This window comes from Chroicocephalus ridibundus, chromosome 9 (genome assembly GCF_963924245.1).
Source record: "Chroicocephalus ridibundus chromosome 9, bChrRid1.1, whole genome shotgun sequence".
Classification (NCBI taxonomy): domain Eukaryota; kingdom Metazoa; phylum Chordata; class Aves; order Charadriiformes; family Laridae; genus Chroicocephalus; species Chroicocephalus ridibundus.
Window position 1 is genome coordinate 47,740,494 of NC_086292.1, and position 286,555 is coordinate 48,027,048.

The 286,555-nt window shown below is 41.3% G+C and overlaps 8 protein-coding genes, 1 long non-coding RNA gene and 6 other non-coding genes across 33 annotated transcripts in view; 3 read left to right on the forward strand and 12 right to left on the reverse strand.

Annotated features, from left to right (window-relative positions):
• MEGF11 (multiple EGF like domains 11) overlaps nucleotides 1–26,647 on the reverse strand; it is a 283,386-nt gene extending 256,739 nt beyond the window's left edge. For 3 of the 14 annotated variants that reach the window (XM_063347294.1, XM_063347304.1, XM_063347300.1), the window contains exon 1: nucleotides 25,346–26,133. The gene's annotated coding sequence lies outside the window, so the exon portion shown is untranslated. Of the gene's footprint in view, nucleotides 1–24,726; nucleotides 24,747–25,345 lie in introns of those variants that run through there. The other 11 variants (XM_063347296.1, XM_063347302.1, XM_063347303.1 and 8 more) reach the window with 7 other exon arrangements.
• An 18,949-nt stretch (nucleotides 26,648–45,596) lies between these two features.
• Nucleotides 45,597–62,811, forward strand: DIS3L (DIS3 like exosome 3'-5' exoribonuclease). 2 transcript variants are annotated; one of them, XM_063346033.1, is made up of 17 exons: nucleotides 45,597–45,778; nucleotides 48,355–48,508; nucleotides 49,285–49,413; nucleotides 50,062–50,197; nucleotides 51,197–51,373; nucleotides 52,268–52,346; nucleotides 53,306–53,485; nucleotides 54,461–54,630; nucleotides 55,416–55,577; nucleotides 56,255–56,502; nucleotides 57,405–57,497; nucleotides 58,212–58,745; nucleotides 59,603–59,757; nucleotides 59,871–60,049; nucleotides 60,398–60,543; nucleotides 62,103–62,277; nucleotides 62,353–62,811. In XM_063346033.1, exons 1-17 carry the CDS (start codon nucleotides 45,649–45,651, stop codon nucleotides 62,662–62,664), a joined length of 3,159 nt encoding a protein of 1,052 aa, XP_063202103.1. In that variant the 5' UTR covers nucleotides 45,597–45,648; the 3' UTR covers nucleotides 62,665–62,811. The 2 variants fall into 2 exon arrangements, with proteins under 2 accessions (XP_063202103.1, XP_063202104.1); XM_063346034.1 differs by having other exon boundaries at nucleotides 51,269–51,373.
• A 272-nt stretch (nucleotides 62,812–63,083) lies between these two features.
• Nucleotides 63,084–71,794, reverse strand: TIPIN (TIMELESS interacting protein). 2 transcript variants are annotated; one of them, XM_063346036.1, is made up of 8 exons: nucleotides 71,290–71,794; nucleotides 70,716–70,874; nucleotides 69,367–69,460; nucleotides 68,394–68,469; nucleotides 67,157–67,279; nucleotides 66,537–66,600; nucleotides 64,497–64,694; nucleotides 63,084–64,118 (listed from the first exon to the last, which is right to left on the reverse strand). In XM_063346036.1, the coding sequence occupies exons 2-8, from the start codon at nucleotides 70,846–70,848 to the stop codon at nucleotides 63,967–63,969; spliced, it is 840 nt and encodes a 279-aa protein (XP_063202106.1). In that variant the 5' UTR covers nucleotides 70,849–70,874; nucleotides 71,290–71,794; the 3' UTR covers nucleotides 63,084–63,966. The 2 variants fall into 2 exon arrangements, with proteins under 2 accessions (XP_063202106.1, XP_063202105.1); XM_063346035.1 differs by having other exon boundaries at nucleotides 71,286–71,794.
• LOC134521248 (small Cajal body-specific RNA 14) lies at nucleotides 65,514–65,650 on the reverse strand. The gene has a single exon (XR_010072705.1). It is a non-coding gene; the product is annotated as a small Cajal body-specific RNA 14 (non-coding RNA).
• Nucleotides 71,795–76,092: 4,298 nt separating the features above from the next.
• On the reverse strand, nucleotides 76,093–78,893 carry LOC134520717 (uncharacterized). 2 transcript variants are annotated; one of them, XR_010072523.1, is made up of 4 exons: nucleotides 78,677–78,893; nucleotides 78,342–78,566; nucleotides 77,372–77,461; nucleotides 76,093–76,768 (listed from the first exon to the last, which is right to left on the reverse strand). It is a non-coding gene; the product is annotated as an uncharacterized LOC134520717 (long non-coding RNA). The 2 variants fall into 2 exon arrangements; XR_010072522.1 differs by having other exon boundaries at nucleotides 76,093–77,461.
• A 189-nt stretch (nucleotides 78,894–79,082) lies between these two features.
• On the forward strand, nucleotides 79,083–118,853 carry MAP2K1 (mitogen-activated protein kinase kinase 1). Its single transcript, XM_063345672.1, has 11 exons — nucleotides 79,083–79,455; nucleotides 96,392–96,602; nucleotides 97,607–97,753; nucleotides 100,939–101,016; nucleotides 101,539–101,590; nucleotides 110,395–110,519; nucleotides 113,412–113,619; nucleotides 114,120–114,184; nucleotides 115,885–115,946; nucleotides 116,929–116,974; nucleotides 117,938–118,853. Exons 1-11 carry the CDS (start codon nucleotides 79,376–79,378, stop codon nucleotides 118,049–118,051), a joined length of 1,188 nt encoding a protein of 395 aa, XP_063201742.1. The 5' UTR covers nucleotides 79,083–79,375; the 3' UTR covers nucleotides 118,052–118,853.
• Nucleotides 118,854–121,559: 2,706 nt separating this feature from the next.
• On the reverse strand, nucleotides 121,560–123,482 carry SNAPC5 (small nuclear RNA activating complex polypeptide 5). The gene is made up of 3 exons (XM_063345673.1): nucleotides 123,337–123,482; nucleotides 122,749–122,832; nucleotides 121,560–121,738 (listed from the first exon to the last, which is right to left on the reverse strand). Exons 1-3 carry the CDS (start codon nucleotides 123,424–123,426, stop codon nucleotides 121,634–121,636), a joined length of 279 nt encoding a protein of 92 aa, XP_063201743.1. The 5' UTR covers nucleotides 123,427–123,482; the 3' UTR covers nucleotides 121,560–121,633.
• Nucleotides 123,483–123,718: 236 nt separating this feature from the next.
• Nucleotides 123,719–129,693, reverse strand: RPL4 (ribosomal protein L4). The gene is made up of 10 exons (XM_063346601.1): nucleotides 129,541–129,693; nucleotides 127,925–128,096; nucleotides 126,767–126,873; nucleotides 126,190–126,328; nucleotides 125,684–125,808; nucleotides 125,211–125,340; nucleotides 124,628–124,784; nucleotides 124,347–124,430; nucleotides 124,002–124,122; nucleotides 123,719–123,919 (listed from the first exon to the last, which is right to left on the reverse strand). The coding sequence occupies exons 1-10, from the start codon at nucleotides 129,541–129,543 to the stop codon at nucleotides 123,803–123,805; spliced, it is 1,155 nt and encodes a 384-aa protein (XP_063202671.1). The 5' UTR covers nucleotides 129,544–129,693; the 3' UTR covers nucleotides 123,719–123,802.
• On the reverse strand, nucleotides 125,095–125,165 carry LOC134521251 (small nucleolar RNA SNORD18). The gene has a single exon (XR_010072708.1). It is a non-coding gene; the product is annotated as a small nucleolar RNA SNORD18 (small nucleolar RNA).
• Nucleotides 125,412–125,478, reverse strand: LOC134521252 (small nucleolar RNA SNORD18). Its single transcript, XR_010072709.1, has one exon. It is a non-coding gene; the product is annotated as a small nucleolar RNA SNORD18 (small nucleolar RNA).
• LOC134521238 (small nucleolar RNA SNORD16) lies at nucleotides 126,393–126,492 on the reverse strand. The gene has a single exon (XR_010072696.1). It is a non-coding gene; the product is annotated as a small nucleolar RNA SNORD16 (small nucleolar RNA).
• LOC134521250 (small nucleolar RNA SNORD18) lies at nucleotides 126,954–127,025 on the reverse strand. The gene has a single exon (XR_010072707.1). It is a non-coding gene; the product is annotated as a small nucleolar RNA SNORD18 (small nucleolar RNA).
• LOC134521239 (small nucleolar RNA SNORD16) lies at nucleotides 128,168–128,268 on the reverse strand. Its single transcript, XR_010072697.1, has one exon. It is a non-coding gene; the product is annotated as a small nucleolar RNA SNORD16 (small nucleolar RNA).
• ZWILCH (zwilch kinetochore protein) lies at nucleotides 129,334–141,941 on the forward strand. Of its 3 annotated transcripts, none has more exons than XM_063346600.1 (18): nucleotides 129,334–129,426; nucleotides 130,244–130,295; nucleotides 132,029–132,124; nucleotides 132,235–132,353; nucleotides 133,051–133,247; nucleotides 133,737–133,816; nucleotides 134,128–134,283; nucleotides 134,528–134,599; nucleotides 134,935–135,028; nucleotides 135,566–135,621; nucleotides 136,925–137,027; nucleotides 137,541–137,620; nucleotides 137,840–137,996; nucleotides 138,978–139,006; nucleotides 139,399–139,535; nucleotides 139,828–139,923; nucleotides 140,013–140,131; nucleotides 140,798–141,941. In XM_063346600.1, exons 3-18 carry the CDS (start codon nucleotides 132,101–132,103, stop codon nucleotides 140,887–140,889), a joined length of 1,611 nt encoding a protein of 536 aa, XP_063202670.1. In that variant the 5' UTR covers nucleotides 129,334–129,426; nucleotides 130,244–130,295; nucleotides 132,029–132,100; the 3' UTR covers nucleotides 140,890–141,941. The 3 variants fall into 3 exon arrangements, with proteins under 3 accessions (XP_063202670.1, XP_063202669.1, XP_063202668.1); XM_063346599.1 differs by lacking the exon at nucleotides 129,334–129,426 and adding an exon at nucleotides 129,839–130,097; XM_063346598.1 differs by lacking the exon at nucleotides 129,334–129,426 and having other exon boundaries at nucleotides 129,839–130,295.
• A 902-nt stretch (nucleotides 141,942–142,843) lies between these two features.
• LCTL (lactase like) lies at nucleotides 142,844–152,387 on the reverse strand. Its single transcript, XM_063345383.1, has 13 exons — nucleotides 152,249–152,387; nucleotides 150,991–151,151; nucleotides 149,430–149,517; nucleotides 149,060–149,169; nucleotides 148,637–148,765; nucleotides 148,013–148,108; nucleotides 147,295–147,349; nucleotides 147,040–147,201; nucleotides 146,054–146,328; nucleotides 145,551–145,677; nucleotides 144,886–145,085; nucleotides 144,281–144,344; nucleotides 142,844–142,962 (listed from the first exon to the last, which is right to left on the reverse strand). Exons 1-13 carry the CDS (start codon nucleotides 152,385–152,387, stop codon nucleotides 142,844–142,846), a joined length of 1,725 nt encoding a protein of 574 aa, XP_063201453.1.
• Nucleotides 152,388–286,555: the final 134,168 nt, after the last annotated feature.

Sequence of the window (286,555 nt, forward strand, 5' to 3'; positions counted from 1 at the left end):
CTACTCAAATATAGTGGCTAAAAAATATCAGACAAGTGTTTTAACTATAAATACATGAAAATAAAAAAGTATTAATCAGAATCCTCATTTGATAATTTTTCAGATTCTTAAAATAAAATTTGGTAACCTCACTCAATTTAGAAAGCTAATCTGCGCAACCCACTGTGAGGGCAAGGGTTTTCTTTCTTAAGTCAGTTTACATTTCATCAACTGAACACAGCTTTATTTCTTTTTTGTTTAAAAGCAGGAAAGCGTAATGCCACAAAGACCAAAAGCCCTCTGTTGGTATATAAAAAACTGCTGTGCTATTGAGTAAAAGGTTGGCCCGAGTTGGAGTCCATTAATAGCTATCTGTACTAGAAAGACATTCATGTATTTTTGTTTGTTTCTGTTCTCCAATTCCTACCCTCCTAAAGAGAGCCAAAGGCTGAATTGTGCTGCTTCTAGTAAAGATTAAATAGCAAGCAATTCAACTTCTGGCACTACACTTTCACATACGAAAGGGGTTATGTCATGCAAAAAGGAAAGGGTTTTCTTTGGAATTGTGCATTCTTCTTCTTTCAAGACATGATGAAAGGGAAGGGTTGCATTTTAAAGCTCTGCAACATTATCAAACTTTGCTACAGTCACACTGTTTGAAAGATGCCCAGTACAAAGTGATGTAGATACGTAATATGATAATGAAAAAATAAGCATTAATTGCTCATATGGCCAGTGTATATTACATCCTTGTATACAAATAAGTGCACAGATCTGCCTCATTTCCTCATGGTACTGGTGAAAAAAAAGAGTCACTTTCATACACTGGTTGTTTACTACCTGGAGTTACTCAGGGAACAGTTAGAAGAATCTGAGGCATAGCAAGTCAGCAAACAAATCACAATTGGCAGGGGTTGGTTTTTTTCAGTCACGCTGTGGTAAATTCAAATAATTCTAATGAAGTCAGTTGTGCTGCTCCAGACTGACCTGCCATTAGGCAGTGGGACAATCATACTGTTAATTTAGCAAACCGAAAAGATACATTGAGATATTTTTGCAGATATGGTGATATATAACTTACATCCTTCATTAATAGTTTCTATTCAAGGTATTTAATTAGCATTATGATAAAACTAACCAAACTGCATACAGTGCACCAAACAATCTAAATTGACTTTGCAGGCTGAACAGTTATACCTCTCTGACAACTATGTGACCGCTTGCAATTCCAATGGCTAGTCTGGCAATTAACGTTGTCTCATTAATCAGTACTAATTAACTTCATTGATCCTTAACACTGGGATTTCCACATTAAAGCATGCTGCAAGAAGCATCACATTTGTTATGATATAATATTCAGAGGAAATGAAATAAAAGAAGTGCTGCGTCAGGGGACAGAAATACCATTAAGGCCAGGATGTTAAGTTACACCTAGAACTACGCATTGATCTTAGCTTGCTTTCTTTCCAACCCAGTCTGCTCTCTCAATAAGGAAAGAGCAACTATTTGTTACATGGGCATGAGTATGAGAGAACAATCAGACGACCTTTAACGAATGGGCTGCAAAGTTGCTTTGCAGATACTCTTGCACAAACTCTATCACTTCAAACACGCAGCCTGAAATCCCCACATTTTCCGAAGTTGTTCTTGCTAACTATTGACATGGCAAGTCACGCAGGGAAGGGCTCCGCGCATCACTCTGCAAAACGCAACAGCAATAAGCAACACCACCACGGTCATTGCCCTGACTGCCATAGTCCTCGCTGAACTGCAATAGACAAGTATTTGACTCCAGATAATACTGTGAAACTACTCACGCATGCACGGTTGGCTACCAGCCTGACTAGTGACATGCAGCAGTTAGTTGGAAGGACCATGTCGAAGGTAAGTAATGTTTTTAAGAAAGGATTTAAAAGATGTTAAGGTTCTGCATCTGTCAAATCCGGGGAGGGGGGGGAGGGGAATAAAGATAATGTACAGTTTCTCTAATAGGTATCTAAACTTTAAATCATAAAATGCATATGAAAAGATAATATAAGAATTACAATACTAATCAGGCATGAAGATTGATTCTCTGAAGACAGTATAGCCAGTCAAGAAAGAGCAAACTATCCAAAGGAATTAAAGTTACACTGTACTGTTAAACTAGCTTGTGCAGTTAGATCAATACAGCATTGACAACGTATTTCTATGCCAGGAACATACAATAAAAGCACATGCTTCCATTGCAGCTGGATGTTCTCAATAAAATATAAGCCATCATAGTGCAAAGAACTGAAGCAAAAAATATCATGCTTATTTCTTAAAACAATATTTTAATAAACTAATGACGTGAACTCATTCTCGGGGATCCAAGTGGTGCTACTTGTCACTTGACACTGATCTACTGAATGAACTTGAGCAAATCATATTCCCCACATAAGTCTCAGGTTTTCCTCCACTTATAAACTGAAAAGTTCTCCTAGAGATTTTTCTATTTTTGAAGAGCTTGAGAAGGTAACACAGTATTCCAGGGTGCAAAGGACATTTTACAGCATAATAAATCATCAATAAATGCAAAAATAAATTGTGTGAGAAAAATGTTCTGTATCTGGCAAACTTTTTGATCTTTTTCCACAGCCTAGTTACAGATGGTTTGAAGGTGACACCATAGAGCACATAAAAAAAGAACATACTTTCTCCTGAACTTCAGCTTAAAAAACTAGTTGAAAAAGTAGCAATTTCATGGTGTACAGGAGTCACTGAAGTTCTTTCAAATCTTCCATGAAGGCTCTGGTTAACTTTCTAAGCAGGGAACATATAAAGAGGATGTACTGAATACAGAGCAAGTCAGTGATGGTGTGTCAGTCAGAAAAGTCCAGTAAGAATTTTATGAAAGCAAACATATAAAGATTTTCAAGATCAAAAGTTGTTCATTTGTGAAGTAAATGCCCAGTATTGTCTCTCAACTTCCTGCCTCATGCCTTTGGATGACACAATCAACAAGGCTTCCTTTGTATTTTAAGTTCTGCTTGACTGTACATTAATGCACTAGATCGTACTGAACCATGTGCTCTTGTCTGCAAGCAGTGCTGAGGATTTATAGCTATACAGCGGGAAGTTAGAAGTGACATGTATGGGCAAAGTTGAAAAGAAGAAAGACAAGGTCATCCACAAACAGCATTCCTGAAAAAAAGAAACAAGTAATATTTTAAAGGGAATTAATTACGGGAGAGATATTAATAAACTTATCACAGAGTTTCCATTATATTCTGATCATTAAAACTCTTATCAGGCATGGAAAAGAAAGGTTTTGGTCTATTATCACTTAGCTCAGTATTTGGCGCCTAATTTCAGCATTAATTTCTTTAGTGTCCAAGAACTATCTGTTATACCCTGCTCCCTTTCTCGGCAGAGGCTCCAGCGTTTGCTGGCAGAGAGGCCTGGGGAGTTTACACCTCAAGGCTGGGTGTACGGAGCGATGCAGTGGAGCTCTCCACAGCTCCCTTCAGCGGCAAGGCACAAAGCAGGGAACATGTTGAAAGAAGAGGAACGCAAAGTCACAAATAAACGTCCTTTCAACATGAAGAGATAGAGAGATTTTGCAGAAAGCTGCTTTTTATCCTATTGTGCTCAAACAAACCAAGGGTAGATCAGATGCTGAGTAACTGTTTTTTGGATACCATATGTGAAACAAAGGATAGACAAGCTTTGGCTAGCAGTGTGATGATGCACTTGCCATCGTTCAGTTCAGATTCAGATATTGTGATTTTAAAGCTACACCTTTTGCAAATCTTCTCTGTGGCCTTGGCATTTCTATATGCATTTCAGAAGGCTCAGCTTGTGAAGATCTCTCTAAAGTGAGATGCTGTACAAATCAGAGTTCAGTTCAGGAGTTCACTTAACTTACAACACACTCTTCCCAATGAAATCAATGGGACTTATGGATCTAATTAAAAATAAACACACATTTAAGTGCTTTCCTGTAGACCTACAATTTGCAAAGTATTGCCAAAAAATCCACCGCAGCAGAGTCCCCTTGTTCAGGGTTCACACTCCTGTTTTAGTCACTCAGACCGGGCCCACCTCAGAACCTGTATGGATTAATCTGGGAGTGACTCAGTATTCTCCATTTTGGAATGGAGAATAAGACTGAGGACATCTGCTGAAGAAGACAAAACAAACAAATCACCAACTTACTTTCCTCTAGTTTTTCCCAGTTACGCTTCTTCCCCTGAGCTGCTGCCTCAGTGCAAGTTTTGCCCCAATGTAAACGAAGATCCACTAAACCCATTTCTTCTATCCTTCTTTCAAGATAAAAAAAAAAACTCATGGGACATCCTATCTGAAGTTTCATCTCAATCTCAGAGATTTATATCGTATCCAGCCTGCTATACCATATCCGCCTTGCTTTGGCTATTTTTTTGTTCTCGTCAAAGGCATTTCTAGGTGGCTTCTGTAAAACGAAATAGAACAATGGTGTATCTTTGACAGACTGGAAACCAGCAGAGGGTAGGATGAGCAACGCCTGCTAGCTAGAGAGGTGGACAAAACAGGAGCTTTTGCCAATTCTACAGAATGTGGTACATTTGCCCCAGGAAAAAAAGATGCTTCGAAACAACATAGTGCAATCTTTGTTGTGCAATGAACTGAATAAAGATCTGATATTGAATGACATTCCATCAAGAGCAGGAGAAGCAAAGAACTGACTTAACCAGGCAGTTAGTAAGTACCAAACATCCTACAGTGATTACAGTCAGAGGAAGCATCTTTCTCTAATTCAGAATAATGTAAGTCCATCAGCTGAATATGAAGTCTTTCAGATAGCATTATTTTGGCCTATTTCTGTACAACACTGGGTGTCATATTGTTCTTACAAGTGTTTGAAGGCTTTTTCCTCAAAAACTTACTGGGTATGGTGTTCAAGAGGCACTGAAAGAGAACGCTTTAGATATTAACCTAATGCAACTTCAAAGCAGCAGCTTTTGGTAACAAAATAAACATTTTCAAGATCATAGCACACCTCTGTGATAGAAATATTCTCACTTTAATCTGAAATTATTTAACAAGGTTGTCATGGGCAAATTTACCTTTGTAACAACACTCTGCTGCTTGAGAAAAGCACACTACAAAGGTCATCAATTCCCGACTCCAAAAGAGACACAGATGTCAAAAACGTCTCTAAACCTAGCTATGCCTACTGTACCCCAGCACTAACTATTTAAATTACTGTGCTTGCACCTGATTTCACAAGGTTCACAATCCAAGTCTGTATTTGATATGCATATTCTAGTATTAGTTTGTGTCTATAGAACATGAACTAAAATTGTTACGATTCCAAATGCTAGAAACAGAAGTTAAAAAAAAAAAGTAAACCAAACTTGCACAAACTTTGCCTCCCTCAATCTGTTTAGAATAAGCTTTTACCTGCTTTTTGTTAGAAGTAACTACACCTACATCTTTATCATCCACAATAGTCAACATTGATTAACCATTTGACATCTAACTCTAACTTGTCCCCGCCAAGCAGACAACAATAGCAGACCATATCAAATAAGCACTGGGTTCGTAACTCATTGCAAATTAACTCAACCATAGCACCTGGAACGGGTGCTGTCATCAACACTGTCTGCAGCAGAATTTAGTTTTATTGAGGCAAATGGTCATAGAGCATTTCAAGTAAAATTAAAAAAAAAAAAAATTACATCACTGGAATAAACAGAAATATTTTATAAAGTAGAAAACAATTCACTCATATTATTATTGTTGAAAGTTTCACTGCAAAAGTATGAGAATTTTAAAATACAGACCACTTGCTACAGAACTGCCCAGTCTAAAAATGGTTACTGAAACAGTACAGATATTGGGGAAAAAGAGCCAGCCTTTTTTTTTTTCCTCTCCAAATAAACACAATGGTCAGTATGAGGAATACATATAAACACAGTTTTGACTGGAATGAGCTGCTGCAATTATCCCCTCTACTGATTCCTTTTACTGTAGGATCAGTACCAGCTCAAGTAATTGATAGCTTTCTCTGTGACTATGATTACCTTTCCTGTGATATTCTTCAATACTTTTTCTGCCTACGCTCAAGACACGTTCCCCTCAAATAAAAGGCCTGATCCTCACATGTAATACACACAAGGACTTGGCATAGAATATACATCCTATTCCCATAATTAATAAGCAAAATGAAGTAGAAAACCTAACAGTAAATACAAGTATTCTATGACAGGCAGCCTAACCACATCTAAAACCAATGCCATTTTTGTTTTCTAGATTATTATTCCCCCCATAAAGCTTCCCATACTAATTAATAATATGTATGTTCTAAATTATTTCCATTCCCTTTTTCTATCTTGTTTTATTGTCCTTTTTCTACATCTTCTGCAAATGGCTTAGTACTTATAGGTACTTTTAGGTATTGCTGTGTTTGGGGTTTTTTTTATTCTGCTACGTGCTTAAAAAAAGACACGTGAATTTACATTAACCCTAAAACTCCCACTACATTTTCTATAAACTGAATACTGACCCAAAGATCTAAAACAAGCTGCTGATATTCCACTTGTCACGTATGCTGTATCATCTGATACACATATCTAAATATATACCTACTATGAACACTTCTGTCAGCAATATAAAAAACCCCTGTCCCTTCTTTAACCAAATGAAAGAAATACCTGTAGAAGCAAAACCCCAGAAAATAAAATTTATTGAATATTCCCATTTTTTAATACATATATACACACACACAGAGCTTCTTTTGTGTGTGTATCTATTTCATATGCCATTAATATTTCTCCCTAAACTCCCACGCTCTCAGACCTGAGAACAGTCCTTCTAATTACTTGAAGAACTATACAAGAGTGTAATTTTCCTAAAGATTTCTCTCACATGATAGAGGATTTCAATATGAAATAGTTCTTAATGATGAACAGGACAGCATCATTTAAAGCATTCCAAAGTTTCAGACAACGGTTCAAAGATAATTCAATCTAAATTATCCCTACAAAATATGTCCTCGTTTTCAAAAGAGGATGTAAACGATTTAAGTGTGATGTGCTCATCTTGTCAGTCAGTTCTACATTTACATCCAAATAACCAGTTGTTTCCTAAAAATATGAGGGTCAACGCAGACAGTAAGTATACCCGTATATGGTTTGACTAATGTATTTTAAATCCGTTCTGACAATGGACACATACATGTACACCTGCTACAGGGATGTATTTTTTAATATGCAAGCTGAGGCTCTGAGAGCACCAAGTGGCATATTTTCTTCTTGATGTACTGATGCATTAAAAGGAATTATGCATGTAAACTTCTCCACAGCAAGAAGAGACCTTATGTGTTATACTGGTCTGAATTTGATTATTCAGATAAAGTTTGTAAAAAAATGAAAGCCGTGTCAGGGGAAAAAAATTGTAACTCCAAAGAAGAGCAAGATCTTCAGTAATGAAATGTTTCCACCCGAAATCTTACACTAGAAGCAATTTGAATGGTCAATAAACCGCAGTTCTAACTAGTTCATAAATAGAAGAGATGTATTAATGCCTGCCTTTGTTTCCTTCACCCTACTACTGGCTTACAGGCATTTCAATCATTCAAGCGAAACAAGGGTACTAGCATTGAGGGGGACTCTATTTCATCTCATCATTTAAACTGCTACATAGTAAAAGGAGGCTGACATTCATATATTAAAAACCAAATTAAAATACTGGTCCCACAACACTATTGAAATGCTGCTGAGAGTGGATTCAAACAGCAAACAGAAATTTGGGAAGAAAGTCACATCCAAGTTGAGAAAGGAAGAGAGAAGGAACAGACTGACAAAGAGACTGACAAGTGAAAAGTGCAGAAGCAGGGTACATACGATTATGTGTACCACTACCCAGTTACAAGACCTGCTGTCAGACATACGAGCAGGACTTGCTTAAAGCTGGAGTCACATTATTAGGAAATGACTGGGAAGTAAGCTTCTGTCTTCTCAAAAATGGTAAAACATTTAACGTGTCTTCATTTCAACGAAGCTGTCCTTACTTTTTGTCCTAAATGCTCACTTCTTGTGTGTCGCTGAAGAAGCCAGTGAAATAATAAAATCATCAAAGTAGACCAGGACAAAATCTAACTTGTAAAGAACGTTGTCATGCCAGGGGAGAGGGCTGCAGCGTGTGTGGAACACAAGGTGCCATAGCACTGGAAGGAGGAGTACCTGAAGACACAAACAGTATAGGAATATGTACAACTTCTTTTGACAAACTTCCAGTAATAGACTGGAATTCATACAAAAAGGAGAATAAAATACAAGTTAAAAATTGTACTTTTACACTTAAAATGCTTTGCAAGCTTCTGTGAGGAAGTGAATTAGAGAGAGGTACTCTCAGAGTTTCAGATTAAATTTAGTGTATTTTTTGAGACAATGTCATAGATTCTTTTACCACTGGCCCAAAACGTGGCCATTGTATGAGGCACAAAATTTCCTCCAAGCACAGGAAATTCAGGGGAGGATATTTCTGGCTATTTCTAAGTTCAAAGTTATTCAGTTGAACAAAGATTTTGCATTTAATTTGAAGCTGACTGGAAAATGTTATCGAGTTATCTCCTAATCAGATTGAGAATACAGCAGCAAAATCAAATCATAGGATGAGTTTCATGCTCTCTTACAGTAGTGGTTTAAATTTGCTGAAGTTAATGGGTGTCTTTGTTGAATTACATCAGCTTTTTGGCTCTAAAAGAACATACTAGTATAAACTAAAATATTATAAACTTCTTATCAGCAATCTGCTTTTCAGTGGCTGCAAGGCCAGAGAGGCAGACTATTGTTTTAGACACAGTCCAGTAAACCAAGCAGACTCCTACACTCTCAAGATGTCACAGCTCACAGTAATCACAAGGCCTGAAATCCCACTGGATTCCTTGAATACTCCTGGATGTAGTAAACAAAACACAATCACCAGAAACAGCTGTTTTTATCTCCAGATGTTCTGAAATCCGTCATTATTCTTCTTAAGCACTCATCACAGTCATCTAAATCATATACATGCCATTTTCTGGCCTATTGCTCTGATTGATGCTGGGCTAAAAGATCCCTCTAAAGCACCTTGTAGCTGCCCATTTATAGATGGAGTGGGCTGAGAGCAGCAGGTGTCTTGGTATGCCACTGGCTGCCAGTTGCGTTTGGACGGACTTCCAAACGTCAGTTTTTGTGGTACAAGCCCTCAACGGTCCCAACTGCAGATCTCTCAAACCATCTCTCGTGACTCAGTCAGTGCCATAAATCACAGAGAATTACGGGCAGGAATCAGAAAACCTCTACATTTAGAATTCCATTTTCTGGAGTTCAGCCACCTATGAGCTTGATGAGCAAAGTCTTTGCATCGATGCTTTCCACGATTGGCAAGCACAGGTTTTCCCCGGTATTTATCCTTGCGCTAACTGCCTTCACAGGATTCCACAAGGAATCCAGTAGGCTACTGCAGGGATTTGACACATATGGATGTGTGTACCCCACTTGTAGCACTATGCTAGTCTTGCCAAAAACAGAAGGCCCCAGCAATGCAATTCTTTAAAAAGCAAATTGGAAGGAATAACAAATGGTAATTAATTGCCTCAAATAAATGGCTCTGGCCTGAATACAAACCAGTTGGATTCTATTACAAATAAAACCACTTTCCTGGGTAGTAACCCAATTCATGAAGTTGGGCAGAAAATAAATAAATAAATAAAATCGATAAACAAGTTCTTTGCTGTCCTGCACCCTTCTTCCTTGTGAATTGCATGTCATTCAGCCTACGGCGTTAGCTGATTTATACATGCAGATACACAAAAGCCAGCTAAAGAATACCCGACATTCCCTCCCTTTGCTGCGAGCCAGAGTGTAGCAACATTGAAACCAACTGCCTCCTGCCTTTCAAATAGCAGACAGAGATGCACTTTCCCTTTGCTTATATTTCACAATGAAAAAGGTTGTGGGAGTGAACTGACGGAAAGGAGAAAGCCTAATTCCTACCCTCTAAGTAACTGATTGTTATTACAGGTATTTGAAAAGCAGATGAACAAAAGAAAGAGTGGGGACTGGGTTTTGTGCAAATAAGGTGGAAACTGAAAAAGTTCAACTGTCTACCTCAACAGGCATGTTGTTACATTATTTAAACATAAAGTGTCACATAATTCATGCACAGTTTGGCCTTCCTCACCAGCTTCCCTGAGGTCTCACTGATCTCTAGTCGCCCAAGTACTGTGCCACTAACCTGACCACATGCCATTGAATTCTGTCAAGCAACTGCTGTACCCAGTGCGATGACTGCCTGTGGTGTGGCTATAGGGTGTCCCAAAGACAGAGCCTCACTTGCCTGTGTGCCACTTCCCTGACACTGCATCAGCTTCAATGCCAGCATCTGCTGGCCCAACAAGTGCTGCAGAAGAGAGCACCTGACAGCTCCTGCACCTGACAGCTCCTGACCTCTTTTCCTGCTATTTTCACCCATATGATCCCAGTAAAACCACTGAGTTTACTCAAATTTAAACTCAAATTTATGTAGAACAGAATTTGGCTCAATCATTTTCTTTTCTATTGAATGTGTTTTGTTTGATCATAACAAATCAACACAGTGTGATGTAAACTAGCTGATCGTCATCAGAAGTGTACTAAATATGCATTAGACATCTCCATACATTGTTACATTCCTGCCTGCTCTACGTGCACAATTTAATTAGATGAGTAATAAATGTGTCAAATTTATCAATGGTGTAAAACATTTGACTGCAGTGAATTTACATCCTTGATTTGTATTGTTCGCAGATGGCTTATTATGGCTAACAGCGTTTATCTATTTATCCTAAAAAAGGGGGAAAAAAAAAAATCTTTCATGTACATTGATTTGTCCAATTTTCCAGGCGGGAAATACAATTAACCACAAATAAGAAGAAAAAATTCAAAGTTGACTGATGAGATGCTGGTTTAAGACATTCAGTTCAACTATGCTAAAAGCATTCTCTCTTTGTTGCAAAGGCACTTCCAAAATAAAGCCTGAATTTCAACAGGAGTAATATGAAAACTCAACCAAAAGTTTAAGGAAGAATCTTCCCCATGTCATAATTTCCTCTATTGAGCAGTGATTGAGAATTATACATAGCTAACATAAATTATTTGTTTGAATGGTTTCCTTGGTACAATAATGAAAAATATTAATAAATTCTAATAAGTCAATAAATAAATTTTCTCCAAAGTTTTTTTGTTGTTTTGGGTTTTTGGGTTTTTGTTTGTTTGTTTGTTGTTTTTTTTTTAAACTGAATAAAAACTTGAGTCTTAGATGTTGTCGTGATGGTGAAAGTCATGCTAGTAAAAAGGGAATACACAAAGGCAAACTGCAGTTTAAAAGGGCTGTCCCGCAGGATTACACACAATATCAAAGCTACTCTTCTCTTCTAACTCGGCCGCTAGAGCAGCCTCTCTTTCTCTGCACCAACTGTAGAAAGATCCCAGGAAAACCAAACTAGGAGAATATTCAGGGCAGTATTGCTGTGGGCTTGCCACTGCTACGTGCTAGAGCTGAAGACTGAATACTGGACTAGAAGAATTTTTGATCTGACCCAACGCAGCCATTTCTATGTTGTTACGTTCTGGTATAGCGCTCCTTTAGTGGGAGATAGTCTCGGTGAATTACTTCTTTCTTATCTCCCCAGGAGTCAAGTTGTATGCTAATATGTTTGAAAGTCTGTGCTTAGGTTCCTAAAATGTTAATCCAAAAAGCACTAACTAAACAATTCCTTTGAATTGAATTAAATTGGAATTAGGCCCAATAAACCTCTATACTTTCAAAAATCATAATAGAGAATAGAATTGACTAGCACCAAAGTTTATTACACAGCCACTGGACACAAATGCATTCAATATAATCAAGTTGCTATTTCTCATATTTTAATTATAGGAAAAGCATTGTGAAAGTCAGACTTCCATTAAAAACAGGCAGTTTAACAAGACTTAATAATAAAATTTTTATCAATAGGAATATTCAGAATTAACTTTCTGTGTACAAATTAGATTTTAAATAGCAGGTTCATTTCTCTGGTGATCTAATTTAGGTTTTGGTATCAAACAATGTTTCAAACACATAAACAACCTCCTATGGTAGATTTTTATCCCTAATGTTTTCCAGCTGGTGTCTAATAACTATTCCTAATTGTACTTGTTAAAAAGTGGATTTATGAATCTCAATTAGACTGGTTTTACTTATCCTACAGCAATTTTCAGTACCAACTAAGACTATTTCAAGATAGAGAAAAGGTTTTATGTGGGTGACAGAATAATTATGAAAATAAAAAAGAAAATGCCTTTTATACAACTTAATTCTCAGTAATTCTATTTCAATAAACCAAAACAGAAAATACGGCATGTAATAACCATTTTGGGAACTTTGTTCATTCCACAAGTTACAAGGTACTTTTATTACTAGGATATTCAGCTTTGCTTGTGTGCCCTACTGCGCACATAAAGATTTACATCATTCTCAGTGAATTTATTTTAATTTTCTTTGCAAACTTCATATCCTGATTCAGCAAAGTATTGAGAAACAAGCTTGCTCTAAGCATACACTGAAGACCCCAGTCAATGGAGATTCTCCTGAAATTCATGCAGGGCAGCTCCAGCAAAGTTGTTAAGCGTATGCTTATCTTTAAAGTTTGATATGACTAAACCTTCAGCAGGTACGCAGGTAGCCATCTAACTAACTATTTTGCTGCCCCATGTTCAGGGTTGTTAAAGAAAAGTTACATCTTTGCAAAACAATGGCTTCTCTCCCATGACTAATACATACTCTAATGCCAGTTCTCACTTGTCCTCAGTATAACTATACAGTATACAAAATTTTCTGTCATCTTCCTGGGAAATGTATTCTTATAGAGACCCTTTACATCACCTCAGTTGCAGGACTTACGAGAGGGCTTTGCAGTTAGGATTCAGATATTAAACAGTATCAGCCACATCTCTGCATGAGTGTTATCCATCACTCCCAGAAACTTAAGGAAAATTAGTAGACATGACTACGTGCCTGCCATGCCATGTTTATGAGAAAGCAAAGCTTCCACAGCTTAATAGGAGAAAAAAAATTTAGAAGTGACATAAACTGTTTTAGACTAAAATATATCCCATATATGTGAAGAAACTGCTACAATTTTTTATTACAGGCTCCTACAACTTTCCCAGATGGCCAGGTAGTGGCTATTCCTTGGGGGTCACCATATGCTCCACAATTAGTGAGTCTTTTTTCTGATTAACATTCAGATCTCTGAAAAATGCCCACGAAACCAGCACTAGAGACCAAGACCCTTATGCATCAAAGAGGGAAAAAGGCTCTTCCATGGCAAATTCTGAAAGTCAAAGTCATTATATCTACTGTAATAGCCATAAACATCCTCCTTGAACATCACTTCTAGCCAAGACAATGGACCAGGCTGTCTTATTTCTGCAAGTTTCTATTATTGCTAAGCTGAACATAGACACAAGAATGCTATTTTTACAACATTACATTACAACATGGTCCGTTGTTGCAGCCAAACACTTTGGCTTGAAAATTTGACTTCAGATATGTGTTAGGTAATGCACAATAAATTCTCATCCAAAAGAAAAAGGAAAAAGAAATGCTAGAGTATATGCAAAGCTGTGCTCCGGGCACAGAATAGTTAACACATGCCTGCTGTCCACTCCACGTTTTCCTTAAAAGCTGCTGTGAAAAAAATCAGATTCCTCCCCAGAAGTATTGTGATTGAAAGTAGCAACTTGAAAACAGCAATGTTTTTACGGGCTCCTGTGAAGAGGATTCTCCAGCGCTCAGTAGGGTGAATCCAACTTTCTCAAAAACACTGATCCCATTATTCAGTTTTGGTAATTAAAATGTTTTCTAAATGATTGTTCCCCAGCAGGAGGAAATTGATTAATTTTAATGCATTATTGTATTTTAGCATGGAACAACTTTCCTCCCCCCTGCTCTTGTTCCCACCATTTGCAGATGAATTATTTAGACGTGAAGATTTGTCTACTGTATTTGACATGAAGCTTTAGGGAGTAAGTGAAGAAACCCAAGGAGTGCCTCATCATTTGCATGTTCAATTTCTTTCTATTTCGATATTGATTAGCAGAGCTATATCTTGAGGAAGTGGCTTGACTAAGGGAACATAGATCTAAATGTGACTTTAACAGAATTTACATGTATTACAGAAGGCAGCACAGCCTTCTGGTGTATCAGCCACTCCTCCCAGTTTTCTATCATGAGCAAACTTGCTGAGGGTACAATCTGTCCCCTCGTCCAGGTCATTGATGAATATGTTGAACAAGAGCGGACGCAGTACTGACCCCTGGGGAACACCGCTAACTACACCCTGCACCACTGATCACAACCCACTGAGCAATGCCGTTCAGCCAGTTCTCAATCCACCTCACTGTCCACTCGCCTAACCCACACTTCCTAAGCTCACCTACGAGGATGTTATGGGAGACAGCGTCAAAAGCCTTGCTAAAGTCAAGGTAGACAACATCCACTGCCCTCCCCTCATCTACCCAGTCAGCCATGCCATCACAGAAGGCTACCACATTGGTCAAGCATGATTTCCCCTAGGTGAATCCATGTTGACCACTTGCAATAACCTTCTTTTCCTTCCACGTGCTTAGAGATGACATCCAAAAGGAGCTGTTCCATCGCCTTTAACTAATGCAAGACTAATTTGCCCAGGGATGCATACAGTACTGACAAGAACTTTGCGCAGGATCTTGGAGCACTCTACAAATATATTAAGATTTAAAAAATATCAGGAGCATTAGTATTCACAGAAAATAGAAGGCACTGATATTAGAGGCAATCTTTGACAAAGCCAAGAACAGGCTTCACCCTTCCTCATTCTGCAACACATCTCTTTTTCTGGCAGTAGATTTATCCAATAAACAACAGTAACCGTAACATTTATTACTTAATATCAAATTTACTAAAGTGCTCAAAGGTCCCAAGCAGAATGAAGGCCTATATATTATGTAAAGACATCCAAACTGTTTGTCCTAAAAAACTTACTGTCCTACATATCTCTGATGAAAGCCTCATCTTCAAAAGAACAGCAAGACTCAGCGCAGTTGAATATCCCCACTGCTAGCACTTTCCATCACTGTGGACTTAGTTTGAGTTCAGATTTGAAATTCAGCTCTGAGAGAGGCTGAAAACAATAAAAAGTGATGTCCTTCATACAGCAAATTTGTGAATGTATGTCACAATACACTAGTGAGCAACAAAGGCTACATCATATTTTTGGCATACACTGTATAGATTTAGATTTAAGTCTTGTGTACAATTAAAAAAAGAACATTACAGTATGAAGGAGACTGGGATGAAGACCACCTTATCCTATTTCCAAACAGCCTAGTATCTGATGCCTTTGAATAGCTAGTTTTAGCTAGATGAGAATTCTTTGTCCATTATGAATTCCTACGTAATGAATAACAAGCTATTACGCTAATGCAAGAAATACTTGTAATCAAAAGTATATGTCTTTTTTTCTATGACAGGCAACATGCCACACAAGACTTCTTTTAATTCATACACAGATGTCCAAGATGATAGCTGCAAAGAAAGAAAGTCTGACTAGCAGCTGGGGTTTCAGTAAGAAATGCAAACACGCTCAAGCACCGCTCGCCCTGAGTGGATCAGATGTTCTAAACGGGGATCATACCTGCTCACAAGGAGATCTTTCTCACTGTGGCTTAAGAATTTACCTGAAGTGACATAACTTTTTAAGGCTGCGTTCTTCACACTGATAACCAGAATGATTCATGAGAGCAGATGTACTAACCCTCACACACAAGAAGTCAAGCTTATAATTTACCACACAGCCTCCTAACAGTGATATTTTTATGCATACTGATTTACACAATTTCTTCTCCAGAACTCTAATGCAAGAGTTAAGAATTTATACTACTTTTTTAGTTTTCCCCACGCAATGTGATAAACAAGTGGTATGCAAGCACCCCAGAACGTGGAAAAGAGCCACTTCTACATGAAAAAAGTAACCTTTTTGTAAAGAAAGTCAATGTTCCTAAATGGGTTCAGTGAAGTAAATCCAGTGCTAACAAACGTATGGTGCTGCTAGCAATGACAAAAAAAAATGAAGAAAAACCAAAACAACACAGAAACATTAGCAAGAACTCTAGTAATGTCTTCTAGTGATTTTAGCATCCATGGAAGTACTGGGTAGGTTTGTTCACTTTTCAGTGACAACTGTTAAGTATTTAATTCATCTCAGTTTCACACAATCAGAGAATGGTTGAGGCTGGAAGAGGCCCCTGGATGTCATCTGCTCCAACCCCCCTACTCAAGCTGGGCCACCTTGAGCCAGCTTCCCAGGACAGCGTCCGGGCACCAAGGATGGAGACTCCACACCCTTAGAGTTTTGTAAGATTACATGCTTGTTTTGTATGATCACATTCCTAGCTTTTTGAAACGCCTAAGTGCCTAAAAATACATCTACATATCCAAATACTGTCCTTTCAGAGTTCTACGTCCTCCTTTTGTACTACTTTCTCTTCCAGAATTAAGTTGAATTCCTTTCTTTACTTAATTCTCTTTGGTGCTGCCACCAGCAAACTCCCAAACTCCTATTATTCCAAACACCAATGAGGTGTCTGTTGACCACCATATCCTAAAAAAAAAAAAACCCACCTGGAAAGCCACAACCGAAAGGTAGCTGGGGATTGCATTGCTGCAGCCAGACACAGACAAATTTGGAGAATATCAAGCATGCAGTAGCAGTCCGCAGTGGAGCAGGAGTGCACAGACAGCAGGGTCTGTTGAACTTACAATGGCCAAACTTAGGCCATATTCCATTACGAAGTGGAAAAGTAGCATTGAGACACCAGTCCTTCACCTTTCTGGGTGCTGCTTCATGCACAACACAGCAGGACAGAACAATCAAATCCTAACAACATTTATGCATCCTGTCAGATAAATACAGTGTGCTATATTACTAAAATTTACACCACAACAGCACTTTTGCAAGGTCAGAATACACATTTGCTTTCACCTTCAGTAGTCTGCACATCGGCTATGTACAAAAGTCAGAGCCTATTTCATTCTAGAGTACCTGTGCAAACATGTTTCTTTTACAAAAGTCAACAGAACTACGAATCTGCTTCCAGTGTACATTATTTTAAGTAGGTCTTCTGTTTTTTGAATGCCTGCATACAGAACAAACAACCTAAACTTAGCTCTCTACTACATGGAGAACACAGACCCTAAAGTTGTCCTCTGCTTAATGTTCTATCAAGCTGCCCTTCAAGTGGAAAACTTAATCCTTAAACAAAGTCTAAAAGAACGCTAGAGAGGACAAAACAAAAGAAAGACCTGCAGGAAAATAAGAGAGCAGGGAAAAAATAGCTGCTAAAAAAAATAATGGGGAGGACGTCTGGATTATCTAGAAACCATCAGCGTTAAATGCTTGACCTTAATCAGCGCAGCAGCATCCTGCTAACTATTTCTCTTTGACTCTCTCTCTCTTTGTCAAGCAAAAGGATTTTGCACACCATACACAGATCCGATTCCTCACTTTACCATTCTCATTTAATTCAAAAATTTCTGGGTGAGCTTTTTATCTGTGGCTGAATTTTATTTAGTTGTCTTTTTGTCTCCTCTTCCCAATTGTGTTTCTTTTACTTGCTCTTTTCTATATTTAAAAGTGACTTTCTGTATTATTCCTATCCACACACCTCTGCCTGCCAAGCTATTTTCCATGACCTTTCTTGTTTAACATTGTTTGCTCCTTATTCAGAGATCCCACATTTTTTGCATTTTACAAATCAGAGCAAGAGGAACAAGCTCAGTTTCCAGGCTGCACTCAGATCATCCACAAACAATCGTAGGGAACATATTTTGAGAAATAAGTTTCAATTACATCTTTATCAGCCAAAGTAGTACAATATAAATCAAAAAGAAAGATTAAGAAATATAAAACTTTCCAAAATTCCTGTGGATTGGAATGGACGTAGCAGCTGCCTCAACTGTTAAGAGTGCCCACTGCATTCGTTTGTTAACTGATACTTCGCTATCTTCTGACCACACATGGCAGATGGTATTTTGTCATTCAACAGACCTTGGTTTACATAAATCAAGTTCTGCCCTGAAGAGTTTATAATCCAGTGCTAGGTACCAAATGGATGGATCCTCTCCTGCAACACCCAGTACCATGCAAATGAGTCTCCTGCCATTTGCAGCATACAAATCTTTTTGTATATTTGACCATCATTATTTACTATAAATGAATATTTTGTAAATGTAATTTACCACTGTTGTAATTTCTGTGACTATTCCCAGTAGCCCTCACTGCAGAGACTGCATCTAATCAATCCTCAATTACTATGCAAATACATCCTATGGGCTACTGATGTCTTTCCTTTCAAACACTTAATATATAATTAATGACAGCTATAATGGCACCAAAGACTCCAAACCAAAAGAACTTCTCACTGTAATTTACACTTCCCACCACTAAAGAAGACTGATTTGTTGGAGTACTTATTATTCAAGATTTTTGCAGTCTTCTGGAAAAGTGATTATTAGTAGTTGTAGTCAGTGACTGCAGTTACTGTACTTTGCTCCTCAAAACAAATTTCTACATAACTAAGTATAATGATATTTTCTGTCGTAACATTACCCAGTAATAGTTAGGGCTACATACAAAAATCCTCATCCAGGAAAAGCTTACAGTAAAACAGCAAGAATGTCACTCTACACTCTGTATAAGATACATGCACAGCTCTGTCCTGCTTTAACACTATAGCTATCAAAACCCATCACACCTAAACTAAAGCTCAGTTAAAAATCATAATTTTCAAATTTGTTCATTCATTTATTTACATTAAACTGTTTAATCTGTTTGCCTTTCTTTACAAGGAAAATGGGAACTAGACATCATTATGAAAGGGAGGGATTCATCTCACCAGATTTAAATAAACCAAAAGTTAAATGCCTGGTCTGGTCTGCTAGTGCATCTTGAGGGCTAGCAGCCTACCTAGGACTACACCTTGACTTCCTTGGAGGAAGGGGGCAGGCATCATATCTAGAAGGCAATTCATCCTAAAGGTGATACCATCTGCAAGAACAAGCCTTCAAAGGTCTGCTAATCCCTTTGCAAAGAAACACTGGTATAAAACTCCTCTTTCCCTGGCATTTCAGTGCATGACTAGTCACACGGTGTTTTGTAGAAGGCAATGCATAATAACACCGAGAAGTAAATTTTCCAATGCTTGAATTGTATCTGTAAAATAACTGATTGGCCCTGTTTGGTTGATAAAATGCCTACCTGAAATATGCAGAAAAAGGAAATTAGAAGAGAAGAAGGGATGAAGAACATCACTGCACTGGACATTTTTACTAAGTTTGAGAAATGGTAGGTGTTATAACTTTAATGGTTTTGATTTGCCTTATCCATTTTAACACAGAGAAGTTAATACGATTTCAAATTAATCAGCCAGCACTTCTTTAAAGTGATATTTACAGCTTTTACATTTAAATGAAGGCAAACAAAAGTATAATTTATGCTATAATAATGACATATAAAGCATCATTGTTTTAATTCTTTAATAGAATTAAGCTAGCTGAGGCAAGTAGATAAAACTCCTTTGAATACTGAAACATTGCCATAGTTTGTCTTGTCAAGGCTCCTGCTTCTAAGAATATTTATGATTTTACCGTTCCTTGAGAACCATAAATGACACAGCATGTCAATGAGACAGTTTCAATCTCAGTCTGGATATTTCCATCCAGAAGTAGAGTATAATTCAGTCTCCATCCCCAGATAACCCCAGCCTTTCTCCTTATACTGCTAACAAAGGGCTTAATACTGGACTTCCTCCTGAGAAACAAATTCTATACCTTGTGCTAACCCCCATGACTTCGCCAAGACTGCATGGAATGAAAATGAACGCAGCATTTCACTGTGAATTAAGAAAGCACGAATCAGACCCCAGCGTACAAAGTGCAACGGCAGTTTTCTGGAGTGACTGCCTGTCAAGTAGGTACTAGACTATGATGCACAACTCATTTGACAAACCGAGTGTCAGTGAAGTCACCTACCAGTGTCCTATGCTGCTACCAAAAGCATGTTGGCTGCTAAATGACTTTACATTCTTTTTTCTTTTTCTACTGAGCTTATTTTAGAAAGGTTGTATATCAATCTGGAAAGTGCTGTGAACATGATGTTATCATAATGGTACCATATGCCAGTCGACTACTTACAAATCATCCATGCTTCCCTCACTTGGTAGATTATAAAAGCATGATAAAGAATTTGATTCTCCACATGCTTACACTGGCTTTATATCAGTGTATTTCCATGTTTTACACTGGTAAAAAAAAAGGGGAGAAAAATCTGTACCAAACCTTCTAAAAACCTTTAAAGGCTCTTAAAATGGCTGCGTCAAATGACAGTTTTTACTATTCAAGTATTTGCCTCAAAAACAGATGTGAGTATTAAAGACTCAAATCCTATGAAAAAGTAGAATATGCTCCCAAATGACCTTATCTAGCCATACAATCTATAGAAATAGGTTACATCCTCTAACTGAAGAGATTTGGAGCTTTTCATTTACCTTCCTGGTTTGGTCCCTTAAGGAGGTAACTGTGAATTCCAAGACTCCCCTTCATAGTATTGCTATAGCTTTTTCCTACCTTCTTTGTTCCAGAGAAAGCAGATTTGCATGTGTTCATGACACTCCATAAACCTCGCAAGAAATCATGTGCCATAACACTTGTGATAAAAAAAGGAGGTTAACAAAAGTCTAGTTCTTAACAAGGCATCCAAGACAAAAGGTTAAAGAAAACTTCAGCTGCATATCTGAACTTAAGACAACCTAGACCCATTTCTACTCATATCTACCAGCTAAATTAAAATATTTAATTAAAAAAATAAAAGATTTGTTCACAAATTTCAGACTTGGCTAACCACTAAACTGCCATATTCTGGCAGTCCTCTGGTGCCTTTTTAACTCTTTCAAGTGTTCTTCAGAGTGACTATTAGTGCTCATAAAATGTGTTGGGTTGAAACACCTAGAAGATTAAGTATGTGAAGTTAGGGCACAGACCTATTCTCACTTGGCTACTGTATCTAACTCCCCTTCCAGGCAAAGCGTATCTCTAGCACTGAATCAGATTTCAGGCTCATGCCTATTCATTCATTAGCCTTTATAGTCCGGCTGTTACTAGGAGAAATTCTCAGCGCCAGTTTTTACTGCGAAGGCAAGTTAGGCCTACCAGTTCTGGTCTTGTTTGCAATCTGGTGCAAATGGATGTGCTCTTCTTTCCTGCTGCATTTCTGTGAGCAGGCTAAGGGGTGACCTTCATCTTATATCTCTCTCCCTCCCTCAGAAAGAAGCTTTCATACAAATTTTAATACTTTCCCTTTAGAGCAGCAGCCAGACAGGAGAAACAGCCTGAAGGGCTCAGCACTACTGTTCACATACAAGTGTTTGTAAACACACTTATCTTAGAGAATTCTGGACTTGTCTTTGAACACCCTGACCGAATACCTTAGATTCTCTGGGCTGCAGCCCACTGTTTTCCAGCTACTGAGTCTGATCTTCACAAGGGTGTGGAATATTGTCTCTTCATGAATTTGGTACGTAATCTTTAATTCCTAAGGTAAGGATCACATTTTGCAATTCTTAAACAAAATTCCTCCTCTGTGTATGCATACACCAATTGTACATCACTCAAAGGAATCACAGAGAAGTATCATACGGCAGAATTCATCTGGCAATCCTTAAAAACGATTCTATCTGGGATTTGTCTCCTTTGAGAGTAGCTCTTTTAATTTTCCATAAGCTTTTTCATCTCTCTTTCTTTAACATACAGAACTTCCTCACTGAGGTTTCAATCAGTTTTGTGCAAAAAGTACCAATCGCTACTGCAGCACGGTCAGCCTGCACAGTACAGAACAATGAGGTTGGATTTTTTTCATCTTTTCCATTAACATCTGAACAACCCTTTCTAGGGGTAACTCATTTATTCACTATGGTAATTGTAACTATTTTCTTGATCCCAGGTTTTACATATTAATCATTTTTAGTAACATGTGAGACAGTCAGGGAAGGACTCGGTTGCCTAAACATGGATGCCAAGTGCTATTTGAGACACCCTAGGAAAACCAAGATATCTGTATAGGGCACCAGATACGACGTATGTCTCACAGGACAACTGAATGCTAGTGGACCAGCAAGTAGAGACCAGGTAGGATATCCTAGAGAACCTAAGATGACTGTGAGATCTGAATCCTACCTGCAGCTATAGCATGGTCTAAAGTCCATCACCATCAGCGGAGAAATTCCCAGCGTCTTCAGTTTTGAATTGGAACAGGACTCTGACTTCTGCAATGTCACAGTTTCCTTTCCACAGATATGCAAGGGAGAGAGGGGCAGTGTAAGTAACCCCACACCTCCCAGCTCTGCTAGACGCAACCAGAATTGACATATTTGCATAAAATGACAATAAAAACCAAGTGTGTAAATAGGTAATTCAAATCCAAAGTGGTACAAATGGATAAAACCCACCACACACTCTCTATGCACTTGGAAGTACACGAAGGCCAACAGCAAGCATATATGTTGCAATATTTAAAATGTAAAGACTAGTGCAGGCACCATACCTTCACACTCCCCACTGCCTACAGCCCCTGTGTTTCAAGAAAAAGAGCTTGTAGCTTTTATATAAGTAACTGTGAACTGTATAAAGTCTCCATTTAAATTCCCGCCCCAGAGATTTGCACAGCAGTAATGCAAAAAGTAGTAATTATATAGAAGCTTTTTAGTATGCGATGGTATACAGCACTTCTCTTTTTAAGCTGAACAACCAAAGTAGTATAAATACTATATTTAAATAGTAGCTCAAACCACATGGTTTTGAAAACAATAACCAAACACATGCTTTGCAGGAGCACAGAATTAGAAATGATTTCACAGACAAGGATAAAAGGTTTGCAAGAATTGTGATCACACTACAGAGAAATAGTTTATACAGCCTGTACTTGAAGGTACATTCACAGTTCCAGTATAATTAACTGTTTTCAAAGATTTATAGTTTTGCTGTATGCATTTGCTTAAGTATGAATTCTGCTGCCTAGCATTTAAAACACGATGGATTATTCAAAGTAAAAATGGCTGAATGCCCCATTCATAGTAAATATGCTTACAGACATGCAACTTATTAAAACAGAACACTGGCTTCTATTTGATAGTTTTGACTATTAATGCATTTTTAATTGGAAAAACAGGAGATCAGATTAGTGCTTTTTTAATAAGTAAAAAACAGGAGCAACATAATCCATTTCCAATATTGTATATTTTACCTCAACCAAATAATTTTTTTTAACTAAAATTACGGAATTTTATCAAGTAGATGACAGTGACTGGAAAGAAAGATAGCACTGAAATTTTATTTTGTACAATAGGTAGCCATCACATGACCATTTTCAATCTTTCCTATGTTGAAACTCTTTCACCATAAAACTTTCTCAATTCTGTAACAAATTTACTCAGATATTAACAAGAAGCAGAAAGAAAACTAAGTTCAATAGTTTGAACATTGAAGAAGGCTCCAGAGGTTGTTAACGTCAAATAAGTAACTCGTGCACCTGCGTTGAAACTAATTTTGCAAACAGCTATCACATGTGCTTCTCAGTATCTATTGTCCTAAGGCAAAGCCAATTCAGATGCCTCACATTAACTTTAATAGACTCCAGGCCAGGTCCCATGAATGTAAACTTGCTCATAAGCTTTTGAAAGACCAGATCCTCAGTCTGTAAAAGCAATAAACGTAAAACCAAATCCTATGATGAGACCATTTAGTTGGTTTACTCACCTTTATTTAGCACTACCATAAGCAAGGCAATACATCTAAAAGAATCCATCCATCAGACATTACTCTGGGAAGGAAAACTTGTGCCATTTAATAACAAAGTGGACATATAAGGAAGGTCCAAACAGAGAGAGGGACAGAAAAGCTCTAGCTGCACTCTAAGAGAAGTCTAACAGAACGGGAAGGATTCAGACTGAGACTTGGATATCCCAGAAGAAATCTCTATAGAATTAATTAACCCTGTTAATGTGAAATGAAGAGACATAACATTCAATCACCTGACTTGAGGTTTCTATTACCAAAATACAAGACTGAGCATGATCAGGGGGCAGGGGTCTCCCCCATTTGACAGGATACGGAAGGTAGACAGACTGCTACATTCTAGTTAATTTGTATGTTACATATTTATGTTCTAAATCAGGAGATCATAAAAATACTAACTGTAGACTTCCTTTTAGTTAACTCTGGACTTTCTATCTGCTGGGGGGGAGGGCGGGGCTAACCCCAGCCTTCACAGTATTCTGTGATCACAGAGTTTGTCTAAATCTCTGACTCCTGTGATACTTTGAGATGTGACTGTCTTGGTTTCACAAGATTCCAATTCTCTGCCCACCTCTACCTGGGCCAACCAGATGCCCAGTGCTTGCAGATGAGTATTATTAAACACTGGCATCAGAACTGTGTGCCGTCACCTGAGGATCTCAGCTGAGCCTTGAATTTGTGAGCTGATATCCTGACACTCCCAAACTTCTCCTTTGTTAAGAACCACCTGGCTAGGTGGCCAGAGTCCTTCCTAGGCAAAAGAAGGGAATGTTTGGCAGCAGCGAGTAGCACCAGCGAGAGTGAGATTCCACCAACTTCCCAGCCTTAAGAAACCGAGGCATCACTTACACTCTGCATCCTACAACTTCTCCCTTGTGCCTCTCCCCACACCAAAGATCCTCTTCATCAGGAGCCCCGTTAAGCGCAGGCAAGGGAAGCCGCTACGACCCGAGCAGCGAGGCGACAGCCCGACACTCCGCTCGCCCGCGCAGAGCAGCAGCCCGACGACGGGGACACGCAGGGACCAAATCTGCCTCCCGCAACCAGAAGAAAGTTCGTGCCGACACAACACCCCAGTAAACCATGCGGTGGGGGGGCGGCTTCTGAGGGAAGCGCTGGTAGAGGAGAGTCCTAATAAAGCCGTAAGATCTCACCCACGCGCAAGTCTCCTAGATCACCACTTCCAAAATCACCAACAAGAACCCAAAGAAAGATCGAGGGAAGGGACAGAAATGGGAGGCTGAAGAAAGGCTGCCTCCCCCCCGCCTCATCCTTGATGCCCGGGCAGTTCCAGGAGGAGCAGGGAAGGGGGCTTCCTCCCTTGCAGCCAGAGGGTGCAGAGGAAGCTCCTTGCCCCGCAGCAGCAGCACCAGGAACAAACGGGGCGTGGGGGGCCGCAGCTGCAGTCACAGGGGCTCCGGTGCCCCGTCGCCCGCAGCGCCCAGCCCCTGTCCCGATTCGCACCTACCTCGGCGGGACCCGGGGCCGGAGCCCCGCCGTGGGGGTCGGATCCGCGGGGCTGCGGCGGCAGCGCGACGCTGCGAGAGGCGGCGGCGGGAGGCGACGAGCGGCAGCCGGGGCTGCAACGGCCGAACCGGGGCTGCTCGCACGGGTGCGCCGCGCTGGTGCCGCTGCCCAGGACGGGAAGGCGATGCTGCTGCGGGGGACTCCGGGCGCCTCTTTGGCTCTGTTAGGAAAGTTACCGCGGCCACACGACCCACCTTAAACCCGCCTCCCCGCAGGACCCGGGGGAGGGGGAAGGAGGAGGAGGGAGGGAGGAGACGGGGGTGGGGGCTCGAAGCCGTTCATTTCTCAGCGCAGAACCAAGTCACAGCAGCATCTCTCGGGCTGTAGCTCCGGGATGCAGGGCTGGGCGCACCGGTGCAGCCCCGGCTCCCGCAGACGCCGGGCTGGGGCTGCGCTCCGCTCCGCTCCCCCTGGATTCTTGCATTTACGCGCGGTACCCCGGGGCCAGCTTCAGAGCGCAGAAACTTTCCCGTTTCCTGCGGCGCTGACGCTGGTTTTTGGCTTATTCGTTCGGTGATGGTTGGTTTGACATGTCGTTATTTATTTAACCATTTGTTGTTCGGGGGAGAGGGGATCTAGTCCTGAAGCCTTGGGGTTTGTTTATGTGTTTTCTCCGCCCGAGTCAATTTAAATACCTTAAATAGACTAAAAGGACAAAGAATCAGACCGACACGCCGGCATCCCAAGGTTGCCGCCCGAACAGTGCATGTGGGAATGAGGAAGCAAACTCTATAGCTGAGGCAGAAACACTTGGTGGCTCAGCGTAGGGTAGGAGATGGGAAAAAAACAAGTCTCCCTGCCTCCTGCAGATGAAAGAAGGGGATCTCCAGAGCAGACACCCATCAAACTCCACGGATGTGCTTAGCGGGAGATCATGCAAACTTCTGGACCCATTTCAAGGTGCCTCGGTTTGCAGTTACGCGCACGCACGCAGTTGCAGGAGCATGCAGACATAGGAAAACAGACGCAGCTCGCTGACTGCCTAGAGCAGCCCCTGGATGGAGAGAAGCTGGCTAGAGCTGATATCAGGCAAGACTGAGGGGATGCTAATAGAGAAAAGCACGATGGAAAATTTACCTCTTCTCTAGCATCCTCTACCGTCCAAAGCTTCTGCCCTCGTATTGTCAAATCGGCTGCACCACTGCTGCTTTTTAGAGTGAGTCAGTGACACTGGATGCCCAGAGAGGTATCAGACAGGGAACGAACTGCACCCCATAGTTGCAATTTTCTTCCTGAAAGATGTACCAAAAGTTATAAATGTATGATGGTAAAAATCATTAGACCAAAATGCTCATGACAGGTGATTTGAACAGCTAGCTTAGCTCCTAGCCAGCAATCATATGCTTGCACAGTCTTTTCAAGATGAAATGCTATATTTGTGTTATGAACTATTAGTGATTATTTTCTAATTAGAATAATAAAGTTGGCTGAGTTCCTGCTTTTTTTATCATCTCAGTATGTAAGAAACGTAAGACCAAGTCCCTTGTTGATGGGAACCAAAATGGCTAACAGAACTTATTTTTGTTGTAGCCACACCATGAATCCCTACATTGTACAATATTTTATGTACATATGAGGCTGCCAAAATCCTTTGTCCTGCACTGTGTGCTTCTTGGTAACATGTCAATACATGGCCACAGGTGATGGTAGAGTTTCCAAATGGATAAAGATAGTTTGGGCCAGAATTGGTACACTGTTTCCGTAAGGGACTCCCTGCAATCTCCCTGCCTCCCAAAAAACTTCTCCACTCCCACCACTGCTTCCGTGCCTCCAGGTTTACAACCTTTCTCTTGCTGCCTTGTCCTGGTTTGCAGCCTTCCCAAGCTCTTGCACCAGCCACCTAAACCAGGAGAAGGGGGCAGTGGAGAATACATGTGTGCTGGAGTGACTGCTGGCTTCCCCACCTCTTTTTTTGCAAACCCAGCTCTCCGCTCTCTCGCTAGCTCCAGAAGGCTATTTTTCTTCATTAGCTATGGTTAAGGCAACCTAACCAGGATGTGCAGCACCACTGGTACCTGAAATGAATTCATCCCCATCTTTCCCCATTAGAAAAAAAAATATTTCTAATTATTTTTACAAACATCCTAATAATGAATATCAATAATAAATTAGCAATCATGTTTATTTATTAAATTATTTTCAATATTTAATACAATTTAATAGAAGAAATGTGAACTAGATTCATTGAATAAATAAAGATAATTAGGTTTTGTTGTTTGCATAAGAATATTAAAAACACCAGTTGCTCTATACTGATGGCATTGTTTTTGATTCAATTTTGCCACCAGTTTCCAGTTGGGGAAATACTTAGCCTCCCTGATTTTTCTTTTTAAAAGGTAAGGCGCTGTCTGAAATGCGTGGAGACAAAGTCAGTCTGCTTAAAATAAATTAGGCCAGCTTCCTGCTAAAAAATTTTTTTTTACCTTTTTTTTTTTTTGTCCTTCAGAATTCTCTTTAAAACATTCAAAAAAGAGTGTTTTCTCAACCTATGACTACTCTGTACATCAAAAAAGCCCAAGATACTACAGTGTTGTATGGCTGTTTACAGATGTTTGAGACAAAGCATTCAGCCCAGCTCTTCTTTCTCATGTAAAATCCCATCCCGCTCAGCAATTTCATTTGGAAAGTGTAGTTCTGGTATTCTCTGCAATATGGTTGTCTCCTTGAAGGGTAGTCGACATTAGTAAATGTCAATGAATCTGGCTATGGATGTGTTTTACATTTGAGGGTGACTGCTATAATACTCATTTATTATTGGTCTCTATTTAAATGCAGCCTCCCTCTAAAAAGGCATTCAGTATAAACAGCATTAGATTGCATCACACTGATTCTAGTTCAGCACTTCTGTTTTTAAAATGCACAGTTTACAAATAAAGATATAAAAAGAGTGTTTGGCTTTTTTCTTATTATTGTTGAGTCAATGAGTCTAGCCTAGACTTATAACTCTATAAACTTAAGCTGAGTCTTCAAGCTTAGCTAGATTCTTTCATAAATCAGAATGAGTTGTTGAAATTCGTAAGGACAAAGTAACTCTCAGTTATGGGTGCACAAACGTCAGTTTGATGAAATTATATCTTTGGTTATCTCCATGCAACCTGAGCACCACCATGAAACTGAGAAAAAAACAAACATAAAAAAAAGGCAAGAGTGCATTACAAGAGTGACTCTGCAACAGAAAACTGCTTAATAATTCTGCTGATAAAATGGGAGACAGGAAAGAATTCATTTCCCTCTCCCAGCGCTCATCTGGGGTGAGAGAAGTTTAAAGAAATGCAGCTCTTTCATAAAGGTAAGCAGGTATGTACTTCAGTACAGACAATGGAAGTCTGAAAACACTGAAGTCACTGGGAGCTTTACCATTGACTTCTGGGGGAGGCAGAATTTTACCCTGGGAGATCTGCTGAGTAAGAAATGGCCCCTTGTAATGCATTCTCTTCAAAGTCAAATCACCTTTCAAGAGCATTTTTACTGCTATTATTTCCTTGCTTCTACATGTCCAATTCAAAACTAGTTCCTATCCACTTTTTCATTTTCCATATATTCTTTTTTTTCTTAAAGGAGAATTGGGCCTCAGAAAATAATGGCATACTGAATCATGTTATTGTTTGTAAAAGCATCAGTTTTCAACATAGTAAAATTATTACACATTTAATATTAAAGCTCAAGAAATTAAATATGCATAATTTGTGTCTGAATGAACAAATTATTATTGAAAATAATGCTTGAAAAAGAAAACCAAAGCTTTTCAGACATAACATGAATTTTAACTTGTTTTTTATAAAACCAATCAGGGTTTTAGTGTATGCATCATTCCGTTCCCTGCAATAATATGCTGTCTGTGCAATCAGTGATGATAAATGGTACATAATTGTAAACTTGATATTGGTTTTCAATATTGAATTCATCATTCTGTCCTCTTAACACATATTAAATACTTTAAAGAATTTATATATTTGTTTGATTTATCTGTGATTTTTTTCCAATATGTAAAATTTATTAGTTTTCTAGTTTTTGAGAAACTTAGAGTAGACAACATCATTAATAATACTGAATAATAGTGTTGGCCTCATTTATGCATGCCTCCCTTCTACCAATACAAAGTGTCCAAATCAAATACAAACATATTAGTTGTAGGCAGTGTAGAAAATACAGTCTTAACGAGAGCCAGTTCTGCATGTTTTGTTTGACTTCCCTGATCTATCCAAATAATGATTGCAAGAATTTACTCTCGTTTAAAAAGGCAACGCCTGCATTCACAGGACTTGCATTTCACTTTATTCTATGTCAGAATTGTTGACTAAGCTACCAAGTTTGGAGAAGTACAATACCTCAATCCAAAGGATGAAAAAGCTTAGATATCCTTCAGAGTTTGGGTCCACTGCAGAGACAACCTTAATTTACCCAATACGAGGATTCACTCAAAAATTGTGCCAGTACTCTTAATGAACACGTAATGAAAAAAAAATAAATCAGAAAACATTAATCCTGCGTAACACTAGCAAAAGCATACAGAAGCTATTCATCTAACGCAAATATACACTAGGCATGTAGGGCCAGATTCAATTGTGTCAATTGGATTTTCCATTAACACAACTTTTAAGTCTATTCTCCATACACAAGATAAAGGGAACTCAAAATGAGTTAAGAACTGGACAGTGACTAGGGGTTTTGTGTAAATCTTACCTTATATGATGTCAAATTCTGCTCTTAATCATGTGTGTATGACCATCATTCTTAGTAACTACTATTTTTCATAATCAAGGTATCTCCACCGGACCGGGGCATGAAATTATTTTTTGTTTAGTATGAGGTAAATTTAAAAATAAAAAAAAGGATTCAGTAAGGCTGAAGAAAATAATTATGCAGTGATGCAAATGGAAGAAATAACAATCATTCAACTGAACTGTAGCCAATTACTTCAGGGAGAGATTTGATCTACTAAGAAAAATAGCAAAAGAAAGTCAGTTGTACACAGCTATTACTCCTTTTATTATAAAGGAAACAGGATAAAAAACCAGTCTTTCACAAAATTTACAAGTGGAACTCCCTGCTGCAGGATAGCCGCAACAGATTTGCTCAATAAAAAGATCAGCTATTTTGATGAATCAGAATAGCCTAAGGAGTTAGAATAGCTTGGGTATGTTACAGTCTCCAAGCTTCATAGCAAAAACGGTTTGCATGGCACAGAAAAGCAGTTTCAGTGTGTAATTCTATACGAAACATATCAGGATCCTCAAGTACATGCCAGCAACAGGAATGACATTCTGCCTCTATTTGAAGCATGTGACACTGGTAAGTAAGTTCTGGAGAAGGATATGAAAATAGATTGACAATCACTCTACAACACCTACATTCTTATTAATGTTAATGAGAGTTATGCATATGAACTGAGAAGCAAAGAGGCCCCTCACAACAGAAAAAAAATATGAAAAGCGGCATATATAATGCATAATTAATAGCAATGTCATATAGGTCACCGGCAACTATTGTCTTTCGAGTGAAAATGCCTATGTGGCTAGCCTCAAAGACTAGATTTTTTTCTATCAAGAAAACATATACTGCAACTGAAGCAAGAAAACGATTGCTTCCAACCGCATCTTCACCTTCTGTTTTTGAGAGCTAAAGGACAATTTATCTGTCAGGCTCCTGCGTGTCTACAGGACATTCCTCTTAGTACTGGCTGAGGTAGAATCAAGGGTATGGGAGGAATTTAACCAATTCTCAACTTTACATCACCAAACAAGCATCTACAGGTTGAACATTATCAGCTGTATTTGTAATTGAGTTAAAAGCTGCATAGACTATTACCAATCTCTTGAATTTGTCCAATCACTCAGAGAGCCATTATTTAAAGACTATACATCTACATTTCCTTAAATTGAGGTTGGACCAAATTAGAAACCTACTGGCACTGATGTAAAGCAGTAATACTGCAAGAGGTCCTCTGTGAAGAAATGTAGTGATATTAAGCACCAGAATTTCTCCTTCACCGAAACCCAGAGGCTGTAACAGCCATGAGCAAGTACAGACCAAAAAAGGGGCATAGAATCAGCAGCTAAAGAAGAATGCTGATTCTCTTCATCTGCCTACACCAATACAGTGAGGTCCCCCAAAGTTCTGCTCCTTCACACAGAAGGCCAAGAGACTGCTCTCCCTTAGGAAATTCCCCTCTGGACAAAGCTGACCAGAATTCCAAGTGACAGCAAACCAGATAACAAAGTTAAAATAAGGATTGAAGCAGATAGAAATTCATGTGGTCGGCATTCTGAGACAAGTCCATATGATACCTTCATTTATACCTTATTTACAAGTACTTCTAAATATGCTGGGGCAAATTTATCATCAGTCTTAGCCAGTTATCTTCAAACAGCTGTCTCCAGGTAACATTAAGGACCGAACTTAAATCTGTATGAAATGTACTGTTACAGCAATTGGCATTATTTGGACAAACTGTGGAACACACATTGCTCTGCTATGTTTCTATCAAAAGAATTTTTGAATTCCCTGGTCTGGTATTCAGTGAGGAACGGGTTTTATTACAGAAAGAAGAGACAAGCTGAAAGAAGCTGTGAATTTATCTTTATGATAGATTTCTGCATTAATTTTTACCCTGAAGTTTTAGGAACTAGTTGAATGTGAATACTGAATATAAACATTCTCTTAACTGTACCCCTTTTCTATGACCATATTTAACTCTAGCTATTATAATTTATTTGCATAAAGGTAGCACCCAGAGTTCTTTATCAAGACCAGGACTTCATTCGATTCCCAAGTATTCACATACAGTCCCACTCAAAAATGCAAGCAAGAGTGAAGGCAAAATAGAAGAAAAGCAACTGCTTAGAGTTGCAATGACAAAACATAGAATAAAACCTGGGAGTCCTGATTCCTAGTCCAAAACTCTGCCAACTGGGCTTGTGTATCTCAGTGCCGTGGTCTACTATCTTCATCTTCAACGGGCTCAGCATGGGAATTTTGGAAAGAGAATAATCTGAATTTTTATCTGTTCTGTGATTTTTCGTTACTGTTTTTATTCATCATTGCAGAGATAAGCAGCCTACAAAGCTAGTCCATTCTGCATAAGGCCTTATCCTGTTGGAGGGACATCTAAAGATACACCTTTAGATTGATTGCAATGACTATTGGACTGGACCACAGATTATTTTGCATCACTTTCCTACCTGCAAAAATTGAAATAGCATTCCATGAGCTGATTAATATTAACTTTTGTACAGAATCTAGGCCTGTATTGCATATGCTACAGATATGAAAATTACAATAGACATTTTCAAATTTTGGAATTTCAAGGAATTATGTTCATTGACATTTTAAATGTCAAAAGAAAACAAGCAAGTCTCAGCAGAAATTCCCACAAGTTTCATTTCAGTTTTCAAAGAAAATCTAAGAAAGCTTGGCTGCAAATATTTCTTTCATTTTCATCCAGCTCAATAGGCATTCATAGAATTTAAAAAGTCAGGATATGCCAGAAGTTTATTCGCAAAATGACAGCATGCCGCAATGCATTTATTTCTCTGTTTTGCCACTTTACAAGGGAAAAAAAAATATTTCTAAGATATTTTTGGTAACATATGACTAAGTAGCAAAATTAAAACTAGGAAATTAATAACTACATGGCATTTCAATCCCATCAACTCTAATCAACATAAATCCATTCTAATTAAAACGTGTAAATCCTAAGGATACCAAACAGATAGCCCTCTATTACAGGGAGATGGCAACAACAGGTACATTACATACAAATGGAAAGTATGGAAGTCTCTGAAAGAGGCAAAGATGAAGCAGTACTAAAAGTATTCCTATATTTTTAGAATACCATTAGTCCCCAGTGATCTCTAATTGGCGAAAACAAACATAAATTTTGTCCTTTAAAACTTAAAAAGCACTTTTACAAGCTAAATGAAGTATCTGAAGGAAGTGTACAACTTCACAGACTGAAAAAGGTTACTAAGTTTATCACAATCATCAAACCAGAAATAGTACAGTGATGTGGAGCATGTTCTGATGAGCATGATGAATAACACACATCAGTTTAAATGAGAATAGTAGAAATTATGTTAATTGCACCAGAGGCTTTGTTTCAAAGTCAAAACATTATTAAGTCTTGACTCTGTCTTTAGGACTTGATCAAAAGCCCATGAACATTAACAAGAACCTTTGCGCTGACTCCCTTGGGCCTTGCACACACCCTTTATAGAGCAGTGGAAAGGTACTGTTCCCTGGCTTCACACATCTTAAACCAATTGAGGAAGGTCCTCATCTCTCCTATATTCCATTCTGTCTTGCACTTAACAATTGGCACCAGCTTTTAAGTACATAACTATGGACGTCAAATCCACCTGGTTCTGGTAAACTCTTCATGTTATACTGAGGTCAATAGTTCCTCTCCTACTACTGCACTGTCAGGTAAAGAAAAGGATCCGGACTTAACTTGCGTGTATATCATTTGTACACATCTACAGCAGCTAATACTGATAGTTTGGGCTTTAAGGGGAGAACCCATCTTCACTCAGCTGTAAATGAGTTCTTTAAAAAAAGGCCTCTTTTGTCTATTGGTGGTTTTTATCCACAACCAGCAGAGATTAAACAAATGCATTTGCTTGGCAGGCAGTGGTTGTCACCCTGCCAATTAGCTCAACAGGAAGCAAACAACCTGCTGACCTTCCTGGAAAAGCAGTCTCTCTAAGGCAAGCAAATGAGATTGTAGTAGGGGCTGCAGCACAGACAGTTGTTATTATCATATATCATCACAAACTTATTCTACCATTGCCCTGGAATTATGGCAACAGTACAGAACCACAGAAGTATAAAGCTGGAGGGAACCAAAGCCGTCATTATGTCTAGTGGCTTACAAACCGTAATTTATGAAATCATAGTGAGCATTGTCTTTGTTACGTTTTCAACAAACACTGACACTAAGGGGGTCTGGTGGCCTGTAGAGAAGTCCTGAGAGCTGACAACGATTTGATAGACTAGAAAGCCTGGGAAACACTGATTTGATTACTGTGGCAAGGAGCAAATTACACCTAGACTACTCCTAACAGACAATTTAACTTTTTCTTACAAATTTCCAGTGAATGATATTCCACAATCTCTTTATGCAAACCATGCCAGAACTTACTATAATAATGTTGTTCAAGAATATTTAATACTAGTTGTAGTTTCCTTTTCAAAACCATCAGTTGTGGTTTAGGTTTAGGGGTTTTTTCCATTTAATGAAGTAGAAGAAAAATGGAACATTGCATATATAAATGCTTGGACAACATTAGAAAAGCAAGAAAATAAAATTAATCATTCTTCTTTGTCCTAGCCTATTGTGATGCCCACTGGTACTAGCTTAGTAAAATAACTACTCCTCCTATGTTTTCAATGTGAAGCAACAGTTATAATTAGCCTTTGCTTTAATGCTCCAGAAGCAGCATCTGGAACAGCAAGAGGACTTTGGTGAAAAATGAGGAAGGCAGCTTTTTTAAGGTTCCTCAGCTACAAGCAGGCATACTCTTCAGGTGAAACTTTCATCTAAGTCTCCCCTGTACGTCATACTATTGGATCAAATAAATAGCAGAAGCTGAAAAGTAGGCTGAGATAAAAATGTGTTGGGACAGAGAAAGATACTTTAATAGATAAAAAACTACAATCTCTTTTAGAAAGGATTTGTCCACTTTGTATTTCTATTGTCTGAAATCAGGCCTGAATAGAAGCAGCTAACTTGATAAAACACAGGCAAAAAGAATCATATAAGAAAATAATGGAAATGCTGTTACAGACTTTTGTGAGTATAAATAGTTTCGGAAATGAAACTGTCAAGCCCAGCATCTGAAATGCTGTAGAAATAAAGTCATTTTTATGGTCAGCCTGCTGCAACCACATAAACATTCTCTAATTCCTTTCACAGCCTAGCATCTTGTAATTTTTTTTTTTTTAATTTGACATATGGGGAGACATTAGTTGGAGACTCAGGGGGACAGAATCTGAGAGAAGCAGACACGAATCAAGGGAAGATAAGGAACAGAAATCATCAATGGCAGATATTAAATTCCAAAAATGAAACTGAAGGGACAGGACATACCAGAAAAAAAAAAGAAAAAAAAAGAGGGGTGGTGAGATAAGCTGGAAAATAACACACCGAACTCAATTTTAAGCAAAAATATTACATTGAAATAATCCAAGATTGTCCCTCCATCTTCTTATATGCTTCTAAAGGTATAGGCTGTCATATCTGAAAAAGTATTCATGTCACCTGACTCTAAATACAGAAGTGTTCTGCCACAGAAACAGGTCTGCTCTTTTGCCTTCAGTTTGCACCAGCAGAAAAACTTCCTCTTACCTGCAGCTGCACTTGATAGTCCAACGCGTAGAACACCTCCTCACACTGCTGCTTTGTACTTCCCCAGTAGCACACATTACATACAGCACTAGAGAAAGAGTGGAAAAAAATTTCTAAAATAAGCATGAACATGAAAAATAAAAAGAATCATGCAGTCTCTCACTAGATTAAATGAGCACGTTGGTATTTCATGGGCATTCTGATGTCCTTCATGTGCCCAGAAAGTTCTGCATCATATCAGCTGCCACATAAAGTAGCTCCATTTCTAGAGCTAAACACAAAGTTTTCTGAACAGGATGTGCTAAAATGCTGTCTTATTACTGATCTATATTTATAATATCTTAGGCAACCCGTATCAGCCTCTTTACACCAGGAGAGCACAAGCTCAAATGGTTCTGTTTGGACCATGCGTAGCAGCAGCCACTTTGTTCCCTCTCACCTAAAGGAAGAACACGCAATGTCTCTTTATATTATCAGTTTTACAGGTCTGGATTGAACTCTGTGTGGGAAGAAGATCACTATAGAGTGGGCAGGGCTGTACCTGAAAGAGTATTCATATCACCCATTTCTAAGCACAACAGTCCTTCTCCTTGCTAACTAGAAAGAAGCTAGGTCAGCCTGCCTCCTTAACTTTGGATATTTACCTGAATTGTTGAAGTTAAGTGATGTATCTTACAATATCCATGGTGAATTATCCCTTTGGAGGTCCTGGGGACAGTCCAAGGTGACAAGACTGCCTGACTGTGCAACCCATACTGGTGTCCTCAGGGAAACCCTGTATCCTGGTCCAGACTATTTAACAGAAGAATAAACTACCAGTCCAGTCCAAGGTTTAATTTCTTCCTCTGACAATATTTTTTGTATCTTGTTTTTCCTTATCTTTTTATTAGCTCATTACACTATTTCCTCATTGCAATGGCAGCTCAGTCTCTTTCAGAAATTTATAAAACATTATGCTACCTGCTTAATATCTTCATAAACCAAAATGAAATCTACTATTTACAGTCAAGGGTGATGAATCTTGTCAAGATTCAGTCAAGAGAATGGGCCTGTGGCTCAAATCCTGGCTGAGCCACTCAGTTGGCATGTGACCCCAGGCAAATAATTTGATCTTCTTTGCTTTAGTTCAAGCAGTTATAAATTTGGCTAAGTAGCAAGACCTTTCTGAAAAGCACTAGCTTTTGACCTCAGCGTGCATGAGTAAATGCATCTCCAAAACCTCAGGCTGAATGATGCAGCAAATTCTTTTTTACTTACCTACCCCTAGAAACCATGCAGTTGCTCACGTAACTTTAACTCTCCAACATAATAGGGAATTATGACACATAAATGTTGCGCTATTTAACTATAGTACAAAGCTTATAGCCCATATTTTAACACTCTTTCTTCATTCAGAAATTACAGTAAGCAAAGTACTACTGTAGGCTTACTTGTGAAGGCTATTGCAACTTGGTCTGTTAAAAAAAAAGTAACTAATTATATTATTCTTTACTATTAGGTTACAGATCAATTTTGTTTCTATATTTATACAGATCTGTAATGAAAATAATTCCTAACTGCCATCCAGGAAAACAAAAAATGCCTCTTCTCAATTTCATTTTAAGTTCATCCCTCCAGAAAGTTCTAGGAGGTAGCTTAATGTATAAATAATACAGTAGCTAGGACTCTTTAGTCTAGAGAAGAGAGAGCTCAAGGGGGATTTTATCAGTGTGTATATAGTCCCATCAGAGGGAGTAAAGAAGACACAGACTCTTCTCAGTGGTGCCCTGTGACAGGATCAAAAGCAAGGGGCAGAAACTGAAAAACAGGAAATTCCACTTAAAACTAAGAAAAAACTGTTTTCTTGTGAGGGTGGTCAGGCATGAAGATGTTTCCAAGAGAGGTTGTAGAGTCTCCATCCCTGGAAATATTCAAAACCCAACTGGACATAGTCCTAGTCAACCTGCTCAATGAGGAAGGTCTAAAGACCCCCTGAGGTCCCTCCTACGCTCAACTATTCATGATTCAGCTCACAGAGGGCCAGGTGAGATAGTGAAGACAACATTGGTGTGCACTAAGCTGCAGAATCTGACACGTCAGCCGCAGTTATTACCCCATCACATTGCTAATGTGATCCAAATGTGATCACAGGAGATGTCGGACCATTTTGTCAAGTATTAACATGTAGCACTTTGGCAGTTGTATCAAATGCTTGGGACTTAGAGGACAGTTACTGATCATCTTACTTTTTCTTCATTTAGACCTTATGGATCAAAGTGGTGGAGAAAAAAGAACCTTAAATACATATCCTGCTCCCATGAAAGCAAGCAAAGACAAAAGGTGCAACTTAGCAAGCAGGAGCTCAGCGTAAGTAGAAAATAAACAGCAGCTACTGCTTTTTGCTCTCACAGCTGATGATCCAGATTCTTCCCATCACTAGGTAAGCATTTTTTCCATGTAGGTGATTCCAGAGGGATAAGTGGAGTTCCTGAGACTAGTATGAGCAAGGCCATTGCAAGTAACGTCTCAGCGTTTAGCAAGGGATGATGGCCTGAGTTTCTTTGACTCCACCGCATTTAAACTCAGTAGTTATTACCACAACAAATAAGTTTTTAACTAATTTGAAAAAGGAACAGCCACATGGTGAACACGCTCTCACCTAGCAGCACTCTAACAGAACCATTTTAGCAATATCAAGAACAAATTTTGCATAATGACTGCAATATGAAGTCATAACAAAACTATCTAACATTTGTGATGAAAGCCTTGAGGACAATGACAAAGACACCCATTAATAAGACATTCAGTGGCAGAGTATACCCAGTAGAGTTGGGCAAATACTGCAATCCATTTCCCTTGGATATTAATTTGAATTTTTAAATGGGTTTCTTTTGACTGTTCACATCCCTTTTGTGCTCACTTTCCATGAATAGCAAATGAGCTTTAATAAGGGGAATAATCATGAAAAACACATTTTAAGCTTGAACATTTGCCAAATGAAAACCTCAAATTGCACAATCAATGGTTAGCAGTGCATATGTCATTTTATGACTTGTACACCAACTTCAAAATATTCACTGTTGGTCAGTTTTCACACACTTACGGTAAGGAAACACAAATAATATTACATACAGAACTGGGCAGCATAGGTTAAAGCATTACTGTATGCAATTAGGTATACCTTAATTATTTTCTGGCTAAGATTTAGTTCTTGACAATAATTATGACAAAAGAATGTATTTTGAAATTTTGCATTTTTTGCTTTGTAAACAATTTTAAAAAAATAGAGTAAACTGTTATTTACCCAGCACTGCTAGGCAATACAATTTGCCAGAGGACAGAGCAGTTATGGGTATAAAATCTTTACTCGTAGCCTTTTAGTGAGAAAAATATAAAGCACCTAAGATGCACAGCTGCAGACCAGAAATACAGTATGATATATTTTCCTTTAGTTTCAATATACATCTCTGAGCTCTCAAGGAAAATCTTTTGTATCTCATTTGTAGAGCAAATCACAACAGCAGAGCTCCTCACAGGTCAACCCCATTTAATTTCTTATGATAGGAGCCTAAAAGGAAGTGAATCAGTTTCACCGAGAAACTTCTCCTTGTGATTTTGAAAGCAGAGTAAAAAAAGTGACCCCTGCAGTTCTGTTTTCTATTTACTGTGGCATATAAATAGATAAACCTTAGAGCATTATATTGTGCAGCACTGACCCCAAGCTTGAGATAGATATACTATAGGCAGCAATCCCAATTTGGCAGTGGGTGGAAAAAGTGACCTGTTAGGTCTTTCCATCTCTAACCACGATTGTACTTCAAACCATGCAAGAGCCACTCCAGAGGCTGAAGCACACAGAGCAGCAGCATTTCAATGTAAAGGCTCCAACCAAATCAAATGCATTTTGATGACAAAAAGATTGATAAGGTAGACTCCTCCTTTAATCCACCTAAATTGTTTTCATAATTTCTAGCATAATGAATATAAACATATTTTATGAAATCAGAAATACTGGAATTCACCAAATTGTTACCATCTACAAATAACCTAAAGTTCCTTAATCAGCTAAAGCTTAACACTCTAATGATGTTAGTATAAAGGCTCTTTTCCTTTAAATAATATTTGAGATCTCTCATCAGTAAATATAGTAAAAAACCCGGAAGAAACAAACTAAAGGTACCGAAAGAAAGTGCAACAAAATAGTATACAACTTTGCAATGCAGTGATGTAGTAAATATTTGAACTGCATCCAAGGAGGAAAAGGGTGGTGGGAAGAAGATGAAACGCATACTATAGCAAAAATCAGGTACTGTGATAAATGAATTGCTTTTATGCTTCCAATAATTGTAAACATCATGTAGTTTCATAGTCCTGACATGCTTGAAGAGATCTGCAAGCCTTTTTTTATTTTATTTTTTTTTATTACAGAACAGCATCTAGTTTATTTTGGAGAAGAAATTTGTCTAGTTATGTTATAAGCAACTCAAAGCAGTTTGTTCACAGAAGCTGAAAGGTTGAATTTTAGCCTATTAGACACGGAAATAGAAGCAAAAGTTACCATTTCAACCCAAAATCAATTAAATAGTGTCTCCCAGTGGTAATAACCGGTATTGCAAACTTAAAAGTGCTAAAATGGTTGACGACTAACTCAAATCCAGGGAGAAAAATCGGAAGCCTAACAATGCACAAATACAAGATCATTTTCTTTTCACTAAAATAAAAAAAACATTAGCGCGTTCTTTTTAATGCTGTATAAAATAATTTTAAAGCATAAATGGGTTAATATCCAGGTAATTATAGGCCTATCAATCAAAGTGCAATCCCAAGCAAAATAACAAAAAGTCTAATTGATATGGGATTTGACAATAATAATTGAAGGAGAGAGATATAGTTAATGACAGCTGACAGAGGATTACAGAAGATAGACCTTGTTAAAAAAAACTTGGTATCTTTCTTTGATAAGACTATAGATTTCTTGAGTAAAAGCAATATTGCCACTGTTATATTGCTAGGAATTTGACATTACCACTATAATTCTGCTAGGAATTTAAAGCTTCTGGAAAACTAGCTGTTTGTAGGCATATACACAACTTTTTTGAAAGCTTCAAGTCAGCATGGCATATATTAAATTGACTAAGTAAAGTTTAACTAAAAGGTGTTATAATTAAATGTTATTTTCAGGTTTCCTACAAGGGTCATTGTGGAGATTTCTTTTGCATATTTTTGTGACTGGTGCACCAGACAGAGGACAGACCACTGACCTAGATCACTTAATAAACTGGGTTCCAGCAAAAACTGTATATAGATAAAAATTAAGTTCAAGTTTAAACAGCAAGCAACAAAGGATGTAAGCCATGCTTACATAGCAGGGATCCTGTTTAGGAAGTACTGACTCCTAAGAATATTTGAAAATAGTGATAGATGAATAACTGAACCTGAGCTCTCAGCACAATGCTAATACGAAAAAGAAAAAACAAAGTCTAATTCTAAGTTGCACAGAAAGGAGAACAAGAAGTAGGAAGATTTTTCCACAGTGTCTGTTTCAGGCCATGGTGCAGTTTTCAATTCTAGTACACACAATGCAAGGCGGATTTTAAGCAATGGCATTTTATTCAGAAATAAAACACAAAAAGATTAAAGAGTGGCAAAACAGGAAAAATGAAGAGTTCGACCTGTTTAAGTTATCAAAGAAAAAAGCAAGAGAGGTCATTAGATGACAGTGTAAAAGCAGAAGAGCAAAAGAAATTTGATGGGAGAGAGCTTTCCAATTTTACAAATACATCATGAAGCAAAAACCAAGTTAGCAAATTTCGACTAGAAATGAAGTCAATTTTTTACAACAATAAACATAATTAACCTTTATACAGCTCCTTTAAGTAGAAAGAGATTTCCAACTGGGAATATTGGTGATAAACAGAATACTATAAAATCACACAGCTGCATCAGTTAAACTGAGCTTCACTGACAAATTCCCAGACCTCCAGCTCTGACACCACCACATATTTCATCACTCCTCCTAACGAATGCAGGGAGTTTTTGTATGCTTTCTCACAAATGAAGGCAAAGAATTCTACTTCAGAAATGCAGCTACATGTAACGGAGCCATGGATACTGATCTGGATTTTACGTTTTCATTTAAAAAACACAGGCAGCATCCCTTGTCAGCTGCTTATCTCTGCTGCATAGCGGGAAGGAGACTAAATCTCTAAAAGAGACAAAGTACTGGCATCCAGAGAGCAACTGGGCAAGAACTGTGCATTATACTTTTTTTATGAATACAAGGAACGGCATATTAATCCTGAGACCATTCTAGATGTGGGTACTATTTTTACAATATTTGGCATTTACTGAGCCAGCAATCCAAAAGAAGGAATCTCCAAGAGAAAAGACAGCATTTATTTGGTTTTGTATGAGTTAGAAGCAGATGCTGAACTGCCAGTTGCTTCAAAATTGCTTTAAGAATGGAAAAAGCAACTTCAAAGATATGCTATAAGATAATCAGATCTTCCATCCTTTACCTCAGTGATGGAGCTCTTGGAGGAAGAAAAAAAAAAAAGGGGCCCTTTTTCAAACGAAAAGATGCAATTTCTATTGATTCCACTACTGTGTGGATCACAGACTTTAATATTCTGTCTCTTGTTTGTGTTACTCCGTATTTTTTTTTTCTTCAGACAGCCTGTATTAGACCTCACAGCTTACATAACTCCATCTTTAGGCTGCCTACTGCAAAGTTGTTTATGAGCACAGTAGTTGACCAGAATATAATTTGCTATATACATTTCTATTTACTCTTCTGTCACCATCTTAAACATAAACTTGGCTGATGAAGCCGAATTTAGCTATACAGCCTACCTCACAACAGGAGGGAAGGAGGAGGGTATAACAACAGACTTCAGAAACACAAGGAAGAAACCCCTTTGCAAGAACACCCAGTAGTTGCTTTGCAAGGGCAGAGGTGAGGTGTATCAAGAGGTATCTCTGCGTGGCACCAACTAACAAATACTGGTAGAACATATCACTCCTATATTTGAATATCTGCTTTTGCCTTGTGCACGTTCTATTTCCACATACAGATGCCCAATAACCTACATATTAAACTTTTACTTCTGCATTCTAAATGAGTCTCTTAGGTCATACTGTTTTCGGGCATTTGTCAGATGAGCCAGGCTTCAAGCTTGGGAAACTTGAGCCAAAAGCTGGTATTCTCCAATGACCTGAAACATTTCTTTGTCAAAATACTGAGCAACTTCTATCAAAAGGTACTACATTGAAATTCTGTACTGCATCTCCTGACACGTATTTCCAGGCAGGGAGACTTCCTGAGGGGCTCCCTCTTCCCAACATAGGCAAGAACAAACATGTAATTAAACTTTAAAAAGAATTCTCTCACTCATTTAAAATAAAAGCTTTTCTAACTTTCCAAGGGAGCACTGTATGAAGTAAGGAATACTCTATGAAAAGAATATTTGTACTGCTTGCTTTCTGTTCTACCATGTTTTGTTTCTCAATCACTTAAGGAAAACCGCATGAACCGTATGTGTCCTGGTTTGGGCCCTCAAACCAGGACAGTATGTCTCACCATTCTGCAGCAGCGCTGCACTCCACCTTCAACATTTAATGAGATCTTCTTATACTTAGAACATTTTTGCAGCTTTTATTTTAAAACAATTAAAGATGCTCTTGTTATCCTGTTAAGTTTTGGCCCTCTCTGCACAAACCCCTTGCCATGTATAAAGCCAATTCCCAGATGAGCATGAAAACTTGTCTCGGATCTCATTGGGACAAACTCAGTTGTTAAAGTGCACACAGTTCTCTTTGGCTTTAGTGACTCAACTTTTGACTGACTTTTACTTATAAGAGGTTGCTCTCCAAGAGAGGAAGGAAGGGAGGAGGGAAACTCTGAGAATTTTAAAAATTTTCTAACTAGGATATTATAAATAAGCATGCAGATGCTCAACAGTATCAGCAATGCACAAACTCATCCCAAAGGTCTTACATTTTTCTCTGTGAAACAGTGAACAAATAAGAGCAGTGATCTCACCCGCTTTCATTTAATTAACCTTCATTTTATTGCAGTCATTGAATGACACTGAGTAAGCATACTTGTCTGTGTTCCTCCCTGTGTCAGCAATCAGCATCCGCTACATTTCAAACTGAATTAGATGTCTTTTCTCCCAAAGGTTATGTTTTAATTCCCCTTTTCCATCACCACTTATTATTTCATTTTTGTTCCTGGTGAACAAGAGCTCCAACATTTCGGTCTCCTTTTTCCCTTTCCTCTCACATCCTGCTTACATAATATGTCTAAAATCATCTTGACTACCAAAACCAAGTCTACACTTTGGTCGTCTCTCACTAAGTTATAACACCTCCTCCTCCTCATATGTTTGAGAACTTGGCTTCTGCAAATCAGTTTCTTACAGATGGTACTTCCATTTACTGGCACCAATTGGTTACTTAGAAGTATTAGTCATTGGAGATACACATTTTATAAAACATGTGAAAAATAAGAAAGTAGAATAAACAGGAACTTGCAGTGACATACTGCCTTGGCTCCTTCCCAGCCTTTTTTGCTCCTAAGGACAAATACTAGATAGTTTGCACCAAGTATTTGTGATCAAGTGAGGTTATGATGTAGGCAATTAATTAATATTGATGAAGTATTAATGCTTTTTTTAATAGTCAAAATAACCATCCCCCAAATGCCATACTAACAGCATTACACCCTTATTTATGGAGCACTGACTCGGATCCAGAAACAGTGCATTGGACTCACGATCTTCCTCTACTTTTCTGTTTGATCTTGAGCAAGACTTAATCTTTCATTGCCTTTATCTACCCCTCCATAGATGTGAAGAACAATGTGGGCGTTCACTGTAAATTAGCTGACATGTGGGCTTGCCTGCACTCCTCACACACCCTAGCCCCCTTCCCCACCTCAGCTCCTTGAATGCTGGCAGGTAATTACACAAAACCCAACGATCTGAGGAACGGACCTGGGATTTCTCCTGGAAGATGCCATCAAAGACCATGGAGGTTCACACACATGCATTTGTGCGAGACTACATATTAGGCACAGCAAGACAGCCTTCGTCTCTTCTTCTTCTTCCCTGGACCTTTTTCAAACCTCCAGTGCCTCCAACATCAAAAACTGCATCACTGCCCTTGTAATAGGAACCCTAAAAACAAACAGAAAACCCCACATGTACTTTCACCACAACCACCCCAACCTAACGCCACTGCAGCCTAAGAGAGTTTAACAAGTTCTTCCACCGACACCCCAGCCACTTTTTCAGCATTTTCTCCACCGTCCCCCAAATCTCTCGGTTTTCCCTCACTGAAGCTGTCCTTTCTGCTCGCCCAGCCGCACGGGCTAGGGCTCTCCAGGGGCTCAGAACCTGCCGATGGCCGCTTTCCTCCTCAGCCCCCACCTGGCTCCAGCACCTCAAAGCCGCCCCTCAGCCGCGGCACCGGCTCCCTCAACTCGTTCCCACCTTTCCCTCAGCGCTTTCCCTCAGCGGCAACCCCGGCTCCTTCAGCTTGTTCCCGCCTGTCCCTCAGAGTCTCCTCTCAGCTGCGGCCCCGGTTCCCTCAGCTCACTCCCGCCTGCCCCTCAGCCGCTGCCCCCGTTCCCTCAGCGCGTCTCCTCTAGTACCGCCCCCAGCTTCCTCAGCTCGCTTTCGCCGGCCCCTCAGCTGCTGCCCAGGTTCTCCCAGCTCTTTCCCGCCCTTCCCTCAGAGCCGCCCCACAACTCTGGCCCCAATTCCCTCAGCTCGCCCCAGCACCGCCGCCACCATCCGGCTCTTTTCCCGCCCCTCTACTGAGGCCCTGCCTCCTGCGGTTGCACCACCCCCCGCGCCATGCGCAAGCGCTCTGGGAGCCGCGGGCCCGGCCGAGGGGTCGTGCTTCCCGCCGCCCTAATGCTCCGCACCGAGAGAGTGTTGCAGCTGCGGGGCCAGCAGGGTCGCTCGGTGCGCGTCGTGCGGGAGCACTACCTGCGCCCCGACGTGCCGTGCCGCAGCGCCCTGTGCCGGGCCGCCTGTCCTCGCGGTGAGGGGGCTGAGGGCGGGAGGCTGGGGGTCGGGGCTCCGGGGAGAAGAGGCAGCGGAACCCGGGCTGCCAGAGCCGGCATCGCCCGAGCTGGAGCGGTGGGCGGCTTCTCCCCGGGGGCCGTCGTGCCCCAGCGCACGTCGGGCCGTAGCTGTAATCCCTGGGCAGAGGTGATCCCACACGGCCTGGACGGACCGGGGCTGCCGGGGCGGGGAGGCCTGACAGGAGCCGGCGGGACCTGGCGAGAGCGTAGCGGGGGGGCAGCGAGCGGGGCAGCGGTGACTAAGAGAGAAAGAACGGTGGGAGAGCGGTGGGGAGGAGGGGGGGCCGGAGGCTCGGCCCAGAGCTCCACGGCGCCGTCCCGGGCGGGCATGGCCCGTCCTGGGCAACAGGACAGTCGTGAGAAAAGCGAGAGGTCCCGAATCAGGGGTTACTGCGAAAGTGCTCCTTCAGAGCAAAATCGTCCAGAAATGAACGAGGCGTTAAGAAAAGAGAAAAAGGGATTGAGAAGTTGATCGTTACAGCATTGGACTGTGAACAGTTTACAGACTGATTAAAGGGTTACACAAGTTTCACTCTTCCGTTTTTTAAAAGATCTTTTAAAATGCATTAATTTCAGCAGAGTGGTGGTTTATAGCATGAATTAATTTCTATACATACCTGTTCAGTGTCTTTACACTGGGGCCAAGCTGTTGTCCTGAAGGGATTGTAATTCTGCATCGGCAGTTATTTCTGTTAAGTAATTAAATGCAATTGCCTGTATAACATCTGGCCATTTCAGACATGGGAAGGCTGCCAGCCTCTGTGATGTCTAGATTTGTTGTTGTTTTTACCTACTGTGGCGCTGTTATGTGCATCAGAGATCATCATGTGACCTTTGGTTGATATTTCAGGGGTGGGTTTTTTTGTTGTTAAATAGCACAATTTATTTGGTGCAAGGAACAGACTGGCAAATAACTAACATAATATCCAACCTATTTAAATCGACCAAATTATTTGCTTAACTAAAAAAAGGTTGATAATTTTAACTCTTCCCCCCCCTCCTTTCTGAACTGTAATTGTTAGAGATGTTGTCACTTTTGGTTTAGGTGCCTGTTGCAATTAAGGGCAGAAGGTAGTATATTACTACTGTCTAGGATGTCAGGACTAGTGATAGTAACTGCTGCCAAATGTATTGCATGAATTCCTTAAGGATAAGTTACAGGCACATACCAGAAAAAAAGTGTTATCTCTCTTACCATGCCTAACTTTCCCTCTTCTGCACTTAAATGTAAATTGTGCTGTAAATGAGTGTCAGAGTATGTCCCTTTGTAATTATTCTAGGTAACTCAGAGGTGAAGTGAACTTTGTTTTCATTCCTGACTCTACACAATGCACTGAGCAAACTTATTTCATGCAGTGTGAGAGACGCCTGCGTAAACCACATCTACAGATACTTGTAATGGTGTGCTGTGCCTGCGTAGAAGTTGCTCTGATGTAGATGTGTAGGTTAGGCAAGGATAGCTTAATATGGGCAGATTACATAAATCTTTCAGTGACATTTCACTTTTGATGCCCTTCTGAATTAGTAATAAATATTAGCTTTCTTCTGTGCATTCTGCCATCATCCATTATACGCCTTCAGTGTGAGATGTACCTGTTACTGTATGCAGAATTGGATTCACCCTTCTAGTGGTCACAATTAATAGACAGATTGTCTTGTGTCAGCTTCTGAGAAATACATGAAAATAACCTGACTTGTTAAGATCTCTATACTTTTATTATATATAATTGGCCTGCACTATGGTAAATTCAGTGGCTCAGTGGTTATAATATCATAAGGGATAAGTAGGCATTGAGAGAAAGTACAGCAGAGATTCCCCTCGCCCGAAAGTTTGTCAGGTAATCTTTGAAATATCTAAAGCGATTCAACTCATTATTTTTGAGGTACATTATAAGATGTAATCTGTGACGGGTTGGTTGTAGTATTTTAATGGCGTATTCCTAAGGGATGGAGTCTCTTTAGAGAAAATTAGCAATGATAGTTAATAGTTTAGATTCAAGAACATCTTCGTTTCGCAGTAGCATTGCTTTTCTTCACGTGTACCCCTTTCTGTATTCTTTTATGTAAAAATATAGAAAAAAGAGCCTGTGGTAAATGGATAGTGTTGAATAGAGAGATTCATGGAAGCAGTGTAACAGAAATACCCGTAATTCTACACCCTTTGAAAGTTCCATGAAAAGATTTTCTGTGGCAGATGTATAGTCCCTCTTTTCATATGGAAGTAGAGGAAAAAGGACTGTTACCTGCACTTTTGAAGATATATAAGTTTCATAATGAAAGTGGATGTTTTTTACTCATTTGGATAGAATTTGCACTAAATTTTGACATCAGCGCACGTTAAAGGATACTGTCACAAATTTAGAGATTGTACCACAGAATCATACCATAGTAGTCATAATTTTGTTCATCAAAGAAAGAGATGAGCGTACCTTTGAGGATACACAACTGTAATTTCCTGACATCTGAAAGTATTTTTGAGAAACCAGTATTGTAATTGAAAGTTTAAACCTTTAAACTCTGATTTATATTTTAGATGGCAAATTGTTATCGGATGATGTTACACATTATGTTGTCCCCGACTGCAAGGTTGTTCAAGATTACCTTGAGATTCTTGAGTTTCCGGAGCTGAAAGGTATTATTTTCATGCAAACGGCATGTCAAGCTGTGCAACATCAAAAAGGACGCAGGTACTATCCTACTTACTTTTAATTTAGATTGAAGAGACTAACTTTATAAAATGTATATTTAAGAACAGTAATCCAAAGTCGGCAAATACACTCTGCTTAATTTGGCTTTAGGTCTTTCAGGTGTCTTAATGTAATTTTACAGAAGAGAAAGAACTGTGATCCTTTATGATCCATGGACATCAATTCCTGTCATAGTTTTCACTTGATAGGAGCGATATTAAACCTGCAGCATTATTAACTAATCAGATGGCTTGTGGCAGAAATTAAGTCGGCTTTGCAGAAACGATGTATCATGTGCCACAACTAGGTTATGGACATGTTTTTGGTTTGCTGTATTAAAGACCGAGCACTTGTCTGAGCGATTAATACTATTACGTGGTACTTACCTTATTAGACATTAAGGTATGTATTGCCATAGCATGTAAGGGTGCAACTTGCTATCAAGGTCTTCCTATATTTCTAAGGCTCAAATGCCTTTGAAGAAATAGTTCTTCTCCCAGAAGTGACAAGGTAAGTTCCTGAACGCTTATGATGTTTTGTGGGGGTCGTTGGAAAACAAATATGTTTAAAAATCAGAAGCATTCATAATGGAAATTAGAAAAGCTTACTTACAGATGATGTTTTAGGTTTTACCATCAATGATGTAATTTAATGAATGCATTTCTTTGTGCATGCTAGTACTTTTTGTTGAGTTTTTCAGCTGTATTTTCATCTGGAGTTAAAATAGTATTATCAAAAGAAAGCACAACACTATATTTATCTTTTTCATATTCCAGACTGTACAACAAGTTACGAAATCTAGTAAAGGATGCCCGTCATGACTGTATTGTGTTTGCTAATGAATTCCACCAGCATTCTTATTTACCAAGAGAGAAGGGAGAGTCCATGGAGAAATGGCAGACCAGGTTTGTTTTTACTTATGTGGTACTACGCTGGACAACATTATGGCATTGTATTTAGGAATATTAGCATGCATTGGGTATGTAAGAGTTGCTCTTGCTCTGCTTATCTCTGGAACAGTTCACAATAACTGAAAGTCTAGATTGTCCTTGTGTGATTAAGAAAGTGTCAACATTGTTTTCTTAGGAAAATAGACAAAAACGTAATTAATTAAATGAATAATGCTAAAAAAACCTGTATCATTTTAAAGTTACACAAACATTTTAAAGAATACTTTAGCATAATTAATAGATCAAGCACACCTTATTGGAATGTTAGATGCAGTGTTTGATAGCCTGCAAACACCATGGCATTGGAGTCGTGGCAGTTCCAACTTGCTTTTTACAAACTTTCACTCAGAGGAACGATATGTTACCTTGCAGCTACGGCACAAGGAGACATATTGGGGAGGAAACATTTTTTTTCCCTCTGTTCTCTTGGTGCTTATGTATGGCACATAAAAAATTTTGCAGATACAATGTTTATGCATTTTGAGTATGTATCTCAAAAGTAAGCGTGTTAAACCAAAATCTCATTTATACAAAGCCTGCAAATGTCTTGCAAGTAGCAAATGAGATATGCCAGAAATCTTATTTCAAACTTTGCTTTTCTAGGAGTATTTACAATGCAGCAGTCTGGTATTTTAATCACTGCTTGGGTCAGATGCCAGTTGTTATGGTAACAGAAGATGAAGATGCTATCAGGCAGTACGGAAATGAAACAGAAGGAGTGTTTGTGATTTCCTTCAAGGTAACGTGCCAGAAAAATTGAAGAAGGTTTCCTTTATGCTGCATCAAAATGATGAAGCAAGTACATTAAAACCCAATGTATAGTGTAAATCATTTCAGAGTTTGCGTTTAAGAAACCTGTGATGCTAACTCATGTATTCATTTATCAAAGAAAGCAAAGATGTCAGTCATGGGAATGTCATAAAAAATGGTGGCAGTGAGCAAACCAGAGAACTGAAAAGAAAAACAGCAGCTCTAAAGATAGAGGTCATCCTTCTTAGAAGCCCTTTTCATTGTTTTCCTTATTTTTAAAGAATTGAGCATCGGTGAAGAATGATCAGTTTCCTCAGCCAGCTGTCTAAATCTATAGTGCAAGCAGTTCATAAACAGCTTAGCCTAAATATCCATCAGCATTATTCTGCCAGTTTCCTTTAGCCTTGACTACGTAGGATACAGTGATGTGTGAGAAGATAATTCATTCTTCATTCGGTTGTTGATCTCTGATACCGCTTGTATTCAGCGGGATACGTGGATGGGATGTTTATGTTTAGCTGTGAAAGGATGCTGAGTAAAAACAGGACCAAACAGATTTACCTTAAATCTATATAAAAACGATGATGCTTGTTTGTTTTTTTTAATTGTTAAGAGGCAATGGAAGGTGGCCCAAATGTAGTGTACAAAATCATATAAAAATGTACAAAAAAGTGGGTTGCCAGTTTGATTTTTCTGCTGTTGCACTTTACAAGTATGTAGCCTGGCTGGGGTATATTGGTAGCAAAAGTTTGTGAATCTCTAGACTAGGATGCTGTCTTAACAGTTGCGCCTCCTTTGTTGTATTTAGCGAATGAGTTGGGTTGAATCTGGAATGAATCTGTAGAGCAGACACATCATTACCACTTGGAAGTGCTGTTTGAGTATAGCATATGAGATGGCTCTTATCCATGATGGGCTTTCCAAATGCATTATTAAAAGAACAGAGACCTTTAAATACTTTCATGTTTGTTTATATATCTGCATACAGAATTACTTGGATAACTTTTGGCCTGACTTAAAGGCTGCCCATGAACTCTTTGATTCTATACTTCAAGCTCAGCATGAACGGGAGAGTGAAAGCCAAGAAAACAATGGAAAAGAATATCCTGAGCACTTACCTGTGGAAATATTGGAGGCTGGGATCAAATCTGGAAGATATATACAGGTAATTTGCTATAGAGAGCGCATACTCGGAACAACACAGTCTTGTGCTTGGTCCCTTTAGTTGCCTGAATTAGCCTGATTAGATAAACAAATATTGCTTTAGTGGGAAGAGGGAAAGAAAACACAGAAGCAAGAGTAAGAGGATGGAAGGGATTAGGAGTCTCAAAATATTTCCCTTACTTCATCTTGTGAACACGTAGGGTTTTTTTCTCTTGGAGAAGGAAAAACGAGAATTTGTTACTGAGGATGTTAAATTTGCTATGGATTTTTCTTCAGGTTGATATGTGATATACCTGTAAATTGAGAAACTGGGTGTGATATGAAGCAGCTATATCTCATTCTTAAATATAAAAAATGCTGTAAAAGGGCAGCATTTCTTATTTCATTTGCCCAGAGATCTCTCAGTCAGTGAAATTAATTTACAGTTTTATGGCTGTTCAGGGCCTTAATATGGATTGGTGGTGGACAAGTGTCCTTCTCCTAAAAATAAGTTAAAGAATTAGAGGTAGTAATTTTTCCTTTCTTGTCAATTTCAGCAGTGAGGTGAGAATAAAATATGAACAGAAAGACTGAGGTTTTTCTTTCTTGTAGGAATAACTCCAGGTTCCATATTAAGGCAGGCAGCAAAAGTACACTGCCTGTGATTTGAATAGAAGGACCTTTACCTGCTTACAATTAATTTGAGCATTTAAAGAACTTACCATTCTTTTCCAGTTCTGCATTATACATTCTCCCCCTATAGAGATAACAGTTATGTTCAAAATAACCTACATATCAGTAAAAGCTACTGATTTATCTTAAAATAATTGTAAAACTCAAAATTTTATACTTTAAAGTTGGCTATTTAGAGCCATGACTGTTTCATTCTGTTTATCAGTTTGCTATTTTCTTTTAGGGTACACTGAATGTCAATAAGCATAGAGCACAACTGGAAGCTTTTGTTCGACTTCAGGGATTCAGCAGCAAAGAAACAGGTGAATAGACGATGAGAGGATTTACTCAATGCCTTTTTGACACTGTTTGCGCTTTTTATGAGAAGCCACGTAGCCATACGTATGTACCTGTTCAGCTCTTAAACAAGATGAAAGCTAAGACACTCCAATGCTTGGGTTGTTTTCATGGGCTGCAAAGGAGGCTGAAGATAACTCAGAGGGCGGGCCTCATGAGAAAACAGTACGCTTTATGTCCTCCTTCTTCTTTCTTAGTACCTTTAGCTGTGTTCTGGATTCTTGTCCTCCTCAGAGGTTTTCCTAGACCTTTTCTGAAGTTGCATACTGATACAAATTGTTATCTCTGTCCTTTGCTCTGTCTTGAGATGACCACTCATTCGACTGAAATAACTGTTTGCATAGGTGTTGGCAGGATTAGGAAGCTGATCATTGTGAACATAATTGGAAAAATGCCTTTTGAATCAGATTGGAACACCAGTATTGTCTTTCTGGTATGAGTTAGCAATAAATACCTTTGAAGGAACATCGCATTATCCTTGCACAGATATATTGTTCCAGCTTTCACTAATAAGTACTTTCAAATGTTCCTGTGACTGGCCCTGCAGTCAAACCAGTGTTCAATATATTAATCCTTTTTTTTTAAACTTGTTTGATTCTGGACCCTGCCCAGAATACTGTGGCAGTGGTTTCCACAGTTTAACTGTTGTGTGTTTTTGAGGCTACTGCCTAAGAACAGTGAACTCATCCTGGCCTATGCTGCTTTTTATCCAAGAGATTACTTACAGAATTGCTTAATATCTCCTTTTAAAAAAGGAGGGAAAGGTTTTAATTTTCTTACAACATAAATTACTTGCCAGCAGTCCATTTTGGAAGAAAACATATTGCGAATGTCATTTTCTGTTACTTCAGCAGAATGCTGCCAAGAGTAGGGATTTGAATTTTTTAGCATTTTATAGTTCTATTTCTTTTTATTTTAAATTCAGAACTTCAAAGTGACATCCTTATTTATGGGGCCAAAGCTCGAAATCGTGCAATCCATGGTGATGTGGTAGCTGTTGAGTTACTACCTTTGCATGAATGGAAAGGAAGGACTGTTGCGCTTTGTGAAAATGAGACTGAGGATAAAGCACCTGCAGACACCACTGGTGACCCCATGCCCACAGGTAAAGTAGATAGCGTGGTACAATGTTTTGTTAAGATCACCTTACTTCCTTGGTCAAAGTTGTGTTTTGCTCTTCATTATACAGTGCCTTCCCTTGATTTCTGCAGTTGTCACATTTTTTGCACCATAGTAAATTTGATGTGATTATCCCAAATTAAAGCATTCTAACATACCCCAACAAGAAAGCCACTAGATTCTCTCTATATGCAAGCCCCCCCCCCCCTTTTTTTTCTCTTTAATTTCATTTGCGGAAATAGCTGAATTATTGTAGTTATCTTCCTCAAATATTGAGTTTGGAATACGTTACTACCCAAATGTATGCTGTCACTCTTCAAAGCTCTACAAGAAATGAACTGCCATTCTAATACAGACCAATTTACCAGGGTGTGTGCTCCAGTTTTTATTAGGTGAAGAAGTAGCCAGCTCCCATTACAATGGGACATGCCTGTGTACTGTGGGAACTTAGAGTCTTATTTGAAAATAGTAATCTGCAGGTGTTAAAAGTCTTAAAAAGTTTTTTAAAAGTTTAAAAGCTTTTAAAAGTTTAAGTTTTTAAAAGTTTGCTGAGGTCAGAGTTAAAAGTTTTAGGAGGTTAATTCTCTTCCTGCAAGAAAATGCTGTTTGATTTTGATCTTTGCTATTGAAAATTTTCTGTATTTTTTCCTAGAATTGGCCACATTTCAGTAGTAGTGGGAACCTCTCTGAATAATTTATGTACTGTATCAATTGAAATCTATACAATGAGTTAGTCTCCACATAAATAAAAGCTCATTAAAATCTGGCTGTACCAACGATAATTTATAACAAAGCTTATTATGTTATCTGTATACCATATGTTGTTAGCGATTGTAATACAGATTTGTGGATACATTAGTTCGTATTACAAAACAATTAATCTTTTATATCTCCCAAATATTGGCTTTTATGTTCCTGTTTAACTCTTTAATGTACAGCCAACAATATTGCTTCTTAAAAGGTAAAGTTGTTGGAATCATTCAGAAGAACTGGAGGGATTATGTGGTCACTTTCCCCTCTAAAGAAGAGAGCCAGTCCCAGGGCAGAAATGCTCAGAAAATCCTTGTTACACCTTGGGACTACCGAATTCCCAAAATCCGTATCAGTACCCAGCAAGCTGAAGCATTACAGGTAATTTGACAGAAGTGCTTCTCTATTCTGTGTTCATGCAAAGTTGCGCAGGTGTTGTATGCTCTAATGATGTTTCTTTGGCAAAAACATGGGTAAAACTATTAATAAAGTTAAGTCTGTGAGAGTAGTTCTGCCTTGAAGGAATGTGTTCAATTCCTGTCAAAACCACATCAGCTTGAAGTGATAAAGCTTATTTGAGTTCTGAATTTGGGCCACAGTTCAGGTACCGTGACCATTCATATACTACTTGCTTTGTTTTTTTCTGATAAAGGTCATATTAGGGGTATAAATTGTACTAACCCTTGTGGCTTTATTGGATCTATGACTATATATAACTTTGATGAAAGTAGTAAGAGCTTTTCAACAAATTGGTAATGAATTATGATGATTAGCTTGCCATTGCTTTAGAAAGAAGAAACACGGGTTCGTTCATTCCTAGCTGCTTTTACCTTGTAATGTTAAGTACTTCTTCACAGCCAAGAAGTAAATTCCAATTGTGTCTTTTCTGGTATAAGAATATTTGTGTACATCTTGGTTTTGTTTTTATTTTTATACTTTAAGATAGAGATTCTCCATAAAATGACCCAAGTGGGTCTTTGATCAGGAAAGAAATGTAATTCTCAGTATTTCTTTGTGTGCTTCTCGTTGTGGGTTTCTTTTTCCTTTCTCTAAAGTTTTTGGAGTTGCCAGTCTCTCTGGATTGCATTGTTTGCCCCTGAAGGAGTATTTATATTGATCGCTTGTCAGGAGCAGATTGCTGTTCTAACAGAATTGTTTTGCTGCAGGAGTATAGAGTTGTTGTGCGTATTGATTCTTGGGAGTCAACTTCTGTGTATCCAAATGGGCACTTCGTGAGAGTTCTAGGAAGAATTGGGGATCTTGAAGGGGAAATTGCAGCTATTCTGGTGGAGAACAGCATTTGTGTCGCCCCTTTCTCAGAAATCCAGGTTAGTCTTTGTGATTAGACACGTTCTTTTCTGTTGATTTCCAGGGTCTTGTTTCTCAAAGAGGGGGACCCTCTTACAGCTGAATGTCGTAGTTGCCAACAGGTTTTTGAAAACTGGAAACTATTTATAGGTCATTTCTTGGAATTACTTTTGGATCAGTGGTTCTAGAGATACTACGAATGAAGAGTGATTTTAAGACAATATGTTTGCTATGAGGAGATTACAACCTCTTAATTCTAATTTGAGGTAGACTTTTAAGATATTATTGTCTTTAATATATGTTTATGGTACTGATCCTAAAGGCACAGACCTACTGAAATCATTGTCTTAAATTCTTTTGTCCACCACCAGGAGAGGAACCAGCTCTTATAGACAAATATTTTGATTATACCTACAATTAATTGAAAGAAAAAGAATGTAAAAAACCAATATGTAGTGATGATGCTTGCCAGAGCTGCAACATCACCACAATAATACCAGTTTTTAATAATATGCATAGCATTCTTTCATACCTTCTGTGAAGTAGATATAATAGACTGACTTGGAAAGTGCAAGGAAAGAACAATTTGTCTAGGATGAAATTAACAGAGTCGAAAAGGAAACGCTAAATCTAATTTCTTGGCTTCGTTTTATAGAAAAGATACAATTGTGTGTTCATCCATAATGTTTTTGTACAGATGAGTGAAATGCCTGTGAGTTCTTCAAAGAATCCATGGAAGGTGAATCCAGAGGAGGAAAAAAACCGTCTCGACTTGAGAGATACACACTTGATATTCAGCATTGACCCAAAAGGCTGCGAGGATGTGGATGACGCGCTCTCTGTTAGAACTCTGCCTAATGGGAATCTAGAGTTAGGTGTCCATATTGCAGACGTAACCCATTTTGTGGCAGCTAATTCTTACACTGATGTTGAGGCCAGAGCAAGGTAAATTATTTTATTTATGGAGGTTAGAAGTTTGTGGTGCTACCTTAAAGAAACATTGAGAAACATTGGAAGGAAGGAAAGAAACATTTTTTTCTTCTTCTTTCTCCTTTTGTGTCATGGAAACAGCTTATTAAAACCAGTGTATAGCTAATGGTATTCCACTTTTATTTGGATGAAATAGGCCTGTTGGGGAAGAAACTGCTTTCTGACCTACTGCTTCACCCTTTTGCTATCAAATTGCTTTTTTCCACAAAGTTATAATTTATCATTCCCTAATCACTAGTGTTTGCTTTATAGTCTACTTTAACATTTGTGATTTGAAGTATTTAAAAATCACTTGTTTGCATTCCAAGGGAGATGAATCTTCACACAGGACATAGAAAACCCACAAAATTGACTTAAGTCTTACATGAATTTAATTCATTCAATTTAAAGAGGTATTTGGCAGACATGTGTTTTAGTATTCAGTCTTGTGTTTTAATATGCCAAATATTCTGTTCTTTTTCTGTTATTGCCACTGTTTTGAACTTAAACTGCTGAATCACTTTATGAAAGGTATTCTTTATAGACGCAAAGAAATGTAAACTGTGTAGCCAGCAGATACGTTTGATGTAGCCATTAAATGACCTCTTCTTAGTTGAGCATATTTTGTACAGCCCCAGCTCTGGCCTTAATGGCAGTTGAAGATACTGAGGAAGGCAAAATTAGGCTGGTACTATACAAATAGTTATTTAAATAATTTGACTTTGGTATTGCACATGTGTGGATTCTGTAACAATAACCTTTTAAAATCATGCTGTGTGTCTTGTTTTGCTGATGTTATGCTTATACTGCAAACTGCTTGGGAGATACACACCAATGAGTCCTTGTGAGAAGAATAGTAAATGTGTTTTATTCCTCAGGGCAACAACTTATTATTTAGCGGATCGTCGTTATGACATGCTGCCCTCCGTCTTGAGTGCTGACATATGCTCTCTTCTTAGTGGAGTTGATAGGTAAGATTTTGTGTAGTAACTGCTTATGCACTCGCTTTTTGGATTATGTGCTACTATTAGTAAGCATAGTAGGGAGTCACAAAGAGCTGAAATACAGTACTCTACAATGACTGTCTTGTCCTCCAATAATGTTTACCCATGCCCTTAGCAATGTGCTTTGTATTTAAAGAGCAACCCTAAAGGTAAAGGCGTCTTTGTTCTTCACTTGTTCTTTCACATGGGTTTCAGTCTGGAGTGCATGCACCCATGTTAACGGTCATGGGTTTTGCTATTGTCCTATTCCTCAAACATGGTGGTACCCCATTTCATTACGGTTTACAGGGTTAGTCGGCTGCCTGGCACGGGGATATGCAGGGTGCAGATAACGTTCATCATGGATGCATCTGACTAATAAAATAAAAGTGAATAACAATAACTATTGCAATGTAGCTATGCTTTAAAATAGGTGTGGCCTTATATCTCGAGGTCCTCTGCCTCAGCAGATGGAAAATACCACTGGCATAGGTGGGTCCTCATTTATTAAGTTGTGATACATGAGACTGAAAGGCAAGTGCATTAATTAGTGGCATTGCTCAGCACTGGTTTGTTTTATGAAGAAAAAGATGTTTCCAGTAAAAAAACCAGAATGAAACCTGTAAATTTGTTAACAGTTTTATGTGCTTGAATTGATAGTTCAATCAGAACTATTTATAGAATTGTGATCTTCTCTTTAAGGTATGCTGTAAGTGTCTTGTGGGAACTAGAAAAAGAGTCATATGAAATGCTGAGAGTCTCCTACAACAAAACCATCATTCGATCTGCATACAAGCTAGTTTACGAAGCAGCACAGGCATTATTAGATGGAGACACAAGTGTTGTTGGTGATATCCTGGAACTGGAAAACTTGGATAAAAGAACTAGACAGAAGAAGCTGGATGAACTGGTTTGGGCAATATCAAAACTCACCGATATCGCACGACACGTTAGAGCTAAGCGGGACAGCTGTGGTGCTCTGGAACTAGAAGGGGTAGAAATCAGAGTGCAACTGGATGATAAGAATAATATCCATGATCTCATCCCCAAGCAGCCGCTGGAGGTGCACGAGACTGTAGCGGAATGTATGATTCTTGCCAACCACTGGGTGGCAAAAAAGATTTCAGAAAACTTTCCTCATCAAGCTTTGTTGCGTCAGCACCCTCCACCACGACAGGAATTTTTTACTGAACTTCGAGAATGTGCCAGCGCCAAAGGTTTCTCAATAGACACACGGTATCTTTTATTACTTACCTTCAGCGCTTTAATTAAAGTTAAGCAATTAACTGTTTGGCTGTGTTGTCATCACAAAGCATTACAGTTCTCAGTATCAATGTTAATAGACACTGCATAGCAATTCTTAAAAAAATAATTTACCATAACCTTTCTGTAAGCAGGAGATGATGTTCTAAACAAGAGAGGCTGCCTGGATTCTGCTGGCAGGACTGAAAATGGCAGCATGTGAATAATTTTAGACATATCCAAACAGAATTTGTTCAGTCAGCATGTAGTGGTTAAGCTCTGTAATAGCCTTGTTTGCACTATATTTCCTGTAACAGTAGCGTAACAGAGTACTTGTTTAAATCAAGTTAATTCTGTGCAATACAGTCGCCATAAGTAACACAAAATAATTCAGAATTACCTTGTCAAGATATTATGAGAAGGCTGTGAGCTTCATCACATTGGGAGACATCGTTTCTGGACATCATAGAGTGTGAAGGGACCAGTGATGCCTCCTTTTATTTGGGTGTCCCCTCGTCCTGTTTGTGCTCTCCTGTACAGAACAGGTTTGGGACCAGCTTGCCGTCTGCTTTGTACCACGCAGGAGGGAGTTTTGCTCCAGCCCTTGTTGTTTCTCTGGCTGCAAAAGACAGGCCTGTTGGTGAAAAGTGGGATTTTTTTCTAGACGCTTCTCTAGAGCAGAGCTGTTATTAAACAGTGTTGAAAGTTTTCCTATCATTCTGCTTGTCATTGATATTTTTATATTAATAATGATTAATAAACTTTTATGTGCTTTTGTATGCTTTTTTAACAATAGGCTGTTATGATCAGGAATAGCGTAATTTTCTTCAGAATTAACGCTTTTTTGACAGGTCTAACAAAGCATTGGCTGAGTCTCTGGATAAAGCGAATGACCCAATGGATCCAATTGTAAATAAACTGTTGCGATCTATGGCCACTCACGCAATGTCTAACGCGTTGTACTTCTCGACTGGCTCCTGTCCTGAGGAAGAGTTTCATCATTATGGTATCTTGTCACTTTTATTTTTTTATGCTATTCCTATTATTATTTCTGAACTGTTGCGGGGGAGGCAGTTGATTGCTTTGATTGCTTATCACCGCTTCCTTTTTCACTTGTAGGACTTGCCTTAGATAAGTACACTCACTTCACTTCTCCAATTAGAAGATATGCTGATATCGTTGTCCACAGACTCTTGATGGCAGCGACTGTGAAGGAAACTAAAGGAGATGTTAAGGATTATGTAGTCAGTAATAAGGATCTTCAGGAATTGTGCAGACACATTAATAACAGAAACCGGGTAAGATGGTCATAGTGCGTGTCTCCGTACTTTTGTATGCTGCCCAATGGAATGGGATACCAGTCCTGGATGTAGCTTTTGGGTACTACAATGACATAGTATCACTTTTATTTTTTATTTATAATGCTTTTGGGCTTTTTTACTTAAGTATCAGTTTTCTTCTGAGACTGACTGGTAGTAAAAGTGACTTCATATTTCATCTGGACTACATCTGCTATTTCCTTTTGGATGTAAATTTCTAGGCAACAGGTAATGGGAAAAAGAAACTATGAAAATCAAATCCAAACAAGCTCGTTGAAATATTTATTTAGGTTGTTTTGTCTTCTCTTTTTGGGGGGTTGTTTGTAGGCCGCCCAGCATGCTCAGAAACAGTCTACTGAACTCTTCCAGTGCATGTACTTCAAAGACAAAACCCCAGAGGCAGATGAGCGCTGCATAGCAGATGGTGTTATTTACTCAGTTCGAACAAATGGTGTGCTGGTTTTTGTACCAAGGTGAGTTGATTAGAGCTTGCACTGAGCTTAAAAACAAGATGTCAGTGTTACTGGAATGCCGTGGAGATGGCTCTGGTCCTTGAGAAAGGAAGTGTTTATAGCATGGCTTGGTGGTGACCGATGACTGCATTTTAGATTTTTGTTGTAAATCAAAAGCAGCGCTTTTCCATGCATTGACTCTGAAAAGGAGTTCCTATGAGGAAATGGTAATACTACGCTCTACGGTATGTGTTTATTTCAAAACATTAAAGGGACATTTTTTTCCCAAGCAGCTGCTAAGGCAGAACAATGACTGGAATATTCCACACCCCCGCCTCCCCCTCCCCTTTCTTTAAAAAACAAAACCCAAAAAACAATAGAAAGTGATTTTTCCAAATCACAAAGCCCTGCATTCCCCGGCACTCTTTTTGTTCACTACAGAAGGAAATGGGAGTTTACGCAGGCTAGGAGCACTTTTTGCACACCTACTCCTCATAGACAGCAGGGAAGCGTAGACGAAGTGCTCACATGGTGCTGTTTATGGTAGTTACAGGCACTTATAAGTGCCTGTATCTCAGCTCAGCCTCCCATTTATGCTAGTAGAAAGCAACTCTTTGCATGAAGTTGACGTTACATTTCAATTTCTGAGCTTTTAAATCTGTATCTTAAAGTATACTAAATGTGTTCTGCTTGTGGTACAAATGGACTAGTGGGTGATGTAAGAAGGTACTAGTCACCACAGCACTGGGGAGCGCTGCCTCTCCTAACACTTGACCAGCTCTTCAAGCTCGGGGGGAAGAGAACTACCTTTCTTCTCCGTTACTGGCTCTGGACACTTTGGATTAGTTAACCATCTTCATGTTTGCACATTACTGGTAGCAACACTGTCTACCCAGCTAGCTAACAGGTACAAGAAATGTAGGCACAAAAATTCTCATTTTTAAAAAAACAAACCAACCCCATTCTACGGGGATGTTAGGTAAGGTAAGCCATTACACAACCACCCTGGACTTCCATGAATACAGCCGGGGCTGCTTGATCCTGGCCACAGCCTGAGCTTGGATGTAAACCAGCTCGATGTAGGCCTGTTATCTCCAGCATTCGAAAGGGCTTGGCCTGGATGCATGGCTGAGGGGCCAGAACCTACCCAACCACGAAAGGCTTCCTTCCAGAGAACCCCGTGCAAATATGCTGCTGGTCTTCAAGTAACTTCTTCCAGTGGAGAACTGTCTCCTCACTGCACTGTCTGGAATAACCTGTAATGCTGCTCTTCTATTATCGGGCCATTCCAGGCTCCACCCAGCACATAAATACTGTCAGTGATCCATTATCTTTACTTTTCCTTCGCTGCTTTCAGAGCACTTCAGTCACTGTCTTCATGCTGTTTTCATATACTCTAGGGGTTTCTCTGACAATGCACAGCTGTGTCTCCAAAGCAGGATTATCAGGCTACAGTGTTTGCCCCTTTATGTTGTTTTTACATAATCCTAGCTAGCCTTCTGTTAGTTTCTAAATTAAGAGAACTGATAAGAGTGAAAATTGGTAGAACAGTTTGTATCTGCTCATCTCCTTTTTTGTAGGTATGGAATCAAAGGTGCTGCATATATGAAGAACAAAGAAGGCTTAGTCATCTCTTGTCAAGGGGATGGGGGCTGTGAGTGGAAGCCTGGATCACTTCATCGCTTCCAGAATAAAATTACTTCCACTACAACCACTGGAGAATCAGTTACATTAAGCCTTTTCGATCATATTACAGTAAGTATTTAATCTGAAAGAAGTAAAAGGAAATAGCACCATTGGAACTAAGGTAATTTTTGTATTGGTTTTAAGGTGAAAATACTTGTGCAGACTTCCCGCTGCCATGCTGACACGATCAAGCTTGAAATAATCAGGACCACACCGTACCAGACTTCAGACACAGAGGTTTCCCAGAAGAATTTTCACGTGGTAAAGTCTGACTTGGTAAAAGAAGTCAGTCAGTCTGCAGAAGCAGCCCAGCGTGCCCAAGAAAAAGCAAGCATTGAAGTAATTGATGAAGACTATCAGGAGTACTGCCAGACCAAGGGAGCAAGCTTATACCAGCTGCTGGAGGAAATCAGGGATTTGGCTCTATTAGATGTTTCAGCTGACAGTCGAACTTGAACTATAACCCAGCACCACCCACTTGCTGACGTTCTGCTCCTATTGACTTTGTATGGGTGGTTTTTTAAAAGCGGTCTATTTACAGTTTCAGGGATCCTTTTAATAAGAAACTAAATGTCTATTTTAAATAAGATTTTTTATCTGATTATGAACATGTATGAGTTCTTGAAAAATTTTTTATGTGATAAATCTCATCTTCCAGACTAAAGAGTGTAGTGAATTATTTGAACTATTGTTGAAAAAACTTACTTTCCCATGTTGTCCCTAAATTCCTAGAACCTAAGTATTTCCTACAGCTGTGTTTGGTTATCTTCCACAAGAGTTTAGCAAGTTAAACTCACAGCTACAAGGATATAAAAAGCAGACTCCTTCACACTAACCTGGAGTACAGAATTTTGTTTATTGAAATGCCCTAGCTCTCAGCTGGCATAAAATAACACCTGTTGACACAAACTTATTTCATCTGTTCTAAGTGCTGCTCTCATCTTAATTCACTTTCTAGAAATTCACTTTCCTGTTACAAACAACAGTCTACCCTGTGCTCAGGGCTTTACCATTATGGTGATTCTTGTTCATTCCACAGAAGTGAAAAGGGAGAAGGAAAAACAAGACTGTAAGAAGAGGATGACACAGAGCCTTGAGACAGAGAACAAAATCAGCCGAAGGGAGATAACTAACATGGTCAAAGCCGAAGCACATTCCCTTAAGGGATGTACTCATCTGTGAAGAGACATCTGAGCTAGCACAAGGGATGGGGAAAGCTGGAGGGCAGGGAGTTGTAACAGCCTCATATATGAAGTTCAGGTTTGACTTCTGAAGTTTAATATCTTCAATTTTATAAGAAAAAGATACAGGTACTTGATAACAAAGTTAAAAAAAATCCAGGCTGACCTGTTCAGACATAGTACTATCTGATATTGTACATACCCTGTATTAAAAGAAAAACAACCAACCAACACAGCTTTAACAGAAACTTCACTGTCAATATCCCAGTTACTTCAGTTTGACATCAATTGTAAACGAAATTCAAAGCAGGCCAAAAACTCATTAAGGTGCCCTGAAAAGTGTTGGGGGAGGTGTAAAAGATGCCTCAAATGCAGATGAAGAACTTCTGGTGTAGGGAGCTGCTCATCTGCAGTTTCAAGAGAAGAGTTCTGTCCAACCATGCAGATGTCGTGGTGGAGACTTCCATAAAGCTTCTGGAGTCAGAGTGCAAAGGGCCAGCAACAGTTAATATAACGATAGTACATAAAACTTGGGGGGTCTTTCAGTCAAGAAAGTCATTCAAAGTATAGGGAACGGTTACTGCTTTTCACTGGCACATTCCAATTCTGTATCTCCAGCTTCTGGAACAGCAACCTTGGTTGTAGTAACTTGAGTGTCTTCGATAAGGTCAGTGGGATCCTGAGCAACTGGGGTATTAAACTCCTCTTCCATGTAATGAGCAGAGAGCTCTGTTAAAAAAGAAAAAAAGGTCATAAAGCAATTCCTACCATGAGAAAGCACTGTTGCTGTGTTTAACAGTGCAGTTTCTAGCACCAGAGTCCCACCACAGTCCGTGGGAAAGCCAACTGGAGATGACCAGCAAGTTGAGTTTCATTTCATCAGACAGAGCTATCATGACTTGGTGTGACAACTAGGGAGAGCAGTTCTGACTTAGCTTTGGAGGAGTCTGACTACAGGAAGACAGTTTAAGTTTGAGAGTTGCACATTTTGCTACTTACTAGAAAAGCAATCGCTACCATTTCCTTGAACTGACTCAGCAGCTCAGTTGTACAAGCTTCTCAGGCTACTGACCTTACCATTAACACTCAATTTACAGAGTCGATTACCATTGTGTTGCGACTGGCTGTTGCACTGCATCTTTGCTTGCCTACGTTCCAAGGCCAGCTGCCTGTTCTTCTTGATTCGCTGTTGTTGCTCTTCCGTGAGAGTTGTACCAGACAGAGAATTGAGTTCTTCTGCATTGCCAGAGCAGGAACGTACATCTTCAGTGGCTGTATCCAGCCCATTGCTTGCTCCTCCACCATCTGGTTAAAAGTGAGGAGGGGGGAGGGGGAAGAGGGGCAGAAATCAACATTTTGAACTCAGAGGGATCTAAATACCTGTCAAGAGAACATTTTTAAAGCATTTCTATGATCTACATTTTAAAGTTGTATTGACAGCTGAAGATCACTCAGTAATTTAGTTTTAACGGGCAATTTTCTGCCTAGGTTCACATGCCTGATATTCAGAGTATACAACAAATGCTTATCAGACACCCCAAACACACTTAATAAATGCCTGAATTTAGAGAGGCATAGCTCTGTGTGTTAAGTTAGTAATCACGAGCTGTGCTTGAAAGTTAAGAAGAGACAGTAAATTCCAGCAATCCCTACTGAAAGGGCAGGTAATTTTCTTCCCACCCCTACTCATACAGTACTGCCCTTTGGGAATTGGCAGGACTAGTTACAGGAGTCAGACAGAAGTTTGAACATAGGCACTGAATAGTCAGTTTTGAATTCAGTGTGCTATTATTATGGAATATTTACTCATTTGCCCACATTAACACATGCAAAACAGAGGCAGTCCAACTCCATGAGACAAACTTCACCCACCAATAGAGAAGCAGAGCACTTTTTCGAGAGTGCCTAAGGCCAAGTATGCTTGTGCCTCTGCACCACTTTAAGCCTGTGAATAGAGAAGTTAGCTGACAACAAGGTTTTGGTTTTTAATACAATACTCTATCTGCAGTTTCTATTTCAAAACTGTAAGGTACCTACTCAAGTTTTTCAATTGAAGACTGACCAGCTGTAGCAGTACACTCGCTAACACAGTTCAAGAACAGATCAGCACTGTATTTAAATACAAATGTATGGAACCATCGCACAGAAAAATCTGATAACTCTACAGACCCTGTCGGCAGGAACCATTTGCTTTACTGTTCGTGGCTGCTTACGGTTGCATTCCATTTCTAGCAAATGCAGCCAAGAGTGAAGACAGCCACATGCCACTAACAGCCCAAAGGCCGTCCCCACAGGTGAGGCAAGGTTCTACCACTGGTTAACTCAGCCACCAGAACACCTTTCCCAAGCACTGATTTGTCTGGAGGCTGAGGTTCAAGTGAAGACAAACTAGACCTATGTGAAAACCTGCGAAGAAGCTTAGGGATGACTACGAAATTCTCTCATTTCTGCTAATAAAGTTTCTTTTGAACTACCAAGTGAACTCTGCTCTCTCTTTTTATATAAAAAAAAATAATTGATTGATTCTAGTCTAGCTAAAAACATTATCTGATCAGAAGAGACTCTTGAATTACCTAGTTGTTAAGTGGCTGGATTTTCATATTAGAAGAAATACTCAGTAGTAGCTATATGCCAAGACGGACACATAGACGTAACTGCCCACGAACATTAACAAGTACTTTCCCTACTAAGAACACTACACCCTGACTGCACTGTAACAGCTTGTGGTATAAACAGTGTAAGGAGTGTTTGATTTCTGCATTAGTAAGATCCAAGAGCTCTTCATACTGCACACTCATAAGAGTAAACACAAACCAATACATTCACTTGTTAATTGCAGTTTTGGGGTTTTTTTTTTGCAATAATGTTGCCAACAATGTGGGTAATGATACCCATTTTCAATTTCCTTTCAGTATACCACACACTTTTATTTACTTTTGCATATACATGTAGCATTTTAGTCACAGTATCAGGCCAGTTTTGTAATCTTAAGTCTCACAGAAGCTTGATTTTAAAAGAGAGAGGAACGCTCAACAATTTCTTCTACATTAGAAAAGCGTATCATGATCATTAACTTCTGGTCAGTACAAGGTGAAGTAAAGTAATTCTGAGCACTGAACCACTGAGCAAACAGCACAATGAACATACCTTCATTACTCACAAAGTCTTCATGTAAAATAGGAAGATCAAGTCTAATCCGTTTTAGGCAGGTCTGCAAATGAGAAATTAAAACACCAGCATTTCATCTGTAACAAAATCTTTTGTACAACATTGCTATGTTTTTAATACTACTCCCAATTTCTCTTTACACTTTATAACTCTGAAAAAAATACTCCTTTCACTACACGTCTGTTTGACCCACAACTTTCAGTGCCTTGTTCCTAGTCCTCATCTACCATCTAGCCAGATGAAGCAACATCCTTCATAACTCTTCTTTTGCAGGTTCAAATATTAAAAAAGAAACAAAACCCAAAAAACCAACCAGTTCCATCACTCTTAAGCACATTACTTTGGTTAAAGATGTCCTGGAAAAGCTGAAGCCAATTCTCTGAGGTACTAATTCAAATAAAGAAAGGTTGTATCTAAATGTATTGAAATATTGGAAAGTTGGGTTTTTTTTTTAAAAAGAAAATTCATTTAAACAACATTATACTCCTCAGCATTATGCACAACTTAAGTCTTCTTTTGTTGCATAATTGCTCTCCTAAACCTACCTCTTACACTATTTAGTACTGCACCAGGAGAAACTGACAGGAATTAATACGTACCTGAACTTCCTTTTTGTTCCCCAAAGACTCTACTCTGTCAATAAAATCCTCAAATTGTAATTTGGGAAATAATCTATGAGCCCAGTGTTCCATGTGTCGTATAAGTGTCTTCAGGTCCTCTGCCTACAATATAAAATGAGACATCCAGCTAGTAAAAATTGGCGAAGTCAGAAGACTGCAGAGGGAAATGGGAGAGTAACATTTCTGAAAACATTAGGCACCTGCAGCTTCAAAGCCGCTTGAAAATTTAAGTAATATAAACGCATGGGTAACCTTTCCTTCCACAATTATCTCTAAGTGCAATTTCAAGCTATGAGACAAATAGCGACCCAAGTTCAGGAAGAGCATTTGTATATACTGTAAGACATCTGACAGGCTCCTGAGAAGCTGCCCTTAAACAACCTAGAAAATAAAAAAATCCATAGGGGCACAGCTGGTGTTTATTTTGATGCTTAGAACACACAGAAAAACGTACATCTAAATAACCTTATCCAGTAAGGATTTTTGCTCAGATCAGCAATACTGCCTAGTTTTCTTTGTGCCCCCAGTTGCAAAGCCAGAGTTTACACCATGAATGTTTGCTGTAAACCAGAGATGCACAGGCATCCTTGCAAGTATGCCAATAGTCAAATGATATTTAAAGAAAAATGAGCTTTGTATGTTTAAGTGTACCCAAGACAATGAGACAGTTTGTAGGAAAAATACTGCTTTCTCTTTGCTTAAGTGGTATGTCACACTTTCTTCAATATCAAAAACATTGGGATAGAGGTATCACAAAAGCCAGGAAGATTTTCACTAACAGAGGAAACCGATCATGAAATGAGATGGTAAAGGCATTCCAGATGTAGCAGGCAGTCTTATAATAAGCTCGTTCCAATTTAAAAAAAAAAACAAAAAAACACCAAAACATTCTGTGGACAATACAAAGAGTCACAGACATGATATTCTAGTTTTGAATTAGAGGAAAACAGTTTTAAGATCAAAACAAGAATTTTATTGAAACATTTACGTGTGTTTAGAGGTTTGGTTTTTTGGGTTTTTTTGTGGTTTTTTTTTTGTTTGTTTGTTGTTTTTTTTTAAATTTGCAACTACAGACCCTATCAGCGTACATTCAAATAGTGTTAGAAAGCTGGCTGACCAGACTGTAATATCAATTCTCCCCACATCAGATGGGCAGCAATCGATCAAGTCTAGATTAACCTCCCAAGAAACAAAACAAAAGCTCACAACATCTTACCTCATGCCCCTTACCCTTGAACTTTACGTTGTCAAACATGTGTCTCAGGGCTGGAAGTCCTCTTTCTGAAATTAACCTGGTAACAGAACATGGATAAAGTTATTTGAAACGCATACTTTCTTTTTCTAATTAAAAACAAACTAACAACAAAACACCCCCAAAACGACTTCCCATTCCTTTAAGTGGCCTAAAGTTACAGAGCCCTATCTGAAAGATTTACAAAATTAGAAGTTGTTAAGAAAACACACAAAATAGGACAAAGACTCTGTAAGACCAAAGACTTATCTGGAAAGTCAACTGTACACGTATTTCTAGTCCAAAGAGCTTTTTTGTTTTGATTACATGGGAAATCAGTTCTTGTATCTATATTGGCCAAGTAAAACTAATTAGATGCTTCATCAGAGCATCCACCTGTGGTATCACTAACTTCATCAGTATATTTAAAACAGAAAAAAGTGAAAGCTCAGATTCTTTCCCTTGCTTTTCAGGAACTTACATCAGTTTTAGTGAGAACAGCAAAGAAAATATTAAAACCCTTTATCTTTTTACAGAGTTCATCCAGCTTGTACACAAGTCAAGTGTAAGTGTACTTTAAGTAGTACCTTACAGCTACCATCATATTGGGGTTTTGTTTTGAAGCACACTTTATTAAAGAAACGTACAGTACTATGTTTGAGCAAAATAAAGAAAATCAAGCTGGAAGAGTCTTATGTAAGAATAAGAAATATCTCTTAAATTATTAGTCATGTACTAAGTCCCAAAGAGACTTCAAGAAAGTTAGATGAGTAACAGCATTATACAGGTAGGCCGGGAATAAAAAGGTTGAGATACAGCATGCAAGAGGCACTTCCATCTCCTAAACTCTTGACCTTTGACTTAGCTATGATCAAGCAGGAATCACGGTAACCTTCACCATTCCCCCACTGCCATATACCAAATTAATCACAGAAAGAAATATTCTGTAAAAAATAACCTCTGGGCATCCAGTTTAGGCATTGGTCTTTTAACTGCTTTCCGTGGAGCTACAGCAGAATCCTTTGTTTGTGACTGTTGGTCTCCATCTGGTTCTAATAAAGGCAATAACACACTTTAAGTATGTAATCTAAATGACATCAACTAGAATTATGATATGCAAATTTTAAGTTTCTACCCCATCAAAAATACAACAGTCACAAGTAATCCACTGCAGGTATAGTACTCCAAACAAATGTCTGCAAATTTCGCCATGCTTCTCCCACAAGACAGATTGGAAATAAATCCATTTCTGCAAAATATACTGAGGAATCAACTTTTCTAGCAAAGTAGGTTCCATAAAAGGGAAATTTCTTTATTTTAGAACTCTTACATTGTATTTCTGATGAGAAGTGTATTGACAGTAGATACTGCTTCTAAAAGTTAAGAAACTCAAATTTTCAATAAACGTAATTTGACAGGTGTGTCCCAAAGTTTCCACTGACAGATCTGAAAGACAGACCTAAACCACCAGCATTGCCTTAAAAAAAGAAAACCACAGGTGATGTGCGACCACCATCAATATGTCTTTTAAGAACCAAAGTCCATATACTTTTTGACTAGGGCCACTACATATTATTTGACTGCAACAGACAAGGCACCAGTACCCATCTCATCTCAGAGCTAACAATTAGTTATGATACTGATTTCTTGGTTTACTTTTTGTTACTTTGAACATCAGGAATTCAGAAGTTGTCCTTTTCATCTATCAAGGAACTAAATCTATTCAAAATCCTATTTTCTAGTGAACAGACAGAGCAGAGATCAAGGAAAACATCTGTTTAATACTACAGGCAAATACGAGTAGAAGTAAACAATAGTTAAAATAAAAGTCTTTATACTTTCTATTAGCTTGTTCAGTACACAGTAAGATAATTTCAAATACAAATAATTAAGTTTTACTGTCCTGAAACATCTTGGATTTTTCCTAGGTCACATGCTCTACAAAGTCTACCAACACCTCCCTGGAATACTACATTCAACATCCCTACTTTGTCTGAAATCCAATGCATAAAGGTTAATTATAGATCACTGCTGTATAATTATTTTTACCAACATTTTGTCAGAAGAGCTTGAATTTTTTGAAGATTGACGTGCACATTCTCCTGGAATCTACAAAAATAAACTTTTCCCACAAGCTCGTAAGTATAGAAGTGGTAACAATTTAAATTTATAATTGCTTTCTTATCTACACAAGACTTTTTATGCAGTAAACTCCAGTTAGTGAAGTACAACACCAATAATACTGATCTCCCAGCATTTCATTGTCTATATTGCAAAATGGAATCTTTAGGGGTCACAGGTGTTCACCTCCATTAGCTTGAGCCCATTCAACATCGTCTCCTCCGGGAGAGGCAGGAGGTGGAAGAGGTGGGAACGTTTCATCTTCTGTGTTCTCATAATCAGGAAGATCAAACAAGTTGTTCTCTAGAGGATCTATCATTGCCTCAGATAAACTTTCTTCCCCTCCTGCAGGAAATACCAGAAGTATTTAAAGAGAAGGAGTGAGAAGAAATGGCTGCCATGGAAGCAGCTAAACATCAGTTACATACAATATGTCTACAGCTTCTCCAGAAAAAGATTTGCCAACTAAAAAAAAAAAAAAAAAAAAAAAAGAGTCATGCAAGTTAAGTAACAGATACCATGCAGATGGATGACACAATCCGGCCTCGCCAGGCCAAATAAAACAGGGGCTTGTCATGTTTCAACTCATCAAAGTTACTTGGGAGTGGCAGGTACGGCTCACAGAAGTAAAACAAAAGAAATGGAATTCTAACAAAAGCACTTATCAAGGCAGCTGTTTTTCGCTCACATCCTCGATTATCAAGCAGTACGGGGGGGGAGGAGGGGGAGTGATAATTCATCTGATTTACAGCTTACCCACTTGGAAACGCAGTCTGGAGGAGGATTCCCCCTTTCCGGCTCTCCTTAAGCAAAGCTAATTCCAGAGACTTTAGCACATCAGCACAACGGGGAGAAGGACGACCCGGTCTCACGGCGGCTGCGTTCCTAATCAAGGCTTTAGGAACAGCTCTTTTTGATGGGAAATTTGTTTCTCAGGCGGTTTTGGTGACACCCCAGGCAGCTCCCTACCTCCGGGCTGCCAAACCCTCAGGGAGCCGTAGGCTGAAGGAGCCGAGCGACGGCAGCGAAGGAGCTCGCGGGGGTCTCCCTCCAGAGCTACGACCTGCCGGGCGCCGCGGAGGCCCCGCTCCCCTCACACCGCCACAGCAACCCTGAGGCGTGCAGGCACTGAGGGGGGAATAGAGGGGGCCACGACGGCGACTCTCCTGTTCCCACCGGCGGGACGCGAGGCGAACAGGGCTCCTCACCCGCCTCCTGAGGGGAACCAGGCCCGCCCACAGCCCCGCGCCGCCCCCGCTTCCTGCCCGCGCCGGGGCAGCGCCGCGAGAGCCCCGGGTCTCGCGAGGTCCCAGGACGGGTCGAGTGAGGCGAGCGGCCGGCCGCGTGCCGGAGCGCATGCGCGACAGAGCGGCGGCGCTTTTGGCGCCAAAAGGCGGTGGGAGGGGCTGCGCGGCTGAGGCGTTTCCAGGGCTGGGGAGTCGCTTCCCTCAGGGCTTCGCGGGTGAGGCTTAGTGCCACCTCTTCAAGTAAAAGCTGCTGGGGATGAGAGTTTAATTCGAAGAGTCTAAGGTTGCCAGGCCCTGCTATGAATCGGCCCCAGGAATGGGATTTAAAATAGTGGCTGTTGAGCCCTTTCTCATTTTCCTGCCTCTCAGGGCTGCTAGGACAGGTAGTGATCTGTTGGAGCCGGGCCAGAGGAGGCCACGAAGGCGATATGAGGGCTGCAGCCCATCTGCTGTGAGGACAGGCTGAGAGGGCGTTGGGGGGGTTCAGCCTGGAGAAGAGAAGGCTCCGGGGAGAACTTAGAGCCCCTTCCAGTCCTTAAAGGGCCTCCAGGAAAGCTGGGGAGGGACTCTGGAGCAGGGAGTGTAATGATAGGATGAGGGGGAACAGTTTTAAACTGAAAGAGGGGAGATTTAGACCATAAGTGTGGAAGAAATTCTTGGCTGTGAGGGCGGTGAGCCCCTGGCCCAGGTTGCCCAGAGAAGCTGTGGCTGCCCCATCCCTGGAGGGGTTCAAGGCCAGGTTGGACGGGGCTTGGAGCAACCTGGGCTGGTGGGAGGTGTCCCTGCCCAGGGCAGGGGGTGCCACTGGGGGGGCTTTAAGGCCCCTTCCAACCCAAACCATTGTAGGATTCTATGATCCCAGGCTTTCCTCCATAGAGAGGCCAGCTAGAACCTTCTGGTAATTTAAAACTAAACTGTTTCCAATTGTCGAGACTGTAATAAATACACCAAGTCCTCTGAGATTTGGCATCTGTGCACATAAAATGCCATTTAAAGACTTGGACTGCAGGCTGCAGAAACAATAGGAGAGAAGCTCCATGCAACGGTCTCCAGTGCTGTTGCATCTCAAAAATTCCATTTTCGTATTTTTACAGGTCAGTCTGTAGAAATGCGTGTGACTTAAATTACAGGCTCTTCATTTTAGTAAAATGAGAGAAATTAATGTCAAACATTAATACATTAAAGGAATTGGTTTTCCCTTATTTCTCTATATAGACATATAATGTTTCTGTTAATTTAATGTATTCCTTCTAATATGACAAAGGAAAACAATTGCAGTTCCTCTCCAGTTAAAAAACAAGTATTATCCTTTAGTCAAAATTATTTTAACAGTTAATCTTTAAAATGTGTTTCTCCAAATGCAGCAGCATTTTTTATGGCAGAGAATACATTAAATATAGGGAGAACACTTTAATGGATTTGTTAGCATTGAACGCATTTATCTTAACCTTTTAGACATGGCCAGTTTCTTCAATTGACTGAGGCTCATGAGCTATGAAAACAAAAACAAAGATATACTAAGAATTATAGATCAAGTGCTGCTAATTTCCAGCTCAAAACACTGTAGAGATTTGTGTCATATAAAATTACTGAAAATCAAATGTCTATATGATGAGCTCTTTGCATTGAAAATAATTTGCATATCAAAAAATCTTTACAAACAAATTAATTAGGTTTTTTGGGTGTAGCCTAAATATCTGATTCATAATGATTAGTGTGATGCATCTTCTAATGTAAACGTTTTCCTTAATATTTAATGGGAGGGGGTTTATGTGAAGTAATTGGAATTTAAATATTTGGCTAATATCAACCAAACTTATTAGAGGCTCAAGATTTCAAAATTCCCTTAAGCCCCTCGATATTTTGTGCGAAATCAACTGTTAAGTGAAAAGAAATAGCATAGCAGGGTTCTCTGAGAGCAAAGGCAGGGAGAAGGTAGAATTAATTTACATGGCTTGCCAGTCTCCATATACTCGGGTCAGCCAGTCTGCACAGACAGAGCTCTGTCCTGGGGTAGGTGATTTGTCTTTGCTGGAACAGGTAGATAAGAGATACGAAAAAAGTGCTGGTAAAGGTATAAAAAAATACCTTTTTTATATACCCATGTATACAAAAAATATATACCTATGTATATAAAAAATATACAAGGATTAAAGTAAAAGATCACTTACAGTCTCTGCAGAGGAGTACGGTGTTATAAAACCTACGATATTTATGCAACTTTGATTAATCAATATTTTTGAAGAGTGTTTAATTAGAGACTGGACTTGATGACCTAGGTGGTTCTTTCCAGTCCTATGTTCCTAATTAAATGAAAAGCATATGCTGGCAGGCATTGATTATTGTTTTTTCCTCAGGAAATGAATAACCAGCCACATGCTGATAAAATAATAAGTCAGGAAAAAAACAAACCAAAACAAAAACAACCCATAGCTTGCCTTTATTCTAGAAAACACTTCTGTTTTCTAGTTTAGGTGAAACAGAAACATCACTTGTTTATTTCTGTATTGAATAGTGTCATTTCATTAGAAAAACTGCAAAAAATTAGCACCTTATTTTATATTTCAGTCTTCTCTCCTGGTTTATGTTACATGTAATAGATGGCAAAGAAAATCTGTAAAATGGATAATTGGCTACTTACGCATTTGAAGGGTTTTGCTCCTATGGGAGTCATACTTGTTCTGCAAAAACCTTCTAAGTATTATGTTGGCAAAGCTGTTCATTCAATAGACCCTACACAAAACTGGTACCATTGTAGCTGTGTTAGTGGGAGATCACATCTTCCGGATTTAGCAAACTTCAGATATTTGTCACTTATATCTTGCTAATCTAAACTAAATTTTATATTTTACAGTCACCTTAAACATTAATTTATAAGCTCTTAGTATATTACAAAACATTTAAGATTGTGTTTGGATCTACGGTGTTCTCTTAAATCCCTGCTTCTTGAGGAAAACAAGATTTGCAAGACAGGTTGGGATCTCACGCTGTTTGAAAGTCAGTTTGTCTGTCAGCCCCCTTCTAATAATTTTTGATCCTGTTGGCCAATTTCGGTCAAATTCGAATCAGGCTTCTTAAATTCCATTGCTTATGGGACTAATTATTTCCTTAAATTGCTTTGTTAAGCACTAAATAGATTAAGAAGTATTAAATCTTACAAATAAAAGTTTGCGTGCATATGTTTTAGCAGTAAAATATGTTGCAATTGAGCTTTAAAAGCTGGCTTAATTTAGTGATGCAGTTAATCTATACAGTAATCACAGTTTCTTTTTCATGCAAGAAACTAGAAAAAATTCAGGTTTCCAAGAGGGAAAAAAGTAGTGATGAAAACAAGCTTCTTTTTTCCATTTCTGTTTACAGAGACATATTTTAGTTCTATTTTTCAAAGCAGTGGTGGAATCAATAAATCAGAAAGTCTCCCTGCTCAGAAGTCTTTCGTAGAGATTACACTACCTTCTATTTTTTCTTCGTCTTCTCCTCTGTCATCCAACTTGAGAAGCACCTGTTCGTAAAGCAGAACACAGTTCCTTCCGCAGAGAATATTCAAATTCCCAAAACACGTGTTTTGTTTTGGCTGGGAATATATGCTTAATTTTTAATTGCAAATGCACTGAAGTGAAACCTATTTGTTTTACAGAAGTTCAAACCAACCTACAGCAATCTTGAAACTTTGCAAATGTGCTATGTAATCATGTAAAAGAAAACTGGTCATTCAATATGATCGGTGTGACAACCATTATAAAAAAAATCAACAACAACAACAAAACCCAAATAAGGTGTTTTAGGATGCTCTGAGCAAAGCCCAGAGGCCACCCAGCTCTTGGGTCTTTCTAAGGTTCCAGGGGTACGATAGGGCCGGAGGAACTCGGCAGTGGCAGCGTCAGTTACACGGAAATGATTCCCTGTGGTGCCATCAATTCATAAACCCATGACTTTATTTCTATATTCAGTCAATTCGAAATACCTTTGTTTTCATGCTACAGGTCAACGGGACTTCAAAAGAGAGGAGTGAATTCAGTAATTTTTCAGATTCTGCATGTTTACAGTGCAAGTATAAAGTGCTCCAGAGGAGGGAGCTGTCTCTTAGTAGCTGGAATTGGATAGAGGGAGTATGTCTTTCAACGGCAAAGCTGTGAAAATAATAATTTAATCTTTTCTACTTTAGAAATGGGTAAGAAGTTAGGAATGATACAGCATTTTCGCATTATATATAGGGAAGTTTGTTAATAATTTCAGTTGCTACAAAAGCTTTAATGACTACTTTGATTAAAAATATTATTTTACTTTTGCAAACCACAGAAAATTAAAACATGGAATTCAGACCAGTGCTTTGTACAAAGCATTTACAATATAAGTTTTGTTGTGGAATTTCCTCTGCACTTTTGCTGTCAGCTGAGTCAACCAGTGTTATCCACACTTATTTATTGCTGTGTTTCAAAAATTCTGCATGCTGGAACCTCTGCTTTCAGTAGATATGTCCAGTCACTCACCTGTTTGTGTAGGCTGTTTTTCTGATGGAGAAAACCAAGCACTGTTACAAGGCAAAAAAAACCCCCCAAACTAATTCAAACTCTGTGAAAATTCACAACAAAAATTCTTCTTTGTTCAGTCCAAATATTTAGACGAAAATAAACCTTCCCTGCAATCATCTTTTCAGAGAAAAAGAGGCCATACTTTGCAACACAGTAGAATAACTATAGTTACATAACTCATGTGGGCAATTATGGCTTAGTGCAACTGCAATTATATGGGGCATATATAGTAATTGTGCATTCAATACCTGTCTAATATTCACATGTTCTCTGCAGAGTTCAGCGTTTCAGACAAAAGAGTCCTTGCATTTCCTCACACACAGTTGTGTAAAGAGAAGACCAGACTCAGCTGCAACTCAGTGTCTTTCAGAAAAAAAGTCTGATTTCAGCATAGAAAGACTTGATACTGCATGAGTCACTGTAAACACTAGTCGTTCGGTTTTACTATAGTGCCTTAATCCTGTAGCAAAAAAGAAAGGAAAATAACATATAATTAAAAATTCTTAAATAACTATATTCCCAGTATTTCTTATCGCAATTTCTTATATTTTAATTTGTGGCTGAATCAACTCATTGGAGTGTAAAACCTGTCCACAGTTGCAAAGAAGTTACATATTCACGTGTCTACATCGTATCGGAAAAAGACTGTCGTGCTTCCAAAGTTAGGGAATCTCAGCAAAAAATTGTGTTTTATGGAATGCGTGATAAAGAGCACGTGGCTGAGAACTGCTTCACAGGGTGGAGGTCTGTGCTTGTTGCAGGCACGGAACACAGCAGGAGCATGCAAAGGGTTCCCACTCCTCGCCAAGAGACACACGCACTGTCCTGAAGCTGGAGCATCCGCCCGACAGGGAGGAAAGGCATTAGGCATTGATCTTTTCCTGCTCTCAGGCAAGAAAGCCCAGAAATCAAATAGCAGTGGTTGTGGTCAGTGCTGGAACTGCCAAAGGAACTGATTTGTCACTCCTCTACCCACACCAGGACATTCACCACCACCTCGGCACCGGGTCGTTCAGTGCTGCTTCTGTTCTTGGCTTACATGTCTGTGAGAGGTTTCACTTACCACTGAAGCAAATTTATGAGTAACTGTAGAGCCTTTCCTTATAGATGTGTCATGTTTGTTGACAGGTAGAGCAACGTCCGGTACACAAACCTGCAATGGAAATGGAAAGAATTTCTCATCTGTGTCAGAAAGCAGAAGAAATCTGCAAGCCCTTCTTGATGCATAACTTCTAAGCATATGGGCCTTAAAAGAGTCTTCACCTTTACTTCTGCTGCATTCAGACCACAAGAAGTTGATCTTCCAAAGAAGCACAAACTTTACCAAATTTGTTCACAGCGTTTCAGCAGTAGAGGTAGGATTGTATTGTCGCTCTGTTCAGAAAAGTCAAATAGACCTAATTCCTTTTATCTCTTGACTATTATCACACGATTAGCATAGGAATGTCATCATTTTAAGCACTGCATGTGTGTAATATCCAGGTTGGCTTTGTTGATCCAAATAGGGCCATTGGTAGTACTCTTAATACTCCATCCTCCCCCAAGATCTACAACTAAGTAACAGGAATCTTTACATTTAAATTCCTCTGCTTGCGAAGAGAACTGGTGTGGAGGAGCGGTATTACTGACTGAAGAAGAGAGATATCCATCGCTGTTAAAGTCACGCCCCCCAGAGGACACCACCGCTGGCCTGGAGCAGGAATATTCAGCTGCACACGCTGTTGGAGACAACACTTCTGTCCCCTGCGCCAGCCCGGTTTGTGAGGGGCACTGGGACATCCTCACCCCACCTGTGTGCCACCCTGCTCCTGCCACGCTCGCTGCGGGGGGTCACATCTCTTCCAACGTTACTTGGCAGACTTATTTTCTAAAAAATCAGTATGTTAGAGACGCATGGAAGCAAGTTGATGTTAAAGCAAGGCCACGGTCAGTTCAAATCCCAAGGTAGAAGCTTTATTTCAGCAGAAAGGTGGCTTTTGTGCTCCGAAATTTTAACCTCGTATTTACGTTGGTGTTTTTCTCCCCAGAATTACCTGTATAAAAGAGGCTCCGTTCCTTCCACGGCGTGGGGGTGGCAGGCGTGCTGCCCAGTGGTTCGGGACTTCTGTGTCTGACCTCAAAACTGTTAAAGAAGTAGTGGATTCACAAAATGCAATCCCCATATAGAACATCGATTTTTTTTTAAGATTTATTTTATAAGTCATTCTTTCTCAGCCGTACATTCTTGCTTTTGCATGCCAAAAAATGATAGAGAGCTCCTGGAAAAGAAAATTTTCCTGGTTATATTTTTTAGGTTCACTGAAGTAACGTAATTACAAAACCCCAAATCCTAGTGATGCAAGTCAGAACTTCAGAGAAATGTACATACATAAAACCATCATCGCATTAACGTGGGAAATCTGTGACCCAATCTGGCCCTTCCCCCAGCAAAAGCAGCTCGGGCATTTCATTTTCATACTCCTTTTGCTGTGTATAATTCGCAGTTTTGTAACTGCCGTCCTCCGTTTCCATTTTTAATTCAGGCTCTTGCTTTGGGAAATATTTAGCAGCCGTTAGTACCCCAGCCGAGGCTTGTATTTTAATGATGAACAGAGTAGTTTCCACACGGGGCAGCGGTACGCGGAGGGAGCGGCCGCCCGCGGCTGCGGGCAGAGCGCGGTGAGGGCAGGGCTTCAGCGGGGCTTCTCCGCGCCCGCCGCGCCTGCGCCTGTCCGCCGCGCCTGCGCGCTGGGGGGGCCGGGGCGCCCAGGGCGGTGCGCGCAGGCGCGGTCCCGCAGAAGGGCACATTTTGAGCCCGGGCAGTTTTCCCCATCGGGAGCTGCCGGGAGGGAGCTCTGCGCGGCGCCGCCGGGGGGAGGCCGGCGCTGAGCGGCAGGGGCGGCGCGGGGCGGACGGGGTCTGGCGGCGGCGCAGGCACCTGCCCGCTGAGGGGGCTGCCCGCAGCCCGCGGGGGCGCCGGCGGCGAGGGGAGCTCCCAACTTTGCTCCGCCGCAGGAAGTCTCGAACCTGGCCGAAGTGGGGCCGGGGATTCTCCGTCCCTCACCCTCCGCGCTGTCTGGGGGAGAAAATGCCGAAGAAGAAGCCCGGGCCGATTCAGCTCAACCCCGCTCCGGATGGATCCGCTGTCAACGGGACCAGCTCTGCAGAGTGAGTGAAGCCGCTTGGGGGTGGCCGGGGCTCCGGCGGGGCTGCCCGCGCTCCGCGTCCCTGAGGTGACGGGCGCGGCCGCCCCCACTGCCGCCTCCCCGCCGGCCGCAGCGGGGTGTCGGGGTGTGTGCGTGTGTGGTCTGCGAACAGGCCCCCGCCGGGAAAAGCGCGTATCCCAGGCGGTGAAGCGGCACCAGCACTGCTGGGTTAGTTTCTCCTTAAGCCCTTTCGCTTTAAACCGGCACGGCCTGGTTTCCAGAAAAATCAGAATTGCTGGTTCCTGGGGGGTGCGTGGCCCCTTCGCGGTAGCTACTGAGGCTCCTCAGCGGAACGAGTGGACGGTGGCTTCGGCAATAAACAAAACTTCTGTCAGATCTGCAAGGTGCATAAGCTGGGGGAAAAAACAAAGAGAAGAAAACTTGTATTAACTCTCTTCTCGTAGTCCTTAATGGCATCTGCTGAATTCTTAGATTACATAATTATCTATTAAGTACCAAATTATACCCTTCTAATGGCATATTTCATAACTGCGTGTGTGGGAGAAATTATATTGAAAATCACAGATTTGTAGAAAAGGTGTTTTGTTTTTCCTCCTCCCTGGCTTTAAACCAAACTAACACTAGTTTCAGTAAATCTGTTTTTTCAGTAATTAGCCGGCAATGTGAGGTACATCAGTGAGTGTGTTTGGAGAGAATGCTTCCGAGCTTTCCTGTGTGTAATACAAACATGACACTGTATGAATGTGTGGAAGGTAGGTCTGAGCTAATCATGGGTACACTTGCAGGGCAAAAAAAGACTGAACACTGGATTGTTGCATGTTGCTCCTGAAGTCTCTGTTGATCTCACAGATCTGTGTGAGCATGGTGGCTTTAGTGACGCAGATACAGTGTCAGTGTCCTAAAGTAATGAAGTGTTATAAAAGGTTTTTCTTTGAGGCTAACAGGCCTGTGTTCACCACCTAATTTTTAGATTAAGATGATGGGCTAGCTCTTAACTGAGCCTTGAAACACACGTGCAAGTTGGAAGAACAGAATCTTGTCCCTGTATGGTCAGTTCAGTCTCCCTTGGATATGTAAACTGAGCTCTGTATGTACCACTCTGACAAAAGGTATGTGAGGCAGAACTGCAGTGAGATCTACAAACCTTGGGCTTTAAAGTGTCCTGCATGTGTCATTGTTGCCACCTTCTTCAGACAGGCTCAGATTTCATTTAACCACCCAAACATCTCACAAAAAAAAAAATTAAAAAACCCCAACCATAAAATTCAGTGTATAGCAGTTCTAGCTGTGACATTTCTAGCAAACTTTTTTGATGATTAACTGAGAGATGAGCTGTTTAAAAAACTATTCTTTGCTAGGAGTTAGTGATTGTATCTAAGCATTATGATATGACTATTATGCAGGTTTTGTTCTGGATTGATAAGGGGAAAATAATATTTTTTTATATCTCCCTGTATAGCACCTTCCAGTTGATTTTTCTTCGGGGTAGTTGTGGATACATTGATTTACATGTCTGATACCCACTTACTTGTTGGAAACTTTTGGAGACTCATGGCAGTGTTGAGTCTTATTTATACCAATGAACTACCTTGCTTCCTTTTCTGTTTTGTATGTTGATTTGTTTGGTATTTCCCAGACTTGTGCTCTTTGTCATATATGAGACCTTATACCCAGCTTTTGTCAGGCTCAGAGAGATGTCAAGTATTTTTAAAAGAGGTAGCTTAGTGAAAGTAAATCCAGCAACCTGTTGTCCTATAAACAGCCATAAATAATTAACTATGGAAATATCCCCTCATCCTACTAATATTAAATCCTTACTGTGAAATATTTCAAATAGCAAAGAATAGTTGCACCAGAATTTGGAAATGGGGTTTGGGTGGGTTTTGGAATTAAATTGAAAACTGTTTGTTTGGTTTTTGCTTACCTCTGTAAGATGTTTGTGTTTTGGTTTTTTTCTCTCCTGCTCTGTGTGATTTCCTTTTCTTGCCCCCCTGTTTGCCCCTTTCCCCCCCTTTGGTTAGTACTTGAAATCAGCAGTAGAGGTGTTTGTCAGGCTGTATATGTTGTCAAGTGGTTCAAGTATGCTATGCATCTGTGGACTACCATATTAACACTTTCTAAAGCTCTGTTCCTGGTATAGTGGAATTTTGGCTATGTGAGTCTCCAGTTACTCATTTGCTTCCAGCATATACAAACCTGTCACTTTGCAAATGATCTTGGAGGCTTCCCTGTTCTCTTTCAGAGAAGAGAACCTCTCAAGAGAAAGAATGAAAAGAGCTCAAATTACTTAGCTAAGTAAAACGATGATTCAGAGCGAGGTGGTATGATTGCTGTCTATAAATGCATGAAGGACCTGAACATCCAGAAGGAAGGAAGTTATTTAGGCCCAAAGGCAATGTTGGCACGAAATCAAACAGATATAGATCGGCCATCAGTAGTTGTATGTTGGAATTCGGAAACTTTCTGGCTGTCAGAGGTGGAAGGTTCTGCAGTGTATTCTGACAGGTATTTGACCCCCAGAATCTCTTGCTCCTTTTAAAATATTGAAGCTTAATACTTTTCGGAATGAGTACATATGATACTTTGGCATCCTGGTAGAAAGGAAGGGGAAAGGGAGGAAATGAAAGAAGAGACTGGATGATTCAGGATATTTTGCTTTCCATTCCTGTCTTGTCCTCTGGCTTCATCCTTATTTGGCCATGGGAACTCATTGACTAGAGTAAGGAAAAGCTCAGAGCTTGAGGTGTAGGGCTTTAAGAATTGTGCGTGCAAGGCCTAGCTCTTACTTGCATGACTCTTCTTTCCCTCCCCTGGCAAGGTAGTACAAAGGAGAATTAGGGTACTTGCAATATAAAAGTGTGTATACTGAATATTTTAATGAAAATGTCGATATGTTTTTCTCTTGACAGCAGTTTTTCTTATTTGTAGCGATTACTTTATTGGCACAGGATGTTGTGGTTCTCTCTGGGGCCTTCCAAATCCCTAGCTACCCTGCTGGACAATAGAGACAACTTAATAAAAGATTTTCCTATGCTGTGAGCTTCACTTCTGTTTTTGACACTTCCTGCAGAGAAGCAGTTGCACAGGGAGGGTTGAACCTGTGCTGCTCTTCTTGAGCTTCAGATCATCGGAATGAAACCAAGATAACATTGGCCAGCTGCAAGTTTAATTTCATTCTGGTATGTCTGGAGCCACACAGTTGTAACTGTGCAAAGATTTTTGCAGAGAAAACGGGGGAAAAACCCCAAACAAACCAACCTGAAAGAAAATTAGTAAGAGGAATCTTTTGACTGAACGTAGTTTACTGTCTTACTAGCCAAAAGAAACAAGAACAAAATCTCTACTTTCTGTTCCTTTCAAACTTCTGACTCCCTTTAAATATCTGACAGTTGTTACCCAATTTCTCTAAATGTTTCTCTAAATCCAAACTAGACCCAGAACATGAAGCTGAAGCTCTGCAAAGAAGCAGGAGGGTAGGTTTCAAGGTAATGCCATGTTCTGTATTACAATATGTTGTTTTTTGTTTGTGTGAAAAGAAAGGTACTTCATCTCATTCTTTAGTTGCATCTTTAGAAAAAAGGTAAGCAAAGGGGAATGGTCATATTTATAATGAGAAAGTTAATCTGATATAAAATACTAGTGAAGACAAGGTACAACTAGTTTTTAGCTAGCTGTAGGTAGTCCACTAAATGCCAGCTAAGGCATGTATGGTGCTATGTACAGACCATGCTGAAGCAGAAGCCACTCTGTCTTGTGTTTGGCTTTATTTGTTGTTTTTAAACAACGACACTCCGGGTGAAAACAGTGTTAAATAGCCACCTAACTGTTCTCTCACATGGCAGAACAGAATACGGGCACCTTATTGTTCCCCAACTTTGGGCTCTGCTGATTTCTTTGACACATTAAGTCTTATATTGGCTCACCACTGAATACCTAAACGGCTGATTCTATTAATACATTATGGGCGTGTAAAAGTCTTCATGATTTTTAACTGCTTTGGCTTCTTAAAATTGGTATTTGAGATACAAATAGATGCTTGATAATTTTTTAAAAATTCAAACCAAATATCTAAACGTGATTAAGTTACTTAAAGTGCTTTTGGCTAAGATGACGCAAAATACAAGAGTTCTATAGTTACAGTCTTGTAATAGAAATTTTTTAAAAATCACTACTTTTTTGATATTCATCAAAACTTACAGACAGTAAGTTAGACTGTGCAGTGAGTTTTGAAGTGTTCCACTGATGTCAGGAAAGTGCATTGAAATTTATTAGTTAAAATGCCCACATCTAGAAGTATACATATAGGGGAAAAAAACCTGAGCCTGGAGATCCTAAATGATATTTAATGAGAGAGAATGTCTTGGCGTGTAATGTAGACTATATTCACAGCCTATTTTAAAAGTGCTTACTTGAAAAAGTGAAATAGTCAATACAACCTATTTTGTCATAGAGCACAACAATCCAATGAGCCACCAAATGAGCATTATAATTAGTTTTTTAGTTAATTTGCCTGTCATGGAAGAGATTACTGCCGCAGTTAACAATGTGTATTAATGTATCTCATTGCTTGAACTTCTAATTACAAAAGAGTTACTGTATGGTTACTTCTCCTGTACACCAGTTACATTTGGATGTCTATAAGCTAACTCCTCCAATGCCTTACTTCTTAGCTTGACTGAGTAAATAAAATCTTTGTCTCTCAGACTGTAAATTGAACCTTCCAGAAGTGTCTGGGACTTTGATAGAATATGATAAGATATAAAAATGAAAGCAATTTTTTTTTGAGTGCCAGTGTCTCTTTTTGTGTTGTATAAGCATTCACATTGAAAAGGTGGCTGGAATTGAAGTGTCTTCCCCATCTGTTTAAGGAATTCCAATATATAAAAACTGCTTTTGTGTTCTAGCAACAACTGGTATGTCCCAAATCAAGCAGAAGCTATGATCTTTGCTCTGGGAAGACAGGACCAATCAAATCTCAGATGTGAAATAGTGAGGTATTATATGAGGTAGAATGAGGAGAGTAAGATTATATTTTGGCAAAGAGGGCTAAGAATGGTATGAAAGAACACTTCTGTTTTGTGTTTAATTAGATAAAAATGAAAGAAAAAAAGTAGAACAAGAAATTTGCATCTTCCTTTAATATGCTGTAAGGAACTAGGTCTTCGAGAGGAATTTAAAAAGATATTGTCTATGGGTCTTTACCACCTTGGTAACTGTATTTCTTTAAAGGACATGGCCTGAAAGAATGTCCAAGGACAGTTGTGAGTGAAAACAGGCCATCAGGCATGGAGCTGCTGTTATTGGTGGTGCTTACACCCATGATGAGCAGGTCTGGGTTTTCTTTTAAGTCTTAACTGTAGTACATCTGTGCCTTAGAACTGTTCAAGCTAAAGAGTAATTTCATAGAAATGGATGACTGGCAAAATCCAGTCATAGGTTAAAACTGCAGTATTAATTACTCAGCTCTTTCTTGTTGCTTCTTGCTGTTTATTCTGATTAAATTGCATTTAAGGTCATGCATTTAAGGAAGCCCCTGAATAGCTGGCATGACCTCTGAGTACAACTGCCTGTATTTGATAGTCAAAGAAAAACTTGGGAATTATGCAAAACTGGTTTGAACTTCAATTTGTATTACAATTTGCAAAATAAATAGTTGCTTACTTGCTGTGCATCTTGCAATTTTCATGTTTTTCAGTATCTTTCTCAAGGGAGCTTCACTTTGGGCTTTGTAGGAGTAGAAAGGCAGACTGTCTCCCATCATCTGTAGTGGGGTGTTTCTTTGTTTTGTGTTGAGTTTTTTTTTTTTTTTTGGTCTTTAAGTTAGCAATGTAAACCAGAGTGTCATGAGGGGAGCAGCAGAACCAGGAGTTTCCCAGTAGATCTTGTTCCAAGAGGATTTGTTCTCTATGGAGTAATTTTTTTTGGTTGGTTTTCTTGGATGTGAGTTTAGAAGAAATGGAAGGAAGATTTTCAGAGTTAATTTTAATGCTTGCTGGGTCTATTCTGCCTTTGTTTTGGGGGGATTTTTTTGGTGTGTTTTTTTTTTTTAAACCAAAAATTCTCTGAGGAGGGGCAGCCCTTCTGTGGAATTCCTTTGACTTCAGAGGATCTTCTTCACATGTGTGTGTAGTGTTCTGGAAGATTAGGTCCTGGAATTTTATGACCTATCTGGCTGGATTGCAGTTGTATTGAATGTGTATGTGGAATGACTGCAAACTTGTAAATGTTTTTAAGAAAAAAAATAATCAGAAACTTTTTATTCTTTTTCATCTCCTGCTAATTATTAACCAAGCTTACAAATACATGTGCTATGAGAGAATGCATTTTAGGTAGGCAATCATAAATGCTAGATAAATCCAAGAAAAAAACAGTGAGGCTTTTATTATTCACCAAGTCTTCCAAATTTAGATTAAAACATACTTGCTCATAGCATTCTCTTTAAATGTGTTTAAGCCTGTGCATGGTCCTTCATTGAATTAGAAATAGCATTTTAATAATACTTAAGAAACTAATAGAACACACAATATGTTATAATAAAATAGCGGAAAGTAAGACCCTGCATCACCTTAATAACTTATTATATTATTTCTGGATGCATGTGCTGAAAAAACTTACAGCTAAGGAAGCGTACACTAGTAGTACAGAAACTAACACAAGTGGCAAATTCACTGGTGCTGTTCTCACTGGATAGGCAACTTTTAGTTTACAATTATGGATGTGGGAAAGACTTTTGAGATGCTTAATACTGAGGTAACAGTAAATACCAAGTCTTGTTACGTACTTACACTTATATTTAAGCTTAATGACAGTAATGGAGGCATCCTTTAGCTATTATGATGTTGGTTTTGTTCAAAAAGCATATAGCAGTTTAAGAAAGTTAAATAACAACATCTTGTTTTTACCTTTCATCCCATTGGAATGCAAGGGAAGTGTGGGCTGTAAATATGGATCCAGCCACTCTTCCTTTTCTGTCCCTTAACAGCACCAATTCTGCAGATGGTGACAAAGGTGTGATTTCACAATTAAGCATGTCCTTCTGAAGAAGTCCTCTTCTTTCCTTGCTGTGCCTGTATCTTCATGAGGCTTCTTTTCTTGTATCAACTCTTACAGCGAGACGTGCATGCTGGTCTGATGGAGAACTTACCCACCAAAGAAGCCCAAATTAGTTTTCAGAGGTCTGTCCTCTTGAGCTTGCAGCAGTTGATGTAGCCATGTGGTGGACTTAATAAGGGAAATAATCTGGCTGAAAATTTGTAGGATTTTTAGTTAATTTTTAAAAGGATCTCTTATCTGAATGGGTTACTTAAGAATGAATGGCTAGGGGCAGAATGAGGCAGAGCTGCCTCCTTTGGCAAGAGCCCAGGCTTTTGCAGGATTAAGTGACGGTATACTCAGAGCCTGAGAGATACTATTGAGATGTGTTGAAATTCAGTAATTACAACAATTTCTGAGTAGCACATCTTTTAATTGAATAGTCTCAGGTCTCTGTCTCTAGAGGATCAGATTACCTCTGAGACCTTCCAGTGTTATCCAGTAGCTGAAGAAGGCTTAAAAAAAAAGATTGAAACGGACTAGGTACACCAAATATGTAGTTGAATTATTTATTTGGCATAAAAACAGTGCTACTGTTGTGGGCAAAGGGTCTTTAGCACTGGCTTAAAAAAAAAAAACCACCATGAAAACTGTGGGGAATTTACATAAGACAGGAAATACATCAGCCAGTTATTTGGGTGTATATTGACTAAGTTATTTCAATGTATGCAGGAGAAACATTCTGAAAGTAATTGGGGAAAAAAATTATTTATGGTAAATCTAGATATTCCCTTGAAGTTCTAAATTTTCCAGTAATAAAGCTCCCCCCCAGCTTCTTGCTTGTGCTACTCTTTTTGCAGCTGCATTTGTTCTTCCATCATTGCCCTGGGGATTGACTGGGCTTTATAAACTGTACAGATTCCACTGCCAAAACACAAAAATGTCTCTTAGAGGAAGCAATGTTAGTTGGCAACATCAGTTTCTAGCTTGCTGAATTTTTGGGGAGCATGTTCGTTCTTCCAAAAACTTTTAAATTTTTTTTTTAAAGGAAGTGATGAATTTTTTTTTTCCTGAAGACTTATTAATGTGTTGCTAGAAATTAGCAACCGGATGATTTCTGATTGATATATGTTCAATGTGACTTGGACAAAAACTTGATTATACTTTGGAATGAATGTGCAAGGCATTCTGCCAGTTGGTGCCCACAGGAGTTGAACAACTGGGAAAGGCTAATTCACTCCTTGGTATATCTTTGCAAACATCTGTTGAGATGCCGTATTCATCCCCAGTCTTGTCTGAACAAGAGGAGAGTGAATTCCAGCAGAACGTCTACCTGCTGACAGCTGAGGACGTGGTCTCTCACCTGGCTGCAGCTGCTTCGCAGGCATCCAGCAGAAGCAAGAGTACAGTGGTGTCTGTGGCCGGGTGACACATGCGAAAGAATAAGAATGGAAGCAGATTATTTTACTTTACAGGTTGAGAACCATGACGGAGATATTCCATCAGTGTGTGATTCTTTGGATGAACAAGTATCTTAAAAACCTACTTACGGGTTTTTAAAACAAACCGTTGAAACTTCCTGGCAACTCGTCTTTCTTTCAGCATTTTTTACAACTCAGCATTGTTCTGTTCTTTTCTAGAACTTTTTTCAATGTGTTGGGAAGATGAGTCGTCAGATTTAGTGTAGCAAATATAACAATTGCAGAATACGTTTTTTGGAGGGAGAAATATTCTGTCTGGATATAAGGGTGTATGTATTTATATGTGACTATTTCTATATGTATTGGTACAGTCTGTACATATGTTAAGTTAAAAAATTACTAATTCCTTCCACTAAATGGCTATACTAGCAGATGTTCTGTGTTACTTGAAATGGATGGATTGCATATAGGCAAAAATGTGAACCTTCCACCCTTGGCTTTCTCTGAATCCCAGTTATAGATTTTTTTTTTTATGTTTTCATCTGCATATTCTGGCAATTTTCTTTCCCAGTCCCTGATGTGTTAACTGCAGCTTTTGATGAAGTTTGAGCTGCTGTGCTCCTTGCTCAGTTCTTGCACATAAGGCATCTCAATTGTAATCCTGGCTTTTTCGTGGGCCTTGTAAACTGATACTGTAACTTCATCTCTTTTATTATTGCAGTGTCTCTCAAAGGCTGTGTAGCTACCACATAAGGGAGTCGTGAAGATACTGTTACCATACTGTTGCATGTACTTATCCCTTGTTTTTATCATGAAATTTAACTCAAGAGTTCAGAGACCTAAAACAGTGACAAAACAGGACTTGTGCAAATACATGTGTCAGCTGATGATCAGAATTTTATAACTTCTATTTATCCTCTGTGTTGTGTTTTAAATACCTGAAAAATAATATCCTTTTTCTGTCCCTAAGGCAGTGTTAATTGCCCTCTTGCTCTTTTATTCTGGTTGTGTGTAGTGCTGAGAAGGAAAAATCAGTGGTAGGTGCACAGGTATTTGTGAAAGGGAGATTGAGAACTTGGATTTCTGATTCTGGAGATTCGGTTCTTGAATTTCTTAATTTGAGATGGCAAAGTGTGTTTGTGGCAAACATAGAATTCAATGCTACAATAAGTCCTGAGGAAGCCTTTTAACTGGGGAGTGGTGGGGGGTAGAACAACCCTAAAAAAACCAACCACCAAACCAGTTGCATTGCTGAGCCACAGAGCTAAATATGCGAAAGGGCTGCCTGAGCCTTAAGGGCTGTGACTCCAAGTGGTGGCTGGGAACAGCTGTGAAAAAATCTGGTAGAAAATGTCACCTAGGGTGTGAATCTGATATCTGTCCATTGTGCCACTGCTCGCATCTGTGGCTTTATTCCCTTTGGTGAGCTCTGTCTTCAGTTCAAACATGTTACTTGGCACGCTTCGGCTTATTTAAGAAAAAAATAGTCTGAAATAGTGGTTAGGCTAAAGCAAAAGAGGGGGAAAGCTTAAAGCAAAGATTCCTACCCAGCAGCTCAGACTACAAGGAGTTTTTGAAGTTAAGCTGTATGATTTGGTTGGAGACTCAACAGGAGACTTGAAGTCGTATTGCATATTTTATTCTCTAAATAAAGCGTTCAGCTTTAGAAAAATAAGAATTCTTACATTGAGTTAGTCTAGCTGGATGATTATTTGGACAGGACAATACTTTTCTAATAGTTTTGCTTTATGTACCTTTTACTAAGAAATAGATTTTAATCAAATTGTCTGCCTCTTATTCTTACTGGGTAACTTTTTTCTGGCAGTGTTAAACCTTAAAATATGCCCTGCTGTGTCTGTTGCATTGTGAAAGTTGAGCGGAATTTTCAGATGTTAAAATTCATTCTAGAAACAAGCAGGTGTATTGGGCAATCGTGTATCCCACCTAAAGGTAAGGGTAATTTATGAAGGACCTCTAACGGGTTGCAAGAATTGAAAATAAGCAGGAATTGAAAAATAGTGTATTTTTCCAAAACAAGACTCCTTTGCACTTAGAGCGAGTTTGGATGTCTTTGAGTTGTTGTTTTAACTGTAAATTTTGTGAGGCTGCACTGGAGTTAGCCCAGACACAGACACCTGTTCTGTAAACTATGAGACGTTTGTAGTTACTCTGTCTTCCATATTATTCTGTGAACAGTTCTTTGTTAAAGTTAAATAAAAATTTGTCGTATTGCCTGGGGTTTGGCACAGTCATGCAAAATAGTAGTCTGTCTTTTCAAAACTACAGAATGTCTTCATGTTCCTAACACTTTATTTCAGCTCCCTGATTGAGGTTGTTCATGGAAATGATGTAGTGAACTGCCTACTTTTTTTTCTCTAAATTGACAGTTGTGTAGGCTTGGGGAAAGCATTACTGTCACTGTTCTGGAAAACAACCCCCGAGCCTGTATCCTCATGTGACAGTAGATCTGAAAGTAAATGTACTTCTTTATGCTTTCACTCATGCTAATTGTTCGGCTTGCAAAACTGATAGTAATAACTTTGAACAACTATTTGACAAATTACTGTTAAAGACTGTGTCAGACTTCTTTCCTCTACCACGTTTTTTTTCTCTCCAAAGTAGACTTCAGTGTTGAGTACAGCTTTAATGTAGCCTTTAGGGTTGAGTACGTGGTTAACTTATCACTAACCTGAATTAATACTCTAAATCCTTGAGAATTTCTTTTATTAGTATGAATTAAGAGTAAGGATTTCTCTTCTGTTTTTTAGTATGACATTATGTACTAGCAGATTAAAGGCAGCATTTATCTTCTTGTTGCTGGTTCAAAGAGAGCACGTATACTCTAAAATGCCTCATGCATCTGTTCCAGGAGTGCTTTCTTCAGTGCTGGGGTGGCTGCCCCCCAAAAGCGTCAACGGAGAAGTCTCTTCTTGCTGTCTGCCCATCTTTTTATATAGGGCAAGAGCACTCTGCAGAATGTTATTCCTCCCTGTGTGTAGGAGCTCAGAGCAAGGAAATATAGGGTTGTTCAGTATCCTGTAACATTAATGTGTACCTACAGTGCCTACCTGTGTGTGATATGCACACATTTACAGTGATAATAGATCATAGATGGTTTCATGTTTAGAAACAAAGTTAGTTTGGGGGGGGGGGGGGGGGGGGGAAACAACCCCAAAACAAAAAGCAACTTGCTAAAAAGCCAGAACAAAACCCCACAGCCAAACCTTAAGGGAACACAGTATGATAGGCTCAAAAAGTGGCCTGGTAACCTGGTGAAGTGACAGTATTTTCAACACATCTTGTCCATTCCGGAGTTTGTGGATGAGGCCACGTGCATCTCCATGAAGGAGTGGATAGAACATGTAGCCCAGCAGTAACTAGAGGTGCTGCTGTGCGCTAACTTAGATTTTTCTAAGCACCTGGTTTTGGCTGTTGTTGGGAATGTGTGATACTGGGTGAGGTGAGACAATTCTGAAGCTCTTAGATGAGCTTCCATATAGGTGAGATCTCACTGAGGCTGAAAAGCTCCCAGCGTCCTGTGCAGTGGTTCTCCTCAGAAAACCTTTCTCACCTCTGTGGTCCTCCATGAACTGGCTGCAGAAGGGGTGGATGTGGGTTCCCCCAGGATGTCAGAGGGCGGTTGTCTTCTGGCCTTTTAATGAGGATTTTTGCAAAGTGGAAACGGGCAGGAGAGTAGGTGAATTTTCTGTGTGTGTCAGAGGATTGTTGATGTTTGGGGGGTGGGGGGTGGCTGTGTGTGTTTGGTAGGGGCCTGCACTCTGATTAAGTTCAGTGCTGTATTCTTTTTAAACTTCTGAGGTTACAGAAGTCCTGTGTGGCGAGTAGGACGTTGTGCTGTCAGCATACTTCTTGGAGCGCAAAAAGGAAGTAGTGTTGCCTTGATAAGAAGGATTCTACCTCCTAGAGATAATTCCACCTCTAGAGCACCTGGTACCTGGTGCTGTGCTTTATGGGGAAAAACAAACAAATAACACCCCAAAAAACTTGCCCTGAATGCATATTTTAACTTTCCATTTGGCCTGGAAAAGAGATCTTGTGATAATTTTATTTGAAGTTCAGTAGTTAGGACACTATGCTTTTTTACAGTGGTATTGTCTGCTAGCTATACAGCATATTTATCAATTTCTGCTAGCTGATTAAGAATAGATTTGCTGACAGTGTTCTGTGAAATTACACTGTGTCTTTAACAAATGGAGAAAACAGCACTGACCTCCCTGTGGCTTCATTCAGATGATCACATTACGAAAGCTGGATTCTTCCCTTCGTGCAGTATGTTTAGTATGTGCTTGGCTTTAAAACTGATAGCAGTAAATTAAATGATAACCTGTTGCTTTAGAGTAGCGCTTGGAACGGTGAAGCACTGAGGTGGTTTGATGATTGCCTGCTCTGATGGAACTCTGGCAAAGGCGTAGCGCTTTGACAGTGAAAAAACAACTCCAAGACTGCAGCAGGTAATGGTGATGAATTTTAATAGGAATCTTTGTCTCTGAATAAAAGTTTTATATAAGATTAAGTAACTACTAGTGCTTCTTCTGGAGGCAGACGTCAGCACGTTAGCATGCTGCTACTTTTAGCTTCCGAAGCATCCTTAACGTTTTCATGGGTCTTAATGATGAACTGACTTAAGTGTTCTCTCTTCTGTATTTTGTATGGGTTTGGTTTAGTTGCATTTGTAAAACTTCATGTAGAATGACTTACTTATCCACCTGCTTCTGTATGTGATTAGCACCGCAACTTGGCTGTGGCTCTCTTATATGGTGGGGGTCCAAATAACAGAGTTACTGGTCAGGAATAATATTCTTACAGTAGCTCAAGTTCAGCACTAAAACTATCGAAGTCCTACCTCCTAAAAATAGTAAGAGTAGATTACCACCAGCAATTTTAATGACACAAATACTATTTTTTTTTTAAGATTTAGCTATTTACATTTGAAATTGATTGGTATTTAGTGCATCAAGTAAATGGCCATAATGGAAAAAAGAATTAAATTATAAAGCCAACTGGAGGTGTTACTTATAGTTACATTCTATATAGTAATTCTGGTAATGCATTTGTTGGGTTAATATCTTTCACAAAAATTCTTCAGAGTTAATTTACTTTACAGTTAGAGAATTGGTCCTGAAAAATTCAAGTGAGATCCGAGAACTTTGTTGCTGTCATTGTCTTGCTTGTCACTGCAAGTAATGAAGATTTTACCATTAGAGTTTAGAACATTCTGGTGATTTTGCTGGTGGCCACATTCTAGATGGAGAAACTTGATGTGCTGAGATTCATGGGACCAATACTTTTCCATCTATGAGAGCCTTTGCAGTCTTGTGACTAGTGTTTGAGCAAGGACATGAACAATCATTTATACTTTCAAGCAAGGAAATGCCTGTATTTTAAGTGAATGCCAAGTTTATTGAGATTGAAAGGAGCAATGTAACAAAAAAACCCCCTCACTTTAAACAGGCATACGTTAAGCTAACATACATGTGATAAATGCTATCGTAGCAAATTTTTTGTTACTAAAGCATCAGCATGACTGAGTATTTTGTTTCATCACACTAGCGTTTTGTCTGCTCCAGGTCACATGCTCAAGCATCTCTGTGTTGTCTCCAAATGAAGAAAGAAAAAAAATCAATAGTTGTTTTCTTCAAAACAGCAAGAAAAGCTGTGTTGCATCCTGTTTCTGTGTCTCGTTTCGTTATTTTTCAAAATGAGCAGCCCTACCTTCTTCTAAAATCTCTAAAATGACAGCAAGTTCCCTCAAAACTTGTAAATGAAGATAAGGATCACTTGTTGCTGTGGCATACTGGATCAGATTTTTCAGAGGAAACTGAAATTTACTGTTAAGGTCGTGTTTTCTGGGGGAGAGCTTGGTTCTGTGTTGGTATTAAGTCCATATGCAGGCTTTATAGTCTGTGTTGGCTGCTGAGCTCATCTGAAAATCTGGTCTTTATATATTAAATGCCCTTTTGATATATAATATATGAAATACAGTGTCTAGGAGCTTGATATATTTTTATTTCAGATGTTAAAGTGAATTCAACAAAACCGTTACTGCTAAGTTATTTGGATGTTCCTTGAAATTCTGTTATATGCTGTAAATTGTCTTGGCTTCTTTGGAAAGAGAGATCCAGGTAGTGGATGCTGACCTCTCGTTTATGAGGTCCTGACTTCTTTAAAGCAGTGATACAGAACAACAGATCTGTCTGCAAAAGTCACATCGAATAAAACTGCCTCATTAATTCAAGATGTTTTGTGTAGTGATTTTGATATAAGCACAGGATAAAAGCAGGTAAAATGCACTATGAAAAAGTTTATTTTTAATGACTGAATGTGAACTATAAAGTTGCTCTGCTTCTAATATAAAGAAATATTTGAAGGATACTATTTTGGTAAGTGGCCCCAAGTATACCAGGGATCTCTGTTCTCTGTTTCTGCTAGTTGTGTAGGGTTTTATAGAATAAAAAATAATCTGTACTTCCTAAAAATACCAATGTTTAACATACTGCTCGCATGAAATCAGTATTTCTTTTTTATTATCTGTCAAGTGTGTGTAGAAAGCTTGCTGCTGTTCAAGCCTGCTACAAGAGGCTTCAAAAATGTGTCTCTCTCTTAATGGTTCATCTTTAAAACAGAGTCCATAAATTAGATTAACCTGAATGTTCCTATAAGCTGTGCTCATCCACATAGGGAAATTTCTCATTGTAGATACTCTAGGGTATTTGTTGTATGATTATACTGGTATGAAGCATGGTACGAGGACAGAAATAAGAGTACGTTCCCCTTTGTGATAGCCTGAAAATGAAGTATCTGCACCAGAATTAAATTACTTTTATACTAAGTTAGAGACGTGGTATTATAACTACAGTAGAATAAGGGCATTAAAATTTACTATGTAAGACTGCTCTGGTTTTGTGCAGCGTTGCCAAATTACATTTGCCCTAGGTGAGTGTTTTGTGAAACTTGCTCACAAGTGTTGCCTAGTGATCTTATGTCTGGACTGTTAAAATGTCAAAACAACGGACTGGAGAGAACTCACCTTTCCATCAAAGGTCTTATTCTGTTTCCTCTATTTAACTCTTCTAAGCATTATCGCTTTCTAAGTTAGCTTAGCAATTGCATCCTGTCTAACATATTTAAACTCATAAATGAAGGAGTGCATCGTCGCTTAAACTTTTGGAGTGATTGTGTGGTAAGGAAGAGCCTTGATTAAGCCTTACCTACAGTCAAACCAAGATTGTTATCCTGCCTGGAAGTGCAGGCTCTCTAATGAATGAACTGGGGGTTTCATCCTACATAATTCTGTCTTTCCATTGATTCTGGGGGTTATTTGTTATTGCTTCTTGGAGAATCAACCTTGTATCTTGTCAGCTGACCAGCACCTTGCTGGGCATTCAGAGAATGCCTTTTTTGTACAGCATGTTTTGAAAGCGGATGTTTTATGAAAGTAGACGTTTTATGAAGTGATGAATAGAAATAGTTTTCTTGATTATTGGTGAAATATAATGTATTTTTTTTAATGGCAAGTGGTTTAGGCTCTGAAGAAGTAGATTCTGTTCATGAAGTTTTTCATCCTAGCAACACTGCGTTCCCTGGGAACATTGTGTTAAATTTGGCTGAACCAAATAAAAAAAGATACTTGCTGTTTAAATATTTACTCTTGCAGCGACTTATTGTGGCAGTTGTAAGTGGGAAATTTTAAATGAGCTTTTAAGTTATTAAAAAGAATCTTCCTGGGAAAATGAACTTCTGTCTATAATCCCAAATTTAACTACCGCTTAAAGTTTTGTATTTCTATTTTGTATTGCATAATGATGTTAAACCTAGGTTTCTAGTAGATGTGCTCTTAAAAGAAAAAGTAAGCTTAAGACCTTTGGGCTGGTTCTCTTCCCCAGTTAAACTAAAAAATGCTTTTGTGTTTCCAGTGGCCAGGTTTTTAATGCCTGTTTGTTTGGCTGTGCTTTACAATTTTTTAATGATATTTAAATAAGAAGCTTCTGAATGGATTATTAGTTATAGAGTTATGTGAAAATCAGTACATAAAACATTTAGACAAACTCCGTAGAAAATTGCAATGCAGTCCTTGACAATGGGAAAGTAAAAATAGTGTGGAGTGATGCACTGTGATTCATGAGATCTCTGATAATAAACGCTCAGTTGTTAAGCCACTCCTGTAGGCAGTGAAACTTAACGTGCACAAATTTGGACAGAACCTCAAAGATGGAGATACTGGGTATTGTCTGCTTGTGTTCATGTCATTGTTTTATCTGGAATAAAATACTGTTTACTTTAATCAGAGTTTCAGTAATGCGTGTCTCATGGGGATGACTGTACAAGTCAGGTCCTTCTAGCTAATGTATACAGGTGCAAAAGTGTAGTGGATTTAATCTCTGACCTCAATGCTCTATTCTCTTGCAACACTGCTGGGTAAGTTCAAACAGCTTAATAATCATCTATTCTTTCTCTATTGTACAGGACAAACTTGGAAGCACTTCAGAAGAAGCTGGAAGAACTAGAGTTGGATGAACAGCAACGAAAGCGCCTTGAAGCTTTCCTTACCCAGAAACAGAAAGTTGGAGAGCTGAAGGATGATGACTTTGAGAAGATCAGTGAGCTGGGAGCAGGGAATGGCGGTGTGGTCTTCAAAGTATCTCACAAGCCTTCTGGTCTCATAATGGCAAGAAAGGTGAGTGCCTCAAAAATAGGAACTTAGGGATGATTTTTATTAAGGAGGTTGTTTCTGATGAAATACAGTGACTCTATTTAGATAAATAAGTGGTATTGACACACAAAAAAAGACTTTAATGCCAACTTTCAGAGAAGTTGGTGTCATTCAACGAGTAGGAAAGGTTGCACGTGCTTATCCTAAGTTTCCTAGTTTTTCAGAAAGTGTCCCACGTGTTAGTAATGATAGAACAGACATTCATTCCTTTTTTTTTTTTCTCATATTTTTCTTTCCCATTTTGACAAATATGATCTCTTCAGATGAGTATGTATCTTTTGAAGAAATGTGGTAGACTTAGTAGTGAGTAGTATTGTATGAGATAAGCAGTCTAGTGGAACGAAGTATTTTATGTAATCTTACAATCTTCCCTTTAGATTTAGAATCAGTTTGGGGAGTTTTTAATTTGAGGTTCAGCTCATTCCTTCCACCAGCGCTTTACAAACACCCGTGCAGGTATTTTTCAGCAGCTGCTTCTGAGTCAGTGTCTTTGACGCATTTCCTTTAGACATTTGTTCATGGCTTTTCCTCAACATAAAGAGCTTCAGCTTCTGAACTATTTTTTTTAAAAAAAAAAAAAAGGCCAAAAAAACCCCCAACCAGATAAATGAAGAAAATGTGCTGGAACAAAAAGTTTCTGATAGAGAAGTCTTCTGTGAAAAGAAGAGATGGAAATCCTGCCCTTTCGTGGGTGCTGATGTTTCAACTTTCTCATGCTGTATTGGTAGTGTTTTCTTTTCCCTTTCCCACTCAGAAAATAAGAATGGATTATTTTATAGTTGAGTCATCAAATAATTCTGGTTGGATGGGGCCTTAGGAAGTCATGTAGTCCAACCCCTGCTCAAAGCAGAGTCAGCTACAAGGTCAGAGCAGGTTGCTTAGGGCCTTCTCCAGCTAGGTATTGAGAACGTCTCCTTCTGAATGGCACTTTGCCACTAAGAAAATAATAAGTGTGGGTTATTTTCCAGTTAATTCATCTAGAGATCAAGCCGGCTATTCGAAACCAGATCATTCGTGAGCTGCAAGTTCTACATGAGTGCAACTCTCCATACATAGTGGGCTTCTATGGCGCTTTTTACAGTGATGGAGAAATCAGCATTTGCATGGAACATATGGTAAGAACATATAAATCTGTCTTAGCTTGAAGTTATTAACAGACCATTAATGCAAAACCTGAGTGTCAACAGGGCTTAAGTTAACAAAGTAGACCCTTCTGCATGAATAAGGAACCAAATACTGTGTTTTGGATTTACTCTGCAAATCTGAGATTGGGGTTGATATGATCTGTTTTATCCCCTTCTCCAGTATTTGCTCTTCTGTTGTAGTGGAAGCTGTAAAAATGTAACATCCCAGTTGCTTCTCCTTTATCCATGGTCCTTTTTGTTTTCCTTTATTTAAAAATATTTACCCAATCCTGCTACTTAGACACTTGTTCTGATTTGGATTTAGTTTTGTTTTTATGCAGAATGGACCAGATCACTCTGACACTACAGCTGTGCAGTCCTTAGTAGCTATGATAATCTATGATAATAAGGAGAATCTAGTTTATTCTTATTTAGAGGAATCCATATTTTGACTCCTTTTTTCAAATTTCACAGAAAATGCAAACAAACAGTGCACAGGAAGTGAACAAGCCCAGAAGGATCTTACACAACTTTTTAAATGCCAGAAATATTTTTAACTCTGTTTCATTTTAATAAAAAAGTACACATTCTTCTTGACATCTGTTTGCCTTTCTCTAACCATATGGAGCCAAACACGAGAAGTAAATTTTCTGTAATTAAAGGTCAGTCAAATTTTTTGCCTCACTTAGTAGAGGATGTTTTTAACAATACGAAATATGATAAATCTGAAGACCTTTTTGTGTTTTTTTTTTTTCTGGAAAAAATGTTTCTTTGGAGAGAAACCTTATTTTTTTCTGGAAAGTACATGTGATTGTTTTAATGCTTCTCTGGTCTTCTCTTACGGAAATTTTTAGAAGAAATCGATGGTTGCCTAGGAACCAGTGATCATGATCCAGTTTTTAAGCATGTGCTAGCGGAATAGAAGGTGTGCATACCCCAAAATACAAATGACTATTGGGAATTATAAAGAAGTTAGTTTCTCAAAACTGAAAAGAATAATGAAAAATAGGAAATAGATGTTAAAAATGACTGGGCATTGTTTCAGAATACATTATTAAATGTCACAAATGTGCACATCTGCAATTGCTAAAAGAGTGTGTGTGTCTTAAGGCATGCCAGAAGGGAGATGGTGGTGGTGTATAATTACCTGTAGAAATAAAAGGCCTAAAGAAACTCAATTTATTTGTCAATGAGAAAATTAACAGGAGTGATCGGGGCTTGCAAGTTTCTAAGGAGAGAATGAGATATCTGACAGCAGGCATCTCTTAAATTGAAGAGAAGGCAGTATGAAATCGGGTGTTTCAGTGCTGAATCTGATCGAAGTCAGACTGGGTGCAAGATTTTACACATAGAACAATTGATCAATAAGATAGGAAATAGAAAGAGAAAGTGGATTATTTAAATTGTAATCTTAGTTAAGCCATCAAACTGTTGGCTTAATGCAGATCGTTACTTGGAAGTTTTTGGTCTCCTTTTGGGTAAACGATTAGATGAGAATCTCCATTGTCTCTTTTGTACAGTTGCTGCCAGTCAAAATTCTTATTTTTAGCAATGAGTTACAAAACCTAAGTATGAATATGAACAGAAAGTTGGAGGTGGAAAAGGGATGGAACTTGAAGATTTGAGTGTTTGATATTTTTAGGTACGTAAATTCAAAATCAATGCATAACTTTGCTTAGCAGCAGGTATTTAACAGGCAAGAGGATTGACGTTTGCTCCTGAAAGACACTGAAGGTTGCAGCCAACACTAGGCAATTAAATTGTATTCAGCCTCTTCCAGGATTGGAGCTAGTCTTCAGGGAGGTGGGGGGGGAGGGAGGGGGATGGACACGAGTGTTTTTTCTGTATGAAATCTTTGTTAATATACTGGTGTCTCAGTAGAGACAGCTGTCCAGAAATGCAGACTGGTTATACAAGAGATTCATGTAGACCTCTTTTTTTTTTCTGTTGGTGTATTTTTAATCAGGTGTGGTGTATGTGGGTGTTTTTTTTTTATAAAAATACATGATCAAGTAAGTATTTATATATTTTGCTTCTCATAAGAGTTTTAGTGCTCGAACTTTACATTTTAGCTTTTCAGTTTACATGTATAAATGGTGATGAAAACTTCCAAAGGATAGGTTAGGGCAGAAGGCAATTGCTTTGTCAAGTTGAATTTTTGTCTTGAGTACTGGGAGATACCAAACGCTGATCTGGACAACAGGCTATTGTTTTTTAGTTTGAGAAGTAACTTTCTCCTTTCTCTTTTGACTGTATATTCTCTGTTCTAGAGAATCTAGAACTTACATACCAGCCTATTGTTGAATCAGTTGCTAAAAATAAATAGCATTTTTTACAGTTTTTATTCTCAGAAGCTCTTAGCAACAGTGGAATATATTTCACTTTGGGGTTGCATTCAATTTATTTAACCTAATATGATGAGCAAGACTGTTATTTACTATGGAACTTTAAAATAATTTCTTCCTATTTTGGTTCTTTGAGAGCTGTGCCAAATCAACCCTCCATCCTTGGAAGCTGACAGTGTCACCTGGCTATGCGGAACAGAGAGAGGCCATCTTCATCTGTGTAGGATCTCATCTGGGGAGTGAGGGGAACAGGGATCTGCCTTTAATTATGATCATGGGGTGGCACTAGCATGCATTGTATTCCGGAAGGGCACTCGGTCTTTGCCAGTATGATGAATTTTCATCCTTGTAATCACGGTCATATAATCTTCTGTGCTTCTTCAATCCCCTCACTCTGTCTTTGGAGAGGGAGGGAGAGAGTGTCGTATGATGGCTGTAACAAGAAAAAAGGTAATATGTGTTATTACATTGGTCTGAAAGGTACAGAAATCTGTAAAATTCCTGATGCCTGGTCAACTGCTATTTGTGGACAGTACTTCCTTAACACGAGCCAAACCATGGGAAGAATAGCATGAAGATCATTGTGTGAAATGTTTATTTGAGTGGATGTTGTTACTGGCCAAATGTTTGTTTAAAATAAACATAAAACTGACTAATTCCTACTGAGGAATAATTTATTTTTTTTCAGATAGGTACCATAACAATGTTAAATCAAACATGAAAGGCAGCATTTTTTTTTCCTCACCAAATTTAGGCTTCAGAATACAGTCCTGTTTAAAGTGTTGTAGAGTAATTTCATTAAAGCTTGACTACTCAAACATTTATTATTAGGATGGTGGCTCCTTGGATCAAGTACTGAAAAAGGCTGGAAGAATTCCAGAGCAGATACTGGGCAAAGTTAGCATTGCGGTAAGTGCGTTCATCACTCAAAGACTGGAAGTGGGTACATTTGTGTCTCGGTGCGGTAATGCCATATCCAGGAAACGGCCGCTTCAGGATTGAAGGGTGTGGGGGAGAAGAAATATTAGCAGATTTTTAAGCGTGTTGCTTTCTTTTAAAAAAGCAGTCTTTGTGCATGTCATTTGGTAGCTCAGGGTATTGGAATGAGTAACACATTCTATTGTGTTTACTTTTGATTTTCCTGCTTTTCTATCAGCTTATTCTTCTGGCTAAGAACAGAATTAACATTTCATTAAAAAGGTAACTTTCAAAGTTTTTTAAATCTGCTGTGCAACAAACTATGCAAAACTTCCAGTAAGGGTTCATTCTAGTCTGAGCTGGAGGCAGAAATTAATGCAAAATACTGATTTGGAGCGATTACACTTCGGGATTTCTGTTATGTTCCATTCAGTTGGAATTCTTGTACACACAAAGTATACAATTATCTTTTCTGTTTCATAAATTGAAAATTTTTCTTTTATTTGTCCTTAGGTAATAAAAGGACTCACATATCTGAGAGAAAAGCATAAAATAATGCACAGAGGTGAGAGAAAAACTTACATTGTAACTTTCCTTGAATATAATTTTTATTCAAATTAAAATACGTACATTTTCTATGATTGTTTTTTTTATGGTTCGATGTGACTTTTAGTTCAGAGAGGCTTTTTTGGGTAGTGTAAGGCAAACTTCTTTTAATACAAATCTCTTACTGTGGTTGTCATTTATCTTCGACTTCTGCTATCTTGCTGCAGTTTATCTGGGTTTATAATCCACACTTAAACCTGGTATGCTCATGTTACATGTGCAAACAGAATTTCTCTCTGTTTGAGACTGCTTGCTGCTGGAGTAACTTGCCCGGTTGCGAGTGTGTTGTAGAGCTGGGGATCGAACTTGAGAGCAGAAGTACTCCCTTTGCAGTGAAGATAGGAATATGCTGAAGGATACAAGTGATTCAACCTTTGTTTCCCTTAAATATCAAATGAGTTGTCCTGCATTTTCCAGAAGAAAAGAGAACTTTTTCAACACAAGATATGTCATAAACTTCTAGATAAACACAGACAAGTACAGAAGCAAAGGTTGCAGCCTTGGGCAGTGCTCTGCATTGAAGATGCTCTTTCCCATTTCTGCCTGTGGCAGTGGCGCTTGGGCAGAGTTAAGCATTGCCTGGCGTAGCTGCAGTGGAGATGTACCCTGCTAGTGTAGTTGTGGGCAGTATGTTTCTCAGAAATGTCAGCACTTGCAATGAGGCAACACGTATGGAGGTAAGCTCTTCATGTAGTTTCCATTCCTATACTCGGTTAAGAGAGAAAGAGAAGCAGAAGAGTTAAGATACCTATGAACGGCGTTTTTGCGATGGCATAATTAACTGTTAATGAAGGAAACTGTATTAGAAAAAGCATTGTCCAACTGTATCTTTTTGTTCATTGCAACTGCTAGTCTTTTAGTAGTAACATCTATTAAGTGCAACAACAAAATCTTTGGAGATTCTTGATCAAAACCTCTGATCTAAAATTAATTTGACAATTCAATGTTCATTATTGCCATTAAAACTTTTAAAAGTAAGTCACTATTTCTATCAGCTGTCTTATGTTCACATGCTACTTATAGACATCTAGCATACAGAATTGCATCTCTTCTATACTTCAGGGTTTTTAAAAACACGGTGCAGCTATTTAAAATGTGTGTCACTTCTACACTCCCAGGATCTTTAGTTACTTTAATGTAAAATAAATGCCCTGCTTCATTTTCAGCTTGCAGTTGCCCTTTTCAAAATCCATCCCTTTCACTAATCTGTTGCATGTTCCATTAAACAAAGATGGCACTTGGTATGGTAAAGCAATAAATTCCACTATTCCTGACGTGAGTGTAAATTGACGACTAGAGAGGGAGCATTTCCTGGGTTTTTTTGAACGGCACCACTCATTACAGCGATCATGCAATATGTATAAACCATACCAGCTGTTTGGTGAGTTTTGTACCATATGAGATCAATCTTCAGTTTATGAAAATATCTTCATCAGACACTAATATGTGTCTGAGTTTATAGTTGTTGGCCAGACCAAAAAGAGTAATTAGCAATCCTAGTTTATACAATCTGTTGTAGGATCACCTTACACATGAAGACTGTGTGTATTGCACGTTACTGTTTTCTGGATTTTCTTTTTTTAAACAGTCAAATATAGCTCTCTTCTGGAGAAAGGAGGCTGGAGGTAGACTCTGTGAAGATTTCTGATGGTAGTTGTAAAGTCATTTGTCTCCCTTGAGAGCGGAAGGAAGACTGCTGGGGAAAAAGATCATCTTACTTTAGGGCATACTTGGAAGAGTGACTGGCGTATCTTGTAGCTCTCAATTCAGGTGCAGCAGTGGTTTGTTAGCATGTTGGTTGATTGGGATTTTTTTAGGTTGTTCTTGCTCAGCTGGCTGAAACAGCAGTTCTTTTTAAATTATTTTTTAACATTTTTACAATCTGTAAATCTGATAAATCCAAAATAAAGCCCTTCTGATCTTGTTTAAGTGCAGCTTAACCTCACAGTGGCTACATCAGAGGTTACATGTTAAGCGCACAGGCCTACAAAAGTTCCTCTTCTATGTTGCTTCCGATGTTACTGGATTGAATGTGCCCAGCAGCGTAACGTTCCATGTACAAATTGCAATTTTTATTTTTTCAGCTCACTTTTCATGCTGTGTGCTCTGACAACATTAGGAATACATGAGTTTGTACACTTTTTGCAGAAATTCATTGAAATGTGTGATGTCTGATAAAGTGGGAGCTAAAATAACATTTTGGAAGTTGAGCATAACTAGTGCTAGCAGCTAAAAGTCAGAACAGTGTTTCCATCTCTTGACATATGGAGCCAAACTTGCTGACTTCTGCCTTTGGTCCTCTCCACCATCTGTCTGTCCTACAGGTTGCCCTTTGTGCATTATCTGTAGACTCTCATATCTAAGTTGGACCTCATAGAATCATAGGCTGGTTTGGGTTGGAAGGGACCTTAAAGATCATCTAGTTCCAACCCCCCTGCCCTGGGCAGGGACACCTCCCACCAGCCCAGGTTGCACCAAGCCCCGTCCAACCTGGCCTTGAACCCCTCCGGGGATGGGGCAGCCACAGCTTCTCTGGGCAACCTGGGCCAGGGGCTCAACACCCTCACAGCAAAGAATTTCTTGCTGATATCCAATTTAATCTACCCTCCTTGAGTTTAAAACCATTACCCCTCAGCCTATCACTAAGCTGGTACACTAGCCTGAGCTGTTACAGCTTATCACAGAATAGTAGGGGTTGGAAGGGACCTTTGGAAATCACCTAGTCCACCACCACACCCCCTCCTGCCAAAGCAGGGTCACACAGAGCAGGTTGCACAGGATCGCGTCCAGGCGGGTTTTGAATATTTTTAGGAGACTTCACAACCTCTCTGGGCAGCCTGTTCCAGGGCTCTGGCACCCTCAAAGTAAAGAAATTTTTCCATGTGTTCAGGTGGAACTTCTGTGTTACAGTTTGTGCCTGTTGTCCCTTGTCCCTTATCTTAGTTGAGGAGGGCCCTAGTTCAGTTTCCATGTCAGATTTATGAGGAAGATGCTGTTCTGCAGCGTGATGCTTTCTTCTGGAGCTTGACCAGTGCCCAGGTGCATGCTGCCTGTACTCTTGTGTGGCACTCTGAGATTAGTGAGGGACTGGCAAGTGGAAAAAATGTGATACATGAAATGTCCGTAGAATGAAATGGTTTCAGTAGGGTTTATTGTTGTTAGAACATGCTTCAATAATGCATGTCTGAATGTTAAATGAGGCTTCAAAATTCAAGAATACCGTTGTAAATGTATTAACTTCCCAGCTATTTGATATATTGGGTGCTTGGCCTTTTTGTAATTTAAAAACAAAAAAAGCTTCTTACATCATCATTTTACTGTCTGTCTTAGGCTTTTAAAATGTCTTACATATTAAGAAATCTTGCAATCATATGGCCCTGGGTTAAGGGTTCTACCTAGTGAAGCCAAAATGGAGCCAGGTCTGTAGTATAAGAATGTCAGTATGTTATACTGGGAAAGCTCTTCTACCGCACGTGAAGCTTTTTCTGGCAAAGTTGTGCTTTTCCTCATTTCTTGAGTCCCAGCTGAAATAAATAGCATGTTTCTCCTGATATAACTGTATCAGCATTATTTTGGTGACACAGCTATAATAATTGGAGGTTTTTGTGGTTTACTTTCTCTAGCCCCTATAGTTTGCCCTCAGTGATTATCTAGCACTGCACTGACGCAGTGTGACCAACATCTGACATGTACTGTTTGTTCTCACTCATCCTGTCCCTGGAGAAAAATGTGTGCAATTGCTGGGCTTGGTTTGGTGAGGTTTTTTGGTGTTGTGTTGGGAGTGGGGGGACTTAAAAAAAATAAATAAAAAAATGAATAAACGTCCTCGTTAAACATGAGTACATAGCAATGTCAGGCAAAAAAAAATTGTTCTTAAAGAGAGCAAGGCTTGTGATAACTCATTTTCAGGGAGGAATTTATTCCATTACTGCGTTTTGTTACTTGTGTGTGACACTGCAATATCAGCAACAGTTTGTAATATTGACCTGGCCATTGAGATTACCAGGAAAAGTAGAAGTACAATGCTATAAACCCTCTTCTAACAGTAAGATGTCAGATGTGAGCTTATATGTTTTATTTAGAAAAGGAGCTATTTCATGTCAAAATAGCTGTATTGCCTACCCAGCAGAAAAACACACCATTCTCAGTATTTTTGTTTGTTGCGGATTTTTTGTTTGGTGGTTTGGATTTTTTGATGCAATGTAAGGCTACAAAATAAGACTTGGGGCGGGGGGGGAGGGGAATCTGTGTATGGGATCCCCCCCTTTAAAACTTTCAGGCATCCAGCTTGTGTTTTAACTTCTTGATGGGTCTGACCCATTAATGTAGACTTTATAAATTGAGTGCTCATGTCAGGGTTTTTGTTGCACCGTGCATAAATCTGGGGAAGAAAAATCAGTTTAAATCAAGTTGTCAGGAGCTTCAGGTAATTCTTTATTTGTCTGGCTTTTAGTGTTCTAATGAACTGTTCAATAGACTTCCGTGCATACAGAACAGTTTAGGACGACCTATTTTTCTTGGGCTGTGCAACCTCATCAAAAGACTATTTTTGAGATAAGAGATTGAATACTGCCTTTGAGTAGAGAGTGGTGAAGGTCTGTATGTTGGTGTAGTTGATGGCATTTGAGGATGGTCAGTGCGGCTAGGACTTCAGCATTGTTGTGGGTCAGTAAACCAAGGACTTTGCATCACCATAGGGAAAAAAATTACAGGATGTCTTGCAGGGTAAAGATTATGAAAGATGTTAATTTTTCCGTAATGATCAGCAGAAGCCAGCACGCAGCATTCTGAATACTGACCTGAAAGAAAAGAACAAAAATATAGTCAGTAAAACTTGTCAGTGATGCACTTGCTTGGATTGGTCATGAAGTAGGACTGCAAAAACCCAAATGGAATATGGTGGCTGCTCAACATGAGGTTCAGCTTAAACTGCTTCCACACACAAGATCTCTCCTGGACTAACTGTGAGCTCTGGCGAAAAGTATTCGCTTGTCATTACAGACAGCTCAAGGAAAAAGTCATTAGGGCTTATTAAGGAAGGAATGGAAAATACAGTCTTTTTATAGACTGTTAGCTCATCTGGACTGCCATGCTTTGTTTTGGTCTTCTCTGAAAAGGCATGATAGAAACTGGAAAGTCAAACTGGTGGGATACAAAGCAGGCACAGAAAAGAAAGGGGTAAGGAGTGTGGCTATGGTAGATGTTTTCATTATTATTTCCTATTCTGTTAAAGATATCCGTAACAGGGAATGTTACAGAAAATGCTACTTCTACAGTCCTGTTTACCTTTGTGGTTAATCCCGGGAGGCACTAAATGACAAGGAAAGAAATGTCCTGTAACTAATTAGAAAGTATATTGCTGCAGGTTATGAAGACACACAAACTTTTTTTTTTTTGCTGTGTTTTGTCTCTGGATGACTAAAAATCCTGTAAGTTAATCAGAACATAATTTTACTTGTTTTTGAGGACAGTCTGGAGTGTAATTCTCTCTGGAAAGTCTCTTCTTGCATAGAAAGTGCTTTGTGAGATTTCTGAACTCCAGTTGCAGCCCAGCTGGGTAGGAGGTACCGCAATTTCAGTGGTCTCTTCTAGTGTGTTAGCTTCGAGATTATTCTCCTGAGATCCTGCTTTGGGAAACTGAGATTGATTGGAAGATACCAATAATGTGCTGGAGGACAAGTATGTTCTCCAGTGTCTGCCTACTTGGTAACTTCTGTACAAAAGAAATTCTTGCCTGATGGAGTTAGGATAATGTCGGGGGCCACCTTTCTTTCAGAATTAACTAGGTTTGTGCCTGTGGGGGAGAGCGGGGCTTGGGCAGAGGAGGCATATCTCTTACAGAGACTGCAAGACGCCCTATAAATCTTGGAAACTTCTTTTCTTTGTATTAACTAGCTCCCTCCTCAGTGTCATGTATCCGTCCCTCTGGACTGTCTTCTCTAGAATTGCACAGCTCTGTTTCTGGATTGTCTGGGGTGATACATGAAATGTCCTTTCATTTTCTTTAAAGCTTAAGTACTTTACTTATGTAGCATACTTGGACTTCCTTTCTAGATTTATCAGCTTCTTGCAAGTTACTGCATGTATTTTGAAGGATGCTTTGGCGTTCCTGTTCCCTTTGGCAACACAAATCTGTGGTTTCCAGAGAAACTGCTTAAGTGCTCAGACACGCTGGAGTTAAAATAGCATAGCGTGCTACATTCAGAGGGATGGAAAGACAGCAGCATTTCAAACCTCACACTGTGATCACACTGGGCACCTTGCGAGGAAAATGAAAATGCTAAGGGGAAGGCAAGGTTCATATAAAACTCCGGTGAGGAGTCCTGATTTGCTGTGCTATTGTAAGGCAGTTACAGTGTGGTACTATCAGCCACAGAAACACCGAAGGCAAAAGGTTAAGTCTTCAAAAGACCAGGTGGATTCTAGAGCATGTAAGACGCTCATAAAGGGGATGTCACATGGTTCACTGACAATGAAATGGTAATGTTGTTTTTTTGCCATTTAATTATGAACATGAAATATTAATGAGCTTTAGAGATAAGCAAGGATTTATGTCATTGTTCTGAATTGAACTAGTAGATGGGCATAGATAAGCAGTACAAATCTAAAGGCCATATCTATAACTTGTTCAGGCTCTGCAGTGCTTCCAGCGTATTTTGCAAACATTGGTTTTTCCACCTTGCTTTTACACAGAACTTTAGGTGAAGGTTCCTGTGCAGCTGGGAATCTCTAATCTTCTCTAATCCCTGCTGCCTGCTTCACTGCACCAACATCTGCTTGGTTTGGCTATTTATTTGTTTTTTCCTGATGGAATTCTAAACTGGTAGGTCAAGCTGGACTAGGTTCTTCCTTTTCATTGTAAAGTGTACTTACGGTGAGTGGTCAAAACTTGCACAAAGGAGGTAGAAATTGCAGAAGGTTCAGAAGGCCTCTAAAATCTCTTTACTGAAGCCCTGCCCCGAGTTAACCACTGTGTAATATTTTTCCTGTCTGGTAAACAGCTCCACAAACTGCCCAGTACCTCTGCTCCTCTTACAGGAGGAAAACCTATTGAGGAGAGCAATGTTTATAACTCAGTTACTTTCCTAGGGATGGGGAATTAAAAGTAGTACACGCAAAATACATGTCCATATTCTTTCACCTCCATAAGGAGGGAGACTGTACCTGGCAAAAGCAGCTGGGATTTTCTTGGCAGTAGGAAGAAGCTGTACACGGGCATGGCTTCATCTGTGTTAAGACTAGGGAGTACTTTTGTGTTAGATCACTCTGTGGATTTTTGACAGGCTGATGCTTGCTCCAAGTAAAGTGGACAAGCCGTAGGCTCGCTGTCCTGTAGCTGAGCCTAGAACTTGGGTATATACAAATCATCACAAAACAGTTTCCAGTGTGCCTGGGCAGTTTCAGTTACCTAGAAAGATGATGTCAGGAACCAGAAAACATAGCCACAATTTCCAAAAGTAGATAAGATAACTTTATTCAAGCTTTGTTATGTTCTTTAAAAGGGGGCTGGAGGGAGAAACAGCTAAATCACAGTTTTGTCTTAATTTCCAATCTCCATGGATCTTGGTCAGTGAGGCATAACCTGCATGGAGATCTCTTTTTCCAGTGATGAGGAGTCACATTAGTATCATCTTTCCAGTGACATCCCATTGACATCACAAAGGTCAGTTCCTCAGTCACTGAAATGAAAGCTACCTGGAATATATTTGTGTTTAAAAGTGAAAAGCAAATGAAAATACGCTACAGGCTATAGACTTCTGGATTTGCTGTTGAATAGTAGAGTCTAAAGTGAAATTCTGATAGGCTGAGCTGGTCTCTTTCTTCAAAACAAATTTATAGTACCCTTTTTTCTGTACGCATTACTCGGCAGATGTGAGCTGTTGATTACTTATCTCAATAATGCATTAGTAATGACTAGCTAAGCGGCAAGGTATATTAAAAAAACTTCTTACAGCTGTAAAAGAAGTACTAAACAATTGTTCTCTGTACCTTTGCATTCACAAATAGCTGTTATTAGTTGCTTAGCTACCAGTGACCCTTATTAAGTTTCCATTTAGAAAAAGTGATGAATTCAAAATCATGAGGTGGTTCTATCACAGGAAGACAATCTCAAAGTATTTTAAATGCAGCATTTCAGTAATAGGATAATTATTTTTTCAGAGCTTTAAAAAAAAAAAAAAAAAAGGAGACGACAACAAACACAGACAAGACCACCCAGACCAGCAAGAACAAACTCCAAGAACTGTTTTGCTATAGGATGATTTTTGCTTATGTACATATAAAGGCCAAGTTAGGGATGACGGTGTGGCTGCTGTAGTTCATTGACCTTTCTAAAATTAATATGTGGGGCCTCTTTATGGACTATTTCTAGGCAAAAGAGCATCATTAAAGAGGAGTTATGCTGACATACACTTTCAGATTTATCTCAAATATTAGTCATTGCAAGGAGGGTGGAGATGCCCAAACTTAATATTTGAAAGACAAGAAACAGGGTGAAATTGTAACAAAGCTAACAGCCTTTTTGTATTAGTTGTAACTTAAAAAATTTCTCTTCGTTTATCTGTATTTAAATCAAAAGCCTGTAAAATGGCACTGAGTAGGGAACTGAATCTCTTCTATGAGTATTCCCAGAGAAGGGATAGAATTGTGTCGTAGTTAGAAGGGAAACAAAGGGAGTCACATGGTAACTCTCACCTTTCATGTTACTTTCATTGTCAAATTTCCCATTTATCTATTATAAATCATCCATTCATTTTTTTCCAGATGTTAAACCATCTAACATTTTGGTAAACTCTAGAGGTGAAATCAAGCTTTGTGATTTTGGTGTCAGTGGACAACTGATAGACTCTATGGCAAACTCGTTTGTTGGCACACGCTCCTACATGTCTGTAAGTACAGATTTTATAGCTTTGAGTTTACTATACGTTATAGTAGAGTTATCACAAGTCCAGTAATCCAACAAGAAACCAACTATTGCCGTTACTACTGCTGTTCGTAGTTCAGTGCTTCCTGCGTTCCAGGAATATCCCAGTATTGTATGAGATTGGGGGTGGGGGAAAAAAACTGTTGCAAGAAAAGCCAAGCAACTTGGAATGTTTTATAAGAGATGCAAAAGATTACAGAAGAGATGCAATTGCATCTATGTTGCAGAATCCAACTGGTTAATGCATTTGGGTTTTGTATACGCGTGTCTCCAAAAAAGCCCAGTATTTATAGTTTGCCTTCCTTATTAAGTGTGGTTCTCTTTCCACGCCAGCATTTTGCTGTGGTCACTTCTAGGCAAGCTGCTGCCTTGCTAGTGACCCTGCTGTGACTGCTCCCGGAACCCAGCGCGGCTGCAGCAACAGGAGAAAGCATGGGAGTGTGGTGCGGACAAGGCCACGACAGCTAATCTGAGACTGTTTACATATTCCTGTGTATGAGGAATACCTTGAAACTTGCCCTTCAGATAAACTCTTTGCATTATGTGAAAGGCACAGTTAATGGAAATAACAGGTCTCTTATTCTAATGTGCTCGCCTTGTTCAACATACAGCCAGTTAACTCATACAATTGGAGCGCTCAGAGATTCTGTTGTAGGATTGAAACTGTGTGGGCTTAAATTTAAAGGAAAAAAGCATAATAATGCTGCGTCTGCTCAGCATGGGACCTGCATTTCAACATCAAAGGCAGTATTCTCTTTTTTTGTCATTTAATATTGGTAACATACTTGAAATAAAACTGTGACTTATGTTCCCACATACGTTTAGGGGCTGTTGCTAATTAGCAAAAAAAAATTGTCAGCTCCATCTCTTCTGGGCCCTTGACATACTACTGGCTTGTCCTTTTTCTCCTAGTAGAAGGAATGAGACCAAAGTGCTGTCTGCCTTCAGTTTTCTTCAGTCTGTTGATACAGGCTGAGATTTGGCTTTGCTCTCTGTCATCATGTCACAGACCAAGCCATGATGGTGATTTCATCTATTCTTTTTGATACTGTCTGAAGGACCCTTTCTTGCAGTATCTCCCGTAGCATACTTTTTCAAATAATAGCTATAGAATTGTGACATGGCAAACAATGTCTGTTCTACCAAATGAAGGTGTGTATAGTCAACAATGCTTAACTTGAACATATTTTCTAGATTTTAGTTACTTTTGTATAATTAGTACAGTGTGTTTCCTGCTTTTTCTCATCCACTCACTCCTTCCTTTACACTTATATTTTATGATAATTTTTTTGTGTATCTTTGTTTTGGGACATTTTTATCCATTGTCCAGCAATTGTGTAGTTTATCCAGATGGCTTTGGGACTAGCTGAGGTGGGACACCAGAGAAAGCACAAATATAATCTCAGTAAATGTTACAAAACTAATTGAAGAAAACTATCACGCATTATGGGAGAGGGAATACGCTTTACGGTAATACTGCATTCTCACATTCTGTGAGAATAAGTTTCAAATGATACATATTTGTTTCCAAAATATGCATATAGTCAGGCAAGAATCTGCACTGTTTTGGTAAAATAGAGCTTGATTTTTAAAAAGAGAACAGAAAAGTAAAGTGAACGTTTTCTTGGAGAAGTCGTAGTAAAAATGGATCCAAGGATGATGTACATCAGTGTATTAAAAATTGCAGAAACCATATTCAGCTCTCAACATAGTACTGATAAAGCAAGTGCAAAAACTAAGTAAAAGGAGTTGATTAAGAAATAATCGTATGTTTTAGTTCTTTAGGCACAAACAGAAGATGGGTACGCTGCTCAAAACTGAGGATCTTTGGAGCAATGTGACTGGAATATCCAGATATGGTTTTAATCATGATTCAACTGACAAAAAAAATGCCATACCTAAATGGTGTTTGAGTCTCCTAAAGACAATATAAAATGAATTTTTAGCTGAGTCTCTTACCTGCATACATTTTTTTTAATACTTATATTAGCATGTGCATATAATCTGTCCAGAATTTGTTTGTCCCTTTCCAGTTTGTTGTTGTTTTTTTTTCCTGAGAAAAATTTAAGCCTATTGCATTTTTGTTTGTCAGGCCATAATGTGTGAGTGGTTAAGCTGGCAGAGCACATGTTTGTCTTCCTATCTTGTATGTAGTTATCAATCACTGTACCTCCAGGAAAGGTCTGTGGCCTGCATTATACATTATCATTCGATTTGCGTGTTATGTTTTATTATCATTTCAGTGGATTATACAGCTCAACAGTTTATGTAGAAATTATTTGAATATGAATCTAGAGCTGCAGTATGCATGTATATACAAGTCCTTGCTAAATGCATTTCTGCTGTAGGGAGCTATCAGAATGGTATCAGCTGAGAAGTGTCACAAACCACAAGGCTATCGCTAGAGCACCAGGTTGCATTTGGACCCATATAGAATCCATAAAGTTAATTCCCCTCTCCTTCCCAAAGCAGAAAAGCAAGAGCAGCTTCTCAGGGAAACCAGGTGAATCTTCAGTTGCCAATATTAGTTTTGCTTTCTTGCTCTTTAATTATCCCATCATCATTAATAGTTGCAACATTTAGATACTATGCTAAAGAAATAAAATAGCAACATAATAGCATCATTTTTTTAGAAGTCTCTAAGTTTTATTTGCAGTGGTGGTATGCAATGTTTGTGAAACTTCTGGAACTCCAGATGAGATATTTAAAGAAAAAGATCAATAAGTCACTCACTGGAAGATGTCATACTAATAAGTTGCGGTTTCATTCTTCATTTTATCCAGGCTATTGCAAAATGCAATTTTTTTCTTTCTTGTTACAATACTGTCTTCCCTCCCCACTTATTTTTTTTTGGCAGCCGGAAAGACTACAGGGAACTCATTATTCGGTGCAATCAGATATATGGAGTATGGGGTTGTCACTGGTAGAAATGGCTATTGGCAGATACCCGATTCCTCCTCCTGACTCTAAGGAGCTTGAATTAATGTTTGGCTGCCCAGTAGAGGGAGATTCTCCAGTCACCGAGACCTCACCCAGGCAAAGAACACCTGGTCGACCAGTGAGCTGTAAGTTACTATCATCTTTTTCTGGTACCCTTCTCTGTCAGCTTAAAGGTCTTCCTTACCTGATACTGATCTGCATAGTGTGGCTTTAAACTTTAAAAAAATCAGGATTGTATTGGGCACCTGGCTCTGTCTCGCTGTGAGGAAGTATCTGAGTTTGAGAATCAAGGACCAGAGATGCTTTTGTTGATAACTGAGCTGTTCATGAGCACCATTAAGATCCCATTCTGTTGAATTGGTTCATATCTCTAAGATGTGATGCTGATCAAAGTACAGTAGGAAGATTCCCAGTGAAGTTCATGGTTTGGGTCAGACCTGAAAACTATGTCTTCTTGCATGAAAGTATTACCTTGTTGCTGTTCCACTTTTTTTCCTGTAAGTCTACTGGGTGCCAGCAAGTCCACCATGTAAGAACAGAGTATGTGACTGTCAGCTTCTTAAAATACCTCCACCATGGGAGGAGAGTAACACTGTATTTTTCCACTTCTACAATTTCATCTTAGCCTATGGACCAGACAGCAGACCCCCAATGGCAATCTTTGAACTTCTCGATTACATCGTCAATGAGGTAATCAGTTATTTGCACTTGTACTAATACAATTGTAAGCTTTTAAAGCATTCCAGAATTTGAGGGGGTGTGGGGTTACAGTTAGGGTAAGTCATATCTTTCATCTTTTATTGCTGCAGCATGAGAGACATTCTTGTTACGTGTGTTGGCTTGATTTTTAAATTATTCCCGGGAGAATTTTAGTTCATTTCTTTGCATTCTTTAAGTAGGCTTATGGGTTTTCCAGCCTGGATCGTGCAACCTGTTAGGATGGTTAATAGCAAACAGTACAATCAAGCATATACAAAACTGGGCTTTTTCTTCTAGTCTTACAAACAACCTAATTTATAATACTGTATCTTTCAAATAGCTAAGCTACAAGGCTGGTTAATAGAGATTGGTATTTTACAATTGATAATCTGTTTCCAGTATTTTCACAAGTGCTGCTGAAACTCACATGAGTCCACTGCTTGTGTCCTTCAAAAAAAACCCAACCAAAACAAAACCAAAAAGCACGCTGATGCTAGTTGTCATTTGTAGCAGCTGGATAATGTAATTGTTCCAGGTGAATGAACTGTGAAAAAGTGTCTGACGCTTAAAAAGCACAGTTGGTGTCTGGGTCCCTGCAAAGACCAGCATTGCATACGCTACTGTACACGTACTGATAAATTGCTTCTGTTCCTCCTCTGCACGCACAATTCTCCTCTTGCATTACAAACCTATTTTTGCTTATTATATAACACTCCAACATGACAGCACTAACTCTTGGAATAGAGTTAGCGTTGGATTACTTAAGATACTGTGGTCCTGCTCTTAGAGCATCCCTGAGGAGAACAGTTTAAGCTCAAGAGCTGCAGTAGTTGAGAATTTGGCAAGATTATCTTCTGCCGCCTCTGCTGTAGCACAGGCAGTCTTCAGCGTGAGCTGCTACATCCAGCAGTCTGTACGCCCGTGGGTAACTCGGTGCATGCCATGTCTCAGCTCTGTACATACAAGTAACCCAAGTGTAAGTGCTTGCAGGATCCATGGTGTAAGAATGAGAACTTAACTGTGATCCCGTAGCAAATGTCATGGAAAACAAGATGATATTATGCAAGTTTACATAGCTCCTCTTCTTTCTTTATCAGAATTCTTTTTGAATTCAGAACCTGAACAAACTCATTCCCTGGGACAAAATATTTAGATCAAAAGGATTATAGAGCTAATGATGTGCAGGGCATCTTCCCTTCCCCAAACTGGAGATTAGTAGTAAGGAGAATAACATAATGCTAATTACTGCCAGCTGCTCTGAGCCTGCTTTAATGGCAGCTTAAGGCTGTGTTAACCACATTCAGGTCTGTGTATAGAGAGGAAATAAAAACACCCAACACACCCAACAAAAAAACACCATAGAAACTGTCTTGGGTCTGATTAATTACTGAAACACCTAAAATCCAGCAGCTGTGAGTAATAACCAAAATTAGTCAGTAATAAACTCAGCATCTTTGCTTTTATCAATCATATGACAGCATGTCCTTAGTTCATATGCATGGAAGCTGAAGTCTGCCCAACATTTGTTTCAGAGTTCAGCTTTGAAGGAAGGCCTGGGTAGTGCTTGGCATTTACAGCTTTGCCAACATATAGGACATAAAATTGGTAGCTCCCTGAGTAGGTTGTGCATCATCATGTATTAGTTATGCTGAATGACTGCTGATTTTTTTTTTCTTTTTTTCTCCTCCCAGCCACCTCCAAAACTGCCCAATGGTGTTTTTGGTTCTGAATTTCAAGATTTTGTTAACAAATGGTGAGTTGCAAAGAGGCACATTTGGGATCAACCCTGCTGTCTCACTGTATCAAAACTTGGCAGTCAGAGTCCCTACTCATAGGTCCTGGCAAATGTGGAGTAATTTCAATTAGTGTAATCCTCTTCCTCCCAACTGTTAATGTGCTTAAAGCTCACTTTACAGGCACCAGCTTGACAGCATATGCCTCCAAAGAGACCCCCAAAGCTGAGAGAGATTCCTCTCTGTAAAATACAGTCTCTGCTTCTGTGTGCAGCTTGGATTAGTACTTCCTCAGCATTGAAGACACAATAGTCCTTATGGATTCTGATCATACAACGTGCTTCTAAAGGAAGATCCTTACTTTTATGGGTAACCTCTACAGCATTCTGCAGTGCCTGTTCCATAGGATACACCAGTCTTGCAGGCTCCAGATGCTTTTTTCTTTCCCAGTGCTTCGCTGAACCAGTATCAATCACAGCAGTCATTCTCCCATCTATTTACTTTCCCAATAGCACTTCAGTAATACCTGCACTGAACCGGTATATTAAGTGCTAAGGGAGGCAGTTTGAAAACTTAGTTTATTTATTAAAAGCTACATGTATATGTTTACTGTTTCCAAAAGGAAGAACAGTAATGTGATAGCTGTACTTGATGCTGAGCTTGAACAGACTTGGGTAAAAGAAACTTGAGGGATAAAGCAGTTCATATTGTTGAGTTTTCATTTAAATGGGAATTTAATCTCTCCAGCTTTGTTATAGACCCTCACTCCTGCCCCCACTGAACAGTGATACTCGGGATTTCGGACCTAAAACTGTACCTGTGGAGCCTGCAGAAGGGAATTGCTTACAGGCCCAGATCTATGTTTGAGAGGCAGTACATTACCGAATGCTTTTATCTAGAGTGCTGTCTTTCAGACCAAAGCAGTATACCTACATGATATAACTTGATCTTTATTTTAAAAGATAATAGTGTGTAACTTGTGTAATGCTTTTTGTTTCCTAGTTTAATTAAAAATCCTGCTGAGAGAGCTGATTTGAAGCAGCTGATGGTAAGTGAAAGTTCTTAACTTAAACTAAGAGCACCCTTCCAGGCAGGCTGGGCTCCTCAGCTGACCCGAGATCGGGATCAGAGCGTATGGTCTAAGTGTAGCTTGTGGCCCTTGACACAAACAGCTCAAACAGCCTGAGAGGGGGCTGCTCTTCTAATCCAGAGCTCAAGGGGCTGCAGGCTTTTGCACGCTCCTAGAACAGGGACTGTTGAGGGGACCAAAACTGGTGGGTTTTGGAGTCTGCCATTTGATAATTACAATTAGTATATGACCTAATGTGATTAAATTAATTAGCAAAACAGTTCTCTCTTTCTTGGGTTTAGTAGTCAATAATGAAGTATATAGATTATTACTTTTAGGAGGATGAAAGAACAAAATTCCACTTACCTTATGCACTAGTTTAATATACTTTTATCCTCTTATGTGAAACTCAAAATTTGCCCCTCTCTTTTTTCATCATGTGTTTTTTTTTTTTTTTCTACATGAAATGACCTTTTCAGTTTCAGTGAATCTTTTCACGGGCTTAAGTGCAATGCTAGGACTGAAGTACTACTGCAGAAAACAGAGTTTTCCCTGCCCTGATCCTTCTACGCAATCAGGGTGCAAAACGCAATCGGACTCTTTCTATTACAAAAAGCCTTTCTGTGCATGGGTAGGCATTTTCCAGAGTATTATCTCAAGTGGCTGAGTCACACCCTTATTGCATATTGTGGTGTAAGTGTTCTGCAATGGGCACTGTGTAGGCAGTTTTCCTCTGGAATACTTCACAACGTGTGCGTTTCACGTGCTGGTTATTTCAGTAATCCTGCAGAAAAGCTCTCCTGGTCACTTCGTGTGGTTTGCCAGATTTTATAGCTGGCTTGAATACGGAAAGTAAACTGGATTTGTTGTAGTTCGTGTTATTCAGAATTATTATTTAATGGATTGAGTTCTTGAATAATAATATTCTTCTCCTCTGCTCAGATTCATGCTTTCATTAAGAGATCTGAAGCGGAGGAGGTGGATTTTGCGGGGTGGCTTTGTTCAACCATAGGCCTTAACCAACCGAGTACGCCCACGCATGCTGCTGGAGTCTGAATGTGGAAGAGCAAATCCTGTACTGTACATCTGTTAACAACAATGCTATTTTGGTCCTATTTCCTCAGCTTGTACCTGTTCAAACATGTATTTCACCTCTTAAGGAAGAATGTCTTTATAGCATGTGCCAAATGGTTTTAAATTTTGTCATAAACTAATTTGTATTGTATTGGATTACATTTGTTTACTGACCAAAACGTTCAGATGTTTAAGTTACAGTGCTTGCTGACTTTAAGTGAATATGGATATTCTTTCTTAATGAAAATATCACTGGGGGTGTCTGCCCCCAGCTTGTTTGAACTTTATCAAGATTCTTTGTAAATCGTTGGTACTTCAATCATGCTTACCTACTCTCCCATGCAAAAAGGGTTAGGGATGCTCCTAAACTGTATCTGTTGAGCATGCTTTTGCTGCTGCCAAACTGTATCTGAAAGTTAGGCCTAATGGTTCCAATTTTGCTGTTGTTTTAGAGATTTCTCTTTCCAGGTAAAGAAGGCAAGAGCTCTGCATTTCTTGCAATGTACAGGGCGATATTCTAATTGTAGACTTGTTCATATTTCTATATTTATTTTTAAAACGTATCATCGTACTTGGATTTAGTGGTGTATGTCTTTCTAATTGATTTGTAAAAGTTAGTTCTTGGAAGTGTCCTACAGAATCAAGACAAAGATCCAGGCAATTTGCTTTCTTTTAACCTAAAAATTCATGACAACTGTGTTAGTGTCTAAAGTGTACGAAGATCCTTTATTGTTTTATTCTCTCAGATGTTTAGCAATGAATTAATAAATATATTATCAAGTAACTTCTTGAAGCTCTTTTTAAAACTCAAACTCAACAACAAAAAGTTGTTGTTGCATTACACACCCTTTTTCTATGTATTTTTCCACAAGCATGCACCATCCTCAGTTCGGAGAGGTACAAGTTTGCATGTGTAAAACTGCCATTGCAGTGTGTCAATATCCTGTTTACCAGGTTTCTGTGGAATGTCTGAGGGCAGTCTGGCTGCAGAGGCTCTCTCTGGGTAGTGCTCCCACAACCTGTCCAGCCCTCCATGCTCCCTGCAGTGCTGTAACCTGTCATTAACCAAAAGCAATTGTACTACACCCATTTCTTCAGCTTATTTTTCTTCAGACATTCAGCTTCTGGGAGTTACTTGGCAAGCTAGTTGCTGTACAACAGCACAGGGAGAGTCCTCAGCACAAAGTCTTGCTCTCTAACAGCCGCGCTGAGCAGTGCTATAAAAAGTTCAGCTCCTTGGAAGGATGTTTCAGACATGGAAGTGGCTGAAGTTCCTTCCCAAAAGGAATCCAAATCATTCTAGATATGACATTCCACTTGGCCAACAGTATCGAGTATCATCAGAGGGAGAGATAGAATAGTCCTCAACCCATCAGCAGTAGGAAATGACTCATTGACATGTCCAAGGCTTCCTTCAGCTTGTCCTCACTTGACTGTGACTGGTGATAGTGACAAGGCTGTGTGTAATGTTTAATTTAAAATCTGTCCTGAGCTTTATCTGTGAATTACATCCACTAACATACAGAAAAACAACAGTACTTTTTTATAATAGAAAGATTCAGTATGTGAACAGAGATTTAGAGATCTTAAATCCCCTTTTACGTGTTTTCTCCACAGATAGCAATAATTTGAACAACGCAAGCAGGGTTACATGTAGCCAGACACCAGGTAAAGTACTTTATTGCAGCACGCAATTGAACTGGTCTATTTTAAGCAAGCAAGGGAGTCATTTACAAAAGGTAGCAGGCAGAAAGGATATACTTCATATCCACAAAAACTACTCTGAAACATGCTGGGAACAAATTACATTTTTTCCATAGTCAGAGTTACCCTTTGGAGATGAAACCTTAGAGCAACTACTCCAGGATGTGAAGTGCCCTGAACAGGCCGAGCACCGTAACACGGGAGGGGAGGCGAGGGGAGGCTGAGGCTGGCTACTGAACTCCTCACACTCAGACTTTCAAAGAATTAGACTCCAAACTCTAACACTTTCAGCTCAGACATTCTGGGTTTATTTACCTGCGAGTCTTGGGAAAGCTTTGCTAAATCTGCACGCACGTTCTAAGCTCCTTCATTAAGATAGCCAGGATTCTCAAAAACCAATTAGTCTTCAGTGCAGGATGGAGCTACAATTACATTCCAACATCCAGTTTCTATTGCTGCAAACCAAGTAAGAGCCGGATCAACAGTCTCTCCTCAAGCAGTGGCAGGAACTCACTGGAGGTTTAATCGTGTGTTCTGGCCAGCCCTGGGGACACTGGACACTTTTCCAAGTTCCTTTCCTGCTCTTAAAAGCAAACTTCAGCAGAGGATTTATTCTATTTTCTCTGAGTGATGCCAGAGACAGCAACAGCACCTTTAGGTACTAGTTCTGCGATGAACAGCCCTGGATATAACTGACTATTTTCCTGGTGGGACGGTTGACAGAGTGGCTGAGTTAGAATATTACTTCTATTGCTTGTCATCAGCTTAACAGATTTTGTTTCCGTGCTTTAAAACAAGTCTTCAAGAATTGGTTAAATAAGCAGCTGCACCACCCACCGTCTGCCTTCCACAAGGAGAAAGAACATACTGTCTATCGGTAAGAGCAGCACTAGCCTGTTACCGTAGCATTAAAGACATTGTGGAGGGGAATTCACATCACTTTTCATTTTATAACAAGTTCTTAAATTCCTCATACTCCTCCTTGAAGATCACTTAAAAGCAGAAGGTGGACTTGCATTGGTTTATGAAGTTACTGTGAGGGGAAGAAGAAAATAACACTAATTTTAAAATATTAGTTCCTTATTACAGGTAACACGGACCAATTCTTACCATACAATTTGTGGACAAAGAAAAGGCTAGTTGGCTGCTACTCTGAAAGAGCAAGAAGTAGAAAATACTTCGGAGTCAGTACTTAAGTAGAGTGACATTACTTAAGAAGAGCACCAGTAGGTACAAAGAGAGGCCACCGCGTTACTGCGCTCAGAAGTAGGTTGCTGGAGCAGTATCTGCTTCTCCCAGTGCAAGAACATCTTGGTCACATTTACAGGGAGCGTTAAGTCCAGTTTTCCGTGTAACTGAGACCGTAGCAGCTGAAAGCCTGGAGACAATCCTGGCCACATCTTTTCTCACGGTGGATCTTAAAATTCCTGGTTTAAGCAAATGAGGTTGTAATATAATCATTGGTTTAACAACCAGCCTGTAAGGCCTGGTTTTATTTTTCAGCACGAGGAAACAACAGATGAATTATTGCTTTTATTGTATGTGTTAAATTAGTCTGACTTAATTAATGACTTCTCTCATCCACCTATGAAGATGTAGTAAGCTAGATTAAGTTCTAAATGTGGAATGGATTATGCTACATATTTGTGCAGCAAATTTTCATTCTCTAAACATCTAAGTCAAGATGTGCCAAGCTTGTGACATTCATGTATTCAAGGGTAACTTCCTTAGACTCCAAGACTTGGTCTTGCATATCATAAAGTTCGTATCCATATACAGGACAAAATGAAAATTGGTGAATTTTATATAAATGAAGAAATTCCTGAGTCTGTATTAAAAAGCATCTCTCATTTTTTTCTCTCAAGAATCGGATTCCTCCTCTTCCTCCTCCTCTTCATGATCTTGAAGGCTCAGGTGTAATTCGGTTTGATTGATAGCGGCCTCGTTGTCCATCTGCCCGAGAGTCTGTCGCAATACAAAAGTTTATCATCTTGCTAATTATCAAGCCAGGCAGCGACACAGAATGCTTCTCAAACCACTATTAAAACTGTGCAGTCACAGTGTCTTTTAGAAATCTCAGTACTAGACCGAGCCCATCAGAGGGACCAGCACCAGTTAGTCCTCCAGAGAAGAGTTTCAATTAGTTTGGACTGACCATATGCTTAGCAAAAAGTTGAGAGGATAACCGTACCGCCATGCCCTTCCGTCGGCTGGACAAACCGGCACGTCCCCATTAACAGTATCAGACAGAATGCTTAATAATTGGTGAACTGATGCTGCGCCAATATAAAGCAGGTATTTCCCAGCCTCCCTGGAAACAACATGCTGCTTTCAGGGATGGGAAAAGGTGAAAAACCTTGAGACCTAAAACGGCAACTGGGGGGACAGATTTTACAGCTGAGCCATTCTGCTAATGAACAGCATAAAGAAGATCAACGTCAAGAACTCTGGATGAAAAGGGCCACGAAGATGCTCCAAGGGCTGGAGCCCCTCTGCTGTGAGGACAGGCTGAGAGAGCTGGAGGGGTTCAGCCTGGAGAAGAGAAGGCTCCGGGGAGACCTTCCAGCCCCTTCCAGTCCCTAAAGGGGGGCTACAGGAAGGACAGGGAGGGACTCTGGAGCAGGGAGTGTAATGATAGGACTAATGGTTTCAAACTGAAGGAGGGGAGATTTAGATTGCATATTAGGAAGAAATTCTTTACTGTGAGGGCGGTGAGCCCCTGGCCCAGTTGCCCAGAGAAGCTGTGGCTGCCCCATCCCTGGAGGGGTTCAAGGCCAGGCTGGACGGGGCTTGGAGCAACCTGGGCTGGTGTGAGGTGTCCCTGCCCAGGGCAGGGGGTGCCACTGGGGGGGCTTTAAGGTCCCTTCCAACCCGAGCCGTTCTGTGATTCTATAAAAACCGCCCACAGAAAGACCTCCGCCCGCCCGAAGGAGCGCCCCGCTCCTCTCCCGCTCCCCGCCCCGGCCGCCCCTTACGCCGTGAGGCTCCTCCGCGGGGGCGGCGGCGGCCGCGGCCTCCTCTCCGGCGCGGATCATGGACTGCAGCGCCAGCTCCTCCACCTGCAAACCAGCAACACAACGGCCTCTCCAGTCAGCTGTCACACGGGCATTAAATCGTTCTGAGCAATCAGCCACAGCAACAGCAAAGCGTTTAAAACCTTCGGCTTCAAGGCGCAGCAGGACAGCGACGACCCCGCTCCGGCCGCGTTTTCCGCGGCCGCCTTCAGCGCAGCGGGTGTTTGGTGAAATTATCGCAGAGCAGGAACGAAAAGGCCGCGGGAACAACCACCGCCCCCCCTCCACACACACACACACCCCCCCACGGCCGCGCCCAGGCGGCGGGGGGCCGCTCGCTCCCAACCGCGGAGCGCTTCAAGCCTCAAAACACAAAAGAGAACAGGGAAGAGGGACGGGCGGACCCGGCCCTGCCGCTGCCCGCGCTCCCGCACCCGCCCGCCGCGGGTCCGGCGCACCCCCCACCCCCGCCCGCTGCGGGGGTACCGGCCCGGCCCGGCCCCAGCCGCCCCCCGGAGGTCCCCGGGCCGTCCCCCCGCCGCCGCTGACCCTGAGGCGGGTGAGCTGGTCGTGCAGCGCCGCCTTCACCCGCAGCAGCGTCTCCTCCTCCTTGCGCAGCTCCTGCAGGCGGCTCAGCATCCTCCGCCGCCCGCCCGACGCCGCCGCCACAGCGCCCCCTGCAGCGCGGGCGGACCCGCCGGGCCCCGCCCCCGCCTGACGTCACGCCGACACCATTTGCAGCTTTCCGGGCAGCCGCTGCCCCCGCGCGGCCGCTCTGCGTCAGGGCCCCGCGCGGGAGCGCCCGAGGTAGGGAACGGCTAAATCCCGGCCCAGCGGCGTCGGGAGGCGGCAGCGCCCGTCCCGCTTCCACTCATCCCGAACAGCTTCCCTTCCCCAACGCGCCGAGAAACCACAACAGACACGTGCGACGTCATTTCTCGGTTCCAACAGAATTTATTGGTTGCAAAGCCCCAGCCGTTTCCTGACCCGAAGTGGACGAGGCAGCGCACGGGGTTCACGCTTCGGCCTTGGCCTCGGTGGCCGCCTTGGTGGGCTCTGGCTTGGTCTGGGCTGGTGCCTTGGCCGCCAGCTTGGCCTTGGCCTTGGCCCTCCTCTCCTCCTTCAGCTTGTGCTAGAAGAGACACAGAAGCATCAGCACCTCAGCTAAGGACTAAAGACAATTTCACCCCCTACCGGCTTCTGTGCTCACTCACGTTTTGCGCGTGGCGCAGAATGGTGTTGCGGCGCATCGTCTTGGCGTAGGGGTTCAGCTTGATCATGATTCTCAGATTCTTCAGCGGGTTCTTCTTCAGGACTCTGCGGTGAATCTTCTTCCTGCAAAGAACAGACAGGGATCGCCCTCTCATTTCACAGTACGAGTTCTGCTAGATTTCCGCTGAAATTTGGGGAACTGCAATTCCTAGTATTTGTACCCAGAAACTAAAGAAACCCCATCCCCATCTGACATCCCCCCGCAGAGATTTCTGATCTCACAAAGCCTTGCCCTTGGCAATTTCTCAAGAGACTGCACTTGGCGCTTGTTAGGGGAAAGTGATTACTTGGGAGCACGCAGTGCCTTCTGGATTTCCTGGCTTCTCATGATTCTTCCAATGTCCGTATTGGTCATCTTGTGCATGGGCAGGCTGCGAAACAAAGATCAGAGTGTGAGTCGGGTGAAAAAACATGGTCTTATGGCTTGAGAAAAGCGTCACTCAACCCAGGACACACGGCCCATTCAATGAAACGAGGCTTTTAGGAAAAAGCACTAGCATTCATTTGCCACCTCGTGACAGAAGAGCCCACGACACGACAGGGTTTTACCCAGCTGGGCTGCGCTTACTTGTAGTCGCTCTTCAGGGTGGCAGCTTTGCGCCAGGTGCCGTACAAATCGTCCAGCTTGCGGAAGGCGCTTTCTGTCCAAATGCAGAAACGCCCGACGTGGCCCCCGGGAGCAAGTCTCAGCAGGTTGAGCTTGTTCACATCAAGGAGAGTAATTCCTGTAGAAAAACAGGCAAACACACACTCGTGATTCAAATCGAGGAACGCAGGACTTAAGAAATAAACAGAGAAAGCACACAGGAACAGACAGAGGCTTAGCAGCTTTTACATTACAGGCTTACATACCCCTATATATAAAAATCTATTAATTTTTAAAAAATAATAGTCTTTTTCAAGCAACAAACTTGACAGACTTGTTTTTAACTGCTCCAAATGCAGTTTAGAGTTGGCAACAGCTATAACATTTGTCATAAACATCCTCAACATCACCAAAACAGACTCTGAGAAAGAACATGTCAGCTACTTCAGCAAGTCAGAACTTCCACAAAATCATGTGTTTCAGAAACACGGACCAATGAAGTGGAATCTCATCATTCTAGGCCGTCTCCCAGCACAAGAGCAAGCGTGCCTCAAGTTCAAGTTACCTGGGATGTTCCGGAAAGCTCTGATGATACCATTGTCCTCATTGTAGATGATGCAGGGTCCCCTGCGCTGGATGCGACGGCGATTCCTCATTTTACCCTTTCCGGCCCGCATACGCTGGGAGGCATAAACCTATAAGAACATCCAACTTGTGAATATCCAAAATTGTCCAAATCCCACTAATAAGACACAACAAAACTGCTTTAGTCAGAACTTCACAATCATCACTGCTTATCTGCAACACGGACCGTGAGAAGTTCATCATTCTTAAGAGTCAAGGAAAAAAAGCTATTAACATTAATCGACACCGAAATGAAGACAGCTAAATGGAGTAAAGCAGCACACTAAGAAGTTTACTTTGCTTAAACTCTTTTTTACAGTTTCTTGTAGTTTTATTACCAAGGGATTTCTAGCAGCAATGTCAGAGTCAAATCATTTGTGTTTTGCTCCTACGAACGTACCTGTAGCCACTCACCTTTTTGATGTCATTCCAAGCTTTAAGCTTCTTAAGGAGGAGAACAGCTTCCTTGGTTTTCTTGTAACTCTCAACTTTGTCCTCAACCACCAGAGGAAGTTCTGGAATCTCCTCAATGCGGTGGCCTAGAGAGGATTTTACAAGACACTAAGTTACCCACTGATCTTGGCTGTACGCGTTTCTCGAGGTTAATGCCTTGTGTATTCAGAAATGATACAACATCAGAAACAGCAGAAATTAAATTCATGGTCTCGTATGCAGGCACAGTAACCACAGCAGTGAGGTTTCAGCAGAGTTCTGTGGGTCTGCCTCAGACAGTACTTTCTGTACCCGAGCAAATACTAAGCAAATCTTTGGCTTCCACCAACAGAAATCAAACCAAACTTCAACTCTTTAAAAGAGAATTTACTCTGAATGTTCCTTGTGGATGACTAATCACGTAACTACTGATACTGCTCAGGCAATGCAAAGCTGCAGGCAAACACTTCCAGAGGCAGAATTCCCACCTTTAGACATGACCAGTGCTGGAAGAGCAGACGCTGCCAGAGCGGAACAGATGGCGTAACGCTTTTGAGTCGTATTCACTCTACGGTGCCAGCGTCGCCAAGTCTTGGTTGGGGCAAACATGCGGCCTCCGCGACACATCTACACATCGACAGTTAAGAACAACCTTTTTGAAGCTTCTTTTCTAGTGCGAGACTCTAATCCTTGCTCAGTGTTACTTGTTCGTCAACCATCTGTACCAGTACACTGACAGCAGGCAACTGTCACTGAGCACAGAGTAAGACGCAAATTACGACATCATGGCAAGACAGTACACATCGGGAGATTCAAGATATCCACCACTTTCGCAGTGGGGGGGAGGGAATCAATGAAAGCCTCTGTTCATTAAAGCAAGTCTGAATTTGCATACAGAAGTTCCAACCACATTACAGATTTCTCAAACCTGGTGGTCCAGAGCACTGTAGGTAGCCATTACCCCAAGCAGAAGACTCCATTTCACATTTAGATACTTGAAAATCATTTTTCTGCTTGATGAGGTCATCTTTACACCCAATGCAAGCAGCAGTGATGAAAGGATACGTTTCCAAAGGCACCCTGGCCAGAGCGGTGAGTTCCACCACCTCGTACTCGAGGAATACGAGCAACAGCTCTCCCAGTACCCCAGGATTCGGCACTGGTCTGATGACCTGCAACAGAATGATTTTAATTCAGATGGTGACAACACCGCAATTTTCTCAAAGTCACAGATATGCAGAATTCAAGACCACCAATCAGAACTTCCACTGTTATCATGTGTTTCAGAAACACGGACCAATGAAGTGGAATCTCATCATTTCAGCAAAAAAGATCCCCATCAGGATTTGTTAATCCATAAATTAACTCTTACCATATTAAAAATCTGCTTAGGTCAGAATCAAGTACATTAACATACCGATTTCTAAGCCTGATCCTCAATTCGGAGGTCTGAATTGGCACTGCTGTTCCTACTGTGTTTAAATGTTTATGTGAAACACTGTTGGACATAAGCTCGAAAATGCATGTTCCTGGCTTAAATTTCTTGGAAAGCAGTAGCTGCTTGCACCTACAAGCTTCTGAAGCAACTCTAACAAATCACAGAATCGCAGAATGGCAGGGTGGGAAGGGCCCTCTGGAGATCACCCAGTCCCACCCCCTGCCAGCGCAGGGTCACCCACAGCAGGTGGCACAGGGACGCCTCCAGGCGGGGTTGGGATGTCTCCAGAGACTCCCCCACCTCTCTGGGCAGCCTGTGCCAGGGCTCTGCCACCCTCAAAGGAAAGAAGTTCCTCCTCTTGTTTAGTGCAAATGCTCGCATTTACACAGATTTCTTCTTGGCAAATACCTCAGGTGGTCAACATGGAGCAGGGATGATAAAGTGCGGGTTTTCACCAGAGTTTTCCGCCTGCTACACTTTCAGACGTTTTGTGGAATGTAGATTCCACTTGAGGACCTAGGCACCACCATTTCAGGTAGGACACCAGAGTACTCCAAGACTTTTACAACACCTCGCTGTTCTCCAGAACAATAAAAACTTCTATTTCATACAGTTTCAAGTCAGATTGTTAATAACCATAACAGCTGCCCTACTTTCTATACAGAATCCCACTGAACAGCACAGTTCAGTGCACTTAGTTCTAATCTTGTTTCTATTTTAGCCCACTGATATTAAAATCCAAGGCTAATGCAAGGATTTCTGTCCGTTTTGTGGTCTAGCCATACCTGCAAGTTCACTGACAGCGTAGGGCTGCCTGTTGTTCTTGCGCAAATTGGTGTGAACGAAGTTCACAACATCAGGGCGAATGGGAGCCTTGAACACAGCAGGCAAGGTGACATTCTTGCCTGATGCTTCCCCCTTCTCAGAGTAGACAGATATTAATGGTCGAGCACAAGCCTGAAAAAGAAAGAGGGAAAAATCTTAAGCACAAGTAAAGTAAATTGCTATCATTGAAATCCATCAAATATTGCTCAGAATGAAGGGGTCTTCAGTTCAACAGCGCCAGCACACTGACAGCAGGCAACTGTCGCTGAACACTGGATAAGACGCAAATTACATCATCACAGCAATAATTTTTGCTTAACACAGTGCTCCACAGGACAACCCCCATTCAGAACACAATACCTGAGGTTTGAAATTCAATAGATTTCCAACCTATTCGGATAAAATTAATCTAGAATTGAATCCCTGGGCTCTTTAGTAACACCTTCTAAACTACTTCCCACCTGCTATTAAAAAGCCTATATAAAACCCACCTGTATCAATTCAGTTTATTATTTTGTTATTTAGACTATGTATAACAGCTGAAGTGCTGTAACCACCTTCTGAAATACAATATAGAGACTCACAATGACTACAAGCAAGCAAACTAAGCATCAGAGTGAACTTTTTGGGAAGTCTGGGCCCTCTGAACAATCCCTGGTGCCTCAGAATTGTGAGGTGAAAAATTCAACAGCACCTTTCAAAAAACTGAAAAAAAAGTCAAATAGCTTGCCAGTCTGAATGGCACCCTTTAAAATACATCTTTTAGCATTACACTTTGTCGATAAATTAATAGCTCATGGCAATAATATAGGCAAAGTATCTTCCTTTCCCATCCACAATTCATTTCAGAAGGATTAAAAATACTACAAAATTAATGAGCTAATAGCAATGAAAATACTATCTGTGTTTCTAACGCTTGTCACTAGCAAGGCACTGACCCCTGAAGTTAGTGCAGAGACCCCAACACAAACAAGAACAAAGTTTACCAGGGTGAAAGGACCAGAACACAATCTGAAATATATTAGCAGGAGAAGTTGGTCATTTGCAACCTGGCTCCAGACCAAGGCCTTTAAAAGCCTGTTGCAGACCAAAAATAATAATAAAATAAGTTTAAAAAAAAATTTGAAATGGGTATTACAGAAACCGGTTTTTTAACTCTATCTGAGCTCAAAAGTTTCTGTGTGGCTCTGTTTAGCTTTAGAGAAATACGTGACAAAAATGAAAACGCCCTGCCAGCAGGCGCTGCGGGCCCCATCTCCCACACTGCCGAGGAAAGGCTGGCTTCCAGCGGACCAGGCCAAGCTCTCAGCCGCGACCCCCTCTGCGGCCCACCCCGGCCCCCCTTCAGCCCTCCCGCCGGCCCCGGCCTCCCCACACCAGCTCCACGCGGCACCAAGCGCTGACGGCTCCAAAATGGCGGCCGCCCGGCTGCCCCACGCCACCAGCCCTCGGACTGCCCGCGGTACGGCTCTGACCGCCTCGCCTGGCTCCCGCCGGCCTCGACCCACTACCCGCCCCAGATCACCGGCGGCCGCAGCCCCGATCCCTCCGGGCCCGCCGCGGCCCCGCGCCTCACCATGGTGGCGGTGGCGGAGCCTCTCGTGCTCCCGCCCGTCTCCGCCGCAGCCCCCACCGGAAAAGGAAGGACTCGCCACTCTCCCTTCGTTATGAGCGATGTCCTTCCGCACCCTGTCCATCGCCTTCTACGGCGCCGCCCGCTCGACTCCCGGCCCCGGCCTCAGCCCGAGCCCCTTCGCGTACGCCGCGACCCGCGGTGCCGAGCCCGCTCCCTCCCGGCGCCTCCATTCCTCTCGGTCGCCTCCCAAACCGGGGGACTCTTTTTCTGGCGGAGGGATTCATCGTGACCAGTTGTTCACTCGCAGAAATTATACAATTTTTTTAGGGATTCTTCTTTTTTTTTTTTTTTTTATGTGGGGGCGCCCGGGGAGAATAAATATAAATAAAACCTACTTTTTGGGGAAAAGAAGAATATTATTTTTGCTTTTCCTGGGCACCCCGCCCCGGATGTAGTGCCGGGGGTAGGGCGAGGCGCGCGGTTCGGTTGAGGCGGGCGGCGATGGCTGAGGAGCGGCGGCGGCGGGCGGCGGCCGGGCTGTACGGCTGCCTCCGCCGGTGGGTCCCGGCCCCGCCGCTGGGGGAGCCGGCTGGGGCTCCTCTGTTAGACCCGCGTTGGTTTTGTTTATGCAGTTAGGCTTACTGTTTAGTGAGGAACGCAGGGGAGAAACTTTCTGTACTTTAACGTTTTGTGTTTCTTTCAGAATATATGAAGAAGGAAAGGAAGGTATCTCTGAACATCTGTATCTCTGCGAGGTAAATACGTGAAAATACAGTCGTGTAAGCTGAGCCTGGATGTTTAAAACGGGCAGCTATTGTAGAGAGATGGGGGCTGACCTCTTCTCCCTGGTGACAAGTGATAGGACGAGGGGAAACGGGTTCAAGTTGCGTCAGGGGAGGTTTAGATTGGATATTAGGAGACATTTTTACACTGAAAGGGTTATTAAACATTGGAATAGGCTGCCCAGGGAGGTGGTGGATTCACCATCTCTGGAGGTGTTTAAAAAAAGGGTAGATGGGGCACTGAGGGACATGGTTTAGAAGTGGCTCTTGTCAGGGTAGGCTAAAGGTTGGACTCGATGATCTTAAAGGTCCCTTCCAACCTCAACGATTCTATGATTCTATGATATCAGGTAAAAGGGGGAGTTTACCTCAGCAGCGCCCCTTCAGAGCTGCCCCTCCCTCAGGACGGAGGGGCAGACCCGGTACCTGAGGGCCGCTCTCCCGGGGGCAGCGCCAGCCCTCGCCTCTCTGCTCGTTCCTGCCGCCCGCCTGATTTTTTGCACCTGTTGACAGTTGATTTGTGTAAAACAATTGTAAAGATCGAATACACGTGAGAGTGTTATAGGTCGTGCGAAGTGCAGAAGGTGGGTGATGGTGCGTGAGGCTGCTGGGGGATGTCCTGGTTTGAGGTAAAACAGAATTAACTTTCTGTTCAGTAATTTTACTTCTTAGCTAAGCCTCTTCTAGCTCTCTGAAATTGTGTGTCGTGCAGAAAACTGTTCGTTCTCAGAGTGGTAAGGCCAGTGCTTATAGTTTATGCTAAGGAATGATATGCAGAGAGACTCTTGCTTATACTCATTGCTGTAACAATTAAGGTCAGCTAACTGTGCTATTTGCCCTGTTGGAGGGTTGGAAGTGGAAAAACATAGAGGGGTCCCACCTGCAGGGAGGAGCAGACCAGACAGGGGACCAACGGGGTATTCCATCCATCTGCCCCATGCTCAGTGTAAAAGCTGTGAGCTTGATATGGTTTTATATCTATTTCATTATTTCCTTTTTATCTTGTTATTAATACTTCATTAAAGTAGTTTAGTTCTTTCTAAACTCATAAATCTCTTTATCTCTCCTACTCCCTTCCTTGGAGTGAGAGGTGATAATAATTTAGAAATAAAATCAGGTGATTATTTAAACATACAGTAATGTGAAAAGCAGACTAGATGTGAAGAATCAAGCAATACTTCTCTGTGTGTGTGCAAAAGTAATGATTGATATTCTTTCATTCTCAAGAACAGGCTTGAGTTATTTAATGTTTCCAAACAGTGTTTAGAGCTCTCATGAGAAATTCAGAGAAGTGATCAGTTGATTTCTAATGTTACTTCAAATGAGTATTTTCCATCCCAGGGATATCTAGTGATTGCAGTTGCTACTTGACAGTCATGATCGCTCATATTTCAGGTTATCTGAAGTTTTGTTCATTGAATCAAACTTCAGTTTCTTGTAGAATCAACCTGTTAGAGATTAAATTTTCTATGTTGGTTAGTTGGAAGTTTTTGCATTTTCATAGTTGATGCAGTTCCACCTATGGTATGCACTAGCTGTGTTTTCTCCTGAAGTAAGAAAGCCTCAGATTTGTGAATGGTTGCAATAGGGTTGGAAAACAATTTGTGGAATTAGTTGATTTTGCAGTTTCTAGTATAAAAAAATTGCTGAAATGCATCATTTGTATATAGCATATTAAGAAGTTTTAATTGTTTTCTTTCTTTCAGACCGATGTAGAGATCTGTTTGATTGGTGGTAGTTGCAAAAGTCCTATTGAAAGATTTTGGAATGGAAATGATATGATATATATTTTGCAGAAAGCAGTAAGTGTGTGTGTTGTTAACTTTTAAAATGTAATCTGGACTTTTGAATTCCCATCAAATGTTTTCACATACCTTGCTTTTTTTGACTTACCTGTGCATTTTTCTTAAAGAGACACAATGAAGAAAGTGACCCAGTGGAAGAATCAAAACCAGATGATACTAGTTATGCCTTGGAGCTTTCACCAAAGGAGAATTCTGGACCAGTGGCTCTATCTGTCAGAACAGCAAAGTAAGTATCAAAGGTCTGCCTCCCCTTTTGGTGTAATTTTCTTTTGGAACTTTTGTCTCTTTTCCTAATATTCAGAACCTGTGTTATTTTCAATCCCCCAAAATTAAATTACTCATTAATTTAGTGAGGAGATGTGACCATTTTGCATCCTGCAAAATGGTCTTGCCTGGCTAAAAGTATTCCTAACAAAGTAGCTAAAGTCAAGGTACTGGAAAAGCACTTGTGACCTGTCCCATTAAGTTAATGGGACTGTCTGAGTGCAGGTGAGGAAAGAAAGCCTACTAAGACTTCAGTGCTTGTTTTTGTAAAGCTTCTGTTAAAATACATAAATAAATAAATATCTGATTGGGGTCTTTGGCTGTTATTAAAATACCAAGGCATGGCACTGAAACATGGTGACTAGTTTGCTTAAATAACTTGCCCTTTTAACATGCTTAAAATGTAAAATTCAATTATGATTTCAGAATCTTTAGTCTAAATTAAAATATATGAAATACATTCTCAGTTATGAAATCTTACTTCTTCCCCTGTGACTTCATTGTTCTACCCGTAAAAAGAGGATTGTAATACTGCATTCTTTTTGTAAAATGATTTGATGCCTGCTAATGAGGCATGGTAGATAGGAGTTAGGTTTTACGTAAGGTAGATTTAGCTATGCTTGCTGGCATCTTATTTTTTTTCCTGTTCATATTTCTAGACAGTTGATTTCCTTATATGCAATGGTACAAAATCCAAACATGAGCCACTTGAAGACAGGGGAACTGGTTGTGCTTCCTCCCCTCGGGATAAGGTGTGATGGTTCTGATCCTGAGCATACTTATTGGCTTGGAGCTGAGCCTCTCAAAGCTGGAAAAAAAATCACAGGGATCAATTTGTATATGGTTACATGTGACGGTAAGGTTATAAGGTTCCTCATAAAATTAATGAGGAAGGCTTAAAAATGTGGGATTATTGATGTAGTGATGCCGTCTTTGTCCTTTTTGTGATGTTGGCTTGGTGTACTGCTCTATATTCCTTGTTTTAAAAAACAAGAAGGGGAAAAAAAAGAGAGATAGGAAAAGCTGTTTTTAATCCATGCCCTGTGGGGGAAATAACTCTTTAATATACTTAATGCAACAGTGTCAGTGCAGGCCTGCCTTCACTCAGGTGTAATAACTTAGCAAATTGGAATTGCTCCTGTTCAACTTATACAAGCACTGACTCTTACTAAACGTTTATATGTTAACACCATCTATTATTAGCAATAGGATAAATTCAAGAAGAATGTCCGCTTTCTGAAGGACAACACAAGTTGTACTTGGAGAATTTGAGAATTAACTTTAAGTGCCAAATTTGGATTGCCAAATGTTTTTTTTTGATGCTTGCTTTTTTTTTCTTTCCTAGGCCCTACAGCTGATAAAAGCTGTTTTGCAAACCTGGAAGAGCTCATAACGGCACATAAAACGATGCATCATTCATCTATTGTAGGTTTTTATAGTCTGTCATGCCTCTAATCTAAGTTTAAAAACTCTGTTTTTGGATTTATGATACTAGTTTTGGGAAGCTTTATAGATTCTATTTAGAAACTCATCTTGGTTTCTCTATATAATATCTCTTTTGAAGAGTATAATAATCTCTTTTGAAGTTACATTTGAGCTCCCTATGTTGTAATGCATTTGTCTGATGTTAGCCCTTTTTTGTGTGTCTGAAATGCTTTTGCAATTATTTTGCGTGTGTATAAAGCAGCATTGTGGTGTTTTTTATTTTTTTTTATTTTAAAATCTTTTCATTCAAGGTGATGACAAAAGGATCTGCTCAGTATGAACTTCTTAGAGCTGCTGCACTGGAGGACACAATTGTAGAATCCACAAGCAACATATATGTTGATATGACATGGAATACTGTAAATAAGATTCTGGAGACACCCCCACTAACTTCAGCTGCCACTCTGGTAAGTAAAGAAAAAAAAAAAGGCAAACAAACCCAAACTCTTTTCATGGCTTACATCATGACTAGTACAAAGGATAGAAAAGGAGTTTGATTCTTGCCATTTGTGTTTATTATTCTTTATATAAGCAACACAATGTGTTCATAATCTAAATCATAAATTATGCTAATATGCATTTTGCTAATGAACATTTTAGGACAATTGATCTCTAAAGTTCAAAACTGACATAAACTTCTGGAACTTCCAGAATATTACACTGGAGGCTGGGGACCCTGGAAGCCCTGTATATCAGCTATACAGAGAACTGCAGTTTCTCCTTGTAAGTATAAGTGAGAAATTTCAGATTTACATGAAATGGTGATTTTATGTGTTAATAACTCACTTTATTTAAAACTTAATCAGGTGTTTTCAAAGATAACTTTAAGCTTTTATTTGAGCATAAACTTTGAGTTCAGTTTTAGGAATCCTCAATACAAAGAGGACAACTCATGAACACCAAAGCCAGGAAATTCAAGAAGTTTCTAAAGTCATGGTTAGCTGTACAGAGAGAGATACGTGATTCTGGGAGAAGTTAGTCACATTTTGAAGTATGACACATGAAGAACCTCAAACAAGAACTGATTTGTGTTGTTTTGATTTTCACGCTGCCTCTAGGCTTTGTCTGAAGGTTTGAAGACAGGTGTGACCCCGTGGCCTGAGCCCTTAGAGTCTGAATCAGCTGTTGAACAGGTCCAGGAACTTCTGACTGGTAATTGCTGCTTGTTACATGGGGAGAGAGGGATGTCACATTTCACAGAAATAAAAGGAAATTCCACGTAAAATTTTTAAAGTATTAGAATTAGAGATGTTAATTTCTACACTATAAACACCTGCACAAAGCAGTTAAATAGGTTAGTCACTACATCTCTGTCATTTTTGTGTGTCCTAATATCTTGTATAACAGTAATAATTATTTCTTTATAAGATGACACTGTTATGTTTAAAAAGTAATTGAGAGCATTCTGGATGTGCCAAGTTATCTGACGCGTACGTGAACTTCTAACGTGCGAAGTGTCCCTTTGGTGGTGGGGAAAAAATACTTTCGTGACATCTTAAAATGAAGCATCCGAAATTACTGATTCCTTCTGAAAACTGTTGTGAAAAATATGTGTCTTGTCAGAAATTTAAGACATTAGAAAACAAATCTAAAGAGATAATTAATTATGATGTGCCCAGGGATTTATATGATTGCTTTGATGACTTTTTTTTTTCCATAGTGGTGACATTTATTTTTCTCCTCTACTAGAGTTAAAGAACAAGCTGGATAGATTTTGTATATCTGAAAATGAGAACGGAACAGAGGTATAAGCAGTTTCCTACTAATTGCCTTATCTTCTTTCCCTTATAAATGTAGTTATTTCAAATTTTGACTACGTCTTGCGTATTATTCATTTATGTATGTAAATACATAGACAAAAAGATGTAAAGAAAGATAGATCTCTTGATTTCTGTTTCTGCTGTGTAAAAATAATGGAAGAAGGCCTTACTGGCAAAATTAGGAGTTCGATAGCTATTCTCTAATATATTGAAGCCAGCCCACTGTAATTTTTACTTTTAGAAAAACTCCCTGTTTTTTTTCTTATGGTCTACCAGTGTCCATTATACATATTTTGTTATGTGGAGCTATTTTGGTTTGCTTCTTTCCCTTCCTTTTTCACTACAAAAAGCTTGCAAATTGAACTGTATTATACCAATTGCAATTGTGCTCCCTTGTTTTAACCATCGTCTGTCATCTCCTAAATCTACCAATCTCGTGATGTCCTGGTTTCTTCCAGGAACTCTGAACTTTGCACCATTGCATTCTATCACTAATTTGCTTTTCTCGCCTAATTTAATGATTTCAGTCCAATTTAATGTTATCAATTCGATATCTCTCCTTTTTATCTAGAGGTTTATGATATTCTAAAGCAATGGACAATTCAAATTATAAAAATGTCTCTAGTTATATTAAGATTATTTTTTTTTCCCCTTGCAGTCTATAAGAAAAGATTTGGGTCTTTTTGCTATCGAGAGGGAATTTTGTTGATAAGCTAAAAATACAGTGATTTTTGTATCAGCTAAACCAGAAATATTTGGGATCAGGATAACAAGAAAAATAGGTCTTTGTTCTGAGAATCTATGTATGTATTAATTTTGGTCTCCCAGGGTACTGCTAGGTATACATACAGTTATTTAATCATCTATGAGTTCGGTGTAACATAGGTCATGTTCTGAGTTAGCACTTGCTGGTCTGTGTTTTTGCTATTTACCAATGCTCTGTGCGTCGTGCCATTGTACGGTGAAAAGGACCGTCTTTAGCAAAGCAGTTGGTTTTTACTAGACAGTCTGGTTGAGCTTTACTGGGCTATGAGCAACAGCCTTTCTGACAGTAGGCTTCACTTCCTGGTACAAAGATAGCAATTATCCAGTGTGATAATGCTGAAAAGAATTAGTCTCACTTTTAAATAAAAACTACTATGCACTAGGAGCTTCTATGCAGTAGTTTCCCTGGAAAAGGGGAAACATTAGTGATGCATCCAATTTTGATCTCTGGAGAAAATTCGGATTCATAAGGTCTTTGAATCTCAGGCATCCTTTTTTACTTAAGACAAACGAACTCTTTCAGAAAATCAAATGTGACACTGCTGCAGTGGACAGTTCAATAAAATCAGTCTTCAGTGAGCGAGGAGACCTGGATTTTGCTGAACAATTATGGTGCAAAATGAGAAGTAAGCGTATTGTGTTTTTTTGCTCCATCTGTTTTCCTTTAATTCTTCTGTACTCTGTATCTACTATACTATAGTGCTTTCTCAGTGAAATGAATATAAATTTCTCCGAATTTTAGGGACTGACCAGCTCTTCAGAAAATTGTTATCAACAGGTTTTTTCTAAAAGAGCTAACTTTAGGTATGTAGACCAGCATCTAGCAGGAGATCATTTTATTTGGTTGTAAAGGTACTAAACGATTGGTAGTACTCATCTGCTCATCTGAAAACTACTTACCTATAAAATTTTTGTCTTTATAGATCTGAAGGACAATTTTTAAGTTGATAAATCTGCACACAAACTTTATTATTCTTGTAGTGCCACTCACAGTCCTTCAGTAAAATACACTTTATTTATTTATTTATTTTTATCATTCTTTAAATGAAGGGGTTTTGTTCTTGCAAATATGTGTTGACTTAACAGCTGGAGAGAGAACCTGGACTGATAAATAAAATATCGCATCTTTTTTTCTTTAGGTGTCAGTTCCTATCAGGAGTTGGTAGAGTGTTTCACACTGGTCATAAAATCCCTGGAACGTGGTGAGATACAGCCATGGGTATGTATTTGTATTTCACAGTAAATGTTAAAAGTTTGAGTTGTTTAAAGTAGAATATAGTTCTTAGTGCTTAACTGCCCCTCATTTCTGTGTTGTATTTTTTGTAAATTACTTTCACATATCACAGTTCGTCTCTGTTTCCATGGTGTTGTACTTCTAAACAACGTTTATGATGTTTTATACACAGTTACATCACACGAAAACTTTTCTAATTTTTAGATTCATCAAGGGAGTAGCAGTTTGTTAGCTAAATTGATTCAACAGTCTTATCATGGAAAGACAGAGGTCGTTTCCCTCAGTGGTATCACTCCGATTCAAATGGTCTTGGAGATTGGTTTGGATAAGATGAAGAAGGATTATGTCAGTTTTTTCATAGGTAAGCCTGATAACTGTTAACATCATTAGAAATTCAAGAGAAAAGGTATTTGATGCAGGAAACAAAGAAGTCTTTGGTAACCTTGGTCTCACTTCTGCTCTCATCTGTCCTGTATCCAGCCTCCTTAGTAACTGTACTTTGTATATGGTTTCAAAATGTAAAGCATGCATTTGTTTCAAAATAAGTGTCGTTTGCATAACTGTGTATTTCTTTTTCAATTTGAAAAAACCTTTAGGTTGACCTTAAAGTAAAATAAATGCTAGATTTACATAACTGTGGACTGTTCTGTTTTCTTATCTGTTTGCTGTAGGTGATAAAATAAGACCCTTATGCTCTTTCTGTCTTCTCTTTTGTTGCCTACATGGGCTAAAAGGAAATCAGGCAAGGGTATTGATATGTAATAGCTGTGTTTGTACAGTCTGTAGTATTTAGAAAGATATTTTTTTATTATTCTTACATATATATTATACTTGGAACAGAAGCTAGGGTGGAAAGATTTTTGTAAAGTATGTGTTTTCTTGAAAACATTGTGGCTTTGTTTTCAGTGTTGTAAATTTATTTTTTTTCTGAATCTGTGGGAGGGGTTTCTGTTTTACCTTTGTTGTTACCCACCTCGTTTTCATTCATCTCTTCATTTCTTTTTTTTGTTTTGTCATCCTATTTTCATTCTTTGTTTCATTTGCTTTTTTATTTTCACTATTTGTAAATCTATATGTCCCAAGGAGGGTGGTTGTCTCAAAAGATATGGTAGGTTTCTTCATTGTGCAGCCTTGGTGGTAAATAAAATAATGCCTCTACCATGCTGCTTAATAGTTTTTTTTGCTTGTTTTGAATGAGTAATTATGTCAATAAGTAACAGGGCAGTCCTAGTGACTTTGCGCTTTTCTTTGGTAGAATTCCCTGTTTTGAACACCTGAATGTTGCTTATATTTCATCCGGCACTATGTAGTAAATTTAATTATTTCCCTGTTTGTTTTTCAGGCCAGGAACTTGCAACATTAACCTACTTGGTGAGATGCTTTAATTTTTTTTTATTTATTTTTTTTACTCTGAAAGCGGTATAAAGTAGAGCACACTTAGCTGATGGTGGGCTGCAAGTCATATCGTTCCTATAGGCTGAGAAACCGAATTACAAATCATGAGGATGGAACAATATACTGCAGAAATGTCATTATGTTTTTTTCTTATTCATATATTATTTCCTAGGTATCTGATCCAGATCGTTGTCAGGCAGAGCAGTGAACTTTGGTAGCATGAAACTTTGTTCTGAGTCTACTGGGCCATTCTTAAAATTTTGGCTTCTCAAAAGAAGCAGGAAAATTGTTTTAGTATATTGAGTGTATGTTGTGTGTCTGTAGAAGTTGAGGGTCCAGTTAGGAGTGGAAGCTCTTTGCTGTTGCAGGACTACTTCATTTCCACATCAGTAGATCTACAAGAACAAGTTCATCGTGTTCAAAAGCTTCACCATATGCTGGAAATAATGGTCAGCTGTACGGTCTTACTTCAGTTTAAACATGAGAACCTCTTCCCTTTGACACAGTAAGTACTTCATTTTTACTTCTTGCTCTTTAAATGACAATAACAAATAGATTATCTTTGACAGTTGTAAAGAAACTCTTCAAAAAAAGAAAAGCAGCCCTCCATAATGTTGATGATTGAGGCTGCAGAAGTAGCAGTTGGATCTTCCTGTTAAATTTTGCTTTGTGACTAAAATTTTAAAAAAAAGGAAGTTGTAAAATCTGAGAGTATAGTTAATTTTGCACGAGGTTTATGCAGTGTTGCGCAAGCATTTCTCCAAAGAAAGTCAGTAACTAGTTGATTTCTATCGTAGAATTTGCATGAAGTATTATAAGGAAAACCCTCTAAATGAGAAGCACGTGTTTCAACTGCCGATCAGACCAGCAGTGGTCAAGAAGTTCTGTCAAAAGTAAGAGAAACTTCAATCTTTGCAGCATTAACATTCAGATGTGACTGAATACCTGACTGAATTTTGACATTTCTCAATTATTCTATCAGTGATGACCCAGAAATATGGAAGGTGGACATAAGTAGTGGGCACGGACAGAAGGAGGTTAGAACAACATGGCAAGTTAGTACTAATCCTCCGGTTGAACATATGACATCAAACAATACAGGTGAGGAATGTTTGTGGTGAAATGAAATAATGAAAGTACGCATTTCCAATTCAGTTTTTGTACTGGGTTCTGAACTTTTTCTTACTCGCATCTTCAGCAAAAGCAAAATGATGTTTTGTCTTTTAATGAAAAGGTGATGTATTGTTTATAGAATGTAAAAGATTTTTACAAAGTAGTGACTCTCTATCTTCTCATCTTTGCTGAGTTATGTTTTTTAGAGTTAAAATGACAGTTCCAAATATGATGTGATTGTTACTTATTTTATACAATTATCTTGTAACTTATGTCTAAAATTTTTGCCAATGTATCTGAGAATGGGTTTGAAGAGAAATTTAGCTGGTATTGAATGCTGGCCTCTAGTCAGAGAAGCAAGCAGGTGCTAAGGAGAGAAGGCATGCCGTGCTGCAATCAAATGCAGAACAAGTGAAAAAGCATGAGAGGGGGAAGAATTAAGCATGTAGGCCGATACAGAAGTAGCTTGCCTGTTTGGGGTGAGGTTATACAGGGCAATGCTTTGGTAAAGCTTCCCTGTCATTCTCAATTTTTTGTCATGAAGTGCTTCTTTCGGTAAAACTGAGGCTTTGAAACCGGTTCTTGAAGCTGCTACACGAACAATGTATTTCTGAGAATAGTGGCTAATCACATCTTTTTCTTTTGTCTATGCAGGTCTCTTTTCCGACTCCACAGTTAATGGAAGCAGTGAAGAAAGAATGTATTACATTGCAATGGCTAAGTGCAGTCAGGTGCATTTCACATAAATGCGTGTTACTCCACAGGCAGGCACTTGACAGGTACAGTGAAGGGGAAAGTTCAGTATTATCAGTGTCCCAACAGTATATTTAGAAACACTCTGTCATTGGAAGAACAGTACATCTTACTGAGTTATTTGCTTTAGTATTCTTGAAGTCTGACATACACAGCCGTGATTCACCTGTGCACATCTAGTTTTTTATAAATGTTGTGCAATTATGAATGTACAGTGTAATTATTTTGAAAATATAGTAGATATTTTTGTTCGTATATTTACAAACATTCAATAAAGTTCTGCACTTTGGGGTTTTCCATTTTATTTTTATTCATTAAGAATTCAATCAGACACAGTTCAAAGTATGAATTATCTTAACCCAACAAAACAAGCAATATTGTCATGTTTTCCTGGTCTCAGGTGACATCACATCATCCAGATATATTTGGAAAGCTGTTCATCCAGGGCATTGTGAACTTCTGACAGTTCAATTTTCTTTGTCCCTGTATTTATATTTTGGAGTATTCTTGGATATACTTCTTTTTCCTCTTCAGATTCATTTTTTTCCATCAATACAAAGTGAATTATTTTAATGGTGTTGTCTTGTATACTTTTGCATAATGTTTTGAAAAAAATGTTCAGTATAATTGGCTGGGCATAATCATTTAAATATATTGGGATGACAGTTGCATATGTTCTTATGTTGATTAGATATGTATGTAACATTTTGGTAGTGTCATTTTAAACAATTACATAGCATAGTATATGATGATTAAATAATTTGAGACAGAAATGTTTTGCATAAAAGAAACTATTAACTATTGATAAGTAAGAATAAGGAAAACCCCAATATTCATGCTTTTTACAAACTGTAAAATTCTATCACTTCTGGTTTCTCCTCAGTAAATCTTATTTCTTACCCCTCTCCTAATAGTACAGATTAATAACTGTCAGTTTAATAGCCTTTGTAGAGAAGCTAAGAACAAGGTCCTTTCTTGGATTTATGTACTGCTACTCTGCATGCAGTATATGCACGTTCAGTCTTGAAAATACAGTGCAAGATAAATAGGAAGCTTGGTTGTTGCTTTGCTTTAGAGGAATAATTTCAAGCACAACAGAAGGACAAATACAGCCAGATGGCCGTATTCTGGAACAATTTTTTTTATAATCATATACTTAACTTGCTCCTACTCCTACCTGCAGTAGAAGTGAATTTGAGGCGGAATATTACATTCTGGAAGTGCTTCGATTACTTATAATACACATTTCTGTGTGTAATATATTATAAAGTTGTATGAGGTAAATCTAGTTCCCTGCAAACAAAACTAGAGAGATAAGAGTCTTTGGTTTAAATCTGACTCAGTAGTTGTCATCTTTGATTAATCACTTCAAATAATTCTCCACACCTAAATAATAAGGCAGACATTATCCTGACTTCTAGACATAAATAATAAGTTAATGTTTGAGCAGTGCTCTTGGAATATTTAAATCCTGTTCTCTTTTAAAAATACGTGTCTGTCTCTTTTTCAAATAGCAGTTACATGTTAATTGAAAGTATTAATGAACAGACTGAAATCAGACTTGGCAAACAGCTTTTAATCACTTGAGATTTGTACTAGCAAGATTTGAATCACCTTAATCTTAGCTAAGCTGCTTTTTTTTTTTCTGGTGAACAAAATGTATAGTATTTTCCAAAATAATAAGAAACATAAAATCTGCTACCTAAAATTAGTAAAAGTAACGCAGGAAAAGAATATACTTGGGGTTTTGATAAAAAAAATAATCAAATCGTTTTGTGAATTGAATAGAAAAAAAGACTATAAAATGTTAGGTGGATAGGTAAAGTAATATTTTTTTATCTTTACAGTGTTATAAAAAGAGGCATCTGTGGTAAACTTTAACCAATGTAATAAAACAGTTGTGTTTTATTTATCATGTAAAATGAAGATATGTATAAGCATGCAATTTTATCTATTATTTTGAAATAAGTAGAATATTAGTAGGACAATACTGATGAGTATGCAGAGTGTGAAAATCGTAGGAAAAACAATCTCTGTCACCATTTCCATGTGAGTAATCAGGGAATCTAAAATTTGAGAAATGAGTAGTATGTAAGAAATTTAAATCTTCTGGAGTATACTAATTAACTATTAACTTAGTGTTAACATAGATTAAGGATTTTTTGAATATTATGGCTAAAATTATTTTGTTAAAGGTTAACATTGGCATAAACAGAAAACAAACCAAACAAAATTTTGTATGTCTGCAAAAGCTGGAGCAAATCCGTGACAGTTTTCCCTCCTTTTTTTCTTTCTAAGGTAATTTTTTGAAGATATGTCAGTTCTCAAAGGGCTGCAGAAATTGTGCTTACTATGAATTAGCTTCAGTGCATTAGCACTATCCTACTGTTCCTTTGATTTTTTTTATTCCCTCCCTCTCCTCTCCCCACCACTAAGGGAAGGGTAGAAAATAAAATTGTCGAAGAGAAATCCTTGGGAAGCACTTAATCCTTTTTATGATTGTTTTGTAGCTCTTTGAAAAGTTAAATGGGTTTTATTTTGTAGAATTTTGCTCCACAGATAAGCTTCAAAGAGTTCAGTAAACACAGTTAATTCACATAGAACATCTAAGGCAGCAGTTGAGGCAAAGTAGGATAAACTTAGGATGACTGCTTTGATGTTCTCTACCAAGTGGAATTTGTCTCATCCTTCATATGAGACTTTAATACCTATTTTCATCTTTCTTAAAAATTTCAGAAATCGACTGTGGTAGGCTGTTCTCCTAGTTCAGGAATTATGAAAGGTCCTGAATTACATTGGGAAGGTCTTCAGTGAGGTGGTTTATGGAGCCTGGCACTGTGGAATTGCAGGCAAAGTCTGCTCTATTATGTGTTCTTGAGCAGCTGCTCTAAGTTTAGCTGTTGTCAGCTTTGTTACCAGGAGCAAGAAAGAGCAGAAAGTGACTTAACGCTACCTTAGGCTAGTACTTAGCCCATTTTTTTAATGGTTTTATTGTATGTAGAGGTCAAACATTTTAAATGTTTTCTGTCTGCATGGTTGTCTTGATTTGTCTGGGTTTGTTTTATCTTTGAAAGAGCATTTAGCGCTTTTATTTTTTTTATTTTAAGGAGAATACTGTCATCCCTAGCCTTCATTTTAAATAGTAACTCTTTCAGTTTGTGTATTCTGTTAACATCCAAAGTCGATCTGTTTAGCTATAGTGATTTTAGTTGGAGAGAGTAAATAAAGACATTTTTCTTTAGAGGCTGTTGCATTTGAAAGCAGTTGTACTTTCAGGGAGAAAATTCCTTTTAGGACCTGCTAATAGTAGCATTCACAGAGAACTTTAAAATCTGAGAGATATATAATATGCTTTTATAAAACAAAACAGAAGACACATAATACCTGTAGCAAGGAGTTGGTGTGTGGTAGAGCAAGCGTCCATGGCCTTCCGATACCAGTTTTCCACCTGCGAAGGTTGACATGCAGCAGTTCTATTAGACTGTAATATTCTGTCTCATTCACAGTAGCTTCTTCTCTGTCCCTGAACATCTGTCTGTTACAATTGACTTGAAACTATTTTATTCTTTCAACACATGATTTTCTGAAAAGTTTCTTTGGATGTTTGTGATTTTTATTGCAATATATTTCTTATAGCTAATTGTTTAATAAGATTTTTAAAAGCACAGAATATATTCCATATTATTTTCCAGTAAGGTGGCATGTATGTGTAATTTTCTGCCTGGAAGTCTGGTAACTTATGATTCAGAATTTTTGATCACTTCAGTAAGTCTAATTAGAGTTGATGAAATGCTTTAGAAACAGTAACTGAGGCTTGTTTCCATTTTCTTTGTCTCTGGAGACCTGTGTATTTAACACATCCCTAATTTACAGAACCAAAGTGTCCTCTCTTGTACCATATTCATGCAAGTTGTTTCAAGAAATCCAATGACATATCTGCCCATTGAAGAAAAAAGTAAAAAAAGAATAAAATTAGCAGTTGACATCACCTCTCTTGAATTTGGGAATCCATTTGCACTGATAATCTTTCTATAATAGTCAACGGATGCCTTTGGGTATCGTGGTTTGTTCTTGTTTTTAAAATCAATGTGATAAAATCCAAATCTTTCAGAGAAGCCTTTGTTCCATTCAAATTTATCCAGCAGTGACCAGGCAGTGTAACCTCTGACATTAACGCCATCATTTAGAGCTGTAAACAGAATACGCATAATTCTCTTAAACTTGTTGGCTGTTTGTTGTCCTTAAAATATGGCTCTGTAGGTGTTTTGTTTTAGACCAGAAAGGGGGAGGAGGGAAGGGATGATGACAGAAAAATGGCAAAGTATATGGTAATTTAGATTCTTTGAAACTGTTATCTTTAGCTTAGAGGTACTAGAGCTCTGTAAGAATGGTAATTAGGTGCAATTTCTCCTTTCTAGAAGTGGAAACTGATGGTCTGTTACAGTATTAAATCTCATGTAAGTTATTGTATCTATTAGCATCAATACACTTGGCTAGGTTGTCACTTTTGCGAAAATTTATTAGTCTAGTTTGCTGTCCATTTTCATCTGTGAGTATTTATTTTTCTATGATATAAACTACAAGAGTGAAAAAATAATCAGAAGGTGAAAAAGCTCAAAAAGGTCATGCACTAAAAAGATGTTTTTAAAGTTACCTTTCAGTATTTCATTAATATATCCTTTCAGATACTCTATCCGCCATTCATCACACAGTTGAGTACACTGTACCTTTTCAGAAACTCCATTCTCTGTCACATAAATCAGAGGGTTCCCGTACTGTGTCTGCAAACAAAGATATGTTTAGACTGGTTCATATAAACACAATCATCTTATTTTGACAGAACATGAGATTCTTAGTAAAATGCATTAAAAGCAAATTTCCAGGTTTAAGTAAGAAACTTAGAAAGAAAGAAAAAAATGAGTAAGAAAAATGTGTAACTAGGAATTTAAGTTAACTATGGGTTTTATTTTAACATTACTGAATTCTATAGATTTCTGAACTGTAATTAAGGTGGAGTTTTTTTCAAAGAAACTTCCCAGTATGACAAGACAAATATATAGGTGAAACTGTTGAAAATCTAAAATAGTGTTAAGTGCAGCTTCGGCATGTAACCAGGTGTTTTGTTCACTTTCTTTTCAAGAGTTACTCTGTAATCACCTTAATGAAGTTGAGTAATCTTCTGAATCCCCAAGGCACAGAATATAACCATTTAGGTCCTGGAGCTGGCCATTTTGGGTCCACCAGTTCAGCCAAATCACTGTCAGTGTGGTAGCTGGGTACTTGTAGAAAGGGAAAGCTCTTCTGTAGAACATAACGAGTAGTGAAATGACCTATTCCCAGGAAATCCGATGTGCCTTTAATATAGGTTTTCTCTTGCACTGAGAAAGTTGGTAATCTTGATGTCCCCAGGCCCTGCTGGGCACTCTTGCTACCTATTGAAATAATTATGGGAAACATACTTCTGAGGAGCACAGAAATCTATTCTCTTTACTTCAACAATAAATACTGTTTTCCTGAACTTAGTGTAAAGGACAGTTTAGTTTGATTGCTTTTTTAAGATTAAATAGTCTTTGGAGAGGTAACTTGGGTACACTATACAGAGAAGACAGTGAAATAAAGTGGTGTTTGCTTTTTTTCCCAAAGAGCATGATAAATGTCAACAGAATGCTTGGAAGCATAACTGACAGGAGCAGAAGTTGCTTTGCTGCTGGGTACATTGCCTGTTGTCTTCTCTCTGTGAAACTGAGATAGTGGAACCCTGTAGAAATGCAAGCTTTAGTGATGGAAGAACTGCTGGTTCTTTGTCCTTAGGTGGAAAATCCAGAAAAGTATTTAACAACTCCCTGTCTTGCTTAGGCCGCTAAAAACGGACGATGACTGAGAAGTGAGGTAGTTGCTTCCTTTCTAGTTTGGAGCACTCAGATGTGTAACTGTTGGGCTCAACAGCAGCTCAACTTTTTTGTTCTAGTATGTTCCTCCCACTGCTCGGGAGCTTTGTGTAGCCCCTGGGCCATTTGTTGCTTGTCCTTGTCTTGCCTGTGTCCTCCTACTTGACTAAACTACATGTTGGTCAGGGGCTATTCTGTTGTAATCTGTTGTAAGTGTGTAATTTATTCATGTTGTAGCTGGTTACTGGGGCTTACCTACATAATTCTTCATAACTTCTGGATAGTCTCCTTTGTAAATAGGATTTGCAAACCATCCCAAATGAAACTGTATATATCTTTCAGCAGCGTCTCTATCCGTTTGGCTATGTGGATCAACAGGTTCACTCCAGGCACTAGTTAGGGAAATTCCAACCATACCTGAAAACATAAAGTGACAATTCTGCAGTTTATGCATAATCTTTAAGCCCTTAATATAAACAGAAGCATAATTATAGCATGAATCCTTATTACCTTGCTGCTCGCTACGCCATGTGTTGTTGTAAGAGTGCCATACCTTTGCATGAGTCTGTAAGTTAAAAAAAAAATTTATATGCACATTTTCATCTGTTATGCCGTAGTCAAGAGCAGTTTTTGCACTAAGGTGTGTCTGAAAATATTTTATAATTTCTTTCATGTATATTGTGGAAGCTTTCTTTTCATGTAAGGTGTCAAAAAAGCATTTATGCAAGATTCCTTCCCTAAATTCCAGGAGGTCCCCAGGAAGGTAATACACAGCATTTGGTATAGTGTTTTGTCTAGTGTCTGCAGTCTTTGGATGTCTTTGCCTAATTTATTCAGGCAAGTGAAAGTTTATTTTTACAAAAGCTAGCCTTACCGAAGTCACTCACAAAATTCAAGCTCATTTCCACAGGTCAGGCTTTTACTCCTTGTTTCTAGAGTAGCCTGGATATTTTCTTACTCAAGCAGTTTGAAACATAGTAAAAGAGACACTTAAATTATGAGGGGAAAAATGTAAGTTGTTGCAACGGTATTGCATCGAGCACCTAGCATTTCATGCTACACCGGAACATGCATTGGTCGTTTAAAGTCAGGTGATAATTTTTGTGTGCTAGCTGGAAATGACATCATTGCAAAAGTATCTTTTTGTTTAAAGAGCAGAATCAAAAGAAACTTAGTCTGCTGAAAATTCTTAATTTACACATAATTTAAAGCATGATTTTAGCTTTACTTTAATTATATGGTGCGCTGCTTTGTATGCTCCACATCCACCGAGCTTCAGTCCTGGTGCGTGTTCTCCTGTTCCATAACCCTTTTCAGCAACCGCCTGCAAATACAGAGAGTTAGTTATTCTTTGAACAGCGGAGCTAGTGAATTTGCTACCATCCTATGGACTTCGATCCTGTGCTTTTCTGTGCAATCCATTTTTCTCTCAATCCCTCTGTCCTCTCCAGTCCCCTTTTCCCTTCCTTTGGCTCCCATCTACTGCCCCACTGCTTGGTTGATAACATGCTGTGGCTTGTTGGAAACACTGTGTTGGTGACTAGCGTTAGTGGACTGACAGCCGGCTTGCTGTTCCCTCGTGAAACTCATGACGGGCAAATTCTACCTGCCTTGCTGATGTCTGTGCCTCTCTCCAGCTGATGATTTTTCAAAACTTCAGGGGAATTTCATGTCTTGAAACTCTGCCCTTGTGCAGAATCTGGCCACTGAGATTTTGGGGCCCAAAGATTAATGGTGTAAGTCTCTCCCTCTCCATTTTTTAAGCTACGTTCCTGTTGTGTCACTTTCACAGAATTTTGGTAACAGAACTGTGCAATGGGGAGTGATTGGAAGGAAAGCGACGATAACTTACCCAAGGATTACTAAAAGTAATCCAGTGTTTCACACGATCGCCAAACTTCTCAAAACACAGATTTGCATAATCATCAAAATAATTTATCATGCTTATATTTTGCCAGCCACCATACTTTTCTTGGAGAACCTTTTTAAATGAGAATTTCAAGAATCAATAATGTTATTTAAAGTTCAGGTGCCTATTAACAAAGACTTTTATTTGTATTTCAGTAGCTCAGAGGAGAGTCTTCAAAACTTCAGTGTGTATAAACTGCGATGTATATAAAATGCAAATTAATACAAACTAATTACAAGCATACTTAAAAGCAGGCAGGCATCTTTAAACATTCTTCTAAAGTACACATAGTCCTTAAACTTAGAAATAAATTTCCTATCAGAAGTGTTTATATTAAACATTTCACTAATGTAAACATTGTCTAACCTGTGGAAGATCCCAGTGGTAGAGGCTCACAATAGGGATAATATTGTTTTCTAGAAGACTATTAATTGTATCATTGTAGAACTGTATTCCCTTCTCATTCAATTCCTCTGCTGATGAAACACATAGAGAAGAAATTACCTGGTCTGTTTTTCAAACAACTGGAAGAATAGAAATCTAAAAACTTTAACCAAGGTATTTTACATTACAGCAATGAGTGTACTGTAATGGGTGTGTAATTGTTAAGCTCTGTTCTGCAGACAAGGTAACATAAATCTATTTAACAGTAGTGTTAAACAACTGTGGTATACTTGGGAGTAAAATTACTTTTCTACTAATACTGTCAAGAATATGATGAAATCGTTATGCTTACTCTTGATGCCAGTGGGCATAATCCGAGGCCATGAGATAGAGAATAGATAGTGATTCACTTTCAGCTCCTTCAGTAACTGAATGTCATCCTGTGAAAAGAAAATCCAATTGACGTAGCTTGAGTCCAAGCAGAATAACTCTTCAGTTATTCATCTGTCTTAAATGGTACTGAATGCAGAAAATCTACAGAAGAGTTCCACAAAAGAGGATTCCATCAGTTATTTTTTCTGAATTTGCTTTGAGATGATGGCTTTCTACTTGTATACTTCCCTTTTAACTATTTTTGTTCTTCACTCTCCAAAGAAGTCCTATAATGTTTTGTGTTAACAGCTATGGAAACTGAATGTTTTCACCATCAAATAGAGGACAGAAAAATGGGTTGTGAGGTATTCTGTAACATAATATATTTATGTCAGCATTTGTAATGTGCAAGTTTTAAAAAAATAATATAAGCCTGTACATCTTGACCTCAAAACATTTCAGCTTAGGTACAAAAACATGATTATGCAGGCTTTCATTTACTGTCTTATACTGGAGTTAGCACAAAAAATAAAGTCAGTATAAATACATCTTTTTCTAAGAAATCATACATCTTCAATATTAAATGAAATTAGAAATTGATGGTATATGAGCCAATGCAAAGAGAATTCTGATGATGGAAGCAAATCAAGAAGCATACTTTTATATAAAGAGGACCATGTAACTGGACACATACAAGCAAGTTTTAGAAAGCATCTCAAAATATAGCCCATAGTAGTGAGCAGATATTGAAATGCTATCATTTATGCCTGAATCCTCTCTGAAAAATAGGTCCTGTGATCATCGTGTCCTTCTCTTCTGATGCAACAGCTCAGTGAGTCTTGAGTTCCAACCTCTCTGTGGGTTTTCATTAAGCTGTTCTTTTGAGCTTTTACTTGTTTGAGAGAGATCAAATGAAATCTCTCCTGCATTTTCCCAGTTCAGGATAGCAAGGCATAATTAGTTTCTTTCCTCTTAGTTCTTGCCGAGACCTCTGTTTCTCCCTTGGACTTCATATATGTGGAACAACCTCGGTGGAATATAACTTCTATCAAATTAGTTGGAATTCCAATTAGGTAATATTGGCTTATGGCAGTCATTTGGGTTCCTTTTGCTGTGTATCTGGAAAACATTCAGACTGAATTTCAAAATATCTGTTGGTTTTATTATTCTTAAATATACAAAGAAAACCTTTAAAGCTGCTCAAACACACGCAAAAAGATGTTATTTTTCTTCAAAGCTCAAATGCGTTCCTCATTGTTGTTCTAACTAGCATTTGGACTGCCCACAACATTTAGAATACTTCTTTGGACACAAAAATCCTGAAAAACTGAGGCGTGTTTGGGAAAAACTGGTATTATTGATTCTATGAGATTATTTGGAAAGAAGATTTTACTGAACTAATTGAAAATAGCATCCCTTCACTTCCAAAGTTAAATGAGCAACTAAAGCATTTCATCTTTGCTGTTATTTCAAAATGGGAAATCAGTACCAAGAAAGGGCTCCAGAATGCTTCTAGAGGGATAGTTCCTCTTTAACGATACCTTAACTTTGTAGTAGCCGTCACATGCTGAATCTCCGGTTTCGTTTCTAAACACTTTCCCCTTGTTGTGAGTAAAAGCATCCCAGATACTTGGTCCTTTCCCATCCTTGTCCCAGGCCCCTTCAGTCTGGTATGCGGAACTTCCAACACCCCATAAAAAGCCTAAAGGTAAAAAGTAGTGAGTTATGATTTGAACATTTTCCTGCAAAACTGGTCTTTGTACTAAATTTTCATACGAGAAAGTAATTGACACACCTTCACAGCGCATCGCTTGGTGTGAAATGTGCCTGATTGCATGCCTACTGAACAAGAGGCCAATGTCTTCTACATGAAACTGTCGGTGCATAAAAGGGACTGTCTGAAAATGGGGTATATTCTAAAGGTATCCTTTTCCGATGCACTGACAAAGGAGTCTAATTTTGTCATACATTAAACCTTGTTACTATTATTTTACAGCGATGAGGTAGTGCATTGATAGCAAGACAGAAATGTCTTACTATAAGAAAAAATTAGGTTCCCGCATAATTTCTGCCTGCTAGTTTTTATGGGTTTTTTAACAATTAGAATTTTAGCTGTTGTTATGTAAAATATATAGAAAGATTCTTGATTATTTTCCTAGTATTATACAAAAGGACATGATTAATCCATTTCATAAGCCACTTAAAAAATTGAGCATGAAAACCAACCAGTGCCTATATCTCTTTAGTTTTGATTTCGGTTGCGTGAAATGTGTGAGTGTGTATAGATATATGTTGAAGAAAGGACAAGGTTTCATAAAGCAGTACTGAAGAGTGAATTAGATAAAACTAAACAGCTTGAAACAAACCCAACACAATTACTTCACTCGCATTCATTTCTTAAGTTAGCTGCATAACAAAGGATATTTTTAGTTTATAATCCTTCATGCGTTGTAGATAATTTATGAAAAAGGAGAAGAGTTCTCAGGTGTGGTTTGTTATACTGTGCATCTTATTCAATCACAGGCAGGAAAGGGAGACCTGGATATGAAATATTAATCTATTAGCATTTACTCTGAGCTTACTGTTTTGATGACTATGTGAAATGCAGGGTTATGTGAATCCTTAGATTTCCAGGGCTAGGTGCAAAAGATGATATTAAGTATGCATTCTGCAAGAGTCTGATTATTTCTGCCGTTCCCCTGGAAGGATAAGGAAAACCTTTTGGTAGGTTTCTTGTGCGAACACACAAGTAGATCTAAAGCATTTTAAAAGCCACAGTCAACTGTAGTTCAAAAGTACCAGCTGGAAAAGTGCCATAATAGAAAGAGCCTGGATTATTCTTTGTCCACTGGAAATCCTCAGCTGTATTCAGCCGTATTATCGGCAGAAGCATATACCATATTCTCAAAATGTAAGTCTTCAGCGCTGCTAATTTCATCACTGCAAGGTTTTTTCTGCAAGCTCCCACCTGATAAAATAGAAGAGCAATTGTCAAGGATTGCCGCTCTACAAAGTAGGCTTAGGGTGATCAAAAGCAAAAAGCTTATTTTTTTCTGCTGAAAGGGTAGTATTTTCATTGAAAGCTAAAAGCAGTACTTGGCTAAGTGGAAGATACAGTTAAGCTTCTGGCAGGGTGATGAAAATGAGAGAAGAACGAAGTGCAAAATTGTAACTATTAGAAGCGCTCCCTGCATATTTTCCGTAATCTTACTTATCTTTACTGTATCCTAAATTGCCGGTAGCAATTTTGTTCTGGATTTCCAACTGTCCTACCAGTGTCAGTGACTAAAACCCTGCAAACAGTGATTGTGAGTGGGAGCAACAAATAAAAGTGATTATGCTGCTAGCATCTTGCCACCTAAATATGTAATGGAAACAAACCTTGTGGAAGTTCAAAAGGAAAATTAATACTTGCAGTCATTGCAGTTTTAATAATTGCAGCTCTTAGGCTGATGATGTCCCTTTTGTCCAGTTCCAGCGTCGATTTTAAAATGCTACTATGTATACACTATATTTTTAACTGCCAAATCAGGTTAAACTGTTGGTGTGATGGCCAATTGTAACCATTTTAATTAAAGTTTCAGGAGAGATTTGTAGAACAGCACTATTTTCCCAAAATTTATACAGTTCCGAAAGGATTCTGTTGGTGAATTTGAAGATGGGGGAAGAAAATGAGGAAAAGTAAAACAGATGTATAATTAAAAATAATGATACTTTGCATTGGATTGCAGTAATGGGAGAGACTGGCTAAAGAGAACTGAGCAGCAGTTTATTTCTGGCTTGTTTTTACCATGATTGCATGTAAAAATTTAGGATCTGAGCCACAGCCTGGTGAGAATCTTTGCCTTGACTTTCCTGGGCTGTAGGTTGAAGCCCTAGTGATCTGTAATACCAGAGCCAAACAGCCGGGACTGGTTCCTGGCAAAAACCAAGAAACAAGTTTGGCTAAAACCAAAAGGCAATGGAACCGCTTTTCAGAACGTGTAATAAGTGTGTGACCTCGGACACCTCTCATTCTGTGCGTATTAAAGAGCGTTCTGTATCTCCTAATTAACGCAGGAACGGCACAGCTGCTTTGGGAAAGCGTATCTGCTTCAACAGCAAAGGCCTTTAGCCTCGGATTAAAAGAACCTTCACCTCTGCATTTATAATATGAACATTTAGATTGCAAGGGGGGAAAAAAGAACAGATTACAACCATTTAAAAAATCACAGGGTCTACATATGTTAAGTACTTTTATTTTGAATAGAAAAGGTTGCAAATACATGTGATTTTAATTTAGACTTTGACAGTCAAATCTTGCTCTGCAGCCTAGTCAATAAGTTAGTTCAAATTTCATAATGTTTTAGGGTGTTTATTATGGTTTTTGACATTTGTAACTATGTAATTTGTATTTTGGGAACTCATTTGGAGCTAGGAATAACAGTTAAATCAAAATAAGTATTTTTTTTTGCTTTTGGCCTGATAAATGCATTAAAAATAATCTCAGTACTTCAAGACTTGCTCAAGTATGCATACCTTTACAAATGCAGTAGAAGAAACAGCTATTCGAATAATGCAAAAACATTTATCAAGTTTAGACTGTAAGGCTGGAAATATAAAGCACCCTATTGACTCTCTTGCTCTCTAGCAGCTGTTTTAATTTCTACCCTGATTATAGATTGAGTTATTTTAATTTTCCCCCATTCCTGGCTTACCTGGTGCTGTTCTCAGTGCATGTGTCCCAACTGGGAGATTCCTCTGAACTGCCAGAAATTTACCAGGGCATTCAGAGTAAATTTACTTCCAGAGAATAATTGCACGGAATTAATCCAGTTGTCACAAAAACTCATGAGAAACATCTAGTTGAAAACAGCATTTTGTTCACTTACAGCCAAAACAAAAAAGAACAATCCTTTTGTATTCACAGTCAATGCTGCAGGAAAAGGTTTAGCTTAACCATACGAATCTTTTAGCAATGAGATATTTTCCTTTGTAAGCAAAATTAGCTTTGCGCGTGATCTATACGTTCATACATAACTGCACTTGCTCTTCAATAGGGTATTTGTAGACATTTTTCTCTTGGTGCAAATGTCTGTATTCTAGATGGTATTTGGCAGGGAGATCTCACTGGGAGATTTTGTGAGGCCAAGGGTTTTGTTTTTACGTGGCATAATTTTGAATCAGATATTCAGGATGCAGTTTTGAAAAATAATAAGCTTTTTCTTTTCTCTTGTTTGTAGAGGAATTCCTTATGGTTATGTCTTTGCGGAAAAAACAACTCTCCCAGTCTTGGAGGTCAGCCGTTCAGCTTGAGCTCTAGCTGTTCCTTCGTTTGGTTCTGTGAGTTATCGTTTAGGCCCCCCTCATAGATAGTAGGCGTTGAAAAGGCTCAAACGAGCAAGCCCGTTGCTAGGCCTTGCTGGGCTGAAAACGTGTGGTTTCAGACATTACTGCTCCCCTGGCTTTCAGGACTGAGAAGCCTTTCTCTGCCGAGAGAGAAGGGAATGAGCCTCCCAAGAGCAGCACTGAGAAGTCCTGCTCCTGTGAGGGAGGCTTGAGGCAGGACAGAGACGCCGCAGAGGGACGCTCTGGACAGTGTTGATACTAAATGATGTGTCAATGGACTGTTCGCCCGCCCTCCCTAAGGGGGCCTGTGAGGAAACAGAGCCTTGTAGGGGAAGCAGAAAAAGCACCAGCTCCGTGGCTTTAGGTAGTTGGGTGGTGTTCTCCCCGCTGCATGGGTGATGTGCACCCATGTAGCTGCCCCACGCTTGGGCTTTCTGTGGGTGGGTGACTCATGACTGTGGAAACTGACATCCAATGCCTTTGAAGCTATATGATCTGTAAGCAAATTCCCATTTATTTACTGAGCTACTTGGTTTTGCCTTTTTATTATTTTCTTAAAGCACTACTGGTGCCCTCTCGTGGTCAATTTCCCAAAACAGCATTAACGTTAAAAATGTTGCCTGCTAGTGTAAAATAAGGAACAACATCGTAGTTCATATACTGCCTATGATCTGAGAAGTGAAAAAGTGCTGTGAAACTACAGCGGGAATATTGTCAGGAGCTCCTTGTTCGTCCATGCAGGTCTCCTGGTGTGCTTGCTTGACTTCCTGCTCATCAGGATGGACCATTTTCAAGCATGGAGGAGGTGATGCTTGAAAGTCAACCAGCTAATGCACTGTGTGATTTATGATGCACGTAAAGGGCAGTATTGTATATATAGGTCAGCCTGCTGAGGATAAGTTTGGTGCTTAAGGCACATTTTAAAGTCCTTGCTATACATTTGGCTTGCTTTATCTCCCGCAGAAGGTGGGTAGGGCAGCATACAAGAGTCACTGCAGTGCCATACGACGCTAGAGCTCTGATGATTAAGGGTGGCCATTAGTCATTCCTTGTTAAATCACAATTGCACCTAAAAACCACACCCAAAACAAAGGCTTTGGCATGCCAGGAGAGACAGACCACGACTATTCAGAGAGCTGACAGTGGAAGCAGACAGAGAGATCACCCCTCTTTACGGGTGAGAAGCTGAGGCCGAGGGAGACTGGACAGGAATTGCACAGGGAGTTTGTATCAAGCTCGGAACTGAATTCAGGTCTCAGCTGTCTGCCCAGTGCCATACGTACAAGCCAATCTGCTGCTTTAGGGACTGGCTCGTGCATCACTAAAGTCATTTGGTGAATTGTCACTGACTTCAGTGGTCAGAAGGAGCAAGCCCTTGGTGTGCATGAAAACACGATTCTTTCAACCTACGTTTAGTGTGGGCTGCTAGAAACATGATACTGTTCCACTCTGTACGTTGCGCTTGCATGGGTTTTCTTCTCTTAACACAGTCTTTTTCTGTGATGTTGTTTCCCAGTTTCCTGCATAAAAGTCCAACTTTACAAAAAAAAAAAAAAAGTCATGAGATATTTACATTGCTACAGCTTTGTCATTTTTTCCTCTTGTTTCATCTTGGAAAAGTTTTATTAGCAGCATTTTTTTAAATGTGCCAGAAACACATCAAGGCTATAAAATCTTTTATTTTGTTTTATTGGTAAAAGAATATTAAAAGAAAATTTACTCAGTGGAGTCCATCCAAAATTGCTCAATGACGGCAGTAAAATGACCTGGAAAGTAGGTTTTGCAACTGGCTTACCTCGGTGGGTTGTGAAGTCAGGGGAAGCTCACAATGGAGTCTCGGTTTATGGTTTATCTGCTGTTCACTTGTCTACGGCCTGGAGAGGATCTTCTTCCATAAATGATATAGATATTTATATATCGTCTTGCTGCAGAATAGTACGTGACCATATCGCAAAAACTTTGGCACAAAACTCACTATCTCAAATAATTTGATACTTATCCTCCCACTTCATTTTCTATCTATGCTGTGCTTTGTGTTGCAAAACCTCTTATCTCCCGATAGACAACGAGAGATGGATCACCCCTAATAGCATATACCATAAAATTGGTATTTATTTGGCTTTTTCTTTTAGCCCTTATGTTTTGCCTAGGCTGATGAAAAAGTAGGAGCTGTCTTTCCTAATTCCCTGGCAGCTCTTCAGACAACTAGACCAAATCATACAACTATAACCTATCTCCCCAGCTTCCTGATTCTCCATTCTTCCGAGTTGCACTCTCTTTCCAACTTTGAATAGGCCTTTTCTGTCTCAGAGAGAAAAATCCTTTCTTATTATACAGTGACCAGAAAAAACACATAATTTTTCCAGTGTGTGGTCTACTGCAACTACCCTGAGATATTGGAGATTTTTCAAAATCAAAACAAAACCCACTTACAATTGTTCTTGGAACAAGAACACTTGTATAACTGTACTTGTATTTTTCTGTGTTACAAAATGACTTTCATTGCATTATGTTAGCTGTTTTTGGAAACTTTTTGTCTAACGCTCAACTGTGCTAATGACCTGGACTTGCTTTTCAGAGAAAAATAGAAAAATGGAAGTAATTGAAATGAGGATGCCTTGCTTTTTAATCAATCGTGCTGCTTTGACTTGAAGCACTTGGGGGAATATAGTTGTTAATAGAGAAGATGTTCAGAACTGTTTCTGATGACCGAGTGAATTTTAAAGGCAGAAAGAAGCGGTTGGAAATGTGGGAGATGCATTTTATTGCCCATAAAAAGAGATCAAGAACAGTGAAGACTCATACTGCTCTAAAAAGCCTGGTTTTGAACTTGCACATATACACCAGGGTTGCCCAGTAACTTTAGAATAAAGATTGCCAACTTTTCCATGCTTAGAGCCATTTTTATTTCTTATGTAAGTGTTTTTAGCCAGACCGATGCGGTCATGTTTGCACAGCTCTGCCATTTACCCAATAAACTCCGGTGGACCTGACCTTATTACATGCCTTTTCCCCCCAGCTCTTGATGCCATCAGTCGACAAGCCTGCCTTCCCTTGGACTACCAGGAGGCTCGACACCCCTTCTGGGGCATCTGGGATGCCGTGCACCTCTGCTGGCCCCCCACTGTGGGGGATACCGGTCTTCTCGTATCCTGGGAAATCTGTGGGGTGCTTCTGAAGACAGTCTTCATCTTAAGAAAACCTCCAGAAGCCTGGAAGATCTTGTGTTTGAACTGTGATCCCTGAGATAAGATCAAGATAGGTAACTCTGAAACTTACAGCACGTTACTTAGCAGTTCCTACACTATTACGAAAGCTAGCACTGTCATATCTTATGCCCGTTGAGCATAATGAATGGCTGTTATCAATAACCACTGGTTTTACTGGGGTAATTTTTGGAAAAACTAAAATATTTGAGAATCTGCCGTGTCTGTTTTGCAAAGAAAGATTGTAAAGGTTGGCAAGGATGAAGTAAATCTGCAGAATCTACTTTAGTTGTGCTAAAAGTTCAAATTTTAAAGGTGTCATTTTCAAATACACTCCTAAATTGTATGTTCTTAATAATGTTTCTTGGTACATGCAGAGAGGTGCAGGCACTTCCCCCTTTTGTGGAATGCTGTTCTCCCAAATGGTCAAAACTCATGAGGCTTTGCACTAAAGGTGCATATTGGATTTTGAGTGCCCGAGCTCAGTGGATGGTTGAAAATCCCAACCATGATATATAATAAATGACAGATGTTATAGATACTCCTGGGTGCAATGAAGAAGGTCACAGAAGTTTGCTTCTAATGATCAATTTTAATTTATCTTTTCCTGCTGACAGCTTCATGCTAAGAGTTGGCCTCCATTTGATGTGAACACTGAGAAGCTGCTGCAGGCTACCGCTGATTGGAATTTACTTGTATTAGTCTAATTGCATGCTCTACCATCATCTGTTTGCAATCACAAAGAGGAAGCTTCTGAAGCTTGGGAATGAGAGAAAATGAAATGTCTTGACAACTACAAAACATCGAGAATGCTTCTGGAGGTTTTCCCGTTGCCGTTTGTGAGTATGAACAAAAAGGCACAGCTATATGTTTTTTCCATGTCCATCTTTATACAGCACTCATAACATAAATACATATAGCAACTAGGAATAGCGATAATTAATGAAGGTCCCCAAGCACTGTAAATTGATAACGAGTAAGAGTTCGTGAATTGTTTTGGAAGGGGTTGAATTAGTTCATCATTGAATTAGTTTAATTAGCTCATTACTAAAATTAAACAATTGTTCTTTCTGTGGATATTCAACTTAGATTATGAAACATTCAAATTCAGTGCTCCTGGCTGTCCAATTTAACTACCAGTTTTAAAACACACGCCTTGGGCATTCTATCTTTAATGCTACCCTAGAAGGTGTGACATCAGTCCTTTCCTCATGCAGCAGGCAGACACAAATTGTAAGGAAGTGGACAGATAAAGCACCTTAATAACTAAAGACAACTGAGACTAGATTTGCCTCTGTTCAGGTCTAGAGGTTCAGGCTGGAGGGAAAAGTTGAGAGGCTTGCAGAGCATTTAGCTGTGCTCCACCGAGAGGCAGCATTGCACAGCACTGGAGGAGCGTGGGGACAGTCAGGGGAGCGCCAGGCTCACCCCGGGCTTGCCTCCTCAGTCCCTTCACCTGTGAAATGGTTGCAATGCTGATCAACACCCACTCTGCAAACCGCTTTGAAAAAAGCTAGTGAAAAGTGCCACGCAGGGTACTAGTGCGTTGGAAATGTTTTATGGATGAACTACCCAATACTAGCTCAGTGGTAGGGATCTGTTTCTTTCTGCCCGGCCAGTACCAGTGGAGAAGAGCAGCAAAGGAACGTAAAAGGTACTTTGCAACCTCCGGCTAGCTGTCAATGGGACTGGAGTGTCAGGTCTGCAAAGGAAAGGAGGACTTTACTCACATGCACAGATAAAACTGCTCTCTAAGCTGCCAGGCTTCTTATTTCCTCGTTAAACTTTTAAAGTTCACGAGGAAAATGTGAAGATGAGTTAGGATAATCTCAATGCTTGTACAGCTGGGGTGAGCTCCTATAGTGATACTTGTTTGGTGGCGTGGCCTGGTATTCTTGTAGCTTATTTATTAAAACAAACAACAAACAAAACTAAAAAAAAAAAAAAGCTTGTACTTTTGCCTTCTCAGGGAGTTTCAGAGATGAGGCCTTACTTGTACCCATTAGCAACTTGGGTGGGGGGCAAGTACGTTCTGCAAAATATGTAAGAACACATGTAATTCCTCTCTATTTAGTAGAATTCCAAGTGATGCCAATGGAGATTTAGTGTATTCTTAAAGTGAAATATATGCCCCAATGCTTTGCTGTTTCATGGCCCCCTTATTTGGTTTTGGATTGTTTTTATTCCAAAGCTGAATAAGTCAGTAGAAAGTCTAGCTAATTACAGCATAGCTTAGATGAGGTTCTGGGAGCCTTTGTCACTTTGTGAAGGGTTAAAATTTCAGGAGCCCTTTTTTCAATTTTTGAAATATTGCTATGAATCAGAGAATACATTTATTAAAGTTTGAAAAAAAAACAAACCCAACCCTGAGCTGAGATTGGAACTGAGCTCAGAAAAGCACAAGGAGGTGTAACTGGAAGCTTTATAGGATTCCCATCTTAAACTTGACCACATGTTGGCAGTAAAATGATTATAATTTGTACCGTATATAGTATCTGTGGCAACTGTTATATCACCATAGCTTCCTAAGGCATGTTAATGAAGCAACGCTGACTTCTGTTTCCCGGTGTGTTAGTGAGTCTGTCTGCATTCCTTTGACAGCCACTTTTGCACAGAGAGCAATTCTGTGAGCTCAGCTGAGAGCATCAGATGGACGGGGGGTAGTCTCTCAATCAGGCTGAGGAAGAGGGTGTTTCTAAACCAAATTAAAGAAGAATTAAAGAAAAAAGGCATTCTAACTAACAAAACCGTCTTGATCCAAGACAGGTTGTACCAGCGCCAGTGTTTCAGATAGGTGCATCCTAGGATAATAATGGTGGTATTTTTAAAAGTGCTGCTAAGTGATACTCCAGATTGTGTTTGTTAACTTTCTTTTTACCACATCAAATCAAAAAAGAATCATAGTTACAGTCATTGCTGAAGTGCTTGACTTTGAAATAATCCAAGCTGATTTAACACATTTTAAAAGAGCTACATTCCTTACAATGAATCTTCCAGTTATGCCAAAAATACAAATTCCAAAATATATTTGTAATAATAATAATAATAACGCTAAAGCCTCCAAACATGCCAAATTTCCAGTCCTGTGGATATAAACTGTAAGCACTGTGCATTTTTCTTTTAGCTGTCGGATCATCTCCTCTGAAGCGAGTGTCATTGAGGAACAGTTTGAGATAAGCAACATGGACCAGAAGAGTATAAAGAGATGCTGATGGCTGTCAGAAAAGTAAGTAATTTTTTAAAAAAATATTTCTAACATAAGCATTTTTCTCTAAGACTACAATGTAAAACAAGCAGTAGGACATAGGGAGTCATAAATTGATTTCTCTGAGAGGTTGTGCTGGTGGGATTGCAGCCTTGCATAATCTTGAAAAATTTATTTCTCAAATGGGTTTCATTCTGGCGGAAGAACTTGAGGTCACATTTTTTTCTACAGAGATGATGTCTCAAAAGAAGAGTTACTTGATTTGTAGCTTAGATCCACATCGAGAGGGTGAATGTAAACTGTCTTATTTGTGAGAATGATTATGTGGTCTCTGAATTAAAGTTTACTTAAAACTTTGCTGATGGATGATTAACTGCTGAAGAAGAATATTAGCACTGTTGTGTTCAAACAAAAATCCTACAAACATAAAGTTGTTTCATTTTTTTGAAATCAGATATGATTACTTTTTCGGTTTTAGGTGTATATACATAATCACATGCATATATATTTGCACCAGAGGTAGGGGGTAATATTTTTTATTTTTTTTTAAATTGCAAATTTCGGTGGGAATCTTCCAAAATCAAGTGAGCTAGGAATGGTTTCATTCTAGTTCTTACTCTGCTACATTGCTTGGCTCCAGTCTAGGCCTTGCTTGTCATTTGCCCAGGGGTCTTAGAAGGAGGTGCTTCAAACCACGGAAAACAAGGTTTGCAAATGCTACGGATGACCCTGAAAGGAAACAGATGGTTTCTCAAACACAGAGCTCATGGCAGTGCAAGTTTTGGACCTCTCACTCAGAAAAATGGGGTTTTGTTACCGCTGGTTTTCTAAAAACAGGAATATATTATACACTATATTGCATTCAGATGATCTCATACTAATCAAAACAATCTTGTGGGACCTCTGATTCTGATTAAGCATTTGGGCTGAAGGGACCGTGCTACCATCCTACCTCATTGGCAGGGGTTTTGTCATGAGGCATTTGTTATGTTTTTGAAGCAAATACTTCTGTGATAAGTATTATATTAAAACCCACAAGGATATGAATAATCCTGTTTTCAGTGAAGAGTTTAAACTGCATGCTATAAATAAAACCAGGGCCACACATTGACTCAAAAAGGTAAAAAAAGAAATACTGAATAGCTCTGTTCATCTTGCCCACTAAATGGGGTGAGGCCGTGGGGAAAAATATCTTTTAATTGTATCACACAGGAGAAGTGAATTAGGACTGCACAAGGCAACCTTAATTCTGGAGTTTCCTGCTCTTGAATACTTGACTTTTCAACCTTAACATAGGTGGGTGGAGAGGTAGTTGTTATTTTTGTTTTGTTTGTCATCATGCAGCTAAATTCCACTTGAAAGTACTTGATGTTTTAAAATTCATTCTGCTAGTACATTCCGTCTACTTAGTCTCAATTGCTGGTTTTTCAACTGAGCTAGGAATGACAAATTCTCCCTTAAAAGGATTATTTTACTCATTGTGAAGTGAGGCTCTTAGCTGCCATCTTCATTTCTTTCTGGTCATAAAACTCCAGCCATCAGAGAAAGATCAGCAAGTCTCCTAAAATGAATAGGCGCCCCAAGGAAAACTGAATAGCCTCCAAAGCAATTGTATCGAAGTGACATCAGCGCTCAGATATTTTCATCTTGGCTATTCCAGCAACACTCAGTCAATAACGGGCAGTAGAGCCAGTACACACTGACTCTCTTTATTGCTCCCCCACTGGGAACATGTCTCTTTGTAAGAGACCCACAGAAAGTGGTAGGTCCAAAAACTAAACAACTTTGTGCCGTATCGAAGAACTTGCCGTCAAAGTCCATGCAGTGCACTGTTGTCCTTCAGCCAGGGCTTGCTTGGTGAGCAACGCCGTACTGAAAGTCAGCCTTGTGATCCTGCAAGTTCTCGCATCATTAAATTCTCTGACTGCTGGGCGTCATCCTGGACATCAGCCTTTATGGATCTTAGATACCGTTTGAAGTGTTGTATGGCCAACTATCACTTGAAAGTCACTCCTGATGTTGCTACTGATGCATTCTGAGAAGCTTAAGAAGTCATTATTTCTGTTGTATTCAGTTTCCCGGTGTGGGATGTCATAATGATATTGTCGATCTCCACTTGAAAATGCCGTAAGGGCTAGAGATTAAAAATGGCCTTTAGCATCTCAGTATTTTAGCTCTTAAGTATTACTGGTAATTCTCTAAAAGAATTCTAGCACTATAATCCCTACTTTACAAATGGGAAGTGGATGCACTGGACAGGATTAGAACTGGTTTTGTGCTTTCTTAGTGTAGCAGACATAGGATAGGAAGAGAGGAATACATTGATGTTCTTGAGCTGGGATGTTTTAGCTCTCGTCTCCTGGATTGTACATTTTGGGGAGAAAGTAATTTTCCCCCACCTTCCCCCACCTCCTTACTAATGTCTTTCCATGTAGAAATAATATTTGGAATCTGAGATTGTGCCTTCTGAAGTGGTTTCCATCTTGCTGTCCTCCTAAGAGAACTTTAACCTTTTTTGAATGATCATGTTCAGCTACATATAATTTCAAATCCATAAAAAAACAAGTCCCCTTGTATTTATATACACAGCAGCAAAATGTACCTTTAAGGAGAAAACATTGCTTCACTGTGACTATCTGAATTTATTGGCTATTAGAAATCTTATAGTGTGTGGCTCACATTTTAGAACTCTGATTTCAAGCTTAATGTGGTCAGGAAATATAAAAATACATTTATTTATGTCATCTACTAAAAATCTCAACCTATGTTACTGCTAGTCTAACCAAATCGGTGTTTATGTTGGAGATGAATGATCGGTTTGTAGCTGCCTGTGTTTCTAGCTAGGCTGAATGGAATGATTCTGCAGCAGAACTATGTGTGTATTTTTTTTTAACTTCTTTTTATTTACTGCATGTGGCAGCTACTTCCTTCCTCCCAGAACCCACTGCCCAGTTCTCAAGGGCAGTACAGCTGCCTGACTCCTATCAAGCTGTGTACGTGGAGTGATGTGATTTATTGAATTGTTCAAGGTCATCAAAATTCAGGCAGAAACTTCATTCCTACTGATACCTGTTCACTGTTGCAAGCTTGGATTCGATTTGCTTTTCCAAGTCTTTGGAGTCTGCACATCAGCAGCTACTTTGACTGATATTTGCACAAGCTCTCCTTGTTATTAACCTTTAGGAAAATATCTTTGAATATAATTTCTCCTCAGACATTTGATAACTAGATGTTCACCCGGATGTGAGATCCCCTTCTATGCCTCTGGTAACAGCTGGTTAGGAAGGAGCTGCCAGAATAGCTGGCAAAGGAGAAGAAGGATCAGGCTTGAGACGTTTTCCTAAAAGATGCACAGGCTTTTTAGGGTGTGACGTTCAGTGGTCCTGAACAGCCACAACGCGTCAGTGAAATTTTACTGGTCATGCTTAACAGATTTACATGCAAGGATAAGAAGGTGCTGTGCATGATCAGAGATCCATCCAAAGAAAAAAAGGTTTGGAAACAGATGAGCTTTGCACTTTCAGATTCTGCTCCGAATTGAAAGATGAGGAGAAAAATGTTTCAGTGAATATAAATGAAGGTAGTAGAAGACAGTGGAAAAGGACTCAGAGGAGCTCTGGGAAGCCTCTTGGCAAGAAAATTAGGGGTTTGAGTCTTCTATCGTCAGATTAAACGTTATAGGAAGAAAAAAATTCATCTTGTGTAAAACAGCTAAACTATTGACTTGCAATCTTTTTTTGAACTGCAGGTGCCTAAAACTTTCTAAAGGAGAGGGCTACATCTCTGCAGCAAATTGTAGCCTTCTGACAATTGACTTTTCTTTCTCAGTTATATTTCATGGATTCTTTAGAAGTAGCCCCAGGCTCCAGCTGATTCTGTGAACCACAAGCTGGGAAGAACTGTCTTGCATGGTAAAGACCACGTATGCTTTTTTGCAACAGGCACAAAGAACTCTTGTATCATTTTTCCAGTCAAGGGTCCCTTGATAAACACTTTGCGGGAGGACATTTCTCTTGATCTAAAGTGATATATTTGAGTAAACTCTGTCAGATGGGCTGTAGCAGCTTCCCTTCTGTTACCTTCTTTCACTTGAGCTTTATTTTTGTTTTTGGTACGCTTGGACTGTTCCTGGGATTAAATAATACACTCAGCAATCTTAGCTGACCTTTTATGTGCCGTAAGAAACAGGTTTGACTCCCCTGAGCCATGAATGCAGAGGTTTTTTGATGTAACTTCCTGGAACAGGTACAGCTGAGATGCTTTCATTGCTGAGACCGGCTCTGCAATGGGCAAGCCCTCTTGGCATCAGCACACTTAACCTTTTTGTTCAGCAAATTTCCCATCCTGTGTAGGTGGACGACGAATACTAACATGATGCAAATGATTTCCTTTTAAATGTGAAGGCTCACTGATTAAAAACATACTGTCCAGGAACTCTAGGTTTGTTCTATTCCCATTGAACAGAACACCCTTGTTGCCTTCGACTTTAGTGATTGCAGGATCAAACTCTTAGTTTCAAATAGGTTGCAAGTAAATTTTTTTTTTCCTCTGAAACTGAGGCTGAATTATCAACTCAGTAAAGACGGTGTAAAGAATACAGAGCAAAAACATCCAGGAGGATCTGGGGAAAAAATTCAGAGAAGGTAAAAAATAGCATTAAATGTCTTGCTTGAGAGTCCACAATTTTGTCAGAAAATCAGAAGCTGAGGTTGGTGGAACGTATCACGGGACTTCTTTTGATGTAAGCAGGAGAGTTGGTGAAAAGCTAAATTACTATGCCTGGGAGAACGTTGGCACTTCCATGATGTCTTGGGTTCAATATACTCTGAAACATGGTCTGGATCATGCAGCTACCTTCCTAGCTGCTGAGGAAGTTATACCTTGGGATTATTCACTCAGTGAAGAAATAATGTTTTAAGTATCTTTCTTTGGGTTTCCATGTCTTATCTACATTGCTTCTCCCTTCATATATAAAGAATCTTAAAACAACATTAATGTGTGTTACAGAACTGAAAATAATATGGATGGACAGAGTTGTGTAGTTCTTTCATGAGGCTATTTTTAATTTGTGTTAGCACTAGTTTAGTTTAAAAAAATCATGCATATGTATATATCTGTCAGATATCAGAGCTCTGCTCATACTGCAGTTTTGGTATTCTGTTCTCCTAGTTTGTTTTTACTGAATGAAAGATACTCTAAAATTATGCGAGAGCATTGCTCTTTCTGATTTTCTAATTAAGATGTTCTCAGGAGTGCCATCAGCCAGCAAACAATCCTAATGCTGTATGGGACCATAAATGTACGTAGAGCTACCAGCCCATGCAATCCTGCAGGCAGAGTTGGGATCTAGGTGATTTTAAAGGAGCTGCTTTGTTTGCTGTAGGAATTCATCCACCTCTGGGGCAGAACTTCCAGTGATTTTAACAGTATGTATTAAGATCAGTAGCTGAGTCTTGTATGTTCTCAACTCCTCAAGCCAGCCCCTAAATGCATATCGTGGGGGTGGAAAAAAAAAAAAAGGCAAAACCAATTCAGATAGGCCTTATTATGGTTGTGCTTGAAAGAAAACCAACCAGCAATAATGCCCACCAAGCAATTCCATGTAGAAAATTGTGGCAGTGCTGTAATACCAGGCTTTAACACCAACAGAAATGGAGACTCTGTTGTTCTGAATGGGCTGTCTCTGGAGTATCCACTTTATAAAAGTTCTTTGAGTTCTGTAAGGATTTCTGTATAGGTTAGCTGTAAAGTAGCCTAGGTCTCCTGGGCTCCTTTGCCTTGTCCTGCCACAGAAATCTCATATAACAGCACTGGTTTGGGAAAGGAGCCATAAAGGAAAAAAAGAACAGGCTCCTTTTGTAGCTAATAACTTCCTTTAATTGGTAATTAAGCTGCCTGCTACTTATAAATGTCAATAAAGGTCAAAATATTTAGAAGCAGAATCATTTTAGTGGCTTCCCATTTCTCATTGCATAAGCTGCCTGCTCAGACCACACACACGCACATTTGAAGATGGTTAAGATTTCAGAGACCTAGCCTTCCCACCAAACTCTTATATAAAGCGGCCCAGAAGGGGACAGAGCAGCTTTAGTCAATAGGAGGGAGGATGTGAACCGAGTCTACTGGGTGAGCATTCCTCACATTTTGGAATACCACCGCAGGCGCTGGGGCTGAATCAGGCAAGGGGCTGGCCAGATGGTGCACTCATTTACTCTTTAATTCAGGGAAAGGGGGTTGCATCTGATCCATGTGCAAAATGACTCAAGAAAAAAATTGCCTGGTAACAGATTAAATACCAATTGCAGCTTGAAAATGAGAATTAGTATAAATCCTGTTGTTTCTATTGAACAGAGGAAAATACATAGGGCTCTCCTGATTTTGCTTGCTGTCCCTGAGTTAATGTGTACGAATACTTATTTTCACAGCATGAATTTGCCAATTTGTGAGCAGATTCTTCCCACTGAAATTAATCAGTTTACGAGGGGGTAAGTGAGGGGACATTTGGCTTTGAAGAGTGCAGAGAATGTATTCCCAGAGGGATCTTTGGTCTTTTTATGGTGTTTTGTTTTTTAAGTGTGTGTGTCTTGCAGGGGCTTGGTGCTTTGGAAATAACAGAAATAGAGACTAAGCTTTGACATTACACTTTTAGAATATGGTCTCCTTTTAATGCTTTCCTGAAACATCTTCGAGAAGCTCAGAATACAATTTACCACTCCGTGAGCTTGCCATATAGAACGGAGCGGGTGGGTGTGTTTTCGTGTGTGCAAGTACGAATGCATGTATGTGTGAAACCACACCTTACATTGATGTGAGGCACGTTGAATTCCTGCCTCTCGCTATGCTGCATCTAGGACGGTACGTCAGTGGCTCCCACTCTCCATGATCTTCTGGTTCACATGAGACCTGTGTTCAGACAAGCCCAATCAGGAAACACGTTCCTCAACAGTTGTAAAGGTTAGTTGTCCCTTTCATGACAGATGTCCCAATATGGTCCTGTGCACTCTCCTGTGATTCTGTGTGCCAAAAGTATTGCATGTGACATGATCATCACCAGAGGGGAAGCGGTAGTATGACAGGCTTGGTGACAGAGTTGTTGTCACAGTCCCTACAAAGACATCAGCTGATTACAGATCTCTGACTTTTAGAAGAAAGCAGGAGATTCAAAGTCTTCTTCTATATTTCAGTCCTTAGTGGCCAAGGACTCCATAAGGATTTACCTTTTGCCTCCCTCTGGCTAGTGGGAGGACCATGCAGTGGTGCTTTGTTGAATCTGGAGGTGGAGATGAAATGACCAGATAGCTTGTCAGGTAGAGCTGGGAATGGGAAACCAATGATCCTCTGCTCTTTCCTTCTAGCCAGACTGAACTGGGGACATTGGTGAGGGTACAACATGCACCCATCTCAAGTTTACTCTTGGTAGCATCAGATTGGTGGGAGACTGACCTGAAAACTGCCTGAAAGGGATGGTGACCTGTTGGCACATTCATCCTGCCTGGGAACTTCACATTTGCTCCACCTGCCCCAGCCAGGCACAGCTAGAATTAGAAGCACAGATTCCGTGCAGTCTTGTGTGTAAATAATAATGCCAGCCGAGTTGAATATCTATGTTTTCTTGGGGCAGATATGCTTACTACCTGCACTGTGTGATCCGGGTTATTGGTTAACTAATAAAAGCGTTGCTGGCTTTACATATAAATGTGCCACAAAACCATCAAAACGGGGAAACACGAGGCGGTCTCGCTGTATGCGCATCTTGCTTCCTTGTTTGCTCTCTGTGTCAGTCGCAGATGTTTACTGCAAAGATTTTAAGGAAATGGCTGTGAAGAGCAATATTATGTATCCAAGTGCTAGCTTTCAAAAGTCAAAAATGCTCTCCAAAGTCATGAGATTTTCTTAAAGATCGTAAGTTTAAAGCAGATAAGCATACTTTCAAAATTTGTTGTTTGCCTTGTGGTTTTGAGCCATTAGACTTTTTTTACCTATTTTCTTCCAAACTTTTATTCTGTAATTGTGGCGATGAGAAGCTTCTTATCAAAAAACATGAAAACAGAGCACTCTGAAAATCAATTTCATGACTTCAGAAGCTGCGCATTTGTTAATACTAACATATAATTATCCCAGACGAGCAATATAACTGTTTGACCTTCAGACCAGCAGAATAACATATATTTCGATATTAAAGAAACAAACATGAATTAAATAATATTTTGAGACTTTTATTTGACTGATCCTTCATGTATCATTTATGTAGCTTTTCTACAGCAGCTCTAGATCCCAAGATCTCCTGATGCAGTGCAGAGAGTCCTCCAAAAATATTTTTTTCTTGAACACCCTCCCACTCCTTTCCAGAGGTCTGGTTTTGCGGTGTGGACCCACAGACTCTTGCATCAGCACAAACGAAGGGGTGCTGAGCTTCAGCAGTGGAGTTAATGGTGCTCCCATCACCCCCAAAAATGCCTGCTGTAACTCTGCTGACAGGACTCGGTCTCAGCTGTCCTTCAGTTTCAGTTATATTGCTTCACCTTTCATAAATTCACTCATAATTCAGCCGCAGGTGGTATTGTGCATGTGTCCATCTTGTTAACAGCCAAATATATACAAATGAAGATAAACACTCAAGTAATTTAAACTTTCATTTTCATCTTAGGATTTCTGCAATCCGATTAGGGTTTGTACTGATCCTTCTGATAAAATCCTTCTGCAGCAGCAGCGCAGCTCTGCACCAAGCAGCCAGGGAGTGCCAGGCTACCAGGCGCTAGCAGGCAGTATTTCTGTCTGTGCCTCTGTCTGCCCAGTCCATCCCGGTGTCCCAGATTGGTTCAGCTAATAGAATTTGCAGATTATTGGAGGAGGAATAGAGGAATTGGAAGGCTGACTTCTTTCTTACATCATGATCCTGTGTATCTTCAGTGGGACTGAAGGAAAAAAAACAAAAAAAGGGAAAGAATAGAAATGCAGCAAAGATTAAAAAGTAAAATAAAAACCCAGAAAGAGGACAAAAGAAAAGAATTCCAAAGTGTAAGAAGTTAGAAGAGATGAAGGTGGGAATCTCCTTCAGATCTCATCAGTGCTCATCAGCATCATACCTGTTATCTGTCCTTCTCTATGAAGTAGCTTAGGTGGACACCCCCAAAAGAGCTGGGATGCTCCAGGCTGCCCGCCTGGGAGCCCCAGGAGCGGTCGCCTGAGTTAGCCTCTTCGCCTGCCTCGGCCATCTCCCTGCCTTGCTGCAAGTTTTTGTTTAGCTTGGGCTGTGGCGGACAGCGTGGAAACACTTGTGATCACTCATTAGGAATTCTTTCCACAGTTCCTTTCTCTTCTAATTCACATAAGTGATAAATCATTGCTGTCAATTATGGAACCCTGCACACCAGCAGTGCAGCTGAGCTCTCGTGTAACACTGAGCAGCGACAGCTACAGTCAACCAGCAAACGGTGCCGCACATTTTCCTATATGGTTTCCCAGCACTGAGTGTATGATTTAGATTCCTCAGCCTCTAAAGTGCTCCGCTGGGTGTCCTTTAATATTGCATTATATTACTCATGATGCATAGTCGATTCCATTGCTTCCATTTACTTTAGCAATGATAAATGTCAGAAACTGTATGAGAAGTTTATAAATCTTAAGTGCTTTGCAGGCAACTGTTAGCCAGAGAAATTTTCAAACTGTTTGTTACTGGTGAAGTGTAAGGGTTGGTGAAAAATTGCTTCCACGCAATGCTTGGTTAATGAGTTTCAAAATAGGGTAAAATGCATGAATTCTTTATGACTAAGAAGTATATTAGTGTCAGGATTTTCTCTTCTGCAGTAGTTCTCAACTCTGCACAGTTATTATTTAAAAAGAGTTACAAGAATTTAGCAAAAAAACACCCCAAACCCAAGAAACTTGCAACTCAGCTTTTCTCACTGTAACGTTCTCATGATGAAGTGTAAAGTTCCTAAAAACTTTCTGTCGAGCTGCAGGAGCTCGCAGTGCTGCACTGGTGGGGCTTGAGCGTCCTGGCCCCCCTGATGTGTGTGTACGGAAAGTAAGTGTTGAGGCAGTTGGAGGGAAACCATGCTGTGGTCAGGCTGGTGTTAACACAGGGCTGCGTCATCCCCGTTACTTGTGTTCATAGTATTGCAGTGCGGAGCGAGTTGAAGGCTGTGCATTGTGGTCTGGCAGCGCTTTCTTCACCGGGGACGACTTGGCCAGCCCGTGTATTACTCGTCCCTCTGGCTATTTGTTGGCCACGGATTAGCCATGCTGTAGGATGTAAATAGGTCTCCTGGCCTGCTGTCTCTGCTGCTGAAAGTGGTAAACAACAGCTAGTAAAGCAGGAGGACAAAGAACATTGGGAAGGAGCTAAGGAGGCTTTACAGGATACTGTTTCCCACAAACGGTGAGGTAAAGTGAGAGGAATACGAGATGTTGGCGTTAATACACACAAGTGCTAAACCTTTGGAGGTGGAACGTATGCTGCCTGGAGATGTTCATTCTTATTTAACCGTCGCAGGAGGGCCCGCTTATATCCTGCCTGCCACAGAGAGCTCACAGTCTCTGAAATTAGTCCTGCGGAAGCAGGGTTTGCCCAAGCCCATACGGTGATTGTTGGAGGGGTTCACCATCTACACTCAGGCATGTAATCTGGGCAGTTGTGTTCAACTTTCACAGTGGCTTTATTGCCTTTGAACTGAACTTCTAGTGTAGGGTTAATTAATTTATCAGTTGCTCTGAAGTGCCAGACACAATTCCAGCTTCTCTGGAAACTGCGGAGAGCTTCTGCATATTGCTTTCAGCAGGTCCAATAGCAACACCTTTTTTGCAGAGGTAACTTAAGCTGTTTTACACCCCTGTTGACAGCAGTCAAACAGCAAAACTTTGCTGCACAGGCCTGATTGAATTACTGACTGATGAGCTTTGTGAGCCAGTTCTCCTGGCCTGACCCTTCCTGCCCCCTTGAGCCACTCGTTTTAAGGGACTAGAACCACTGTAAAGGATGCCCAGAGGTGTAGAAATGGGCTGCATGAATTATAACCCAGTTACCGCCAGAGCGGAAGTGATTCCTGTGAGGTCCAAAAGTTTATCTCCAGAAATGCAAAAGTTTTAATGGGATCGAGTGGGAGCGAGGAGCGAGGCAAGCGGCGGGGCCTCCCCGGACTCCCTTTGGAGGAGAGTCCTTGTGTTAGGGGCGGCTGTGGTTTGACACGCCGAATCCCCCGCCCTGCGGCTGCCCGGCTGCCCTGTGCGCCCGCTGCGGCGGGGGAAGGGGCCGGCGCCGCCGGGGCACGCAGCGGCCGCGGGATGGCAGCGTGGGACCGGGGGAGCCGCGGGATGGCAGCGTGGGACCGGGGGAGCCGCGGGATGGCAGCGTGGGACCGGGGGAGCCGCGGGATGGCAGCGTGGGACCGGGGGAGCCGCGGATCTGCCGGGGGAAGAGGGAACACAAAACACCACTGTGTGAGATAATCTTTAGCCTTGTGTTCTCCTGCTGCAAGCAGTCCCTGCAGCGGGTCAGGGTTGTTTTAAATTAGACATTTTACTTTCCTGTGTTTTGTGGTTTCTCGTTTCCCTTCCCCCACAGCCCAGCCTTTGTGGGGGTGGTGGAAGAGGTGGAAACCCAAGAGGTAAAATATGACCTGACAAAGAATATAACAGTTTGCAGAGACTCATTTACTGTGGGCCATGTTCAGATGGATTGCACGCTGGTAGGAACGCACACAGAGACTGCACCAGGCTCGAAAGTAAATACGCAACGAGATGAGGGGCTGCGTTTGTCCCAGCCTTCAAAGCTGCATCTGTGAGAGCATGTGAATGATAGGCAGTATGGAAGATCTTTGAAAGCCTATAGCAAAAATAATGCATAACTGCTAATATCAGATCCATATGGCATCTGGTAGAGCTGCACAAAAATATTCATCTGGACTTTCTATTCCTTGCATACTGTGCCTAGATTATATACATTGTCCCTTTTGTGCATTGTAGGGGATGGTCTCTTTCATATGCCAGCGTCTTATGGCTTTCATTTGTTCACAGACCTCCCACTAAGTGACTGCTGATTGAAAACCTTTTTACTTTCTTGCCAGGTTTAGCAAAAAGGGCTTGGTGTACTTAGTGCCTTTGATCTATCTAGGATGAACATTTTCATTGAAAGAGGTAGATGAGTCATTCTATATTTGACATGGAGCTATCTTGGAATACCTCTGGGTTTGCCTTTTCAAGCTCTTTTATATATTTTTTTTTTTTTTTGCATGTGGCTATAAATATTTTGCTCTTCGAGAAGCATGAAGCTCTTTTTTGGAAATGAAAGAGCCCTATTCCAAATAGGAAAAACACACTTAGCTAAGGTTTGTGCAGTGCATATTTAGTGGTAGAAGGTGCTGTGTTGGCCCTGCCTTGCTTTTCAATACAATATCCTGCAGTGTGAAATGAATGGCTGTATTTAGAGGTATCTGGAAGTGATGACTGATGTTTGGAGAAGTTACAAGGCTTTTCCTTTTCCACATGAACTCTCCAACCTGGCATTTCCACAGCAATGAAATACTTCTGGGGCTGAGATCATCTGATTATTATTTCCTGTGTCATGTGCTGAATTTATTATTTTGTTGAATATTACAAATATATTCTTAAGTTGCCTGAGTTTTGGATTCTTCGGCAAAGTTCACTGGCATAACAAGGATATTGGACTTGCAAAAATAACTTTTTCTCCCTGGGGATTATTTAGTTGTGATTAGTGAATGGAAGTCCCAAATGAGGGAGGAAAAAAAAAAAAAAAAGAGGGAGGGGGAGGGAGAAATTCAGTAAAAATGCTATTCTGATGTTCTGCCAGCATATTATATAGTCAGTTCAGGAAAAACTGAAATTTGTATTTTTGTACTGAAAACTGTTAAAAGCCAGGAATTCGGACATTTTATTTGCTTCAGTGTCCAATTTTTTCTCTTCTCTTCTTTGGAAAAAGTGACCACATTTGTGCTAATCTAGGATTATTTCTGGTCACAGCAGAATCACAGTGTTGTTACTGGGAATTGCACAGGCCCATAATGGGTTCATTGCCTCAGAAATATTTTCATGGGGATTTTTTGTACCTCCCAAAACCAGAACAGAACAGAGACTAAAATCTAGTAAAAGCTGTTCATATAAGCATCTGTGTCCCTGTTGACATTAAAATGTGTGTGTGCTCCTTGCAAGACCAGTAAGTATAAAATAAGGATGTCAGAAATAGTGAGAATCTTCCCATATCTAAATGTAATGTTTTTAAAAACTTTATATAATCCTCTACAAAACTGACTCAAATGCTGTGTAGGTCTTTTGAACTCGTGATCTGTTCTGTACGTTGCTCAGAGCAAGGCCTGTTCTGATCAAAGCTCTTCTTTAGCTTACAAATGAGGGGTGGGAAAAGAAACAATGTTTAAAAAAAAATTAAAAATCTTGGCATCTGTATTCTTGTGATTTTCTGTTTGTAACACCGACCATATTTCTTCCTCACTTGTTTTGGAATATTGCATGGTATTCAGGTCTTCATTAAGGGATATTTTGTCCTCTGGCTTTTTCTACACATGATTACACAGTAGCCATCCGTTCCCAACATCTGTGTTTATTAAAACGTTTCCAATAAATCTGTGCAGAAAGGAACTGTCCACATTTCCTCCCAGTTCTGCAAAAGATACTGTTTTTCTTTGTGATGCATTGGTTAAAGATTACGCAGCACAGATGTTTGGTTTTTAGCTAGATCTTCAATATCAGTACTCATTGCCCCAAAAGTTCATTTAAAATGGAGCTTGAGGGACAGGCAGTGCCCCCAGGCCTTTCTAGGACACGGAGTGCACCCTTCTGACTGAAATCCCATTAAACAGGGAAGAGTTAATACAGTCCACATTTGTGCTTTACACCTTAACTTTACTGCCTGGAGGTGGCAAAATCCAGCGAAGGCTGTGCGAGGGGTGGGGTGTTCCATCCAGGGCCACTTTCCAATGAGAAAATCTAAGGAGCGACTTAGAGAATAAGCTCTTTTGCCTGTTGCGTCACATCCCCCGGTGCAGCACGCTTTTGCCGTGTTAGGTGGGTGGTAGTGGCTGGTGCATGTTTTCACACCGGCTAAGAAGAAATGTACTGGCACCGATGATCAGCATCGGATTTTGTGTGGTATTGCGTACTATGTAAGATGGGGCCATTCTCAAGCAGATTTTTGGCCATGTGGTTCTAGTCACATGAGGTTGAATGCCTCTGATTGTGGTCTTGGAACCAAAGCCTCCCTGACTGTCTCAGTGTTTTGGAGGGACCTTCTGCTGAAGATCTTCAGCAGTATATGAACCAGAGGCAGCAGCTATACACAGCTGTATTTTCTTGGCTTGGCAGCTTCACTCAACTCTTATGTTGAGCGTGTTTATAAGCACAGTTTCACCAGTGAGCTGGCAATCAAATCCTTGCAGGTGAGGCCGATCTGGGCAGAATTGTCAGTTATTATTATACAGGTGCAACCTGAAAATATTAAAAGGGCTGATGAGCTTTTATCAGGGGGCTTCTGTAGGACAGATGTGTCTTGGAAACCCTTATGTGGATGACTTAAATTTTGGGTAGCTCACCCTATTCTGGGTGCCCATAAGGTCCAGCAATTATGAAGACAACCTGAATAAGTATGTGGATTTTGAAACACTTCACAAGATCAGCTTTTGATCAGTAAGACAACAACATCTTTAACTCTCGTGGTGCTTCTGCAATATGGTTTGTGGCACATTATAGACTAAATTCTCAACTTGACAGGTTGCACCTACCATCAGAACTATATATCTTCTAAGCAAGATTTGCAGAAACGGAGGCTGGTGCCCTCCAGACTTCCAGATTCAGGACTTATCTACTGTTCTTTCTTTGAATGGTTTCCATTAACATTGGCAACAGGGCCACCATGAATTCATGTTGGGATTGGGAGTGTTGAACAGGTGGGAAGTCATGGGGATTCTGGGGTGGCTTTTCTTTTGCTCTATCTGTGCTGAGAGTGTCTTGGCCAGATGCAAGGAGGTGACTCTCAGTTCCCAGGAACTGGGACTGGTTTTGGAGATGATAGTTACTCGACTTGAAAAGTTGTACAAAGACTTATGAAGCAGGAACTGGTCACCATAAAATTAAACTTAGTCAGATGGTGTTAGATCATAAGCCATGGTGGTTTGGGGCACCTCCAATTTTTCCAGCTCATGCTCACAAGGAAGGGAAGAGACAAAATCTAAACTACAGACCTAAACATGTTTGTATGTGTTGTCCATACATCCGTTTCACGGTATCGTGACATCACAGGTCTGCCCCTGTGTAGCCATAAAAAATATTTTCATTTGTATTGAGAAGAATGGAAGTGGCCACTGAAAAGTGTCAATTTGCTGCCAGTCAGGGCAGGCAATGATCTCATCTGTGAGAAGGGCATGCTGTACTCGTCAAGCACTATAACGACAGCTGTGCTAGTAACTTCTTATCATTCACCCAGTACAACCATGGCTCTAGGAAAGCTTCAATTTAGATGTTCAAAGTGCAGAGGAGCTGAGAGGCTTTTTGGTGGAGTCAGTAGAGAATGGACTTTGATACATGACTTAGAATAGTCTTGGGGTTAAGGTACTGAACTATACCTTGAAAGATCAAGATTTGCTTTCCGGTTCTTGGGTAAAGGATTTATTCTCTCTGGCAGTCACCTCCCCATCAATAAAACTGTAGTTTTTTGTTTCTAATGCCAGGGAGAGCCAGGAGCCAGTTTTCCTGAAAATAAGGAAATGTCTTGCCCTTCTCCATGATGTGAAAATCGGACTGTCGAGAGCAATGTATCATAATCTTCAAGTTCCTAAAGCTTCTGTTTTCCTGAAGTAAGAAGTCCTGAACTGAAAGTTTCCTGTGTATTGACAAACAAACATTTTGCTCAGTTTCTTCTCCAAAGTCTAAAGAAGTCAGTGGAGAAAAGGCTCAGGCCTTGTTTTGAGGGGGTAGGTTAGAGACGTTGTTATCTATCAACTCTCTTTAAGCTCCATGGCTGGGATTTTTATAACATTGCGTTTCCTTTCTTCTCCTTTGTGTTTTACATACAAGTCCTGGTATTTTGGTTTAGCCCACAAACAACATGAAGCTGCTTTGAATGCCTTCATTTTTCCTGCCTACTGCAAACCAGACTTTTCCCCAGCGACAATTATCCTGAAGGGAACTGCGTATGTAAAACCACACCAAAAAGTTTGAAGCCCATATAAATGTATTTTCATTTCATATAAAAGACTGCGTTCTTCTGTGTGTGTTGTCTTTAGGTCACCTTGTTTTTCATAATCGCTGATGACTAAGTTGGGGCAGAGGTACTGTCCATTATACCATATTCTTCCTTATGGTGGTCACTCTGGCAAGCAGCAGGAGATTTAGTGGTTGCCACTGAGGAGAAAAGAGCTGCCTAGAGCTTGTGTAGAGCTTCTCATTTTTATTCATGCCACAGAAACCCAATGTAGAACTGAGGTTATGACAAACTGTTTGCGTGGAGCCCTCTCTCCCAATGACCGGTGCACTAATGCTGGGTTTCTAGGGAAAAATTTTTTCCAAGAACAGACTTTGTTTAGAGTGATAAAAGTGTTTGTCTGATGTGTCCGGGCAGATTTAGCTGGGATGGCTGATGGGGACACCAGCTTCCGTCCCAATAGCAGGGACAGCTGTGGAAGGCACTCCTTGTCCCAGTACACAGCCCAACATTGGAACCTGGTTTCAGTTTGTCATTACACTAGGTTGTAAAACGGTGTGCGTACACCCCATCAGCTCTCCCTGCCAGCGTCTGGCAGCAGAGCTTGAGCTGCCTCAGCTGATGATATCTGCAACCCTGAGACAGCACTTCACAGGACGCTTGCCAAAGCTCCCTCTGGGAGAAGCAACCACACCAGAGTGTGGCAGGTACAAACTTTAGGGACTGACATGCTAAATGGTATTCAGATCTCCCTGTTATGCATCCGTGCCATAATACCAATTTTTATTTCTTATTCTTTGTTTCTTACTAAGCTGCTGGCTGCAGGAAGCAGGGAAAATACAGTCAGGAAGAGGTTCAGCCCACACATGCTCTGATGTTTGCATTTCCCCCCCCTAAAGCATTTGCTACTGGGAGTCACTGGAGACAGGATGCTGTTCTATATGGACTTCTGATCTGATGCAGGTTGACTGTTTTCTTGGTTTTAAATATTGTATTACTGGATTTTGGCCAGATCTCCTAGGGCCTATATGAAGCTAACAAATCAAAATGTCTTCCCCAAGGAGCAAACAATTTAAGCATAAGACAAGAGAGACACGGGAACAGAGACAGTCTGGGGAGTATTAAGAACAAGTTTAAAATTTCCAGCTATTAATGAGAAAAGGTCTTTCATTTTTCATCCAGCTCTGGGGAGGACATCTGAAGAGTTTGGATTTCAGTTTCACGGTCTGGGAAGCCATGCTGGCAGGATTGTTGTTTATCTCTCCTGAGAAACAGCATGTTTCAAGTTGATTCTCTATCGAATAAAGGTTTTAAAAAAATATTTTGTTTGCTGCTTTCTCAGCTGTGCACAGCATTTGTCTTCATCCTTTGCTGGTATAATATTATAATAGTTTCTTGTAAGTGCTGAGCCTTTACTGCTGACAGCTGCTGAGAAATGATGCTGTCATGAATCATGCTTGCAAACACAGTTCTGTGATGTGACCAGTTCTCAGCCCCCATAATTAACAGCCAATTACTTCCTCTCAGAGAAGCCAAAACGCAAACAGATGAAAGAAATAGTGTTGTGGAAGCAGTGGGAGCAGATGTGTTGTATCAATTCCTGTGTTCTTTACAAACATACACAATACTGTGGACCAAACTGAGCATTCGTTTACATCGATACGCAGCTCAGAAGAGTGGAAGTTCCTAATACCAAGCCCGAGTTCGGCCATCTGTGCTCAAAGTGCATGAGGAAAGTGAAAGGGAGGAGGGAGGAAAGGTTCATTATAACTTCAAGATGATACGGTTGCAATAATAGTAGGTCACCACTTTAGATTTTTTTGGCTATTCCCTCAAGGTAACAGTCCGTATTTATTAACGGGTGTGTGTGCACATGCATAAGCACATGTATGAGAGAGCTGTACAGCACAGATGCCAAAAGCCCAAAGCAGAATGTTTACAGTCCCTAGGCTGCAGTCCTGCCTGCTCTTTTGTTTAACCGGGAGACCCAAAGCTGAGCCTTTTCCATCTGGAGTTTGTGTGGCAGAAACCAATGTGGTTTAGAGGACAGAGGAGGGGAATGGGAGCAGAGCCTGCAGTTAGTAATTTACTAAGTTTTCTCTTCTTCATAGATTATATTGTAACAGAATTTCATTTTTGTTGGTCCGCTCATGTATGCTCTGCAGGAATCATTCCCTGGGAACACATTAGAGCCCATGAGATGTTCTTAAACTTTTTGCTTCCTATTTCCTTCATCATTTGGTATTTGCAGTACTTGATTGGGCAACTAAACTGCGTGATGATGATCCCGTTTCCTGAACAGCTGACTGGGAATTTGTAAGTAGGAAGAGTTAAATCAGGATTTCAAAAGGACTCTTTGCTTTGGATGTTTCATTATCAATCTTCCACACAGTTGCTGGTTTTGTCAACATAACATTCATTGTCAACATTCATTAATATCACGAGATGTACGCAGAAATAATGAGTACCTAAAAATGACTAAAGGTTTCTTTTTTATTTGCTTTATCGTAGCTGGTGTAAAGGTGGTGGTGCCACCAATCTCTTTTCCACAAATACGTGATTGAATTTTAATAAAAAAAAAATAAAATTCCCAAACCATGAGAATAAAAGTGGAGGTTTGATTCCACAAGCTGAGGTTTTAAAAGCATGTACATTTTGTGAAATGTGCATTCCGGGGTAAAAGCTGTCAGCAGAGATGCAAAAACATGTGAGTATTTGAGACTTTTCCTTCTCTCTATTGAACAAAATACCGACTTGAATGCAAACCTGCTGACCCGGGTCAAAAAGCACAGTGGATGCTGTTGAAGTAAATCTGCATGTGCCATGAAATGAGCATTCTTAATCTTCCCCAATATTTTTTAGCTCTGGATCTCTTCAAAACTGCTACTGACTGGCGGGCTTTGGAGCAAGCTACTCTCTGCTTATTCTATAAAATGTGTTCAGAACATTTACAGGGAGGCTGTAGGAGTTAGTATTTCTATAATTCTCTAAACATTTGAAAATTTAAAATATTTGCAGATGTAGTGCCATCTGTAACTACATAGCGAATTTTTATTCCTCGTATACTAAATTTCTGAATGGTAAGAGTCTCTTGGCTGGCTGCTTCTCAGCTGTGACATGTTTAAAGATCTCTTTTTGGGGAATGAGTCATACAGACTGTGCTCCCAAGTCACAACTTTACCACCTCCCACCCTGTGTTGTTGTTGCTTTCAGATCAATAGCGGAGCACAGTGAGAGTCTGCTCCTGTCTTTGTACTAGCAAGCGTCCTGTGTTCAGCTGGTTCTGTGATTCATGCTCTGGGATCAACAGCCGTTCAAAAATGGATCAAGGAACAGGCTCTCTTGCCTTTCAACCTATTCTAATTTTGTACCAATGCTTTCCTCTGCAGTTGCAAAATATCTGTGTGTATCTGAAAGGCATGTGAAAGCATGGCCCACCTGCTAACCCCGTCAGACTCACCAAAACCGAGTTTCAAAACGTGTCATTTGTATTATTTTCCCCGATACTTTCCTAAGGCTGATTCGTTCCCTCCTTCTCACCCCACCACCCCTCCTCCACAGGATTCTAAAAGTTTTATGGAGTTTAACATGGCCTCTCACCCTTTGTAGTTGCATAATGCTAATGAAATAACTAACAGATCATCAAAATTATCAAAGTGGATTTATGGAGCACATGGCATTCCAATTCAGTCTTTCTGGTCAGCAGAAATCCCCCATGTCTAATGAAAAAATAAAATGTTTTTCAAAGAGAGAAATGCTTTGGATGAATGTGAGAGCTTGAGAAAAACCGAAAATTCACGTCTCCAGTTAATGTGCCTGTATGGAGCATAATTGCTGTAACTTCCTATCTCTGTAGGGCTCTTGAGAAACCCGCCGTCAGGCATATGCTCTTGGGACACTTCCAAGTGCCATCCCAAACCACTTCCTTTCTGTTTAATATTTTGCTAGTGTGCTTCCTTCCCATGGATCCTCATCTTCTCTGCCACTGGCAGCACAGGAGAGCTAATAGTTTGTATTGCCAACAGTAACCGGGAGGTGACGTTGGGTGGCATAGCTGTATCTGTCAATGTATCCCTGACCTGGCGCAGGGGGGATGTGATCAAGACTTTGATAATTTCTCGCCGTCCCCAGCATTCCTGTTCCAGGGGAAGAGAAGGTGTTATCAGCCCTTGGTGTTTGTATCAATCTTCCCCCCCCGTAAGGCTGCCTAGATATCTTGCAGTCTCACAGGACAAACCTGGAAGTGCATGTCTGATTTTGGAGATGACTTTGTCTTTGTGTTTCTCTTGATTCTTGGTATACAAAAACAGCTTTCAGTCCTCAGTGAGAACTGGCTCTTGAAAGCCCGTTTCTGAGGATCTTGCACCTGCGAAAGTCCCAGTGATTGCCCTGGGGCCTCCACTCACAGACTGCTGGCAAAAGGGGCTCATAAAGCAGAATCACTGCTTTAAACCTTCTACACCCCTGGTCTTTTTAAAATGATTGTAATCGATCTATTTTAGGACAAGCTGTCCAATGACATTCTGGTCATTTAAAAAAAAAATCAACAAAATCAACAGGAAATTCTGAATGTGAGTCATGCCTTTGTCTTAGTGTTTTTCAAGGATTTTTGGAATTTATTAAAAAAAGAAAAAGCAGAAATCCTTGATGTTGGCAGAAACAACCACAGAAAGTCCATGTATTGAGAAGTCACTCAACAAAGAAAGAAAATCCATAAGCTCCAGCTATTTACTTGATATAAAGTCTTTCTAATTAACAAAACCCCACAACTCCCCAAAACCCGAGAGAGAGACCTAGTGGCCCTGCTATTTTTCTTCTACCTGAGAAAGTTGAGTTTTATCTTTCGGTGGTAGAAAAGGTCCGCATTGTGGGACGCTGCAGAAATCCCAGATGTTTGTGCAGATCAGATGCTTTAGGAACCACAAACACAGATTAATCCTGTGCTCCCATCTGGAGTTCACAGACTCCTAACAAATGCGTTAATGGTAGCTGCCAACTCGCTGCGTTCCAAGGGCAGAAGTAAACTGCTGTAGAGCGTTATAGAAAACGGAAGCACATTAAGAGGAACTGGGACTCAGCAGAGACTAAAGTGTTCAAGAAAATCCCCGTTCTAGGAGTTCACACTGTTTCCACCTTTAAACTGAGCATTGTCTTTATTACGAAACGTGAAACCTTCTGTACGGTAACCGGTCACTTCATTTGTGATCACAGGTCTTCTATCTTAATAACTTAAGACAGGGAATCATTCTGAATCACACAAGAAGTACCCGTGGCCTTTAACAAAGAAACTTTTATCAAAACAGCATTTAAAATTTATTGTAGTAAACTTTATCATTTCCCTTGTCTTCTTCATGCCTTTCATCAAGAAGCAACAGAAATTATACACTGGGATGGAGATGAAATCATACAACCTGTAAGCAGGTTGTCTGGCAAGACCTGAACTCCTTTCCCAGGACCTTTTGGACAAGTCCTTGTTCTCGGAAGGGGCATCATCCATTTTCTGCGTACAACTGGACTGCTGACTGGGCATCCTCAAATTATGGACTTTTAGCTGATGAAATAAATTTCAAATAAAAACAAAGCTGGATTCAGACTGGTGTTGAACAACGCAGAAGCACTGTTATCAACAGCACCAGCCCTGAAAAACCGAGTCAGACTCTCTGACACTGCGGTACTGTTTTAAGAATAACAAAAACTTAAAAGGGAACATAATCTCGGGTTTTGTCAGGTTTGAGTTCTGGCATTGAAATCTTGCATCCAAGCCATGTCTTTAAGTTTTTCTTTGTAACTTTGAGAGCCAGCCTTTTCTTTTCTTTTCTTTTTAATAAAGTAAATGCAGGGGTTCTCATGAAACTGAGGACAATATCAAACACAAGGTGACTGTTGGCACAACTGTGAGTGCAGGGAACCGTACAGCAGCGTGCTGCCTGTTAGAACTCCTGGCTGCGCAGGGTAATTCCTCTCCAGCCTCACACTCTGAACCAGGCGTCTTTAAAGCAAGGGATAAAAGCACTATCTAGCCAGAGATGAGCAAAGGGTTAACTCCTGCTTTCTCTCCCTCCCTTTGCCTGGGCGCTTAGAGGAGACTGAGAAGAAGAAAGGAAATAGGTTGTGACTGCAGAGGCAAAACTGCGCAGTGTTACAGGCACTTGTGTTATTGGGCTGATGCGGGGGCATGTGTGAGCACAAACCGCAGGCCGCTCCGCGCTGCTGGGAGGGGGAGGTGAGGCTCCAGGGCCATGCTTGTACTCTTTGGGAAGGGTAAAGTGGTTAAGCCTGTGGTGCTCTGCCTCTTCCTGCTGCTCCTCTGGCAGCGTGGGAGAGAGCAGCTCCTGGAGTTGGGCATCCCGGGCAGCTTCCCCCAGTGCCCTGGGAAAAGCCGGCAAAAAGGGGAGAGGGACGGGTGAGGTGGGACCACTGCTCAGGGCTGCCCCGCTGAGAAATAAAGCACAGCGAGCGGGCATCACTGGTAGATTCACTTCACAAAATCACTCTTCTGATCAGAATGTTTTTACAGATACGCCTAAAGTTACCTTATTATGGAGGAAATAACCTGGCTTCATCAGTTTGCTGTTCTCATTTATAAAACGCTACCTGATAGCTGCTAAGAGATCGGTAAGGAAGCACTCCAGCGCTTGCTGGGGAGAAGGCAGCCCTGGTACCTCTCCCTGCCAGAGGCGCCTCAGGCGCTGGGCCCCGAAGCGCAGGTGGAGGTGGCCGTACGCGTGTCAGTGGCCAAGGTACCAGCAGGTGGTGCTCAAGAACATGAAATGTTCTCCCCAGGTTTTGCGGGCTGTTGAGCTTTTGAGTTTTTGCACTCCCAAATGGCTGCTAGTGTCACTCAGCAGCTCTGTCATCCTCCCCTCCAGAGAAGCGCAGATGCAGATTTGACTATTTTGGAAGCGCTCTGCATTATTTTGCATCAAAGATTTAAGGAAAAAAAAAAACAACAAGTGGATCGGGCAAAGTCAGAGTGCTGAGGCAGGACAGCAGCCCACACCAGTGCTTAAACAGACGAATATGAGAAACTGGGTGTCCAGGGATTGTTCTTCTCCTGGTTGCCACCGTAAGTGGCCACACACATGCAGAGCAGCAGGGAAGGCAGCAGAGCTTTGCCCTTGTTCTATTGACACATTTTGTCCAAAACACGCAGATTACATTTGCTTTTGTATCTTTCCTACCACTTCATTTATGGTACAAATCACCCTGGTGTGTGATGAGGGAGTCTGTTCAAGGTAATAGTGGGAAAATACGTTTGATCAGATTTTGTTGCAGCTGCTTTGCAAATGGGCATGTTTTTTCTTTAAACCCCTACTGTCTACTTGAAAAAGAAATCCTATGCCCCGAGTCAAATGAATTAATGTTTTGTAAAGGGAGGGTGTAATCATTTATTAGCATTGTGCTGGACAAAGTTCTTTGTCTTTGGAGATTTGGCCAAGTGCCCAGATTCAGGCAGCCTCTGACTTTTGCTTTAGTCTCCGAGATAAACTCTCAATGAAACAACGCTGGAGTTGCACCAGCTGACATGGATCCAGGGAGCAAACCCTGTCAGGAGGAACAGTTCGGAGCAATGCCAACCCTGGCAGAGGTGGCAGAACTTTTTATAGATGTTTGGGGTATTTGCAGGATGAGGGGAAGAAGGGATCTGTTTGCAATGCGAGTCCAGGTTCTGCTCAGGTTTTACTTAATTGAAGCTGATTTGCTCATCTCTACAATCAGATCTTATTAAAGAAGGGTCAGTTTCTCTCATCTGTCTTTTTGTTTTTTCTTTTTTTTTTTTTTCTATGGAGTATTGAATTTACTACCATCTAAATATCAAAACATTCCTGGCTTGTTTTCAGCCTTTGGTTGCATATTCTGTTTCCTAAGGACACGTACTCTACGGCTGACTTCGGCTTTGTTTGGAAAACACCGCCAACTTCAAGGGTAAACCCTTTCCAGTATGAGTGCAGTTAATTTAGTATGAATGTCACTTTGAGCGTTTTCCCAACGTAATCTCTTTAAAGGTTAATCATAAAGTGAAAGAATGTGCTCTGGATTCTGACACAATGCCTGACAAATATTTTCAGCAGGCCACTGCTAAAGAAACACAGGTGTGGTCTCGCTCTTAATGTCTCTGAAATAGTGTTGTATCTTTGGAGAAACAAAGATAAATTAAGAGCTTAACCCATTGGCTTCTTGGCATTTAAAAAAAAATTATTTAACTTCCACTTGTTCTGGTTTTGCTCATCCACAATTCCCTGGGGGAGATAGTGTTTCAGAGAGATGAAATACTCTTGATGTCTTTATGAAAAATGCAAACAATGCGTTATTTTTAATGATGCCTTAGACTTTGTGTTCTGTTGAATTCAGCAGGATGCTCGGAAGCCCAGTATTTACATAGTAAGCTTTAAACTGTTTTGGGCTTGAAAACAAACAGTGTATGGAGATTAAATAATTTTATTGACATATGTTAATAATTTCTGGGATTAATCCTGAATTTTTGTTTATGCAGACAAATCTATAATTCAGTATTCTTGTTTAAAAATCAGCTGAAGAAAAAGGAGGAGTTCTAGAATTGTTTCAGTTTTGCTTCAGCACCAAAGGGGACATACGTATCTGCTTCTAGTAAATTGGGACATCTTGGTTTCTTCTATTTTAAAGTGCTACCCTGTTTTTCTTAATATAACCTATCATTTCCTTCTTTAGTCTTAGAACCTAGAATTAATAGATTTTGTTTTGTTTTGTTTGTTTCCTGAGATAGGATTGTATAGAGGGAAATGGGATGTTTTATGGAAACTTAGGAAATCTTTCTAGCTCCTGTCCTGCTCGTGAACACAGCTTCTACAAAATTACGTAGTGTTACTGTCTGTTTGGGTAGCCTCTCCTGCATTCTCCGAGCAATTGCATTTCAGGAGTTGATATTCTAGTGTGGCAAAGCTGCCAGGGTAAGAAGTCTGCTAGCTCTGGTAATGCTTCTTGCACGAGTCAGTAGAGAGATGAAAGAAAGCTCAATGCAAGGTGTAAATAGGTCTCGTACACAGCACATTGTTTATTTGTGCAAACAATTTTTGGTTTATCCTTTTAATTATCACTTCAGGATAGTTCTCAACCCAAGCGTGTTCCTGCCCTTTCCCTGAACCCTCCAGTCAGGCGAGGGAAGGAGGCAGAAGGCAGCACGACGGTCTCCCTCCTTCCTCTCACCGGTCTCACTCCCTCTCATGAGCCAAGTGCCGAATTGACGTGTGAGGGAGGAGGCTTGACAGGGGGAAAGGATAATCCTGGGGGTATTTTTTGCCTCTCTTTTTTCCTCCAAGGAAATTACTGTTTGTATTTGTGACGCAAAATGCTCGTTAAAATCACTCAGTATTTTGAAGTTTGCTCCATTCACTGAATTTCTGGAAGCAAGTGTGTCAGACAACACTGTCTGCAGAAGGTTAGGATCTTCTAACCCTGTGGTCAGTCGGTCTTCTATCGGAGGCCTGATTTTCCTAAGCTCTTCAGTTTTTATCCTTTCCATGTCTGTGAGGTGATCCTGTTACCCACATTTCACAGGTATGAACGTAAGCCACAAGAAGATGGAGACTTGCCCTGTGTGTCATAGAAAGTCTGTGGCAAGGCAAGACATGAAATACAGGTTGCTAAAATCCTAGGTTACAGCACTGACCTCTAGCCCTCCTTCCCCTAATTGCACCGGGAGGTCTCTGGCTAACGGAACACGCACACAAAACCCACACAGGAATGCAGGTTTTAATGCCGTCGTTTAGTCCATTGACTTTCACTGAGGAATTCCTTCACTGAGACAAGCAATCTGGGCTTGACATGAAAACCTGATTAAAGTATTTGAAAAAATGGAACAGTACTTTCCAGTTTGCTCAAATATCATTTCCATTTTCCAGTGTTTGAAATCTGGTCAAATTAGAATTTAGCCTTTTGGAAGGCTGAGGGGGAAAAACCCCTCCTACTGATAGATACTCATTCAAGTCGCGCTGTAAACTGGCCATTATGATATTTCATTTGTCAGCATGTACTACAATCACTTGTTCTGGATCTCTTGGGCAGACTGCCTTTCAAATCAATATTAATTACGTACCGCTAGACAGTAGCTAATCTGAAAGAAAGAGCAGGTTTCATTTAACAGATGACTGATGGTTACTAGCTTCCCCGTGAGTGCGGGTTTTGGTTTTTGTTCTGGTTTCTTTTTTTTCCCCTTTTGAGAAATCCCCAATCGCAGTATTGGAGCACTGATCGTGCTTTCCTTTGTCTAATAAAATAAAAAAAAAAACACCACCACCTTGTTTTCCATAAATCTAACATGGAATTCAGAATTACTGGCATCCTCATAATTGAGATTCTGTAAGATCCATCAGCGCAGAAGTTCAGCTCCAGCACCTAATGTCTTCAGAGAGCTCACCCCTGGGTAACATTTTTATTCTTCCTGGCAACTGTACAGTGAGCAACAGAGGAACCTGACGAAAGTGGCTTTGAAATGTGTGTTTATTGCATTGTCATCATGCCAGAACTAGCCGTTCGTCTGAAATTTGCAAAGACTGCTCCTCATAATCGTCTGAGTTTCAGGAGAGTGATCTGTAATAACCATGAGCTCGATGCTCTGCTGGGATGTCTGAGGCTGACAGGTAATTTCTGTTGGGGTTAGACGTGTGTCTGCTTGCTTTCTTCACTGGGAGTGTAAACTGAAAGCTCTCTCTTTTATAGGTGACGTAGCAGCAAGACTGTCATTAATCAGTGAAATTGAGGATGTTGGATATGCATTTTTTATTGTAAAATAAATTAAGTGGGGAGCAAGAATCAAATTAATATAGCTGTTAATGTGAAAATGCTCATTGAATTGGAAGAGAGGGTTGGGAAGTTTCTCAGAAGATCATCCAGTCCCTTCCTTTGATCACCTGCAGCATCACTCTTGACAGTAGTTCATCCCAGCCATTCTCAAACCTGCTGTGACTGCAGCTCTCGGCCTCTCCAGCGGAACCGCGTAAGGCTTTTACCAGGGGTCTGAAGGGCTCCAGCTGCTCCCTGGCAGCCGGCAGAGCTGCGATTTGCCGACTGCAGGCAAGAGGTACCCTTTTTCTGTAGGAACTGAGATATACAGGTTTGGAAGGAAAATGTGCTGTATGGGCTTGCAGTGTGCCATATCATTAACAGGCATATTTATTGATTTTTTGTATAGTTTAGCCCTGAAACTGTAGAACCAAAACACAAGAAGCCTAACCAGGTACAAGAAAAAAAATTACAGAGCAATAAGGTATTTCTGTCTATGCTTCTGGTTGGTACTTCAGATCCGTTGCTTGTCCTGTGGTGGGTGCAGTGTCCTTGTAGCCTTACCTCTGTGCAGTTGGAAGTGCTGGTATTTAGAATTTTTCTAATGTGAGTTGTTCCTGGACTTGCAAAGAACAAAGCATTACTTGATCTGGGGAGAGTGTCACTGATACCCTACGTTGAGGCATCTCTGGTTGCCGCCTTAGCCCTGCTGTCCCGCTGTCCCTGATGGCTGGAATGGATGTGAATTTTGGTCCTCCTTTTTGTAGATTACAATATCTATTAATCAACATTCTTGGGTCTTCCTTCATCGCCATAACTCACTCGAGCCCCTAAGCTAGAAGAAAACTGTCAACTCTCCGTGTAAAATGAGACATCACTGCTGTGAATAGTGCTGGAATTTTATTTATTAAGTAAAGACTCTTGGATTTCTAGCTTTTGCTTTGGAATGGCAGCCGCGAAATACTACCCTCCCCTGCCTGTCCCTAGAGAAAGGCAGGCTGTGGTATAGCAGGCAGTGCAGGGTCGGGGTCAATCTCATGATATAGGTGGCCCAACCACAGCTGTGCATCGAAGGCACGCTTTTAAAAGGAAGGAGTATCTTCATGGGGCTTAGCACAAAGTCCTCCGTGCCAGTGAAGAAACATACGCTGAAGGAATCATAAGGGAGAGACAATCCTTGTTGCTCTCCTCCTGTCATCGCTGTACGGGGTACCTTTATCCTTATTCCATAGTTGTACCTTTGGAAACCAAACTTAATTTCTGTAAACGCTTTGAAAATCATAGTGCTCACAACTGCAATGTGAACAAAGTTTGAGAGCACTGAGCTTTATTTTTCTTCCCTTGCTTGTTTTGCCATCTGTGGCGATGGGAACAAGTGTTCTCACTGAGAGAGTGGCATTTTCATTATCGTATATATTTGAAAATTGGGGGAAAACAAAACAATGCGGCAAACAGTGTGAACACCATCAAGGAACGCGCTTATCTTTCAATTCTCAGTGCATTAGGAAATACCCCTGGGGAAGCTGTGGGAGGGAGACTTTAAAGTCTCCAGACATTTAGATTAGGGAATTTAAGAATTTAGGGAAGTCTGAAATAAAGAAAAAAAAATTAGAATGGGCATCATGTGCTTCTTGTTAGTAGGCATATCTAAACACGGTTGCAAGTTACTTATTAATGCATATAAAAAACCCTTTAAAATGAATCTTTGCTGTCATTTTGTGGTCCGCTTTCTCATATCTTAAGGTCCTCAGTTGAAAAACATACACAATTAGAAGCACAATTGATTTCCTTTTTGAAAGGGCTGTTGTAAAAATAAAGAAAAGTTTTGTGCTTCCACTTGTACAAGCACAGAAATAAGTACAATTGAAACATAAAAGCAATAAACAAACATTCACAGTTTGGGCTTCTATTTTTTTGTGCGTGTTAAAAAAAGTTTTAAACAAACTAGGCAATGCTCCAGGAAATGATTCCTAATGTTTTAAATATATTGTTTTAAATTTAGGTGATCCTTCAGTTTCTTAAGCTGGTCGGGGGAATGAGAAACATTGTTGTAGGTTACCTGTTTATAAACTCTGCCCACTGTTATTCCAGAAATAACCGAACGGCACAATTCACATAAGCACTATCAGAAAACAGATCATCTAAATCAAAGCTTAAAGCTGAAATTCTTGTTTACCATTTTAACTTCACCTCATTTACTGTGTTTCTATTCAGATAAAGATGTAAATAAGATATAAAAAAGAAATTGTTACAGGCCGGATGTGAACCGAGATGCATAGATCTTTTCCAATCCAGTACTTTGTGTCCTGGTTTTGACCTCTGCTTGGTGCAAATGACTGCCTGGATTTGCAGGCACCATCACGTAAAACTCCCTCAATTTATGCTTCCTCTCCACAGCAGCTGAGTGTCTTCACGGCATCTGAAGGTGAGCCACCTACACCACTGGTGGTTGCTATAGAGCGATGTTAGAACTGAGGGCTTTGAGGTACCTGGCTCAGCCTTCTGCTGAATGGTGGATTTGGTTGGCTTGGGTTAATAAAGCTGGGTTGCCAATATTGCCAGTCCTCCCCAGTTGGAAGCATTTCCTTGCCTTCTCCTGCTTGTTTCTATCCACCTCTTCTCCTGTTCCAAACACCGGCTTTGTAGCCAGAACTGTGATTTTGTAAAGCACGTTTTCAATGCCTGGTTTATGACCTGAGGTACGATTATCATCATGAGGAGTCCCAAGCCTCACAGATTTGAATGTGTTTGAGGATCTGGGTCTATGAGAACCCAAATAGCGAGACATTATAGTCATTGTGGGTGTCAGTTAGTAACATAAAAGTACAAATGGCACTTGGCTTTCTACACAGCATTCTGCACACCCCATCATTTGATTTGTGCACTTACTCATAGGCCATGCATCTGCAGACTTTGCAGGATATTTGCATTCTTTGCATGTTAAAGCTCTGGCTTTTTCCTTGATTTTTTTCCCTTAGAAAAGCATGACATCTGTAGTCTAATATATATTATATATAAATTTGGATTTATTGGAAATGTCTTTACTTACTTTTCAATTTCTTTCGGAACAGTTATTGGAGAAGATACATTTGGCATGGTAGGCTGTGAGGCAAGTACAACTGTGTTTTATCCAGCACTGTTTTCAAGAGAGTGGATTTCTCTAGAGAGGCATGGTTGTCTCCAGAACAAGCCTGGAAACCCTCCAGGATGGAGGCACTGTGAGACCATAATACACGAGGCCACAGTTTTCTCCCTCTCTGGGAGAATTTGTGATCTGGGCCAACACTTCATTTTTGGGGTTTGGCTCAGTAGTGGACGTGGAGCTGCTCTCTAATTTCTGAATGTTAGATGGTGACCCGGTTACTGGATGTTTACCATGTGGACATGGTGCTTTAGTTTAATAGGAGGCTGTCAGTAAAAACAAGCAGTGAGGAAACAATGTCTCAGGGTGAACCACCCAAATGCCTGGTGCTGTTACGGGACAATGGTAGGACCAGTGGCTTGGAGGAATCTGACTCAACCTCAGACTGCATTTGTAGAGCTGGTGTGGGTGAGCAGGAATTCAGAGAACAAAGGAAGTCTGGCTAGATTATAAGGGACTCCCTTTCTCCAGAAATGTGGAGCTGTTTGAGAGAGCTAGGTTAACACAAGCGTCAATTTGAATGTTTTGAAGAAACCAATACTGCCTAGTCTGCAATAAAGGTATGGTAGGAGACAGAAGTAAAGTAGACTGCTGATCAGTTTGTTTGGGTTTTTTGCTCTTTAAAGAAAGCCTTTCTCATAACCTTGTTATAACTAATAGAAACCCAAAGGCTGTGTCTTAAAATGAAGGATTGCTCTTCTTGTCACCATTTGAAAATGGGAAGAATTGTAGGTACCAAGTTCTGGTGTACCTTTGGGGGAATAGGGTTTACATGCAGAGCACACGACTTCAGAATATGGTCTGATGCTAGGAAAATCACATAATTTCCAAAGAAAAAATTCCAGGAAAGACTTCTGAGAGGGAATATGAATGGAATAATTATGCAGCTAGTACAAAAGTGAACTGAAATCAACCAAGCAGTGACTGAGGCCTGGAAGAAAGAGGAATGATTTTTTCCTAAACTTACACTTCGCACTGTTACAAGCAACTTCCTGGCTCTCCCAGCACCGACTCTGTAATTTGGATCTACTTTTAAACACTTTGGAAGTCCCACTGACTTCAGTGGAATTTCTTCAGGTGTTCCTCAAGCGTATGCTTAAATGTTCAGATTGTGGGCCCATGGTACCCAGCCACTGATTGTTCACTAGTTTAAGTTATAACCTCTAAATTAATTTTCTTTCAGCTGCATCAAGGCTTTGTTTTAGCAAAGGTTTTTAACAGAATGGGACAAATTGGGTGCTATCTGGAGACTACAGTCTCTTGAGACAGGCTCGTGTTTGATCCTACAGCTTTATTACCCTGTTGTGGCATGATATGTTGCCCATGTGACAGATCTTAATTGTAAGGTCTTTGTTGTACAAATCAGCATCTTACCAATAAGTCTTGTGTACCAGCTTCTTAAATCCTTAATTTAACACAGCAAAGAACCCAAGCTCTGAAAGAAGCATGCAGATGAGGTACCTAATATCTAACGAGATCTTAGTCAAGTAGCTCTTCCCAGACGTTATTAGCTGTTTTTTTTTGTAGGCGCGTGCTGCTGGAACCGTTCAACCTGTTGCAGAGAATGCAAATTAAATTAAATTCTTTATCGGCCACTGAATGCTGCTGGATTTTTTTGTTTTACAAATGAACTCCTAACAGTTCCAAGCTGCCTCCTCATACTGAGCCTGCAGGACTGAGATAGTTGATGTAACCTGATGTGAGAGAGGAATCACCTTGTTTGTACCCAGTCCATTTCCCGGTATCTCTTTCCTTCATGGGTCACCGTCATCTAAATGTGTGAGTTAAAAATAGGTGCTGCAGAGCCTGTTCCAGCCAAGGAAGCCTTCTGCTATGAGTATATAGTATCTGAGGGGCATGGGAACACGAAAGACATTGATGTATGGTTTTCCTAAAAGCTGCCCAATAGAGCTGAAAGGCTTGGTACAGCGCCCTTTGGCAACTGTTTAGGTGGGAGCATGATTTACCCCCTTGCAGTGATACTAAAGCTGTAACCTATATCTACAAATTAAAGTCAAGGATTTATGAACCTTGGAATATTTTACCCGTGCCTCTGAACTGCCAAGTGTAACTATTCTGGGCTGTAACCCAAAACATAGTTTACTGAAATTCCACTGCTTTAATGATGACTTTTTTTTTCCTATAGAAAACAATATGAAACATTCTGCCATCCAAACATAATTACATTCTGCATCTGGAATTTGTTGATGTTTCCTTTTGCTGCTTATATACATTCAATTCAGTGAAATGGTTAGTGAATGTCCTTGTATCCTAAGTCTTAGTTACTGTCGGTTGTTACAGCTCTTGCATTACAAAAGAGAACTGTCGGGTGGTGAATTCTAGCCGTCACTGTGTGGAACAGTTTCCTGCCCTTTCTCTCAAGAAGGTTTGAAGAAGTAGGTCACTCAGGCTGAAATATGTCTTGGGAAGGAAGATGAAACCATTTGGGTGGACACCGCTCAAGACGGTCCATGTCCTGTGTGCGTAGGCAGCGAGCTTCCTGCGGCTCTCAATCACGGGGATGCTGCAATCAGAATGGAAAAGGCACTTAGATCTGCACTTGATAGAGACAGGAGTGTGGATCTCTTACAGGAGTGGTTGGTGGTGCTGTGGATACTGAAACAGCAGGAAAATGCTACAGCCTCCTGCTTGCCAGTGCCTTTAGGAGAACCCTAGGCCTTCCCTGCTCCCCTTTCTGCCCAGTATGTAAATGGGGTTTGACCCAGTGCTAAGAAAAGAGCTTGTTCTCCATGAGAATTAGTGTTCAGTCTTCAGAGGTGAGCTGCTGCTTGTTCTTTGTTTCCAGATTTAAACATATGGTAGTGTATATCATGAGTTCTTTCATCCCAGGATGATCTATGGCAACTGGGGAGGGTTAAAAGGAGGCATGGCTGTCAGGGACAGAGGCACCAAAGCCTTCAACACATCAGGAGTTTTGTTGTGAAAAGGTCTCTCGAGGCAATGGCAGGCTTTCAGGTAACCACAAAATGAGCTCTGAAGCCAGCCTTTAGACGAGGGCAGAGGTAATCCACAAACGTGGCCCTGGTGGAGTACACAGACAATCTGATTTTCTCTGGTTCCTGCTATGGTGGGCAGAGTAAGTGGATGTTTTCCAGATGTTTGGAGAGATGTATTTCTGAAGCCGTGTTTTAGGAAAACAAACTACCACATGAAAAGATGCCAGTGCCAGGAAAGTGAAGGAGAATGGCATGCATTAACAGGGTTTAATCCTTCCCTTTTCCTGTTCTTGTATTCTGAGAAGTAGAAACTTATGCTGATCACGAAAGCTTCTCTCTACCAAACCTGTGGCTTTACATGTCATCTTCTGGTGAATTTTCATCAGATGGATTTAAGCAGGTTGTGCACAAGAATTCCTAACACAGCCTCTAGGCACCTCCACTGTTGGGGACGGCACAGAAATAGCTGAACTGGGAACATGTATGCGTTTTATTTCTTTTTTTTCATTAGCCTCATCCCCAGAGCATCTCCAGCAGACGTCTCCCATGATGAGAATGGTACTGAAGCAGTGCAGGAAGCGAAAGATAATTAGACAGCCACAGGTACAGCAAGTCTGGTGACTGAATCTTTGAGCAGGAGTTGTGTTTAAATAGGAGAAAAAACAAGGGAGCAAAAGTGATGTGATGCAATTCCATGGAAAGAGGCATTTTCACCTCTTGTATAAATTTCAGCAGACCTAAGCTTCCTCCAGCTCTAAAGGGCTCTACAGCCCATCTAGCTACAGTGGAAATTAGCCTGGCCTTTGGGTTGGATTGTGTGTGGAGCCTACGTGAAGGGCACTTGCTTTGGAACACATTAAACTAATGTGGTCATCAGCTGAAAATGAGCAGTTCTGTGAGAGTCAGAAAACCCAGGCTGTTTCCTGCCTTTTGCCTGTGCAGTTCAGCGGTTTCGGGGGTTTCCGTGTGTGTGTGTCTTTCAGCATTTTACAATGAAGATCCCTTTCAATCAGGGCTTTTCTGAAAGTAATTTGGCAAAGTTTAGCTACGTGCTTCTTGCCTGAGAGCTCAGGTTCTGAGCGCGAGTGCTTAGCTCTGTCTGTCATCAGCAACCACTTTAACCTGAGGTGAGGAATCGGGCTCTGAAATCCCCCCCAGGCTATGTTTGTTGGAGCGAGATGGTGAAAGGTGAGGGAGGCAGATTACAACGCGTGGAATGCAACCCAAAGGAATAAATGCACCTTAAACTTCTACTGTGCTTTTACAAAACCAAGAGCAGCAACTTCATAATTATCTGCTCAGCAATACATGGTGATACGCTGGCCTTTACTTCCAGCCAGTGGAATTTTAACCAGAGCTACCTGTCCAGGAGCATTCTCTTCAAGGAAGCATGGCAGGACTCACAGAAGCAATTCCAGAAAATATTTAGGTAGGGCAGTGCAGCAATGTTAGTCACTAGTCTCTTATCCCAGTAAACTGCCCCTATTCTGGCAACCCCTGCACTAGGTGAGGGTTATCCCACCTTCCTTCTCACAGCTGCCATGCTTTGCGGGATAGCACCGTCCCGTTCATCCACTGGTCTCGGGGCATCTGTAATCTCATCCCAGCTCAGTTCAGTGGAAACCGCTAAACTTGGAGCACTTCTTAACCTCTGTTACTGCGACTTACAGTTAGGGCACCACTGCATGTAGAGCTTTGCTTGTAAATCTGTCTGGTAAGGTCTGGAAGATGGGCAGAGGACTTGGTGAGCAGCCTAATAGACACGGTAACCTGTTCACATGCATCAGCAACGCCCACAACAGAGCAAATGATCAGCCCCGTATAAACACATCCAAGTCTCTATGCAATCATAACTCGCTCTCTGAGAATACTCCTACATCATCTTTTTAGTGATGCCCTTGTAGTTCACAAGCGTTGAACAAATGCCAGAACATCGCCCTGGCTGTAAAGGAAGAGTATTTGGGGGAACATGAAGCATGACTCCAGGGTAAGAACTGAGAAAGTCCAGTCCCTGCAGTCACAGGTCACTGCGTCCTCTCATCTTCTCTGTGAATCTATAAACAACCGTTTTAAAACACAGTAACATTTTTGTGTGGTTTGTGTTTCTCCCATCCTGTTGGAAAGCTGTGCCAGAATCTTTCTGCACCTTTTTCTAATTTCTAGCAGAAATTTATTAATGGCTGGCTTATATCCATTGCTTGTTGTGCAAATGTTTTCCTTCAGATTAGATGGCTCTTCTTCCTGCTGCTTGCCCTTCTGATTTATTCACAGAGACCCTCGTGTGCCTCCTCTCAACCTCACTTCCGTCGCATCTGAAACGGTGCATCTTTGCAGTGACCAAGGGAGCGGAGCAGAGGCCTCTGCACCACTGATTCCAGGTGATGTGGAACGGGCTTCGGGTGGGCTTTGCAGCCAGGTCCAAAAAGCTGTCCATGCTGCGGTGCTTGGGTTTGTATCCAGAAGGATTACGGGGGTGTTGCCATCCGTCTCAGACACAGACAGCTTGAGTGAATGGAAGATGAAAACGCTGAAGTCGTATCCTGAATCTCCTGCTGCCGTATCGCCTCTTTGATTTGGCCAGGGTGTCTCAAGGCTTTGAAGCAAATGATCACCAACCCCCTGCTGCCCTTCCGAGACTGCAGGCCGCTTAGCGACTCGAAGGAGTCATATGTGATCATATGGAAATTGTTCATTCAGCTCTTAGACTTCAGCAAACTAGCAACTACTTGGTGTGATGTAAAACATGGAAGTTATTAAAGTGAAATAACATATCTTTCCATTCTGAAATTTACTAACCATATGGGAAGTTTCCAGGAATAACTCATACGTATCAATTTAGTGCTTGCCAGGAAGAGTGTCTGTTTCAGAAATTCATAGGACAGTACAGCAGTTCCCCTGTCCTGTCTCACATGGAAAGATTTTCCTTGTGTCCTTTACAAGCACTTGACACGGAGAACGGCGTGCTCACAGCAACAATTACGTGGTAATGTAGGTTAATAGAAGTTCATGTGTCTGAGTCTTGAAATGCTTAGCTCTCCTTTTCTGTGTTGCTTGACAGCTTTATTACTGCAAATACTGGGAGAAGCCAGTTCAATATGCTGAACACTATCAAAAGATTTTTCTTTATGGTCTTAAGAGGGCTTATCTGTAATTCCTGGCTGCACAATCTTTGAAAACTATAATGTTACAGACAGTGATTTTTTGTCTCTTTTTTTTTTTTTAACACATGGTTTATTTTTAAACAAAGGCGCTCTGAGACAGAACGGGGTCATTGTTAACTCCTTTTTCCCCCTGTGCTCTTTTAGGGAAACTGCAGATTTGACGCAGATGCTTCATTTTGTCAGTCTATGGCAATTTCATTGAATTATCCAATTTGAAAAATTGCTTCAAGAGTGGGAAGGGTTGAAATATTTCAGTGAGAAATTTCTAAAATGAAACTGCAATTCGCGGTAGCAATTTGTTTTGAATTTTTTATATCATTTCAAAACCAAAATTAAATGCTTCAGAAAGATGCAAACCAAAAACATTATAACCAAGACTGCTTCTGTCCTTTAAGTTTTACTTTAACACGAATTAAAAATATTACTTTTATCTGAATTTACTATGCTTTTCTAATCCAGAATGACCAATTAACAAGAAAAACCTGTTGGTCACCCAGCACTGCTCCTGGGCTGTGGGTCTGAGCCAGCCGCGGCAGATCTGTCTGCAGCATGGCCTGACCCACAGGCTTGTGGTCACCTCCAAGCCTTTGTCCAGGCCTTTTGAGCTGCGGATTCACTGAGGGCAGCCGCCATGTGCTGAGCTCTACATACAGCTGACAGATCCTCAGCTGACGTAAATTGTCATGTCTGTTCAAGCCAGCGACATGTGATCTACCCTAGCGATGGGCTAGGTAAAGGCTAAAGGCATCACTGGGAGCTCCGTGCTCCGTTTGGGAGGGCTGAGGGAGAACGGAAGAAGTTTTACTGTCATTCCCTCCGCCAAGCACAGTTCCTAGCTGGGCATCGATCTGAAGATTGCTCAGTCACTTTTTATTGTTACTTTTGTAATTTGCTAGTTCTGGCTGAGCATTTGGAGTAACAGTTGGCATCGGGAAACACTTCATTTTAATTTCTCATCCTCCTCCAGTCTGACTGTCCAACCTGCTTCCATCATGCTCCCTTCTGGAGCTGGAAATAAATGGGATGCACTCGTACTCCTGTGACAGGAGGGAGAACCCATGTCAGGGATGGGACTCTGCTGTGGAAGACGCTCTCTGTCTGGCAGCAAAGGAGTGATCGCTGCCCAAAGGTCTTCCTTTCCCTTAAACCACCCACTTAGGAAAGGCACGAAGTGGAGTGGGCCCAGTGGGACTTAAGCACATGCCCATATTTCACTCTGTCCTCTGAACAGCCACCGACTTAAGCATCTCTTGTTAGGACATGGGAACGTGACCATGCATCTAAGTGCTCCACAGGAATGCACATTTCAATTGCCATTTCGAGAACAAAGCATCTGCGGCCTTGTTGACAGTGAAAGGGATGCCTGATGCGGCAGCAAGCTGCAAATGATGAGTCAGGCTGTGTGTGTGAGCAACAACACACCCTTCCCTGGTGCACAGAGTTGTCAAGAATTCCCAGTAGCAAAGAGGAGCTGCAGGAAAGTCTGGCACACCAGGCCCGCTGTCTTTGATCTGTCCTGAGCTATAGCAAGGACCAGACCTGCCTGTTAATTGTCTAATACTTTTGTCTTCATCTGCAAAGCATGAAACCCATTTTTGAAAATGATGCTGTCATTACAAAAAATGATCATGTGTTGCAAAGGGGATTTTTGATTTCTGAATTTTTTGGAAAGCTTTCCCTTTTTTTTTCCCCTTTGAAAAATTAAAGTGCTTAGCTTTTCGCTTGAATTTCTCCTTTTTCCCATCCCCTCTTTTCGTCCTCTTCAGTTTTACCCCTCCGTCTCTAGCGGTGATGATTAGTGCACAGAGATGCCCAACAGGCCGATCTGCAGCCCCGTGCCACGTGTCCCCACCGCGGGGTCCTGCCACTGCTGCTCAGCAGGTCCTAGTGGGGCTCACGGAACGAGCCATGTCAACAGGTCACATGGAGATATTTCTTCATCCCAGCAACTTCTGCACTCACAAGACAGGGCAGCTGCTAGAGGGATCAATCCACGTTAGATGTAACAACTCACTGTACGCACACAAGCTTTTGAAAATGCAAGGTATATTTGCCCTTGCCACAATATTGGGATTACTCATCCCTGTTTTATGGCCGCAGCTATATCCATTTTGAAGCAGAAATATTATGTATATGTTATCAATTACCTGCAGCGCTATTCTGCTCTTGAACTGTATCATGAATCTCGGCATTGCTTTTTTGTGCTTTTACAGCTCTACTCAGATTTCATCCCTAGAAGAAGAACAAAGAGTGTATGTATGTATAACTGCAAAAATATCTAAGTAGAATAGGAAAACCATTTAACTGAATACCGATACGACTGGGATGTATACAGAAGCTATAGCTGTAAATGTATTTCTAGGTAACCGAGTTTCTATTAACAGACACTGGAATTTTTTGGAGGTCGTTGTGGACAACTTGGTTCTGGGCTGTCTGGAAAAAGCTGACTTGAAACTTCTGTGTTATCACCATCTGAAAATTCTAAAATCCTTTGAGGTACCAAGCTGAGCACCTGGTAACTGAAACATTCAAGTGGTTTCTATAAAAACACAGGGTTTGGTGTTACAAAATGGCTGCACTGATCTCCGAGTGGCTGCTCAAAGGCATGAGATACGCAGGAGAAATGAAATGTTGCAAAACTGACTGTAAATTTTTACGCCTAATCTAGTTTCAAGGAATATTTTAGATTTAGATTTTTAGATGTCAATAGGGAAAAATGCATTTCTGTTTTACACAAAGTACATATGGAGTCCAGCTCATAGGCAGAGAAGGAAGAACTGTTTGAGCCAGTAATTATATACAAACTTTTTCTGAATTTCTGTTCGCACACAGTTAAAACCCACTGTAAGGCAGTGGCTCCCGCTGGGAGCTTCACGCTGTGGAGAGGGGGGCAGTGGGAGGAAGATGGTGGGGAGAACATACTGTTCTACTAGTGCTTTGTTTCTGTAGACCAAAAAAGTGCAACATGACCTTAAGTATACGAATTGGGCAGTTTCTACATCTTTTGCAGATTACAGAACTGAACGTATCAAATCCTTTGTGTATTCATCTCTGTTTAGGTTTGGTGAACTGAAGAGCTCTTTACAGAGAGGTGCCGAGTGCATCGTCTCCTTCCAAATCCAGGGTCTGCATGGCTCTCAGCTATATTCCAAATCCATCATAGCCTTGGAATACAGTTACGTCTTTTAAAAAAAGAACCTCTCTGACCTTCTTGTTTTCTTCCTCTTCCAAAAGCGCAGGCATCAGTACTTACTGAAATCAGGGTTGTAGCCAAATAAATCCAGGCTTTCCATACCATGACCAAGCTATGCTTTTCAGATATGATGTTCCCAGAAATGGTAGCAGACTTTTCAAAATGAAAAACCTCTTTTTATTTATGCTCCTCTGTTAACAAATGCCTTGTTTGATTACTTTTAAATGTTGTGTTTCTGGAATGAAAATAGAATACTGGCTTTTAACTCTGGCTTTTAATTCGGTATGCATTATTATCAAGCTTATGAGAAGGCTGAGAGGAGGTTTTTTTACAAAGACTGGATTGTTTTGAGATCATTGTAAAGCCAAATGTTTAAATACGAAACGTTTTAACTTGCTTTCAGTGCTCTGCAGTAATTGGTAGAAAGCTTGCATCTTTTTCTATGACTTCTTAAAAAGTCCTTGGTTGATGGAAAAGTTTTATGTCAAAAATCTTGGCTAACTATTAGAACAGTGTACAAGACCCTGGTGGAAATACCTTGCATTCTGGGATTTCTCTGACTTGTGATGTTGCTTTTTAGCCAGACTGACTTTTCTGATCATGAAATGCAAAAGCAAGCTATAGACAATTTACTTGCCATGAAGCTATGCAGAAGTAGGATTCAGGATTTGGGTTTATTTTGGTTAAGCGCTGTTTTAAATGGCTGATACAAAGGACGTGAGGAAGGGGAACAGACGTCAAGCATTTGTATAGAACAGTCTGAAAAGCGCATTAGATCTGAATATTTCTCTGAATTTTGGGAAAATGTAAATCTCCACCTGAAGTTCATGGCTGGCATTTTCTTTAAATACAGCAGGTTCTGTCCATGCTTCGCACGTGAGCAATTGTAATGTTGTTGGTTCACCTGGATCCTAATCTGGCACCTAATTTTCTCTTGACCAAAAAATTCCTCTGAGCTCTTCTGTGGATCTGGAGTTGTCCAAAAGGAATTTTCATCTACCACAAGGGCCAGGTCTAACAATTTTTTCAACTTACGTTTTTTTGAACTGTATTAAGGAGTAAAATCAGATTCTCCTCAAAGTGAAGGAGCTTCTTTTTTTTTTTTAATAAGTATTTTTATAGTCATTTGAAAAGCGTGAAAGAAGAAATGAATTACAAATATACATCAGATGGGATAGGACTGGTGATTTTGTCTGTGTCATGAAAAGAGTTAGAAATCTTTGAAAAATGTTGTCCAAAGCTTTTAATTGGTATTTAAAATGTTTATCACTACTGATAATTAGGGTCTAAATTTGTCAACTCATATGGTGTAGCTGCAGCTTCTTAGATCTGAAATACATTCTGTTTTCTGTCCAGCTGGTTTCCTGTAAAGTGCTGAATTATTCTAGCTTTTATGGGTCATTGTTAAAAATGGCAGGAAGGGTCATTGTTAAAAATGTTTTCAGAACTTTGATAACCAGTTTATCAACTGATTCATATGTTTAATCAGTTAATAGGTTTTCCTTTTCAGTGCATGGGAATTTCTTTGTTTATCTTAACTGAATAACTGTTTCTAAAGTGGAAAGAACTGTAGTTGACTGATAATCTTTTCAAATATGTGGAGTTTGCTCTTGTGATGCAAGTTATACGGCCAGATCCTGCACTCTTACTCGTAAGTCTGTGTTCGTAGGGAACAGGCCACTGGAATAAAGTGCAAGGGTTTGCATGTAAATGAAACCCCCAAACGGTCCGGTATTCTGGGGATATAGAGCATGATGCTGTATTTATTAGGCGGTTTATGGTAAGGCTTTTAAAGGCGTTTGGCTATTTAAAAAAGATGGACAGGTGCTTTTGAGAATTTTACTGGGTGGTTAAGTGCCAAACAACCATGGTTCCCCCGATCCCTTGTCAAGAATTTCTTAACAGGATACTTTATTACCTAAAATGCCAATGTGTCAAAAGGTACATGTTTAGCATGAAACATCTCCGAGAACTGAGATCCCCCACCTCTCTGGTGACCTGTTCTAGGGCTGCACCACCTTTCTTCTGAAAAAGTTTTCCCTAATCTCCAACCTGAACCTGACGCAGTTTTTTATATTGCCCCTTGTTCTATCATGTATCTTAAATGAGAGGTTTGGCTCTGTTGTCACTGTAATTTCCCTTGAAGGAAGGGAATTTAGTGTAGGCTACTTCCTTGCAGGCTACTATTAGATAGCCCATTACTAGATCACCGTCTCTTCTTCAGACCAAACGGGCCAGGGCCGTGCTTCAGATGAAGCCCACTGTGCCTTACTTGCTGAGAGCACACTGTTGGCTCATGTTCGGCTTGAAGATAGGGGCTTTTTCTGGCATTCCCATTGTAATAAGGCCAGTCTGCTCCTGTGTTTGTAAACAAACTTTAGTCCTAGAAGAACTTTAAACCTTATTTTGCTTTTTTGGAAATAAATTCCATGATGTTTGCTTTCTATGTAAAGAGTGAAATTGGCATGGAATACTACACAATAATAAAGTTGCAAGATTTGAGTTTACATAACATCTCTCTGCCTTGAAATTGCAGATAGTCACAGAGCCCTGCAACACTCCGTTGGGTCTGTAAGAGAATCACGCTCATACAGTCACAGCAGCTTCTGGCAACTGGCATCGTATTTGCACATGTGAGAAAGAGTTAGCAGCTGGCGTTATGTGACCTGGGTTCTTTCTAGATATCTTCATGCCAGTTGCTGCATGAAGGAAATGTGTTTAGATGAACACAAGTCATAAGTAAAGACCCAAGTTAGGCTGGAAACCCAGACATCAAGTTTTATTGGTATGCCTTGGACTGAGGAAGACACAGACATATTAGTAGCAAGCCAGCCCAACTTGACAAACCCAGTTTCACACGTTGTGGCTCACGTCTCAACTATAAAGACATTTCTAACTTCCTCCTATGAATTGCACAGAGGTGAAATGGAGTATATTGTGACTTGTTGAGAGCGCACCGGGGACTGTTGATGGAGAGGCATGGTTGGAAAACGCAGCTGGGCCTGGTTATGTACCATGAAAAATGTCTATTCCAGAGCCTGCCGTTTCAGGCGTGTTGTAAGCCAGGGCAGGACTGTACTACCACCTGAAATGATCCACTGCTTTGTCAGCTGATGTGATGAAGAATGAGCCGGGAGGAGGCTGCAGGGGTTTATTTATTTATTCCTGTGGCCACCAAAAAGCAGGAGGTGATGGGTGGGAAGCAACGGGATCTTGTGGCAATGGGCAAGAAGAAAACAGAAGCTTGGGTTAAGCCACTTGCGAAACTTGTGTTGTATCAGCCCCTGTTTCCTATGGAGCATTAATTCAGTGTTTTATTTGATAAAGCAAAACTTCCTGACACTTGAGCGGGTGCTAGCCTTTGAGAAGCATTGCTCCATATTTGCCTGTGGATATTAAAAAGCAGTGATACCAGTCCTGCTTGCAGTGTTTGAATATTTACTTGCTTTAAAAATATTTTTTAAAAAAATATGCTTATTGAAAAAATACTGCTGTGAAATACAGTGAAGATGTGGTGTTTGAAAATTGTTTTTTTGTTGCAATCTTCTGTTCTGGTCTACTAAAAAATTCCTCTTTGCTGAAGAGTCAGAAACAAATAAGATCTTCCAGTTTGTTGCTGTAGCTTTCTGAAATTTAAAACCAATTTGCTAGGTACAACGTAAGTGTAGAACGTAGGCGATTATTAGGATTTCAACAGCAAATAATGCAGCCCATGAAACATTAGACTTATTTCCTTCTCATTTAGAACATTGTAATGCGTTTCGCCCCAGCTAAATGTGCTCTTGAGCTTTTGTGTCAAAGTGAATCATGATCTAATGCTCACCAGATTAAATCTCAATGTTGCAGTATTTCCTTTCTAATTCTGGCTGTTCCCACTATGATAATATTATTTGTCTAGTCAGTTATGTGCAAGTGTGAATGAGAAGATGTAATTCTTACATGTACACAAACACCCGCGGAAGCGTTGCCCAAGGAAATCGTGCTCCGGTTGTGCTCGGCAGAGCTCGCCTTTAACCGCCGCCGCCCGCCCTTTTTCAGATGCAGAAAGAAAAAAGCTAAGTTGATAATTAGGTAAAAAGCATAATAAGATCCATGTCTATAAGGCCAGCATGGCCCAAAAGACTTTTATTTGTGTGAATTTCTGGTACAAATGTTAAAGATCCCGGCTACTTAATTGGTTGCTAAGCTACCCAGGGAGAACATTTGGGTTAATGACCGGCGGGCCCAGAGCCGCCTGCTCAGCCGAGCGGGCCCTGAGTGGAAGGGACAGGCCTGGCCGGGCTGTCAGGAGCCGGCTGACACCGGCGGCCACCTGCGCTGCGGGGTTATTAGAACATTTCATGTCAAAGTGTTTGTGGCGTTGGAGCAAACAGGCCCAATTAACAGGCCTGAAAGCCCCTCTCCAGCCAGCCATCACTAACACTCCAGATAAAATTTGACATCTTCCCCCCTGCCTTCCCCCTGCCCCAAACTCCAATTAATTTAAATGGTTTTACTGAGGGACCGTGGCACTGCTGAAAAGGCAGAGGACTTTGCTTGGGTAATCAGCTTAAATACCGTTCCGTTTCCTGCCCTTGCTGCTCCAAACTTCCCATTTGGGAGACATAAATACTGTTTTTATTTTTAAATCTTTTTTATCTCCAATTTCCTCCAGTTTTTCTGATGTGCCTTGTACAAGACCCCATTTCAAAGGGCAGGATGGTAAGGCCTGTAAACTGGATGCAGACGGGAACTTTTAAGTTCAACGTTGATTGCCTTTATTGGAAGGAACGGGTAATGAGGGGGTTCACATGGAAAAGGTACATCTTCTCTGACAGTCAGAAACTGGTGATAATGAGGAAGAAATCCACAGTTTCATTTCTTTTTATACTTCTTAAACACTCTTTCCTAAAAAAGCATTTTGCATCTCCCGCTGTAGCAGCAGATCAATGATTTTTTGCAGACAAAAAAAGGTAGCAGCTTGTTGCGTACATTTTTTTAAGTATATTCATCTGAAGACAAGCCAAGGTCTGTGTCAGCTGTAAGATAAGCTTTGAAATGCCGATATTACAAGACCACGTATAGACAGAAGTTGTCACAGAAGCATCTGTGAATCCAGTAGGAATATATAGTGCAGCTTCTGCCAATATTGAATTCTTTGCTGTCATTACTGAAGGGAATTGCCATCAAAGGGAAGAGTCCTTCATGGGGTCAGGGTCTTTACTCAGGTGAAAGACTTGAGTGTGTTTAATTTTAGGAGGGTGAGTAATCTGTGGAAATATTCCTATGCTTCAAATTATGCGTGCACACGATTTTATTCCTGTATTCACCAAGAATTTTTTGTCTGTCATACCGTCCTTTTTAAACTGATGAGGAAATTCTGTTTTCTAGCACGAGAGCTTGGGATCAAAGAAATATTCTGCTTTTGAGAGTGTTTGTTTCTTTTAAAAGACCAGTGTTTCTCTAACTTCACATTCTCTCTTTTTCTCATTGAGCAGTAGCTGTCGGCCTAGAAGACAAACTGCCTTCCAGCCACAATCCCGTCCCATGGCTGACGCAGCCTCCTTGGTAAGCAGGTACACGGTGACCTACCTCCATAGATGGCAGCCAGCAAGAAAACCACAGTTGGACCTGCAGCGATACAGCACAAGAAAAGTGAGTGTATTCAAAAGAAATAAACTGTATCACCCTCTTCCCAGCTGACATGCCGTTCTCAGAAATTCCCTCCCAACCATTTTAGGGGTCTGTCTAAAACTGTTGCATGGTTTTATACTAGGGGCTGTAAGGAAGACTGTGTGGTGTTCAGGAAGTTGTTCCTGGACACCGCGCAGATTTCTAGAGGCAGCTAGAGGTTCATCCTCTCCTTAAAGCCCAGGTTAGGAACTGTGTGGCTGTTTTGGGATTTGCATGCTTACACGTGAAGCTTGCAGGTGTACGTGTGCGTGCAGCGCGTGTCTGGCAATCTGTGTTCAGGATCTAACTGAAATCTCCTAAGAAATGTTCAGAAGCTACTCCGATGTTAAGGAGAAGTGGTCTGTAGGAAAACCACGCTTTTTATCCCACCATTGTAACGAGTCAGTCTTTGTTTCAGAAGGAAGGAGCTGGGTGGTGTTGCTGTTAATCATGCGAGTTGATTGGAAATGGCATTGGGTTCCACATCCAGAGTTTTCCTAGGTGTCTTATAATCACAATGTCTGGACTCGGCTCAGCTCCTACGAGGGCCCTGAAATAAACTGACAGACATTTGCAAGAATATTGCATACAGCACTTCCAAAACTAAGCTTAGGTAGCTAAATGGCAGTTAAGCTTTCTTAATCACTAACATGTTAACAGTAACGGTTAAAATGTGATTTTCTCGGGGGGGGGGGGGGGGAATATATTGTATTCTTCACCTCATGTCAGCAAAGCTACTATTCACTTCTATCTGTCCCAACCAGAAATGGATACTACCTTTGCCTGACTGGATTTAATGGGAAAGACATACTCTGTTCCCAGGTGTTTGATAATTGAACAATTACTTTTTTTAATATATTTAATAAAATATGATGTCAGTTTACGCATTTGCTAGCATTTCTTCTTTTAAATGTCATCCTACTGTGCTGCTATTTCTCCAGTGCTGTTTTTCTAGTGTTGTTTAATGATGAATCATGAACATTAACTTTATATATGTGTAATGCTTTATATATATACATATATATTTATATAAAAATCTGGGTGGTGGCAGGGAGAGACTTATTCTGTCTGCTCCATCTTTTGTTTTGATCTAGTTGCTATAGAAATACTAAGATCAATTTTGACAGAATAAAATACTACAAATTACATTGTCGGATTACCTCATTACAGAGGGCTGGCACTTTGGATTGCAACATTACTGAAACGAAAAGCGTGAACGCTACAGGAATTTCTGCTCTATGGAAAAATGTTATTTTTGGATTCTTCAGGAAGGCGTGCATATAAAACCACCGGTTCCCTGGTGAGTGACTGGTCCCTGAAACCAGCAGAACTTTCGTCTTAATTTTTGGTTGTGGTAGGTGACGTCATATTTGGCCATGCATTTACTTTAAGCTGCAACTGGCGTCTCACTGACAAAGGCCTTCATGTTTTTTCTGTTAAACACTTAGGCAACTGATTTCTTAGAGCAAGACTGATGGAATGAGTCTTTTTCTTCCTTTTTTGGTGTCATCTACTACCTACATGCCTTTGTATTGATACTACTAATATTGTTTTAGTGATTTGCCCTCCCTGATGGAATAGGAAGTATTCCGCTATGCCTTACAGTCTCAAAACCGGCTGAAGTTAGAAACAACTGCCCTCTAGTTCATTAGCAGTGACGGGCACGCTTTTGGAACAAGCAGCTTTGGGTTGTAGTCTCACTTGCGATGGGAGGTCTCTGTGCTGCAGGGAGATGACCGTGAAATCTCAAGTTGCTGTGGGTTTCTTTTGCATGCTGATGGAACTTACACATGTTTACATGCAGATATGGGCCTTGCTTGAAGAAGTTTTGCAGTTTGAGTCAGGGAAGTGTCTTGCACTCTAACTACTGGTGGAACTTTATTGCTGTGCTAGTAAAAGACACATTTATTACTAGTTTAGATGTTGGTATTATTTGTATACAGGGAGGCAGTCTGTGTGATTTGGCAAACGGTTTAGTAATTCTGTTTTTCTTCTAGTCAAGAATATTACTCTTGCTATATCTAATCTAAAGTTATAAATTGTAGCAAAGGTACAAATCCAAAACAAACATTTTGAAGAATTTGAATGGAGTAGAGCCCCAATTTCCATTTCAGTACTCTCTCTGTTGTCCAATTTGTTAAACTCAAGTGGTCCCATGTGCAAGTAGCGTGACTGCCAGAAGCGCTCTCTAGCCATCTGTGTTTTTGGTAAGTCTTTGATTATTTCTTTGTCCATTTTCCTATCCAAAATTAGAACTGGCAACTCAATTGGTTGATTAATATTGTCTTTTTTATAATTTAACATTTCCAGCTTATGGCTAGGAAATGGCAGCAAGGCAATAAAAAGCACAAGAAATAAACTTCCCTGCTGAAGTCCAACTGCATTATGGTGGGGCTCTCTTACCACGTTGTTTCAGCCTTTCAAGAACTGAATAGGAAAAGTTTTACTGTTTGTGCGTAATGTCAAACCAGAAGGAAGAGACATAGCAGCCGTCATTAATGCGATGAGCTCTCTTGGAAATGTGAAGAACTGCCAGGCACTCATAGAGGCCTTCACAATAGAGCTGAACTTAGAAGGTAGCACTGCATTTAAATCTGAACCAAACCATGCAGTAGAGGAACAAAAGTTAATGAATCAGAAAGCTGCTTCCAAACCCTATGGGAGAGGCTCTGATCCTCTCCTGGGGATCCCATCCGGGGCTTGTGTCCAGATTGTCTCAACTGAAGCTTAACTAGAGGTCCTGGGATTTGTCGCCAAGAAGGGCCGAAGCCTGCTCCTGTGTTGGTATCTAGAGACAGAAGAGGGAGTTGGGACTGGGGTGAACACCATGAGATGCTATGGTACACCTCGGTGTACCAGCCTCTGGTCAGCTATTCCTCGTTCAGGTTGTCAGAAGGAACCACTAGATCTTTTAGAGGCAGTGGTTCATTTCGGCTGACTTGTAGAGTTTAACATTTCGGTGGTGAAGGGAAAGTTGACTTTAAAGGGGGCAGCCTGGAGAACTCCTGAGTTTCAGTGCATGTTGCGGGCAGAGTCCGACTATGCTTGTACGGCTTCGAGTTTTCAGCTTCATTTCACAAGCGGCATTGGTTGACAGAAACTAAAAGGTTTTAGACACTTAATGAAGAAATTCTCCTGGGCAAATCAATGCTGCAAGACAAGCAGAAGGTAAATGAGAATTCTAAATCATTGCCCTCTTATTTGTTGCACTTCAGCTACCTAATGCACGACCTGGTGCTCTGGATCAGAGCATGCTGGGTCTGTTCTGGATGGAAGCCAGAGAAGATAGTAATGGATGTGCCCTGTAGTGCAGACTTGGCCAGGGGGACTGGATGATAAAGAATAACGTATTATTTCTTTGTTTGGTGGGGTTTTTTCCCTTTTAAAATAAATTGCATCAGAATTTTGGTCTGATCAGCAGCATCTTGTGAAAGTGCAGCAGGTTAGCAGGATAATGATTGAAATTTCATGTGCCACAAGCAGAGGTTTGGTATTTCGAGCAGCCACTGTGAACTGCAGGGCTGACAGGGGGTGAGAAAGAGAAGGGCTCTTTCTTTGGTGCAGGCTCACGTTGTAAAATGTGCAATATTCAGATGTTACTACTGGGGAGAACGATGGGTCCCCTAACACAACCTCTCAGTCCATACGTTCATCCTTGTCATTTCTCTGACTGTATAGATAAAGTAAAAATGTTTCTTTCAGTTCATAAAGGGCTCTGGAAACTTAACTGCCTTTGCGTTTTGAGAATTGCCCTCTGATTGTGTAGGAGACGTTGGTTTTCATGTCAGTATTATGCAGAAAATCAGAAGTTCACAAAACTCTGGTGGTTTCAGGGATGCTGTCGAGGGTGGGCTGCTCTGACTTGGTATATCTGGCTGCTCTGCATCTCTTGATTTGCAGGCTGCTAATGGCTAGCAGTGCTCAGAGCTGTCAGAACAGAGAAAAGGCAGGCACTGTTTCCAAATATACAAATGCTCAACACATAAAAAATATTTTTGTTTTAAATTACAATAAAGCGGGGAGAGGAAAGGGGAGTAATTTAGCAAGTGGGGATGTGGTGGGAGCCAGCCAGGCTGGGGTTTGCTAATACCTGAACTAGGCTGCTGAAAAATGTTCTAAATCTGTCGGAAGGCCCTGAAAGCTCAGTGCTGCCCAGTTTAAGTTAGTGGTGACAGGATTGGGCCCTCTATTACTTTTTTATGTGGTGTTTTAAATTACTTTCACATATTTCCAAAGACATTAACGAATCTTTTCAAAGCACATTGTGAAATCATTGTATGTGTTACTGAAACTACTTATCCATATGTACAATAGGTTAGTGCACTATATAGGCTTTTTCCTTTTGTAAAAAACTGGCAAACTAAAAATCTTTCCTCCCCTCCCCACTTTGATTTTTTCCAGGTGAAATGATGGCAGATGTACTCAGCTCAGTTTCATATAACATATTGCTTACTGGAAGAACGAATTTAGCTCTCTGCCCTTTTACTGTAAACTTGGTTTTGTTTTTTATGTATTTGTGATTTCCTTGAAACCATTTATAAACAGGTTAGAAATACCGTTTCATGCCATGTGACTCTATTAATAATCAGAGCTCTTTATATGGGTTCTTTAGGAGTCTGTCAAGTAGGAACAAACTGTATGGTAAACAAACATCTCCAAACTCTTCCTGCTGCAGAAATACTCACTGCATTGTTTTGTTATTCCTTAGAGCTTTCTGACTTAGTGTGTTATAGTCAGGGATTTAACTGCTAATTGTTATTTCCAGGAAGAATATTTTATTTTATTCCTTTAGGGTACAAAAAGAAGTCATTTTTGCAAGAACATTCCTGTTCCATTAAAAAAATTAAAAATGTTCATTGGAAAGTTGTGAGAGTTGGGGTTTTGATGACAGAGCAAGGAGGCTGCTGGCTGGTTTGTCTGCTCACTTCAGTGATACAGCAGAGCCAAGACAGTGATTCACTGTCACTGGACTTGTCGACTCCAGAGGTCCCTTTACACCTAAATTATTTGATGATCCCATAAAATTGGGACACCAGTTTCCCTTGTGCTGTTCTGGCACTTGTACTCCTGTCTGAGCAGGTTCAACTCACTACACCTGCAGAAAACTAACCTGGAGGAAAAAAGGGAGGATTTTCTGTGCAGTTCGCAGGCCGGGCGTGCTCAGTGAAATGGCGAAACCAGCATAAAGGAGGAGGCAGGATTGTGTGATGGGAAGTGGTGTTGGAAAAGGGCAGGTTGTGGGACAGACCTTTTGGCAGCATCGAGATGTTAGACCTGCTCAGCTTTGCTACTGTAGTTGCCTCCAAATGGGTCGGTTCTATCAGTGGCAGTTCACATCTCTTACTGTTCCTGCACAGGGATGTATGGAGACATGGTCTCCTCCTTTATTTCATTATTCAGTTTTAACCTGATGTGAACTTACCCATATATCACCCTGTTATCGTGACAACAGAAACTGTGAACTTCTCTAAATTGTCTCGACCTGGCACAAGGAAGGAGGCAGCTGTGTGGGATGCTGTTCTGCAATTTCAGCTGTGAAGTTGGTTTAAGAAGTTTGTGGCTACTCATTTCCATCCTCAGGAACACTGCAATTTGCTGCTTCCTCAGGCTGCAGCTTATCCCCTCCCTCTCATCAGCACTGGTGCTCATATGACCCTGTGAGCTGATTAACTTCTTCCCTCCTGGTTAGTTTTCAACCAATTTGGTGAGTTGAATAAGTTCACTGCAGGGTCAGAGAAGTACTGGAGCCAGCAGCACTGGAGGGAAGGATGAGACCGTGGCTGAGGTGGCAACCGGCTGCGGGTTCAGCCGCTCCGGCTTAACTGCACTCTCAGGTGTTTCACTGCCATTTCTTGCGAGACTGTTGTGTACAGTAGATCACTATATGCTCTCTGCTACAAATAACTCCCAGCTTTCTTTTGATTACTTGTTTTAAACTGAAACATTGATCTAATTTGCAGTGCGCTCTTTTACATCCTTGCATCACTGGTAAATTGTAGTGAAAAGGCAGCCAAGGACTGTGAATTTCTGAAAGCAGTGTGTTTTAGGACTCTGCCACTGAAGAGATCGGCTCTGCCTCTGCATTCACTGGTGATGATACTGCTCCCTTCTGTATCTGTAAGAATATAAGAGACTGTAAGAATACAAGAGAGGATTTTTCTAAACCACTGCCTGTAGTCTTGACCATCCTCCAGCGGCTAAAAACGAAAAATTACTCACAGCACCTAGAAGATGGAAATTTGATCAATGCCAGTCATGGCTGAAAACAGCCCCATAATGTCCTTCGAGCTTTCCAGAGATGGACTGACTCTTATAATCTAAAGTGATAGAATAATCTAGAGAGATTTTTGCTGTGTGGGTGGTAAGAAAGAGCAAGTGGAGAAATAATGAAAAACATGAATTTTCAGTGTGTAGGGGCAGACCTTGGGAGGATTTGTGTGTACAAGCTACAGACCTTTAGCCCACATTGTGAATTACTTTTGATTTTGGTGAGCAGTCGCTCACATGAGTACTAGATTCATTCCAGTGGGATCTCTCATGAGGGTGGCCACATACCAGTAACACTTAAATGCTCAATATGTAGCGTGCATGTTTTCTGCTTTGTTTTCAAAGTGGCAGTTTACTGGCAACTTGCAAAGGAGACTTCTCTTGTAAGGAAGAGATAGAGTCTACTTTTACAAGTGTTCTGCAGAGATTCTGGTTTCTAGTATTTTTTGCATGCATGTAACAATTCAGAAATTAAATGTGAATCAGGAGACCCGTAACATCACTTTTTGAGCTGCAATGTTGTTGATTAATAGCATATTTTCTGAGTTTAGCTTTGCCTGTTGAGAGTTAAGCTGGAATTCAGGCAGACAACTGGCTGTTCCCTGTCTTACGCCTCATGCTCTCCGCATTCTGTTGTGAACCGCTGCCGTCTCCCCACCTCGGGAAAGCTGCAGTTATCACTTGTATATCAGTTGGTAAAAAGCACTTTGGGCTGCAGTTGGACAAGAGCTGTAGAAAAAAAGAAGCAAGAAATCATGGATGAACTTATTTCTGTGAACACTGACAAACTTCGTCATTCACCCCTCGAGATAAATACTGTGGGTTAAGGGTTTAAAATGTGCAGTTAATAGCTGACTGACCGCAAGGGATGGTGGTGGTGTTTAGGACCTTAATGTTTTCATTATCTGTGTTTGCTTTGGGCCCATAAGCAACAGATAAAAAAAGGAAAAGAAAAGAATTAATATTTTCATTTATGCGTAGTTCTGTGTATCTCTTTGGACAGAAAGATGGAAAGTTCCTGAATACTGCTGCAACATATGACTGCCTTGTGACAACACTGCAGGGTCGGTTGGTGTCACAAAAGAAACGATCCCCAAGAAATGAAGGGGTTCCGAAGTGCTGCGATGAACATGCTTTTAATAATACTTTCTTCCCTCTAAATGTAAAATTCAAGCACCCGCTTTTCTGTTCCGTTATGTCCTGATCAGTGATAACCTTTTCATGAACTGTCCCGGGTCTTATGCTTTCACCTGTTAAAATAAATGACATGTATTAAAAAAGCAGTAACAATAACACGAAAACCACATTGTTTTAGGGCATAAATCTACTACTTCAATTGCATGAGCCTGTCAGTGAATTTCTGACACCAAGTTATGTTATTTAATGAGTGCTATTAGGTAGTTCTGTCACTTAATAGGATTGAGGGTTGGAAATGCCATGTAATATCACTTCACTGGAGAAAAAATCAACAAACAGCCCTCACTAAAAACCTCCCGTCCCCTTTGATGTCGGTAAGACCTGCTGTCACTTCAGAAAGGAACCCGCCGGGGCTGTTTTCACAGGGCTACAGCTGCCATTTTAGGAGAGGCAACAGTTATTCTTAGCAATTTTACATTAGGGGCACCTAAAAAAAAATTTCTCCCACCATCTGACTGAGAGCGAAGAAACAGAATAGTTATGGCAAAAGGCCCTTTGCAGGCTTACGTCCATGAGACATCATTTAGTTCAAGGAAATGCAAATGTAGACCCTGCACATGGGAAATATGCTGATGGCCCTTTTTGTCATGTGTTGTCATTTTTATTTGGTTATCACCTAAAATCCCTGGTTAACTTCTGGGCGACCTTATGTACCATACAATTAGTGAGAGTCAGTTTCTATCCTGAAGAATTTTTGATGGTCGTGCAGTCATCTGTGTCTCCAGGTGTCTCCAGATGGACATCTATCTGGTTGCCCTCTACACGAGCTGGGACCGCATCTTTACAGGAAGAAGCGTCAATGTGTTGTGGAAGAAAGTGGCAATGGCCTGGAGAAAGAAGTATGGAGACTGGTAGCAGAAGTTCTGTTTCAGATATTAGTTTGCAGGCTCATGTCACCGAGCAGCTTAAAGCCACCAGAGCTTCATCTCTTGGTGTTTTCCCCTGTGAAAAAAACTCTCTTTTCTGCTGAGAAGATTCTCCACCTCACTGGGAAAGCAAACATCAACTACAGGAACTACTGAAGAGTGCAGAAAGAAGAAATATACTCCGCTTAACGATCCTTGATGAACACTCTGGGACTGAGTATGGTTGGTGACGCTGTTCTGTTTTGATCCAGAAAGTCAAATTCTCGCTTTGATGCTGGTGTCCAAAGCGTAGCAAAGGAGCTAATTTCCCTCTGCGGCAGTTGAGCAATTTAAGTGGGGTTAAAAATGGAAAAGTTAGATTCCCTTGGAAAATTCAATGGAGAAAGGTGTTTTGCCTTTCCCATTATATTCCCTTTAAGTCCCCATGCAGGTTCTGGGGGAAAACACGCTTGCTGTCAGTACCATCATGAGGAATCCCCTGCGTCTAGATCTTTCCTTAGCGTAATCTGGATTTTCTCTTGAACTGTGCAGAAGCCTTTTCTTTAAATTGCAGTTGCACTTTTTGTGGTCAGGGTTACAGAGTGTTTTGGCTGTATGAGGTTCCTCTGGGACTCTGTCCTGCACTGATTGAGCATAGGTAGAAGACCAACTGGCAGACTGATCTCAGAATAGCAGTGGGCAGCGGCCACGACTCTTTTGGTGGGCAGCAGGTGTTTACGGGCTGTGGACTGGTGGCTGGTGCAGAGGATGAGTCTGTGTGTTCCTTAAACTTTGAATTTCCCGTGGGTATAGTGTTAAGATAGATAGGATGCAGTCAGTACCTTCTGGCGCCTCTGTGCAATAGCAAATAAATTCCCAAATCGTTTGGAATAAGGGCAGCTATAACATATCCAAATCACTTGCACTGGTTTGCTTCTGCTAAATCGACCAAAGGAGTGCGTAAGATGAAAAATTCTGGAGAAGTGGTGAAAAATGTATGTAAAATACCACTTACAACAAAACCTTTTAAAAACATTGCTATTGACAGCTAGATAGGTAGATCGCCTGTGAGGGTATTGTAAGTGCCACGTGGGTGTGCTTAAAGACAAGGTAAATTCCAGAAGTGAAATACGGCTCCCCTGAAGTCCCTGACAGAAATCTTTCTCACTTCGGAGCAGTCAGGATTTCATCACAAATCCCACGGAGCCCATTGCAGGCTAGATATAGCCTATATACAGTGGGAACAAAAAAGCCATGTGAAATGTATTCAATTTTTATAAAGAGGTCTGTAAGCTTGGTAGGAGATGTTCTCTAGTCCTAGGACATGCTTATGGGGTTAAGATACACACAACATTTTCCTGTAACAAATCAGATTTGTCATTACTTGAATAAGTGCTGATAGAGACCTAGGGAGAAGTTAAATCCTCTACGTAACTTGATGAAATAATACCAATGACAATGCTTAAAAAGTGAATTAGGCTGCAATATCCTTATTTCTTTCCTTATGAAAACTGTTTTCCAAAGCCTGTGGCAGATTTTGGCAATAAAACTGGATCTGGGGATTGAGAGTCTTTCCAAGGCCGGACTTTTTGCATTTCATTTCAGATGCTTCAGTTTTACAGCTCTTCAGGTGTGTTTTTCATTCAAATTGTTGTGTGGCTGTTAATTAGTATGTGTCCAATTCACAGTGTTTCCAGGTGGGATTTGTGACTTGAGAAGAAAGTGGGTTATGCAAAAAATGCCTTTGGCTTTGTCAAGAGCATTGAAAAGTGCACGCTCCATTGCAGCTGAAGACACTCAAGCTGCATAAAAATTGTCCTGTGGGTCAAAATGATATATGCATGTAGAGAAGGAAAGCAAAGTCCCAGGGTTTGAATCCTTAATATAAAGAAGGTTTATTAAGTACAGATCTTTTTTTGGATGCTGACAGTGGGATCTAAATAGAGAGTGCCCAGCTAAGCTTAGTGAAGCCCTCCTGGGATAGGTCATTTTGGGAATAATCCAAACAAGACTTGGGCCAGCTTTTTCTGTTCAGAAAGCTGCATAGGTGCCTGTTTTTTCAGACCACTTTTTCAGGGATTTTCTGTGGAAAGAAGTGCAATGTCTAATCTGAGAATGAAATTGTTGCAGCGTTAAGCACAAATAGCTCCACTAAGGGGATAGCCAGATTAAACATACACCTGTTCCCTTTGATTTTTTTCATTTAGTTTTGTATTCACGGGCCCCTGAAATCTTGAGGGCAAACAGTTTCCCATTGGTTAGATGCTTAGACACAGAATAAGGTGCAGAAATAAGTAAAGGGTGAGGTTTGCATTTGTCCCAGAAGAAGGCTGCCCAGCTGGACTGACAGAGTTAGTACTTCATCCCATCACCTATCCGTGCTTACCCGAGAACTGCCAGCACAAAACCTTCTGCTTCCTCAGGCACTGGCCGTTAATATTTTGACACTTGTTTTCGTTCTTTCACGCGAGGAAGCATTTAATGCATCCAGTAACACGTGCCAGGCAAGACCTCACCCTGACCGGATCACCTTGGTAAAGCCACGTGGTACATGACTTCAGTTATGAAATACATTTAAGTGTCTTTTGTTAAATTCCATCCTTGTACATCAGAGATGTTGAACGCTGTATCAGTGCCCGCCCAGCACATGCGTAGGGCTGGGTGTAAGGGTGTAAGGCAGTCTCACCTCCTGGGCAGGGATTTCTGCGTGGGAAAGGCACGAGGGGGAGCCGTCCGGCAGCCAGTGGCAGCGGCGCCGAACCGCCGGTGTCTGAACGCTGCCAAGGCTTTATTCCCTACCTCCTCCTGAAAAACAACTGATGAGATTTAAATGGGATTTTTAAAAGTGTGGCATGAGCTGATGTAGCAGAAGGGACCAATGGGAATTTGGGAAAAGGGAATATAGGCATAATCTATTTCATAAGCGAATAAACAAAAGCTGTAGAACCAAGCGTTCCTGAACACTAACAGTTATTTTCTTTTGAATCCCCGAATTTCCTGTGTTAGACCATTCCTCTTTTGAAGTCTTGTATTTCTTAAAAAGACGTATTGCCTTGGAAAAGTAGTAAAATGCCCAGAGTGTGAGATATGCTTCTGCTCCCTCTCTCCCACTGGTACCTTCATGAAAACTCAAAGAGCACATATTGCACCGAGGGGAATATCAATACCTGGACAGGGTCCACCCAGTGTCTTCAGAGCGCAGCCCGGCTGATAGCCAGCACGTGTGTTGGGCACTGGGGGAACACGTTCTGCTCAGGTAGATGCATTCAAAAGCCATTTTGAAGCTGCACGGGAGATATTTCTCAGATAGAGTGAAACTAGGGTAGTTTCACAAGCAATGGAATAGATGCAGTTTGTGATGGTGTGTCGAGAAGGTGTTCACAAAAGCAAGCTGTTATATGGTCACTTCATCCTGAAAGAAGTGTCAGCTGTCAGGAAAAGGAAAATCCCATCCCACTCTCTTCTAGCCCCAGATGTTTGTTCCTGCTGCCTCCCTTGCTCCAGCACTAGTCTTCATGTCGATGACCCGGATCAGAAAACTGATCCAGCTAAAAACTAGCCAGACTATTAAAAAATAAATAAACACAAAATCTCTAACTTGGACATAGGCCAGGCTGAAGTGCCTCTGCAGTTTGCAGTTTGTAGGAGTAAAAGTCGGGACAGGGCTGTTAAAATTTGCCCATAAAGATCTAGGAGGCAGCCATGCTGAGAAATGAATCATGGGAAGTTCAAAAGCCGACTTCTTTCCCCCAAAGAATCTACTCCCTGCATCGGTAACTTTGCCAAGACGAACATCTGAAGCCTGTGCGCGCAGCCATTCACCGGTGCAGTTCCTTCTATGTGGGAGCTTCTCCCTGCTTCGGTACATTAGCATTTTTTTCCATGGGCACAGGCTAGGAGGGACAGGTTTCTTCACATTCTACTGTATCTGCATGAGAACAGCCTTCAGGAAGAACGCCGAGACACCACAGACTTCATATGTAACAGCTTTGGTGTGGGAACCGTGATCAACCGCTCTTTAAGGTTTTGGCTGGCTTCCCAGTTTTCTGGTGTTTCAGTTCTTGGGATGTCCTTGCACAGAAGTTGGAGGCAATTTATAGCTTGTGTGTTGGGAAACAGCACTCATGTAAATGGTTTTTCCTAGATAACTGGGAAATGCGGAGTCTTCTGGGACTTTTGGGTGGAAAGACTTTACGTATTTATTTTTCCTTTGAAGCAATAAGGCAATGCTCCCACTACTTGTATCCTAAGTTGGAATCATTTATGTTTCGGAAGACTTTTATTTTGGACATTCTCTATACGAGAAACAAAAAAATGAGTTTGAACCTCCATCTCCTCCCAAACATTCCTGATCGAGCGTATTAACAGACTGGTTTTGATTTTAAAAGGTACACGACTGATCTTTTTAGTTGTGCTGTAAGACTGAGGTTCTGGCTACTAAAAATGCCGTGCTGCTTCCAGATGCTGCCGTGCGCTATTGATGGCTGGTAGTGAGAGACCCCGAGCAGAGAAGAACTTTCCTAAGACCGGAGCTGTTAGTGTGAGACTCCTGGGTCCGTTCCAGTCAGCCTGCGTGATATTTCCTCTGGAGTTTCAATCGGATTAGATATTCATCTTCTCTTCCTGTTCCAAACTGTTGTTTAGTGTTGATGTGTCCTCTTAAACCATTGCCAAGTTCCAGCACAGTGGTGGTGAAGCCAGTCCTGAGTCTATGCTAGGATTTTTAAACTTCTGGAGAAATTTAACCCTTAGTCTCCATTGAAATCAGTGGGATATAGGCACCTAAATCTCTTCAATTGGAAATTGCAGCGCTGCAGCAGCCGACAGGAGCTCGTGGCAGCTCTGAACCTGCTTCCAGCCTGTTCCCCTCTGCAAGGGGCAGAGTATTGATACTCTCTTTGGGAATTAAAGCCATAGGGATAATTACTGCAATATTTGTGAGGTAGTTCAACGTGAGATGCGAGAAATAAAACTGCCTTGCTGCTTTTGCCACAGGGTGGACGAGGAGGGGGTCTCTCCCGGCCCCTCTGCACAGCCTGGTGCAGAGCAGGTGCGAGTCCCACCTGGGGGCAGACACTCACCCACCTGCACCCACGCAGGAGCTGCCCGTGCTGCGGGGGCTAGCGCAGTCTCTCTAACAAGTTAAATTTTGGTGATACCTGCAATTTCCTTTGCTGGAGAGAGTAACTGGTACCTGCCCTTGGTTCCCTGCTCGTCCTTGCAGTCTGGAGCTTTGCCTTCCAAAATGGGCGGCACCCTTCATTTTTTCTGGGTTCTTGGCTGGCATTTACACCAGAATGGCCACTCCGGCTCCTCTTCTGGCTCCCTTTTGAAGGGAGCACGACTGGAGCAAATAGGCCGGTACACTGGTCAATGAGTGAAAAGTTCTGCGGAGAAATTACAACACCGTAGTATTTGAAGATAAAGCAAGCACAAAACCATGTGAATGGTTGTCCTGGGCCCGACCAGAGGTCTGTCCAGTCCAGCAGCCTGTGTCTGAAGGGAACTGAAGACACACACGGACTTGCTGCTTTTGCAATGCACGTAAATTCTCAGTTCTCAGAGATAATCCTGTGGCAAACATTCTGAGTATTTAGCACGTTCTGGATATTGTTCGGATATTTTTGAGAAGGTCAGTTATATCAGCTAGGCTGCGCCTCTGCGAGCCAAATATCCTTTATCCTAAATACAGCCAGGAAAAGGTTAGGCACGTGACGCAGTTATCTGTTATTCAGACGCTTTTGTTATTGCGGTCTTTGTGAACTGTTCTTCTGACTGCTGCGAGGTATTTCACCAAGGCTTTGGGCCCATCTGAACAGGTTAGGGACAAATCTAGGAAGTGCTAAGAGAGGCCAAAAATCCAAATACTGTATTAACAAAAGTTAATATTAAAAGTTATAATGCAAAATTATTTAGCTTTTATGCTTTTGATAGGTCACCATATACGTGATTGGGTATATAACGACTGAATATAAACCTGGGGCATATGGGATGAAGGTTCATTCTTCTCTGGAAATGTAAGTGGCAAAAATGTTTCATAAATCGCTATTGTTTTCTAAAAGGACACCAGATTTCTTGTGCTGTTTTAGTGGTTTTTTTTTAAAAAAAACATCCTTGGGGAAACAATATATACATACACCACCCTTGGTTATCCGCATAGATTTCATTTATTTGTGTTTGCCTGCTTAGTGCAAACTCATTACTTGCCAGTAAAGTCCTCTGTTGACACAAAAAGGCACTGGGGAAATATAAATTTTTTTACAATAAAGTCTTGTATTCGTATGAAATGTTTCTCATTGGTAAAACAAAATAAAGAACCCAGAAACACTAGCATGCAGCAGAAGTTCACAGCTTCTTAAACAGTACATGTGCCATAGCACAGGGGACCAGATAGCCACATAATGAGGAACCTAATATGTTTTAAAAATGTAATGACAGGACCTATAACTTGATGACTTTGAAAAAAATTTAAAACTCATTGTCTGAGACTGTGAGGATGAATAACTCTAATAAGCTGTGTAATGTACTTACCTTTAGAACAATATGTTTGTTTAAGTTCAAACAGTTTTTGAGTTCAAGCCTTTACATTCAAGCCTTTGAGTCATTGAAAGGGCTCTGCTGATTTCTAAGGCGGGGAATTAGGAGTCCAAATGGAATTCAAACTTTAAACTCGGTAATGGACCTGTGTATATAAAAGCATTTTGCAATAAAAAAAGCCCTGAAAGCGCAAACATGCAAAACCCTCCCCCAAATCCTCAACCCTTTGCATGGAAGAGATGGCAGCTTTTGCTGTAGTTGTTATTGTGACATTTTCATGCCAAACAGGACTGCAGCCTTCTGTTGCTGTTGCTTGGGAAGCACCGATGTGGTATATTCTGTAGGGGAAAAAAAGAAGAAACCTGTGCTAATGTACCTCTGGTGTCAGTATGTATGGTGTCGTGCCTGTTGCCTCCCGTCCTTTTGCTGAGCACCTCTGAGAACCGTCTGGTTCCATCACCACTCTCAGCCTCTCAGACAGATGAAGAGTGCAGTATGGTGTCATCTCATCCTCCTCTTCCTCGGGCTGAACAAGCCCTCAGCTTCTCCTCGTCAGCCCCAACCATCTTAGCAGCCCTCTGCTAGACTCTTTCCAGCTTGTTGATGTGCAAATATATCCATATCATATGCCAGAGGGCCCAAATCTGGCCACAGTATTGCGAGTTTCGGCCCCATGAGTGCTGAGTAGGGGGAATAATGGCAGTTCTTTCTGCATATTGTCATCCTCACAATGTCTGTGTGCTTGCTATAATTTTGTTTCCTTCTGCTACAGCCAGTAGAAAAGCCGTGCTGCTTCTGCTCGATGGCTGCTGCAGGTTGTCTCAGCTGGGCTGTGGGGTCTGTTGCTGAGGGTGCTGCAGATCTGCAGACTGAAGTGCTCTGTTAATGTCACATGCGTGGGGTAAGTCAGAGAACGCCTGCGTCCGCAGAGAGCTCTGGGTGATTATGGGATGTTGCGAGGCAGGGGAGTCCCGTAACGTGGTGGGAGTTAGGTAAACACGGCAGGGTGAGAGCAACCCCCTCGCAGCCAGAGCCGTACGGACTTGAGCAGTCACTTTTGCAGGCTGTGAATGAGACCTGAAAAAACGCCATTCAGAAGGAATTCCTCTCTGTCTCAGAGGATTTTTCTAGCCGTTGGACTATTGTAACTTGTATGTAAACTGTGCTTAGCCTGAAGATATAGCATTAGTTCAGCTGCTACCTCAAAAGCTTTGAATCGCTCAGGAGAATTAAATGTAAAAGAAAAGAGATTGGTCTTTCCCTCCCTCTTCTCCCTTGAGCCTGTGGCTGATCACTGAAGTGATTCTTCCTGTCCTTGAACATCCTTTTCCGACTCTCCTGAAAGCCAGAATAAATGCTGTACTTTTAGCATCATTTGGGAAATGTACCCCTAACACAGCGTTTAGATTCTGGCACCAAATAAACATCAGTTCAAATCCCTTTTTGGAGCGTGAACCAGGTATTCCAACTCCGATGGGAGCACCGGAGTGCTGAGGAGGACGTGAGGAGTATTTGATGACCGATCCTCCAGTTCAGAGCGCCTTTCCTCCGACCGAGGCTCTGCGTCTGAGGCAGTAAGGTTAGGAGGATCCGCGTGTAATATAGAGTACACACTGTTCTGGAGCCGAGCATGCTGCTCGCTGCTAAATTTAGAGAGAAGAAAGGCACTGCCTGCCAAAATTACATAAATTCCGCTGGTTTCCTACAGACTAAACCTCATATTCACTAGGTGAGATTACCTCATGCTCACCTCTGCACCTGGGGAGTATACAAGGCCAACAAACAGACAGGCTGAGCCAGAAGAAAACTTCCTGGTTCCTGAGATCACTTTGCTTATTCAGTGAAATAGCGTATGCGCGGTGCACAGGTTCAGGGTGGGGGCAGGCGTGGCGATTTGGAGGTCTGCGTTTGTCTGTTGTGCAGGTCAGCCTCTCTAGCACTGACCAAAACGAGCTCTGCCTGCTGGAAGGGACCAAGGTGTGGTGCACAGCGTGGTTTTGCGCGAAGGGACGAGAGCCATTGCGTATGTCCCAGCTTCTCCAGGACAAACACATGCAACAGAAACCTCCTCTTGCCACTGTTACTCTGTTCCCTGCTCTCATCTCCGTTTATCTGTACGTGGGGAGTCCTGTTCCCAGAGGGATGGGAGACATGAGGAATTCTTCAGTAAAGGGCAGCAGGTGCTGGTAGAGAATAACAACCATGTCAGGCAAACCTCATTAGTTACAAGAAGTGCCTTTTCAGCCCAAACAGGTTTTTTTACAGTCATTTTTTGTTTGTGTTAAAATTTGTTTTTGCAAATGAGAGCCTGATAGATTTTCTTTTTAAAGCAAAATAAGTTTTCAAGAAAAACAAGAACCCATTTACCTTCCATTAAATAAAACTTACTGTCTTCCTCAGCTGTCCTGAGAGCTTGAAGGCGAAGGCGTGACCACTCTTTATATGGAACAGAAAGATGATCTGTAGTAAGGACCACTATGTTTTCATTTTTATCTGCTCCATTTCTGCAAGGTATTTTGAGTTGAGTGATGTCAAGAGACTAAAGAGAGTTTAACTCCTTCCAAGTTTTGTGATACAAAGAAGCTGCACTGATGAAGGAGACACCAGAAATGTTTTGGCTATGACGTGGTCTCATCCTTTCTAGACACTCAAGAATCCACGTGTGAATGAGGCATTGTAATGTCTCGACCACAGGCGGTGTCATAAAGCAAAATCCATTGAAGTTTCCCTAATTCCAGTGTTTATGAACTACCGGTTTTACTTTTACTCATCTGCCTTCCTGGTTATTGCTCCTAAACATTTTTGCCACACCCTCCTTCTCTATACTCTTTTCAGTCCTTCCTGGAAATCTATCTAAGTCATTAATTAAATCACTTAATGGGAGCATCAAGGTAGTTACAGGATGTAAGGAGTGATCCTATTACTGTGACCGTTGTCCTGCCTTCCCCAGTCCCCACCCGCCTCTTTCATATTTGCTCCTCTGGCCTGTTGTGTCATGTCTCCATGGAAGATTACCATTTCAAGGCAAAGACTGTGCCATTGTTTTCTGGGAACCACCCAGGATAGCTAGGGGAGCTCAAGTAATAATAACTATTATTAATAGTGTGGTAGAGGTTGGAATTTGGCTGCCGCATCCTTTCTGTGTGGAGGGCCTTTATGCTGAGATACGTTGCTACGCTTCAGTGCGTACTTGCCCTTGGAAAACACAGAGCAGATGGACTTTTCCTCGGTTTTTAATGTTCCTGATCCTGAAAATATTTTTGAGTCGATGTGGTTTGAAAACCTCATTTGGAATGAACTGCTCCTGTCTCCTTGGCAGGCGTGTTTGTCCCTAACTGGATCTGCCACTGGGTTAACTCAAGCCGGTGTTTGGAGGAGCAGCGACATCGGGAGTCCTGGCCCCAGGACTGCGAAATGACGCGCGTGCAGAACAAGCGCGTTTTCTTGCTCATAAACTGCGTGAGGATAAGTGAGAGTGAGAGAGGCCGAGTTGGGACACACAGGGCAGACGTGTGTGTGTGTGTGTGTGTGTGTACCACTGTTCCCCACGTCTTACCTATCCTGGCAAGGAAGAATTTTTTTACATAATTACCTTAATTAACCCAGTCAAACTAACGATTGCGCAATAAACTGAATATAGAAGCTTTCTTCTAGAAGAATGAAACTGTATATTTTAACTTGGTTAACAGCTTTTCTTTAGTCACCTGCCAAACACTTGACTTGGTTTATATCGTGACTTGATAAAGAAATGACATCATTAATACAATAATAACAAATCATTTCTATGTAAATCAGTGGACCTTCTGCCTGGATCATTTTACTGATTGCCCTCCAGCTCACTTTTTTTTCAAACAGCATCTTCACATTCAGTCATAATTATTCATTCATTTATTTCTGATTGGTTTGGACTTGATAAAGGAAACAAAAACGGCAGAGCTTTTCAGAAGCTTCAGAATCCAAACAAATCAATTACTTTATTGCCTTTTATCAGGTTCTTGCAGTTTTGTTTAAGGTTTATCATTTTAATGGTTTTTTTTCCCCTGAGTTTTTGGGTTTGAAACACAAAATATTCTTTTATCATTGTTACCATTTCGCAATACACAAAACATTTTATGTTTTCTATAGAAAAGCAATGTCTCTCAAAGTTCAAGTCATCTCTTCATTAAAATACAAGGTTTGCAATATCATCTGAAGTCGGATGAAATTTGACTTGAGCTACTGCACCACTGGGGAGAGTTTCCTGTCAACTGGGGCTGGAGCTGAGTCTTTTGACCTCTTTTCCTGACTATGCCTGTAAGTCATTGTCTGGTTCTTGTGATTTAATTAACTTTTTAGCACTTGCCTGCAAAACAGGGATGATTATTTTATCCTCACAAAGGAGTGTTAAGAAGCTTAATTAAACTGTGCCTTTAAAGTACTTTCCCTAATACACTACAAAAGATTAGTGTGTTAATGTATAGCACATGCATTACGTATAAATAGCGTTATACCGAGATCATTAAGTGAATGTATGCTTTGGAAAAGGCCTTTGTGTGCATCTCCACTCATGGCAGTATTTTATGTCAACTCACTTCTTTGAGTCAGAAAATTAAATGTAGTAATTAATACCTTTTTTGTGCCTGAAAGCCAAAGCTCCACAATTAACAATAATGTGCAGGTGATAATTAAGCTTGTTCTATATCCTGTGTCTAGCAGCTGATAATATGGACATTCTGAGCTGCCTGGTCATAGCTGATATTTTAGGGAAGGGCAGTGAGGAAGCTAAGACTGTTTAAAAAAAGAGATGATGTAGTCATGCAGGAATGCAGTCATCTGAAAAATACCTATGATAGATGGGGAAAAAATGCTTCATTCTTCCCTAACTAGGTCTCTCTAATGGTTCCCTATGATCAACATAACACATGTCAAAAACTGAGTTTACGTGGACCACGGCTTGGCCGGTTTTACTGCCAAAGCATCAGCCATCTAGTGCTGTGAAGAGCTGGCAAGGCGCTCAGGCTAGCAAGGCAGCCCACACTTAGGTGATAATTTATGGCTACCTGTAATCTCCTCTAAATAGAAACCATTCATATTCTCACTAGGGAAGCAAGAAATGACCAGACAATGTGAGTTCAGCCAAACCGAGACTTCATATAACTTTACAAAAGACAAACGCTCTCTGGTACTGACATTAACAATGGTATGGGCTCTTAGAAAGTGTTCGCTTTTAGGTTTTATTTATTTTAGTATTGGTTGCTTGTGTAATTTCAGAAACTGGCAGTTTATAAGAGCTGAAATTGAGTTTTAACTCTTGGACTTTGATTCTGTTTATTTAAAGCATTAAAAAGACTCAGGACCAGCCCGAGTTCAGCGCAGTGCTGTGCAGTGTTGTTTGTGCACTCCCTTCGGGTGACTTGCTGATAATTCCAAATGTGTGTGATACTGAAATTATTAGTCACTGATGCTATCTATCATGGTGCTGCAGAATTCGTGCAGACACTCTCCTTGCCCCGCCCTGTGGTTTGGCATCGCTCTGCCCTTCCCCGGTGTGCTTCTGCCTCCGCTCTGGGAGGTACCGTGGGTGTTGGCAGGGTAGGCATGGGCCACATCCACCAGCCTGGGGATGCATTTCCCTCTCCTCAGCACAGAGCCACAGCCGATCAGTGCTGGCGTGCGCAGGAGGCAGCGAATCTTGGGAAGATCTTCTGCTTTGGGAAAAAATCTGGGAATTTTTTTTCCCCAAAAAAAAGCAAGAGCAGGGGTTGATCTAAGTCCTTCTGATACTGGGACTGTGCCACCTTGCAGTCTTCCAGGAACAGGTCTGAGGCCTTCTGTGAGATCAGATAAGATCACCGGGGAACAGGCGGTTAGCAAGGAGTAAGACAGTTCTCCATTCACAGGTCCTCAGCCTCCTTGTTCAAAGATTTAATATTCCCATAGCTGGCAGTATAAAGAGTTCCAATGTTATTGCTTGCCTGTAGTCACACACTGAAGTTAACAGATCCAGGTTGAGCATCTCAGTTTAGATCCATCTTTTCCTTGAACCTGATTTATTCATGTGCCGATATCAAGGATTCCACATGAAATTCTGTTAATTCTGTGAGTGCCGATGCCTAATTTTGCTCTGCACTATTCTCTGCTCTGCCTGTTGGTCTGTATGTGCTGTCTATCTTTGCACATATGCATAGTTATACATTATTATTTGTAAATGTTCTTCATTAGCCTCTGAAGAGAGTGCAATAGTGTAAGGGGACGGGGACTGTTTATTCCTTATACACAATAATACAATACAGCCTTTAGGTATCACTGAAACTCAGATCATTAATTCCATTGAGTTTAACCAGTGAGGATAACTTTACTCGTTTCACAATTCTTTATGTTTTATTAACTTCTCTTTTGTGGACCAGCAGGTTCAATTCTTCTTCTCTCCTTTTTTAGTTTTCTTTTTTTGTAACTGTTAAGCAATTCCACCTGGAGATGTGAAAACTTCACAGGCTATAAAGCTTACATCCTGCAAATCTCCCTATCCAATATTAAAAACATCTAAAGGAGGGGAGGCACCGTTGAAATATTTTGAGTTATGTTTAGGAATGAACACAGGGACTGGATTTGTTCAACAAAATGGTCTTTGCGATATTAGGAACGGCCCAATGAATGAATCTCAATGTAATGGAAGTATGGAAAATACCTGCTACAGATAGTGGGATGAAACTTCTTTAAAACTTTTAGTAGAGTAAAAGCCATGTGAAAAAGGTCTTAAAAGCAGAAGGGACAGTGGCTGCTGCCTCTGCCTTTTGTGAATTGTGGAAGTCCTTCTCTCCCACTGATGACCTCTGAAAAGATGCTTTTCCTTGCAAAGGGGAAACATCTGTTTCTCATGTAAGTTAATACTTAACCTAAGATACACAGTAGAAACACCTTATCAAAAATAGGACAGAGGCAAAGACTGGAAGGATTGGTTTATGCATCCATAGTGGAAACAAGGTGATACTTTCAAATGAAGTAGAAGAACGTTGATTTTGGCTTGTAAAATAATGTGTAAGACGCGTGGGATCATTTGTGTGTGTGTGTGTATGTAAGTCTATATAGATGCAATTAGTAACTTTCTAAAAGGTTATGTTTTTGGAGGTGCTAGCCTTTACATTATTAGTCTCATTCTCACATTTATTTAAGATGCTTGAGTGGGTAGCCATGTTACCTTGAGTTTAGTACTTGTTTTTTGTTAACTTGTAGAAAAATGTTCTAGTTACACTTCCAAACTCTTGTACGACACCTGCCGTCATACGGCACCCATACCGTGTGGTGCTCCTGTGGTTCTTTTTCAAGGTAAAGATGGAATGCTGAATTAAATAACCCTCTGAAGCAAATCTACAGCATATCCTAGTCCATAAAGCAGGCTTATACGTCTGCTTGATGGGCAATGAAAACCGAAGTCGGGTGTCATATAAGCACTGTCAAAGGAGCGAAAAAGAACATGTGAGTGCATAGTTTTATTATTGAAACATCACCGTGTCTTTGCTTAAATGTAGGCAGCAGTATGCGGAGTTTTGTGGTTCTTTATGCCTTAAAGGAAAACCTTATAACTTGTTTTCCTTCATGTTACCATAACACTTTGTATCTTAGCAATAAACATTGGGTAAATTTACTGTTATCGCAAGAAATTGGTGCTCCAGAGATTTACTGTTGCACTCCCATAGTACCTTTAAACCCCACATTAGTAGTAGGACAGCAATTCCTGGCCTGTGTTAGAACCAATTTACCTCATTTCCTCTGCTTCAGCAAAGTGCGATTGAGTAGGTTAGAAAAATAACAAACATAAAAACAGGAGGAAAGCTATTGCTAACCTCTGTGTGTAACGCTCCCCGAGTCACCCTGCAGAACAAGCCCAAAGGGTTCGGCTCAGCGGAGGTGAGGGGAAATCATTCTTCTTTTGTAGTGCTAAGCAGGGCCCTGTTTAAATCCGTGCTTGTCACTGTTGTCACGTCCCATCTGGGCGTCTTTAACATGAAATAAAATACTGCTGTGTTAAGGACCGAAAAAAAAGTGGAAAGTGCACTCATCTGTGTCCCCCACTTGTGCCAAAGAATTTTTCATTCCCACCTCAGCTCTAATTTGAAATGTGTTAAATAAAAATCTCCAGGAGAGTATCCAGAATAGATAGGCATGTTTAGGTCAGCATACTACTTGGCATTGCCATGGACCTCATCTCTAATTACTAAAGAAACAGTGAGTTAGTGAGTTAAAATACGCAGCGACTGTGACCTAAATCATTTCCATTCTGGATACTGGCCTGAAATAAAGAGGGCTTTTCATTAGCATGGCACAGATTTAGTGTCATGGGACATAGAGTTTGTGCTTCGGAGGAAGTGCGGTCAATGGGCCATTAAGTTTTGAAACAGGAGGCAGGCATCTTCTAATCTCAGTGCTGTTGACAATAAATATTGGGGAATAGCTTAATATAGATTCGTGATAGCCATGCCAAAGTCATTCAAGTAAACTCAGGCTTGTATTGCTATGAATGTGCATGCACTGCATTCACGTAATGGAGGGATCATTTGCAGGTCCCAAAGGAAATCTTTCCTTTCAGCCCTGGAAGATGAGAAACCGACTGGGAAATCTAACCCAGTGTATAGATTCAATGACAATTACTTGTATCGTGGGGATTTGCTTTTCCCCTGTTGAAAATAAAATGTTAAAATTAGAAAACGGTTCCTGAATTTTGGCAGTTTCCCATTTAAAAACAAGTAAACAAACAAACCTCCAAACCAAGATTTACACCTTCTGAAACCCTTCAGGGTATGCATGTAAGAGGAAGCCTTAAAAGCTGGGGCAAAGCAGGGAGCGGAGGTGGTACCGCACAGGGGGCCCTGGAAGCAGGGCTGCGCGGTATCGGGGACAGACAGGAGATGGCTCGGTTTAATGTAGTAGGATTTACGAATCACACTGGAGTGCTTTAGGTTGCCACTTTTGGGGCTGTCATTTTAAGCAGTTATAATTCCACAAGGCCATATGGAAGCCGTGTGTAGCTTGTCCATGTGTGTCGGGGTGGTGGTGGGCTGTAGGAGCCCTGCAGCCTCCTCCTGCCTGTCTCTCTGGGTGCGCGTCCTGGCTACGGTAAGCCACACCACGTGGAAGAGAACTGCTCATTTCAATAGATGTGTATTTTCTGCGGGATTAGGTTGCTCATATTTGCAGAGGGCAGTTGGGTACCCAGATCCAAGGAAGAAGCGTTGAAAGCCTTAGCCTTCAAGAGCTGAAAAACCTTCAGATTTCATTTGATATTTTTAACCCTTGGCGGGGAAGATTTCCACCCAACGTTTGTTTGCAAACTTTTCAGCTGTCACATCCCTAAAGCCCACAAGGCCAGCAGAGAGATTGTTCTTTGATAGCTACCGGGCTGTTTTGCGCTGTGTGAACAACCACTGTGACGCGAGGTACCGTAGTGAGCTGACGGTAAAACTGTGCGCGCCAACCGTTAATGGCAGTACTACTTACTGGTTAGCAGCTATTCCGTATATTGTTTCTTCCTCTTTATTCTCCATATGGCCAAGGTTGTACTTGCAGCGTGCTGTGAAAACCCTAATCTGGAGATAGAATGATTAATTTGCCACGTGTTTTTGTGATTTTCATCAGATTTTTATCTGAATGCTTCACTAAGAAAGATGAGTGTTTTTATTGATGTCTCCAGTCAAAAGGGTTGTGTTTTTACTGTCATTTAAAGGTGCACGTTGGTAGCTCAGTATCATTTTGTAGAATAAACGTATATAAAAAAAATAAATTAATAAGGATACCTAGGCTGAAACAGCTAAAAGCTGAATTTTTGGAATTTGTATCATTAAACACTTTAATACAGTGTTTAACTCTGTGCTTGATGGACTCTGGAGCAGCCATCTGTTCGAGGCTAAGACCAGCCTCTGTCTTCACGAAACTTGTTGCTTTGTTCACTGTGTGTTTTACCACTTCTTCAACAAAAAAGCTTCTGTGGACAACAGTTTGCCTCACTAAGCTCCTGGAGCCAGACCATCCCATGAGCAGGTCCTATGGAAAAATAGCATGTTATCCTGTAATTAGACTGTGTCATAATGTACACACTGAGAGAGGTCAAACAGAGGTTGAGCAGGCAAAGGCAACCTTATTTCTGTCATTTCCTTGTTTTTGACTTTGCAGTCTTAATAAATACCCTTTTTGCAGTTTCTATATGCATCTGCATCAGGGTGGTTCCTCCTTTTCCACGCTACCTGAGCACTCGCTTCCATGTTAGCGAGGATACAGGAGTGATCCGCACAGGCACCGACTGCAATCCGGGCTGGCTGGTAATTCCTGTCCGTGGTCCCCGGCCTTGGACTGGAGGAGCGATACACATTTGCTGCTCCAACATGAGAGCTACTGGGAAATGGAGCATCGTCTGAGAGAAAGGAGTCATCGGAGAGTTTAGCTATGAAAATGTCACTGCGTCTGCAATGTAGATACACGTACTTTGTTGACTAAATTTGAGCAGACTTACTTAAGACTAGGAGAAAGTGTGCGCCTGCCACAAAAACCTGCCTAGCTCGTCCCCAGGCAAATAGCAGTTTCCTATAATGAAGCCTGGGGGTGCAAAGCCTTCTCAAAGGAAATGTTGTGACCATTTTGACACAAAGACAAATTGATTCTTTTTCCTACACTCCTTTTCTGAGACAATTTGGGTTTAAATTACCGTAAACAATTCAACTAGAAGCAGACACTTGCTTGGAAGATCGCAACCCAAATGTTGAAAGTAATCAAGTAATTAGTTCGAAATAGGTATTCTGAACTGATTAAAAAATTCCCGGAAACAATCAGAAGTGTGTTTAGGGGGTGCATGGATATACTTTGGGAAAGTTTGATCTAGTAGTTGTATGAAAATGCTGAACGGAATTGAAATGGGCTTTTGTCCTCTGTTAACTGAGAGTTTGGTGACAGCACAGGGTCTGCCAAGAGAACAGATAAGGAAAACAAAACAGCAACGAGGGTTGGTAGTACTTGGAAGTGAACACTCAAATTTCTCTGACTTGAAGGAACTAAAAATGCTATTTTATGGGCTCTTCATCCAGTCTCCACCTTGTAGAAATCACAGCCTGTCTCAAAGGCTGGATCCTCGCCAAACTTGTCCCTCGCAGCCATGTGCAGCACGTGGTCCCACCAACGGCCACGTGTCAGCTCCGGGGTGTCCTCCTGCTCCCCCGGCTCTGCTGATCCTTACTCTGGGAGCAACACTGTGAGGGGAGCATAAAGTTTTATATAGATACATACATATATACGTACGTAGATATGGATATGTGTGGCTATATATATGAACGTAAAAAGAAAAAAGAAAACTACAGCTTGATCAATTTATGACTATTTCAACTGGTTATTTAACTCTCAAAGAATGCAAAACTGCTACTCCGTTAAATTACATTAAAGTCTGGTTTTCTTCAGCCCTGGTTTTGCCTGGCAGCCGTCCCTCACGTAGGTAGGCCCCATGGGAGGAATGTGCTCACTACGTGCAAGTCTGGGAGAAACAGCCAGCCACGCTGCTTCAGCATTGAGTCTTTGGGGTTTATTTCAAACCCCCTTAAGTGGATGAAATTTTCCCAACTTAACCCAAATGTGGAAAGAGAGTACTGTATACAGGCCGAGCTTATCTGTGATCTGATGCGCAAGTGCTGTTCGCTCAGCAGCCTGAATGCCATGAGTTCGTCCAGCCGTTCGAGAGGCTTCTGGCTTACTGTGCATAGTAGCAAATGGAGGCAGTAAATAGCTTTTATCTGGACCTGATGCATGCGGTGTGCTCAGAAATGGGATGGCTCGGGGCAGGTTGGCACATGTGATTTGGAGGTGTTTGCTGCTTTAGTTCATGCCTCGTACATTTGTGGCTAGGCTACTGTAGGCCCTCTGTGGTGGAGTTGCTCTTTGCTTCCAGTGCAGCACAAGGATTTGAGGCCAATATTTACCAGATCCTGTGCGAACAAAAGTTACCGTAAAAATCAAGTTGTACAGTGTTGGAGGAGTTATTTTATGGGGCTGGAGAAATATCATGGCTACCTCAGCATACCACTCGCAGGAGGTTTTTTTCTAGCTAATAAGTAAACCTGAAGACAGAGGGGAAGGGTGCCTACGACACCAACAGGGTACCAGCCATGTTAGCAGCATTGCTCTCCATCTCTGGGGTGAGTCTACTGGGAGGTATTAGGAGGCTATAGCATCCGTTCTGCCTCCAAACTATTGAAGTGTGTGCCCAGATAAAATGACAGGAAAGCAGCTGTGGGAATAGTCCACCTCTTTGGTGACCCTCCTTGCTGTCACAGTTACAACTAGCCTGACCTCTGCAGCAATGGTAGTTTCTAGTACCTTTTCTATACACTCTAGCTACTTTCTTCATGCTGCCAAGTATGTCAAGGTTATTTTTTATACACGTGAGCTTCTCAGATTGTGCCACACTGTTGAAGAAAATAGAGCTGTAAGGCATTAGCTGTGCAGCTGTTCTAACACAGTCTCCTGGACTTTGCCCATTTTAAAAAATTTTTACTCAGGAAAACGCTGATGCTAATGGGAATTAAAAAAACTGAAGTCAGGAGAGTTTGTCTAAGTAAGGGCTAAGTTAGAGGGAAGAGCCAGAATTTGCAAGCAAAAATTTTGCTTGGCTATAGCCGCATGTAACGGCATCATGTGGGGATGTGGCACCTGGAATCCTGTCCTTAAGAGAAAAATACACAACACTGGCTCTCCCGGCCAGGCCTGCAGAATTACTTTGATAGTGGAAGGCACCACACAGCGCATAGAGCATGGGAGAGCTGCTGCTCGGTTCCAGCTTTGGGTTTTTGAAGTGGATTCACCTTAGGAATGTTTCCATGCTCAGAAGTCGATCACAGGATTTTCGTTTGGTACCGACTGAAAAGATGAGGTAAATGTTTTTGAGGCAGCTCTGGAACTAGAAAACAAGACAAAAACGAAGCTTAATGGCTATTTAAAGTTTCTCATGTGTACCCATTTTCAGTCTTGCGTCTGTGAGCATAGATTGCTGATGCTGGAGGCTGTTGGCTGTGCAGGACAGGAGCTCCTCTGGCTGTGTGTGCGGTACCAAATCACTAGGAGGGATTTGGCAGACCAGGCTCTGCGCAAGCAGCCTTGATGGGGGAGCTGTAAATCTGCACCCTTCTCGTGTGCTGGCGGGTAACCTGATGCTACCCTTTGTGGGACACTATAGACCTGTTACCAGCATGGGCCGTGGGCTGGAGGTGGGGTTGTGGTCAAGGAGAGACCTCCACTCCATGGCAGGTAGACGGCTGTAACCTTTTTCCCCTTCCAGAAACTCAGGGGCCACTTGCATCTGCCTGGCAGGAGGGTGAGCACTGTCTGGTGTCCACGTTCCCAAAGTTGGAGGCAAGAGTGTTGGGGGTGCCATGACGAGGGGCCCAGAGAAAGGCTGTAGCCTCTTTTGCATCTCCTGCCTTCAGGGTGTCCACACCTGGCACATGGCCTGGGAAAAGGTAAACTGGGGGAACATCCTTGGCAGAACTGGCCAGGGAGAAAACTTACAGCGCCTGGCTGAGAGCTGCCTGGGGGCTGCCTGCTGATCTTTCAGGTTTTGGAACAACAAATTCACCTTCAGAATTTGAAAATTGAGGGTGTGTTTCAACCCAGGGCGTTTCAGTGCCTCTATGGAAAATAATTTTATGCTCACGGTATTGATATGTTTGGAGCTCTGTGCAAAGAGTTAAGTTATTGTATATTTTAGTTTTTTAATTGACTCCATATCTGCTGGCAGCAGAATAGACATTGATCTGTTTTTTTTCTTTGCTTTATTTAGGAAAATGCAGCACATAGTGTTTACTCTGCCTCCATACAGCATTACTTTGTAGGGTGAAAGTGAGGGCGAGACCACAGTGAAGAATTCCCTCATTGTCAATTTTAAAGGCTTCATAATAAATGGTAGGCTTTTTTGGATGGGAATCAGAAATGTTTTCATGACAGTGTTTTGCTTAACTTTTTGTATTCAGATGGTATTTTATAAACTTTTAAATTTGCTGGTTTGATCCTTCAAACATCTCCTTCTGGGCACCAACTACTTCATCAAATTACTGGAGTGGCACTGTACCTGACATCTATGAAGAAAGGATTTGAAAGATCAAATCGGTGAATGTAAACTAAATTTTATCTTTAGTGGCAACAAGCATCATTCTCCCCGGCGATAGCATCCAGGCTCCCTTTCAGTGGGAGAGGATGAGGAGCTGGACCCGTAATTCTGCACAGTGAGGGGCAGAACTGTCTCTACGTTGGAGTTTTGACTGAGAAAGGACTACAGCATTGAGTCCGACCTCCGAAGGAAATGAAAAGGAACGGGTGCCCAGAATTGATCAATTCCACTTACACCAGCTGAACTATCTACTGGAGTTGGTTTGCATTGGGCCAGGCCAAACCCATTAATAAGTGGCACTTAGCTTCTTGTGACTTTCCCTTTCGAATTCAGTTTCTCTAATTGTGAAACTGCATTCCTCCAGGATCCTCAGCAAGAGCTTACTGGTTTCTCTAAGGGAGCAATGTTTTGTGTTGCATACAGACTGCTCGCACAACACTACTATATCTATTATTTTTTTTCCCGTATTCCCCAAAGCTTGAGACAACATCGGTTTATTGGTCTCTTCGCAACTACAGATTTGCCAGCAGTCGTGCAATCCTTTTAAGGGTTACTCTTGGTCTCTTGGTTTCCTCTGAAAACTGTCCAGGCCCTTTGTTTGTTTTTCCTCTTGCCTTTTTTTTTTTTTTTTTTTTGTAGTGCTTTGTTCTTGGAGGTCTCCATGCCTATTGCAGCCTTCCCTGTGAACATTGTATTCAAACAACCTCTGCGGTATTGCTCATAAAATGTGCTTTGGCGCAGGTCTGTCTCACTCCACACGGTATCACTGCTCAGTACTTGCCTGCTGAAGAATGTCCTGAGGAGTGAAAAGCTTTGAGTAGAGGAACGCCTTCGGAAAGCGTTTGTATTTTCCTCAACGGTAATAGCAGAAAGCAAGAGGGTGTGATCTTTGTGATTGATGAGCAGCCGAGGTATTGATGCCTTTTTCCATAAAGTCAGTACTGAGTTCATGCATCTCCTAGAATGACCACTTGTTGTAATGCGTATTTCTTTCACTTCTTTTTAAATGGCAAAACTACCTTTGAAAAAGAAACCTTGTTACCCTTAATGCTATGCAAACCACCCACAGAGCCTCTTGGTACAATCTGAGGATCGCTGGGGTCCGTTTGTTTATTTTCACCAGGATCACTAACAGTCGCTGTACTATTTTGCTTGTGCTGCTGAAAGATGTCCTGGAGATCTGTTTTATCATCTTAGCGCCATAAACTGCTTTCATTCTTTCAGTTCTTTTGCAGAACATCACACAAGTGGCAGGATGTGTCCTGCACGGGGGAATTTTTATTAGGCAGAACTTTACTTGCAAGATTTAATGTACTCCCAGTGATACTGATTGAGTAGCACTGTTGTGCTCCCAGCTCTGTGTTGGACTGAGCTCATCACCCATTTATTGCATTTAATCGTTAGCTTGGACTACACGTTTGTGACGACCATTTTTGCTGTATCTCCATGTGCCTGGTGGTTTGGAAGTTCTGCTTCCCTGTTGCATTTTCGGTTTAAACTGTGTGGACTGGTTCAAGCCGATCTTTAGTTGTCAAAAAGCTTACTAGGTCTGCTTCAGGGAACTTCCCTGATCGTGGTGTGTTTGTGTCAACCTGCTGATCACCAGCCTCCAAATCCCTATGATTTTGTGGGAGAAGAATCCCATGGACTTATCCAGCTATTTCAGAATCCAAAGCCTAGGTTTAATAATGCAAATGCTTAAAACTCTCTCCTCCCTCATGGCTATAGGCTTGGGGTTTCCTCTCCTTCTTAAGAAGCTCTGGGGAAGAGGGTGCTCGGTATTAACGCAAGTTGCCAAAGTTTGTATTGTTTATGCTTCCTTTGCTGTTAGATAGGATTCTTTGCTTTGTATCTTTTCCTCGCTCCATGGGACATGTTTTTATCTTCTCAGTGAACGAGGGTGTTTTCCCTTCCCTGGCATAGAAATAATATACTCAAACATGCTTCAGTACAGGAAATCCTATATCCAGTGTGGAGAGGAAAGGCCTTAATCAGTAAAAATTCCATTGTGTTTATATCAATCCTGACCCTCGGTGTCATTTGGACAAAGCTTTTTAGTCTGGGCCCCAGGCAGCGGTTGGTGCTGCCGGTTCACAGCTATGTCACTGCAAGTCCACAAGGCCCATACATGCCAGATTTCTGCTCTGGAAGTTATTCTTTATGGAGGTTGCCTGGCCTTTCTGTGGGAGGGGCCGACATAAGGGCAAGTACGCAGGGAGCTCCTCTTAATTGCAGGCTTTTCCCTTCTTTGGAGAATAGGTTAATCCCCCCGTATTTCCTGAGTATGCAAGGCTTTCGGAAGAGAAAAGAGGAGAATTTAGGAGAATTTGCGATCTATTTCACAATCCCTATCCCTATTTTCTAGCCCAAGCTGGCTGGACCATGATCTTACAGCGACGGTCTGGCCTAGAGGGGAAGACCCTGGTGAGATACTGGTCCTCTCTGAGGTCTCCAAGGGGTGACAATTTTCTGCGGCGTGCCAAGAGGAAAGCTCCGTGGTGTGGCCCAGAGCGTTTAAATCAGGAGGAAAATCTCCAACCTGCCTGGCCCATTACTGAAAGCTTTAAATAGAGGATTGACTCTCCAAAGAGAGAGCCCTGTGCAAATAAACATTCCAGCAGCACCCTTCCTTCAGCTTTCAATGTGTTTTTTATCAGGCTTTGAATTAAAACACTGTCCAATTATTTGAAGGCATGATTTGCAGGAGTCATCCAAACTATAATTGATGGCAACTCAACGCATTCTCTGGGAGTGGAAGGAGAGAGTTTTGCTGCTTTATCTTAAAGAGGCAGCTCTGTGTAACTTGCTCGTGGGCGTCCGAGCAGCACTTGTGTAACAACTGCTGCGCTGAGCACCCCGGCTGGGCAGGGGCCCTGGGTCCCACGTCTGGCTCCTCTTGCTCTCCGAAAGATGGGAAAGGTGACCAAGGGACGTGACCGAGGTGCATATTGAGTGCTGGCTGTACACTGTCTCCTAGCCTGATGCTGGGATTGGGGTTGGAGCAAATCCCTGAAGTGTCTGTGGGCAGCGAGTAGAGACCTCTGCCTTATTTTCCCCTCCTTTCTCCCCCCAGCACTCTTTCTTCAGACCAGCAGCTCCCCAGGGCTCCTTTCTGGCTGCAGGAAAAGCAGGCTCAGCCCAACTCAGCACGCTGCTCTTTGCTGTGCTCCCTCCGTCCCTGGCTGCTGCCCGTCCCTCTCCCCCGACCCCGCCATGCCTCTGGCTGGAGTGGTCTCTGCAAGCTCCTTACGTTGCTGCTTTTTGCTAAGGAAAAGGGTGGTCTCATTGGGATTGTCCCATTGTTCACCCCAGGATCTGCCAGTAACTTTTATTTGGGAGGCAGCCGTGTCCCTTTCCTGCGCCTTCGAGGCATTCCCACACACGGCATCTGAGGACCCTCTTTCGTTGTTTAACATTTTAATCTTGTAGGTAACAAATGAAGATAAGTCATCCCACCAGCACTTTTCTGAATGTTTAATTAAAGCTGTGCATTTATGACAGGAAACGAGAGCCAATATTTGACCTCTGAAATGTTTAGACAATTAGAATCATAGAATCATAGTATGGTTTGGGTTGGAAGGGACCTTAAAGATCATCTAGTTCCAACCCAATTGATATATAGCTTTTTCTTACCTCATCTCATGTTTGTGTGTAAGATACTATGTCAGTACATTCCCAACACGATGCAACGCTTCATTATATGATAGACATTTTAAATAACAAACTATTTTTTTAATAGTCAGGGGTAACTGCTGTAATTCTTGGACTAGGAAATGGGCTGGCCGGAATCTTTTAGATGCAGATGGCAATAGTTCAGGTACTAGTATTATTGTTATTTTTTTGCCAAATAACCAAATTAACATTGAGTAGTTTGGCTTGATGCTGAAAAATTCACTTTTGGAAGTGAATTAGTTGGTTTTTTTCCGTCCAAGTCCTGGCAGTAGTTGCAAGGGCCTCAACATTGGAAGAAATAGATTTGGATGGTCTTCAAAGAACGCTGCTGTGGTTCTGCCGTTTTTAACTTTTTACCTTGCTGTTCTTTCTCCCCACCTCTTCCCTGGGGAATTGAAGGTAAATGATTGATACTCTGTCTCTCCTGCTCACTTTCTTTTTTTAAATCTCTTTTGGCTAGACTTCTCCAGTGTAGAAATATTTACCAAAAGGAAAATCGCAAGGGCGGGGGAATGGAGAGAAAAAAGGGAATTGAGAAATAAAACATAAACATTCAGCAGTCCAGGATGGTGACTTTGTTGGGGAAAGAGGCCGAATTGTTTGTAGAACCTAATGAGATTTAGGATTAGATTTCCTGTATCAGTGGGCAGCCGCTGGGGAAAAGTAAATTCACTGCACTTAATGTACTTTGCAAGAGAGGCATTTATCTTACGTTGTTTGCATATGGCTATACCTAAGGGGTCCCAGCCTTGGTAGATGCCTGCCCCCAAAGAAATTCCAGTCTAAAACAGACAAAGAAGCAAAAAGACTGGTAAAGGAAATAGGAGCACGGAGAAAGGCGGGCACTTGCCCGGACCTACCCGTGAGATAGTGGGAAACAGGGCTGAGATGGCCATTCCTGTGGTCCAGCGAGCCCAGCACGTGCCACACTGCTTTTGCAAGGAAGGCAAAGGAAATGATGACCGGGCCACTGAAGTGACATGATGCAAAGTATAGCTAAATGTGATTGCTGAAAAGCACTTATAGATGGGGTGAAATGATGGGGAGACATTTCTATCTGTTTTGTGCTAACTTTTCCATCATTCCAAGAGCCAAATATTTTTTTTTAGTCTGGTTTACAGTTGTGTGGGTCCAATGGTATGTGCCAAACAGACTGAATGCGATGGGAATTTTTTCAGTGCTCGGAAGGTGACTTTGCAGGTACAGAATTAAATTTTGCATTTTATTTTTTTTTTGTACTTGACAGGTGTTCATTTTTCAGCTCAGATAAAGTATCCAGATTTCTAGCTGTTCTCTTAGAGCTTTCTTGTAAGGACTAAAGCATTTGGGTCCGGGAACTGACAGGACATCTCACCTAGTCCAGTTTTCACTTGAAATTGCCTTGTGCCACATCCTGACTCTGGGTAGATTCAGTCCCCAAGAAAAATTCTTTTCCTAGCCAAAAAACTTCAACGCTTACATTTGGTGTGAAAATTTCTGCATTGTTTCCTGTTTTTGTGGTTTGTATTGATTGTTAGGTTCAGAGAATCTTCTAGAAATTAATTCATAGGATAGAAGCTGGGTCTGTAAGAGAAGGATACGCATCCCCGCACAGTGGGCATGGCATTGTTAATTCTTCAGAGAGTGTAGGTCTAGGGAAGCACTGAAGGCTGTGACCCATAGTCTGGCCTTCTCCCCCTCTGAAATCCAGCCAAGACGCCTCCGTGTGCTGCGGCTGCTGAGCCCCTGCCTTAGAGGAGCTCTCCCCGTACGTGTGGGGGCCACATCCACACAAACTTCCACCTAACCTCAGGCCAAGTTGAGTTTCTCAGGGGGTTCCCTGCAAGGCTGAGCAAGGACAATACCCTACAGGATGAGGCTGTAAGTTTTAATTCTTCAAAACTAGGCTGCCTTTTTTTCCATCTAGGCAGATGGCTGTGGAGGCTTACTTGAGGCAGCCTGACCTAGCAGGCTGAGCACTGCTGCGGAAACCAGGGAGCTGTGAGTTCTGATTCCTTCACCAGCTCCTTGAGAGACTGCAGACAAATCACAAGTCACTCTGACTTGTTTTTTTACAGTTATACCAATATATGTATTTTTTCCTTTTCTCCTTCTAAGCCACATATCACACTCTTGCGCCTTGGCGTCAATGACGGTTCTGTTTTTCACATCAGCATATGAAAAAAATCTTGCCAGATCAACTCTGGCAGCTGTCAGCAGCCTAAGGTGCAGGAAATTCTTCCTTTCAGGAGACCTGGCTCAATGAAATGTCATCTCTGACGTTAAGGTAGATATGCTGAAGATCCAGTATAAGGGGGGCAGAACTTGTAAGACTGTGTTTATTCTGCGTTGCCAGCTGAAGGTGTGACCTTCTGCTAAGTGCATAGTTGAAGTGTTTAGACCTCTGGCTGGGGAGGGAAGATGGGAGGGTGACTGTTGTTTGATTCCTAGGGTGAAAGTTTCTTTCTCTCTGCCTGGGTCTTTTGGCCGGCCTCTATCAGAGGGAACTCCCATGCTATCGCTTGAAAGAGTAAGTGGAGCCTTGTCTCTTTTTTCCATACGCAACAAAATGGAGTCAGCAGCTGTGGAAAAGGATCTACCTTGCATCGGGCAGTGGGCTAAGGAGGTATATATTCATCCTCCATCCAGGAGGTAAAAGGAGCTCTGAGAGTGGGGGAATGTATCTAAGGCACAGCTTCTTCTGGGATAAAGGAATGATATCCCACACTTAACACAGGCCTTGCTAAGAACATGCACATATTTTAATCCTCAGCAATGTTGTACCAAGCCATTGTAATTCCATTCTACTAAAAATGCCCTCCACGTCTTGTTTGGTTTTTTTAAGCTAACCTCTGTTTCCCTTTGTGATACGGATCCCTTTTCAAACAATTCTCCCACCCACCAAAATAAAATTCTCCCTGAGACTTAATAACATTTTTTAATATATACGCATAAACCAAATTTCCTTCCCCAACCATTCGTGTGGTTTTTCAAATCATTAAGGGAGTTTCCTCATTCTGTGATGTCAAGAGTCACCCAGATCAAAGCCTTTACTGATATTACAATTAAGCACTCTGCGCCATTAAATTCACTTTCCACACTGTAATTTTTATAATAGGTCGGGAAGGAGCTTCATGGTTTGATTTCATTCCAGCCATGGCGCCAGATTCTGATTTCTCATTAGCTCTTACACCATGGTTTGTGAAATACAGACGTTAACAAGGAGGCTGAATTAATATTGGACTGGCATCTGTCCAGCTGAATTGTGTTCAGTGGCCTTGCATGCGTATGAGATGGCAGGGAAATGATAGGGTACGGTCAACAGAAAGTTACAGCTTCAAGTTAAGAATCAGTAATCCCCTCTTGCTTCCTCCAAAATACATTCCTGGGTAAACCAAGGCTGTGCATAGCAGATTCAAGCAGTTGCTGCAGTTCTTCATCTTTGCATTAAAAGTATAACATAGGGAAACTCAGCTTGAGAGGGAAAGGCCAAGCTGAAAATGGGTCTTCCAGCAAAGGCAGAGAGGAAAAGGCAAGACAGACATCTTTGTTCATTGAGTGATAAGGGGGTAGTTCCCCTTTGCCTTCCTTGCAGGTGTCTGGAGGGAGTGCTAAGTGCTCTGAAAATGGAAGGGTCACTGGACCGCCTTAGATAAAACAATAATGTAGGTGTTTGCTTTTCTTCCTTTGTGGGGAGGAACGAAAGGGAAAAAGCATCCATGTGTGCACGCGTGTGCTCACCGCTCCCGTTGCTGTTAATGGGAATTGCATGAGCGCAAGCATCTGGATTATGAGTTCATTGATGCTGTCGTGAACCTGCAAGGATGTGGAGTTTTGCTGACAATTGATACCAGCCTCACTGAGAATCAGTGTCCGGCCCCCGGCGAGGAGAATGTATTGCGGGAGAGTTTGTAATCTGGAACGTTAGCCTGCATGACTTTCTCTGCATAGCACAATAACTAACACTGGGTGGGTGTTTCTTGAAAACTATTCAAGCGAATGTCAGAAAAACTGATCCAAAGAGAGCGTTTTCAGGCAAATATTTGGAGATATATAAGCTACACTTCTGCCTCGAGCCATAGAGACAGAGCGCTGCAGTCCTGCCAGCTCTGAGGCACTCGGGTGGGAGTCGTGCTGTGTAATTTGTAACAGATGACGTTTATTACCTGAGTTTATGTGGAGAGTCAGATTTGGGAGGAAAGGGGAGAAATACTCGACCAAGTTGGGAGCCAGTGATAAATTTATACAAACTCGTCCTAAACCTGCAGCACATGCCACCACCTAATCTAATACATTCTGCTGAGCTGGGACAAGGACTTGGTTCTGCATCAACAAGAATTTCTGTTTGAGCATTTTGGGTTATAGCTGCAAACTTTATGCTGACCTATGAATCCTGCATGTATTTTTTTAAAAAAAGTGTTGTCTAATGTGTTTTTCCTGGAAGATCCCTCCATTAGCATCCCCATTCCAGATGCAATTTCAAATTGCGGCCAGACAGCTTTAAGGCCTGCTACTGAGTTGGGGTCATGATAGATGATAGCTGTGACAGAGCATCACTCCAGTACGTGTCATGTCTTTCCCCACCCCGGCCCTGACGGACCTGTCTCTGAGCAGCCAGGGGATAAAAGGGCTGTGCTGGGATGCACACCTACCTGCAGTGACTGGAATTTGTCATACCAGCAGCCCACTAATGAGCCCTTTGCATTGTCACGAAGGGGACAAAACAGTCATCTACCAGTTTTGCAGATTTTTTGGACTACGATGTGGACTCGGGAGCCTTCATAATGAAAACACAGTGACGGCCCCCAAAGACTCAGATTTTGGGGAACCATCTGTCTCCTTTTGTGGGCCAGGTCTGGCCTCTGCACACCTGGTCCATGAGACAAAGATCTGGGGTCTTGGCTCAGAGCTGAGATTCATCTCCATGGTGGGCAGAACTACACATGTTCTACCCAGATCTATACATATCCCAGATCAATACATACCCCAGATCTATACATGTCTATTTTGGCCTTGGAAATTCGTTCCCTGCTTTGAAGTAGTTTGAAGCCACCTCTGATGCGAGGAGCTTCAGGAACTCCAATTAATGATATTGCAAATAAAATCAGGTTTCTTTTTACACCTCCTGAATTCATAAACCAAAAAAGGAGATATAGCCATACCTTAGATGAGTTACCTTTGGCAGACATAACATGGATAATAGTCTTAATTCAGTTTTGGTGATACTCATGAAGACTTAATGATCCAAGCCTAATTTAGCTGAGCACAAGACACAGCTTGCCGGTGGATCCAAGTCATGCTGACCGGCTGCATCAGGCGCGCAGGATGCGGCGTGAGTAACAGCTACGGCTCTGCCCCAGGAGCACTCAGCCTCCAGGTGCTGCGGTGGGGGAATGTGAGGCAGGGGGCAAGAGAACACGTCTCACGCAGGACACACAGGCCTGTACATGTGGCCACATTTACTGCTTTCCTTTACAGCCCTCTCTCTCTCCGCTAGTAAACCTCATTTGAGAGAAGAGCAAATGTCGTGAGCTCCACGGTAAACCTTGCAGCGCTTTCTTAGGGGTTGCTCAGACAGGGCTTCCCGCCTCCTCCCTCATTTACCTTGTCCCTAAAGCGTGGGGCTCCTCCAAACACGTGCTGGGACTCTCCCCCATTTCTGAGCAAAGAGCAAGTCTTCAAAGCAGAGCCCGGCAGTAAATTTTCCCTCTGGTGTCCAAATTTCTATTTGGCCAGAGGCCAAAAGCCAAGGTGTGGCATTGCTCGTTTTGCTTTTCAGCAGCAGCAAATTTTTTCTCAAACGCTACTGAGAAATCTCAGCGGGTTCGTTCCGAGCTTATCTTCCTGGGGCTGAAAACAGAAGTGGTGGTTCCTTGAGCTGTCTAGGAAGAAGAGGTTTTTGCTGGAATACCTCCGCGTCAGGCTTTGCTGCTGCTCTTTGCATTTTCTTGGGGCTTATTTGGCATCTGGCTTAAATTAGAAGCATCTCAGTCGCATGGTTTAACACAGCAAATGGGGACCGGAGATGCAGCAGGCGCAGGACAGAGCCTGTCATTAAGCCACCTCTGTACAGCCATTACTGATTGCTCTTGGTAGAGCAGCCACCCCCCGGGATCAGTCCTCAGTCGCGCTTTGGGAGATGTTAGAGGGGGGGATGCTGGGGGGAATGAGTCCCTGTTCCTCTGCTGAGTTCCAGGCTCGGGTCTGAGAGCTTTGGAGTGGGGTGCTGTGCCTCAGGAATGAGCTCAAGAAGCTGAAGCAAGGGCGGTTCAGGCTGTTACATTTGTGGTACCTATCAGGAACTGTAATGCGTTGCAAGCTACACACTAGCACTTTCAAACAAAAAAAGTCTTTTCTTCCTGTCCTTTAACAGAAATCCCCTGGAAACCACAGAACTGCCTTCTGTCTTTCCCTCCCCCCCGCCCCTTCCCCCTGCACATTCCTGCAAAAAGTAGGATGAAACTCCCTCTGTTTTAGGCAAAATATTTTGCAATTTTCCAATGACCTTGCCAATAAGAAAATTATTACCCATATATCATGGGAAATGCCTGCTTTCTCACAAGGCTGTAATGTTAAACTATCACCAATAAAAGACTGTGCTGGCTGCAAGTTTGGCAGGAACACGAAGATCTTCTGGTATGGTACATTACATGAACTATTGACTTGAGAATGCCAAAAACTTCACCCCATTTTAAATGAGCTCCATTTTTTTAAGATAAATCAGCGTATGAACTGGATGTGTTTATTCCAGCAAATAAGAGTATCAGCCTCTGTACCGAGTTTACATCGTTGCCGTTTTTATAAGAGGAATCAATCTTGAGTTAACGGTTGAATTGCTCAATCGTCTCATCAAACACTTTTGTTGAATTCTGCGGTCCAAGGGACGGTACAATGACCATTTTGCAACTAAGCGTTAATATTGTCTTGACTAAAAGTGTCCCTTTCCCTGGCTAGTTAATGGTATGTGCATGCCAGGAGCTATTCATTATGGATGAAGAATGGTTTTGTGGTTAAAGTACTGGACTGTGTTGTGGGAGATCTGAGTTCAGTCCCAGATTCTTCTTCCATTTCCCTGTGTGACTATGAGCAAGTCGTTTAGTCTTTCAGTGCCTCAATTCTCTTTTGGTAAAATGGGAATAATCCTATTTCCTTTCTTCCACCCTCCACTTTTACAGTATTTGTTTTCACTGTTGCCTGTTCATCACATTGGTGGGACGCAGAAAACAGGCCAGTAACGGGAGTGTTAAAACATTATAAAAACATGAATAAGAATTTAATGCTTCACTTAATTTTTCATATTCCTATTTTAAATTGAGGAAGATAATGAAAGCTTGATGGCAGTGCTGTCTGTTTATATGCAACAACCTACTTGTCCCAGAAAGCCGTATGGCCAAGAAATTGAAACAAGATCTTGTGAAGTGCTGTTGCAAATAAATCTGCTCAACTTCCCTTCTGTCAAGGCATCTCACGCTAGGGAAGGCCACTGGGAGTCATTAATTGTATAATGGATATACTTGATTCTTTAAAAGGGCTGTTTTCCCAAAGATTAAAGCAATTATGAGCAAAGTGGTTTGAAAAGAAAAAAAACAACTACCTAAACCAAACAGTGTGAATGATAATTGGGAATGGTTTAAGAAAGCTTCAGCAGATGCTGTAAAAGTCGCAGTTTGCAATTGTGGAAGAGGGCTTTGTCGATGGGACCCAAACACCCCCTTCCCCTCCTTCGGCCCAGCATAAAAGGGAAAGGAAAGCTACCGTATGAATATACATATGCACTTGCATAAATATGAATGAAAATAAAAGGAAAACAGGGGACTGATAAGGCTAGAAATTATTGTTATTTATGAAAAAAAGATTGCTGGTGAAGGAAAATAAGGAAAATCATTAAAAGTTCCTGATGTGGGCAGAAGAACTGGCCACAGCAACACAGAAAAGACAGGAGAATTCACTAAATAGCTGTTTCTATATTTAAAAAAAAAGTTACATGATATTTTTAGAAGTTACAGGAGTACTGAAATGGTTTATATTCCTACACCCAAGGTGTTGAACAGCAACTGCTACAGCTGCAGCACTGATATCCAGAAGCTCTGCAAGGTGAGCTGATGAGGTGCTGGAACCAACAGTGACAATTAAATAATCTTCAAGTATCGAGTGGGTCCCAGGCACTCAGAAGGTAACAGAACTGTTGGGTGAAATAATAAATAAATTAATAAGTAATAAGAAATAACTAAAAATAAAAAAAAATAGGGCAGACCCTATTTAGCTGGATATTAATTAATTAAATATAAAATCATGTGAACTTATAAGTGACATATTCCGTAAATGTTACAGGACAGGAGCAGAATTAGCATTGATAACAGGATTTTTAAGAAAGCAGATATTGCCAAGGAAATGTGATACTGATTTTCATGAGTTTGTTGAAAGTCATTTTTCCAAAATGTGATTTCTGCAAGGTGCAAGAGTTCATATAAAGCATTGAATTTATTTATGAAATCTAAATCATATAAAATCAAGGTAGTAATTACTAAATGTGATGAACTCTGGTTAACTGATATTTCTCAGGCAAGTCCTTGAAAACGGAGAACATTATCCACTACTATGGGTTTTTGGGGGAATGTCTCAAAAAGCAGGGTTTTTACTGCTGCTATTCCCTACCTGCTTCTATTCAGTATCTTGATTTTGTCATACAGAAAAAATGTTGGTAGCATCTGGTAGAGTTAACTGCAGAAGTCAGTGATTAATAAAATAATAATGAAAATTGAACAGTCCCACAAGATGATAAATTTTAATCTCATACGAGTTAAATAATGCAGGTGACAGGTAGTGGGCCTGTTAGGTAAACTGATCCAAGTGACCAACCAGCCTTGTCAGTAATGACCCTCTGCGCAGTTACTCCGGGGAGTTATTTATAACTTTTGTGTGAACACCAGTGGGTATATGGAAATTAGGTTTTCACCATCGATGTCGTACAGATACATGCTGAAATATTGGTTTCATTTTTGATTAGTGATTAGAGACCCGACTTGGTGGATGTTAGGCACATCGTTTACTAGGAAGAAGAAGAAAAGATCTAGAGACTAGAAACTGAATCTATTCAGTCTAGCAATATGGTGCTTTTTATTTTATTTTGTATTTCTTAATTCCTGAAGATAAGTAACCATTGAAACACCTTACATAGATAGGTGGTCGATTCTCTGCTGTTAAAATGCACTGCTTAAAGTTCAGCTTCTAGCTTGACAGGAATTCCTGTGCAGTTACAGAGCCAGAGGTTGTGGTCTTAGTTTACCAATTGCTTGAGGAAATTCTAATTTTTGCATCTGTGGGAAGGCACGGTAGATTATCCCAACGATTCCTTTTACCTTAAAATTTGTCAGTCAGTGTGGTGGCCTGTCAAGAGACATTGTAAGTATTTGTAGACATCAAATGACGTGCAAGAACAACAACAAAAATCCCCTGTGAAGTTCCTCTGTGAGCACTGTTCCCCACCAAGCTCCATAGCCTTGACCTTGAGTTAATTTAGTGGGAATCTGCCCTTCCCCAAGTGCAAACTTCCTCCTATGGCTCAGGTTGGGTGTCACCGTCAAAACAAGATGGGACCACGAGGAAGATGCATTCTCTTGATTTCACCAGGAAACTTTGGAGGTGACAGCATTACAAACCTTATGAAGAACGACTGAGGGAGCTGGGGTTGTTTAGCCTGGAGAAGAGGAGGCTGAGGGGAGACCTTATCACCCTCTACAACTACCTGAAAGGAGGTTGTAGAGAGATGGGGGCTGACCTCTTCTCCCTGGTGACAAGTGATAGGACGAGGGGAAACGGGTTCAAGTTACATCAGGGGAGGTTTAGATTAGATATTAGGAGACATTTTTTCACTGAAAGGGTTATTAAACATTGGAATAGGCTGCCCAGGGAGGTGGTGGATTCACCATCCCTGGAGGTGTTTAAAAAAAGGGTAGATGGGGCACTGAGGGACATGGTTTAGAAGTGGCTCTTGTCAGGGTAGGCTAAAGGTTGGACTCGATGATCTTAAAGGTCCCTTCCAACCTCAACAATTCTATGATTCTATGATTCTATTAACACTGTGAGCTGATTGTAAAGCGTAAGACGTTTCCCTGCCCAGCCTGGTTAGGGCTCTGAAGGAAGGTTAAACCACAGTATCAGCTCTGCCATGGTGACCATGCCAGGAGTGCTTCCTTCCATGCCCCGTGCCTGGATTTATAACTTAGGTAGTGTCTCAATACGTGAGACTTTTAATTCCCATGTCATGATGCAAGAAGTCACACCTGGGCTCTAGTGACAGCCTGCGGACTGCAAACAAGGCTTCCTCCTCACGCCTGCCCTCCTCAGGCGTCAGCCCTGCACCACCCATGTGCCACCCTTCCCGACCCGCTGGGACTGAGCGGCCATCAGCCTTGGCGTGTTGTTTCTTACTGTTTCCCATTCTCTCCACACCTGAAAGCTGATGGGGGGGTGTGGGTCATACCCCCGGGTGAGTGATGAAAGGACCGCTTGTGCACCCCTCTGCTCAGTGCGTCCCTTCAGGCGTCCAAGAGCGCTGATCTCCCCCGGGCTGAAGGACGAGGCTGTCCTTCACTCATCGGCTGAGCAGTTGTTTCTCTCCTATTGGGGTGGCTCGATGCTGCCTGCTCTTTAGGTGCTTGTAAGTAGAAGGATTACCTTGCAACAGCTCTTCCGAGTGAAGAGTGACACGGGCAAGCAATTTTCAAGCAAAAGTATTTCAGGCTAGGAGCTTTTCACAACAATGGGGGCACCGTTCTTCTTTACCCCCATCCGGTCTCCAGAAATATCAGAGAAAAAGGGAACTGTAGCTTGTGAGCTTGTATGGTCTCCTTGCAAGTGTAATTGGCATTTTAATGAAGATACTGACACTTGAAAGATGCCATTAACCAATCTAAAATTGTAACTTGATAGACAGCACAGCTTCATAAAGCAGATGAGCTAAACTTCAGTTAATACTGAAGCAGATCTAGTTCTTTTCTGGAAAATGAATTAAAATCAAAATAACACCATCATCTCAGTTCAGGGAAAAAAATTTAGCTGGGAAAAGCAGTAACAGACAGTCCCCCGTGCTTGTGTTCACCTGGACATCAGTTCAATTTGACAACTTGGTTTGCATAAATAGTTTCTTAATGTTCATTCACCTTACTTTCTTTTATTGAAGTATATGGCTTCTGAATCCCGTATCTGTGAATGGCAGAGCCTGGGTTCCTGCCTTAAATTCTTGCCATAAACAAGTGGATACTCCCTTTAGAAGTATAGTAGTGTGAAATGCATTTTCTTGAAAGCAAGATCCAGTCCCCTGATAGCGTAGGGATATAAAATGACTCTTAACCTGAAGAACCTGTGCCTCTGCACGTGATCTTGTTAGTTCTTTCATGAAAGACAGCACAGAAGTTATAATTAGCTTTTGCAAAACGTTTTGAACAAGCAAAGTCTTTCATCCTGTCTGAACGCCTTTAAAGGCACGGCAGCGAAACTAAGGAACTCATGTGGTGGACCTGCAAAGCAAATCTGAGTGTACGTTTATAAAAGAACTCGTTACAGCAGCTCGGAGGGATTTAACAACTCTTAAATTGTATTTATATGGTTACTTTAATCTGGTGTATGTCTGCCGTATTGCTGAAAAGGGTGGTTCCATCCTCCTGGCCTGCTCTTGCTGTTCATCCCTGTTCCTCTCTCTTGTGCTGACATTACCGTTTTATCGGTTCAGTTATTTTTCAGCTGGATCGGTTCCCTGCTCCGGGTCACAACTCAGCCGCAGAACTGTAGTGCAGGCACAGGGCAGAGAGCAAGAGCGAGCAGTCATGGGGGGGGACCCAGTGCCAGCAGTGACTTATGCCGGATTTAATGACCCTATAATTGCATCGTGGTGTTTTCTACAGCTCTTCTCCACCTCTTTGTAAAAGTTGAAAATAGGATGGAAGACAGAAGTGAGAGAGCAAAAAGCTTGTCTGCAGAATATAGTCTGAGTACTTTATTTACAAGACCCAGTGATAAATAATGTTTGATGCATGGAGAAAAACCCTAGTGTACTACGGCCAGGTTCACATCCGGACAGCCCAAATCTCGCTTGAAGGATTTTGCTCTCCTTTGTGCTTTTGTTCCTGCCAGTTGAATTTGAAAAAGCAATAATTGATGTGAAATTTTTATCTTTCATAACCCTCCAAACCCTCTTCTTAAAATCCTCCCAACCCGAGCTGCAGCCGGCCTTTCCGATGGCGAAGTACCCGGCTCACCGGAGCTGCGGGTTTCCTTTCCGTGCTGGCATCGGTTCCTAAGGTACCCTCTGCTATTCGAGGACTCCCAGAGTAGCGTGCAGTCATATTTTACACCTTCATGCAGAAGGCATCACAAAAGGAAAATAGTTTAAGGTTTAAATTGTCTATCAGTTGACAATTCATCAACCGCAGCTGGTGGCTTCTCTTAATCTTGCTTCCATGTGCAGAGCGTCCACATCTCAAAGAGAGATGCTCCGTGCTTGTGTGTGCAAAGGCTGTATGTTTGCATTTTGGTGGATTTATTCTTCAACCAATTACAGCTGGGTGTGAATGTGTACAAATGAATCTTTTTTGTTACGTACAAACATGAGCTACCTTAAAAGGAGATGGTTGTTTTTCTGCAAAGTCAAGTGCTTGGATGTTCAGAAATGTCACAGTTAACCCACAGCTGACCCCTTGGCACATGTATTGGATTATCTGTCTTTAATGACAGGTTGCTAGGGGTTTTTTATTCCTTTGCTTTAACCCTTTTCGTCTGAAGCTGCTGAACCATTTGGTTACGAAAAAAAAAATAATCAGTACATAACATGGAAAGCTTCAGCAGAAACGGTTAAAGTTTGGCAGGGTTACAGGCAATAGTAGAAAGGGTTTCTTTTGGCAAACTTGAATGATCTTGATAAAAAGAAGGGTTGCAACCTGTGTGTGAGCTAATAACTCCTACGCAATTGTTCATACCCAAATAAAAGCAAGGTTGAGACCACTATTTATTCAATAAACAGGATACATTTGATTAACCAGAGAAACAATTTGGCAGTACCGTGATTTATGTAAAAAGTTATTGAAAGTACAACTAAATTTAAATTAAAAAGAACACATCATCACCACGTTTAATATTTTTCTGTAGCCTAGTTTTGAAAACCATTAGTAGTAATAAACTTTCCTCCCATAAAAGTTCTGCCATTTTAATTTCCAATTAGAACTTGCAAAAGATATATACATGGCAGTAAAAGTAAAGAAATTAAGTCTCAGACCATGCTGCAGCCTGACACAATGATGCCCCAATGCTCATAAATCAGTTTCTGTTTGTTGTGAACCTCTTAAATCCACACTGGTAAGAGGTGTAGAGGTATTTGTCTCCCATGAAAACATTCTCCCACACCCTTTGTAATTAAAAGTAATCTTAAATTTCATCTAGTTCCATGAGAAAGAGCTTTCATACAGTAATTTGAGTTGGACTCCAGAACGATGGAATGTGAGTTGAAAGCTTAATGAATTTACTCTATAAATCTTTTTCTCTGTTTTTCTTGTCAGTTATATCAGGGCATTACACATATTTTTCCTTACATTGCTAGCTGGGGAATTTTTTTAAGAGAACCTCAGTGCATGTTTTTCTGTGGAACTGCGTCTGCTGAAGTTCACTTTATTAATACTGTAGCATGATTGCTGCTTTTGGGGATCAGAGTTGAATGCCATTCTTCTAATGAAACAAGACTGGGAAAGCTCCTCTTGGTTAAGTGATTTCATGAGTGTTGTTTTAGTTTATTGGCTCTGTAGCATGATAGCACAACAGAGCCTTGGTTATGCTTTCAGCAGTATTATTTATGCAGTGGGATTTACTGAATGCAGGCGTTGAGCGCTGCTCTTCCAGCTTCTAGAAAAAGCTTAAGAATGGAAACCTGCTAAGAAGGAGCTGCTGTGTATTCTTACTTTTTGTAGTTCCGCTGCTCCTGGAAATCACGATCTGAATTCTCTTGTGCTAATAGGTGAGAAAAGGTCTTCTGTTCAGGACAAAATGCACACCGAGCTACAAGCAGGGCTTCTTCACTGCTCAGACTTGCCACGTGCTTTTCTTTAAGATCTTCGTTATTGCTATTTCAAGTTGCCATCACGCGTGTTTCCTTCCAGGTGCACTGAAATTAGTATTAAAATGAATAAAGGAACAACGGGAACGATGACAGAATGGAGTGGGGAAGGGAAGCAGAGGGGTGAGGACAAGGAGAAGGTGGGAAAGATTGCCAAAGGAGTTTGGCAATTAGGACTTTAGAGTGACCTCACCATTCTCCCACGCAGAACAATTTTCTGAAACTAGACAGATTTATAAGGATTATGGGAAAGTTTATTTTGTGCTACCTACTGCATTTTGTTATATGTATATATATAAACTGAACTGAGGTCTCCTGAAACATTTTTCCAAAACGTAGTTCAGCAGTGTCCAGAAAGATTAAAAAAAAACCACTGAGGAATTTGTGGAAATATAATAAAATGTTGAAAGAAAGGGAGATTAGCAGGGAAAGCTGAGGCAGTTACTGATTTGGAGGGGGAAGGAGGGAGTGCACTTCCCTGTTATCCCAGCAGTGTTCCAGGGAATACAGGCAAGTTCACATCCTCTCTGTGGGAGAACAGGAAAGTGAATGAAGGACTGATTGGAGATTTTCTGTTGCCGGAGCCGGTCCCTTTTCTGGTAGTACCTGCAGGCGTGTGACGTGAGGGTAAAAATCCACCCTTCCGAAGTGGCAGCAGCATGAAGCATTTGTGCCAGCGCAGGTGAACATGAAGTTAAAGAGAGAAGCTGAGGTTGAGCTTTCCATAACCTCAGATGCTTCTTGGGTTTTTTAGGATCAAAATACAAAACATTAACTAATAATACATTAAATTCCTACATGCTGCTGACTAAAGAAAGTAGAAATGCTTCTTTTATGTTGATAGCTTACAGGACTAACTCTGAGCTTTGCATTTTTTAATAATAAAAAATGATTGTAAATGTTCAAAAAGAAACGTCAAAGCACACGATCATAAAGAGCAATTGTGTGTTTAAACGGAGAAACTCGCTGCTTTGTGTTGGCCTTTTATGCAAGTGCTCTTGCTCCTTTCGCTTCGTTCCTCTGAAGGAGGTGCAGCATGGATTGACATCATTATTTTCTTCGTTTGTCTTTCAGTATGGAAGACTGCGGTCTGTCACCTGTCAACGCCGTCTTTATTATTTTGGAGAAGCCCAGGGGAAAAAACTTGCCTTGGGGTGTTTCCATATCGGTAGATGTTGCAGTGTGGTCTCTGTAGCCAAAAAAAATGTTGAAATAGCACAGGTTTTTCTTACCGCTACTTTCCATATTTCATCTACAGCAACCTGTCTTTCAGATGGGACGCAATGAGACAGCGCGTATTTTTCTTTCGTAGCAGTCACGGGTCGGGATGAGCTCTCGGAGCTGCAGATCCCAGCCGTGCCTCTGCCTGGCTTCACAGCCTCAGCCCAGGACTTGTGATCGCACTATGGCGTCGGTGACGGCTTTTCTTCAGGTTTAGAATTTGGCAGAGTTGGCCCCCCCCATAGAATGGTAGAAAGCCCAGCACCTGTGCTACGCAAGTACTAGAAAGTGGGCTCTTGGGAGCAGACCTGCTTTAGCAGAAAGTTCTTTGAGGTGTTTCTGCCAGATCTGGTCTATCGGTGTTAGCTGAATCTGGTTACGTGGTAGCCCAGATTGCTATCACTGGGAAAACTGGGATATAGTTTTGGTTTGTAGGCGGGAACTTTACTAAACTCTTTCTTTTGAACCTTAAGACCTCCCTGTATCCCAAACATATAAAGATGGAATTGAGATGAAACGCAGCCATTGAGACCAGCTGCCAGGAGAGCCGCTGCTCTATGCAAGCTGCTTCTCTATTGCTTTTCCCAGGCGTTTTGCCCTGTCAAGCTGAATTCTCCTCCATTTTCATCCACAAAGGGTGGCAACTGCATTAAGGTACTGGTGAGACTGGCCGACCCATTTCACAGGTTATGGTGAAGTCCACTCTGACGGCCAGCGGTTCGGTCTGTCAGGACACCCATAAATAACTTTAACAGCCCTCAATCCAAACCCAATCTTTAAGTTTTGTTGGGGGTGGGGGGGAGGGGGAAAGCAAATTGTGATGATTAATGTAGACGTCACATGGAAAGCAATGGGCATAAAGGCCTCTTCATTTTTGACAGGTGCGTTGTGCATTCTGGGCTCCCAGCCAAGACACATTGTCATCAAATGTTCATAAAATCTGCAAATAGTATACAAAGTATTAAATTGTGCTTATTCTTAGAGTAATTTGAGATGTGAATTTATCAAACCGTGCTATACATTAAGGTTCCTTGAAATGAAGAAAATCAGAAATATAAAGCAGATAAAAAGATGGTGACAACAAAGGGCATTCAGCGAGCCATCACCCTGTTTTAGGAGAATTAAGCATTTAAAACCTATTAGTATTTTTGTTCAGAAGTTGTTCTACTGTAAACAATTAAGTAAAGGAAAGCGGGCTGAGATGAGAATATAAAAAATTTCCCAACAGCTGCACACTTAAGAAAATAGTAATTTTTCAGTCTTCTGCATGTGGCTGTGCCCTTGTTCCCGAGGACTCAGGCTGCAGGCCCCTGCCCCCCGGCCATTTATGTCTGCACCTGAGAAATGCACCTGTATTATAACAAGGAAGTCAGTTTTCAGGCAGGAGGGCTTTCTGCAGCTGTCCGTATGGTGCGTTTGGCCGCTCACCCTCCTTACTGCCCGCATCCTTCCTGGCAGCTCTGGTGCAGCGCTTTGGTATCCTCCTAACGCTCCCGTTTGACACTGAGACCCATGGTGTCCTGAATGTTTGTGTCTGAGCAAGGGTATTCAGAAAGCTACTGAATCTTTTGAATTTTGGTACATTTAGTAGCAGGAGACTCTCCTTTAATCAGTATTATATATTCTTTAAAGTAAATTTATACCCAATTCTCATAAATGGTTACTGTGCTAGGGAAATATTTTGAATCCTGAAGAGCGATGTCAGCCGAAGGGGAGCACCTCCAAGCTGCTCAGTGCCCCATTTAGCCTCTTTAGCACCTCTCTCCTTCCCATCCTGCTTCACAGTGATCTGAAAGAGGGGAAGCTGTTCCCTGGCTCCAAAGTACCGCCTGGTCTCTGCTGCGGACGGAGCTAATGTAGAAATGTGTCAAACAGAGGAGTCATCCTCCATTTTAGCCCAGGGCAGGAGATGTTTGCTGAGAGGATGGATTCACAGGGTGCAACAAGCCAACTATCAAATGTGAATGGGGCAACTCTGAGTTATCCATGTTGGGATGAGGAAGATGATGGTGCATTACACCTCTCCTGGGATGCTGATATGCCTCAATACCCTGGCTAACAGGTTGCACAGATCTACCAACATGTGTGGCTTGAAGGTGTGGCCACAAACGTTAAGCCCCAAACACAGCTGCTTCCGAGGCAGAGAACACGTTTCTCAAGCTGGACCCACACTGCATGGGATTCCCAGATCCCAGAGTGGATCCTCCTTGCCCAGATCCCAGAGGGGAGCTCCAGGGGGAGGAGCGAGTCAGAAGAGCCTCACAGAAGTTACGATGTCCGGCCGTCCTCCTGCGTCAGGAGCACTTGCCCTGTGGTCTGGGAGGTAGGAAGGGCAAGAGCCTGGCCTCGCCTCACCGGTGCCAGGCGCTCCTGAGGAGGCCTGGAGGCGCAGAGTGTCAGAGGCAGCCCCGTTCTGCACCTCTGAGACACCTTCCTCCTCCTCCTGCAGCTTGCCCGGTGCCAGGGGCTGGGCACCCCTCTGCCGCCGCCGTGGCTCCCCGGTAAAGCTGTGCTGGGATAGTTCTGTGCTCAGGCCTGGAGACGCAGCGGGTGAGCGAGGAGCAGGAGCTGGCTGATCAAACGCTGAGGCTTTGGGGACTGCCTGGCGTTATGCAATGGAGGTGGGGTTTTGTGTGCTTCCAGCGCTTGCTGCTGCCTCCCACGGGGCTGTGTCCCCACTGCTGAGGTCTGTACTACTCTTTCCAAGCCTCCCAGCATAAGGATTTTCAATCGTATTCTCTTTCCCTGGCAGAGTCCTTCCTAGTTCTTTGCTCTAAGCATACCCAGAAAGAATTTTCCTTGAAATACCTTTCTGGAATAAGCTTCTTTCCCACTTGTGCCAGTGGGATGGATGGAAGCATACTACAGAAGAGTGTAAGTGTATAAATGCAGGTGAGAACAAAACTTTCACAGTGAAGCTCTGCGGCGAGGCTCATTGAGCTCTCTAATGAGTCATTCATTTTCTCTAGTGGGTTTCGGGGAGTGAAGTTGTTGTCCTGTTTCTATCAAGTGGGGAAATCAAGAGGGGCTGGCAAAGAGCTGAGCCCAGGTCCCGCCTCTGCTGGGCTGCAGCCACCATCCACCCTTCCACCGCCCCTGCTCTGCTAGCACCTACTGCCACTTTAAACACAACCTTGCCTGTACTTCTCAAGAATGTAATTGCTTTAGTGTCTGTCCCCTTAGCAAAGCAGAAATACAGCAACCAAAACTCTTCCTCCTCAAGAATGTGCCTTGCCAATGGCCTTTGTCAGGGCCAGGTTGTTATCAGTATAATGCCTGATGTTTACTTTTCAGTGCCAGTAAATAAATCTCAGTCCTGCTTGACCCTTCGCTCTCCAGCCTCCCCCAAGCTGAAAAGAAAAATGCTGTTCTGGATACAATCAACCAGTTTGGTTCAAGTCCTGCTTTTCAGGATCTGAGTCTGAAACTGGTGGTCTCTGAGTCTCTTAATGCCATTAAAGCTCAGATTTCAAAGATGTGTGCCTTGGAGCTTTTGGGTTTGATTTAAAGATAAGCCACTCAAGCTATGTTGATCAAGGGAGTGTCTTTATGTGAATTTTCCTTTTCAAATAAATCCAGGCCAAGATTTATCAGATCCTTCTAAAGGCATGTGTTACTGGAAGACATTCCTGCCTGCTTCCAGCTCTTCTTTTTTCTTCCTTTAAGGAAGGATCCTGAGCTGGCCCTTTGCTTTCTCACAATATCAGAAGCTCTGAACTGGATTGCAGGCAGTTGGTAAAATGATGACATGCCCTCATATGCTGGGGGCTTTGTGTGATTTGTGAATCCTCGGTGACCATTCCCCACTTTCCTACTTCTTTTTTTCTTCATTAAAATTTATGAGAGGCTTTCTACATCCAACAAAGCAGTGAAAATAGCCAGGAAAGTGAGAAGTGGTGGTAATTAAGGGCTTCTCACCTCCCAGCATAATGGGAATCAGTGGAGCTGGCTCAGCAAAATGCCACTAGCAATGCTGCTCCTCCACCTGCAGATATAAAGGTGTCACCGCTGAGCACCTCCAAGCCATCTCTAACTGGTTCCAGCAGCACCAGGATGGAAAAAAATTTTGCAGGAATGATCTGATCGTGTTAACCATTTCAGACATTTCTTTTCATTTTTTTGGTGACATGTACTGCTTACACTTACTGGTTATTTTGACTCTTCCCCACAAATTTCTACAGAATCAAATTCAGGCCTTTCAGAATAGGAGCAGATTCTGTTATTTTGGTAGAAATGGTGCTTAAATGTAAATGTTTTGGAGATTGTCTTCATATTTGTTTGTAAAAGAAATTCCAGGTATAGGTGGTAACAAGGGGCAGTGGAGGGAGCTGTGACTAATGGCTGGATCTCACGGCAGAGACGTTATTGCTGGGCTGTTGTCGTATGGATGGGCCTGAATCTGTTTCCTTTTCTTAGTATTCACCCTAGACGGTTTTTTTTCTTTTTCCTTGTTTTTTTTGCACTTTGTTGGTTTTATGCTGCTGGTTTGCATTCATATTTAAAACACTTCATAAATCCCTGTAAGGGTAATTTCCTTCACAAAGAATTCAGAGTGTTTCATGTATTTTGTATATATTTAACAGTTATAAATTGGAAAAGCAAAACACCGCCTTATGCTTTTTTCCCTCACTTTGCATATTGGCTGAAAGAACTGGTTCAAACCCCAGACATGGGCAGTTTGGGCGGAATTGTGGGGATTCGCGGGAGGGCGGCTGGTGTCCACACCGACGTCCTGCGGCTCCTCTGCAGGCAGGGACTTCTGGAAGAGGCAGAGCAGTGAAGTCCAGGTCTTTCCAGGTGGAGTCACCAGCTCTCTGTTACCCGTTTTCCAGCTGTACTGGATCGCTGGTGTCATTCTCCTGACAGTTGTCCTGACATTCCTGGTATCTTACAGGAGGGCAGAGCGTGTGAGACAGATCTTAGCTTAAAAAACAGAAGAGCAAAAGCTGCAGCATCTGTCTAGGACAAACCAAACCATCGAGGTCTCTTTTCTCTGCAAATACGCTCTGAAACACAAAAGCAGGTACGGCTTCTCTCCCTATCCCATTATGTTTTCAGATGTTAAGACTGTTGGTTAAAACTTTCCCGTTGGTTTTTATCCCTTCCTGCCTTTTGTGCTTGCTTTGGTTCAGCTCTGCCCTTACAGAAGTCCTGCCGATAGGAATCCCATCCACATCATTCAGTTTGCATGGCTGTAGCTGGTTTGAATAAAAGAAGAAAAAAAAAGACATCTAATTTAGCATTTTAAATATTCAAAATGTGTGCAGTGTCTAAAGCCAGCTGGAGGTGTGGGGAGGGAGAAGCAGCATCTCCATTCAGGAGGAAAAAGCAAGAGGCCGGGATGTGGGGGAGGGTGGTGGATGTGAAAGCAGCCTGGAGAGATCACGTAACCGAAGCCAGTGGCAGTGAGGTAACTTAATGCAGCAGTTCTGTTCTGTAGCTGCTAAAATGAGTCCAACACATGGCATAGGTGTACTCCGGGGTACCGACTACCTCCGTAAGAAAGCGTGTTTCCTGCTAGATGATACAAAAGCTGCGATTCCTGAGTGTCTTTTAAAAAGAATAATGTGTTTCTGATCAGCAGGGACATTTTTACCCCCTCCTATTTTGAATCCTTCCTGGCACTAACGTGTGCATATATACACATCAGTGTGTGGATCAGTGAATCAGGACCATTGCTGGTCCTGTGTGCCTGTGGGGTGTGCGCCCGTCGGGTGGCCGTGACATGGGTCAGTGCTGCTGCACAGGGGCTATGTGCAGCCCCCCCGGGTGCCTGCGATACGTTCTCTGCCTCTAGCAGGTTTTTTACCGTTCCTCCCCGCTCCCTGGCTATCAGGGGGTGAGATCAGGTGGTTACCAACAGCCTGTGTGGCACCTTCCTCCACGTCTTGTTGACATTTGCATACGGAGGAGCTAGAGTAAGATGAATGCTTTCGCGTTGATGTAATCTGTCATCATCGGTGCTTCCAGCAGGTACTCAGCGGAGGAGCAGACTTCTTCTGATGCTCCATCCCTGCTTGAGTGGGGCACAGCTCTTCTCTCCCAGGCACCTTGCTCTGGTAACTGCTGACTGTTTACCAACCGGTGCTCCTGTACCCCGAGGAGTCAGCAAGGGGGGTTTTGTCTTCTCCGAGCAGTCCCACTGGTCCTTAGCCATTACGCTGGGTCCTGCTTCAAAATTAGTGGTGTTATATCAACACCCTCTGCACAGTCCTCTGGGTGTCCCTGACTCCAAGCGTGGCTATCCCAAGAGCAGGATTCCCATTTCAGTGACCAGGACCTGTCCTCTGGGCTCATGCAGAGAAGTAAATGGTGGTCAGCTCGAGCTCTAATCAACTGTGATGATGATCTGTCCCTCCGTGGTGTAGTGGAAACCCACCCCTCTATCTTTCCTGAGCAGCAGGGTGCTGGATCTCTCTGTGGCGCTTAGGAGCAGGATCACACTGGATAAACAGTTTTGCTGATGGCTACCGTGTTTGCTGGATACTCCTAATGTTATATGCAGGAGATGCACATTTTTCTTCTACCCATGTGGAGCGAGTATGGTGCTGTGGGAAGGTATTGGGCTTGCTGGGCACGTGTGGATCAGAGTGAATGGGGCTGTGCACCCGGGCATGGGGAAGGGGTGGGATGTGTCAGTCACTCTGTGCCCTCCCTGACGAGAAGGGCTGGTAATTGCTTCCCTTGAGGATGAGATGTGCGTGCGTGGGAGAGTCCAGGCTTCTTATGATCTTTGTGACCTTGAGAAGCTTTTTGGTCTTTTCCTTTCACAGGAAATCATGGTCAGATAAATGATGAAATAGTCTGGTGGGGCCTCCAGCTCTCACCGATATTCCCTTTCAGAGCACAGGCAGCGGTTTTGCCCTTATCCAGGCTGCTGCTGCTTCTAACCAAATGAGACACGGAGCAGAGTAAAGGGAAGAAAGATGGAAATACCTAGAGAAAACTCCACTATTTGTGACCTTCCAATGGAAAATATTTTAAAAATAAACCATAAATACTTAATTTTTGTAGCAGTGGAGATGGCTTCAGGCTATGCTTGCAGTACCGCTGCTTCTGAGGAGTTTGCTCTTGAATGTTTTGTCCAAAGCAAACTTAGCCTTCAGGCCCAGGGATGGAGAACGCTGAGTTCTAGAAAGGCACTTGCCAAAAACAGGGTCTCGTTTTGGATGCACTGAAAGACTGAGATGAGAACCAAAAGTGATGGAGGCAGTGGTGGCTCCCTGCTTGCTCAGCAGCCTGCTGCCTTTCTTGCAGCTCTCTCTGACATGACAGCTTCCATGACGGGCTGCTGTACTGTGTGTCCATCCCTGTAAGCACTGCATGAAATTGGGCAAGTCCTGCACTGTGCGTTAGGCCAATGACAGATCTGCAGGGTGTTTCCTGGAGGGGAACAAAGGATTTTATCCATCCTAAAGAAGAAACACTTCTGTGCTGCATGTCTGGCTGCACGCTCCCTCAGCCGAGCTGCTCGGGCTGCATGCTGGAGTTTTCCATGAAAAGTCTCCCAAGGAAGTGAAAGAGTAGGAGGGCGCAGGTTCAGCCCTGTTTGCCATTTCAGCTCTGAGCCCTGTTGCAGCCCCTGGTGCTTCCAAGGGAAGCCAGCTTCGCCAGGAATACCTGTGGAGGCCTTCCCTGTGAACGCAGAGCAGATGCATTGCTAGGATAGCTGAAGCAGAGACACAAAAGGACATCTGCTTTTGGGAGTCTAAAGAGATTTTGGCTACAGCCAGGCAATGAGGGGCGCTCAGGTTCAACATTCCCAGAAAGACTCCCCTCTCCCTGAACCTCCCATCAATGGAAACGCTGCTTTCTGCCTCTTGCCAAAGCCGCGGGAGCATGGGATGGGGTTGCAGAGAACTGAGAGCAACGTGGGCAGTCGTGTTCTCCTTGGGGCCAGGGAAGGACAGCGATACATGGGGTGATACCGACTTTCCCAGCCCTAAACCCCAGATAAAGATCCAGCTTGATCTCATCCCCTTTCCCTTCCGTCTGCTTCCAGCCCCTAGACCTTCACCCAGACCCAAATTAGATACTGTTTTCTAGAATGATATCTGATTTCAGTATAACATTTCTGAGCAATAGTGAGGCTACCTTTCATGAGAAATTGTTCCAGTATGTCATTACCCTCACAGCTAGAAGATTACATCTTAATTTAAGGTCGAATATGTCTAGTTGCAAGTTCCAGTCATTAGATCTCATTAAGCGAGGTTGAAAAGTCCCCCACTATCAGATCCCTTTTTGAAGTTCCTCTGTGTAGTAATAAAATTGTCTCTTAATTTTTGGGAGACAGTCTTTGGAGAGAGGCCTAAACATAGCACTGAGCATAATAAAAAGAAGTTTAAATTGGCAGAGAAACCAAAAAACAAAACAAAACCAAAACCCAACCCCAAAGCCCATCCCTTCCTTTCCCTCCAAGAACTTTAAGGAACTGAATTAAAAATGAAAGCTGGGAAATTTCAGGTTTGTGGTTGCATCCACCCACCTCGGCTGTCTGTGCTGCAGCTGCAAGAGATACCGAGAGGTCGCCCAAGAGGTGTTTTTTAAATTTACCAAATAAGAAGTGCAGCATTCTTATCTCACATGCAATGTGCACTGAGTTACGGTGGGGAGAGCAGCTTTGGAGCATTTCCTTGGTTTCGTGGGTTTAAGCTAAATCACTAATGTTAATTTAAAATAGATCTTTGTGGTTTAATACTTCTCCATTTGCGGTGTGGTTATCTGAAGAACACAATTCTGTCTCTTCAGGAAGACAGAGAATGGGAAGACAAAGACTGTTCTGAAAATACTGTGCTGAAAGGGATGCTGCCTTTTCAGAAAGCACGCGGAGCTCGAGTCCCGCTCCATGGGTTTAACACTCCCTTGATCCTTCACAGCCAGAGTAGGGGTTCTTCGCTTTGGTCCCTCAGTTGGATTCCAGCTCAGATAATTACCCTCTGCCCACTTAAGTTTCTTCCTGCAGTTTCAACTGAAGGTTATTTTTTGCTTCCTCCTTTGAAAAGAAACTGATAGTTAGCATAATTGGCACAGAAGTGGCAGCAATGGTAGAGAAAGTGATCTCTGTATCTACTAGAAGGTATTATTTAATATAATTAACTGGAGCGTGGATCTGCTGCCTCCCTCTATGGATTCAGCTCCCAGCTCCGACCCAGGCTCCGTGCTTCTCATTTTAAAGCTTGTTCTTCAGGTCCCATAGCAGTTTTTGACTGTACAGGTCTGATCCTGCATTCTGCTAAGCAGCCTCAACTCCCATGGAAACGACTGACAACTGGGGTAGTTCAGCATCTCCTAGAAGAAAGGATTTGAATGTGAAATGAGTTGAGGATATGGTTTCTGGATCAGTGTTTGGTTCATGACTCTGGGGTTAAGGGCTTAAAATAATTCCGCTATGAACAGGCTTAGAATTCAGCTACCTTAGAGCTAAATATCTGAAAACATGCCTGACAGCAGGAATCAAAGCCTTCATCCGCGTCTGTCTGTCAAAGAGCTTGACCACAAGTGGAAGTTATCTGAAATAACCTCTCCATAACGGTTCTCACGCAGTCCCTTCTCGTACGGATGATAATTCCGAAATGAGTCACGCTGGACCAGCAGCAGCACTTCTGTTCACATCATACTTATTTCCAGAATAAGGCCCCATCTAGCTAATTAGACTGTTTGATTTTCCTTTCTCTTTCCATCCTGCCTGACGTGCCAGTGCCACTGTGGCTGTATTTCACCTGCAGTTAGCAACAGAATGACCAGAGCCACGGACTCCTGCTAGTATTTATACAAACGATGCTAAATCTTCAGAAAGACGGTTTTAGCTTCCATCATTTCCTCTTAATAACTTAGACTGTCTGAATTAGTTAAAGCCCCTGATATATCAAAGGCTGAGAGTAGCTGTTTCTAAATTGATTTGTCTATCTGGAGCAAAATCTTAATGTAACATTATTGCTAAACCAGTGGAATGTTCCTCCTAATGACCAGGCTCATGTAAGAGTCAACGAGAGTGATATGAGCGATAGCATTAATATCCTAACTTGAGCAGCGAGCTAAAAATATGCAGCCCAGCATCGGCAGCGTTGCTAGCAGGACCTGCGGAGAGCGATCATCAAGAGATGCCACCCACAGATCTGCATAGGGTGAGCAAACCCCAGAGGGGCAGGAGGTTCTGTTTTGATATACATCCAAGAGTTGCTCTAGAAACAAGGCTAATAACAGTCTTCTGGGGATGGGCTTTTACTTGTGATGTCTTTGGTTCTCCCTGGCATTTCACGCAGAACCAGGAAATGGAGAAAGGTGCACCAAACATCAAAAAGCTTTCGACTAGGCATTTTTGCCTAATATCCTAAGGAAATGAGTCTTGTGTGATCACACTGCCTCTGGGGGTGTATGTGTGTGTCTAATAGCTTTTGAATTCGCTGGCCAATTTCAACCAAATTTAGCAAAAGGGTGAAGATCTCAGAGAGGGATGTGTTCCTACTAGTTCGGGGAAAACAGGTGGCAGGAGAATGAATGGGAGAGCCCCCGTTAGCACCACGCTGAGGGAGGAGGCCCAGCAGCTCACCTTTTATTAAACATCAGAGATTCACACGGGGAAAAGGAGGTGGAAAAAGATTGGGAGTCAGACAAGTGGAAAATGAGCCTTTGTTAGTTTTGCTTATCAGGGATGAGCTTGCTGAAATCCCAGGACTGATGAGTTACTTATATTTGCCTCACCGTGCGCTTTCCAGACGATAGGACCTCCGTGGAGTTGGGCCACAGGACTTCCCTTTTGGCCAACGCCTCTGTGGGAAGAGGTTGGCTGCTCTGAGGGGGCTGCACCCCCTGTGGGGAGCTACCAATACCCACACTCCTCCTCCAGGCCCTCCTGGACTAATCATAAAGGATGATACATGTACATAAGGACAGCAGAGAACCGTTCTGCCTTTCTGGAGAAGTGAAGGGGAGCATCACGGTGCCAGAAGTAGTTGCAGTCATTAGAGGTATTAAATCCAACTCTATGTCCTCACCAAATGTCAGTGCCCGGAGTTGTACTCTTTTCTTCTGCTGTTCCAAGCAGCGGTTGTACCCTTCCTCACATCCCAACCTGAAAACCTGTATTTATTGTTGTATGCTGCTGAAGAACTGCTGCTCACCTGGAGATTTGGCATCTCTTCAGTAGTGTCTGCTCCCTTATCTGTAGAGCTTCACAGAGGCACGGAAAGGCTTAAATACTGATTGAAAATGCACTACTGTGTCAGTCCATACTATTATTGTTTTTGTTTAAAGTGGTCTCCTCTATCCCCAAGCTGTGCAAGAATGAATTTCAGATGAGATTCCCCAAATAACCTTCTGGGACAGCAAAGTTGGTTGTCAAAGGCTTTAAGTAGTGAGATCAGTTTTTAGTTCTTGCTATGCTGCCTCCGGGGAGATGCAGCCCTTTAAGAGTTTTAACAGAGCATGTAGAATTTTAAAGGACCCAAAGGCTTTTTGAATGATAGAGACCAAACTCTTTGAGCACAAATTTTGATTCTAATGATCTGTCTGGCTGTATTGCAATAAAGCTTTTTACACAGAATTTAGCAGGGACACGTAAGTTAACACTCTTCTTGCAGGGAAAAGCCTCTGGAACATTTACAGATCCTCACAAATTCGCTTAGTCTCCCAGCTTCAGTAAATCCTGCTGGACTGAAATTGAGGGATACTTGCTGCTGGGATTTACCATCTGACAGAAGAAAGTCATGGAAGCTCTTTATTACTGTCTGGGTGACTGCCTGCTCTCCAGCTTCCTCAGCTAAATCTAGAGAGCAATTTATTTTGTAGATGAAGCCCACCACCAGGTTCAAGCATGTCCTTGCTGTTGAAGGAGGGAAGGAAGGAAGGGGGGAAGGGAGGAGGGAAGGAAGGAAGGGAAGAAGGGAGGAGGGAAGGAGGGAAAGAAGGAGGGAAGAAGGGAAGGCGGGAAGGAGGGAGGGAGGGAGGGAGGGAGGGAGGGAAGGAAGGAAGGAAGGAAGGAAGGAAGGAAGGAAGGAAGGAAGGAAGGAAGGAAGGAAGGAAGGAAGGAAGGAAGGAAGGAAGGAAGGAAGGAAGGAAGGAAGGAAGGAAGGAAGGGAGGAAGGGAGGAAGGGAGGGAGGGAGGGAGGAAGGGAGGAAGGGAGGAAGGAAGGCAGGCTACAGCAGCACACATGGCCACAGCAAGTATTTTATTTCATGCTGAGCCTGTAGAAGACTGCGTGAGCCTATTCCTGGGGACACTTCTCTCTTTTTCATGTGTGGTTCAGAAGTCTGGGAGTGTTTTGCTTTAAAACATCCTGTTGCCTGTTGGGCCGTTCAGGCACCACTTGCTGTGGGCAATCCAGCAGCTCCACAGCAGTGACCCGGTACCACTCTGGTGAGGGGTGACCCAGCCATCTCTGGTGTGCCATGGCAAACTTGTGGACAGCTGGGGTAAGAACCACGTCTGAACCTGCACCCGAACAAGCACCTACCCAGTGTGGAGCTGCAAAATGACTTGGTTTGAGTGGCTATTTTTTCAACTTTTGTTTTTTGCAAGCTTGAGTCGCTTGGTTGGTTTTACCTACCCAGATGGCTTCACAGACCTGGTTAGTGTGAGGCCACATAGATAGCTGAATCACCCAGCTGAGGCAGCCCCTACCTACCATGGCAGGAAAGGAGAGTGGGAGTGAAAAGAAGAGCTACAGAGAGTAAAGGGATCACGCAAGCCAGCTTTGCTATAGCAACACACAGCTGAGCACTCAGCAGAACACCAGGACGGAGGGTGTATTTGCAATGGTGAGGAATGGGTAGGAAATCCTGCTTTTAGCTGTACCTGTTCTTGGAAGTACTCAGATATTTCCTGGTTGGCTCCGCATCCTCTTAGAGCAGAGATCTTTCACACAGGCTCAGCAGGAAATAAAATCACATAATTATAACATCTACCTATTCCCAGTCTGCTTGGTCGTGCTGGGAAGAGCAGTTTCAGTCAGTAGTGTAGCAGTGCAATGCTTCAGTTAAAGGGCTTTGGACACCAAAGTGTAAAGCCCTAGATTAAAAATATAATGGTGTCGGCAAAGTGACTGGCAAATGTAGTTTGCATTTATTGGCTTGACTAATCTGGCTGCTCTCTTGAGAACTGCTTTAATGAGCTTCCATGACTTAATGCTACAATGGGTAGATTTCAGAACCTGCTATTTCCTTAGAGGAGAAATATTTGTGCAGACTATTGGATTGGCCCATTTTGATTCTACTTTCATGAAGTCCTGTGCTGAAATCACAGACGTGCTTCAGCTGTAGAGCTCACTTCCTAGTGGTTCTGTGGATACACACGGGGACACATTGGGCTTCATTCATTTCTGTGGCAGCCCCCTTTTTTTTTCTTTAAGCAAGAATTTAAATACTGAAAATGATGGTTGTGACATAGTGGGTGGGATTCCCTCAGGGAAAATGTAGTAGGCACGTTGGATTTCTCCTCTGAGTCCTAACAGATATGGCATTCACGCTTGTTAGTGTTTGAAAATTAGTAATGAATAATATTAATGTGGCTGAACAATCCACTGTCAGTGTTGTTGGCCACATGCAAGGAAGGAGTTTCGAAAAGCACGGGTGGCTCAGAGCTTGTGGTCTCAGACCTTCAAGCTTCAAAGCAGTTTGGCCTTGATATGCAAAGCACTTAGGTGCATAATTAATGCTAATTATCTTGTACAGGCACATTTATATCAATGAACTACTTGCTAGTTTAAAGTTAAGTATATACTTAAATTCTCCCCTGGATTAAGCAGTGATGTGCAAGACCCTGGCGCTGATGCCCTGTTGCCTTTAGTGGCTCACGCTGTCAGACTCCTCACATTTTATAATTACTGAGCCTGGGTAGCGTTAATTGACACTGGTGGGGTAAAGTTCTCGTTCCATTCAAGTCAAAATCCAGGATTTTACTTCACTCTAAAAAAAGATAACCAGGGCAGTAGTAGTTGACCAGGTATGCTGTTCTCAAGGATACTCGCAGTTGGCTGAGAAATGGAATAGCAAGCCTCCAAGGAAAAAAAAATGCAAAGTTGTTTCTATTGTGCTCTCCACACTTGTAAGACAGTTCACAACTGTTTTTTGTTGAAAGTAGTGAACAACTGTGATTGTGGGCAATTTCCGTCTACTGGCCTCTTTTTTCTATTTTCAGCGATCAAATAGTTCTAATAAGGTAGATGATTGCAAAACACAGCAAGAAAAAAAGAAAAATAGTCATAGGAAGTGATGAAGTTGGCAGTTAGGTGTAACAGAAACAATGTCACTCTTTTTATCAAATGCCTTTTCAATAAGAAAACTCTTTTTTGGGGGGTGTTTCAGCTATCTGTCATAGGCCAGAGTAATCTCTCACCATACAGACTCATTTGAAAAAAATTCCTACCTCTATATAAAACAGTTTATTCCCTCTCATCCAGGAAACAAGGGTGGAGTGTACAGAAAAAGAACATCTATAAATCACGTCTTTGATGCCAGATTAATGAGATATGTGTTATGAATCATGTACTAGGATGAGAAGGCTATAGCTTCCATTATCACAGCTGACCAATATCTTTGTTTGCATTAACTGCTCTCATTCCATTAACACATTTTAAATTAAAAAGTTGTACATCTGAAAATATCGCACTCTGAGGTTTCTTTGAAACGCCTGTTATAACAGGCATTTGAGGAAGAACCGAAAGGCTGAGCGTGCGTCGTCTTTTGTGTTAAGGTGTTGATGTTAGTAGAAGATTCAGTCTGTTGGGGTCTAGAGTATTTCTTGGTTGAGAATGAGTGGTTGAGGGAAGGGTAAAGCAAGTAAATATTTCATCTCTTTCATTTTTCATACAGGCATGCTTGGAATCCTTCCTCATCAATAGAGGTTTTGCTGGATGTTGGCAATGTCCCTCAGGCAATGCACAAGATTAATACTACTCCCTATCCAATTACAGGTTTACTGACGGATATTACTAAGGCCCCAGCAATGCAAGTTCCTTACGTTGCACTTTTCCCCCTGTCTAGAGCTTACAGAAAGAAAAGAGGGAAAAAAAGTAAGGTATAAAGGCATGACTCAAATTCTGCTCCTGCAGTAAGGCATAGGAGCAAATATTTTGCTCCTAAAGCAGGACAAGTTTAGAGGTAACTGTTTTTTAAATGAACCGTCTGGGTTTGTGTGAGAATTAGATGGTTTGTAGTCTGAAGACAATATTAATGAGTAACAAAAGGAGTTTTCTTTGGCAGCTTGTGCTCAGTGGCAAATAGCTTTGATCAGATAATGTCTCGTCAGGAATGCGTATAGGCAGAATTTTACCCCTTGCTCTAGCTGGAGCTTTTCTTATTTTGCTTAAGAATCATGTAAAGAATTCAGGAATTAAACTTCTCCATAAACAAAACCAAAGCCCCTTCCCCCATTTAGATATTGGAACTAGGGGCAGGAAAATACCATCTCTGCTCAGATTTGTAGCCATGGCAGATTCTAGTGATTGAAGCGTGAACTTTGATGTGATTTTGAGCCTTGGGACTCCCTGAATCCAAAGGGACCACAGTGAATAACCAAGAGAAAACAAAATACAAAGGTTTATTAGGATTTGACTTTTCCATCCTTAATTACTGTGATCACACTCTTTTTCTGATCTGTTCTCTCCTTCATTTCAAAGAGTCTATACAGCCCCATGTACAGGCAGTTTTAATACTGCCATTGTTGTGGTGGCTTGTGCGTATTTCCCTTCTAGGTGCATGTTGGTTGGAAATTTAAATACTTTCATTCTGCTATCAAGTCTCTGTAGGTGGTTTTCTTTCTAGGAAACAGCTTTTTCTGACAACGTGACATGAAGCAGTGACTCAAGACTCCTTCCCACATTAAAAGGGTCCTAGAGGAACTTCTAATTGTTGTGGAAATGCTGATTTAAGGTTCTAGGATAATTTCCATGGGCTGGTTTCATGGAATTAATTTTCATTTCACGTGTTTTCTTGCATAATTAATTGGGTTGAGGCAATTAGTGGAATATATTGCTGTCTTTTATAAGTAGTAGTATGGTAACAGAAGTTTCGGCTTAGGACAGTGTTTTATTGGCCATGGTTGTACTTTGTGCAGGGCTGCACAAAGAAATGGTGTTTGTGCGTTCAGGACGGCTGTGCCCCGGTGTTATGTTAGAGGGATTCCCTGTCCTCAAAAGCTTTCACTGCAAATAGAACAGAAGGTGAAAAATGTGTGTTGTGAGCCAGCGGCAACTGATTAAAGCTTAGCGTTCAGCACCCAGCCCTGCGACGGCTGCGTTGCATCCCAGTGCGGTGAGCAGGTCCATCCTTCGCATCCTAAGCTCCTTTCCTGACCTGGGGCTTCTTGGGGGTAGTGAGGAGGCAGCCCCCCTGCCGCTCGCCCCGGCAGGTGCTGCAGGGCTGCCAGACTTCCCGAATGCCCGTCATGTCTTCACACCAAGGCTCGTTTGCACGGCCGCCTGGTGCAGGCTGCTCTTAGGCAGAGAAGACCCGTACCCGCAGGGTGAGACGGACGGAGATGCGCCAGGGCCAAGAAAGCAAGTGCCTTGGCCCCCTTTCCTGAGAGCTTGAAAAGGGTTTCTACTCATATTCCTCCTAATCCTCAGCGTGCCTCCTGCTGTGCTGGGAAGGGTCCCCAGGAGGCATGAAGCCCTCGCTGTGATGGGGACCCTGCCCAAGGACCCTGCCAGCTCAGGGGTGTGTGCGGCTCTCCCGGCTCTGCCGCTCCGCTCGCCACCTCCGAGCAGAGCTGGGACCGCAGCAAAGCCTTGCTCACTGGACTTCTCACTTACTTTTTTCCTCCCCTTATGCGTGTTGTCTTCTAATAATACCTTCTCTATGAATTCATCGCCTACAGCACAGACATTAGATAAATAAAGCTAGCATGGGCCCAGAGCCAGACTGAATTGCATAAATATACTGAAATCTTGAGTAGTTAGGCTTTACTTGCTGAGACAGTTTAAGTACTGCTTGTTACTGGTGCGGGGTTTCCTGACAACTGGAGAAGACTGAAAGGGGAGGGCTGGAGGAGGGAGGGGCCCATGATGGATGGTGCGGTGCCGCTCAGGGCTGTTCCTGTTTGACTCCATGTCCGTCTTTTCAACAGCTAAGCGGTATGTTTCCTTCTCCCTGGTCACATCTGTGCTTCCCTGAGATGGGCGCAGACTGACATTGGATTTTCAGTTTCCAAAGAAATAGAGATGGAAGGTAACAGGAGGTGATCCCCAGCCAGAGAGCTGTGTCCTCTCCTTTCCGTGGCAGTCATGCCACTTGCAGAGGTGCGTCAACAGCTGTAGGATTTAAACAGGGGACAGGGATGAACGAGTGTGAAGGAAAGAATTAAACTGCCTGACACCACAGCCAGTAGCTGTCTGGGCCGAAGATGGGGAAACCTGTTTGTCTGGCTTTGGCTGTGTGAGGAGGAAAGTAAGGAGGTTCAGAGATGCCTCTTCTTTTAGTAAAACCCGCACACATCATGGGTCCCCACGGCACAGCCCGGGGGCGAGGAAGAGTGCTGCTCATTGCAATGCGCGTTGCCGCCTTCTCCTTCCCCTCCTGCCAAGGGCTGCAGGTGAATTCTCTTCCTATTTTTTTCCAGTAACTTCACCAACTTGTGCATGATTGGGAAATACGAAAGACGTTGCCCTAGATTTTCCTGGGCTTTCCCTGAGTTAGCGCCATGAGTGGTTTTTTCATTTCAGATGTCTGCCATCATTAAAGTTACTGTGTTCTCAGATGTTATTACGTTAATACATCATCCAGGCTCCAAGGCTTTTGATGATATATATGATATGTTTGTGTCTGACTTCATGTCAGAAACCCTGCTGCTCCAGTGACACATCACTCAGCAACCTGCCACTGGTTCAGACCAGATACCGGTGGGCTCATTTACTGTGGGCCAGCCCTTCTTTTGGTGTAAGCTGGCAAAGCTCCTTTGCGAGGCGATGCGGTGATTTGCACCAGGCGAGGATGCGGCTCTCGCAGTCCTTCATGTTCTGAAATGTGAGAACCTGGCTCAAAAGAAAATAAACAAACCTGACTACCTTGCAGCGCAGGGCAGCCTGAAGCCATTAGCCTGGCAGGCAGGCTTTGCTGGGGCAGCGCGGTTCTGGGCAGCTCACTTGTGTGCCTTCTAACTCACAGCTGAAACGCACGTCAAGGAACTCAGATCTGACCGGGCTCACTTGGCTTCGGGCTCCTTTTCAGCCTGTTTTCGGCTCCTTTATGTTTCGGCAGAAAGCACAGTTCTTTGGGAACGTTCGAATTGTGCTGAACGTGTCCTCCCCAAAAGGGATATTGATGAACTGGCATCTTTCTAAAGAGTTTTCTGCTGCGTTACTTTGCTCTCTGCTGACTCCCTCCGTGTCTGTAACAAAGCCCTCTGTTGCCAGTGGACCATGGTTCTGTAAAACATTTTGAAATGCCAATAAATTCAGAGACACGGTTTGGAAGCTGTCAGCTGGAATTTGCGAGTTGAGCTTAAACAAGCTGGGCATATCTGCTTACTCCTCTTTTACTTTCCTAGGTGTAGTGAGAGCAGCGCAGTCAGCACGGCTGTGGGGTTTATCGGAAAAGTTTGGGGAAGGCAAATCCATAAGGAGCTGTGCTAAGTTTGTCTCCTCATCCTCACTGCTAACACATTCGGGCCATTTTATGTCATGTCATGTTGTAGGTAGTTTGTAGGTGGCCCTAAGGACACTTCCACGTTGCTTGTTGGAAATGTCTTTCTTCAGATTTACACAAAAGTGGCTATTTCACTCTTTTTAGCTGTTGATCGGCTTCCAGCTGAAACATAAACCTGAATGTGAGCTCTGGAGGGCATTAAGGATCTCCAACAGCTTTTTGCAAATGTAACGGTATTAAACCCAAAAGCTGGGCTAAAATCCAGATGAAGGAGTCTTGTTCTGAAACCTTTAAGTTTCTTCTATCTATACTCGAGGGAGTTTAAGGTATTTTGCGCTTCTTAGATCTCACATGATTATAAGCGACTTGCCCAGGTCACACACAGGAAATCTGCTGGGGAAAAGGATCTCGGCTTTCCGAATTCCAGGAGGGTTTCTAGATTAAGGGATGTGTTGTGTGCGGATGGGCTGAGGTTCATGACAAGTAATTCCTAGAGCACCCGTGAACTCTGGGGTCCTCAGGGGAGCACTTGCGGGTGCTTCCACCACTCCAGTGGTGGATGAGGTATGAGCCCATGCTCAGCCTCTGTTTCTTCCAAGGGGAAACAAAGAGACCCTGTCTTCTTTACCAGGCGGTCTGTTTTCCTGGAACTTGAAGAATTAAATATCTCTGAGGCTGCTGTTAATGTCACTGAGATTGGTCGTTACAGAATGTGGGCCTGGGAACGCAACCAGGTTAAATAGGAAACCCTGGTGCAGAGGACACAGGACAGAGGCGGTCTTCTGCTGCATCCACCGAGCTGAGGAAGAGTCAGATCAGTGGCAAGGGTGATTCCCAGCAATGGTTGTGGTAAGGCAGTCCTAAAGAGCAGATACAGCTCTGTCTGTGGGGACACAGGCTTGAGAGCAGCACATCTTTTCCAGGGGAAGACATTGGAAAACACAGGTGGGACCTTCTTTAAAGTCCTGATGCTGCTTGAGAAGAGAGCCTCTGGTTATGGCGCCGTGACGTGCCATGGATTTACACACTGGCATCTGGCTCATCCTGTGTAAAGAAATACACGGTTTGGCTAAGAACAAAATCCTTAGAGGCCTAAAAGTGCTGCCTTTGACACGTCTCTCAGCTGATCCAAGTCATACTGCTGCTGCGTTTGAATCTGCAAGCTTTAATAAGCAGGTGTCTGGTGCGTTTCTTGGCCTTAGAGCAGGGAAGCAGATACATCTAGCAACGACTGCCCAGAAAGCTCGCTGTGATGGGGGAGTTTGCATGCAGGGTCAGAGAGCATCCGTGGATACGATGGGGTCTATGAGCTTCGTACCTTTGCAAGCTTTGTTAGCAGCCCTGCTAATTGCTTTGATTTGTAAAGTGAGGGGCTCAGTAAAGCACCTAGCAGGAGAAGAACCATAGATAAAAAACACACCTTGATGAAGTGTCTCATTAACTAAAAAGGCAGCAATTTCTGGCATTAACCCACCCCCCACACGTATATAAGACTGGTTATAAGGTCTTGGCAAATAGGCAATAAACAGACAATCAGAGCATACCTTGGAGTGGATTCAGGATTGTGCTACTTGTGTTTCGTAGGGGTGTAATTCCGCTGACACCAAGCTCTGGCTCTGGCTCTTCTCCCCTGGCTCTCTGAACGCTGGGCCTTTTTCTTGCCATGCACTGAGCTCCCAGTGAAGAAAACAAAAATAGGATCAACTTGAACCAGTGCAAAAAAGTAGCCCTCTCCAAGGGTAGCAGCGCTCAGGGAGGCAGGATCAATCATCATGCAGGCAACGCGCATTGCCACATAAATCTTTGCTTCCAACTTAACTTCAGTCATTTGGTAGAACAAATTCAACCTGATCAAAACCGACCTGTTTGCGTTTTGCAGTGGCAAAGGTGGCTGGAGATGACACCTAATGAAAGACACTGGGATTCTCTTTGTTTTTGCTAGCAGAAAGGAAAACAGAACAGCCACGTATCATCCATCTGAAAAAGACTGTAATTACCACTCCCAGAAATTATTTCTTATTTAATGAAATGTCTATTTAGGCTGAACAAAGGAATTTTCAGAGAGGAGAGCACTGAAGGGCGGGACAGAGAACACAGGCAAGAACACAGTTCAATTACAGGGAATAAAATCCTCTTGACATTATGACGCAGTTTGTGGGAGATCTTATTAGAAACCTTGCCAGGCCAGAGCAGTGTGTGCTTTTTTATACAGATATTCTCTATTTATACTGAGCCTACCCGCTGCGAACCACTATCTACAGTTTGCCAAGAGGCATGAGGGACATGCAGCTCATTCCCGCATGCAAGTTTCCAAAGGGATCTGCTTTCTTTTCTACTAGCAAAATTCCAGATCAGTTCCCGAAGCGGGGATGCCGCCAAGTCTGGGAACACGCTCTCCCGCGTCGGAAGGGAAAATGTCTGTGGATGAGTCGCCCTGGCAGTGGGAAGGAGGGTGGAAGTAGGGAGCGGTCAGTCCTTTGGGGGTGACCAGGGTCCTCCCCTGGCACCCTGTGGCTGCAGCGATGGGGTGCTGTTAGCCCAAGAGGAGACGCCCCAGGGGTCAGATGGGGGGAAGAAAGATCTGCCTTCCCTTTGGCGGTGGCTGCAGAAGGTGGACAGGAACCACAGGGTGCTGCAGGAGGTGGTACCCATGGTAGGGACCACTGGCCTTGGTGCATGATGGAGGTTTATTGCCTCCCATCATGGTGGGGGAGAAGCTTTACCCAACTTTAAGTGAAGCTCATAGCCTCTCAAGCCTCATGGCTGCACTGAGAACAAAGCATTTTGGTTATTCTCCAAGCACTTGAAAGTCTGCAACCCATTTGGAACGGGGAAAACTGAGCACCACTCAGCCCAGCCATTTAATGATGGACTGGGATGGCTTACGAGGCAGTGAGGACTCTGCCAGGTCAGCTACTGCATCCCTGGGACTTCATCTCCCACAGCATCGCTGGCTGGACAGATACAGACTTGCTGGTCTCTGCAGCTGGTGCCCCGTGGAGCTGTACGGGTTTGGCACAATCTTTAAGGACATGCACAGCTTTAGGCGTGGTGGGGCAGTCAGCTGAGCTCTTCTTTTTAAACACTTGGTCAGAGTTTATCTCAGTTGAACAGGATGGTTATTAATTTTAGAGCGATGCCCCGAATCAGGAGGATGGTATTTTTAGCAGTTTACATAATGTTTTTCTACTGATTGCCTTTTGAAAAATTAGACAAATGTTGTGATTTTTCTTCCCGGGGCAAACTAACTGGATCCAAATCTTTTTTCTTTCTTTTCTTTTTTTTCCTATTTCTTTTTCTTTCTTTTCTTTTTTTTTTTTTTAATTATTTTTATTTAAGTTCCTCCTTTGAAAAACAGAGCTGCTGGTGTATCTTTTTATTGCTTGGATTAAATGAATACTATGCACTGTAACATACAGTAAAGTTGTGCCATGTAGGAAATAACAGTGGATTTAACCTCTAGCACTGCTATAAAAGGAGCCTTAGTAAAACCTGAGGTAAATAATGCAGCTGTGGAAATTACCTTTCTCCAGTTTATGCTGGTGGAAAAAAAAAATCTCCTGTAATTAAGTAAGACCCTTAGTCTTTGGTGTTAAGTTTCATGGGCAGGTTCAGGGATGGAACATGGGATCATTCTAAACACCTAACAAAAGGGGCTTAAAATACGAACAGGCAGCGAAAACAAGAGTATATCATTTCTGAATCTGTTTGTGGCAGAGACCATCAGATCAGGTCAGAATCAGCTGAGCGAGGAAAGAGCAAGAAATGGGAAAAATCTGGAACCCAATTACAGCCCATAGTAGGACAGCAGAGACCAAGTCCTGGTCACCTACAGCCAGGCACAACTGCACGCATGCTGTACCCTTTGAGGAGGTCAGTGCTGTAGAAATGCGGTGTTTGGTGGGGACAGAACATCTCCTGGTGTTCCTGCAGGACCAGGTGGCTCCTTGAGCACTCCCTTTCCAGCTGCCTTGCTCTTTACAGAGCCTTGGCTTCACATCTCATTGAAGTAGGACACTTTGGTGGCCCCAGGGCTTGGGCCAGTATTCTGTGGTGCTTTGGGGATTGTTGCTAATACTGAAAGGCAGGTTGTGACGATAGAGGGACACTCTAAGCTCTGACAGTCAAGCGGCAAGTGCCCTTTAGAGCTATCAGAGCAGAAATGGCAGCTCTGCGTCCAGTTCATCAAAGCTCATCAACGTAGGCAGGAAAACAGGCATTGGAATACCATATACTCCATGAGGTTCAGGAAACTTCTGAAATGTATGGTTAAAACGGCAAATTCTAAACTGCCACTACCCTCAGGCCAGTTTGAGAAGCTCTTTGCTCTTAGGATTGTTGCATGCTGGCAATCACCCTAACATAATTAAATAGTTTATTCTGTCATGTTTTGATAAATTCCAACCTTCACCCGCTGGCTTACCCTGTGAAGGCTTGGTCCGTATGCTGTCTAATGTTTGTGGTATACAGGGATTTGTTTCTGCTGTTCATTAATTCTTTCAAATTAAATGTACTTGGGAAGGAAAAATATTGATGGAAAAATAAATAGCAACTTTCTCACAGAGGGCTGCGGTGCGTTCTGCCTTGAATCCTGATTCACGCTAAGCCAAGTTTTTCAAGCTTGTGAAATCATAGGTTTTCCTGCTACAAATTGATAAAACATACCTGTTTGCATTTTAAAACTGATATCCAGGTGCAGCACACGGCTGTGAAAAAAGCATAACATGACCTCAGCAGGATTCAGTTTTGGTTTTGGTAATGTCTCTTTGGCATTTGTTAGCCAAAGCAAATGCAAATAACATGCTGGAATGATTAAAGTATTCAGTCTTTGCCTTAGCTAATGTTTTGACTCTGCAAAGTAGGTAGAACTTGCACTTGATTCTCAGTCAAAAACAGTTTCTAGCAGCAATTCTGGCTAGAGGGGTGCCAAAAATGAGTGGGAACTGAATATCCCGTTGCTTACAGGCTGCCAGTGGCAGCCGGGCCTTGGGGTGCAGTCCTGGAGATGACCAAGGGGGATATTTACTCAACTGTAATTAACTTAATCAGCCACTGGGTATCAGTATTGTCTCACATCAATATATAAAAAAGGGTAATTTTTTGGAGCTGAACAACTTGACTGTTAAAGAGGCATTGCTGAGGACTAAAGCCGGACCTGCTTCACAGGTGTGTGAGCGTGATGGTCAGAGGGGGCATCGCCTTCAGCTTTTAGATTCCTCTAACACAAACCTGCCTCCCAAAGCACCGTTCCACAAAGCCTTGTGTCCATCCAACTGAAGGACAGGTGAGGGGCAGCACAGGAACGGGGCCAGGGTATTTGTCAGCCACCTTGCCACGCAGGGAAATGCTCTGCTAATGCTACTGTCGGATTGCGGGCCCTGGAAATTTGGGCACGCTGCAGATTGGGATGAGCTCTACTTCTTGGGAAAAGAGCTGTGAAGTGTTTATGTACATGAGCTCTGTAATTGGTGGCAGATGGGATTTGGAGATGTTAAGCCAAGGCCTGGCCTGTGCCAGGGGTGCGAGGAAGCATGCCTGTTTACATAGGTGCCGTACGATGTTGCAATGACCTAAATGCTACCTCCTGGCATGAGCAGACGGAAGAAAAGAGATGTGACCGTTTACCCAGCTGAATTCCTTCCGTGTGGTGCCGCTCTCCTTGCCTGCCTGTCAAAACAGGTGGTTGCGTTTGCCTTTAATGGGGTGCTCCGACCAGGATGCACAAAAGGCAAAAGGTGCCGCCCGTTGCTCCGTGAACATACCTGGGACCACCCTGTCTGCAGGTTTAGCCCTCAGCCTGCGATGGGGTGGGCTCGGATGCCACCAGCTTGCTGCGCGGTGGACGTACGAGGCAAGAGCTGCCGCCCTGCGCAGGAGAAGCCCACCGGAGCAAGGTGCATTGGTAGAGCACTGTGCGCAAGGACGGTCCCATCACATGTGCTTCATCAGCAGGGGACGCTGGCAAAGGCTTGTGCAGGCTTTTCTCTTGGGCCCCTCGCCTTCTTCACTAGGGATGGGACTCCAACACTGGTGGGATTTCTGCCTGAGTTTCCATTCAGTTTTGGCTCCAGGTAACAGTTGCTTCCCTTTCTGCTGCCTTACAGGCTTGCTTCCCTTGCCAAAATGCTAATTTAGCCCTTCAGCTATGTTTAAAAATAAAAAATCCTCCACTTCTCAGGGTAATAAAAGGCCAAAAGGAATATAAAAAGTTCACCAGACTGGTCAGTTCACTCCCCGCTGTGTCTTCCCGGGGCGTTGCAGCAAAAACACAGGCACAAAATCCAAAGCAAACAGCTTCCTCCTCGGTCTCCCCTGGAGCCGCTGGCTCCCAGCTGCAGCCCGTGCTGAGGTGCCCGGCTCCCTCCTCCACCCCCTGCCTCTCTGCTCTGCCTTGGGCACCGCCAGCATCTTCCCAGGCTGTAGCAGCATCTTCTATACCTCTTCAGCTGGACATAGAGGCTCCTTTTCCGACACCTGAACCATTCCTGCTCTTGCTTTCTCCTATCCTGAAATTTCCCCATCAACTTCTGGGCCGTTTGAGCACAGACCCAGCAAAGACCCCCAGCGACAAGGGTTTTTCCCCACCGGAAAAATGCAGATGTATCTGCGCTCCCTTCTGGAGTGAGAGAATATATCCACATCCTCCCTGCTGTTCCTGCCATTCCCAGGCCACCCCCCAAACAGACCCTGCGAGGCAGCAAGGCTGAAGTCCTCTGCTTGACTTTATTTCTGGTTTAGTACCAGACGTGGCGTCACTGGGAGCTGTAGAGGGATTTATTTAAAAATACAAACAGGATTATGGCAATGCGTTGGATTTCATAGAAGCTCTGCGAGGCGGGTAAAACCTGTAGGATCACAAGATTTGTATTTATTCCTACTTAGTTAAAGGTCTTATGTTGCAATACAGGAAACTCAGATAACTCGAGCAGAAAAAAGGCTATTTGAATGGTTGAAAGTTTCAGTTTTTGTTGATCTGGAGTGAGTTTAAGGTCTCATTTCAAGCCCATCTAAGAAAAATAAGAAGTGCTCACCACACAACTTTCCTGTTGTGATTTCTTTCAATCTGTGTTGAGAATAACAGATCTCCCCTCCACAGCGCTCTCTTTTTTTTTGGTGCCTTATGAGAATAGGGAAAAATGCCTCCTAACATATTAGAAATGAAAGAACATCCTGAGTGATTATCCTGTAGTCTGAGAAACCACCCGGGAACATATCGCTTAAGGCCTCTGAAACATTAACCGAGAGCAGGTGAACGTTTGTAACCATAACTATCCCCGAAGTCGCTGAGTTTTGAAAGGCAAAAGCACGAATGTTGAAAATGGCACAGCTCTGCTCGTGGTGTCCCAGCACTCTGTGCTGGGTTCGGGAGTGACTCGGATCTGCAAGACTTGGCAGTGTGGCAGCCTATGGGAATATGCTGTTTGTCGGCCTGTTTTGAAATATTTTAAATGTGCGGGACATTTTTGAGAAGTAGATTGCAGCAAAGCTTTTCTTCTTTTATTGCAGTAATGTCTGTGGGCTTGTTTCCTGAGTCAGTAGTGGGCATGACCTCGTGTACGGGAGATGCTCTGGGATAGGGATTGGAGTTCCTGAATGAAGATCCTTTTCTTCTTCGGGGTTTTCATTTTTCACTAAGTGCAGCTATATCTCTCCTTAAAAGGTAAAGAGGTGCCACTTTGAAGCAGCCGTGGAGAAAGAGAGGTCTTGTTTGGGGCAATGCCTGTTTAATTTTAGAGCTGTTCACTGTCTGGAGAGGGCGATAATTTGTTTTCTTCAAAATTAAGTGTCATTTCACAGAACTGATTAATCACTAAGAGATGCGAGCTATGCATTGCTTGTATCAATGCGTCGCTTCAAAAGGCTGAGTCAGCAAAACACGGTTCAGAGTCACCGTCCCAGTCCTGGGACTAACCCATGCCTCAGGTTTAAGCGTGTGCTGCAGTTCTCGCTCTCAGCCTGCTATAGTCTGTAGGAATTTAGCGAAAACCATTTTATTGAATGAGGACCTGGGAGGATCAAAAGCAGACCACCTTGCAGATGTGAAGGAGCATGCCAGCTGGTGCTCAGTGTTTCGGCAGCACGAACCCAGCAACATGATAGGAAGTAAAACTAGAATGGAATAAAATGCAGTGAGGACACGGAAACAAGAAAGGGGAAAAGTGGATCCCACACTTGAGCAAAAAGTGTGGAACTAAATTAAGTAAAACCCTGACATAACGTGCCCAGTGACTGTTACGACGCAAAGACATATTTTTAAATGTAACTAATGTTCAACCATTTTTCACTGCAACACATGCCTTTCCTCCCTTAATGCTTCTCCTGTTCACATCGGGTTTGCTTTTTTTTTTTGTCAAATATCCTTTTTCCTGAATAAGAAAGCCCCTCGTCATTTCACGGTGCTTGCCACCTACTATCAGTGGTTATTTTGGGGATAGCTCAGCAAAGCTTTAAAATGTCTGAACTGCATTAGAATGAATTGTTGGCATTCCAGCCCAAACCTCAGGAGGCAGGAATCTGCCATGAGAGCGTGGAGGGAAGCACTGGTATAATAAAACATACATGTAATGAGGTTTGACGTGCTTGAAATTCAGAGTCTGGTCCACATTACGAAACATTCACTGGTTTAACTGAATCAGTTTCAAATTGATCTAATTAAACTCCTAGACAGCTTCAGTGTAGACATCTTCATATCGGTTTTATCCATTCTTAAACCAGTTTAGCTAAGATGTGTTAGGAAAAAAATGTCCAGGAAATCCTGAGAGGGGGTTGCCGTTTGCAGATCTGAGCTGGATTGCCATTTCAGATTTGTTCTCACATGTCTTGTTTCTTTAGCTTCTTGCAAATCTCATGTTTGTTCTTCTCTAACTCTGAACTCTGGTTGACTTTGGGCACCATTAACTGAATCAGAGCACACTGCTTTACGGAAAAAGAGGAGTATGGCCATCCTAATAATGTAACGTACAATAACAAGCCAACCAGGAGCACGAGTGGCATGCTGTGAAACCCCGTTAGATTGTGATCTCCTTTTATAAACACAGGACTTGAAATTGCCTCAGGGCTGGACATTTAGTGTCCTGAGTTCCTGCACGTGGTTCTGGTGGGGTTTCCAGGCTGGGATCCACAGCAGAGTCAGTGTGTGAAGAACTGCAGATCCACGAGCAGCACAGGACTGGTAAAATGGACATAGAGAAGCCGTTGTCTTTTGTGCTGCTCTGCAAAGAATATCCATGTCTTACTGGTCCATCTGGGGAGATCGTGTGCTCCCCAGGTGAAGTGCAGCAGTTCGTGTCTCACTCCCAGCAGTCGCTGGTGGCCTTCAGAGAGGCAGCCCTCCCACTTGCCATAACGCGGTGGCAGCCTTCAAATTGCCCCTGTGTTACGGGACCGTACCAAGGGATGCAACTGAAAGAATCCCTTCTAGTGGGAAAGAGAGGCTCAGTGTTGAGCTCCCTTGGTTTTTCTTTGCAGGAGAAGCAGTGATGATGCCAATTCTGAACTCAAGCATGGACTTCGCAGAGGTTAATGTACCCCTGGAGACTGTGGAACAAAACTGTCTGTCAAACAAACCTGTTTTTTGGGGCAGGGAGGTGGAGTGCAAAAAAGTACGTTATATTCTGTTGACCATTAATTGTATAAATAAAACACCACTAAGAATGTTTTTATATACCGCTCTGTTTTCTTATAAAATATAGGGATTCCTGAAGCTGTGTAGAAATTCCATAGTAAACATAAAATCTGGCAAATTATATTCATCTCATGGAACAGGGATAGATATTTGCAACTCTCTGTGGAGTAACAGCATCACGCGAGTGGGAGAGGCTGCAGGTCTTTCCACAAAAGACAGGGACAGAACAGCAGACTAGAAAACTCTTGCAACACCGACCTCACGTGCCCTTCCTGGGAAAAGGATCTGTCATTCCCAGAGGCTAGGGAATCTCTCCTATCCTTCTAAGACAGCATGGGTGATACTTTGTGAGGATTAGTGATTTGAACATGACGTTCTGGTCTTAAAACCTTCCAGAGGGTAGGAGTGGTTGCAGTTGTTCCTGCATATTTACTATGGAGAAATTGTGGTTTGTTCACAGTCGTGGTCTCCAGTATTGCCTTGTGCGCAGCAACTAGGAGGCATCAATATGTTTTTTGGAAAACTTTTAGGGCACGTCTGAGTGATTCTGACAGCTGCTACCTGCCTGTAGCTAATGAAAGGTTTTCAGATTCCTTTCTATATGCTTTGAAATGCCAGAGGAAATGTCCCAGCGACTCAAATTATAGGTGTTACTTGGGAGTAACTGCTGCATTATTGTTGAACACCTGGAATTGGCAGCAGGCAGGCTGCACGCTGGAAAAAGAAGGAATTGGACAACTACTAGCTGTCCCTTCCTACCTCCAACAACAGGTCGTTGGGCAGCGCTGCCCCTGGGCTTTGTTCAACTGAAATAGGTACGGAGGGGCGATTGCCACCCTCTGGTCATTTCTGTCTCTCAAATCTTCCTGTTCCCTGCTAACCCACAAGAGAATTTAATTTCAGTGTCAAAGCATTCATTCCATGAAGTTAAGCCATGGATGGATTTCGATAGGTATCTTCACACATATTACTGGATGTTCACAGAGGATAAAGCATATCTGCGTTCCATGGAGAAAGGCAGCTGGGAATGTTCTGCAGTCCCTCTGCTATTTATTTAATTTATTTAACATCTTGACAGTAAAACTGTTGGAACCACATTTGCCAAAGATACTTCTTTTTCTTCCAACTTATCATCTCCTCTCAACCTGTCTAAGAAAAGCATTCTTGGCATGGCAGAGGCGGCCCTTTATCCCACTGCTTTGCCTTTGAAGTTGGGTTCTCCGACACGATTGGTACATGGCCAGGAAAGAAAAAACAAAGTCTGGTACTGCCAGTTGGCTGCACATTCATTGCGCAAAGGTGGTATTGAAGGAAAAACTTCAATTTCACAGAAGAAGTAGTGGGAGGACAGTATTGTTGTTTCTGTTTACGTTACCTGATGCAACACGGAAGCTGTGTTCAAGATGAAGGCCCAGGTGTGCTCTGTGCAAACTCCTGTTGGCAGCCAGCTCCTGCACTGACGGATTTAATACAACAAACAAGTCCATACTACAGTCAGGGTTCTGCATTTCTTACCACAAGGTGAGATCTACCCTGAGCGTACCCTGGCAATGTTGGCTTCATCATAGAAACTTCCTGCATCTTGTTTCCTGTCTTAGTCAACCTGCTGAAGAAAATCCCCTGACAGTGATAATATAGTTTGTACATGTCAACTTGCTAAGTACGTGTTGTTTGGAGCCATTTGCTAATACATATATACCTATAATTGCCTTATCTACATTGGTCTATACTGGTGGTGAATTAATATCTGGTAAAAATGGTGATTGAAATGGGACTTCAGAAGTACCAGTGTGATGGTTCCAAAGTATGAGAAAGAAAAAGTACTAGTGAGCTGGGGTCCAGAACCACTTTCCCTGGTGAGAGCTTTGGAACACCCCTCTGTGGTGCTAGTGTTGCTCCGTCCTGACCATGGGGTAGACATTAATGCTGGGTGAAACCCTAGCAGAGACACTCAAGGAGAACTGTAGGCAGGAAACAACCGGGAGAATGGCTGAAAAATGCAAATGAAAATAAAGTAGGTCTTTCATGTATAACCTCTTTGAGATATTGATGGTGCCAGCTTAGCCTCGTCCCTGCAAGGAAACTGTGGAGATGTAACAGGCATTGGTTTGGCTGGTGTCCTCCTGCTGTGCGGGTGAGTTGAGGGAGAGGGACTGGGGTGTTTTCTCTTTCCATTAGGTGGTGCAGGAAGGATCTCTTCTGTCTGAGTGCCTTATAATGAGCAAGGTCACATCTATTGCTTGGAAACCGCTCTTCAAGTGATCTAGTTAGACTGGTACAAATCTGTTTTCTAGGTAAGGCTGAAAATTCCCAATGTTCAGTTAATACAATCCTTAAACAGCCCCTCTGCATTTAGTCTAAGACAAATATTGGCGAGGGCGTTTTCAGCCACAGGGCTCAATACTAAGAAGATCAAATAGCATCTTTTTTTGTAGTGGTGGCAGCCTTTTTGTTCTTTCTCATGATTTATGACAAGGATTCCTATGGGCTTCCACATTCTGCTCCAGAGAAATCTGAAGCAGTATGTGAGCCAGCGTGTGCTTATGTGTTGCTCATTTCTTGACCAGAAGTATCAGAGTTCTACTCAAGCTTTGTTTTCTAAACATTACTTTACTAACTGCTGTGCCAAAGTGGTTTGGTTGCAATATTAACAAGCTGTGAATCCTTGGTGTCCTAAAGCTGCCACTAAAAATTTGTCTTTTGGGACTTATGATAAAGTCTTCTGTGATTTTTTTGGTCTTGATGGCCTTTTTTGTTGCTCTCTGGTTCGAGTAGGAGGCTCCAAAGGGATTAATCTAGTAGTACCTTTATTAAGGTACATCTGCCATGTGAGATGTCACAGCTGTGTATTTCATGCAAAGACACTATCTGGGTAAGTCACCAGCAATATTATACCTAAAACACAAACCACAGGCCTTGGGGTCCTGTCTGTTGTCCTCGGTGTTTAGGGAACACTCTGTAGTAGTGATCAGCTGAATGTTTGGAGGAACAACTTTTGTGCAAGCAAGAAGGACTGTGCCCATTCACACTGAGCTTGCAATATATGAAAGTCTATTTCTGCAAGCACTCAAAAAATAGGGAAAAACTTGTCAAACGTAGTTACTTGTGTTTGCCGGCCATAGAAGTCTGGAAATAGAAAGATGGACTCCAGCCTGCCAGAGCTAGGGATCTAGAAGGTGGGATACGTGGGTACATTCACCCATTGTGTTTCAGTGGTGGTTGTTGAGCTTGGCTGCTGAACTTCTCCTTCCAGATATGATTTGTCATCAGGCTTCTGAGAACAGGGAACCCAGACAGTGTTGGCCTCAAACATTTTGCAATCTCCTCATTGTCCGTGGTGCGACCCATGGGAAGCCGATAACCCCTGCTGCTGAGGTTTATACTCATCTCCTGACATGGAGGTCTGTTCCTATGGTGGTGGAGCCCCATGAAAGCATCCACCCTGCTTTCAGGGGGAGGAGGGCCAGCTCTGTATGAGCAGCGTGCTGCCACGGTCTTGAGTTTCAACCTTTTTTCTTGCCTTGTTGCACCATTACAGCTGTGCTCTATGGAAATCCGAGATCTCTGCTGGAGAGAAATAGGTGTGCCCGTGCGTCGTGTTACTCAGCGTGCTGAAGACTGCGTGATAAAGGAGGTTCACAGGCACAGTGGTGTTGTGCTGCTTGAAAACCCATCTGGGATAAATGCTGCTTTGGATCTGTTGTGAATTCAAACTTCCAGCCCAAAATGAAAAATAAGGCCTCGGGGAGAAGTGTCTGGGTGACAGTTTGGATTGTGCTTATGAACTAGTGGGGGTAGAAAATCTGCTAAAGACCGGAGAGGCTTTAATAGCTTGGATGATGATTTACAGCTGTTTTATTCAGTGATTTATAGACTGCTCCTTATCACAGAGGCAGGATACAAATACTGAATTTAATAAAAGCCCACAATTCTTATTTCTTTCTCAGAAATTTATAGATGGAAAGGACATTCCACAGTAAACAGCAGTCTCTTTCCCATCATCTAACCACCCCCTCACACAAAGATTTGGGACTACAGAGCACAGCCAGCACTGCCTGGGCACATCTCTTCCCATATAATTTCCGTAATACAGCCCTTTCCTCTGACTGCAATGCAGCCTCCCTAAATATATGGCCTGTTACCATAATGCTACATTCCTGCTCCCCCTGTCTGCGATAGGCACCTCAAAATAACATA

What these genes read in the sequence shown, in the direction of transcription:
- LCTL (XM_063345383.1), bottom strand. Translation starts at nt 152,387, where the DNA reads ATGAAATTAGCAGCGCTGAAGACTTACATTTTGAGAATATGGTATATG. An exon ending in AGTTATGAAGAATTATGTAG is followed by an intron (nt 146,329 to 147,039) that starts GTAAGCCCCAGT and finishes TTATTTCAATAG; the next exon opens with GTAGCAAGAGTGCCCAGCAG. An exon ending in GATTCCCAAATTCAAGAGAG is followed by an intron (nt 144,345 to 144,885) that starts GTGATGTCAACT and finishes CAACCTTCGCAG; the next exon opens with GTGGAAAACTGGTATCGGAA.
- MAP2K1 (XM_063345672.1), top strand. Translation starts at nt 79,376, where the DNA reads ATGCCGAAGAAGAAGCCCGGGCCGATTCAGCTCAACCCCGCTCCGGAT. An exon ending in GTCTCATAATGGCAAGAAAG is followed by an intron (nt 96,603 to 97,606) that starts GTGAGTGCCTCA and finishes GTTATTTTCCAG; the next exon opens with TTAATTCATCTAGAGATCAA. An exon ending in GCATAAAATAATGCACAGAG is followed by an intron (nt 101,591 to 110,394) that starts GTGAGAGAAAAA and finishes ATTTTTTTCCAG; the next exon opens with ATGTTAAACCATCTAACATT.
- ZWILCH (XM_063346598.1), top strand. Translation starts at nt 130,167, where the DNA reads ATGCAGTTAGGCTTACTGTTTAGTGAGGAACGCAGGGGAGAAACTTTC. An exon ending in GTATATGGTTACATGTGACG is followed by an intron (nt 133,248 to 133,736) that starts GTAAGGTTATAA and finishes TTTCTTTCCTAG; the next exon opens with GCCCTACAGCTGATAAAAGC. An exon ending in GAGAACTGCAGTTTCTCCTT is followed by an intron (nt 134,600 to 134,934) that starts GTAAGTATAAGT and finishes CGCTGCCTCTAG; the next exon opens with GCTTTGTCTGAAGGTTTGAA.
- RPL4 (XM_063346601.1), bottom strand. An exon ending in GCCAGGGTGCCTTTGGAAAC is followed by an intron (nt 126,329 to 126,766) that starts GTATCCTTTCAT and finishes GTCGATGTGTAG; the next exon opens with ATGTGTCGCGGAGGCCGCAT. An exon ending in CTTGGAATGACATCAAAAAG is followed by an intron (nt 125,341 to 125,683) that starts GTGAGTGGCTAC and finishes ATGTTCTTATAG; the next exon opens with GTTTATGCCTCCCAGCGTAT.
- SNAPC5 (XM_063345673.1), bottom strand. Translation starts at nt 123,426, where the DNA reads ATGCTGAGCCGCCTGCAGGAGCTGCGCAAGGAGGAGGAGACGCTGCTG. An exon ending in ACCAGCTCACCCGCCTCAGG is followed by an intron (nt 122,833 to 123,336) that starts GTCAGCGGCGGC and finishes GCTGGTTTGCAG; the next exon opens with GTGGAGGAGCTGGCGCTGCA. An exon ending in CCGCGGAGGAGCCTCACGGC is followed by an intron (nt 121,739 to 122,748) that starts GTAAGGGGCGGC and finishes GTATTGCGACAG; the next exon opens with ACTCTCGGGCAGATGGACAA.
- DIS3L (XM_063346033.1), top strand. Translation starts at nt 45,649, where the DNA reads ATGCTCCGCACCGAGAGAGTGTTGCAGCTGCGGGGCCAGCAGGGTCGC. An exon ending in CCGGGCCGCCTGTCCTCGCG is followed by an intron (nt 45,779 to 48,354) that starts GTGAGGGGGCTG and finishes TTTATATTTTAG; the next exon opens with ATGGCAAATTGTTATCGGAT. An exon ending in GATGTTGAGGCCAGAGCAAG is followed by an intron (nt 56,503 to 57,404) that starts GTAAATTATTTT and finishes TTTATTCCTCAG; the next exon opens with GGCAACAACTTATTATTTAG.
- TIPIN (XM_063346036.1), bottom strand. Translation starts at nt 70,848, where the DNA reads ATGATAGATCCTCTAGAGAACAACTTGTTTGATCTTCCTGATTATGAG. An exon ending in ATGGGCTCAAGCTAATGGAG is followed by an intron (nt 69,461 to 70,715) that starts GTGAACACCTGT and finishes TGCCTTTATTAG; the next exon opens with AACCAGATGGAGACCAACAG. An exon ending in CAGCCAGTCGCAACACAATG is followed by an intron (nt 64,119 to 64,496) that starts GTAATCGACTCT and finishes CTTTTTTAACAG; the next exon opens with AGCTCTCTGCTCATTACATG.